Source organism: Chaetodon trifascialis, chromosome 20 (assembly GCF_039877785.1).
Source record: "Chaetodon trifascialis isolate fChaTrf1 chromosome 20, fChaTrf1.hap1, whole genome shotgun sequence".
Lineage (NCBI taxonomy): Eukaryota > Metazoa > Chordata > Actinopteri > Chaetodontiformes > Chaetodontidae > Chaetodon > Chaetodon trifascialis.
The window spans coordinates 21203757-21485383 of NC_092075.1; the positions used below are offsets into that span (position 1 = coordinate 21203757).

At 42.7% G+C, this 281627-nt stretch overlaps 12 protein-coding genes across 16 annotated transcripts; 7 read left to right on the forward strand and 5 right to left on the reverse strand.

Moving 5' to 3' along the window:
* Positions 1–6859: 6859 nt before the first annotated feature.
* Positions 6860–27439, reverse strand: LOC139348832 (stromelysin-3-like). The gene is made up of 8 exons (XM_070989193.1): positions 27077–27439; positions 18116–18402; positions 14135–14278; positions 9827–9960; positions 9427–9641; positions 9100–9304; positions 7241–7501; positions 6860–7126 (listed from the first exon to the last, which is right to left on the reverse strand). The coding sequence occupies exons 1-8, from the start codon at positions 27185–27187 to the stop codon at positions 6999–7001; spliced, it is 1485 nt and encodes a 494-aa protein (XP_070845294.1). The 5' UTR covers positions 27188–27439; the 3' UTR covers positions 6860–6998.
* A 6209-nt stretch (positions 27440–33648) lies between these two features.
* On the forward strand, positions 33649–43300 carry LOC139348383 (serine/threonine-protein phosphatase 6 catalytic subunit-like). The gene is made up of 7 exons (XM_070988410.1): positions 33649–33819; positions 34554–34649; positions 34854–34919; positions 38070–38211; positions 38312–38391; positions 41976–42185; positions 42287–43300. Exons 1-7 carry the CDS (start codon positions 33745–33747, stop codon positions 42533–42535), a joined length of 918 nt encoding a protein of 305 aa, XP_070844511.1. The 5' UTR covers positions 33649–33744; the 3' UTR covers positions 42536–43300.
* Positions 43301–44839: 1539 nt separating this feature from the next.
* On the forward strand, positions 44840–76179 carry scai (suppressor of cancer cell invasion). The gene is made up of 17 exons (XM_070988405.1): positions 44840–45141; positions 46458–46582; positions 55606–55701; positions 56012–56098; positions 56994–57092; positions 58020–58116; positions 59622–59720; positions 60011–60163; positions 62791–62892; positions 63501–63602; positions 63967–64045; positions 65165–65264; positions 65538–65619; positions 65952–66024; positions 66184–66357; positions 66740–66840; positions 68581–76179. Exons 2-17 carry the CDS (start codon positions 46476–46478, stop codon positions 68725–68727), a joined length of 1698 nt encoding a protein of 565 aa, XP_070844506.1. The 5' UTR covers positions 44840–45141; positions 46458–46475; the 3' UTR covers positions 68728–76179.
* Positions 76180–78942: 2763 nt separating this feature from the next.
* Positions 78943–94690, forward strand: odf2a (outer dense fiber of sperm tails 2a). 2 transcript variants are annotated; one of them, XM_070989625.1, is made up of 19 exons: positions 78943–79085; positions 79704–79820; positions 80074–80187; positions 80301–80483; positions 81137–81324; positions 82575–82713; positions 84178–84303; positions 85191–85265; positions 85465–85536; positions 85725–85841; positions 86065–86250; positions 86572–86681; positions 88089–88224; positions 88481–88591; positions 88709–88972; positions 89477–89577; positions 91029–91191; positions 92605–92730; positions 92818–94690. In XM_070989625.1, the coding sequence occupies exons 1-19, from the start codon at positions 79083–79085 to the stop codon at positions 92986–92988; spliced, it is 2502 nt and encodes an 833-aa protein (XP_070845726.1). In that variant the 5' UTR covers positions 78943–79082; the 3' UTR covers positions 92989–94690. The 2 variants fall into 2 exon arrangements, with proteins under 2 accessions (XP_070845726.1, XP_070845727.1); XM_070989626.1 differs by having other exon boundaries at positions 78953–79085; positions 84181–84303.
* An 819-nt stretch (positions 94691–95509) lies between these two features.
* On the forward strand, positions 95510–130163 carry sptan1 (spectrin alpha, non-erythrocytic 1). The gene is made up of 56 exons (XM_070989637.1): positions 95510–95609; positions 103908–104147; positions 104398–104523; positions 105008–105148; positions 105707–105987; positions 106114–106258; positions 106360–106514; positions 106704–106839; positions 106978–107079; positions 107200–107337; positions 108429–108539; positions 108683–108760; positions 108881–109036; positions 109175–109379; positions 110111–110292; positions 110399–110642; positions 110760–110882; positions 110986–111203; positions 111409–111501; positions 111644–111778; positions 112540–112688; positions 112952–113008; positions 114294–114492; positions 115217–115321; positions 115422–115454; positions 115560–115595; positions 116179–116226; positions 117094–117185; positions 118178–118322; positions 118436–118617; positions 118783–118882; positions 119827–120024; positions 120131–120277; positions 120366–120469; positions 120632–120794; positions 121146–121160; positions 122130–122261; positions 122955–123092; positions 123189–123293; positions 123462–123670; positions 123817–123937; positions 124279–124400; positions 124500–124632; positions 124740–124838; positions 124951–125110; positions 125639–125715; positions 125810–126019; positions 126195–126491; positions 126782–126894; positions 127345–127362; positions 128413–128467; positions 128707–128903; positions 129109–129162; positions 129252–129398; positions 129496–129643; positions 129731–130163. The coding sequence occupies exons 2-56, from the start codon at positions 103911–103913 to the stop codon at positions 129854–129856; spliced, it is 7440 nt and encodes a 2479-aa protein (XP_070845738.1). The 5' UTR covers positions 95510–95609; positions 103908–103910; the 3' UTR covers positions 129857–130163.
* On the reverse strand, positions 130117–135778 carry dync2i2 (dynein 2 intermediate chain 2). Its single transcript, XM_070989636.1, has 9 exons — positions 135501–135778; positions 134719–134979; positions 134489–134598; positions 134132–134289; positions 132640–132749; positions 132145–132315; positions 130967–131199; positions 130734–130891; positions 130117–130522 (listed from the first exon to the last, which is right to left on the reverse strand). Exons 1-9 carry the CDS (start codon positions 135576–135578, stop codon positions 130284–130286), a joined length of 1518 nt encoding a protein of 505 aa, XP_070845737.1. The 5' UTR covers positions 135579–135778; the 3' UTR covers positions 130117–130283.
* Positions 135779–138336: 2558 nt separating this feature from the next.
* On the reverse strand, positions 138337–143583 carry setb (SET nuclear proto-oncogene b). The gene is made up of 8 exons (XM_070989123.1): positions 143355–143583; positions 141604–141661; positions 141372–141514; positions 141090–141193; positions 140894–141007; positions 140427–140597; positions 139485–139625; positions 138337–139333 (listed from the first exon to the last, which is right to left on the reverse strand). Exons 1-8 carry the CDS (start codon positions 143422–143424, stop codon positions 139313–139315), a joined length of 822 nt encoding a protein of 273 aa, XP_070845224.1. The 5' UTR covers positions 143425–143583; the 3' UTR covers positions 138337–139312.
* Positions 143584–145718: 2135 nt separating this feature from the next.
* pkn3 (protein kinase N3) lies at positions 145719–165567 on the forward strand. Of its 2 annotated transcripts, none has more exons than XM_070988783.1 (22): positions 145719–145974; positions 148955–149231; positions 150161–150321; positions 151048–151171; positions 152606–152757; positions 153096–153315; positions 153490–153672; positions 154608–154717; positions 156590–156733; positions 157079–157154; positions 157887–158046; positions 158982–159072; positions 159427–159488; positions 159687–159756; positions 160044–160135; positions 161994–162170; positions 162268–162330; positions 162431–162507; positions 162773–162915; positions 163740–163847; positions 164308–164388; positions 164830–165567. In XM_070988783.1, the coding sequence occupies exons 1-22, from the start codon at positions 145954–145956 to the stop codon at positions 165028–165030; spliced, it is 2793 nt and encodes a 930-aa protein (XP_070844884.1). In that variant the 5' UTR covers positions 145719–145953; the 3' UTR covers positions 165031–165567. The 2 variants fall into 2 exon arrangements, with proteins under 2 accessions (XP_070844884.1, XP_070844885.1); XM_070988784.1 differs by having other exon boundaries at positions 150164–150321.
* A 228-nt stretch (positions 165568–165795) lies between these two features.
* On the reverse strand, positions 165796–170863 carry zdhhc12b (zinc finger DHHC-type palmitoyltransferase 12b). 2 transcript variants are annotated; one of them, XM_070988786.1, is made up of 5 exons: positions 170317–170863; positions 169832–169971; positions 169374–169466; positions 167526–167692; positions 165796–167427 (listed from the first exon to the last, which is right to left on the reverse strand). In XM_070988786.1, exons 1-5 carry the CDS (start codon positions 170432–170434, stop codon positions 167112–167114), a joined length of 834 nt encoding a protein of 277 aa, XP_070844887.1. In that variant the 5' UTR covers positions 170435–170863; the 3' UTR covers positions 165796–167111. The 2 variants fall into 2 exon arrangements, with proteins under 2 accessions (XP_070844887.1, XP_070844886.1); XM_070988785.1 differs by having other exon boundaries at positions 167526–167695; positions 170317–170845.
* An 826-nt stretch (positions 170864–171689) lies between these two features.
* On the reverse strand, positions 171690–181068 carry uap1l1 (UDP-N-acetylglucosamine pyrophosphorylase 1, like 1). The gene is made up of 9 exons (XM_070988935.1): positions 180009–181068; positions 177159–177363; positions 176185–176360; positions 175877–176049; positions 174804–174997; positions 173849–173989; positions 173562–173747; positions 172280–172346; positions 171690–172007 (listed from the first exon to the last, which is right to left on the reverse strand). The coding sequence occupies exons 1-9, from the start codon at positions 180334–180336 to the stop codon at positions 171921–171923; spliced, it is 1557 nt and encodes a 518-aa protein (XP_070845036.1). The 5' UTR covers positions 180337–181068; the 3' UTR covers positions 171690–171920.
* Positions 181069–229495: 48427 nt separating this feature from the next.
* Positions 229496–251962, forward strand: slc25a25b (solute carrier family 25 member 25b). Of its 2 annotated transcripts, XM_070988858.1 has the most exons (11): positions 229529–230394; positions 239224–239350; positions 239714–239801; positions 240171–240206; positions 240544–240655; positions 241694–241852; positions 241998–242150; positions 242233–242340; positions 242795–242962; positions 243052–243202; positions 245471–251962. In XM_070988858.1, exons 1-11 carry the CDS (start codon positions 230041–230043, stop codon positions 245653–245655), a joined length of 1641 nt encoding a protein of 546 aa, XP_070844959.1. In that variant the 5' UTR covers positions 229529–230040; the 3' UTR covers positions 245656–251962. The 2 variants fall into 2 exon arrangements, with proteins under 2 accessions (XP_070844958.1, XP_070844959.1); XM_070988857.1 differs by lacking the exon at positions 240171–240206 and having other exon boundaries at positions 229496–230394.
* A 2745-nt stretch (positions 251963–254707) lies between these two features.
* Positions 254708–261062, forward strand: naif1 (nuclear apoptosis inducing factor 1). The gene is made up of 3 exons (XM_070989158.1): positions 254708–255294; positions 259118–259168; positions 260081–261062. The coding sequence occupies exons 1-3, from the start codon at positions 254850–254852 to the stop codon at positions 260629–260631; spliced, it is 1047 nt and encodes a 348-aa protein (XP_070845259.1). The 5' UTR covers positions 254708–254849; the 3' UTR covers positions 260632–261062.
* The last annotated feature ends 20565 nt before the right edge of the window (positions 261063–281627 follow it).

Below are 281627 nucleotides of genomic sequence, written 5' to 3' on the forward strand. Positions count from 1 at the left end.
CCGTCATGCTAACAGCTAAAGTGATACTCAGGTGCAGCCAGGGTGTCAAAGAGTTTATAAATAATAATTGTGGTTCAATTCTTTGTGAGCATGTGAAGACCTGCTGACCCTCGGGGGAGTTCCTGCTGCTCAAAATGCAGACAGAGCATTTATCCTGAAGTCTTCTCACCACAAATGTGTTGTGACTCACTGAGTCTACTTTCAAGGGATTTTTGTAAATGAAAAAGTGTATGGGACTGATTCCCTGACAACCCCCCTCAACTGTGCCCCCTCAACACCCCGCAATACCCAGGAAGTATAATGTAGTCGTGGACTTTGTGAGCTGTGGGCAACAAGTTGAGTTTTGTTTTTGTTGTTTTTTTTTCTTTTAACCTATATTTGTTGACATTTGTCTAATTGGTACCCTTCAAGAGTAAGCCAAATTAGCTATTAGTAGGTCTTGTTTGCATTGTACTCATGAATGTACAGATAATTATCTCTGGATTCATTTAACTTCTTTTCAGACTCATTGGTCCACATCAGTGTTAAATAACAAATATGAAATGATTGTGTTGGAAAAGGAGGCTGTGTGAGGCTCCAGTGAGCATATTCAAAAATATAAGCTTCCACGTTTTTCTGTTGTGAACCAAATAAACATGTGAAATGTGAGTATTTTGTATCACCACTTGATAACTCAGAATGTGCTACGTTTTTAGATATTTTAAAATAACAGATTACTTTGATAGAAGAAGATGAATAGATGATGAAGATGATAGATGAAGAAAGGTTAAAAACAACATGATTTTCAGGCAAGTTCTAAATCCTGACTCCCAAGAAGGAACAAGATTTTTGACAAACTGCTGACTTGCCTTTCCCCCACGGGGCAGGTGGGTTGGAAAACACCTGCTCTGAATGAAAATTACGAGCATGAACTTCGTCACTGAATGAAACAGGAAACACTTTACAGTAAAAAAAACTTTACAAATTTATTCACGAGAAATACAAATTCTGAGTGGATCAACTGAATATAAAGGCAAACAGGTCAGTATATGTTGAATGTATATAAAAATAGATAAAACATTGTTGACACTATTTCAAATCACACCCAACAGCGTCCAAGCTACACTGTACTGCTATTTCTGCAGACACACCACAATGTATTTAACAACTCAATGCAATAATCAGTGTCCTGCACTGATTAAAAACAGCTGAACACAAATGAACAAACATAATATCCATAAAAACACCAAGTAAGTAAAACCATAGAGAAACCGTCTCATTTCTCTGATTAGGACTGAAACACATTATTTAGGTCAGACCACATTATATTACAGCCAAATATAATGTGGTTTTAATTATGTGAGAAAGATACAGCCTCAGCTCTGTGATGAAGGTGCAGTAACAGTCAGAGAACAGAAACAAAGCTCTTCAACGAATAACGAGGACAACTGTATGGCTCCATAAACATGCACCAAAGGAGTACACTGAACAGTAAACAGTTTTTGAGTCTGCGTTATATATGAGGTACTGGTTTCCTTTGCCTACAGAACCTTAAATAGCACCTTACATGTTCAGTGAAGTGGCACACAGCTTCATTCATTCTGTACATGCTGCAGTGAATTTAGAGACATCAGTGTGACCAAAGTGACCCAAGGTTGATTTTCAATACTTAACTGTGAATGGATATCTTTCTCCTCTCGCATTTGTGATATAAACTGGTAGCGTGCAGCACAAAAAAGCTCTTTACTATAGTCAGTGCCAGGATTACTATCTATCTATCATCACGCTAAATACTAGACTGGAAGGCTTTTGTGAATTACTACATTATTGCAGTGCTGACCTGCATCAGCAAAAATGAGTCATTTCCTGACGGGTCCAGATTTCTTGTTGCCTTCCAAAATTCCAAAAGTCTCTTTCTGTTGCGTGCATAATTTCTGCAGAGCTAAATGGTCTGTGGCTGAGGTGGCTACAGGAGTCTGTGAGCATGAGAACCTCATGACTAAAATCAAAGGAAACCCAGGAAGCACAAATGAGATTAGCATGTTTTGGAAATAGAAATAAAAGCCAAGATTTGTAGATATGTAAGGCCTGCAATAACACAGGTATGCCTCCAAAACTGCAGCTGCTTCTGTGTGAAGTGTGGGAACAATAGATTGTTTAATCAAGGCTGAGGCCAGTGCCCATGTAGCACTGAGGACAAAGACCGAAGCTGGAATTATACTTCTGCAAAGATACAGATAAACGTCTTCACGAAGCTGTTATGGGTAATCATAGGTCACAGAGATGCTAACAGGCACATCTCCCAAATCTCAACACATGTAGTGCAGATCTGCACATCAGGCAAGCCTATTTGACCCAACATCCTGTCAGCCTCAGTTCTTTCTGTCAGAGTTTGGGTGTGCATTTCAGCATCATACTGCCACAATTGATCTTCTAGGAGAGCATAGCAAAATCCATTCCTCGCCCATCTTGGCATTTGAAGGTTTCAGTGCTGCTGAATTAGCTGAGCCAACCACAAGCAACAAAGCCAAGGCGAGACAGTATGTGGTGTTTGAACCTCTATCTCAAACTCTCTTTTTCATTTGTCATAAAACCACTTCACACACTTTTGTGTCTGCAACTGAGCACATCAATCCTTCAAAAGTGTGCGTCATTATCCCCATTTGCTGTATACGATTCACTGCATCCAGACTACAAAGACACAGACTTCTTGGAAGGAGATCAAGGAGCTTGTGGGATGCAGCGAGTCCAGAAGGATTTCCTGCTATAAATGGAGTTGTTTTTAACGTTAACATTATTATGGATAACTGATCCAACATGGCATTTATTCAAATTTTCTGAAGTTATTCTTCAGTTTATATGGTGATGCTACAACCTACATCTTTGAGGTGGAAAAAACTAACCAGCAACTGCACAAAATCATCAGATCCCAGAATGAATAGACGGCCAGTATCAAACACTTCAGATGCTATTGTTGGTTTCCATTCTTTTTCCCAGAAGTTTGTCCTTCACACCTCCTTCCTAATGACATCATGTTGTGAATGACAGCAAGCTATGATTGGTCAAAGAACATGTAGTCTCTCATGTCTCCTGGTCAAGAATTCAAGACTCTATAATCACAGAATCTGATACTGTGATTATCTTAACAGACGAGAATCTCTGGTAGTCTGAACGTGGCATTACAACGTGAAATTCAGTTTTTACGCCACACTCGCTAATCCCCAGCTCTATTCAAAACTGCCTGCTATACTAGCAATATACACTGTATTGCCAAAAGTATTGGCTCACCTGCCTTGACTAGTGACATCCCATTCTTAATCCATAGGGTTTAATATGACGTTGGTTCACCCTTTGCAGCTGTAACAGCTTCAACTCTTCTGGGAAGGCTTTCCACAAGGTTAAGGAGTGTGTTTATGGGAATTTTTGACCATTCTTCCAGAAGTGCATTTGTGAGGTCAGACACTGATGCTGGACGAGAAGGCCTGGCTCTCAGTCTCCGCTCTAATTCATCCCAAAGGTGTTCTATCGGGTTGAGGTCAGGACTCTGTGCAGGCCAGTCAAGTTTGTCCTCACCAAACTCTCTCATCCATGTCTTTATGGACCTTGCTTTGTGCACTGGTGCACAGTCATGTTGGAACAGGAAGGCACCATCCCCAAACTGTTCCCACAAAGTAAGGAGTATGGAATTGTCCAAAATCTCTTGGTATCCTGAAGAATTCAGAGTTCCTTTCACTGGAAAGGGGCCAAGCCCAGCTCCTGAAATGCTACCCCACACCATAATCCCCCCTCCACCCAACTTTACGCATGGCACAGTGCAGTCAGACAAGTACCGTCCTCCTGGCAATTGCCAGATGGTGAAGCGCAATTCATCACTCCAGAGAATGCGTCTCAAGAGTCCAGTGGTGGCATGCTTTACACCACTGCATCCATCACTTTGCATTGCTCTTGGTGATGTATGGCTTGGAATGCAGCTGCTCGTCCATGGAAACCCATTCCATGAAGCTCTCTACGCACTGTTCTTGAGCTAATCTGAAGGCCACATGAAGTTTGGAGGTCTGTAGCAATTGATTCTGCAGAAAGTTGGCGACCTCTGCGTACTATGTGCCTCAGTATCCACTGACCCTGCTCCGTCATTTTACGTGGCCTACCCTTTTGTGGCTGAGTTGCTGTCATTCCCAATCGCTTCCACTTTGTTATAATAACACTTACAGTTGACTGTGGAACATTTAGGAGTAAGGAAATTTCACAGGTGGACTTGTTGCACAGTCCTATCACAGTACCAGGCTGGAATTCACTGAGCTCCAGAGAGCGACCCATTCTTTCACAAATGTTTGTAGAAACAGTCTGCATGCCTTGGTGCTTGATTTTATACACCTGTGGCCATGGAAGTGATTGGAACACCTGATTTCAATTATTTGGATGGGTGAGTGAATATTTTTGGCAATGTAGTGTATTATGGTCTGGCCAATGTGTAGCATGTAGTAAGCAAACAGGCAAAATCTGCAGTATGTCAAAAATACCTGGATGTTGTACTTAAAAATCCCTATCCCACAATGCAAAGCCTGGAATGGTCACAACAACTAGGAGGATGTCACTGGCAGTTTTATGCAAATTGGTGACAGATTGAAAAAGTGCTCCAATGTGTTTGCTAGCCAGCCAGTTAGCCAGTCAGACCACTGCAGCCAACACGACAGACACTGCAACAATGGCAGGACAGCCAGGCCCACAACTGAAAGACATTTTTAAGTTCTATACCACTGTTATTCTGTCATTACATTTTTGGACGTGTTTAATTGAAATGATGCAGCATGCTGAGGGGGGATGTTCACAATATGACCAAACCAGCATGACTATTAACACCAACAGAAATACCATCAATCAGCAAGTTTTATGAAAAGGCACCCAGTCTCACCCAGTCAAAAGCAAAGATAACAAGAATAGCGTTCTGCTTCGAAAGCAACAGAAATACCAGGAGGATGAGCTCCAGCTCGTGTTACATTTGCAGTGAAGTGAAATTGTTTTTTTTCCTGTAAATCTCCCATATTTTTAGAATGTGTGGAGGCATAACCACCTATTTGATGTGTTTGCTAAATTGCATAACATCTAGAGACATGAAGTCTGTTAACTCAAACAACACCTGGCAATAAAATGAGAAGAAGAAAGTGATGATGAAACATTAGAGGGATGGAGTACCTGCCAAAAACTCTGTGCGACAATCTGACCAAAAGGGAGGAGGTGTACCTGTACTTAATGCAGAGCAACGGTCTGCATTAAGGTCAAAGTCATGCTTTATGTAAAATATGCCACATTGATTTTAGTGCATCAGATGGAGGGAAAAGAGACAAATGTGCCAAACATAAGGGACCCCAAGAGGTGCAGATACATGCCTCACCAGTGTCTGGATTCACACTTTCTCTGCATCCAGTTTCATGATCAACCTCTTCTACCAACTGCCTCTCTTGCCTGTTGCCTCTCAAAATCACAAGAGAAGCATAATGTGTCAGTGATGTGTACATATCCTTCAATAAGACATAAATAAACTCTGAGCTGAATTTATTCAGTGTTTTCGTTGATGTAATGCAGGGATGTTCACAGCATTTCACTTTCAACCAAGTATGTGACTCTGACCACCTGACTGTCACTTCCTGTAGCAGCTGGTGAACTCAGTCCTTGTTGCTCTGATATTTTAAAGCAGGTTGTTGTTTGGTGGTGATTTTAGGATTCACTGTGTATACCCTTGTCTAAATGTAAGGGGGATGTGGACAGTGGTAAGGGTGGTGGGATGGTTCAGGGAGGGCATGTATGCTGTGAGGACAGGACCTCTGTGCAGTCATTGGGGCTAAGATAGCTTTTGATGGTCAGTAAATATCTGCTAAACAGCAGACTACTAGCTAAATCACAATGTCTCGTTTTCTGTATCTACACGTGTTAAGCACAGACGGTGCAGCTCGTGGGCATGGAGGCTTTGGAGTTGTATTAACACAACATGCTGAGTAACTTAAGTAATATAACAAGTAATGTAACTAATTGCTTTTGCTGTTTGCATATTAGTAAGTAGTTAATTAGCTTTTCAACAAGTAATATGTAATGAGTAATAACATTTTTCAAGGAACTTACACTGGTCTTCAGTACCACAACACGCAGGTGCACACAGACAGACAAGCAGATGCATGCCAACAATCCCAGGCTGACGCAGGTATTTTTCCAGAAACAAGAGAAGAATTTGTGGAGAATAATAAGGATCTCAGTTCTCAGTATTCAACCTGATGCTGATGCAGCCTACCTCCTTGAAGAACACCTTAATTCATATCTCAACTTTGACAGTAAGCACAGTGTTGTCTTTGGTTTGTTCTTGATTTGCGTTTTGTTCCACACACTAAAGAGTATCTGCACCCAGTCTAGTAATCCTGCTTGCAGTACCAGCCTGTGGTGGCTACATGATCTTTCCACAACACAACCTTTGCAATACAGCACTTCACTCCGTACTATAGAGACTTGAGCCTTTCAGCCCACAGAGGTTGTATAACAATAATATTTGTCCGGCATCTAGAGTGGAATTACTCTTTCAATGTGGACAAATTCAAGCAACTTGGGCAGTGAGTTTTTGGAATAAAGCCTGGGGGTGGAACTTTTCCAGGACTGAATTTTTACCACAACTTTAACCAGCTGTCCTCTCCAGATGTGTATTCTCATGTTAAATTGACCAAATCATTCCTGGCTCTGCAAAAGAAAGCAGAAACTGACTGACTGCTACTAAGAAACTTCCACTCAAAGTAAAATCTAGGAACATTTCACATATATTTTCAAATACAAATCCAATGTTTTCAAAAAAAAATATTCGATTATAGCCAGCAATTACTTTGGTAAGTTTGTTGAGTTTGTTGTTACATTTACATGGATCTAAATGAAATACATCCTTAAGTATATTTCCAAAATAGCCACGATGTATTGTGTGGGGAATTAAGATAATAAACCAACCCACTGCTCCTCATAAGGTCAGCAGATGTATGTGTATGAACTTATTTTGACGGAAAGGCAGTGCAGCCAAAGAAATCCACGCCAATGTTGCGGGGGTAGCCTTCTAACACCTTCAACGTCACAGGGTCAAACTTCCAGTAGTGCATCCCACTCAGGAAATTGGCATAGCCTGTCAGGGCAAGAGAAGGCAACAGTCAGTTATGGACTTTTTCCTGACACCGACAAAAACTAATATTACAGTCAACATGTAGCTTTTCCCTCATTCCCCTGTCCCAGTCCTCACCATATCTGTCCCGAAAGGCTGCATCAGTATGACTGGGCATTCCTTCCCACTTGTGCATGCTACGAGGATGGATATCATCAACTCGATTCTCCTGAGGATTGAAGGGCCAGTAAGAAGTGGCCTTGAGTAGGTAGACTTTCTCAATGTGGTCATCTTCCCACTTCAAAGCCGCTTGGATATCTGTTACAGGAAGACCCAGCTGCCGCACCGAATCTGGTCCAGTAATCTTCCTCTCAGCATCAAACACCCAGTAGCTGTCACCTGTCATGGTAAAAAGATACGTCATGGACTACTGTCAATATTCTTTTCACCCATTTACAACTGGCCTAATAGCAATAAGTTAGTAATAATAAGGTAATAATGAAAAAAAGCACCTCTGACTACGCACCAAGCCTCACTGATGAATATGATTGAGTGTGGTCAGAAGTGAGCTCAGTTGCACCTGTAATCTCACCCATCAACACTCAGATCCAGATCAATACTCAGACAGTGAGGTGACAGTTAATTCAAGGGTTTGTATTTGTGCCATCCACTCTTTTCTCTTTGCTGTTAATAAGGTAAGACTGGAATGCTGACAGAGAACTGCTACTCGTGTCCAATCACAAGTTACAATAATATACAGTCTGTATTTTATCACTCAGTGCACTCTAATTGCCAGTCATTTATTTCTAACGTGGCAGTTGCCTGTTGGAGAGAGCTCTCAACTAAAGATGTTACAGCACATTAACATTATACTCAAGAACTGCATTCAGCTCAGACACTGTCCCATAAAATAAAGGATGCATGGAACTGATTTACTACTGATACTGATTTAATATTATCTATGATAAATACCAATAGAATGATTAATTTTCCATCCATCCATTATCTATACCGCCTATCCCTTTCGGGGTTGCGGGGGGCTGGAGCCTATCCCAGCTACAATGGGCGAGAGGCGGGGTACACCCTGAGCCGGTCGCCAGCCAATTGCAGGGCCACATTCAAGGACAAACAACCATTCACACTCACACTCACACCTACGGACAATTTAGAGTCATCAATTAACCTAATGAGCATGTTTTTGGTCTGTGGGAGGAAGCCGGAGTACCCGGAGAGAACCCACACATGCACGGGAAGAACATGCAAACTTCACACAGAAAGGCCCCGCCCGACCCAGGGATCGAACCGGCAACCTTCTTGCTGTGAGGCACCTGCACTACCTGCTGCGCCACCGTGCAGCCCATGATTAATTTTCTCATCAGAAAAGGTCCTGATTTCACACAGAGCTGACCATTGACCATTTTGGTGACTGACATAACAACTGTAACTAGCAGATTTTATTTGCTGTAGCTAGCTAGTTAGCTGAGCTACTACTCGGTTGGCTGAAAGTCCGTCTCCAGGTGACTCATTTTAAAATGAGAACCATGAAGAGGAGTCTTTCATCTGCACTTGATGGATGCATATGTGGCTGCATCTTTCAGGCAAGAAGTCAGAAACCTCACCACGTTTACTTTGTTTGACTTGTGCAAGAGAGAGGGCTTTGGACAGAAGGACTAGCCGGAGAGTTTGGGAAATGTAACATTATCTTTGGTCATATGATTGGCTGGGTTTACTGGAATGTAAATTTCCCTAAATCCAATAAAGATTAGGACAGAGACACAAACGTTAGCCTAAACTCATTGCTCCCACACAGTGCTTGTGTCCGTCCTGAACTGTTTACTTGTTACCTATGATTTGAGGGGGCGGTCATTTGGTCAACAGCACAAATTACATGTCAAATTGACAAAACCAGCATTTGAACTAAACATTTTCAACAGAGCACACATATATTTTCTTCATAAAATAAAAAAAATGAAATTTGCTTCTGTAATAAAACCAACCTTGGAAGAACCAGATGTTGCCAGACTTGTCTTCATACGCAGCATCGATCTGGTCAGGAATGCCTCGCCAGTGGCGTGATGCCAAGGCTGGATAGCCAGGTTGTAGCTGCCCATCACGGATACGCCAAACATATCGGAACTTAAAGAAGAACAGTTCTCCCCTGATCATGGACACAGCATCAAAGCTTGTCCTGCAGGCATCCGGCTGAGGCACAGCAACATACACAGAAGAGATATTTTTGTCTGTGGACTAATATGAGAATTTGAGACTGATTTGAACTATAGTACATGTAGCCTTGAGGTCCAGTCCCAGTCATATGGTCTCACCATTCCAATGTCTATGTCATTGGTCTCTGTCATCTCGGGTGGAGCGTGCCGAGGGGGGCCATACAGGTACTGGATGCCCCTCTTGTCATCCTCGCTCAGCTGCACAGGGTATGAGTCGCTGTAGAACGGACACATCACTGCATCAGGCTCCAGAGAGTGCTGCAGACCCAGGACATGGCCAAACTCGTGAGCTGCCACCTGCAGGAGATCAGTGCCTGAACATGACAGCAGAGAATAAAGGGACAGTAACACTAGAATTAGATGTTGAATGTGTCTTCAGTGAAATCAAATGAGGGACACAAATAAGGTGCCGTTTCAAAGCAAACCCCTTTAGATCCAGGTTTTCTTCAACATAAAACAAGACCTCTGTTCAAACTCAAAGTATTTCAAATGTCCTCACCCACACTGTTGCCCACTGTCCAGTGCTCATCATAGTCAAAGTGGACTTCTCCCTCTCTGTGTGTCCTGGGGAAGAAAGCGTGGGCCAAGATTCCTCCAGGACCATCAAACGGTAAGTTGTCCCCATGCCAGTATCTGCACAAGCACCTCCATTACTGTACGCACGCAATCTAATATTTAGTATCACACATTTGAACATATTTCTGTCTGCTCAGCATGTTGGAAATCCAGGTGGGAGGACAAAAGAGAAAAATCATCTTAACATCTGTGAATGCTGCTGTGTTAACCTGGACATTAGTGCAGCCAGGAGAGAAAAACTCTCCTTTGATATTTGCTGAAAATTACCTTAACAACAGCAGATGTGCTCTGTAAGTAGGAAATGCATGAAATTAAGCATCACATTTTCTTTCTTTGATTTCCAGGAGGATTTCACAGTTTTTATAGTGTTCTTGTAGAGGTTTGTAAATATTTTCCTCCATTTTCTTTGCATGCTTTCATCAGGACTTTTTAATTACACATTTTCAGTGTGTATTCATAGATTTTGTGTCATGTATATTGTGGCATGTAAATATAACAGTAGACACCAGGTCCACATAAGGGGCCTTTATGTGTTCTTTAAATATATCTTTTATATAATAGACTTAATATTGTGGGGGACCAGCAGCACACCTTGCAACTATATCTAATCCTGGCTTTATATTTTATTGAAAGAAGAAAGACATCCCTTTATTAGTCACAGTCACACACAGAGTTACGGGGGGGGGGGGGGGGGGGAATTGCTCACGCCATGCATTTGTGAAATTCGTCTCTCCACATTTAACCCATCCCGGCACGTCCTTCCTCCGCAGCAGACCAGGAGCAGTGGGCTACCAGCCGACAGCAGCGCCCAGGGACCCAGTTTTCTTTGTCACCATTGGTCAGGTGATGATCTTCTTGCATGTTTTTAGTGGGGTTTTTTTATGGAGGATACCCCAGGTGAACACAGGGAGAACATGCAAACTCCACACAGAAGACTCTTTTTCCTCAAGCAGCAGGCACTGAAGGCATGGTGGAGGTCACGCCCCAGGTGCCCACAGCGGGAATCGAACCCGGGACCTTCTAGCTATGAGGCGACAGTGTTACCACCATGTCACCGTGCCACCATTGAATTCTTCCCTTCCCTCATTAGGGGGCTCACCCTGCCTACACTGCTTACACACACTGTTCACTGTGTTTATCTTCATTAAATCACATGCAAATGACATCAAGCCACTAAAAAATAACCACACACATCGGCTGTTTCAAAGGATAAGACCATGGATGTGACCGGCTGAGAGTTTATTTATTAACCACTATATCCTCTGATGACCCAGGCCTTAAGCACTTTGTGCTTCTACTCATACAAAACGTTACTGTTTAAAAAACCTGGTTAATGTTTTGAACTGGTCTATTTTCACCTAAACTCATTCAGTGTCTGTATTAATTTCAAAAATTCAAAAATAGGAAACAGCTAGATTTTTAAGATGCTGATTTTTTTATATACAGTTGGATTATGTCTATATTTAAGTTTCCATTAATATGGTATTTTGAGATCCTGGTGAAAGCTATGATTATTATTTCTACATGTAAGTCAAGGGGACACCCCTTCTTGACTTAACTTGGATATATCAGATTCAGTCCCTAAAAGCAGCTATGCTAGAAACTGAGTTATGAAAGAAACTTTTATAGGTCAGGAGTCAAAGTAAAAAAGGGCTTGGCAGAATAGTTGTAGTGCAGCACAGTGAAACAAAAGAGTTGTTATGACACGGACGTATCGTAAAACAAATGCCAGAGTGACTAATCTGACCTGATAAAATGTAGCTGGAGGCACGCTCTTAAAAACCCTGCCAAACAAGTCCTGTGTTGCATTCATTCATGTTTGTAATCTCCTCTTGAGCCTGGCTCCGATACATCTGGTTTAGTTTTTCCTGGGTCACTCTGACAAAAGGATCCAAGAGATTTACGTCTGGATCAAATTACAGAGATCATCTGGAAAACACAGACTGCTGCCATCTTTGGGTCTGTATTTACAGGGGTTTTTAGAAACAATTGGTTACACATATTTCTCAATATTGAGTTTCAAAACCCTTCATACAGTCAGCACAACAGCAGTCAATGTAGACTGAACTGTGGACCACATTTCATTGCTTTAACACACAATGCATGCAATAACCACATCTTTCACAGTTTATGATTTCTTTTCTCACTCAAACTCAAAACAAGCCACCAAAACAACACTACATTACATTACACTGCAATTTGCTACATTTGGTATACCGTTAAAAAAAAACTGGGCCAGCACAGAACAGAGCGGGACTCAGACAGTTAGTCCATATGTATTTCTAACTCAGACATATTCCTACAGCTACATTTACTCTGGTGAGAAAAGGAGACACATTGTGCATCTGTGATTTAGGAGCTGATAGCAAATTCTCTTCTGTCTGTATATCTGTGAACTCTGCAGCAACAACACACAGCACTCTGTCCAGCAGTTAACGTCACCATAACAACGACGTAAAGGATACCGAAATAAGTCACATTAAACCACATCACATCATCTGGGGACAGGACCACTGTGAACGAGTTCCAGCTACACCATATATTCAATGTCACCATGAGAGGTGTGGCAGGGGTCTCCACTGCATTTGTTCAAGGGCCAGAAATTTGATGTGGGGAGTGGACGTCAAAATACATAGATAAATAAATGTAGGCCTAATTAGCCAATTATTGTTTAATAATTTCACTTCCTTACAAAATGAATGTTATTTTCATGACTCTATTCCAGTGTGAAGAGACTAGAAAACAAATCCATAATGATAACTAGATACTGAGCTACAGAAGTCGGAGGCAGTCAGTCCTCAGTGCAAACCCCACAGCTGAACTACCACTGAATGAATCCTTATCTCAACTAAAAACTCCACTTCTGGAACTCAATACAACAGCTGGCCAATGAAAATAAAGCCAAGTGACGCCTCTTGCTTCTAACAGACAAGCTTTGTGATTCTCTGTGAGGATGTGTTTCTGCAGAACAGTTAAATATGAGTTACATATGCTTCAGGATCCAAGGAAGCACACTATAATACTCAGTTTGAGCTCTACACAACAGTTGGCCCATGAAAATAAACCAAAGTGAAACCTCTTGCATCTAATACCAGGGTCTGTGATTCTCTGTGACTATCCAGAGCTGCTGAACTATGAACTGCAGCTCAATGATAAATGGCACAATAAATAAATGAATATGCCATTAAATGCAAAAACAGCTCACTGTAAGCAGCTCACTGTGGCTGCTCCTTCTCATTCCATAATATTTCAAACTGTTCCACAGTCAAAAAATACCAAAAGTGGCCATTGTCTTTTTTATAGTCATTTTTGATGAAGCATAGTGGTAATTCCAAAGCTTACTGGCAAACACATTGCTTTCTGTACCCTTTTTCTACTTCATAACAAAAGTTAACTTGTGTTGTGTCAGTTAAATGCTTTTAATGTGAATCTACCGCAGTAGGAAATATATGATTTTCATTAACAGTAATACAGCAGTTATTCTGAATAACTGACAGGCACCCAGTTCACAACACTGCACATATATAAATGTTGCCATAGGTTCAGTAACCATTGTAGCAGTAGGGAGTGCTAGCTGAGAATGGGTTGCACAGCAAATTGAACTAGCTGATGGCAGCTAGCTACAGTCAGTGGTTCCTGACATCTCTGTAAATCACAGGGAGCTGAGGCCGGGGCAGAAGACATCAGAGGGAAAGGCAGAAAATATTTTCTCCATAAAATATGATTATGATGAGTGTCCTGGTTGGAGCTAATCCTCATCACTTTGGCACAACACTGGTGAGCCTCAGACTGTCACAGATGCCCACCAGTGCTAGAGTAAGGCATGTGTAGTAAATCTGACCCCAAGACATATTTAGAGATTGCATATTGAAACACAAATTCATACAGGAATGCATAAACAAAAGTAAAAAGAAAATACGGAAATACATAATTTGGGGGAAATAAATAAGGGAGAAAATGCAAAATGAAAATAATCCAGAAAAAATGACATAAACCATAAATTTGAAACTGAATAAATCAATAAAATGGAAAATTAAATGGGAAAGTAAATTAGGGATTAATACAAAGCTAAATAAATACAGAAGCAAGCAAAATCATAAATATCAATTAATGCCATACATTTTTATGTTTTTAGAGCATTTAATGGCATACTGATTTATCTATTGAGTTATTTATTATTTCTTACATTTATTTTTTATTTGGGCAGCTGTGGTCCTCTATACTTTCTTACCTGCTGAAGTCAATAATGATGTCGGCTTTCTCATTGGTGACCTCTCTGAACCTCAGAGGAGTCACTGCACTCCACACACCGAATGCCTCCTGGAAGATAAGCCGCACCTTGCCCTCACTCATCTGCCAGGGGAAGCGCACAATCCTATTGGACACACACACCAATGTGCTGTATTAGAGAGTACTCACACAAAAAAAACATGCTATCCTACAACATTGTCAAATTCCTGCAGAGGATGGGATTCTTTTCTTGGAGTTTCTGTATCCACTGTCTACGTTTCATGTCATACAATATTTGCAGCGTCACACAAATACTCAAACATCACAAAATGTATCACGAAAAGAAACACAACTCAACCAACTGACACGCTGTCACCATGGATACAGGTATTCATGCAAAAGGTGGCCACAAAGTTGAAATTCAATCAGCACCTCATAAACTTATAGTTATGACATTAGAAGTCACGTACACAATATGCTTGGCGTTCAAGTGGTTTAGTTCTGAGAACAGCCGAGCAAAAGTGACATGGATGACAAAACACTCCTTGTTGTACTGTACTGTATTATCATTATATGGAAATGAACTTCCATGGCCTGGTTGTAATAAATGCTGTTAATCTGCATAGCATGGCAAAAGGAAATTATTTACCTGTCAGCAAATGCTAGCTTCCCACACCAATGTGATTGCTCATGCTGATGCTAGCCTTGAAGAGCAGTGAAACTGAAACTGGAGGAGTAATGTGGCAAAGGTATAAGCATTGCACAGCACAAGCAGCAGCACTCCCAGCAACCTGCTAGATAGAATCAAAAATAGCCAACATGTCCGCTGGCTGTGTGAAAGAGCTGTGTACAACCTACTCATTAGTAGGTATGGGCTTACCCCAAGACAGGACCCCCTCCAGTTTGCCTACCGAGCAAACAGGTCAGTGGGTGACAGTCAGCATGGTACTGCACTGCATCCTGCAACCCCTTTGACTCCCCAGAGACATCTGCAGGGATCTTGTTTGTGGACTTGAGCTCAGTGTTCTACAGCAGAACTTGCTGCTGTAGAAAAGGTGCGCTGACTTCTAAAAGCAATGCCCAAAATCAACAAAGTGAATATGCCCGCATGCACGGCACGATCATTCCACTCAGTGTCAGTCCTGTCATATTGTGTTAACAGACGCAGATTAGAGAATGGGCTCTCTCTTTATGTTCAGCTGTGTGGACTAGCTCAGACACGACGCAGATTGTAAGATGAACCTCTCAACGTCCCCTCACTCTCCTTCGCTCCACACAAATGGTAAACTGTGTGTGCTGCTGTGTCAGGAAATTGCATCTGTCAGAAATTTGGTGTACACAGTTAAAATAACCACTGGGTAGTTTAAACTGGTCCTCTTGGATAATACTACACTGGTATAGGTGATGTCGTGTTTAAAGCTCACTGATTTTCTTACTATGCTTTCTGACTTAATAAGCTCTAATCACACCATGAAATTGGCAATAATCATTGATTCTTTGTGCAAAATAGTGACTTGTGAAGCCCTTGCACTAGGCCAGTTAGTGTTGGCTTAGTCATACAAGCAGCTGATGCCAAACTAATGTTTCTTAACTTTTACACCCACTGCAACAGTGAGTCTTGTTGCCTGTGGTTTACAACACTGCCAGCTGTGTTCAAAGGAAAGGTCATATAATTCACACACTTAAACCTGGACTTGAACTCAGGTCCCTACAATGGTGCTTTTAAGATTGTCATGTGTCACTCTGGTACTCTGATTCTCAGCAGTAACCCCTTTTCTCTCTCTCCCTCTGCTCCTAGACTGAGTGCACGGAGGCGGGGCGATCAGCTCGGCAGCAGGGTTGATTTGACTCACCTGTGTCTCATCCTGCAATCAAGCCGGCTACTTAAGCCGGCTCCAAACTTGCCTCTGTGCCAGAGTATTGCGTATTGCTTCTCTCATGTGCCCTGCTCTCCAGCTTTGTTCCTGCCTCACGTCGTTTTGCTCCAGTCTCTATAGATTTTCTTTATACTTTGTCTTTCTCCAGTTTGAGCATTCTCCTGGACGTTTTTCGGTTGTTTGTAAGTAATTTGTCTTGTGTTTTTTCTGAGTTTAATTTGCTACTTTTTTCCCTTTAAGGTGATTTTCAGTTGGTTGTCCTCAGTTCGAGCGTTTTCCCTTTATGGTGATTTTTTGTTGTTACTTTTGGAAAATAAACTTGTTCTTTTGTACTCTGCATTTGGGTCCTGGCAAATTCCTTGCACGAACCGTGACAAAGATATTCTAATTTAATAGTATAATGCTGCAAAAATCCTCTAATTTCTTGTCAATTGCCATCATCAGGTCAGAATTTCACTATGTCTATTGCTTCAGTTTATCACCCAATACCTGCAGAACCATCAGCATCTGCTGTACTTTGTGTTCATTTGCTACTGTTAAACTAAGATGAACTGCTGTGCTGCTTGCATGGCTCATGAGTCTTTTTATGGATTGTTGTAAACTTATTATCTATCAAAAGGTTCATTGAACATATCTGGACTGGACATGACATTTTATGTACTCAAGGAAAAGGTGTTTATACTAGCAATGTTTTGTCTACTTCAGGGCAGTGCAAGAAGCACAATTCCGATCTTATGACAAACATTGCCTGTTGCCTGTTTACACAGACACTGTGCATTCATTTGGAATCATGTTTCTGGCCACCTAGTGAATGTAAGCTCCAATAGTTTCTACCAACTTCTGAGAAAACTATCTGACTCTACTGCTAAATGCTCCACTATGTTCAGCAGCCATATGCTAACTGTGTCTGTCTGGTGTTACTTCAAGTGTACACTTTTAAGATTAGAAAAAAATCTATTGTTCAAAATCAAAGTGTGAAGGAGTCATAGTAGTGGAGCTTGTGTTTTGCTCGTGGCTAAGCTGTACAAGCTATGAACTGAATGCATGCGGGATGTAGTGAGTATGTTTATTCTAGCTTGCTTGCTAAGCTTTGAGTAAAATGGCAGTTTCACATTTATCTTCAAGTCGTGTTTCTTTTCTTGACACCAGCAAATAAAAGCAGTTTCCAGTCATCCTTGAAATTTTACTGTTTACTTTGAGATGTTCCCCGAAACAGATACTTTCTAGTAACAGCACAAGAGTGTCTGTAGTGTAGCAGCAGTCTGTATACACAAGCTGACATGCACCCACACAAACAGAGCATTGCAGAATGACACAGTACTGATTTGATCCACAACTCTGCTTTTGTCACACTGACCACCTTTGTAAACACATCTATAACAGTGTGTCTACAATAGTAATTATTAAGCAGTGTAACTTAAATTACAGAACGATTCGACAGTTTACGAGGTGGCTCACATACTTTGCTGCTCTCACAAACTGGATCTACCAACATGTTCCACCACAAGCCAAAAGCTTGCAAAGCAAAAATGTAAACACATTGTAAGCAGCCATTAGCTCACCATCTCCACCCCCCTCCCATCCTATTTATGCATACGATGTCAGGCAAAAGCCACCAGCTTTGCTCCGTCACATGCTCTCACATGAAATGGACTGTTTTTCTCTGAAGGTGATGACACTGTCATTTACCTGTGACAGGGGAAGGCATGACAGCGTGAGCTGACCGACAGGCTGAACTCAACAGAGCTGTTGATTTGTCCTGCAATCTGAAATAAACTTAGAAACAATTCTACTGACTGAATAAACCTAGAAAGATAAAGAACTAAATTTGCCCTCAGAATATAGTCCTACAGAAAGTGCAGGTGGTGGACAAACTGAGTATGGTGACACTTTGTAAATGATCTCAATCGATTGTTGTTGCTGATCGGCCGACATATACACTGATACCAAGCAGAGACCACTTTCTAAATATAAAACCCTAACTGACTTTACATCCATCAAAACATTAAGCAGTGCATTCAGGATTAAAAGCCAGCGACAAATAGTGGTTCAAAGCTGAATAACTGAATAAGCCGATGGACAAACAGAGCATCTGTGTTTCTTACTTGTAAGTGAGGTCAGTCTTCTCCCAGCGACCTCCAAACAGTGCAAATCGCTTCTTGCGCTGCTGTCTCTTTAGGCCTCCCTTCTTCTCCTTCAGGTTGTAGTACGACAGGCCAACCTGCATTAAGGTGGGATAGTCTGGGACTCCACAGCGAGGACGCTTCCAGAACTCTGTGTCATTTTTGGATGCCAGCACTGACTTCAAATGGAACTCATTATTTAGCGTGTCCTGTTCATGTCTTTCAGACTTCTTCTTCAGACCAGTGCCACTGTTGCTGTGAGGCCATTCCTGCAAAGAAAGGTTCAGTCAATGAAGTTATCATACACAGTCATCCTTAAGTAGGCAAGATAAGTAATAATAAATAACAGCTATTTCCAACTGATCATTGCAATGTCCATTTCTATGCTAATGATAACATTGTGTGTGTCATCAGTTCCACTGTACACCAGGCCTTCTCCAAGTTATAGCCTGTTTTAGATGACCTTCAGACCACTCTCAATTATTATTATTTATTTATTATTTATTAAAGTGTTTACATTTTACAAGAGCACAAAGCTTTGAGTTCCTGTGCTTTCAGATGAATGTAGCTGGCACAGCAAGGCTGTGGTGTTTTCTTGTGTACTGTGGAGAGGTGTGGGGCTTTGTTTCCTGCGTTTCCTTTTTTGGCAGAAGCTAGGCGTGGTTCTCCAGGTGGCTTGGGAGTTGGCTCCAACACAGCTGGGACTCGTCACAACTAAACACATCATAAAGACTGTGGACTGCAGAGGACTTTCCGCTGCTTAGTGGTATAGTTGGCTGTTTACTAGTGCTACCTGCAAGTATAAGTGTATATTTAGTTTTGTTTCTGTTGTGTCAGTCACCAGTGCCTGATCTCCTGTGTCTTTTTCCTTTGTGCTCAATGAGTTCTCCTGCACCGATCTCCAGCTCCAGCCTCTTGCCACCACCTGCCTCGAGCCTCCAGTCCGCAACTGTTACCGTTACCTAGTTTCACCTGTGCCTCTACCACCACATGCCCTACACACTAGTACTCACACTTCCTGAGCTCTATGTGCTCCAGTGTATCCCTGAACCGCTCTCCACCTCAGTACCACGTGCCTCACCAACTATTCCCAGGATTCCCCAGCTACTAGTTTCCTGCATACCTGCAGTCTTCTTTCATTATCCATTCAATAAATTCCTATTATACCCTTGCTCCCTGTCTGTGTGTCTACCATTGAGTCAAAATCCTACTGAAATGCAACAAAAGCATTACAAATACTTGACAATTTTTTAGATAGCTGATTGTCCTGCAAACGTCCCAGTACAATTTGATTCCTCACTGCAGACAGCTTTCACACTGACCACTGCGAGCTGTAGGAAAAGACCTGATGGTGATCACTAATCAGCATACATGTGTTTTCATTTATAAGGCCTTTTTATCTAAACTGTAAAATATGAAGACGAAATTATAGACACTCCTCCATCTAAGGGACTTTAAAGTTCCATCTGCTAATATTTAGCAGTTTTCCATGGAGTAAAGCAGTTCCAGGCTTAATTCCTCTATATACTTCACTGTTATTATAGCAACAGTCACATCTAAACATGGATGAGCAAATATTGGTTTGACTCTGTGAGTCATGCTATAAAGAAGAAGAGTGGGAGACTGGTTGAAGTGGACACTTGTCTTCGTCCTGGTCTGCATCATTTTAATTTTCGTCAGAGTCAAGACCATATGAGTCATCTGTGACGCGTGTATAAAAAGACACATAGCAAACCTCCATCAGAACTTGACTCAAGTTAGGTAGAAGTACGCTTTGTGGACAATTTTACTCCAAATACAAATCCTGCTGGAAACATGCTGTTACCCTTGCAATGTTTCGAAACAACTTGATTCGATCACATGCATTGTATAACTTGCATAAAACTGTATAGAATGCTTCCTAAAGCAAAGTATTGAACATAACAAAACTTGGTTACACCTTCCATACAGAAGGATTACAGGAGAATGGAAACTCAACTGCCAAATGTAGAAAGTCTCATCACAGACAGCATTAGCATTAGACTTGACCTGACACTGCAGCACGGCTGAAAGTTCTGTTTTTCAGAAATGTATTCATAGTTTAGTCCATATGATATTAGGAAAGTGACACAATATCCCTGAGCCCAAAGTAAGGATGCACTGTTATGCTCCACCAGATCGGGACATATCATATCTGACATATCACAAACAGTTGGGGGGGGGGGGGGGGGGGGAATCTTTAAATTGCTGGTTTTGTGATCCGTCTGATGACAGACTTTGTGAGTGTCTTCTGGTGCAGTGCTGGGTGGCCTTCACACCTTCCTCACACAGTGAATCAGTTACTTGCTCGTACCGTTTGGTTCCTGTCTTGCTGATCTGACTGTTTGAAGCCAGCATGGTCAGCTGTCCCATTAGCCTATGATTGTTGGTACACTTCAGGTTGAGAGTCGCTAAGTGGGACATATAAAGCCAAGCAGACAACAGTCTCAATCAACACACATACACACACACACACACACACACACACACACACACACACACACACACACACACACACACTCATACACACACACTCGCTGAGATCTAGCATGAGGGTGGAAATTACTGGGTGAGAACGGTCACGGGGCTGGTGCATCTTTGTCTTGTATTACTTCATCTCACATCATTGGGATAATTGTCATTGTTTTTAAAAATGTCTTTTTTCCCCGCAGTCAACAAGAAACATCTGACAAACACAATCCATGTTCAGATTCCTCTGTTGTGGGAAAATTGAAGACTTTTCATGGGAATTGTTACCACATGTCAATTTGGAAAACAAGTTCGTGCCGTTTTCATCTGATATCAGACCATCACAACAAAAAAGTCCAAAACAACCACTAATCTATCAAATAAGACAAACACCTGTGCTTTGTCCTGTCAAGCTAATGGTGAAACAAGCAGGATTACTATGACTTCACAGACAAAAGGTCAGTTTAAGCTTTAAGTAATGTAACCTCAGTCACATACAGAAGTCCCCTCCACCCAGTGTAGAGTGGAACCGAAGCCTTATTTACTGATGACATGTCCTTCAGGATTGTAAAGCAAATAAGACAGTCATTAAGAAGAATTCAGTGCTTTAACAAACTTCAAAAGCTCTAATGTACAACGCTTATGGCTTGACATTTGTTGAAATAGTTGACAGTCAAAAGCCACACTGGCCCTGAGTCGACCTCAAAAACAACCGTGTGTGTGGAATGATCTCAGGTGTGCCATGTGGGCCAAATCCAGCTGTTCATTACACTGTCAAGACTGAGAGGAGTGGCTTACTGCTTAAAGATGAGTAATTAATGGGACAAATTAAGTATCACAAATTCAGTTCCAGCAGCAGCAAATATATATGTCTCATAACAGTCCCAACATATATTCATGTACACATACAGTATATACATCATCTCAGCTTGGGCTCAGACTTCAAACTCTTAACATACAGAGATCACATTTCAAAGGCTACACCAGGCTACAGTCCAGTCCTCCTCTGCATTATCTGATACACATTTTTAATTTATTTGTGCTAATATAGAAAAGTTGCTATTAAATAAAAATATTAATAATATTAACAATAATTATAATTATAATAATACGATTTGGGGATGTTATTATCCATTGGCATTGGTTTATTTTCTTATTTCATTGTTTTGTCTATGAAATGTCAGATAATAGTGAAAAATACCCATCATAACTTCCAGTGTGAAGTGGCTTGTTTTGTCTAACCAACAGTCCTGTAGACAAACACATTCAGTGTGTGATCATTTCTGAAAAGCAGCAAACGTTCACCTGCTGTTTGCTTATAAGATGACTGCAACGATTAATCGACTTATTTCATCTCCAGCAGGGATCTTCACTGTAATCTAAAATAAACTCATGCCGGTCTGAACAATGGCTGCACAACCTGCAGAATAATGGACCCAGTGGTGGCTCCAGCTGGGTTGAAAAGGTTTTAACCACTTCAACAACATTGAAGCCACAGGCTTAGCTTAGCTGACAGGTAGCTCAATTCAAGGTGAGTGACAGAACTAAGGCAAGTGAGTGGGCAAGAAGCAAGTTTTCAGTTAAAAGGTAAAACACAAAGCCACACATGCCATTGAAACTAAGCTTTGTGTATGTTGGGGAGATCCTGGAGATGGAGCTAACATGTCACCACAGGACTCTGTGGTTGCCGCGTTTCGCCCAAATTGACGTGCCCGAGCTTCAACCCAAATTAAACACTGAGCCCGTCGACATAGGGGAGCATTGTTATTTTATCTAATAGGTGGCATCTATTACATTGGGGAATCTTTGTTGATGTCACTCAGACATGTAAATACACTATGTGCACGCAGGTCTGCACATGCACATGACATGAAAAAATGTGCACCACACACAAACACCCACAAACCTATTCTTCAAACCTCCACTAAGCTGCATCACACACACTGAGCAGATGTCTGGAAATTCCCTGTTCAGTCATGACATCAGGTTGTCTGCAGTATAACACTTGTTATGAATGGCTTCAGGGATGCTGATCCAACATTACTGGGAATGACGAACTTTATGACTTGTAAAAACAAAAAGTGAGCAGAATCTGATATGACTTCCTAAACCACCAAACTACAAATGTGATAAGATCTACTCCCACAGACATCCTTTGGCAGATAAAAAGTAGCACAAACTTGAGATAAATGGTGCGCAGTGTGGAGGAAAGCTCTCAAGGGTAAATATTTAACCACAAAAAGTCCCAGATATCAGCAGGCCTTCAGTGTTTTGCACACAAACAGGCTGATAATGCCAGGTGGAGGGAATGTTTGCAGGAAAATAGGATTTGAATGACTGGAGATGACTGCTTGCTCATGGGGGATTGTTTGGTCTCTGCACATTAAAGAGTATGGTGAAGACCTGCTTTAAGGACAGTGACCTGAGACAACATTTAGTTTTGATTTGGCTTAATAGAAATGAAACTGAATTGAACTGAATTGAGGTGATCCTCCCCTGTAAACATCTATCTAGAATACACTTGTGAGAGCTACTCCTGACTGTGCTGAAAGAAGGATTCACATCAAAATACAAATGCATCAATGTAAAAATACTACATTGCCAAAAAAAGTCTTGTATTCAAAATCCTACTTGATTTTTGTGGCCATTTGGGCAAACACGGCGCCGACATATCACCAGCTTTTAAAATGATGTAGCAAACCTGTAAGCAAACAGTGGCATATTACACATCGAACAGTTACAGAGAAACATTATCATTCATTTATATAATACTAAAAGTGTTTGTTTTTGCCACTGACAGGCTAAGATTGTTACAATAAGTGTCTGACGACATTATGACGAGGATCCCTGCAGAGACAGACCTCTTTGTTAAAGAGTAAGATCTGTTTTGGTTAAGCAGAAACAGCTGTTCTCAGCTCTCACTAACGCCAGACTCCATTCACAGAAACAGTCATTTTATCATCGTAAAACTCACTTCATTCAAATGTGACAGGAACAAAATAAAACTGCCCAAATCTGTCTCAGTTCAATTTTCACTGTTCCAACAATCACTAACAACTCTGGTTTGGTTGAAATAAACTCCTGATTCACTGATCTGAGAGAAGAGTGAGAGAGCGGGCGGACATCAGTGGGTGCAAACAGAGTGCAGAGCCTAAATATTTTCACATCTAACTCTGGAATCATTTTAGAAAAAGACATTATGACCAGAGAGATGTAAATATGTCAGACTTCAACAGGTTTTCCCAGTAAAAAAAAAAAACTGGATAATGCAAGCTCGCTTTGTGACTCCGTCCATCTAACAGTGCATTCATTGCAGCTGGTGCTGCTTTTTTTCCACAATCAACTCTTCATTTTCACAATTGAATGTCAACTCAAATATATATTCAAATTTAGAAAATTCCTTGACAGCCCTAGTCCACATGATGAATGCTAGCAAGGTCAAGCTGGGAGCAGAGGGTATTTTAACCTTAAAGTGATCTATAATGATCCTTGTGAAGAGCATAACGTAGCATAAGAAGTGGGGCTCAAACCAATCTGTTTTTACTTCTTTGTTATGTATTGGACAGACTGATAGCAAAATAAAATGTCTTCACACATAAAAACATTACCTGGAGATTCCATAAGGTAGTTGTATATGTCATATTCATCCACTTTGATGGAAGCAGACTGAAAGGAACTCATCAACCCCTATTTCTTTCATATGTTTTTTTTTTCTACAATTATATGTTGCATAACATAATTGTTTGTCTGGCAATGCAGCACACACTTATTTTGTGCTATTAAATTGGCAAAGACCTCGGAATTTGCATTTACAAGCAGTCAACTTAGAGGACCTGCTTTGACCCAAAAAGAAGCAGCGGCATGACGCAAGAGCAAAGTGTCCAGATGTGCTGCTCTCATCTGGAGCTTTTCCTCTCAAAACAGCTGCTTGACACTCCTGAAAACAGTGTTAAGAGGGTGGTGAGAGGAAACACTGAGCTGAAACGCAGTTTAAAGCCCTGTAAAGCTGAGGGGAGCTGCAGATAATTCTCTGTGGGTTCATGTTGTTTTCACTCTGTCATTTGATACGTTATTGTAATAATATCAATTATAGCCACTTTAAGTAAAGGTATTAGAGCATCTTAAGCAAAATATACTTAAAGAATCAAAGGTAAAAGTACTTGTAATGCCAAAAAATGGCCTTTGATTGGCATATTATTACATATTACATTACAGATTGTACCCAACTATTAAATTTTGGGGTGATTGAGGGGGCGTCCTTCGCATTTTCCACATCCCAAGGTCACATCTTGAAATGTTTCATTTTGTCTGATCAAGTCCAAAAGGCAGATATTCAGATGGCAATGACATAAAAGTGAGAAAACATTTTGGTATGTTCAAAATGACTCAAATGACTAATTGACTATCAGAATTGTTGCAAAGAATTTTTTGTCGATGGAGAAAAAGATCAGTCAAATAATCATTTCAGCTCCAGTTGAGATCCCAGAGGATCACCAGATAAATCTGAGGGGTTGAAGCTTAGATTGGAAACGTCTTGTTGGTGGAACAGCTAACAATTCATAGGCATCTGAAACAGAACAAGTCTCCAAACAGCAGGTTTCCTCTTCAACAAAGCATATTATCTACTTAGTGCTGAGGCGAAGGAGCCTTCAGTGAGCTACAGCCCAGCCATGTGAAAAACAGCGGAGAGGACTGCTGCTTGCTTCTATTGTCATTAAACAAGCCCTGATCATGCCCAGACAAGCTGAGTGAGTTAGCCAACCAGAAGTTGGCAAAATGCTGCAGCGCTGATGAGGAGGTGTGGTTCACTCTACAAATGTGTTTTCAAGTAAAGATGCTCAAAACAACGATGGCGACATATTAGAACAATATACATAAGACAAGTCTGTTGCTGAAATGTTGATTGCACAATGTAATGCAGAATATATTAGAATAATGACGCCGTTGGTGTTTTGATTGGCTCGCTGTCAGCCTCACTTTCACTGTGCAGCTCTGTCTGTCACTGGATTCGATCTCCCAGGAAAAAGAAGGCTGAGTGGTGATCGAGTGAGGCTGGCACCATTTTTCATCTGCTCTCATGTCTCCATTATAGACTGAATGAATGAATGAACTGGTGCTTTTTCTTCTAATGTTTTCTTCTACACTCCCCTCCACCCTGACACCAAACCCTGCTCTAGTTACTTGTTTGTGGGAAACAGTATTCAAACTATGTTATTACTCCATATAAAACTTCTTCACTGAACAAGTTCTCTTCTCTCTTATTTCCAAAGTGCTGATGATTGTTTCTTCATGGAAATTTGGAATTTCCAGTCTAGTAGAATTAAAGTCAATCAAACACATTTTTTTTCTCCTTTATTATTTACTATTTTTAATGCAGTCAGTTGCTTGAAATTTTGTAAATATTACTGTAAAAAAAAAAGGTAACAGTGTAAAAAATACAATGTTTCCCTTTGGAGAACAAGCAGCGTAAAAGGGAAATACCCCAGTGAACGACAAGAGTAAGCATCCATCACTGCCTTCCACCGCTGACAGCTGGATACACTGACCAACAGATTCATTTCCAGCAAACTAACACATGAACACAAATCATTCACTGTCAGACAAGAAGTGCCTTAATGCCCACACACAGCATGCTGCCAGGGCTTGACTGCATGTTTGGAAGATTAATCAGTCAACACCTCTTACTTGGTAACTAAAATGAAGCACTTTAATGTGGAGGATCACATCAGGAACAGCAGAGTGTCCTGTTTGGCACAAACAAAAGCCTGGACAGAGCTGCTCAGTGTCAGTCTGTTTCCTGATCTCTCCCGCTTTGAGGAGCTGTTTTCTTCGTTTCCCCTGAGTCAGCAAACAAGCAGAGTTTTTAACCTCCTCCAGTTGCCAGATGACTTGCCTCTGCCTGCTTAATCTGACTCCCTCACTCAAACTGTTGATATTACACCGGAGAGCAGGCCTGGCATCCATCAAGCTGCAGAAAGTTGGAAACAAATGGCCTGTGTGGGCATACAGTGCATGACATGCAAGATGATTTGCATGCAACTGTGAGTGTTTTTTTTGTTTGTTTTGTTTTGTTTTTGTTACTTCAAGAAAAAACATTTACTCTCCCTTTATATAATGCAGCATCTCAGCATTTAAGATTTCAGCTGCCACATATTTCATTTTAGCAGCTTCTGACCTGTTGATGAGTTCCATCACAAGATTACGGCGAGAAAAGTCAAGCACAAAGCATTCAGAGAGGAGACGTTCAGCATGTAGCCTTGAATGAAAAAAACAAAAAACAAAAACAAACAGGAGTCTGCAGCTCTGCCGTGAACCATAACCGTGCAGGACAATCGGTGGTGTTTAGCTGTGAGGTCTGAGGAGAAACGGAACATGCAGCAGCTTCATGCAGCCTTTACTGGCTGAATAACAGTTAATAAACGCACTCCCGTGTGAGTCCCGGCGGGTCAGTCTCACCTGCAGCTGCTTGTACCTGCTGACGGTCCTCGGTTCGTGTACCGGCAGAGAATGAGCGCAGAGGAAAAAGTGCAAAGACAAGATGCTGCCGCAAAACACGACAGCCCGCATCCTCTTCTTCCACAGACACAGGTTGGACGGTGACTGCGTGCAGGCAGGCAGAGGAAGAGGCGTGAGGAAGAGTCTGTGCAGTGGAGTGGAGGGGGATCTTATAGCCCGCCGCGGGATTTCTTTGTCCTCTTCAAATGACACTTTTTACGAGTTTCCAAGTGCTCAGCTGCACCTCACACGTCATTTAACCCCTTTCACTCCGAATGGACCACGAACAGGCCTGATGCGAAGTTGTAGCCAGTCTCCCACAGCAGACGAGCCAGTGATCGCCTGAGAAGAGGAGCCCGGCGCGGCTCAGGGAGGGTGGTGCCCGGCCGCTGCTGCTGAACGTCAAAGTACAACTGTGGATTTGTTTTTCTGCGTGAACACAGCTGTAAGTAGGCTGCATGATGTCTGTGATTACAGGGTGCTCTCACGAATCACTTACTGCTGAAGTCATATTCACATTTCTCTTCTGTCCTGTGTGTCAGATGGGACAGATAGAAGGAGCCTCCAGCTCATGATCGGCACGTTAAACCCACAAGGTGACTTTCCTCATGTTATCATCCATCAGCTGATGTATGTTGGGCCAGAAGAACTCCACGGCCAGTTAACAGGCACACTGATGTATTACCAACTGCCTCATTATTTAGTGATAAATAATTATTTGTGGTTGCTGAACGCAGCTGTCTGCTGCTCATAGAGAAGATGATGAGAGCAACATGCAAACCAAACGTCCTCTAAAGCCACATCAGTGAGCTAAAGGGAGAGTTGATGTTACTTTCTTTCAGGCTGGCCACTTTATTTTTCTCCTTCTCAAAACATTCGTGTATAATCCATATAAATGTCAGCCAGCCCTGTGTACTTCAGCTGGAGAAGAGGGAGGAGGTCCAGCAAATCAACAGCATCCAAACTGCAGCTGATCTGAGCCCAGCCACCAAGAGGCCAGCAGCTGCCTGCTCTCAACATGGCTGGATTCATCTTTTTGAGGGTTCTGGGGAAAAAATATGTTGTCCGGCTCCTGTTCCCTTTAATTTCCCATTTCGTGCAGACATCAGTGTATATGTGGCAGCTTCATTATATGTTTGCACAGAAACACTCTTCCATGAGAACACTACCTGATCACAGGCTCTGCATGTCAGCTGCTTTGTGGTCGCCCATTTCATGAAACAACTTTATTTGTGAAAATGTGAGCATGTTATTCTGAGTCTTATTCTTTCCTTGTGCTGCTGTCACAAGTTTCTGCAAAAATGATGTGAGACGAGACCTTGAACTTGTCCTCCAAAACCAGGTTGTGGTCCCTGCTCCCACATCCTCCAGAGCACCTGAGCTGCAGCTCATTAGTGGTGTAACTGCCCGTTAACTCATACTGGTATGATTTTAAATTGAGCTGCTTTTGCTATTTGGTTTATTGGGTTTATTTTATTGTTCAAGCATGTCCTTTTATAAGCAGTTGTTGTGATATAGTTATGATTGTCATCGGTTTTTGATTTTGGACGACCTTTGCTGTGTTTGTTAACTGCCCATGCAGAGATGACTGGAAACCCCTGTCTTTAATAACCTGTTCACCCCTGCTGCATATTGAGTCATTAGCATTATGATCTCAAAAGAATGAGAAGAAAATAAGAGGAAAATTAGAGAGAACTCTGCAAATCCTGGGTAAACACCCTTCGTCAGTTTTCACTGTGTTTTATACGGTTTCTGAGATGATGATTGGTGATGAGAAGCTACATAAACCGTGGAGCAAAGCACAGCAGATCACAAAGCTAAAGACCAAACCCAAGATGAGAAGCAACTACAGAACCAGTATCAAGAGCAGAGGTCCTGTTGATGGATGTGATTCAGGACCTGGACTAACACATGACACAGAAACCAAAGAAGAACTCTCTGGAGACGATTCCTCCAGTGCTTCAATGTGGTCCACCCCATCAAATGAACTAGACACCTGACATTCTCCTGACTCCTTTAGTGGAATTTGGTCTTCCTGATCCTCCAAGCTGGCCTGAACATTCATGGTCTTCTCATCCCTTGGCCTCCTCTCCTCTCTATCCAGTCATCCCACTTCTCCCAGCTTCTTTACCTTGTCATTTCCCCATTGAAAGATATCAGTCATATTTGAAAAAAGTTGCACAACCCAGTTGTTTTATTATGATCTTCTGTACTTTTGTGTTTCTCTCTTGCTGCATTTAAATACTCTTTAAAGAAATCTTTCCCCTTCGCTCCTGGCTGAAAATTGAAGTCTTGTTTTGTTAAATGTCTTCACTACATACTCGCCTCATATACTTCTTGCTTGAGGAATTCTTGCCTTATAAAAACAAGCCAACACTTGCAAATTCCCATAAAATCTGGATACACTCGATACAGCAAACATTGGTCTGATGTAAACGTCCCTTTCAGCACTAACACATCAAAATCTTTTTTTTCCCCATCACTGCTGAAAGATTCTTCTTTCAACTCTGGCACACTAAGAGCATGAACTCATTTGGGGATTTATATATGGATGGTACTTTTGCTTCTTTCATCCACTGGAAAAAGACATTGTTGCTAACAACCAGTGCTTTTGATGTTAGTCTTAACCCTAACTCATCTGGTCCTACTCCCTCGTCCACCAAATAAAGCCATTTGGACATCGTTCTTACTAAAAGCCCAATATGGAAAGGGTGTGGTTACCCCGGGAGGAACTGTATGAGGACACATGGGATTTGTGTGAAGTTCCACTCCTTGGTCATTTGTGCAAGACGTGGATGTCTACAGTTTCAGCTTCTCCATTACCTTCACTATTTCAGAAGAGAATAGAAATATATACACGTATATCCAAGATACTGTATACCCACCTTATCCACTCAACCCTTGCTCTTTTTTTGAACAGTGCTAGACAGACATATTCAAAAATTTGTCACATGTTTTTGGTCCCTCTTAATCCATCTTCACTGATAGCACCATTTGAAGTTGCTGAGGAAATGAATCCTCCAAAATATAAATGAAATACTCCTGTAAGACATCTGGTTTTCTGATTGCAAGTGGAAAGATGAAATGTCACATATCTACACTCATTGGATGAGAGATCTATGACAGGGTCAGCCAATATATTTTATAAGGCCTGGCAGGGAAGTCAAGATTTGCAAGTTGGATAACAAACCCTGAATTAAATTTTGTTTGACTATAATATATCTGTTGCAGTTATTCATGATAAAGGTGTGATGTGTCCAGTCAACATCTTCTTCAAGTCAGATCAGCTGAAGCCCAGATGGTGGTTTGGATAATAATAATAATAATAATAATAATAAGAAGAAGAAGAAGAAGAAGAAGAAGAAGAAGAAGAAGAAGAAGAAGAAGAAGAAGAAGATGATGATGATGATGATGATGATGATGATGATGATGATGATGATGATGATGATGAAGAAGAAGAAGTTATAAATGAACTTGCCAGTGTTGCTCTGGTTAACTTTTTATGTAGTTGGTTGAACAATGCCTGAAAATGAGCTGATGGTATGTATAGCAGCAGGTCACGTCTCATCCTATATTCTCATACCATCACAGTCTGGATTATAATGAAGGTGATTTAAATGGATGCTTTGTAAACACAGGTGGGGGTCTCACTTCTCTCCTGCTCAGCTTTTTGAAATAAAAAGAAGAATTCCACAAATGACACAGTACTTTAGTCAAACCATATGTGCCTCTCAACCAGAGAGACATCTGTGATCAAACTGACCTCTTCCTGCAGCAAACATCAGGTCTGTGGTTTTGCTCTCCAGGTTAACCACAGTTTGTGTGTGAAACAACTGATTCTCTGTCTCCTGTCGAGTTGCTCATCCATCTTTAACATGTCTGCTCGTCTCTGTGTCCAGCTTTATGTTTCCAGACAGAGTAAAATCAGAACAGCTGCTGCACTGTCAGCGCAGCTTCTTTGTGTGACACTTCAGACAGGCAGGAGAGCCAGTGTCTGGCTGGTGGATGCAGATTCATGTTGGATAACAGAAACAATTAATCATGCATTACTTCACACGCTGACAGTCGGGTGTCTGAGCTTGGAAACTCCTCAGACAGAGTGAGAGCGCTGTCTAATGACTGGGTAGTGTTGGAGCTTGATGACAGGTTCAGTTGGCACCAGCTACATATGAGCTTTACAGATTTACATACACAGGATTCACATTGAACACCTACAGCGCTTGAATAAGTTTTCACCCTCACCCCCCATGTTACAACTGCAAATTAAAATCTTTTTTATTGGAGTTGTATGTAATGGACCAACACAAAATCATCCATAATTTTGATGTGGGAGGAAATATTACATGATTTTCAAAATTACTTACAAATAAAAATCTGAAAAGTGTTGAGTGAATATGTACTCACCCCCTCTGTTGTGAAACCCCTAATTAAGATCAGGTGCAACCAGTTGCATTCAGAAGTCACATGCTTAGTTAAATAGAGTCCATCTGTGTACAATTTAATCCCAATATAAATATACCTGTTTGTGAAGGCCTTAGAGAGCATTACCAAACAAACAACATCATGAAGACCGGGGAGCTCACCAGACGGGTCAGGGACACATTTATGGAAAAGTGTAAAGCAAGGTGATAAAATATATCCCAAACTCTGATTATCTCACAGAGCACCATTAAATCCATTGTTACAAAATGAAAAGAATGTGGTACAACAGCAGCTCTAACAGCAGAGGGCTGCCAACTGAAACTGATGGACCAGGCAAGGAGAGCGTTAATCAGAGAAGCCAAGAACCAAGAGGCCGATGGTAACACCGGAGGAGCTGGCACTCAGCTGGAAGCTCAGGTGGGAGAAATCTGTCCACAGGACAGCCATCAGTCATGCACTTCACGAATCTTGCCTTTATGGAGCAGTAACAGGAAGAAAGCTGTTGCTGGAAAAAAAAAGTCAGAAGAAATCTTTTCTTCTTTCTTTCAGCAACATCCTGTTTGGAGTTTGCTACAAGCCATGTGGAGAAACTGCAAACATGTGGGAGAAGGTCCTCTGCTCAGATGAGACCAAAACTGAACTTTGTGGCTCTGGTGCAAAACGCTGTGGTGGAAACCCAACACTGCACATCATCCTGAGAATATCAGCCCCACAGTGAATCAGTGGTGGCAGCATCATGCTGTGAGGATGGTTTTCAACAGCAGGTACTGGGAAACTGCTCAGGATTGAGGGCAAGATGGATGGAGGCAAATACGGGGCAAAGGAAATCTGTTTCAGTCCACAATAAACCTCAGACCGGGACAGAGGTTCGTCCTCCAGCTGGACCTGAAGCACACAGCCTAAACTACAGGACGGCTATGCAGGGACTAACATGGTTTGAATACTAAATAAAAATTGCACTTACAACCCCTTATGTATATTTACCACATATTTACAAATGTTTGTAAAATCACCAATTTCTCCTCATTATTAATATGACTGGTCCATTGCATATGCAAAAATACAATATATAATATCAATACAAATGTATGTTTAAATCAAGAACTCTTTGATCAATGGAGAGAGGAGCACTAATGTGACCAGACATTGATGCCTGCTGCCGGTGCTGCGGACACATTTTGTTCGATTTTGCCTGACACTAACATCTGAAGTAAGTTTAAGACATTCAGGGTTTGTTGACTGTGTAATAAAGCTGAATAATAAGCTGGATAGGGTTTGTATTGGATTGTTACATTAACAGCTGTTTCTAATATTTTTTCACTGCTTAACATACATGATGGGAATAGGCCATGTAAAACAGATAATGAATTTGGACTCCAGGTGTCTCTAAAAGTCCCTGAAATCCACAAATCTGCTCTTTTATTTCTAATATTGTATCACCCACAAGTGTCCTTGTCACATACGATCACCTTTTGGTCAGTGGAGGGAAAGGGTATCCTCTACAGTCACCTGTCCGTTTAGCTGGGAACCACTTGGTGTCATGTGCTCTCTTCCCTTGGTCAGGTTTGCCCTCTGCTGTCCTATATTATGTACAGTATTCAGAATATTGAGTATATTTATGAAATGCCACATTTCTATGCAATAAATTGCAAGAACAGGTGTTCAATATAAAAACACATTCCAAAATGAAGCAGCTGAATTAAAGATGAGGACCTAAACAACAAAAGTAAATATGGAAACAAATATACACAGTTCTGAGAACACGTTTACCATGAAACAGCTGTTGTGCAAGAGAGACATATCACCGTATCGGCAGGGGGCGCTGTTACATTTGCATTGCACACCAAACGCCGTTGAAGAGATCGTGAAGTTAGCTGGAGGTAGAGCCACTTCAATGTTACCGTCGAAATAAAGGTTTCATAAAAGCAACTGGCATTTTCAGAAAAAAAATAAAAACCAACAACTGTAGAAAAATACATAGAATATTCATTTTGTGTAGCTCGCTATATTTCATTTTGGTGTTCTACGTAACTAGAAACCTGTTTCTTCGGTAAAGATTTTTATTTTGAAGATTCGCACAGGATGTGATTAGCTACGTTGACATCGGTGATGAAACTTGAAAATGAAGGATCGGTGAAGAGGAAGAAGAAAAGGAACTTGGTCTCGGCTAACTACATTAGCGATTTTCTGGCTTTAGCGTTTTGATAATGGCGCCTTTAGACCTTGATAAGTACGTTGAAATAGCAAGACACTGCAAGTACCTGCCGGAAAATGATCTAAAGGTGAGACGAAGAAGCTGAAATGAGCGGAGCGTTAAGCTTAAGGAAGCAGTCAGGGTAACTAAACGAAGTTTGGTCAACAAGCGTGGTCGGAATTGTTTTAACTGCTAGCGTTAACGTTACTCCTCCGAGGTAACTTAGCAAAGATAGTTATCTGTGTGTACATTTTACCAGCGTCACCAATGGTAGCATCATCGGTTAACAAACTTGGAGGGAAGTCTCAGGTTGGACAGGAAAGTCAAAAAGGAAACTGTGATGCTTCGTGCTACTAGCTAACAAGTACATGTTAGAAATGGGGCGGAACATGGAAACCACAGCAGCGCAAACCAAACAGGAGCCTGTACACACAAGCAGTCCATTATGACCTCACAGCACCGCCGAGATCGTAAAGTGGCCGATGTGGTGCCACCAGGGGTTCAGCGGCAAACCATCAGCCTCTTTCCGTCTCTCTGGTGTCAGTGAAAACATCGGTCCCTGTTATGGTTGCTCACTTTGATACGTTTAACGCTCAAAGTGGAGATACAGAGAGAAAGTGAGGCACCTCCTACAGACAAACCTCCGAGCTGAACCTGTTTTCATCCTCAAGGCGACCTGACCTTGTCTGCTAACATGTCATCTGGCTGTCAGCAGTGATATTTGAATAGTCTGGAATACTTTCTTGTTAGAAGAAGCAGCACCAGTAAACGACTCACTGAGCATGACTGAATGCACTGACTGATTTCATGTTTGTTTTTCAGAGATTATGTGATTATGTTTGTGATTTACTGCTGGAAGAATCAAATGTTCAGCCAGTCTCAACTCCAGTGACTGTTTGTGGGGATATTCATGGTCAGGTAAGCCTCACTCATTTCTTGATCTAACTCTTCCACTGTTACTGTCCCTGTGAGTTTCACAGCTTAATGATTGATGAGCGGCCCCAGTCCAAAGCAAACACGTGACTGGCAATTAGTCACAACATCAAATAGTCATTGTCTGTTTTCTTTTTAAAAACTGTCCATTTATCTCCAGTAAATCATTCTCTTTGATTTCCTGTCCAGTTTTATGATCTCTGTGAGCTCTTCAGAACTGGAGGCCAAGTTCCAGACACAAATTACATTTTCATGGTAAGTTAGATTTCTTTGTTAGTCTAAGTTGTGTTAATGTAGAGGCGTTAAGTCATGCTTTATGTCTTAATGAGTCTGTCAGTCTGCAGGTTGATTTTAGGAAGGACTGCTAATGCACACTGCAGCATGTAAAATCATAATCAATCATTTCTTGACTTGAAAAATGTCATGCAAGGCAAATATATTGTGATCTATCATATATGACTGTTTCACAGTAAATGCAGTACTACACATAACATACAGGATATCATAGAATCACCTGTGTGATGGTCATCGTATGAAGTCAGCCTGAACCATTAACATCATTATTGCATTGCATCCTGAATTAACCCTCAGCCCCAGTCCTGCATATGAAACACAGCTTTGTGTCTGTGTATGCTTACGGTTTAGTTAATTATGTCATGCCAGACATTTGGCCCATCACACATGGGATTACATGGGCAAAAATTAAATATCAAAAATCTAACAAAACATCCTCTGGTATCATACGTGTAAAACCAAAAGAAGAGCATAAATCATAAAATATGTATGGCATATTAAATGTATGATATATGATTATTTTCATCATAGATTAATCTACCAGTTGTCTTTTGTTCAACCAAACTCCAAAAATCAAAGATATAAGATAAGACTTTATGATCCCACACCGGGGAAATTTAGTCATTACAGCCAGCAAGTATTACAAAGAGCAAACACAGTGGCAGAAAAGGGTCAAGCTAAAAAAGTGTACAGGATAAGGAAAAGAAAAACAACTATGTATGTGTATATTTGTACAGATTAGAAAAATCCTATTGCCATAAAAAAGTGCTGTTGCTAATATTCTTATGATAAAACTAACTAATGACATGTTGTATTGCACCTGAGAAATACTAGGACTGTATTTGCACAATATATACAGTTTATAAAAATACTGCTGCCAATATGGATAATAAATAGTGTTACTGCATATTTGAGAAAAATATACAACAGTTTAAAAATTGCACCAGATGAACTGGATAATGTGAACATTGATAACAGTAGTGCAAAACAAAGTGGGTTTATGATGTAGAATGGGGTAAACAGCATCAGCACAGTGCTACATCACCTGATGCAGCAGTTAAACAGTCTGACAGCTGTGAAGGGGTGAAGGACCTGTGATAGTGTTCTTTCTTATTCAGCTGACATTGATTTCTGACAGAGAAAAGCAGCAAATTTCCCCATGAAGAAGCTGAGAACCAGAGGGTGTTTGGGGTTTTGTTTTGTTTTGTTTTTGCTTGAAAAATAACTGAAACAATTTTCAAAATAGTTGCCCATTATTTCAACTCTCCTCATCATATATAACATATGTCAATGTGCACTAAACTACATCCTGATAGAAGATTCATTGTTTTTTTCTTTGCTAATCTCCCTGGCTTTCTCCAACTAACTACCCAATGTGAATGTTTGATATATGAATAGCTTGCTCATCAGTCCGTGCAGCATGGTCCATCTTTAGAGAAGAGATCAGCATGCTAAAATGTTCACAATAACAAAGACTAGGGCTGGGCCGATAAAACGATAGCGATATGTCTCACGTAGGGCTGGGCGATATGGCTGAAAACTCTATTGCGATATAAGTGTTTTATATTGGTCGATATCGCTAATTATTGATATTTTTTATGACCTGTTTAAAATAAGGACCAGGAGAAAAATACATTCAATTTAAACATTTTTATTTTAAGTTTAACCTTCCTCTGATTTTAATCCCCTCAGCTATCAAGGCAGAAAGGAAATGTCAACACAACCATGGAAAACACTCAAATAATAAATGTAAATAAAAGTGTAAAAATGTAAACAGAGAGAAACCTGAGAACTTTTTTTCTGCAGGTTTAGTGCAGGAAGTTCACGAGCTGATTCACCTTCTGCTGAATAAAATGTTTTCAGATATGTGCAGTGTTTTGGAAACATAGCAGAAACTGAGGTAGACTTGACATCTATAACATACAAACAAACAAACAAACATGATAGACAGCACAGTAACACTGACTGAACTATAAAACCAGCCTAGACATATGAACAACTTTAGTTACTCTTCTTACTCTAAACATACATGAACTATTCAATTATATTTTTATTGCAAGTGTGTTTAAGAAAAAAAAAGTACGTGTAAGAGATGTTTATAACCTGGCTTCTCCACAGTGCTCAGTGAAGCATGTCTTTAGCTATATGATATGCTGCTGCCTCTGTTACGTCTTCGTGCCTTTTAGATGATTTGTCATCAGGCACTGAAGCAGATACCTCTGCATGGTGGTCTGCTGCTTGTGCGGTGGTGCTGCGGTTGGCGGACGTTGGCGAATGCGGCTGCGCTCCAAAGAGTGCGCGCGGCTAAGGTGGTTAAACAAGTTTGTGGTATTACCGGTCTTGGTGGGGACGACAGTCTTGCATAAGTTACAGACCCCATTGGTCTGACTACAGTCCGACTTATAAAATCCAAAAAACTCCATACTGGTGAGCTGACTTTCCCTGTTCTAGCAACGATTTCTTCGCTCGCTGCAGCGCTCACTTTCTATTTCTCATCTCACTCCTCGCGGAGCAATAAACACGTGACAAGGACATGGCACAACCGAACTTGGTAATGTTACATGATTGGCGTGTTAGCGTGTCTTTCTCACTGATTAGCGATTACTCCCTACGTTGCTCAGTTACCTGAGAGCGAGTGTCTTTGTTTGGTTGTGTTGACATTTCCTTTCTGCCTTGATAGCTGAGGGGATTATAATTGGAGGAAGGTTAAACTTAAAATAAAAATGTTTAAATTGAATGTATTTTTCTCCTGGTCCTTATTTTAAATAGGACATAAAAAATATCGACCAATATAAAACACTTATATCGCAATAGAGTTCTCAGTTGTTCTGAGTTCTCAGCCATATCGCCCAGCCCTAACAAAGACATTTGAAACTAAAGTATTAAAGAACAGAAAATGTCCACCTGAATGATGGTGGACAATAAAAAATGACAATAACATAGCACTGTTTCACCCAATGAAAGCTTTCTAATGTCCCACAACCTGACCAGTGAGTCGAGCACAGGACACGCAGCTTGATAAGGTTGGGAATATGTAACATGTTGCTGTGTTATGAATGGATGTATTAAGTGTTCTGGGGTCTCTGATGTGTCCTCTTTTTCCTCCTCCAGGGTGACTTTGTAGACAGAGGATATTATAGCTTGGAGACATTTACACACCTTCTAGCTTTAAAGGCAAAGTGGCCGGATCGTATCACACTCCTACGTGGAAACCATGAAAGCAGACAGATAACACAAGTGTACGGCTTCTATGGTGGGTACACTGCTTCACTGCCACTGTTTATGTCTGCAAGTGTTTCCTGTTTGAGGAGCTCATCAAACCATATTGACATGTATGTTCTGCTTATTTTTAGATGAGTGCCAAACAAAATATGGAAATGCAAATGCCTGGCGGTATTGCACAAAAGTGTTTGACATGCTGACTGTGGCGGCCGTAAGTTCACTCATTGTTCTGTCAAGTTGGTCACATGATGACATTTGGCTGTTGTAACAGAATGTGAATCTAATTGTGAAACTAGAATTTTAAAATGCTTTATATATATATATATATATATATATATATATATATATATATATATATATATATATATATATATATATATTAGGGATGCACATTTTAAATTTTTTTTTATGACCGTTAACCAACGCCCTTTAACGATTAATAACCGTTAACCCATAAGATTTAAATGCCCTTACATGCTGCCATTCCGATATACTGCCATTTCGACATACCACCATTTAGACATATCACCATCCCGAAAAACCGCTATTCTGACACACAAACGTCACACCATTCCGACAAGGCTTTCCATGTAAGGAAAGGTTGGAATCAGAGAGTCACTGACTCGGCGCTGTCTGGTGCTGAACTGCAGATTTACAATGACAGCAAATAGTTAGATTACTCATATAAAATGTAAAAAAAAAAGCTACAAGATTTAGATAATTAACAGTACTGTAGGCTTCAATCGTCTCCTATTGCTTTTTAAATTATGTCGAGAGCGAGCGCGCTGGTGATTTCTTTAAATGTGTGTTCTGATTCATTTCCAAAATAAAGTCTTAGCTTCTGAAATCAGATTTTTAAACAGTTCTGATGGAGCTCAATGTTTATCTGGATGATATTCCGAACCATTTAACTGTGGACGACCCGCGGCGTGTCTGGAGATAAAAAAAAAAAAAAAAAAAAATATTCAATGTAACGTGTGTTTTGTGCGTAATTGCGCACAATAAGCTGGTGCTTCGGAAGTTGCATTTGGTCCTGTTTGGCCTCCAGTGCCTTGCATGCAGGTGTGCTGTGGTTGAAGTGCCTGACAAGCCGCCCCGCTGCAACAATAACACGATGCACAAACACATTAAATCCGTCATTTACCGCCAGCTGCAGTGTATGTGCAAAACAGGGGATCGAGTCCCAGCTGACCCGTCCGGGAGAGTTGGCTGCCACGATGTTGCGCGCGTTGTCGTGGACGCATGCGGACACTTTCCCACTAAGTCCCCACGTCTCCACTGCATCAACCAGTTTAGCTGTGAGGTTATCAGCTGTGTGTCTACCTGGCATGCTCTGCGTTAACAGGACAGCTCTCTGTTGTGAGCGCGGTCCAGCAGTCCATTGTAATAGCCACGAACTTACGAACTCGACACGCCCCCATGAGTTGATTGACTTACGTAGCTAAAAAACAAAATTGACCGTTAGTATTAATCGGTTAACGTTTCTGTTATCGGTTAACGGTTAAACAGTTAACCATGTGCATCCCTAATAAATATATATATATATATATATATATATATATATATATATATATATATATATATATATATATATATATTTCAAGCCAGTTGGTTTCATTTCATCTCAATACACTATCAAAATCAACCCACAGAGACTTGAAGGATGCTCAACATAGCAAATGCATCCAAATGAAATCTGCACTGCATTTCATCATGAAAGTTAATTTAAGTGATTTTAGTTTTAATAGTGTTAAATGGCAGAGTGATCAGTGAGTCCTTCCTGTTGGTGCGTTCATGTGCTGGTCATGTGAAGGTCTTTGTCAGTCAGCTGCCGCATAGCTTTTGGCGTTTTAATGATGTTTTCAGCACAGAATCATTTTGTTTCTCCAGTTTTTATCAAATCAAATCAAATCAAATCAGCTTTATTTATATGGCACTTTTCATACGTTACAGTTATACAAAGTGCCTCACAGGGGGTAAAAACAAAAAACAGAGCAATACAGAACACCCCCCCCAAATATACACACAGATACACAATTACATACACACTCACGCACATACATAGACATACGGACAGACATACATACCCAACATCATGTGATGTCACTTTTTCAAAAAGTCACGATTGAACAAATTCCAGTTAATTTGTTTGCATGCTCCCAAGTGATGTCATAAAACTACACTCTGTGGAATGAGATGCTGTGAAGCTTATCTTGTGGCTCCAGTTTTGTTGTTATCCTGAGAACCTTCTGAAAACAATGCTAATGGTCTTTGCATGTAAATCTTATCAATGATGGCCTTTTTGAGGGTTCCCAGTCAGGCGAGGTTGTACAGGTGACGTTGCTCCACTCATTTCTGGTTTGAATATTTCATTTTTTCAGGTTCAAACAAACGTTGTAGTTTCAAAGGAAAAGTGACATCCCTGTCTGATGTGTTGTCTGAGATGGTGCATTGTTTAATTGTTGGGAGCAGCTATAAAAGGCTGCTAGATGATGGTATTAAGAAATGTGGGTGTTGCAGTGGAGATGAGATGAATAGTGGGAATAGACAACGAAGAGAGAATCAAATGCTTCAACCAAACCATTTGTCAGATTATCAAACGGTGTCTGAAACCCCCTCCTCCACACCTTTCTACTGTCTGAACTCAGGGGTGGTGGCCAACAAATTTTGTTTCCATCCCAAAGCTCACACTATTGCTGTCACTTTTTTAAATGTGCAAACAAAGACAGCACCATGAATGGCTTTGAAGGGAAATTTAAAGAGACAGTGTGTCATTGTCCCAGCACCCATGATGACGACCAGGCTTTGTCCTGCCTTAAAGTATGTGGGTTCAGGACAGCTTTAAACATTTTTAGCTTTCAAGGTGGTCAGCCATCATGTTGTAAGAATTAGTTCATCCTTTAAAATGTGAGCACATTATTCCAGTATCAATCTACGCAAGATTTGGTCTTTTGAGATGGATCGTAAATGAGTACGCTTACATTCGTTTTGTCAGTTAGCTAATTCAGTTAACTGACAGTATGTAACAGTTTCATCTGGTAGCTGGTGTGTGTGAATATTTAGTAATAGCTAAGTCTGAACTGAGATTGAACTGAGACCATTTGGTTGATACTGAGTCATTATCGTCCTCTATGGCACAGACATGGGAGAAAACAAGCAGCTGTTTCAAGCGAGTGCCATTATCAGGTTGTTCTTGTGAATCTCATCCTGGCATCAGCTGGGCTACACAGGTCACAGAGTTTGCCTTTGTATATGCGTAGATATAAAACCAATAATGATCCTCTAACTCTGGTAAGAGAAAGCAAGATTACCAAAACATCTTAGACCTACAGACCGTTTTGCGATGGGATCACACCAGCCGTGGCACCTGTCAACATATTAAACCCATGAGTACTCAGTAGTCATTACTATATTACAAGGTGCGGACCACATCCATCTCTGATCTCTGCCTTTGTTTTGATCAGACAGACAAACGTATAAAATATATGTATATAGAAATAAGTGGTTCTGTTGTCTTGTTTTTTCCAGTTTGCAAATTTGAACCGACTCAGTTCTGTTCACTGATTGGCTGACTGTATGCTGCCACTCAGAACGTTGACTGTAGTTGTCATGGAAGCTGGTGGTGCAGTGGCAGAAGAGAGAGACGTTTGCAAACCTCAACTTTGGAATAATTCTGATGTAGACTTCTTCATTGATTGAGTAATTTTTTTATGCATGTACAATATCAGATTGTATGTGTCTATGTGTCGTATTCTGAACTGCCTGGTTTTGATATCCTTTATTCTCTAACCACAGCTGATAGATGAGCAGGTCCTGTGTGTCCATGGTGGTCTTTCACCTGACATCAAGACTTTGGACCAGATCCGCACCATTGAACGCAACCAGGAGATTCCCCACAAGGGGGCCTTCTGTGACCTTGTGTGGTCAGATCCAGAGGATGTGGACACCTGGGCCATCAGTCCACGAGGAGCTGGCTGGCTGTTCGGCTCCAAGGTTACTAACGAGGTACGTTGTGTCGTCAATATTTGAAACTCATCTGTGGAAAATTGGGGAAAAAACATCGTTTGCATCAGTTGCATGAAAATAATACTCACATTTTGTTTTAGTTTGTTCACATCAACAACTTGAAGCTCATCTGCCGTGCACATCAGCTGGTTCATGAAGGCTACAAGTTCATGTTTGATGAGAAGCTTGTGACTGTGTGGTCAGCACCCAACTACTGCTACCGCTGTGGAAACATCGCGTCCATCATGGTCTTCAAGGACGTCAACAGACGAGAGCCCAAGCTGTTCCGCGCCGTCCCAGACTCCGAGCGCGTCATACCTCCCCGAACAACCACCCCTTACTTCCTTTAATGACTAGAGCCAGTTCTGTTTCCTTTCCACCTTCTGGAGATCTCGTCTCTCAAACATATTTATATGCAACATATTTTAAGAAATTCATGGGAGTAACATCCCGTTCAGGTCTACAGCATCTTGTGCAGCAAAGGCTGCACTCTGTTAGCAGCACACTCACGTTGAGCTCTCATAAAGGAAAAAACATGCTCTTCTATCCCCGGTGAGAAAATGATACTTTAAATTTCTTCCTGTTTTATTGATAAAGAAATGTTAACTGGCTTACATGTGATTTTATGCATCCCACTAAGGTAAATAAAACATTTAAAGTGAGGAGTTAATACATGTTCATATAAAGAGATATGTATTGAAGTATTGCTGAAGCAGTTTGAGCCTTTTGAAAGACAAGCTTTCTCCTGTTAGAGTGATCGTCTCTGGAGTTTGGAAATAAACTGTTGTCATAATTTCTCCTGTTGAAACACCTCAGACTCTCTGTATAAACAGCTGCTGAGCCCCATCCTACAGCCTTCTGCCTTTGCCGTGAGTTTTATTTTTAAGCCTCTGGTTTGTTTTTTTTAAATAACAAAAACTTTCTTTGTAATTTATTATTTTAAAGTGTCTTGTGTCACTGCAGACACTGCATTCTTATGGCAAACATCCACAAGTGTCTGTCTTAAACTGGCATTTACTTTTGCCTTTTCTCATCACTGTGTTGATAGATTTTTACTGCAACTGGCTTTTATAAGCAATATCATTTAAATTTGAAAATAAATTTTCCAGTGCAAGTGTGTCTTTCTTCAGTAGCTCAGCTCAGTGTTCCCCTGTTTTGTATTTTCAGTAAAAAATGATTCAAGTCTTGAATGGATGTCACTTCAAGCACAAACTGATTATTATAATGTCTTGATCGGTGTAAGATGGCAACAAACATAATGGGATCACTCATGGCTGCAATGAACAGGAGGTCATTAGTGTAGCAGGTGTACCGGAAATAAATGAAACACATGAAAGTGGAAACCCTGTTAACAGTGAGATGAAATGAGAAGAATCCCATGTACAGGTCATTTAGACAAGATGCCATGACAGATCCCATCTTCAAAGCTACATTTTAATACACACACAGGCTCACTGGATGCTTTCTCTACCATTGTATTACACAGTCTTTAAAGTCTGAAGCTGTAAATCTGTTCTGTAGTTACTTTCCAGTATCTCTAAGTAACTCCCTGAACTATGATCATAGCCACTGTAATAATTGAAGATGCACAATTTTTTTTTCATAATGAAAAACAGTCAAACCCATGACCCAGAATGGTTTTTACTAATGTTCTCACAACATGGTGTTTGTGAGTTTTAGTGTGCACTGGGGATTTTAGGTACATATTTAGTCTCGTGACAATTCACACATTTTGATTTGACATTTTAAGCTCTTTTATTTTACAACTTTACCACTATAAACATTTTACATCTTCAAACCACCTATGCAACTCCACAGTGAGTGTACAAAATGAGTCAGTAGATCAGAGTGTTCTCAATTTTTAAAAACATTTTTTAGTTTCACTGTAACTAATGTTACTGTAAACAGTAACATTATAGTCATAATTTGAAATTAATTTAGAATGAAATCAAGTCTTAACTACAACCCTGATTCTAAAAAGTATTTGTCAAAAAGGAATAGCAAATTACTCCTTTTTGACATACGCCTAATTGAAAACAGTACAAAGGCAGTATGACCTCATCAGCATCATTGATTTTTGTACAGTAAATATCTGCTTATTCTGAATTTGATGCAGCAACACATTTCAGACATGTTGGGACAGGAGCAACAAAAGACTGGGAAACGGATGGTTTTGAGTAATGCAAGAGATGTTATACATTTATAATGGTATATTATTCCAATCAAAGAGAGCCTTAAAACAGAAAACTTTGTTACCTGCTTTTATGGAGACTTAAAGAACAGAGAGGCAGAGAGTGTCTTAATCCGCACATTGAGGCAGTAGCTGTAATAAGTGCTTTAAGTAACTGGGTAATGAAAACGAAAGCAATGAAAAATGAATGTGAATCAGTTTTTTAAAGAAAATTCTGAAGATTAATGTTACAAAAGTAGTATGTAGGCATTTTATTTAAAATGGAGGAATTAATATTAGAATGAATTAATTGATCAAGCACAGAAATCCCATTTTATTTTGATTCGTGTAAATATTCATGTTGCTCTGCCAGTAAAGTTTGACTGATGGAATTAAAAGTCGAGGCTGTCATGCTGGAGTTCACACACCGTCACAGGGCTTCGCTCGACGCTTTTATTTTGACAACAGTGACCCGGAAGTAGCTAGCCAGTTGTAGTGGAGCGGAGCCAGAGGCTGTCCTCACCCTGTCTCCTCTGCCTCCTCCTGCCTCCCTGCTCGTCACAGGACACACACCTTTCTGTCAGAGTAGAATTTCAGCTCCACGCCCAGCCGTCCCGTCCTCTCTGCTCGCAGTCACGGCTCGTTAGACACCGGTCCACGGTCAGTTCTACGCAGTGAGATGCCAAGAAAGTCGCGCTTCACCGACAGCTCGTCGTGGCTTTTGCTCTGATTTGTGAGAAGCATCGCCGTGGTCCTCCTCCTCATCAACGTTAGCCGGCTGTCGAGGTAAGCAGCCTCTGTGTGATCTCAGCTACCACTGCTCATCTTTGTTATCCGGACATGATTATCCACGTTTGTTTTGTCGGGACGTTAATGGAGTTCTTCCCTGACTTCAATGATGATGATGAAATGTGATTACGTTAGATGTAGAGTAAGAGCTCTGTTACCGCTTACGACCCCGTTAAGCCTGGTTTCAGGATTAACGTTAGCTAGTTAGGTAGATTAATGTTCACCGAGTTCATTACTGTCAACATTAGTGTACGTTTCAGCTGAGTTGGCTAATTACAGATAGTAATTAGAGCTAATTGTAGAGGAACAACACAGCAGCCACCCCCTCGTGCCCTGCTATGCTCGCGTGTAGTGTCATTCAGATCTCTGTCACCCACATGGCTCTCATGTATTCAGCTTGTCTTGTCGCTCAGGGCTCATTTACAGGCATTTAATGAAACCACTGTGTCATTTCTCACCTTAAAGAGACCTGCCTCGAATCTGTGTGTGGGGTGTTTAAAGTCCTGCATGGGAAATGTGTGCATACACATTTTTCAGCACACATGTACATGTGTATGTCCTAAACCACGGTAATGTAATGAAGGTGAAGGTTTTTAGACTTGGCTGTGGGTACAGATGGTACACATGATGCACAGCAGCTCAGGCTGTCCTGCAGACTTTCTCTGCCGTCACTGACAGCTACCTTCTGTTATACACACACACACACACACACACACACACACACACACACACACACACACACACACACACACACACACCCATGAAACTATAGTCTGTCATTCCATGGCAGAATAAACTAAACACTGGCTGCGAATGATTTGAATAAGGCACCTCATCTGCTGAACATTGTGACTCGACTGTGCGCTGCCTTGACCTGATTGTACATCCATCTTTGCAAACTGGAGGTTGCAGCTACTGTGAGAATGGAATCTGGCACAGCTCAGGTCAGCCTAAAAAAAGGTGACCATGTGACACATTTCCTCCGTACTTTCTTATTTCCATCCATATTTAAGTAGGACAGCTGTAAGACACTCAGATATCTGCAGCCAGCAGCGTTTGTTTACTGATTTAGTGGCAGCAGTTTGCATGTCAGCATGTTACATATCAGTGGGTTTGAAATGGTTGAAATGTCTCTCTCTCTCTCTGAGATTGATGGATTAACAAATTGCATGTTCTCATTGGTGCAAATGGTAATTTGGTCTGGTTTGCCACTGTATACAATATTTTGAACCATTTTTAACCAACCAGTATTTTCTTTGAATGCGTTACCTGTCTGAAGTCTATATATAGTCTGTCTGTTTGTTTGTAATCAGGTGTGAAAAGTCAGTGTCATGACTGGAGCTGAGACTGAGGATGACATTCCATTAGGCGAAAGGAAGACTGTCACAGATTTCTGCTATCTCCTGGACAAGTCCAAACAACTCTTCAATGGGCTAAGGTCAGTTCTATCTGCTGGACTGCATTTTGTAATCAAGCATTCACTTTCAGTGCAGGGTGGTGGGAAAGACATGCAGTGCACAGGAATGAGATGTAATGAATCCAACTCAGCATCCCCAGGAAGTACGTTCATATCTATGGACAGGCAGCACATGAGGTTCGCCCAGTGCCAAGGTTCAGTGCCAGTACAGGAAGTATCCTGCACCTTATGTAGCCTGTAGTGCGACACTGATTTATCACTTTGGCTGATTTTATCGCAGATATTGCCCCATCACAGACATATCAAGGTTCCCGTCTTGGAAAACGAGAGAAGAAGTGAAATGTACTGGAAAATCTTGTGTTGTCCTGGAAAATTATCTCAACATTTTCCTTTATAGCTGAGAATGAACTACTAGGCTGTCTATCAGAGCTCCATTAAAAGGGAGATATTGTCATCAGAAAGAGATAAGTTATGATCAGGATCATGTTAACGTTAAAATGGTAGTTTGTGGACGAGAGTACTTTGAACAGGCTGCTCTCAGTTATATTGTGGAAACGCTGTGAACACACCCCCAAGTTCCATCCCATGATAGCACAGGCAGGCTGGATGATTTTACAGCTCAAGTGGCTGAAACTCCAAATAAAGTAAAAAACATTATCCTTCAAAAATTAGTCAGTGCTGGCTGCTAACTGTGGCGCTTTTTATTAGCTTTATAGATTAATGCTGATTTCTTCCCAGCTCCTTTAAACAGTTGAATGATGTTAAACTGGTGAACGCGTCTGCTTCAGTTGAATGATGTTAAACTGGTGAATGCGTCTGCTTCAGTTGAACGATGTTAAACTGGTGAACGTGTCTGCTTCAGTTGAATGATGTTAAACTGGTGAACGTGTTTGCTTCAGTTGCTGAAGTTGACCTTCTTGCTGGCTTGTTTTGCCTGTGAAGGTTTAAGGTTTGTGATTCAGCTGTGGCTCAGAGGTTTCCAATGTGTGCTCAGCATTGTTGAGAGAGCTGGATAATAATGGATGGGGAGCTGAAGTTAAAATGATGCAATGGGTGTGCCACTGTCTGTGAGTCAAACACCAACTAAATACTGGCTAACAGTACTTTTGTACTTTGCCAGGACTGTCTCTTCAAACACAGCTCTGATTCATTAAGGTAAAATAGACCATGACATGACATGTTGAACTTTTTTTAGAGGTTGCTCACAGAGAGTGTGATTTTCCTCATTAAAGACTCTCTTAATAATGTTATTATTGTTTTATATATATATATATCATAGCATTAATATGAATATTAATATCACTCTCCCATAATATTAATATTAGTGGTAAAGGGGCTAAAGTATGGTGTGAGAAACTGATGAGAGTGCATTTAGGTATTTAAACTTTAGTCTAGATTTTACAGTTGGAAAAATTCAAGGCAGATTTTTATTGGTGTTCAGACAACAATGGTTAATATAATTCTTAAAAAAGGAATTCAGGTTACGAATGAATAATAATACATACATACAATACATTTTAGTTTTATAGTACATATGCTATAGTATAGTACGTATAGTAAGTACAGAGCACAAAGAGCTTTCCAAATGAAATAGAATGGTGGAATACTACTACTACTACTGCTAAAATGTATTAATATTACAACAAGGCAAGAGATTTGCCATGCTGTAATATTGATTTGATTAAAAAAAAATCAATAGTAAGAGGAGAAAACAGTTAGTCACATTAAAAGATCTAAATATTCTGTTTGCATGGTCTCTTAAATCAGACCTCCACAGAGAGGAACATATTCGTGTATGGAGAGATACTGTCTGTTTCACCTGCTAGATCATCATGAAAATGTCCTGGAAAAGTCCTGGAAAAAGATCTCTAGAAAAGAGTGGGAAACCAGTATGCAAAATAATCCCTTTTTATTCCCACAGCAGGAAAATTTGCAGTCTTATAGCAACAAAGGGGATGTGTAATCCTAAGAAGTATCAGTTAAAAAAGCAATATAGGGTACATAAGTAAATATAGTAAGTTAAACAAAGAGACATGTCTGAATTGTTCTCCATCAGGTACGATGGCTTAGCCATCATCCTCCTTTCTCCCACCGCCTCCACTGGACAGAGGGGGCATCCCAGGACAGAGCTGGCCTTCTTAACCATTCTGTCTCTTCCTGTTAGTGGTTGGGATACTGCTGCCCCAGTAGACCACTCCATAGACCACTCCACCAGAAGGCTGGTGCTGCCACAGAGTCGAAAAAGGTCCTCAGGAGAGCCCCCTGCACTCTGATCTCCTCAGCAGATCCAGTCTGCTCTGGCCATTCTTATAGAGTGTATTTGTATCGTGAAGAGGAGTTTTTGGAGTTTAGGACTTATTCATTGAAAGTTGAACTGTGGATCAATTGGCTCACCGGGGGTGGAGACTGACATGGACCAGCCTCTCCAGGGTCCTCATCAGGTGTGCTGTCAGTGCCACCAGCCTGTAGTTGTTGAGGTCCTTGGGGTATGGAGTCTTTATTGCTGATACCATGGAGGATGTTTTCCAGAGTTGTGGCACTCTCCCAGGGGCTGCAAACGATGGGGGTTGCAGTTGGGAGGACTGGACAGGGGGATGGGCAGATGACCTATCAAATCTGTAGAAGAAAAAGTTCACGTCATTCACCCACCGTCAGTCTCCCATAGGCTGGGAGTTGGGTTCCTTGCTGCCAGAGATGGTTGTAAGGCTCTCCAGACTCTACTGATATCATGTTACTGCAGCTGATCCTCCATCTTCCTCCTGTAGCTGTGTTTTCCCCTCCCTGATTCTCCTCCTCAGCTCTCTGTGCACATTTTTCAGCTCCTCTTTATTTCCTTACCTAAAGTCCTTCTTTTTCCTTTGGTCAGGAGTAATCAAGAGTTTGTTTTTGGAAAAACACCATACTGTCCTGGAGGATACAGCATTTTCCACACAGAAGCTGATACCGTCCATGTGGGACTGCCAGTGTCCTCCCAATGAGTATCACAAAGCACTTCCCACACAGTGTATCAAAACAGTCCTTCAAAGCCTCCTCAGCGTCCTTGGACCATCTATTCACTGTGCGAGTGACGGCTGGCTGCCTGTGTGTGAGAGGTTTGTTCAGAGGCAGGAGGAGCACCAGGTTGTGATTGTGTCTCTTTGGTGTTGGCATAAAATCTATCCAATTTTTTATTGTTTCTTGTGTAGCATGTGTAGATGTGTGGGGTCATTTAGGAAAGTGTGCTGTGACTGTAAGAGTAGCTTTCAATATTGTTAATCTTGTCATGACGCTCAACTCAGGGGACATGAGCTATCACATGTTAAGATGGAGTCAAGACATAAGAGCGACCTCACTAAAGGTCCCCGTATTCTCCTCTCCTGTGACATGTCACTCATGTTTATCATGCTCCTTTGCTACGTTAGCTAGCTTAATAAGCACACAGCTACTTTCACACCTTGTCAGTTGTGGAAGCTGATGATGGGAGTGTAACCGCTATGTTTCATGTATTCAGGTGTTTGTTCAGGATATCTTGAACGTTTCCCTGAACTTTTAACATTGTTGCAGAGGTGCTGGTTATCTCTTGACTCTGCGTCAGCGAACCATGAGTTAACTAACTAACTAACTAACTAACTAACTAACTGTGACCACTGTGTATTATTTCCCATCTTATGACAGATCCACCTGAAATCCAGTGTCTTTGGCCATGACAGGATAAAGTTCATTTACATTCAGTTATATTCATTCAGTCAGTCTGAATTCCTGACGGTCCCTAGCCTTTTGTTACTGCTCATGAAAATGTCATTTCTACACTGTAAGGTTTACGGATTTTGAATTCTGGGAAAAAGACCACTGGTATCAGATCAGTACTTTGTATACCCTTATTTGAGATTTTGGAATCAACGGTGTGAATTCCACTAGGGATTGGAATTAGGCTTCATGAGCAGCAGGGAGTGCTTTGTGGACTTTATTTAGCCAGGGCTTTGCCTCAGAAGCTAGCGCAGCCTGAAGAAGTAGACAGCCGGCACTACTCAGGACAACATCTGCAAACTCCTCATCTAATGACTCAGGGAAAAATAATAATTTCATCTTTTATTTACAGTTGACATTCACCACAAAAGATAGAATTGACTATCAGTCAAACATAAGGCATTAAAGGATAGTGATTAGTGAACATGCAAGTCCATTATTGTAAAGATGAAGGTCTCTATTAACAAGAACTAAATGTGAGTTCTAAGTGCTGGTAGTTTATTAATAGTGTTGAAGTTTACAAGGCACTTCTTTTCCCTTTATGAGAATTCCATTAATGTGGGATGCCTGATAACCAGTTTTGTTGTTTGTGTCGAAGAAGGTCTGACTTCACACACCTCCACCCAGTCGATACTGTACAAACCTATCATTTTAAAATGTGGACATTGAGTGTAGTCAGGGATTGTGCAGAAAGAGTGACTCTTGTATGAAAGAGTGGGCTCGATATCTGCGTCACTGCCATCAATTCACTCATACCTTTTTTTTTTTTACTACTTTCCTGATCTGGAAATTGAAACCTTTTTTGTGATTATGCAATTGAAGCCATTAATAGCTGAACACCACTGACCTATTTACACCATTTATAGGCTAATTGTAATTGGTTGTAGATTTACTGGCCCTGCTGTCACAGATTTCTACCAGCATGATATATTCAATGCTGAATAATAACAATAACACAAGTGACGCACTCTGTTGGTGGATTCAGTTGGAGTTCCATTTCCAGTGTTGCTGCCTTGAATCTTAAACGATGTCCTTTTTGTCTGTTTTCAAACACTTGTGTTTCTTCTATTCTAAAAATACTCAGAGAAGTTCTTCAGAAATGATTAGCTCTTGGTCCTGTGTCAGGAAGCTGCTTTCTCCTGTCCCTTAGAATAGGTTTTTTACTGCTGTTCATAGCACACACACAAAATAATCAGTGTCTTCTGAGTACAGTTTCTCAGAGAAACCACAGAGATGAAGTACCACACAACTCACACGGACTTAATATGCTACTGTTTGTTGTAGCACTTTACATAACACTTCCCAAAATACAGTTATTTACTCACATTTCCAAAGCGTGCGTGCGTGCGTGCGTGCGTGCGTGCGTGCGTGCGTGCGTGCGTGCGTGCGTGCGTGCGTGTGTGTGTGATTCTTTTGAGAGGATTCACACTCTCTGCAGCATGTCTGACGTCTCTGTGGCTGGGATGGTACAGTTTGAGCTCCAGCCCAACCCAGACTGGATTTTTTTAGACCAATACTGATATCGATATTGGGAGTTAAAAAACGATGCGGTCACTAGCTGATGTTGTTTTTTTAGCATAAACCCATGACACAAACAGGCAGTCTGGATACAAATGGCTTAGATCTGTTTTCTAATTAATTGTGACTCAGATATAAACTGTGGCGTGGAACATTTGACAGTGTAAAAAATCAAACAATCAGCTTGTCAGTGATCTCTCTAATGCTGGCACTAAGTGTGTTGGCCTTCACCTGTTTTCCACTTCACATGAAAGAAATGCTTGGTAGAGATGGGAAAGTTGGTGCGTGGGATGAAATCAAAATGCAGTGAATGGAAACTTGACTGCCATTCCTAAATTACCTCAAACCCAGTTTTTTTTCTTCTTCCTTATTAGCCTGGACTGTTTATGAGTCCAGCCCTATGTGGTCTGTAAGATTTACATTCTGTCATATGAAAAGTAAATGCTTGAGCACTCCTGCAAGTTCTACATATATTCTTGGGCGGTGCTTTTCTCTGGGTGAGCTCACCAAATTCCTCCTTAATAAACAGACAAACCTGTGGTATCAAGCTCTCAGACTTCACACCTGTGAATGTAATTTATTTTTGGGGAATTTCATTTCCCAGTATTAAATGTGGTGAATATTAAACTTGAGAAACTCCTGAAATTCCAGTGAATCTGGAATATGTGTGCACTGTACTGTACTGTGATCTACCTGAATTTCTCCTCATCAGTGTTGTGCAGACCCATCTTACCCGCTGATGGAGCAAAGCGCAAATTTGAATATTCGTTTTCTTCAGTTAAAAGACTGAGATGCTGCAAATGCTCAATTTTGCTGTTGACACTTCAGCACAGAAAACAAATGTAGGAGATTCTGAGAAAGCAGCTAAAAATGTCTGTCTCTGGAGCACAGTGGGGAATGTTTTTAGCTCACCTGGTGCCTGGAGAGTAAATAACAGGTTTGCTTCCAACTTGAAACTCTATCAATCTGTATCAGTGTTCTTATTCAATGTGAGGTTTTTTTTTAATTATTTTCTTTGTCAAACCAAGATTAAGTCCTCACAGTGACCCTTAACTGACATTTTAAATGATTGTTTTAAGTGGTTGTGATATTGTTACAGTGGATATCACAATAAGCCCAGAAAGACTGCAGCGTGTGAACAGACAGATTGGCCATATGGCATAGCAGGAGCCAGTGAACCTGTCATCTGGTGGTGAGCCAAGCAGGACAGCACTGACAGAGAGAACGGAGAGGGCCGGGCTCTCCTGTGGGACTGATAGACCGATGCATAGAATGAGTAATTGACGAGCTGGATTAGATAAACTGCTCCCTGTTTTCACCCTGTCACACTGATGCTGGTACATTCCGTTATGATCGGAGCTGAGCGTCACGCTGAGGTTGCGGTGTGTTAGTCAGAACTGATGCTGCGTTCTCCTCATGTTTGAATCACTGCCAGAATGACCAGCTAAAAACGCCCATTTTAAAGGGCTCAAATTCCGAACATGTGAAAATGACTGAAATAGTGACACACCAGTTCTGTTGTTTTTATTTCAATTTGATCGTTCATACTTAGCCAAAGCAGGCAGAGCTTTTTTTCTTAACTCTCGTCACTGGGCTGACATTTGAACGCTTGTTTTACAGCAATTGAAAACTGCATGATCAACCTTTGATTTAAAATCCAGCCGGCTGTCTTCTCCTGCAGTGATCATGGAATGTGACAGAAATACATGGACATGAAAAGCATCCTTTCATCATAGATTATTCAGCTGGACAAGCTTAGCATAGTCGATCTGAAGTCCATTCATTTCAGGACATGGAACATAGGACAAGTAGGACTTTAGATTGTATAGATTTTTTTTTTTTAAGTGAGAAGTGTTTTTGTTTTTCTTTGCTTGTCATGGTATGAATGTACTTGCGTAACTTGCATTATTGTTTATTGTGCTTTGTGGACTTGATCAGTCCATCAACAGAAACTTCGCAGCAGTTTTGATAATCTGTTATCAGTTCATTTATGGTGTAAAAATGCCAACGGTTCACTGGTTCCTGCTTCTTAAAGGTGGATTTACTGCTTTCCTCTATTTGATCATTGGGAACTGAAATATCTTTTGGGTTTGGTCAGATTTTTTGAAGCTGTCATCACAGAAGAAAAAAAAGGTTTAATCAAAGCTCAGAAAATTTGTTAGTTGCAGCCATAATAATAATGATAATAACCTGTCCTCACAAAATGGTCACAGAGAGATATTATGGTTCTGATGTCTGAATAACTGGAAAAGCTGTGATTGATATTTTTACTGTGACAATGTATGAAATAACAGTGACAGTGTAACAAAGTGGTTGGAGTCTCTGGTAGTGATGGACTTACAGAGAATTATCATCTGGACCTGCAGCCGTCCAGTCCACAGAGTAACTGTTTTGGTTGTTTTCCTCTGTAGCGGGCAGCTGTTTTCAGAAAAAAAAAAACTCCCCATACATCACCTGATCAGCAGTACACAGCAGGCAGACACCGGTAGAGACTGGCTGATCAATACAGTGGAGCATTTAGTGGCGAATGAGCCAGATATATTTGGTGGAGACCAAAAACAGAGCTAATAAACAAGTGAATATTGGACTTGATGTGTGGCAAAAAATCTGTTTTAGACCTTTTACCACAGGATTTTAAATACTTGAGTTGACAGTGAGCCACATGGCCAGTCACAGTCCTAATGCAGATCTGTTTCTTTTTGAATATTATTTATCAATATGTACACAATACACAGTTTTCCTGTCCATGCGTCAGTTAGCATTTAGCTTTTTGCAGTTGTGTTAATCTCTAACTGTTGAACTGGAAATGAGGAATGGAACTGGTAGTTGGTTCTTGGTTCTACAGAAGCCAAAATGGGCATTCGACTTCTCCAAACAGTCTAATGAGAACACACTACAGGCCATAAAGCTGAATTATTAAAGCGAGAGTCCAAAGATCTGTATTTGTACCAGTAATTAGTAAGTGTGCATCAGATCTTTTATATTTGAAAGTATTGGTCTTTATGCGCAAAATAATGTGTGCTTCACTTGAAAGAACTCTTCCATCTTCAAATGTGAAATACCCTTTGAGAGTAAGACTTTGTTTTTTGGACACATACCTCAGGAATGGCCGAGAAGAGACAAACATTTAATAAATATCCTGCTGGTGGCCAGTAAAAAGAGTATTACCAGGAAATGGTTGTCACAGGAGAGCCCAACCTTGAATATATGGATGGACATCACAATGGACATTTATAAAATGGAGAAGATAACAGCCTTTGTTAACCACAAACTGACCACAAATTTACCTCATATTGGGGAAAAATCGGTCAAATATGTCACACCCCATAGGCCTGATTTTATTTTCACAAACTTGTGATTGTGATGTGAGAGAAAGTTCACTCCCTACTGGTACATAGTTCTGTACTTATTTGTTGTTGTTATAATGGTTGTCTAATTTTCTTTTCATTGCTTGGATAAAGTAGAAAATGATTTTGGCACTTAGGGTAGACAACAGATGCTAGATGTATACTTATATGAGGTATTGGCTATAAATGTTTGCTTCTGAATGTCAATAAAAAATAAATTACAAAAAAGAAAGAACTCTTCCCTGGACATTCCAGTGTCAGAAAATAGTCTGAAAACCGCTCAGACACCGAGGACCTAGAGCACCATGACTGCTAACAACTGTTTTCCAAAATGTGTAACTGTTCCTTTAATTGCAGTCTGCTTGTTTGTAGAGCTGAAATCTTTTTAAGATGCTAACAGTATGTGATTGTTTCTGTTTCCCCCTCTGACCTTTAATGTGCTCTTTGCTGCAGAGACCTTCCTCAGTATGGACACAAGCAGTGGCAGTCCTACTTTGGACGGACTTTCGATGTCTACACTAAGCTGTGGAAGTTTCAGCAGCAGCACAGGTTATTTCCATCTCTTGTTACTTCACAGTGTTTTCAAGAATGTGGTTCAGGGTAGAATCAGTCAAATGGAGGGAGGCGTGATGATTCAGTAACCTCACTAATTAATTCAGCACTAAGAATGAGGAAACTTGTTTGGACTAGTGTTGCCATATTCCATCAGATGAAATGAAAATCGTCACACAGTAGATGTTTGTCAGTTCATTAACACAAAGACAGATGTAATAAGTGATTCATGTCACAGTGCCTGGTGTTCTGGTTGAATTATTTCTTTGTGCAGTGCTCAGGATTGTCTGTTTTCATTTACTGACAGGCAGGTTCTAGACAGTCGCTACGGCTTGAAGAGATGGCAGATCGGGGAGGTTGCATCCAAAATTGGACAGCTTTACTACCACTACTAGTAAGTCAGTTGTGTCTTGACCATGTACTTCACCAAGTAATTTGACTGCCTCACGGGTCTGTTTTTGCCTCCTTTGCTTTGTGCCGACTTCAGTCTGATTGACCTTTGACACGTAAAATCACACAGCTCACCAATGTCCTGCCAGCCTGAGAGGCGGGGGTAGAAGGTATTCACATGCAGGGCAAGGGATTTGCTTTGGTGTTGTAAGAGAAAGGAAAAAGAGAAAACAAAACATAAAAACTGGACAGGTATGCCAGAAATATAAAATATAAAAAAAAATAGAATAAAAATCTGAAAAAAAAATGAAGAAATGAAGGATGGAATGTTAACCAAGGAATGTGCACAAATCCACAGTGTAAATATAAAGAACATGTGCAACGTAGAGCAGTAATAAAGTGACATGTTGAGTCAGATCTGTGTAGGGAGAGGTTCTGTGAAGGTCAATGACAGTTAAGTCTTTGATAAAACACTCTTTAATTCAGAACTTTTCTACATTTATTTACGCAGCCTTACATCTATGTGTATGCTGCCCATCTTATTTCCTGCCCCCTCCTGCTTTTGGCTGCACCACCTGAGTACACTCTGCCAGGTGGACTTTGTTCTGACTGTGCCAAAATACCAGCAGCTTGCTCTGCACTGCCTTGTTTGAACGAACCTCTCACCTGTTTGTTCCTCTCCTCCCACCTGTGGACCCCTGGGCACCAAAATCTCACATAGACGAGCAAAGTGAATTTCAAGGACAGGAAAATGCCAAATGGTCGGAGTTTGTAAATGAATGCTGTATTTTATCCAGTGCTTGTTTAAATTTGTAGATTTGATTTAACAGAATCAGAAGTTATGAAGTGTGTTGAAATGTTAATGGTAATACCCCCCGCTTTCTAACCTTGATTGACAGCCTTCGTACCTCAGAAACAAGTTACCTGAATGAGGCCTTTTCATTCTACTCAGCCATCCGTCAGCGCTCCTACTACTTTCAAGTCAACAAAGAGGACAGGTACGTTCCAAAACATCTTTTGGTAAATTACTGTGAGTTGCGACTTCAGGCAGTAGGTGTATGTTCTCTGATAAATGGCTTGAACATTTAGTTTATTTTAAGATTTCTTTTGTTTTCTGCTGTCTCATCATCATTATCGTCTGTAAGTTCAGGATATGTTCAACAAATTTAAAGTCCAAGGTTAAAGGATAAGCTAGGGATATTCTCTAGTCTGGTTATTGTCAACAGGTCTCATCAAAATGCCCAGTCCTCTTTGTCCTCCCTGTTCTGTTGCTGTCTCTGAGACATGAGCTCACTGGTTCTTTCAAAGGACATCAAGCTTTAAAAACATGTCATGAATATAGAAGTTTATTTTTGAAAAGCAGTTTTCTGACGTTGTCGGCCACTGCAGTTTTTAGCAAACTGCACTAACAGGAGGAAACAGTGCATTTATTGGGGACTATTTTCAGTGGCAGATTAATCCACACTTGGTGCTCTAGTGAATATTTGGGACAGCAGGACGGTGTGTGTGAGATTGAGTCAAAATAAACTACAGTGTGTTCATGGTGATGAAGGAACATGCTGCTCAGTGCAACAGTACGGCTCACTGATGTGTTTCTAATAGTTTAAGAACAGCCGTGGAGCTCTATGGCACAGAGGAATGAGAAACGCCAGGCGTTGATACACACAATACTCATTGGTCTGATACATTCAGTGTTGGTTTGGGTTTGCACATTGGATTTGTTGACAATAACAAAAATATGGAAGCTCATCAGACCTGCTCTTTAAATTTAACCACAGACACTGGCAAGCAAAGTATGGTGACCACTAGTGTGTAACAACATGCAGATTGTAGGTGTAGCCATGTGAAAAATGCTTGAAATGTGTCAGTTATGATGGATTTCTTAACAAGTTCATGTTGTCTTCCCTCCTCTTTTTTCTTGGCAGGCCAGAATTAGTAGTGAAGAAGCTTCGATATTATGCTCGCTACATAGTCGTCTGTTTACTGCTCAACAAGATGGACCTAGTCAAAGTTTTGGTGAAGGTATGTTTTTTTTAAGTAGAGCATGCTGAATTATGAAAACCTTCTTAGTTCAACCTGGTTTTGAACTGAAACATCCGTGGTTTTAAAGCATATTTCTAATTATTTACCTTAAGAGCAATCAGTGCAGCTTAGGCTTTTCATATTAAGTTCGGCTCCCTGGAGGCCTGGGGGTCCATCCATTGGTGCACAGGATCATTCCTGTACAACTGCAGCTGCTGCTTACTACAGAGCAGGCACAATGGACTTGACTGACTGTTTGCGGATGTGCTCAAACATGCGGTGCTTAGACCTTGGAATGGACACATTTAGGTGATAGTATTAAGCCAACTGCACTGCCTTCACATAGTTCAATCATAGTTTCAGTCCAGTGTAGCTGCACCATTGTAGGACACCACAACACTCCTGAAACATCTAACTAAATGATGCAGAAGGCTCTTCCAGCTCTGCTTTCTCATGTGCATTTACCATTACTACTACTACCAATCACACTCAGTATATGAGCACAGCGTCATGGCCAAACCCACCAGCATGATTTAGCTAGTGGACAACAACAGCTGACTGAACTCGCACATGAGATTTTAATGCTCCACATTTACTAAGATGTAATCTACTTGAAGTGTATCAGGCTGATTCAACAGTAATTACTGAACCGAACATCCAGTACTGGTTCAGGATGAATGCTTGTACCATTACACCCCTAACACACTGTGATTGTGATACATGGTAGCTTCTGTGCTAATGCATCTGCTGCCAGTGGTGGTGGTTTGTGAGAGAAAAGAAGCCACCACTGTGCACAAAAGACTTGATCCATGCCGAATCCTGTGGAGGTTTCCATCCCCCATACTGGAGATTTCCCTGGACAGCAAATCTGCTTTGAGAATCTGAATACCAGGAACTTTTGTCACTCTCAGATGATGACATGCACATTCCTCCAGCCAGTCTGCAGGTGTAACTGAACACAGATCACAGCCACCCTTGACCCTGATGAAGGCCACTGTGGTCATGTTGTCACAAGGAGGGAAATGTTTTAACATTAAGGAGACAGCTATAAGATTGAGGGAGGCATATTTGACAGAGCTTCTCCAAACCCCATCCACAGCTCATTTCTCAGATGGTCACAGAGACTGCAGTCATGCTGTGCTGTTTCTTCATGCCACATTTGTACATGCCATGCATAAGGTGACAAGGTGACCTGTAACATCAGAAGCGTCCAGCATGAGCTGCCCTTTAGCGAGTGGACTCACCAAAACAACTGTTTGAGTTACTCTGAGAATAATTTAGGAGGTGTATCCCTCAGTGAGACATCAAAACTAATGCAGTGGCTTTGATTGCAGCTCCCACTTTCCCCATTCAGAATACTGGGGCAAGTTAGCCTGCCTCATGAAATTTGCATGAGACCTTATTTTATAAATCTAGCACAAGTCAAACTTTTGCCGAACTGTGAAAAAATGTTTGTAAATTTTCATGACCCCATCTGGAACTTCATGGCTGTCTGCTACCTCCAGGAGTTATCTGAGGAAATCGAGGATTACACGCAGCGATTCAACACAGAGGACCAGTTGGAGTGGAATCTGGTTCTACAGGAGGTGGCAGCTTTCGTGGAGGTAACCGTGACAGTAATTTCAATGTTCTCTGTGTTATTATTCATCACGCATGTTATAAATGTGTTTGATTAGATTGTCCAGAGGTCCACTGACTTCTCGGTGTAGAGAAGGAAAGTGAAATTGTGCAGTCTGTAAAATGAGGCTTGGGATGAGTTTCTGACAGTAAAAACTTGATGCAACTTTTCATCTTTCCGCACTGACAGCCAGGTCAATAAACGAGCTGCTCTTGTGAGTCGCCTGCTGCCAGGTGCACTGGATCAGCTGTCCTCACCGCTGCTTCTCTCCCACAGGCAGATCCAGTGATTGTTCTGAACGACAACAACTCTGTCGTCGTCACCAGCAATCGGCTCCAGGAGGGAAGTGTGCCTCCACTGGAGCAAGGCATGGTGGTTGGGCAGCTCGTCCTTGCAGATGCACTAATCATCGGCAACTGTAACAACCAGGTTTTAACCCACTAATTCTAATTCACACTCCCTAACACGTCATACACATCAACACGGTTCTTGAAGAAAACTTGTTGTTGGCTCTCAAACGAACACTGAATACCTTCTCATTATTACCTGCAGCTGTGTTGTCTCTGATGTTTCATCTCTTATTGCTCTTGAGTAATAGTCTCATAACTGTATGGATGAAGTTTGTCATCTTTGATAGGTATGCATGTCCTGATAGATTAATACTGCATGCCATGCACTGCTCCACAGAAGGTTAAATCATGTCCTGTTTCTAACCACAGACAGAAGGATAGTGACACAACATACTAACAGTAATTTCATAATGTGTCGTTTACTTACACACACATTTTCTCACACAGGGACACAGACACTGGGTGTGAGGCAAGAGCCACTCATGAGCACGTGAACAGATTTGTTCTAAAGTTACACATACGAGTACTTTAAGGGAACTTGTATTCACCAGTTTTCTCCTATTTAGAGTTTTCTCTGATGTATGAATGAAATTAGTCCACGTCTGTTGAACAAGTCACATACAGATAGTGTGGATTTCTCCACATGGGTACTTTATGAATGTTGAGTTGTATGTACCAGACATCAATCAAAATAAAAATAATTTAAAAAACTTCAAATTAATACTTCACCATATTATTGTAATGTACATTACAGAAGGGTACTTTAACTTCAACATTTCAGTGGCTGCTAGAAGACATCTCAAAATCTAACTGCTGTCTCAGTGTCTTAATGTTAGTCATGTCCAGGAGGACATGCAGTGTAACATCACCTGTACTAAGTAGAAAGTAGCTCCCCATTAAAGGTGCCTTGTGCCCTGAGTTTTCTTCTAAACAAACAAAACTTCTGTTTACAGTGAGTGTTATTCACTAAACACTTGTATGTATTGTTAAGACCTAACAAATGGTTTTCAAACCACATTGTTTGCATTCAGCTGAAAGAGCTTTTGTTAATTATGGCCCAACGCTGTGGAACACTCTGTCTATAGATAACAGAGAAGCAGCTCGCTGAATATTTTCAAAAGAAGGCTAAAACCTTATCTCCTCACTTTAGCCTTTAACTAGCTCTGACTTCCTGATACAGACCTGAAACTTTGCTTTATTTCACACCTACACACTGCTGCACTTCTTTTAAAATGTTGTATTTGATTTATCTTTATTTGTTTTATGCATTCTTTGTATATTAAACTTTGTTTTTACTATTATTCAGTTTTATCTTTTTTTTTTTACTATTATCAAGTGGGCTTTATTCTCTGTCTTATTTTACATCCCTTTTCTACCCATTTTTATGTTCATTTCATGTCTTTTTATGCCAAGCACTTGGATATGATTTCTTTGTTGTAAAGCACTTTGAGCTGCTTGTCTTGTATGAAAGGTGCCATACAAATATATCAACTCTTTCAGGAAGTTGCCAAAGTGAGGCAGATGTACAGCAGGTCTGTGTTCAGGGCATGAGGCTTTACTAATCTGTCTTGACGGCACCTTTAATGTAACACAGGCAGCTCACAGAATACACAAATAATTCATAGAAGGACACTGAGTAAAACATGAAACAAAGACATGAAAACACTAAAACAAGCTTTTTCTGCATTTTGTGAGAACCTTTCTAAAAGTGTCCTTTCATATTTGGGAGCCAGACTTTTTGGTGGCACTAGCTCTTAGTCCAATTGTATTTTGTTTGTTTCCTTTCCTTCAGCTGTTATTTTACTGTTCAGCATGTCTGACAAACCCCTTCCTCTCTGTCTCTCTGATCTGCCTCATGTATCCTCTCAGCCTGAGGTAACTGTATAAGACTTAGACTTAGACTGCTAAGTAATCAGCTAACACTAGTGCTAGCTAGCATGCTTGGTTATCAAGGTTCATCCATAACTCCCGTTAACTGATACAACACCCAAAAACAAGTTTACTGCCCTTTAGACTTACACAGTGCCATGCCCCTCAGGTGAGAAATGGACATGTCCTCTGAGCACCAGGCTGGCCGTCAGGAAGAATGCAGGTTTAAGTCTCTTCTACACTGACGTCACTGTTCAGGCCTGGAGGTGTCTGTCCTTTTTCCAACCTAGTTTAGATGAAACCACAGCCACTTCATATCTCCGTTAAATACACCTCTTCGACTGAAACAGTTCCTGCTGCCTGGCCTGCTGCTGCTTCCCTTCAGGTCACTGCCGGCAGTGGCGCTGGAACCATTATGGCTCCAGAGCAGGAGTGACCCGTGTCAGCGCAGTTTCTATGGGAACGTAGCTGTCGAGCCATTTGTCATATGGATGTGGGAGTGGTTTCAGCTAAACTGGGTTAGAAAACGATAGAGGCAACATGGAGGCTACGTCCACCTCTTTTATTCACTGTGTTTGACACAGATTGTCCTCCTTTGGTAGGTGCTACCAGTAGTTGCTTTGCCCTCTGCTGGTTATAATATCTGACTGACCAAAAAACTAAAATCCTTAAATTGGAGAACATTTTACAAAGGTTTTTGTTCAGTTCTTAACATTATGGCACCCTGGATTTGCGTGGGAATGCCCACATTTTGTCATCTCACGAGCACTTTTTTTTTTTTCCCCACAAATCACTCGACAGTACACTGATGTCAGTGTTGTTTCCGTCCTTTTGTAGGTGAAGTTCAGTGAGTTGACCATCGATATGTTCCGCATGCTTCAAGCTTTGGAGAGGGAACCTGTAAACCTGGCCACACAGACCTCGAAACAAGGAACACTGGTGAGTGTCACGTCTGTGTGGAGAGTGTTTTTTAGTTGAATTAAATACAACATAAAGCCAGGCTATGTACATTATATGCAAAAATAAAAAAAACTAAGAAATATTACACATATGTGTGTGTGTGTGTGTGTGTGTGTGTGTGTATATATACACATATATATGTATATATACATGTGTGTGTGTGTGTGTGTATATATTCTTGTGTTTGTATGTATGTTTATATATATGTATGTATGTGTGTATACATATACGTGTGTGTGTGTGTATACATATGTATATGTGTGTGCACAATATTCCCAACAAAGCAACATTAAACATGTTATGTCTCATAAATGATGCAGTCTCTCTCAGGGCCGTTCAGTAGCAGGTACCTGTGTGTCACTATGTTTTGCCCTGTAATAGCAGGTCTGTAATTATGCTATAATTGAGTGCTGAGTGAGATGCATTACTCCCTTAAGAGTTGCATCATTCCCCACTGGTGTCAGACTAATTTTGGTTGACAAACGTGATGAACATCAAAACAGAATCACCTCCTGGAAGACCTGTCTTACATAAAGTGAACTTGAACTGAAACATGAACAGTAATTTTATAAAATTTGTCTCCACAGGAACCCAATGAGAAGCCAGCAAAAAGAGAAAACCCCCACAAGTATTTGCTGTACAAGCCGACATTCAGCCAGCTTTTTACATTCTTGTCTGCTTCTTTTAAGGTCAGCATTCACTTTAAGCATAGCTTTGGTTGATCAAGGTGAAGTGTCACTTAAGTTGGTGGTTTATTGTTAGACATTCAAAGTCACCATCAAATACACAGGATGTGCTGGTTGCAACATTGTTGCTGTTTAGATTTCCAGCTTTCTGCTGCCATATTGATGTGGTCATCCAAAGATTGCATGCTGTCAAAGGTTTAAATTAGTTACTAACTGGGGATGGTTTTGATTATTTGAATCCATATTTGATTAAGTTTTCTTCTGCACCCCCTACCCATTATTCTATTTTCATCTTAAAATTACATGTCAGCATTTAAAACACATGTGGCACCTACATCTAATACAGTCGTATTGCTCCAAATTCCAGGAATTGCCTGCCAACAGCGTTTTGCTTGTCTACCTGTCAGCTACCGGAGTCTTCCCGACTGGGCATTCAGATTATGAAGGTAAAATATTAATTAATTCAGTTCAGTCCCATATGCTTTACTGGCATGGATGTAACAAAGGGAATATTGCCAAAACATCAAGTAATAATGAGATTAAAAAGAAGAAAAAGGCACAATTCATAGAATCCAAAGAATATCAGAAAACAATGAACACTTGCTGTGTGTGTGTGTGTGTGTGTGTGTGTGTGTGTGTGTGTGTGTGTGTGTGTGTGTGTGTGTGTGTGTGTGTGTGTGTGTGTGTGTGTGTGTGTGTGTGTGTGTGTGTGTGTGTGTGTGTGTGTGTGAGTGAATATGTGGACAGTAGAGGGTGTGGCTGGCTGTGTATTTAGCTCCTACGTTCAGCCCTCCCATCATTCTAAGAGTAAGGAATTATTCAAAATGATCAAACAAATACAGACTTTACAGGATTTATTGTCTCACATGCTGCACTGTTCAAATGCAGTGTAAGGGACAATTTGACCACCGTGTGTCTTGCATCACATTTCGGTGCACTCATCATTAGCTTCAGGCCTTGGCACGTCTCAGGGCCGCCTGTCAGAGAAAAGTCTTTTCTTCTGCTCAGGATCTGTCAAAGTAGTTGCTTAATGTCTGTTGCTTTATGGACAGCTCTCACAGTAGGTTATGCCATTGGGTCAAATGTGTCGACAAGAAAGGCAAGCAGATGAGAAGTGTGTTTTGATGACCAGTGATAGTTGCTGTCATCTTATTGTCATCCTTAAGTGTTGCGTTACCACCATCTGCTGGCTTCTAACAGCTTCACAGTGCAAACTATTTACAGTGTCCACTCAGTGATCCCGTTCCTGACACTGTCCTTTCTGTAGCCCAGACCTAATTCAGTTACTGGTACACTGTGGAGCATTTTCAAAACACCATTTCTCATTTTTGTCACACATGCATACCTGTGTACTATTTATTTGAACTCCTGTGCCCGACTTTCTGCACATGTTGATGTTGAGGTGTCTTAAATCTGAGTCTAGAAGTTACTTCAACCTGGTGCACCTGCTAATGCAGTGCAGTGATGCTGACCAATGTAGTGTGGACTGCAGTGAACCTGATCTGCTGATCTGCTCTGTATGTCACAATCCACCTTAAACTTTAATCTTTGAACGTTTCCTGTAGGACCATATGACTTTGGAGGAGTTCTCACAAATACAAATCGAGATGTGGTGAACGGAGAGATGGTGCAGAAGAGGAATCAGGCCCAGAAAGAAATGCACTGGTGAGAGACTTTTAGGAAAAGCTAAACGTTTGAAATGTTTAGAAGAAGGTTGTCCATGCCTTTGAATGTGAAAGTGTCCCCAACAATGACAAAAAAACAATTTGTCTCAGTCCGATGTCTCACTGCTGTCCATTCTCTGTCTTAATATAAAGTTTAGATACTCTAACCATGTGTTCACAACCAGTAACCTGAGAAACAGCCATCTGTGCAGAAGTGCACCCTGCAGGGATAGACATGTAAGTTCCTGACTTTTCTGTGTTTGTCATGTTGCAGCCTTCATCCAGGGGACTTATTCCCTTTCACCCGGAAGCCACTTTTTGTCATTGTGGATTCCTCCAACAGCACAGCCTACAAGGTACGTAAAAGTTACGGGAAAAAATTAACAAATAAAAAACATCAATACCTGAGCTTTTCTGACTGTGGTGGGGTTAGAAACACTGAAACAAGCTTTTCATGAATTTTGTAAGAACAGTAGATTTCTAAACATGTTCTTTTATTTTTGGGGAGCCGTGATTTTAATTTCCCTACCACACAGTCAGGTGTTTTTTTCCAACATGGAGGACAACCCCCCCCCCCCCACTCCATGTCTCTGATCCGACCTGTTTGTCTTTTTGCCACCAGGTTAACACATGAATGTATATTCTTGTATTTAATAGGACTTCTTGTGTCTTTTGTTTATCCTAACAGAATTTCACAAATCTGTTTGGCCAGCCTCTGGTGTGCCTACTATCACCTACAGTATATCCCAAGAGTGTTCAAGGTGTGTGTCACTCCACAACATTTCATTAAAGGACAGGCCTGGTGATAGTTTCAAGTTTCTGCTTTTACAAGGTCTGCAGGCCCTGTGTGCATCGTGGACAGAAAATGTGTCTCATGTTCTCACCTCTGACCTGTGCCATGTCTCTGCCTACCTGTTCAGATCAGTCTCAGCGTGGGAGTCTCTTCACTCTGTTCCTCTACAGCCCACTCTTAGCTTTCTCCTCAGTGTGTGGCTTAAACAGCGTGCGGCGAGGACTGTGGGAGAGGGCTCAAGAGTTTCTTCACAAAGTCTACCGGGACATCGGGCAGATGATAACCCGCTCACGGACCATAGGTAGCTTATCTCCCATAGACTCTTTCATCTCTGCTCGTATGTTATGAAGGTTAGAGTGGACTGTGAAAAATGCATATTCATACAATTCATGTTTTAATTTATTTTCAGATAGTCAACAACTTTGATTCTTAGTGTTTTTGTTTGATTAATTAATCCTTTAGTTTACAAAATTTCAGAAAATATTGAGAAAGACCAGCAATCTAAAACTAAAGATATTCCGTTGACAGTAATACATTGTGAAAGAGAAAAGATTCTTACTCTTGAGAAGCTGAAATCAGTAGTTGTTTGGTATTTTTTGCTTTACTGGCTGAAATGATTCATCACTTATTAATATCTGTTGATCAACCAATCAGTCATCGGCTTGTTTCCACTGTCTCCACAGATCAAGCCTTTTTACAATTCTTTGGAGACGAGTTCCTTCGGCTGCTGCTTATCCGCTTTGTGTTCTGCTCAGCTGCTCTGAGACTGCATAAACTCTTCCGGGTAAGTCGCTGCTGCTGTGCGTTTCCTACCTAAATTGGATTGTTCATTCATTGAATGTCAGAAATGCATGGTATGGTTAAGAGCGGGGTCTGTCCCAGTACCCAGGCATGTGCTCTGGAGCACTTCACACACACCAACAGGCACATAGCAAAGTGTGTATCACTTCTGGAAAATGCCAACGCACAATACACTTAACCTACGCTTGATACACACTTGTCCTAATAGCACTTCAGAGCATCTATTCAGAGCGGCAGCTGGCTGCTGACCACCTACACATGACCTCACATCTTAAAAAAATGCTATTCATCCTGCTTCAGTGTTTGATTTTTGGAGCAGGTCCTGTGATTTGTGTTCTACAAAAACCGAAACAATCAAACAAATACGTTTTCATTTTATTCATTTGGGCTGTGGTTTGGCCTGCTCTCTGCATGTGTAAATTCAGTACTTTTTTTTGGTCAGAGCCATAGTTGTAAAGTTTCCTTTTTTCTTTTTTCACTGAGGTTTGCATTACTCAGTAATAACAGCTAAAAATCGCAAGAGTTTATTCTGAATGTTCTTGCTTAAAGTTGCAGTATGTAACTTGTAAAAAAGTCATTTTTTGTCTTATTTGCTAAAATCCCTAGGGAAATTTCCCTAGGGAAATTTGCTAGGGACTAAAATGCTCTGACTTTTAGTCGACTGAAACTTGACTAGACTAAAAAGAGTATGAACGTGACTAAAACTAATAAAAACTAAAATGACAGCTTGACACAAAGACTAGACTAAGACTAAAATTAAAACAGGCTGCCAAAAACAACACCACCACTGCGCCCGACACAAAACAACCAATCAGAGCCAGAGGAGCATCTGAGGGAGTGTCTGACATCTGTCAATCACTACTCACACACGCCGTGAACCGCCCCCTCCCTCTGCTCATGCTGCCGACTGCCGCTCAGTCAAACAGCTCTGTGAGCGGCGTCAGGAGGCTGGTGAAAGCTATGGTGGAGCAACAGCCAATCACAAAGGAGAAACTGCTCATACCGCCGCTGCCAACAACAGCATATACGGCTAAGACAACAAATAACCATGAAGCAAATACGGTGATTGTTACAGTAACACTCTGCAGTGCGTACGGTATGTTTGCAGCGGGGGGGGGGGGGGGTGACGTGGAACTTGTGTTGGTTCAAATTTTCAGGCTAAGTCTGCTCTCTTCTTCATCTTACCTACTGCAGCTTTAACCAGAAACAGTGTGGGCATTTCAGTCAGATGCAAATAAAATCAGAACGCCTGCAGAAACAACAACGTTCCAGGGTGTAGGTTTCTATGGCAACACCCAACATGGCACATACTGTAAATGTTTATTTAAGCATTTAACCCCCCAAAAACAGCTGATTGTGTCCAAGTATGTGTGCATGGAGCTTAATTTTCAGACTGAAGCACTGCACAAAGATGTATATGTTCTTTCAAGTTACTTCACCAACACCAAGCTGATGAAACTGAGGTGTATGAAGTCTGGAAACCTTTTCAGGTGAAAAAAACCCAGTTTTAGTCTGGCTGAGGGCTGAAATGGAGAGCAAAAGATGCTGACAAACAGGCTTTGTGTGGACGTGTTGTTTCAGTGGAGACCTGTGTCCACAGTGAAGCAGCAAACCGTTCATGGCAGCCTGCAATGACAACAACTTTTCTGTTAGTTACAAGTACTTCAAACGTGTTAGTTGTGTTATTATTGGCACTCAGAGGTGTTTGATGCTGTGCTTGCAGGAGTCCCGGAGCTTCCCAGAGTCGTATCCTGAGCTCCCCAAACAGGACACAGTAGAGAGCAGCCTTCTACAGAAGCATATCTTGGAGCTGGCGACCATGCTGGACGTGCAGAGCCTATTTTGGGATGATTCACTGGAAGCCTACTAACACCTTCACACAGGGCAAAATGGCATACGTGTACATACAGACTCAGCTGCCAGAGCCCTCACCGTTTTTTCTTTTCTTTTCTTTTCTTTTTTACAGGTAATGAAATAACTGATTCAGCACATACAAGTTCATGTCTTTCATTTAACTGTTGCTTGTGGAATCAAATGTGGTGCAACATTAAAAGTTCACATAGATAAGCCAGACAGTTTAACATAGTGTAAATTCCCCATTCGAGTCTCATCGGCTTGCCTCGTAAATATAAGCATCACGTAAGAGTAAATAAACAAAAGAGGGGCTGCAAATAACCTTTCAACTCGCCACTCCCCACTCACACGTTGGGTTGAAAACTGCAGCCTTAACTTCATTCCTGTGACAGATAATTGTGAAGACGCTCTCAGTCTTGGTTTTGTGTTGGTCTTTTTTTTTGTTTGTTTCTTTTTTTTTATCATTGTTTAGAGTGAAGGTTGTGCAAGCCTAAAGGATAGAAAATGTAAAAAGTCCTGGGAAGCTTCCAGGTGTGACTTTATCTATCTGTATGAAGGCAAAGCAGGCTGGTGCTGAGAGAGAGCACAGTGCGAAACAAAACCCTTCATATTAAAAACAAGCATAGCGTTAGCACATCACTCGCACGTTGAGTTGGAATTTGAATGATTTCACCAAAAATGTTATTACTGCTCTGGATTTTTGTATTTGCCAAACAGTGCTTGCTGTACAGCAGCTTAACTTGTAGCAAGCTGAGGTGCATGAGGTCATGTTCTGTCGTGTGTTGTAGGCCCTCACTAGCTGTAAAGATCACACTCCTTTATGTCTTTAACCAGCATCTACGACCTTTAATCTGCCATTGTTTTGGTCTTGTACATTTTGAAAGTGGTAGTTATTCCTTTTCCACATCACTGTGCTGTATTTGCATGCAAAAAGGCAAAGAAATGTATCCATATTGTTCTTTTATCCACGACGAATGGCCTCCACCTGATAAGGACATGGAAAGGCTTGTCCTTTTGAAATGGCACAGGGTTGGATGTAAATTGAGTGCATGCGTTGCATGGGCATGTGCATTTGTAGTTGAGTCAGCAAATGAAGACAATCTAGTTTGATAGCAGGGGAGATGGCTTAGTGAAAAGGCAGCGTGGTATGAACCCCAACATGTTTTCACAGACATGCACTCTTATGTTTGAATGACTCGCCAACACACCTCTAACCTTATGATGACAGGGTTATCACATGACCTGCCCATTGCGTACGCTGGATGGAACATAATCAGCTCGATTTTTTTTTAAACTACAGCCAACACCAATCACCTTACTCGATTGATTCTGCTTGTCTGCCATTGATCCACTTCTTCAAGCTTACAGATGCTGCCATCTTAGTCACTGTTAGTGGAACCCCAAAACACCTCTCTGTTTAAAAAGATGTAGTGTTTGTTTGTGTTTATGCTGTGCTGAAAAGGTGTGGGGCTTTACCACAGTCTCTCCCTGATCTGTGACTTTCATTAACTTTGTCCTGACTCATTTTTCCTTCTGCTGCATTTGCTCCTCGTTGGTGCTGCAGCTGCAGAACTAAAAACAATTCAGTGGAAATAATATTACATCTGCTTAGTCATTCAGTAAATATCAAGAAAGAAATGACATATTTTTCTGCATGCATGATGCACTTACCGTCACCTGAAGGTGGAAACATTGCGCTGCTACAGGTCACAGAATACAGTGTAATGCTGGAGGTAGGCTGAGGAGAAGCACTCGACTTACTTTAACATGATGGTGGCTGGATTGTAGTTAGGCAAAGGACTGTCATTCACACCTTTGTTCTGAATACCCTCCCACCCATATTGCATTTGGCAGTTGTCTCTGTGACTCTGGTGAAGTGTATCCACCCTCTGTAATGTCATGTTCAGTCAGTCAGTCAAAAGAAACTGTCTAAGCAAGGCTGTTATGAAAGATTCAATAAGGCTTGAAGCGTTATGGATATTTTGCCAAGTTGTTAGCACCCGTTCCAAAATGGAAGCAGCTATCAGAGCCCATGCCAAATGAAGGCCAGGTTAGGCTTGAAAAGAAGTAGTTCATGCGATGTGTCATCCGACCACGTCAGAGGGCGAGCAGCCACAGTTGTAGGCAAAGTCTTAAAAGAGCTTGTCTTGAAGCATGCTGGCAGTCAGAGACTTTTAGTGGTTTGTGGAGGAGCTGCAGCTGAAGGCATCATTCACTCATGGCGGTTGCTGCTTGGAAGCAAGAACTCTTGTGATAATAAAAATATAATAGTAGTTTGCAGGTAGTTTAGATTCCATTGCTGAGTGGACTCACTGTGGAATGAAGTGGATCACAGGAAGCATCTCATGTCTGAACTGATCCTGTTCATGGCCTTGAACCAGGCAGCCGTCTGTCCTTGTAGCCTAGTTATGCTGAGGCATTGCACTTCCCATGATTCCTCGGGTTCTGCTGTGTCCCAGGACCTGTATCATCATTCATCCCTCTGTCTCCAATTTCAATTTAAACTTTTGAGCTGAAACTTAAAGATGGCATGAACACTATGCTAGCTGGCACGTCCACAGGCAGGTTGAAGGACCTTTTCATTCACGGGTTGTGTCTGCTTTGCTCTGCAGTAGAAAGCAGCATGTCAGTCGACATCAGTCGTGTGTCGTGCCAGAATGACAGCCCCCAATGCAGTCTCACAGGACAGACGTGTTTCTCCTTTCATCTAAGCTGACCGTCGAATTCAGAAAGCACAAAGACCTGGTCAGCGGTGACCAGGTGTCCTTGTTGACTTGAACTTGAGTTGAATTTCCACTATTAACAGACAACTTCTAGCCTTTGGGCTAAACCAGTTGTGTGCAAATAACATTTAAATCATTTAATGATAGCATGTTTTACATTTAAGTTTTTGACAGTTTAGGACAAACAAGAAGGTTTTAAGGAATACATGCTGTTACATTGTTTCACAGGGTGTGCAGTTTTTTGACATAGCACTTTTAATAGGTACCATTGTAACCTTCATTTTTGGCCCACTAGCAGAGGGGCTCAAAGATGGCAGTGTCTGTCAGCAGGTCTCTGTCCAATACTTCGACCCTAAGAAGGATATTTCAAATACTACAGTTCAAATACTGAATTGCCAGGAAATTGCTGATTTGCTGCGAAGTGGATTCCTAAAGATTTTGACACCCAATTAAACATTTGGTTGAAGACAAGGCTCTACATGTCCAAAATCTACTGACCAATTTTCCAAACTTTCCTGTGGCTGTCTGTGATCCCAGACGATGAATGTTTACTTTCTGAGTGACCCCTGACCTTTAGTGCCATTTGTAGGCCAGAATTTGACTTGGCACACCAGCCATCAAATTTCCTGTCCTGTAAAGGATAAGGCTGTCCTCTCTTATTTGGGTTATTTTAAGACCAAAGACCAAAATCAACAATGCATTCGTCCATCTCTCAATACTTCTCCCTACCCTGCCTGTCAATCAAGCCCAAGCCAGTGGTACCAAGACACTTATTTCAAAAAAAATGTATAGCTTCTTTTAAAAAAAAAAAGGCTCAGTGATCTGATAAAGCAGCAGGTCGCTGTAGCTTTAGCAAACATTACTTTAACAGAAGGAAACCTTTGTTGGGGACTATTTTCAGCGGTGGATTAATCCACATTTGGTGCTCTAGTGAGTATTAGGGACAGCAGGATGGTGTGTGTAGTCAAAATAAACTGCAGTGTGTGTGTTCATGGTCGTAAAGGAGCCACAGTGTGTCTCACTTATGTGTTTAGGAGTTTTTGGACAACACTGGAGCTCCATGGCACAGAGGAATAGCATGTATTAGGTACACACAATACGTGGTAGAAGATGCATTCATTGTTGGGTTGGGACTTTCATGGGGTTTGTGGAAAGTTAGAAAAACGTATAATATCACCAGCCTGCATTAAAAATTGATTTTTTTTTAACCCCAGTTCCGCTAAGGGTCTCAGAATAGCTGAAAGCTAAATTGTCTGTATGTAATATCGGTACTAAAGGTTTGCTTTAAGGTTTGTATAGCTAGTTTCATACATTCTGAGTGATGCTGCACATCTTAATTAACATACCCCAAAGCAGAAATGAGCGGAAGGCAGGTAGAAAAAGTCAGAATGTTTATGAGGTGTTGCCGTTGCGGATTGATTTGTGGCACCAGCAGGGGGACGGATTGCACAGACCAGCTGACAGTGAACTGCCCTGGACCAAAATGTTCAAATAATGCAATGATACAGGAAGTAGCCACGCCGGCTGGTTGAAATTAAGATTTTTGAATTGACAAAAATCGTATGAAGAACACTATTTTTAGTGTTAGCTATATTTATTGACATTGTCAGAGTATGTGTACAGATAATGTAAAGCAATGTTTTGACACAGATGTGTTTGTTCAGTATTTAGTAAGTCTATAAAATGTGTCATGAAATATGAAGTTGAAATTAAGGAGGAGCAAAATGTTGATGAGGCCAGCTTGTTCTTCGGCCATTTTTCTAAAGATGTTACATTCCAACTTTCCGAGGATTTGACGAGAAGCAGAGGAGAACTCCTGCTGTTTTCTCCATTTTACATTTGTCTGGGAAAGTGAACCATTTCTACATTTTCTTCTATTTTCCTTGTAATATCAACTTCCACATTCCCTTGTGTTGACCGTTATGACGATTAAGATATTGTAGGCTTGCACTTTATGAAGTTTGATATTGTTATGATCTGTTTGTTGTGCTTTAGGGAAAAAAGAGAAAATCCTTCCATGTGATTGTTCTTCATGCCAGCCCTTCACACTGGTGACCTTTTTTACAAAGAGTAAAAGTTGTGTGAGTCAGTGATTTCAAGCATTTTCATGTGCTGTCACTTTTTAACAGCTTCTGCCTGAAATGTGTCCAATATATTGGCTGGTTTCTACAGTAACATGTTCTTTTACATGTGTGAAAGACGTAGAAACTCTGTTTTACAGCCAGCGGTGCTCTAAAACAATGCTGTCAGTGGAGATCGCAATGCCAGTCATGATTATTTACTTTGCAAACAAAAGGAACAATAACAGTGACAAAAAACAATGAATTAATAAATGAAAAAAATAGTACATGTTTGGACATCAGTCAGAACAGAAGAGAAAGAAGTGAGGAAATGCATTCATTTAAATTGTCAAATATTGCATGTTGACAAGTTTGTACGTTAAGTCTCAAAAATCATGTTTATATGTTTATAATGTGTTATTTATGGTGTGTTCCCTAAACTCAAAATCCATGAAAATAGCAAATATTGTGGCCAAAGGGCACAAGTAAGTATTATTTATTGGAAAAAAAAACCCATACAGTGAAGTGCACTGTACTCTGATCATAATTATAACCATAAGAAGAAACAAATAAACGAGAAACCGTGTAGCTTCTGTTCAGAACGTTTGCTGCAGTCATGTCTTCTGTGCTTCATGTGTAAAACTGGACCATTAGCACAGGAAAAAAGTCTGAATTTGCTTGACTCATGCTTTTTGACAGAGGATTATGCATTGTGTGAGTGTGTGAATTTCTTTATTTTTTTCATGTTTTCAATGTGACAGAAGCTACCCAGCATGGTGCAATAGTGTAAACTGATTCTGCATGATGAAAATGCCGTTTCCTGCTTCACCTGTATTGATGAGTGTGTCAGAGTAGATTGTTATAGAGCCTGTGAGGTCCTGGAAGCTGATTCCTTTTATTGCAAAGTCAAAGTGATAAATCTGATGTGCACAAGATAACTGGTGTAAACAAGATACAGTTACATGTATGCACAAGATATTCAGAAAGTAGTAACTGGTGAACAAGATATGTTGTGTAAGATAGCCAAGATGCTAACTTTTGCTAACCACGTAACTGCTATATACAGCTTGTGCAAACAGAATATTAACTCGTGTAAGCAAGATTGCTTGTGTGAGCAAGGCATTAAAAAGATATTGACTTGGGAACAAGATATTAATGTATGCAAGAGAGATAACTGCTAAACCAGCTCGGTGAACAAGATATTCATTTGTAGGCTCAACATATTAAAATATTGTGCAAACACGATATTAACCTGTAAAACAGGATAATTTATTTAAAGAAGACAGATTGAGATTAACAAAATGCTGAACTGTGCAAGTAAGATATTCATTTATGGTAACAAGATATTATACTAAAAGTTATTAATTTGTGCTAAGGACATATGAACTTTTGGGAACATGATCATGTCTGCAAATAACGTTAGCAAGACATTAACTATCGCAAACAAGATGGCAACGCACAAAATAAATTGTGCACACTTTCTATTTGATGATGTGTCTGAAGTGATCAGATGTTAGCATTGGTGGCTCATCTACATCATGCAGAGTTCATGCTTTTCTCACAGGGATTATAAGGATTTATGCAAGGTGTGCACTGTGACAAACTCGAGATCCCACCCAAGCAATGTAAGGCTTCTCTCCTCTGCTTCCATTGCCTTTACACACTGTTTTGTACTGGTTTGCCTTCAGAAACAGCTGAATACTCAAAGACGGCTGAACTGATTCATGTACTGTACCTGCTTTAGCCTCAAAGGATAAATGTTTCACTCTAATTTGAATTTTTACAATTTGGGGTATCGAAATATACCTTCTTTTGCATTCATTCCTGGATCTTTATTGGGGTGTGTTGACTTTTTCTTATTCCCCTACAAGACTTTTCAAACCCAGATAAACATAGATGATGTGATACTTTAAAGTGGTTTCCAGCAACTGCAATTAAGTTTCTGAACAGAAAATGTCTCAGCTACATAAAATGCAACCACTAAACATTAGATTTTTGTTGCTGTCCCACAGAATCAATGATTAGTTTTTTAAAGCTGCATCTATGCACTTTTTTCCTCCATCAAAAAAGCAGAGAAACAGCACTGACCTGAGAGTGAGAGAAAATAGCAACAGGGAGGTTTTGAATGCCGGTTGCAAGGGTGTGATCTGGTGAGACAGAATCAGTGCTCGCCCTGCATAACCAGTAAAGAATCCACTGGAACACAAAGAAGTAAACTTGTTTTTGACATAAGCACAAAAGCCACTGCTCCATGTAATGGACCCACATCCATAGTGAAGGATGTCGACGCCCTTTGGGAACACATTGCAAATAACTGCCGACTGATCGATCTTGTTTTCTCCTCCAGACATGCAGGGGTCATTTCTACCTTTTTATACTTGTAATAATGTCCAGAAGATGGGTGCAGCCTTCCTTTATAGCAACATGTCTGATCTGCTTCTTGTGATTTTCAGTCGGTGTCAAACTGTCAAATGTACTGTATTTTCCAAAATTTCAGTTAAAAAAAAAAAAAAAAATACACCGATTATTATCTCTGTAAACAGCATGTTTGTTTAGAATAGAAAGTGCCAAAGACTGGTGTACTCTCACTTTCCCAAGGTTGAGATCAATCATTGTATCAGATGGGCTTTTTTCTGTGTTGCCAGATGGAGCCAATAAAGAAAAAGAAAATTTGGCTTCATAAAAGGCCCAAACTGTCTTCATTGTGGGGCTGGGGAGGATGAATAAATGCACTGCTTTGTTCTCAATAGTTTGTCAGGACAACTTTAAAAATGAGTAATTAAAGTGTAAGAAACTTTCTCTGTTTTGTACGTGTGCCAGACTCACCAAAACAAGTGTGGATTCATTTTGTCGGAGGAAGCATAGAGCATGGATCAGCTGGTGAATTTAAATGCATATTTAGAAAAGTAAAACTTTCAAAATACAGGAAGGGGTGTATTTGAGGAGTGTCTTATACTTTAGACTGTCATCTGATTCATTGTTGTGAATTGTTCATTAGTCAACTGGTGTACTCAGCAGATGTTTGAATCTGGAAAATCTAGCCAAGTTTTAGTTTGACAGTTAAAACATTCATTCAGCTTATAGCAATAATAGTTCTTAAGAGCAATCCGTGCCTGCCATGGACACATAATCTTAGAGCAGTGCCTGTAGTTAAAGGGACAGTTTGGATTTGTTGAAGTGGGTTTATACACGGTACTTATCCACAGTCAGTGTATTACCTACAGTAGATGGCAGTCAGAATGCCCCCAGTTTAGAGAAGCTGACAGGAGGAAAACAATGTACTGCTGTGAGCGGGGTCAGCAGCAAAATGCGTTGTATCCACCTTAAAACAGGTCCATCTAAAATAATTCATATCCGTTTATGTGTATGCTATATTTAGGATATTCTCAGTGCTTTGCCATCCAACAGCTTCTTCCTTTGGAACTACTGTAAACAATGCTTCACTCACTGATCCAGATCAGCGATCAATGAGCCACATAGACACTTCCTGATGAGCACTGCTGAACTCAACCATCAGGTCATATAGCACTAAATACCTGCAAACAAATGAAAAGATTTACCAAACTACCAGTAAATAAATGCAGTTTCCACAGAGGTTTCCTCCTCCCTCGGTCGGTCTGTTCAGTCTCCCTCTGTAGAAGTTCTTCTGTTTGCTCTAGTTCATAAAGGTGTCCCCTTGTCTCCACAGTGAACAGCATTTCATTGCTGCTGCTGTCATAAACACTCTTTTTTATTTTCTTGTATTTGTTGTCTCTGACCCTGTGGTGTAACGTAGTGTGAGGCGCTCATGTGTAACAATACAGAATAGAATAACCTGTGTGATGGTGAAGTTCTGGAAATATTCTAAATATAGTGTACACTTAAACTGCTATTGATAATTTTAGGTGGGCCTTTTTATCAGTGGGTAAAATACATGTTTTCTGCTGACCCTGTCCACAGCAGTACACTGCTTTGCTTCCATCCCTGTACCACCCTCTGCTTCTCCAAACTGGACTGGACTATAGGTGACACACTGACTATGGAAAAGGATCTTATTACTGCCCCACTTCAACAAACCTGAACAAGGGTTATAAATATAGAATTATAAAAGGCTTCGCGTCAAAAAACAGAGTGCAAGATATCATTGAGCTTGTTTGCAACTGAACACAGAGATTATAACATAGGACACCTACAGCACTGACACTTTGCATGTCAGTACTGTGGGGGCCTACATGACACATCGATTCAAACCAGGTGAAACTATCCATCCATCCATCCATTATCTATACCGCCTATCCCTTTCGGGGTTGCGGGGGGCTGGAGCCTATCCCAGCTACAATGGGCGAGAGGCGGGGTACACCCTGAACCGGTCGCCAGCCGATTGCAGGGCCACATGAAAGGACAAACAAACATTCACACTCACACTCACACCTACGGACAATTTAGAGTCATCAATTAACCTAATGAGCATGTTTTTGGTCTGTGGGAGGAAGCCGGAGTGCCCGGAGAGAACCCACGCATGCACGGGAAGAACATGCAAACTTCACACAGAAAGGCCCCGCCTGACCCGGGGATCGAACCGTCAACCTTCTTGCTGTGAGGCACGCGCACTACCTGCTGCGCCACCGTGCAGCCCCAGGTGAAACTATCTCTCCGCTATACTGCTGTCCAATTTCAAAATTTTATTTTGAAAGTTCGTACCGGAAGTGACGGTATGTTGTCGCCGCTCCCTTGAAATCTGTGTGCTCACGACCCTCCAGTGGTCACAATGAGGAATTACAATTCCATATTTTTCAATGAGAATACTATTGTGACGTTGAAATACGTCAGATGAGACATGGCGGATGTCCTGAGGTGACAGGTAAAGGTTTAAAAAAGAGGGCGGTCTCAGTGACCTCATATTTCATACCTCTTTCAATGTTTTCGTCCATCTTCATTTACATTTATCTCATTTACTGTTTTATTTTGACTCTCTTTCCATCCGTCCACACTGTGGGTGAAGAACCATCATCTGGCTGATGACCTGAATGTGTTTGACTGCACGTTTGATAAGCCAACACACACCTCTCACCCACTCCAACTCAGACACCCGTCCAGCACCCGGACCATCAGCACTGGAGCCCCCCAGGAAATGTGTGTTCTCCCCTCAGCTCTTCAACACAAATGACTTCATGTCAGGAGACCCATCTGTTAAACTTCTTAGTCGTAGGTGTTCTCAAACAAATTAGCAGCTATTTAAAGCGAATTAAAAACAGGCAGCCTGAGTTATGTCAAGCCATCTAGTCAGAGCATTTACGACGTGCACTCTAAAGGGGGACTTCTCTTTACACACTGAAGATCTTTGATACTACGATAGCTTGTTGGGGTGAGGGTGTTGCTAAGGAACGTTAAAATATTGAACCTGGTCCAATCACGGTTGGAGGAAGATACCACATGCTTGAAATTGACCAACCAGAGAGAACTAGCGTCACTACCTGTTGAAGTTTATCCAAGCTTCCAGTCCAACAGACTTTTGTGTTCTCCTCCTCATTTTGCCTGCTGACTACAAAAAGCCGTTCTTCTAATGAAAAATATTTTCAAGTGTCGACTGGTATATTTTGGCTTCTCACATGGTAAGACGGAGAATTTGTAAGTTAGCTGCAGGCTAGCAAAGCTGCTGTCAAGGTTAGCTAGTAAATTATGGCTAATGTCAGGCCAAAGTAGAACGTTACTTCCTGCGAAGCTTCGTTGTGTTTTGATGATTAATGTCATGCATGCTGACAGACCCACCGGAAATCGTCTGTAAACGGTGTTAGGTTGGAATTCATAGGTTTGTTTGTTTGGAATTAGCTGTTTAATTTGACTTAGTATAACTGTGTATGAGATTAGCTAGTATTTGCCACTAAATTTTATTTCATTTTTGGATAATATATTGCACAATAGTCTATTCCAAAGAATACACTTTAAAGTTCCCCAAACATTTTTCCATTGTTCCTAGTTTTTCCTATAAGATTCTGCACATTTGTGTCTTTATTCCTGCTTGACATGATAGCAATCATACAGAAATCTTAGCTGTCTTATTTTGTGATGTATGGGATCATGTTCCCTGTGCTCCCACATACAGTACACCTTGAACACATCCCTCCCGCCCCTTTTCTTCAGGCCTCATGCCATCAGCTCAACACTTACTTCGATGGTAAATTGTGATCGGTTGAATTGGTTGGACATACTAACCACCTGCTGTTTCACAGAGGAAAGCAGTGAGAAATCGGTCAAGTTCACCTCCAATTCACGTGCACATCAATGAAACCACACCGGTCCACGTGCACGTGAAGAGCCAGAGGATGAGTCCTGCCAGGACTCCTCAGGTTAGAGATCATCCTTACTTGTCATATAAGAGATGTCATTTGTTTTCAGTGTTTTATTTAATATTGTAAATACAGTTTTCCAGATATATATCTCCTTGATCGTTTCCTTTTTTCTTATCAAAAGTTAGGAAATCTCCTTCTACTCATACCTGTCGATAGTACACACCTGTTCTCATACGATGTAGTTACTATGCAGCATAGTCAGGCCTGACAGATGCCAGTGACATGCTGCTGCACACTCTGTGTTTTAAAGGGGAAGGCCAAGGCCCACAGAGCGAACCTTGTTCCTACAGCCAAGGTCAAAACTCGAATGCCATGGATACCACCAGGAAAGGCCTCCATACGGGATGCTTCATACAAGTGGGAGGTAACACATCATAAATCATATTGTCATTGTTAGTAAAAGATTGTTCGTGCCTCAGCTTTGTAAAGGATTCATCTAGGCAAAAAAGAGTTACTGAAAGTGTAATTTGCACCAAGGGGCCAACGCACCGTCTTGAGATCACACCACCGCTCCCTGAACCAGAACCTGAACACTCCCAGTCTGTGCTGCGATTGGCTGACCTCACATCAGAAGAAGAGGAAGGGCTGCATGGACAAATCAGGCAGTATGAGAGGAAGATTGACAGCTTACTCACCGAAGTCAGCTCTCTGAAGAATGAGGTCAGTTTGATCTGAGCAGGTCTGCATCACAAGTCCTTCCCTTATCAGGTCCCTATCACACTTAAATCCACAAACAGATTTGACATTGTATTGGCCTCTTATCTGCATTTTTATTTTAGATGTTATTGATGTTTTATTGTTCGTGTGTGGGCAGGCAGTGACTTAAATAGACTCAAATCATTATTTAACATTTAGCAGAAAGATCATCAATGATTAATTGTGATTAATTGATTAATTAAAAGTGCTTTCCAAGTCAGGATGAAATAAAAAGATCATTAACAGGGAAATGATGGCTGGAATGCAAATAAAAAGTGGTGAAAATCATTTCTGACATATGAATACAAAATTCTGATTAAAGGGTAAAGACTTGTTTTTTGCTATGATATGAGTTATTGTGTGTAGTGGTAGACATCGTGGGGATATTCAGGTGAAGCACACAGACCACCAACGCGAGTTCTGTACAGATTTGTTCAGAATATTACTCTGACATGAATTACAGGTTCAAGATCTGCACTGATGGTATCCATCAGAAAGGGCTGAGCTTTGAAACCCTGTTTTATTGCACCCTCACAGAGTTTGTATGACTGATGTCCCCAAAGACGCCAGTAATATATGGCTTGTTTGTGTCTGTCCGTGTGTATGTTTGCATGCAGGTGGAACTGCGGAAGAAGGAGCAGCTGCTGGAGCGTCAGTCGGAGCAGCTGAATGTCTCCCAGCGGGTGATCGCTGAGCAGGAGGAGGAGCTGGCTGAGGTGACCAAAGAACTGGAAGAGACTGAGAGGGAGAACACACGATTACGGCAATCCATGGAGAAGATGTTGGAGGAGACCGACTACACCAGGCAAATCTTAAACTTAACACATTTACAGCGCTTCATATGAGAAAGGGTGGACAGGAAGTACAGTCAGTGGAAAACACTTCTTCGTCTGAACTTAATGATTTTGGTTATTGAGAATTGTGGTAAGGCTGGCCAGAGTGAATGTCTCAGAGATCAGTGTAGATAGTTATGTTACAAGAAAGTTATAGACTGAAGCAGACAGGCTTTACTCAGGGACAAATGTCCTGATGTCATGAGCCATCAGAGACATTATTATTGGGCAAATACGGTATTGGTCTTTAACTTAAATCTTATTTGGGTAAAAGCCAAGTCTGCACAGTGTTGACATACAATTGATCAAAACAAATTCAGTAAAGTGGTTTCTCACATAAACATTAGAATAATTTTAAAGCTTAGCGGAAGTCAGAGTAAGGGTGCTGGGGCGGTGAGGTGGAGTGTGTGTGTTTATTCTCAGGCCTGTATTTATCTGATGTCCCAGGATCACTGTGAGGAATCACCCTGAAAGTTTAACTAAGACTAAAACCAGTCCTTCCTCAGAGTAGCACTGAGAGACACTTCCTGCACTGACTTTCAGCAGGAGCTCGGCTACAGTATACTGCACATGCAGCAGTGATGTTTAAAGCCCTGTGTGGGCTGTGGTCAACTCTCCTTGAAGAACTTTTGTTTTCCACTGTCTAAATCCTCTTTCAGTTATGCCTCCCAATAACTTAAATTTTTTCTTTTGTAATTAGGTTGGGCATGGGCGTCTGAAAAAGGGTAATCAGCTATATCTTTACAAACATCATCATAAGCAGGTGTCATTCAGGGGAACATGATAGTGTTCAAATCAAAGTCTCACTGTGCTCTTATTAAGGACCTTCTTACTGCTTGAATGAGGGGTTGTTACAGAGCACACAAAGACAATCCCAGGCAGACAGACTCAGTGTCTGGTTGTAAGTCCTTGTCCCAGTGACTCAGAGCCATGCTAGCTTTATATAGCCTTTTGGAAATAACTTTACACCTGGGATGTGGAATAGAACGAATGGCGGGTGTATCCAGGGTGAAAATATTGAGGACAAAGAAGAGCTGCTCTGTCTCATGCCTCTCCAGTGGAAAGAAGGTTAGAATTCAGATCCTGTTTATCTTCAGCCTGAGGGCAGATTAAAGGAACATCTGATGTAATTGTTCTCCTTTTATACTTGAGGAGTATTGGTATGATCACAGTGAGGCAAAGTTTGCATGCCAGTGCACTGATTCCTGTCTCGTCCTTGCAGATTAGACGAGGACAGTGTGCAACAAGACAAAGATGCTCTTCTCAGGAAACTGATGGAGGCTGAGGAAGATGGGACGGCAGCTGCAAAGCAAGTCTCCGCCCTGCGAGAATCTGTTTCCAAACTGTGCGGTGTAAGTGGTGTGAGTATTCATTCACTCAGTATCTGACCTCATTATGTGCCCTGTCAGGCCCAACCTTCTCTAGAAACCTGACAACTCTAGAGAGCGGCAGGCTGCTGTCACATCCAAGGCCATCAGGTACGCGAAGGAGAAACAAAGCTTTTCTGACTTTGTAGCTTTCGCTGGAACAAAGCAGCACATTTTAGTTGCCGTAAATGACCACAATCAATGTTGATATGATGCAATTCATTTACATGTCAGAATGAATTCCCATACCTTTTTTCGGTAAACCACTGTCTTTGTTTCTCTGTCTTTTTCTAAATTTCATTGATTTTCAAAACAAACACACACACATTAAACTTAACAAAAAAAGGAACAATCACAGCCATTTAAGAAATTTAACAACACACATTACAAGAAGAGAAGAGAGGTCAACTGCATCCCAGTATTAGGCTGCTCCTTTCCAGAGAGGGCAGGAAAGAGTGTGATTCACTCTGAGAGTGAATCCACCGTTCTGGAGTAAATCTGACATTTCATACATGTCATTCCCCTTAAAAGTAGATGAGAGATTTTCCATTGGTAAGACTGTGTATAGTTTACCTGTGCCACTGTGTTACAGTTGGGGGTTTATCTCAATACATACTTTAACTAACAACAACAGCTTTGAAGGTTAACATGAAAACATTCAGGAGAGAAGAACAACCAAAACGATGGACGTTGCAATTTTATTTCCATGTGCAAGATTATGCAAAGCTTTTTAAAGATATTTTTCCAGAAACTGTCACAGGACATTGCCATATTAAGAGCAAATCAGTTCCTTTTTACAGTTTTTGCACAAAAGAGATATGTTGGGTCTTCATGTGTGAAGAGGCTGAGGTGTATGTGCAGCCCATGAAATATTCACTGGTCCTCATTTAATGAACAACACCACTGGTCGAGGCTTACTGTCATTCTACGGTCCTTCTCCCATGTTCTGATGATTTTATCAGCGCTATATTGATCCAGGACCTGCAGCCTCTGATACACAGGGAAATACATTTTTTGGAATATTGGGAGTAAGGAAAAAGTTGTCAAGACAGCTCCTAACATGTTTATCATCAGGAAACTTGCAGGTAGTAAATATAAAATGTCTAATCTGCAAATATACAAAAAGATTATGTGGGAGATTCCACATTAACCTGGAGCTGCTGACAGGACGTAAGTGTCTGTGTTTCAAACCTCCTTTTACAGAGTCCTTTTACAGAACATGTTCAACCTGTCTGTCTGCCTGTCTGTCTGTCTGTCTGTCTGTCTGCCTGCTTGCCTGTCTGTCTGTCTGTCTGTCTGTCTGTCTGTCTGTCTGTCTGTCTGTCTGTCTGCCTGCCTGCCTGCCTGCCTGCCTGTCTGCCTGCCTGCCTGCCTGCCTGCCTGCCTGCCTGCCTGCCTGTCTGTCTGTCTGTCTGTCTGTCTGTCTGTCTGTCTGTCTGTCTGTCCGTCCTGCTGAAGAAGCTGTCCGGCTCTGAGTCTTCAGTCTTGGCCCGTCAGAAGGAGCTGTTGCTACAGAAGCTGGAGACATTTGAGGCTACAAACCGAACTCTGCGGCACCTTCTCAGAGAGCAGCATGGATCCCAGGTACTGTGTGTGAGGCATCTTCAACACACTGTCTGCTAATACACCAGTGAGTCAGAAGTTGAAGCAGGGGCACAGGGAGCACTGTGGCCTTTTGAATGTGAAAGGAAGCAGAGAGAAGGAGTTTGGATTGACTCGTTCTTACAATGAGAACATTTTCAGTTTCTTACAAAATGATTGAATTACAATTTTATGAGTCTGGAAAATCCATAATGATAACTAGATACTGAACGAGAAAATGCTGCAGTTCAATGACCAATGAATGAGTCTTATCTCAACAAAAAACTACTCCTCTTTGGGATCCCAGGAGGCAAACTAAAATATTCAGTTTGAGGCTCAAAACATCTAATCAACGATTACTCTCAGGACATACTGGGCCTCTTCCTCTGGTGAGTAATGTTAGATGTGCACATTTTCTGAATTCATTAATATTCTGAAGGCCGGATAGGAAGCTCTGTTGGGCGGGATTTGACCTGCAGCGCGGTTTTTGATGAAATGGGCTGTGTCCTGATTGGCTGACTGATTCTGAGAAAATTGTCTTGGATTAAGGGAACTACCGCATCAAACCAGACATCAATAAATAAAGTTATTATTGTTAATACTATGTCGAACTTATTAGAAATTTGGTAGAGAAATCGATTATGGATAAAAACAACCTGAGGGGAATATGTGTTTTTGGCTGACACAGCGAATTAAATGTCTGACATATCAACACAAATCAAGATACTTTGACTAGACGCCAAAAAAGCACAAATCCAGTAATTGGATTTCATCAAGTATTTCCATAGAGATAAAACAACATTGTCCTCTGACAGCTGACAGCTAAGTTGATATTGTGTCATGGTATATATTGTCGTATTGTTCTGTGTTGGTGGACTGTTTGTGAGCAGATGGAGTCAATGCGACTGTCAGAGCAGAAGGATGAGTTACTGAAGAGGCTGGCAGACACTGAGGCAGAAAATGCTGTGAGTTCGGTCAAATCCCACTAACTCTACTTTATTTTGATTTAATTTTCCTAAATGTTCTGTATTTTTCCTTTCCTTCAAAGGGCTTACACACACCATATGTATTTTCCCATGTTTTGTGTTTATCTTCATGTAAAACACCTTGAGGTTTATGAAATGTGCTCTGTTAGTAAAACTTGCCCTGCCTTTCCTTTTACAGCATCTTGTGGTGAAGCTTCAGGAGAAAGACAGAGAGGTTAATCAACTCTCCAAACGTCTGGATACTGAGAAGGTACTGTGAGTGCAGCTGTTAGCAGATGTGATGCTTTTTACAGTCAATGCAGCTCTGTCAAAGTGTCTCACACAAGGATCAGAAACAAAGAAATATCTTGCCGAGGCATTTAATCCTTTAGCTATGTAGGTCAAAGCAGAATAACCATTTGTCCCTCATGTGAATTCTGCTGAATTTTGGGAATGCAGGACAACGCCAAGAGCACAGCTGATTTGTCCAAGAACCTGGAGGCAACAAGAGCACATTTACAAGGACAGCTCCGCAGCAAAGAAGCTGAGAACAACCGGCTTACTGTGCAGATAAAGGTTTGTCACGGTCATGATCTGTCTGTCCGAGTGCAGGCAATTATGTTGTGTAATTATTTGTTGTTGTTTCTGGTGTGCGTTAAGATTATATACTCGGTAAATGAAGTGCTTTTGTCACCAAGGCCACTGCAGCAATATGTCTTACCTATTTTTTGACACTCTGCTGTACAAGTTGAGACCAAATCCAACTGCAGTACCTTTCTTGTCTTTTCACCGGGTTCAGAACCTGGAGCGAGCAGCCAACCAGCAGAAGGCAGAGATGGAGCACCTGACGGAGCAGCTGGCGAAGCTGAAGCAGCAGGCCAATGCAGACCGAGAGGCTCTGAAACGGGCCACACGAGCCCAAAAACAGCGAGCAGAGCGCAGTGAGGGCACTGCAGGCCAGCTGAGCGTCCAGCTGCTGGACATGGTAGGACCGTCACAGAGCAGCAAGCTGCTCCACTACAACTAAAGATAGATTAATCAGAGACACACAAGACACAGACATGTGAGGGTCATATACGGTACTTACTGTTAACATCCTCAATAGGTGCATTTGTTAAACATGAGAGTGGTGGCCATGTTTTAAAGGAACACTCTTTCAGCAGTGAACTGCTCTTTCAGTCCTCTCGGCATGGCTTGTGTTGTGCTTTAAGCCCCGTCACACACATCTACACTTTGCACTGGTGCCTGTAACACAATCAAAAATATTCCACAGTGACCAAAAAATGTTTTCTTTTCTGTTCAACAGGAGAAGCAGGTGGCTGATGCACTGTCAGCAGCGGAGAGCTGGCAGAGTCACCATGCTCAAGAAGTAAAAGACAAGAGTAAACTGGAGATTGAAGTATCGCTGCTGAACAGGTAACTGCAGCGCTGTTACGGCTTCAGCTACAGGCGAGTGTAAGTGTTTGTCATCATGATAATCAGACACTGTGGAACTAGAGACAAGAGAGAGCCACCAATTTTTAGTTTGCATGGAGGACCTGTTCACAGCTAAGTAATGGCATGTCAGCGTAGTGACAGCTCTGTTTGGAAAATAATGAAATAATCTAATAAAGCTTCATAAAAACATTTCCCATAGCTTTATGTGCAGCTGCAGTCACAGCCAGACTGACATCTACCCACTGTCAGTGGGGCACTGTCAACATTATACTTTACTCTCAACACTGTACTTAGTTTTAGTATATTCAAAGTAATACTGAATCGGGGCAAATGTCTTGCATCTGTCATCTATCTACCTTCCTGGCCTTTATCAGGTGTGTGTTAGTAGAGAGGAATCATAAGGTCTCATGCAAGAACAGTTTTCTGTTCTTATCATAAACTCTTTTTTTACTTTTCACCATTTGCAGTCCGTATGCTCAGTGGTATGAGGGGACCCACAAAATAAGACAATATGAATTATCATTATGAATGTCATCAGGACAGAGCTGCACTGTAATAGACATATGGAGAGAACACATGAAGTTAGATGGTTAAAACATTCTTTCTAAAGCAAAGCAGTCCATGATGGAGGGCGGTCAAAGGGGTGTGACAGACGCAGATATGGAGAATTCAGGTGATGTCAGGTACAACAGAGGACGATCCCCTCGACAAACCTCCATAAAGACTTTGAGGCAGCTGTCAGAGTGAGAGGATTTTTCAGAAAATAAGAAATAACTGCAGCCATGATGCGCATCACATGGATATGGTGAAAATAATTGAATTTTGAATTTGAATTTATTTCATAACACATTTAAACTCTGAATATCATATATATATTAAGACATTATAATTAAGTCAGCTTAGTGCTTTTCACTCAGTGGACAAAGTCCGGCCTGGACCACATGAGAATTTCATTCGTGCCGAACAGAAATTTCTAAACAAGAGAGAGTTAGTGGATGTGACAAGTTATCTTACTCACTCACGTGTCAGTGGAGAAGGCATCTGTGTGTACGGGCGATTCTCGCATGAGGCGCATTGGATGCCTTTATATTGATGCACATTGAGTCATCAAACTTCATAACCGTGGCAACTGGGAGACGCCTAACAGCTGTTTTGTCCGCCCAATTCCTGAAGTAATCCACTGAGCAATCTGATTGGTGGAAGTGTATTGAATAATGCAGGAGGCTTGCACTGTCATGAAAGCAGTCCACTGGCTGCAACGAGAGAAAGAATTTGACTTTTTGAGGTGAAACGAAACCCCAGTGGGAATTTTTTTAAACTGTTCACAACTCCGCCGTTTTTAATAAATGAATGAAAATTTGACAGCCGTTGTGTAATATGATGCAGCCGAATAGCAGAGCTGACGGAGCAGCTGCACAGTTCAGAGGATAAAAGCCGAGTGGAGAGAGAAGCCCTGCTGGATCACCTGCATGGACTGACCACAGAGATCACTGCTGCTAAGCTGGAGAACCAATCCCTCAAGGTGAGAACACCCAGCAGTCCACAGAGAGCTGTAATTCACCTCACAGTGAGAACACATTCACTGAACGCTGAACTGATCTCGCCCTGATCAGCAATTCTACATGTGTGTTATGCTTTTGCATCTTGGATAATGCTCTTCCTCTCCCCATTTTTCATTCTAATAGACCTCCATTGACTTATATTACATTAGGAAGATGTACCGTCCTGTTAATTTAATAACTGCCGACACATCATCTGAAGCTGTGTGTTGCTGTCAGGTTACAGCGTCTGCCGTGGAGGAGAAACTGGCCTTGTCTCAGTCAGAGCTCCAGCAGGTCAAAGCTTCCATCAAGCAATATGAAAGCCTGCTGGACAGCTATAAGATCCAGGTACGTGAAGCGTACTGTGCTATTAAGAGTGCAAAGGTATGAGGTTGTGATAGCACAGCAGATTTCAGTCCCATGTATACTGTCAATGTTCATGAAGAGTTTGAACCCGCCGCACAGGTTGGAAAAACCCGGGCTGAGGCAGATGAGTACTGTGCTCGACTGGCTCAAGCGGAGCGGGAGGCCCAGGCGGTGCGGGGGGAGCTGGAGCAGGAGATAGAGGAGGTGCGCAGAGACCTGCTGAGTCGGCTGACGGAGCTGGAGCCTCTGCCTGAAGCCCTACGACGCTCTGAGCTCCAACTGCAGGAGGCTCAGGACAGGGAGCGCAGCCAGGAGAGACGCAGCATGGAGCTGAGCACGACCCTGACTGATCTCCGCATGAAGGTCACCACAGTCCTGTGCATACAAGCTCAAGTTAGCACGTCGACATAACCGTTAAAATTCCAGAAGTTAAAGTGATAATTTAATAGCGTGTCTAATGTTACCATTGATTCTGAGAAAACTTACTGAATGCTTTTGAATAAAATTGTTGTTTGGAACTGAGTAGAAAGTATGCACTGCACTTTTAGCACAAATAACTATTTGTAACACCAGGAAATATAGTAAGTGATTGGAAGTCATAGGATTTATTGTAATGTACATTGACGTTGCAACCATATAATTGTCCTTTTAAAGTGACTTAAACAACAGACAAATGAATTGCAGTAGCACTAACACTAAAAACAGCATTAACCTCCAACAAAGTTCATATTGAAGTTAAATTTTGCCATTTGATTCATTTCACCTGGATATGTTACTGGAGGTAACATATCAATCTAAGTAGGAAACCTAATTCTTGGACATACAGTTCATGTCATCTGATAAGAGACTTGTCCTGTGTTGTATTAGGTGGAGACCCAGGGCAGCCAAACCGAGCTTCTAAGACAGAAGAACAAGGTGCTGCTGGAGGAGAACAGACAACTTCAGCAACAAGTGGAGACTTTGGAAAGGTCAGTACTTCCTCTTTTCTACACTGGCTTTGATGCTTTGTTCAGACCAGGGGTTTTCAAAGTCTGACATCATTAGTTATTATCAGGTCCTGTTTGGAGTGTACAGACAATTTAACATGAGGTGCCAGAATCCTCTGGGAAGTTGTCCTCGGAAACTGTTTGGAAAACGGCAGCAACTTCCAAAAAAGTGCTTGGCGGGTGATTGGATGAACCATCTGTCTAACGTTGTCTGTCATGGGCTTACTAAAACCAATCAGATCGATGTTGTGTCGTACTCTTGCCAAAGCCAGTTAGGAGAAGAGCAAAACATTGTTCCTAAAAGCCCTCAGTGCTGCTCTTTGCTCTTCTTTCAATGAAGAAACACTCTTCAGTTTTGATAGAGCTGATGCTACAGCAATTCAATTCAATTCAATTCAATTTTATTTGTATAGCGCCAAATCACAACAGAAGTTGTCTCAGGACACTTTCCATATAGAGCTGGTACAGACCAAGCTCTTTTATCTACAAAGAAACCAACAATTCCCCCATGAGTAAGCACAGCATCTACGCTAACCTCTTTAGGAGCCACCATTGTTGTTTTCAAACGTAAATAACGCTCATCCATAGCTGTCAGTAGTTCTTCACAGGATATTTGGTCCACACTACTGTGGTTTGCCCATAAATGCGTAACTTGAAACCTGGCAAAATGGATTCTTGGCTCACGTGATCTGGTATCAGGATCAGGATCAGGATCAGGATCTCCAGCTTCTGGAGTTATAAGTGGCATCTTTTTTCTATGATTTCTAAGCAGATATATGGATGTTTATTGTTGACAGACATCAGATATAATGATATGGAAAGTGAAAGTGTCACCTCATCTAAAAATATGTATATGTACCATCATCGCTGTGTTCGGATTTGACTGAAATATGACTTTTGATACATATTGCAGCAGTCGGGCAATATGTACCGTAGCTTCTTTGCATCTCTGTGTCACTGCTGACCATGTTGTTGTGCGGCTACTTTACAGTAACTGACTTCTGTTGTTTGTACAACACCAACATTTAAGATCGGATCGGATAATCCTTTATTAATCCCACAGCAGGGACATTTGCAGTGTTACTGCAGCAAAGGGGATAGTGCAACAGAAAACAAGGAAACATAAACAACAGCACAGTTAACAGACAACGGTTGAATTTAACATTATGACACACAGGAAGTATTACGCACTTACAATGCACGTGAGTGAATTGATCAGTTTGAGCGTGTGTGGTCTACTGGCAGCAGCGTTGATTTTAAAGTCTGACAGCAGCAGGATGGAAAGACCTGCGGCATCTCTCCTTCACGCACCGTGGGTGAAGCAGCCTCTCTCTGATGGAACTTCCCAGCGCTGTCAAGGTGTCCTGCATGGGGTGGGACATGTTCGTCTTTTCATTGTTGTTGTTGCTTTCTGCTTTTCTGTCATCTCACAGGAAGCTAGAGGATGCTGGCAGTCAGAACAGCGACCTGAAGGCGGTCATTTCAAAACGGGAAGACACCATCCACAGCCATCAGCTCCACCTGGAAGACAAGACAAGGGAATGTTCCCTGCTGAGCCGAAAGCTGGAGGAGGCTCTGGATGATGCTCGCCAACAGGTCTGAAACTGACGACAGCTGTGAAACATTGGTCATACAAAGGGAAAGAATACAGTCGTAGATCATCATTAGCAGACCTCTGCATCGGCACAAAAAGCCGGGCAGATGCAGAGGTTCACAGGATGTACAGCTAAGAAGTTGAACCTTAGCTGCTTTTTACCAGGAGATGGTGTTCGGTACTCCCCCCTTTACATAGCTTGTCCTTAATAAACATGTTCTTCCTTGCTGTCATCCTCAGTGTCTCCCTCACTGTCCTCTGCTGAAAGGTAGATGATGGAGGTCTGTGGTTGACCGTCCAATTAGTTAGTGAGCACAGGTCAACAGCTGGCTTTGGGTCAAATATCTCTGTGTTCATCTTTGACTGTGACTGTGCATCAGTGCTGAGAGACGAGTGTGTGACAGATGAGATCTGTACTTGGTTTGTATTATGTTGAGACGTGAGACTCCTCTCTCACATGCTGCACTGCTCAAAGGCAGGGGAAGACACAATTTCACCACCTTGTTGATGTTAGATTTCACTATTTGGACCAAGTCTGACCCAAAGGATGCTGCCAGCCTGCTGGCTTTAAGGGCATCCATTCTGTCACCGTGGAGTCTCTGTTCCCCCTTCACATAAATAACATGCAGCTCCAACATTCACTCCCAGCTGCTTCAATATGCATAATCCTCAGACATACATTCCCAATTCCAAAACAGCTGGCACACAGTGTAAAGCATAAATTAAAGTGTGAAGTGAAGTGTTCCTGAGTCCATGTAGTCATATCCTTTATACAATCATGTGTTCACAAAGTCATGAACGTCCCTCCCTCCTTGTTTGTGAACGACTGAGCTTTTCCAGGATGCTCCTCTCATACCCCCTGTTACCAGTGAACGTGTTTACCTGTGGAATACTCCAAAAAACACCTGTTTGGAACATTCCACAGGTAAACAGGTTGATCACAGATTCCTAACTTTCCCAGTCTTTAGTTGTCTCTGTCCCAACTTGTTTCATGTCCCAACATGAAACATGTTGCTGCATCAGATTCAGACCAAGCATATATTTACAAAAATCAGTGAAGTTTAAGTAAAACATTAAATATATTGTCTTTGTGTTGTTTTCAGTTGAGTGTATGTCACAATGATTGATGTCAAATGTGCTGACAAGAAGCCTGTGTAGATGACACTGTTGCATTACCATCTGCTGTAATGTAACATCTTCACAGTCCATATTTGTACACTTTGGGAGGATGTTGTTCATCTTATAACTCAGCCCGCATTCAGTTGCTGCCTGGTACATAAAGGCATGTTTTGAAACGACTGGAAGTTCTGTGTAGCAGTCATGTGTCCCCCTGTATATAGGGCTATATTAGTTATCAACTGTTTTTTCCCACATTTGCCCATTAACTAAGTCTGATATGTCACATTTATCTCCAGATGTCAGAGACAAGAGAACGTGCTGCCACCAAAGAACGCTCCACTCAATCCAAGATATTGGACCTAGAGACCCAACTTAGTAAGACTACCTCAGAAATAAACCACTTGCGACGCAGCAAAGAGGAGGTAAAGGCTACCAATAAGAGTGTGCTCAAAATCTGTTTGTATCAGCTGTGTCAGTAGATCTGTAAGGTGTGTATTTCTGATGCTCAGGTGGAGCGCCGCTACCAGAGCCGACTGCAGGATGTGAAAGATCGCCTGGAACAGTCAGACAGCACAAACCGAAGCCTGCAGAACTACGTCCAATTTCTCAAAGCCTCCTACGCCAATGTGTTTGGAGACTTGGCCCTCAGCAGCTCACTGCGTGCCTCCTCACCATCTTGACATCGCTGTTTGATATGCACACATTCTAAAACAGTGCTGTGGGTGGAGCATGTTCCTTTATAGATTTGCTAACAAGAGCTGGAGGAAGCAGGATCTTGGCCTGCTAGTGTGACTTTTAGAATGTAAGACTCGTTTCTGGAAAGATATGTTTAGAACTGAATTGGTATACAATAAAATGTGGCTTTCCATTAAAACACTCACACAAATCTTGAAGTGTTTAAATGAAGTATGTAAAAAAAATGAGTGGAAAAAGTCACTTCTAGTGGTGGTATCCAAAATAACAAAACAAAACAGCAACACAGAAACAATACATGCTGCCTAGACACCTCTCAACCACTCCCACAGATTTGACCCAGAGACACTGAGAATCAGGATGAGAAGCAGAATGGTTGGAAGAATGCTATAATCACATGTGGATGGCTGTTAGTCAGCTCCAACATCTTTCAACCAGATGCTTTAATCCATTATATGTATTTCTAACACCTTTGAGTTATTCTAACATCAGGTATGAGCTGAGAGGAGATGAAGGCCTCAAAGCTTCACAAGCACAATGCAACTTCTGACACTGACATGTGAGATTGGCTTGGTGATAAAGTATGTGTAATGCAAAATGTGCAAACGTAGTGAACTGTGTACATCCAAGATCTCACCTCCAATTTTGAAACTGTAACACATGTGCATCCAAAATGAAATGCCCATCTTGGCATTTGTAGTGTACAAACTACCTTGGTTGCTTCACTACCAGTGTGACTGGATACCTGTTGGCATAATAAAACCAGAATGTCTTGCTATGTAAAGGGAGACGTAACTAACATCATGTTTCATCTCATGTAGTTTTTCCATGTTTGGGATACTCAAGCCATGCAGTGAGCATCAGTGATTAGAGTCAATAATGCAGTGCGGGCACAAGTGGTTGTATGAAAGGACAGCACGGTAAAAAAATAGTTTAACGGATGGAATTCTAGAGCTTTGATGGTTCACACAAACTGAACTTAGTGACTGTAACCTGCAGCCTTTTGTCGAATCAGCTCTCTGAGGCTCAAAGAGAAAGCAACGTTTGGTCTCGCTTGCTTTTCTTACTTTTCCTATATTTTCTATTTAATCTTCAAGACTAAACATCAACACCAAGTATTGTCATTGTATTTCAAGTTACAGTGGTGACTGTTACTTTTGATGGCGCCTTGTGGTTTTTCAGATTGAATGTTGGCTTCAGAAATGTGTGATTGGTAACTGAAGTCAGTTTTTGTATTTTCATGCCAAAAACAATAGAAATTGCTCATTTTTTTCCCTCAAACCTACACAGTATCTTTTGTCTGGGTTGATATGTTTATTACCAGAATTAAAAGACTACATACTGTATTTTACTGCTTCACAATAAAACGATGGATTTGTTTATTTATTTATTTATTTTTTTATATTACAGTATCCAAGCCATCCATAACATATTCTGCACTTAAATACATCTATGATCATTGATTGTATGGAGCTGATCGGTGCTATCGCTGTCCTTTGGCTGGTACAGGACAGTGTGTGTCAAAACTGTTGTTTTGGGTTTACAGTTTCACAAACTACATTAGTTCATAGCTGTTGATTGTGATTTGTTTTCATAACTATTTCATAGAGTCTATTTAATAACTGAATAATTGATATCCACTATGAATGACTTAAAAGTGGCAATAAAACAACAAAATGTTTTGAACCTGAGTCAAACTGATTGAAGATTGACGTTGCCTGTGCTCTTTTCTCTATTCTCTCATAAATAGGCCTGTACGATGAATTGTCCCCTTAACTATTCACATAGTCGTTTTAGAGGATGCAGATTCACATTATAGTGGTGTGATTAGGACTGAAAATGAACATATTGAGTCCACATGAGGAGAGGGCTTTCAAAATGGAAATAACACATGCAAAACAATACTGCAATCAACCAATATGTAACAGCTCATGAACAGATGACCTCTTGTCTGATAAGTCCTTGTGGTAGTCAGCTGATAGAGAAGCTGCTGAAGGAATTCTCACAGACAACACTGCTGGTTATAGAGAAATGATGTAAGGGCTGAAATGTTTTTTATTCACAGTTGAGCACAGACTGTGCAGTTCAGTGTGAATAACTGAAAGCAGTCATTGAATCAGTTTACTGTTAGTGCCACATTGTATACTGTTACAACAATACAGTGTCTGCCTAAAGGATGGGAGCACAATGTTTCAATAAAATAGTTAAAAAGCACCCAGCCCTGCTTTGACCTGCACTAATTTTATTAGGCACAACTTGTCTGTGAGCAGCAAGCATCAAGTCTGCCTCACCTGCTTTATACACTGTTTGTCTTATAGTGTTTTCCTGTACAGTCGGGGGGGCGGGGGGTGTATGAAGTGTAAGTCTGAAGAAAAAAAAAAAAAGCTTCAATGTTTGAATATTTTCTTTATGAAATGCGGTACACATTTTGAGTGTTATGCTGTTTCGGTTACTTCCGGTATTTATCGGCTCTTTCCGTACAGCTGCAGAAATTACGTCACGTTTGCTTAAAAAAAAAACAGCTACCATCGAGAGCAGCCTCTCATCCTTCGTCCTCGATCCGCCTGGATAACCACCATTTCGTAAGCTCTTCAGACGACAGACAAAGGTACGAAAAATGCTTATATTTTTTTGAGTCGGTTATTTTACAACAAGTCCATTGCACAATGTAGACCGTGCGTTCCTACTTGCCCTGTTCTGTTAATTCAATTTGTGCTCTCTGTCATGGGTGCGTTAGCTCGATGGCTAACGCTAGCTAGCTGCAAGGGTTCCTTTGGTTGAGTGATATTTACAGTAACGTTACGGTCGTAACGATAACAGCAGGCCGGGCATTGCAGCTTTCCGCTCAAGCTGCGTGTGTGTTATGTTAGATATTATCTCGTTAAATGTGTCACTAGCCACCCCACCAAATGACATTCTGTTAACGTTAGCTTTCATTGACGCCCGTCGACCTGCGTTGCGTTCACACAAAATGGTTGATTTAAAAATGTATCCGTCTGTTATGTGTTCCACCTTGAAAGTATAATGTGAACGTTATGATTTTGGTCGTTTAGATAAAATGCTCAAATTAACGAACAAAAGCAAGGGGTATGTTTCAAGCTGCTATCTGCTAACATGTCTGCTAGTTTACAACGTACATTTGCAGCGACCAAGTCTTATTCACTAATATTCATTGAAACAGGGCTTCACTCACAGTCTGTAAATTGCATTTTGAGTTTTGAATCAATTAATCAAATACCACTGAATCAAGAATGGGAAGGTTATATCGTTGGCTACAGTAGCTTGTCGGCCATGGCTGGAAGGGACCCGCCCTGAATACCTTTGGACATATGGCCCCAGCTGTCTGTCCTCTTATTACCCTGCATTTTTAAAATGCACTGGACGACAATGGCCGCTTAATAATTAACTCGTGTTGTCTGGTGGACGGATATACTTACTTGAGCAATATGTGACACAGTTTTGATTAATATGTTGTGGACAGCTAGTGTGACATGTTTCTCAGGCGTGGAATCAGGCTCTAAACAGGCTGTGGTATTTCCAGCAGAGCTTTGATGAAATATAGTTTACATAAAGATAGTGTAAATTCACAGTTTGCATGAAAACGGGTGTGGACAGTAGAAACAGCTGGACATCACATAACGTGAAGGCGCAATCTCACACCTCTGCAGCTGACTGTCCTGGCAGCTTTGTCAGGGTGGTGGCAAGTTCCTCACATATCAACTGCCCCTCCACTCTTAGAGAGAATTTAAATAGAAAGCTGCAGTATACAGCCCACAAGACAGTGATTAAGCACCATGGGAGTCAAAGAGGTACCATAGTAACTGTGGAGAACACTGAGATCCCGGGCAAGGGTTCCACAGATTTGAGTGTATTAAATGTTCTTTGCCAAACATACAACCTGCAGTCCTTCAGTTAGCGGCAGAACAGCTGCTCATGTGGTGGGCATACCATTTATTTTAGAAAAAAAAACCCCAAAACATTAGAAAAGTAGTGATACAGAAACTTTTTTGTGGATTAATCTTGAATATATTGTGTGTATATAGTCTAAATGTTGCCGGTGTGCATTCACACTTTTCAATATTAAGGTCACATGTTTCGCAGGCCTGGGCCATGGCCTGAGCAGTTATGCCATTTGATATGAGTGTATGAGTATTCATCTACCTATTCACCCGGGCAGTTAACTGGCCTGATGATATGTTATTGTTGCATTGCTTTAGAGGACTTGTATTTGTTATTTGGCTGTTACACCTACGCAGCAAATTGAAGCACTCCTGCAGCCAAATGGAAAATGGCAGCAACAGGGAAAATGAGAGTATTATTGACACAAACATTGATTAATGAGCCTTTTCTAAGCTCAGATAAACATGACATTTTTCACCATCATTAGATATCAAATTGCAATCAGTTTGATCAGACAAAATCATATATGATGCATGACTCATTGTTTGGTAGCAGTTGATTCAAACTCGGGGGTGATGAAGCAGGAGGATTACAGTAGTGAGCTTTGGCAGAACTACCAGCCTCTGCTAGAGTTCTGGACTGTGTAAGTAAGCACTGCAGGCTGACTTAATGTTGCTGTGATGCAGTAAGATGGAAGTGAAATGGGACAGCTCTTTGAGCCTGTGCTACTGTGAATGAAAACCTACATATTTCTATTTTTCCATTGTAACTGTAGGGTGACCATGACCCACATAGAAAATAGGCTTCCCTGTCTCCAGGGCTGTCAGGGTTGGTGTTGGACCTGCAGATACAGCACAGCCTGCTAAGTCATTGTACTGCTGGCATGAACTACTTTACAGACATATTGAGACTGTTTGCATGAAAGACTCAGATTGTTTCCCTCTCAAATGTACATTGATTGTTGATTGTATTGACTGCTGAAACACTACCATGATGAACTTCAAACATAATGCTTCCTGTGAAAGTGTCCTCTCATTGTGATTACTCACTGCTGATTGTTTCTTATTCATTGTGTGATCAGTGTTATGCCCTACACTGTAGTCTACACAGATACGCAACATGTCAACCTTTACTAAACCCAAACTCAAGGTAACATTCACGTTTATCTCACTGTGTGCTCCTGTGTTTTTGTGTGTCTGTGTGCCTTTAAGTTTATGTATGAAAGAAGATTCGAGAGAAGTGTAGGGCAGTGATGATGCTGTTTTGCTGAGTAAAGGGTTGGAAGAGAGCTGGAGGGAGGGGCAGGAGGTACAGAGCAGGGAGAGACGCATGGGCTGGGCTACATCTTGGCTTGCTCTTTTGTACAGCATAGTCACTGCAGGTGCACTGCGTCTCTTCGTGCTGCGTAGTAGATGAGACTTTGTTTCTTCAGTCAGTCAGACTGTTAAGGAGTGTACTACAGATGTACACGCTGCTGCTAACTATAACTTCGCCACAGATGTAGCCCTCCGATCAGCAAAGATACAAGGAAACCTGAGGATCCAGACGAGAAAAATCTGATGTGTGTATCGTTTTGGTTCTGCACTTGTTGTCCTATTTTCATCTTCTCACATCTGTCAAACTGTAATGTTGGTTTAATTTAAATGTCCTGATTGTTTGGTAAGTGGCTGATGATCTCAATGGCGCATGCGTTTGTCTGTTTTTCTGTTGACTTTAATTTATACTGAGCTGGGACCATCCTGGCTTATTATTAAATAACTCTATTCTCATATATTCCAACAAACATCAAAATAGATGATGTTTGTTGATGGATGATTATTTTTACTGCATGTCTTTTGTTGGTGTGATATTCTTTGCATGAAAATGCAAGTGTGATCCTACCTTTATAAAAACAACAAAACTAAGTTCTCGTGATCCTATATCATGTATCCGAAAACTCTGAGATGAGTTTGCATACTCCTTGATGCCTGCTAGTTGTCAGCCTTATCAGAGCAGTGAAAGGCTGGTCTAACTGACTGGACGGGAGCCTTTGCAGACCAAGACTCAGCAAGTATTAAGTATTTGAGTTACTGCTCTCATTGAGTTTGTTTTATAGAATCCTTTCCTCTAAATTCTGTTTATGTAGATTCAATTTCAGATTGTATATTTGTTAATCCCTGCAGTTGGTTGTTAAAAGTTTCAAACTTGCTAAGTGATTGCTGACCACTTTTGCTTCACATTCTCGGTTTACCTATTTACAGTTATTGTGAATTTGTGCATTACATGTTTTGTCATACAGACTTACAACAAATCCTCTGCTGCATCTACGTTGATAAACTCATTCCTCCGTCCTTGTTTTCTGGCTGGACATGCTGTAAAGCAAATGGAGATACAGCCAGCTGCTGGTTGTACATAGTTCAGTTTGAGGAAAAGGAAAAGATGTAGTGTAGTCAGTTATGTCATTGTTTTCATTGTCCTCTCTCCTCTGTTCCTTAGCATGGAAATAGGCTTGCTTGGTCTCATGAGACTCTCCCATTTCCTCTGAATTCCTTTCACTTCCATCCTCCCAGTATGGCGTCAGTGTGACAGTCATAACAGATGGTTCACCATAGTAACTGGGAGTTGCAAAGTGAATGACTTCATCCGCTCCTCAGTGGACCTCTGATGATAACTGAAGATTTAGGGAAGGTCAGTCCAGTCTATTAATCTACTGGAAACATGCTGTGTCTCTGAGATGAGTCTAATTTTGGGGTGTAGCCTTGCTTCATCGTAACAGTGTTTAGGATTACTTTACACATTCTGTACCTGGCTAATGACCTTCTTTCAGTAAGTGAAAGCATTCAGACTGGAGTGCAACTTTAACATGCATTTAGGGTGAGCCTCTTGAATTCCACAGCCCATAATGGCTTTTGATGTAGATATATCAAATTGACCTCTGACCTCATTGAACTTGCACTGAGCTGTTGTTTACCAGGAAGGATGCATAGACCTTGATAAAGGTTTTATGCTGAATATTGATTTTAATGGGGTGAATCAATAACCATTGCCCTCCATTCATCCACCTACACACTTAAGTGTTTCTCCTATCAGAGCAAGGTTTCTCTTAGCACTTATAGGTAGCATGAGATCCACCCGTTGTCTCTAAAAATATGTATCTGTGCAGGACTGTTTGAGAAATGGCTGATTTATAGTAGAGAAATTATGAAAGATGGATGCCCAGGCTATACAATGTCATGATTGATACAGATTATTCTGATGATTAAAAAAGTCATTGGGTAAGAAAAGTATTTTTAAAGAGCAAGAGTAAAGTTGTTGGTTTCCTTGAACAAAAATATGTTTAAATATTATTAAAGACCTGCTCCATTGAAAATATAGTTTTTGACCTTGTTGTCCATATGTCCATATATTTCTTTTTATATGCTACAAGACATCATGAATGAAATATGCAGTTAATGCCATGTCTGAGTAGGGTTGGGTGGTATGATATGGTGCAATTGTGGAAATGTGTCCACTGGTAGAGATTTGGCTTCCACAATGGGAGCTATCCCTTAAGCTGTATTTTCAGTTAACAATGAATGCACTGCTACCCCACTACACTGCGAGCGAGTGGGCGTGTTGATGAGTGTAGCTGCTTCGTACTCTTTTCACTCTTTCGTTCACATTGCCGACATGTCCAAATACATATAGTATTGACATCAATGCATACACAGCCATCATTGCAGATGTGTCCTCCTCCTGCACACTCTACCCAGATGTCACCCCTCACCTAAACCAAATGGAGTGCAGATGCAGATACAGACAGCCAGGTTTTCATACTGCCTATACCTAAGGAAAAACCAAAGGTGTAGACTTACATTTCATATTCCAGTTGCTCAAGTTCCTTGAGTAATTGTTGTATAAAAGATATTTTTGCCTTACATCCACCCTTTTTGGCATCATTTCCAAACATTTGCTGCTTCTGTGCCTTTAAAAGTGGATAATTGGACTTTGGAAGGGTGATGACTTTGAGAGTCACATGCAGCTGACATATTTTGAAGTTCCCGCCCAGCATTACATTGTAAATATGCCTGTAAGAAATGGAAAAAGTGAGTAAGTGTTATATGACTGCAGCCATCAATGGAATAGAAGCTGATAGTACTGCTGGCTGATATCAGTGTGTGTGGGTGTTTGTTGGAGTGAGCAGAAAACCCGCTCAGAGGCAGCAGTGAGGTGAAGAGAGGGAAGCCGTTATCTCCTGATACAAGATGGGAGGAACTGTTATCACCAGTTGCAGGGCTGTATTTAGGGGTGTCAGAGAGCTGTAAGCAACTCTGCTCTAATTCTGTCTCATTTTCTAGATATTTTCAGTTTAAGGAACCAGTGTGTAAGATTTATTGGCAGAATATGGCAGAAATGGAATGTAATATTCATACATGTTTTCAAGCTGTTGACATTGGGTTGAATTCAGATGGAGTATGATTTCTCAGGCCTTGGCCAAAATTTGAGGAAAATTTTGAAACACTGTGTTTGTTTAGGCTACGTGATCATATGCTACTGGTAAGGTGTTTTGGGGCAACATGGAACACAGTGTTAAACTTGATACAAAGGTGATCAGAGACAAGAATTGAATTATTGTCTCTGATTGAGTTGCTTGGCAACCATAGCCAGTTGCATAGCTCAAGCAACTGGCTGTGGTTGCCAGGCGACAGCCAGGACTCAGTTAAAAATAAAAAGCCTAATTTAGAAGTAGGGATGGGGTGATACAGCCGAAATCCTCTATCGCAGTATCTGTAATTTTACTTCACGATAACAGTATGTATCACAGTGTAGTGACTGTTTTGTAAATGAATTAAAAGCAACTACCTCACATGAGACAACACTTGAGTTAACAAAGAACAAAACAGTAAAACTGACCTTCTTTAAAAATGGAAGCTTCAAGGTTCCAAATGAGAACAGCAGAGATGCAATAGAGCTGCGTTATCGCTACCAACTGTACCAACTATCACACCACCCTCCCCAAATATAGAGCAGAGACACTAAAGGTGTTTTCTCATATTAACCCCCCCACAATGTCTGCAGAATCTGGTCCAGACATTGTCCAGAGTTGTCCTGTCACACATGTAACACATTTGTCTGTTTAATTTTCTGTGTGTAGATTCTGGTTTGAACAGATGTTATAAGCGTTATCACCCTGTACAGTAGTGTGCCATTACAGGAATTGAGACTAAATAGATGGACAGCAAGTCCATGCTAAGTGTCAGTGAATGTCTAACAACACTACCATGCAGATGTCAAAAAATGACCCCAATCATACAAGTATGTGTAACCCTATGGTGTGAAAGACAGGGCAAGTTTCAGTCACATTTGTCTGCCTTCTATTGCTGACATCACTGAGCAGAATGAGGCTGAGGTCAGTTAAATCCCTGAGATGATTGATGCCCTCTGTGAACTGGGGCAAGTTAGGAGATGGGGGAGGGGTGCTGGCTAGCATTGTGGATGGTCACTTTTTTCAGGCAGTGGCGCTAATCAGCTTACAGTATATTTGGTGATACTATATTGTGTGCTTGTGTATGTGTGGGCTCAGTGGGATGCTTGTGTGTCTGGAAAACTAATGATGCCTCTAGGGACCAAAGCATCTCTGTTCTCTGGCTCTGGTTAAAAAGCCCCACACTGCTGACTCCACTAATCCTCCCATTGAGTGCAGACACGGACCAGGAGGCTGTCCCATATCTATTGCTTTTTGTCTCACCGTCTGCAGCATCAACAAAAACCCATGTTCATCTGCATTTAGCCTGACACACTCAACACACACCCCTAGCCCCACCCCGATCTCAGTTTAGATGTCAGCTATTATGCTCAGGGTTTGGTTGACCTTGGTTTAGTTAGACAGATCAATACCTCTCTCTTATCTTTGTGTCTGTCTGTTGATGGATGAAGTCAGAGAGCTCTTTTCAATTTCTCACTGATTCAAGCCACCAGATAACAACAGAGTGAAAGCTGCAATCTGGTAAAACCATCAACAATTGGACCTTAATTAGCTTCACTGATAATTTCTTTAATTTTGAATTTCTGAATGATTTTCATTTCAGCTCTTCAGACTGCGCAGCCCATGCTCTATTGATAGCAGGATTACTAGAAATTAAACTGGTGTGGGTGCCTGTTCAACATCAAGGTTCATAGCTAGACATTACCCACAGTTTGAGACCATACTGGCCATGGGGCCACAGGCACAGTGGACAGAGAAGCTGACTGCTGCAATCCCATTGTGTAGTGAAGCCTAGTAACTGTTCGAATGCATGAGGAATTTCCGCCCTCACCCCTCTTTGGTATTTTACCATTTCAGCTGTTGGCCCCTTGGCTGCTCAGCTTGAGACAGGATGGAGGATTTTTGTTTAGACAAACAGTCATGTGCCTTATGTCCTGCCTCATAGTTTCAAGCCAAGTTTCTGTTAAAAGAGAAGTTGTAGAAGTTCAGGGTCCTGGAGACACATATAATGCCCTGTCTCTCCTTTGTACTCATTGAAAATAGTTGTGAATAGATTTGAGTGAAACTGCACAAGGCATAGATAGAAATGTCAAAATGAGTGTGATGAGCCTTATTGTATGACATTTTCTCCAGCTGGGTAATATGTATGAATGGTCTGGTATCTTAGAACAATTGTGAATTGTCATAATTGTAAAAAGTGAGGATTGAGTGTAACTTGGAGAAAAGCCTGCATTGTTGGAGCAGTCTGTTCAGATATCATAAATTATGTACAAAACTTATTGAAATAGACACTGCAGGAGGAGCTATCTTATTGTACAGAGATAGCTCCCTCTGCTCTGTCACTGTCTATTCAACACACGCAAGAAAGCCCCAAAAAAGTCATTTAATGTTAAATGAATTCATTTAACTATAATAATTCACTTACTCTGACTGCTTTTCTGCACAGATCTGTCATTAGTGTAATTAAAACCAATTTAGTAAAATAACAAAAAAACAAAAACAATTTAACCCTGTCATACATGTTAGGAATTTACTTATACCTTATCTATGGTGTGTTTCCAGAAAATGGACACTGCAGGGGTCAAAGTGCTGGAGACAGCTGAAGACATCCAGGAGCGCCGGCAGCAGGTGCTGGACCGCTACCGGCGTTTCAAGGAGTTGTCGATTATGCGGCGACAGAAGCTGGAGGACTCTTACCGCTTTCAGTTCTTCCGCCGTGATGCAGATGAGTTGGAGAAGTGGATCCAGGAGAAGCTGCAGATCGCCTCTGATGAGAACTACAAGGACCCCTCTAACCTACAGGTTTGCCAGCCTGGTTTTTACTTTTCTCTGTTCAGTGTTTTGCCCTATAAAACTTGAGATTGGTACTGTGCTAGAATTCTCAGTTCACAATGTAAATAAGCTTTTGTTCATCTATATTTTTAAGATGCCGTCAAGCATCTGGTTGAGCCTTCACTAGTCATAAGCTCTGACTACAGCAGAGTTTTCAGTATTGTTCTCATGTATTTATATATTTTTTAATGTTCTTGTATATCATATGTCTACTACACAGGGTAAGCTGCAGAAACATCAGGCCTTTGAAGCTGAAGTTCAGGCCAACTCTGGGGCCATTATCAAACTGGACGAGACTGGAAACCAAATGATCAGTGAAGGCCACTTTGCCTCTGAGACCATTCGAGTAAGGCACACAATGATGAAGATGTGATCACTTATGTGCACATTTTCTCGATATCCTGTCCACTGTTAACCTGCTCCATCTGATTTAGTCCTACACGCCTTACCGGACACAACAGAGACCCATAGTTACAAGTGTCAATATGGCTGAGTATATACAAGTAGGTGTTGAGCTGCTGTGGACGATGCGTGACTCTTGAGTGCTGTGAAAATTCTTCCAGATCAGCTCTTCACAACAAACTATCCCTTCTTGGCATTCTGTTGTTACATTTTCTTGCGTTCATATGGGTCAGCTCTTAAGGAAATGGTGCTTGTGGAAATGTTTTTGGTTCGAGGTGGTATTTTCAAACGGAAAGCTTAGTAGGTGCATTTAAAGCTCTTGGACTCACTTTTCTAATTTTGATACAGATAAAGAAATGTCTCAATTAATTTTCTGTTTTACACTGACATTAAAAAAAAAATCCCTCCCCTTTCTTTCTGTGCATTAGACTCGTCTCGAGGAACTGCATCGCCTGTGGGACCTCCTGCTGCAGAGGACCAAGGAGAAGGGCATGCGTCTCCTGCAGGCCCAGAAACTGGTCCAGTACCTGCGTGAGTGTGAAGATGCCCTGGACTGGATCAGCGACAAGGTTTGGTTTGCATTGGCAAAATGTTACAAAAAAAGGAAAATGGTGTATGTGGAAAATGTTTTTACTGGAGAGAGCAAGTATTTCCTATATTTCTGTGTTATGGAGCTTTCTGTTCATATTTGCGCTTTCACCTAGCTATTTGGCAGAATCAAGGAAATGCTGTTTCTGTATTTGCTCTTCAGCTGCTCTAACAAAAACAAAACAAATCTGTCCTCATTTGAAGGATATGGCAATTGGAGTTGTAAGCTAAAAGGTTTTAAGATAGCCTGAGGATAATTGTATCAATTAATCTGAACGAGTTATGACAAATGAAGTGAAAGCTAAGTGTTAAAGTTAACTGAATTGTAAGGTTATCCAGTTCAGTTAGCCGTAGGAGGGATAAAATTGTGCCTGTTGTTAAAATGTTACAAATCTTAGCTGCTAAAAGTGTGCCACCTTGATTGACATTTTGACTTTTTGATAAATTACCTTATTTATATTCAAACCTTTTTGTAAACCTGTTTATGTAAAAGCACTTTGATATCGCCCTCAATGTTGTTCGTCCACTTCCACCTGTAGGAGGCCATGGCCACCTCTGAGGAGTTGGGCCAGGACCTAGAGCATGTGGAGCTCCTGCAGAAGAAGTTTGAGGAGTTCCAGACTGACCTGGCTGCCCATGAGGAACGTGTGAATGAGGTGAATCAGCTGGCAACCAAGCTGATACAGGAGGCCCATCCCGAGGCTGAGCTCATAGTTCGCAAGCAGGATGAGGTCAACGCAGCCTGGCAGCGCCTGAAGGGTCTGGCCCAGCAGAGGCAGGGCAAGCTATTTGGGGCTGCTGAGGTGCAGCGCTTTAACAGGTAAACCAGATCAGAGTACACGTAGACAACCTTTGCTCACTGTGTGTTGAATGTATTCTAAGAAAGTAAGAAATGGCATTTTGACATGGTATAAATACAAACCTGCGTACTTGATTCCAACTACAGGGATGTGGACGAGACCATCAGTTGGATCAAGGAGAAAGAGCAGCTGATGGCCTCTGATGACTTTGGTCGTGACCTGGCCAGTGTGCAGGCTCTGCTTCGCAAACACGAGGGTCTGGAGAGAGACCTGGCTGCCCTGGAGGACAAGGCAAGAACGTGCACTACTGAATGTCCACAAGTACACCGTCAAGTTAAAAACTTTTGTAAATTCTTACTGTATTTCTCCCCTTTTCCCTCTCTTTCAATCAGGTCAACACGCTGGGTGGAGATGCAGAGCGCCTGCAGCAGACACATCCCCAAAATGCCTCCCAGATCCATCTGAAGAAGGACGAACTGGTCACCAACTGGGAGCAGATTCGCACCCTGGCCGCTGAGCGCCATGCCCGCCTCAACGACTCCTACCGGTAAAATACCACACACAGCTTGGTGATAAACTTACTTTACTTGTTTGTTCAATAGATCAAATATGCTGCTGATGTTTGAAAATAATAATAATAATAATACTATGAAAACTGCTGAAAAAGTGCCACTCTGTTAAACATTTCTCCACAGAAGTCTACTCACTTCTGCCCTCTTGTGACAATCTCTTTCAGTCTGCAGCGTTTCACTGCTGACTTCAGGGATCTGACCAGCTGGGTGACAGAGATGAAAGCCCTGATCAATGCTGATGAACTGGCCAATGATGTGGCGGGAGCTGAGGCTCTCCTAGACCGCCACCAGGAGCATAAGGTAAAATCTCTGAAAACACACAAGGTCCATTAAATTGGCCATAACTTTGTCCTTTTAAAAGCTAAATACAAACATTTATTTCACATGTAACAACAAGTAATGTGACTCTGTTAAGTGGTTTTCTTTTTTGTTTCCCAGGGAGAGATTGATGCCCATGAGGACAGCTTTAGAGCCACTGATGAAGCTGGCCAGGCCTTGCTCAATACAGGACACTATGCCTCTGAGGAGGTCAAGGAAAAGGTAGGACTATGACAGCCACCAGACTGTACTTTTCAGTTAGAGTATCTTACCATATCTATACCAGCATGTACAATTACCATGTTTTTACATTTCATATTTATAATGCTGTCTCGTGCGTAGCTGGGCATCCTTTCTGAGGAGAAGGAGTCTCTGCTGGAGCTGTGGGAGGTCCGCAGGCAGCAGTATGAGCAGTGCATGGACCTGCAGCTCTTCTACAGGGATACTGAGCAAGTTGACAACTGGATGAGCAAACAAGAGGTACCTGACACCCAAACTGACACCTCAGTCAGTGCATATTGTCTAGTCTGGTATTGTCTTGGTGTGTCGGGTCTTGCCCCCCTTGGAATTCTAAGGTTCTATCTGTGTTCCCAAGTGGCTTTTTGAGATAGTGACCATCAAACAGTTTGCATTTCAAATAGCAGAAATGATATGTAAAACCAGTCTGTTTCATACATGAACATGACAGACACCCTAAATGTGTACTAAATGTACAATATCAAAAGGCAGGAATTCCCAGAAGATTAACATCTGTAATTTTATGCAATAATACTCTATATGCAAAAATAAAATCAGATCATGAAATTGATTCTTCCTGTCGAAAGTTAGGTGAAGTCCATAGTATTTGAGTTTAACATGCTTGTGAGTTTCCCATTGTGCCTGATGATAACAGGGTAAGATAATAACAGGATGAGGATGGCCGTCTGTAGTTGCACTGAGTCCTCAATCAACTGTCCGTGACTGGCTCCAGCTCCAACACTGTGGGGATAAATTCTTTGAAGAATTTTAGAAGATTGCTACCTTCAGCTGACTCCTGAAGGTTTAGAATTGTAATATCGTCTCACCTGCACTGTCCCTCCAAATCTACAACCTAGTTTTTCCATCAGTGGCACAACATTGTCCTCTAAGGCAGAGATATATGTGCCTCTGATTCGGTCTGATGTGCAGCAAGACAGACAGTAGCCACAGCGACATCATCGATGCATTTGACCGTACTGTTGACTTTCTCATCCAGTCTGATCTGGAGTTTGGTGAAACTTCATTAAGGACCTCTTCTGTGACAACATCAGCAACACATTTGATCTGAGCTTCCAATGAGAGTTCAGGTAGCATACTTTTAGAGCCGACACTATGCCCGATGCTAGCTTCACTTGATGTAGAACAAACTTCCAACATTTCATGAGATTGTTCAGTTTTTGGAGGTTTCAGCTTTTTGAAGTGTTAAAAGGAAGCCTTTGCTGGGGAACATAAATGATAAGCAGCAATGCTATGTAACAAGCGGGGAGCGACAAAGAGCTGCAGAACCTGTGTGATGTCACAGTTTTTAATGTTGTATGTTGTTCATTGTTTAGGCTTTCCTCCTGAATGAAGACCTTGGTGACTCCCTGGACAGTGTAGAGGCACTGCTGAAGAAACATGAGGACTTTGAGAAGTCACTTAGTGCCCAGGAAGAGAAGATCACTGTAAGTTACTCCAGTTTGTCCAATTATGCAATTCACTTTGCAGTCAGAAAGTTGTCACAGCCAGATTTTATGCAGCTGCTTCTATAGTTGTGTTGTTTTGAAATAGGATACACTTTGAGTCTCTATGTGTTGCACATCTCCAGGCCCTGGATGAGTTTGCTACCAAGCTAATCCAGAACAACCACTATGCCAAGGAGGACGTGGCTACCCGCAGAGATGCTGTAAGTACTGCTGTCATCTGTACCATGAACGCTGAATGCTAAGGTAGCAGCCAGTATTTTGTCATTTCTTTCAGTGTGAATCAAAAGCAACATGTTTTCTCTTCTGTTGCACATTTGCAGCTGCTCAGCCGCCGCAATGCCCTGCATGAGCGTGCTCAGTCTCGTCGTGCTGCCTTGGAGGACTCTTTCCACCTGCAGCAGTTCTTCAGGGACTCTGATGAGCTCAAGAGCTGGATCAATGAGAAGATGAAGACCGCCACGGATGAGGCTTACAAGGTAGCTCATCAAAGATTTGGTTATTTTGTCATGTGATGTGCCCTCCATTTTGAAATGTCTTTGTGAATAACAGTGTTTACGCTCATTGTTTCTGATCTTCGCATCCACCAACCTCTGTGCCTCTGCTCTCGACAACAGGACCCCTCCAACTTGCAAGGCAAGGTGCAGAAACACCAGGCTTTTGAAGCAGAGCTGTCAGCTAATCAGAGCCGCATCGATGCCCTGCAGAAGTCTGGCCAGGAGCTGCTGGATGGAAAACATTACGCTTCTACTGAGGTGGCTGGCCGCATGGAGGAGGTCAGCTCCCAGTGGAAGAAACTGCTGGAGGCCACAGAGCTCAAAGGTACTGGCTACAGGAAAGCTTGGGTTGACCAATTTTTCACTGACCTGAAGATGATGTATGGATGTATCTGTATGGATAGATTTGATTTCATCTATGTCTTAATTTGATATTGTCAAATGACAAATTCTCAATCGAATATAGCCGTACTATTTTGTCAGCATAGGGTAAACTTAAGTAACTTTAAATCAGTTATTCTGATTGATGTCTGAGATCTGAGGACAAGAAACAGTCGTAGTCAAAACGGCCACATGACCAATATGCTGTAGATATTTTTCAGGGCTGTACAGTGCAATAGAAAACAGTAAAAACAGCCTGTGAATTCACACATCCAACACCAACTCAAACAATTTCTTGGGAATGCCTGCCATCTTGGTATAGGGAAGCTGTAGCTTTTTATGCATGTAGGTCTGCCAAGGCAGGAGGTCTGTCCACTATTAAATCATCATAACTCACTGAATTTTCTACTGATTTACAAGCAACTTGGTTTATTGCAAATGTCAAACATGTTTTTATTATACAGAATGCTTGGTTAAATTCAAAATGTGTGTTTTCATGCCAAATACTTCATCGTATGTAGATAGTAACAGTAATATTTCTAGAATATAATATTAAGAGGACTGACAGCCTGAATACATGGGGTGCACACCCTACCAACTGAGCTACAGGGACACCCCGATAAGAGCACAGTCTGAATTCAGATTGTAAATTTGCTTTCTGACATGTCACTTTAGGCATCAAGCTCCGTGAAGCCAACCAGCAGCAGCAGTTCAACAGGAATGTAGAGGACATTGAGTTGTGGCTGTATGAGGTTGAGGGCCACCTGGCTTCAGACGACTATGGAAAAGACCTGACCAGTGTCCAGAACCTGCAGAAGAAACATGCACTGCTTGAGGCTGATGTGGCTGCTCACCAGGTACTCAATATCCTATACCAATCATGAAAGCATATCAGATACCAACTGATGCTACAGCTTTTTGGTACACAGTGGAATAGCAAGTAAATGAATTATTCTCTCTCAGGATCGTATTGATGGCATAACAATCCAGGCGCGTCAGTTCCAAGAGGCTGGACACTTTGATGCTGACAACATCCGAAAGAAACAGGAAGCTTTAGTGGTACGTTATGAAGCTCTGCGTGAGCCCATGGCTGCACGTAAACAGAAACTGTCGGACTCTCTCAGGCTCCAGCAGCTGTTCAGAGATGTGGAGGACGAGGAGACTTGGATCCGCGAGAAAGAGCCCATCGCTGCTTCTACTAACAGAGGTAAAGCTTACAGGCCACTATATTTATCCTGTATTGTAAAATGTAAAACCACCACCCTCAGATATTTAAGGTGATTAAAGTTCTAAAAAAAAAAGTTTCTCTTCCTGTTTTCCTTAGGCAAAGACCTGATTGGTGTCCAGAACTTGCTGAAGAAACACCAGGCCCTGCAGGCTGAGATCACTGGCCATGAGCCTCGCATTAAGGCTGTCACCCAGAAAGGAGAGGCCATGGTGGAGGAAGGTATTCAGTTAAATTCCAAGCCTTGTTTGGCATCTTCTCTAAGATTTCTGTAAGTGAAATATTGTCCCAACATGCAAAATGATCATCACTTGTGTGTTCCCAGGGCACTTTGCTGGGGAGGACGTGAAAGCGAAGCTGACTGAGCTCCATGGACGCTGGGACACGCTGAAGGCTAAGGCATCCCAGAGGAGGCAGGATCTGGAGGACTCTTTGCAGGCCCAGCAGTACTTTGCAGATGCCAATGAGGCCGAGTCTTGGATGAGGGAGAAGGAGCCTATCGTGGGGAGCCCAGACTATGGCAAAGACGAGGATTCTGCTGAGGTGCATGAATGGACGTTGTCATAAATTTGTCATCTACTTGTTAATATACATTATACCTATATAATTTCTATATACCTGTACTATATATCATATATTTGTGTTTCCACCCTCATTTTGTGCAGTAAATGTGACACGATCAGTCCTCTTGTTTCTGTGCATGCCTTTGTGACAAATGAAGTTGTGCTGAATAGTTTTTCTTCTGCAGGCTCTGCTGAAGAAACACGAGGCTCTGATGTCTGACCTGAGTGCCTATGGCAGCAGCATCCAGTCCCTGAAGGAACAGGCCCAGTCCTGCAGGGTAAAACTCAGTCCTTCTTCACACTTCAGCCTCAACTCTGCACATGTGCTCAGCTCCATGGGAGTGATTTTGAAATGAAACCGTCTTTAGGTTAAACCGAGGGTTCAAATAGGTGACTCAAAATTTTTGTTTCACTGAACAGCAACAAGTGGCACCAACTGATGATGAGACTGGTAAGGAGCTGGTCCTGGCCTTGTATGACTACCAGGAGAAGAGTCCCCGTGAAGTTACCATGAAGAAGGGGGACATCCTGACCCTGCTCAACAGCACCAACAAGGTACAGATAAAACCAGCTCAGTGTACAGTAGACAGTCTGACTGCACCATGAACTGGACTTCAGACAGAAATCAACCTGACCAGCTGAATATATGTTGAATTGGAGATCATGTACATGCTGCTTGAAGTTGTTCAGGGTTTAGGTATGTGAATTAATATTTTATTAATAAGGATTGCAAATTTTAAGTCATTTATTGAATTGTGATTCGCCAGTTGTGGTAATGATCAGTAATCAATTTTCAACCTTCAACGTATAGCTATTCAAGAGATGAAAGATGATAATTCTGACAACTCGCATGTTGTTCTGTATGACAGTTCAATGAGACTGAACATGGAGACCAATTAAAACTGCAGCTGATAGTCTTTTAGTTTATTAAGATACCGGTGCCAGTATGATCCCTGAGGTTCACTGACACTACAAAAATGAAGCTTAACCTTGAGGAATATTTTAAAAAATTCAAAACAACAAATTAAGCCAAACTTTCAAATGCATCAGTGTTTAAAGGATAAGGCTGTGTATGTCTCCATCTCTCAATACTTTGACTTCCCTAATGAAAGTAACAGTGCCACAGTTTTAGTAGTTTTTGGACAACAATATAGCCCTAAAGCACAGCACAAAAGAGTAAGATAAACCATATCAGAGTGTGGGAAGTCAGACATTATTTATTAGATCTCATTGGACCAGTTGAAACAAAATGATGGAAGCATCTCATCAACATCACTTGCTGATATTACTGCCTCTGCATCTCCTCCCTGCCGCAGGATTGGTGGAAGGTGGAGGTGAATGATCGTCAAGGCTTTGTTCCTGCTGCTTATGTGAAGAAACTAGACCCCACCCAGTCCTCTTCCAGGGAAAACCTGCTGGATGAGCACGGCAGCATTGCACTACGCCAAGACCAGATTGAGAATCAGTAAGAAACCCTCAACATAACCTGTTCAGTTTTTCATCAGAGTGTACTTTACTAACTCATTTCTCCTATTCCTCTAAGTGTTCAGTCTTTTCTGTGCGCTTTAACCTTTCTCTACTTCCGTCAAATCATATTCTCTGCTCAGATTTTTAACACTAATGACCTTGACCCTGGCCTCTTTTTCTGTCTTCTCCGCTGTCCTCTTGCTGTACGTAACAACTTAATCTTGTCTTGATGTGCGTTCGCCTTGCCTTGCCAATGAGCAGGCTTGTCACCAAGGAGGCCTGCAGTGTGTCTGTGCGCATGAAGCAGGTGGAAGAGCTGTGAGTAGGAACCAGCGTCCCTCTGGGTGTTCTTGTGATCGTGATGCCACTAAATATCATCAGCAGTTTTACATCCCTCCCAACCCCAAAAACCGTCAAGTTGTGTAAAACTGTGTCTACTTCACCCTTGTCTTCTATTCAGTACAGGGATAGAAGTACCTTTGATGTATACCTTTCCCATCTTTGTCATCCCAGGCTTTCCTATGGATGTTCATGTCATGAGCTGTTCCGTTCTGCACGTATTGGGCTTTGATTCATTTTTGTATTGTGTCATTCTTTCCTAGCCTCAGGGTGCTAGCCAAAGAAATTAGCTGTCATAATTGCTAAATAATTACATTGCTATGATGCTAGTGCCTCAGAGATTCATGATTGAAATCTGCTGGGTTATACATTGATCTAGGAAATGTTATTCAACATACAGATAAACCCAGTATGTGTTAAAAGTTGATTTATAATGACTTTTTAGTCTAAAGTGTTGCTGTGATTAATTTTTGTGAAGCAAACGTTTTGAAGCTAAACCAGTGAAGTATTCTATTCTGTAGAAATGTTAGCAGCTCTTTCAGCCTCGGTCTGTTGCACCCACTATAAAACGCTGTGAGGACACCCTTTGTCTGCTCATGAAGCATGTGTGGACAGGCATATCAGGGTTTGAGTTGACCTAAGATCTGCCTGAAAAAAATATGTAATGTTATTTTTCTGAGAGCATGAGATGAATTCATTTCAAAGGGTTGCAGACTTAGTGACGGCATACTGTTTCATATCAGGATGTTTTCCAAGTTTGTGTGTTTGTCTAGGCAGTGAAGTGAAGTTCTTGTTGCTTAAACAATCAGAAGTTTCTCAACTTAATGGCAGCAGTTTAGGGCTTCAACAAAAACAAGTGTTTTCATCATCAATCATCATTATCATTATTATTGTTTTGGATTGCTCATTTTCGTGTAATATGTCAGAGACATGGCATGACTTATTGTTTATCAGAATGATTTTCTTCAGACTGCCTGAGCAATGAATGTACTGATCATAGCAGCACTACAGGAGTGATAGTGCAGTTTTGATTCTGAGAACAATCAGTTTTTATCCAAAAAAAATAAGTCTTCACTGGCCATAAATGGAACTTCCTGGCAGGCAGATTCTCTACAGTCATTTTTCATCTTGGGCCATGGTAAAAGAGGGATCAGAATCAGAATCAGATATACTTTATTGATCCCCAGGAGAAATTGTTTTTAATTTAGCTTTTGATGACACCTTAGGTAATTTGATTTGATTGTGTGGTTGCAACTCTTTCAAGGTATGGTACTCTGTTGGAGCTGGGAGAAAAACGCAAGGACATGCTGGAGAAGAGCTGCAAGAAGTTCATGTTGTTCCGCGAGGCCAACGAGCTCCAGCAGTGGATCAATGAGAAGGAGAGCGCCCTCACTAATGAAGAGGTTGGCTCTGACCTGGAGCAGGTCGAGGTCCTGCAGAAGAAGTTTGACGACTTCCAGAAGGTAAAATCCACTCACGTTGTAAAACTTTTTCTTCTACAGGGAATCAAAGGCATGACATCACATCCGGGTTACCCTCTTTTTCTCAGTGTATGACCTGTTATACATATATTTTTGATATGTCACATCATATGTCAAAAGACTCAAAGGTCCCATGAAAATTCACTGACATTCTCTTCTAATATCATTTTCCCATTATTGTAGCTGTAATCTCTGCTGTCTAAGAACTCTGCCCTGCTGATGTCTGAACTAGAAACCACCCATTGACCCACCTTTGTACTTTGTACATATTTGATTTTTGTTAAGATACAGTCTTTATTTCAATATACAGTGAACCACATAAAATACTGTGGGGGGAATATGTTCCAAGGCTGTGTTTTTAGTTATTTGCACACTTGTCAGTGGGATTTTGAATTTTATTAGAATTTTTAAGTTTTCTTATTCCTGCAACAGAATATGGATATTCTGGAACACATCTGAGCTAGTTGTAGTTTATTAAGCTTCTTGTAGTGCCAATGTATAACCTGATTCTAATGTCATTTTTAGAATGAACTCATGTTAAGTCTTTAATTGATTAGTAAGCAACAAGTGTAACCTGATCTTGAGTCTTAGTGCTAATATTTCTGTTTGTGTCTGCTTAACGACACTCTTGCCTACTGTGTGTATTTGTTGAGAGTATTTATACAAGTCTCACAGAAAGTGTACGATGTTCTTTTGTGTGGCACAGGACCTGAAGGCCAATGAGTCTCGCCTGAGGGACATCAACAAAGTGGCATCTGAGCTTGAGTCTGAAGGTCTCATGGCTGAGGAAGCCCCCATGGTTCAGGCTCAGGTAAGTGTCGCCCCCCCCCCCCCCCCCCAGCTTAACTGTATGAGCCATCTTCCATGCTTCAGCTTTACTTTAATGGAGATCATGTTTTTTCCATTTACAGCAACAAGAGCTGCTTGGTGCTGCTCAGGGCAAAGTAGTAATCATTTTTCTAACTAACATACATTTTGCTTGATATTTAAGAAACATTTCAAATGTTGCCGCAATGAAATTTATGCATTGTGCCTTATTCCTTGAACAGGATGAAGCTGATTCCAAGACTGCATCTCCATGGAAGGTAAGGTTCTTCTAACACTGTTAATCTATATCAGGAAAATACATTCAAACATTTAGTTGTTTTATGTATTTTTAGAGAAAATGCATCAACTGCAAAGATTTGACAGCCTGTCAATCTTGATCTAATACTGTATGCATGACTGTTCAGCATTGGGTTGATTTGGATACTAGTGTGTCACTTACAGAAATTACTGCAATCATGCTAAATGAGACATTTCACTGGCATGGGCTTCATGTCGTCATGGAATATGATGAGATATTGATATGACTGCTGGGAGCCTGGGAACTCCCAAGCCTTTTTCAATATCCCATAAATTTAAAATTACGTCTCACAATGTCTCAGTCATTTACAAATATTTTATTTGACTCATTATGATTCAGTGTTTGGACTTGGTTGACTGGTTCTGCTCTAGCCATGGTTGCAGTGCTTATGTCCTGATTGGTGTAAAGTCTTGGTTGGTCTTGGGAGAAGACGAACCATGGGAGTTTCCAAAACACTCTTGACTGGTGTGGTGTTTTTCTGTTTTTGTCCTCCTCCTTTTCTCCACCTCTTTCTGCCATGTTTCGTTCACTTTTGATAATAGAATATACGCTTGGCTGTTCAAACAACGGCTAACTTTAATACTATCAAGGTAAGATTAACTAGTCCATCCCGGTCTCGTTCTGAATCGTCTCTCCCGTAGTTCCCGTCCTGCTTTGTGATCAGAAAACTAACCTCGTCATCATCGTCTCCATTTTGATCCATGATCCATCTCTGTGTAGTTCTGTGCAACCTGACTCTAACTAGTTTTAGGAGTGTTTGGTTTTGTTTGATTCCGTCTTAGTTCCCAGTGCATTCACCTTGTTGTCACACGTGAATGATTGTTGGCATGTTGCATAAGTTATGTCTTGAGCGTCCTTTTGTAGATCCTGACTTTTTGCTGTTATTTTCTCTGTCCTCATATTCTGTAGTGTTCTTACCGTGCATCCAGTCCTGTGCATCTCACCCCCGTCATGCACCTGCCTTTATTTGTCCATCACTGTCTGTTCCTATCAAACACACTACGCAAATCTTTCCTCGTCTAGCTCATACTGTATTTGCATGATTATATTGCCACTGTAGTAAAGGAGGAAGTTATAGTAGAGACCTTTGATCTTTTTATATCCATCCTTATCTTATTTTCACTATTATCAAGTGGCTTTCATTCTCCATCTTATTTTACTTTCATTTATGTATCCCTGTTTTTATGTTCATTCTGTCTTTTCTTATCTGATTTCTTTGTTTTAAAGCGCTTTAAGCTACAATTCTTGTATGAAAGGTGCTACACAAATCAAGTTTCATGTTATTATTACTATCACTTGATAAGTTCCTTTTTGATTAAGGGCATGTTAAGTTCACATACTGTACTGCAAAATATTGCAGATTTGAACACCAAAGCTAGAATAAACAAGCTACATAAGGGCTGAATAAACACTGAAGGGTGAAGAGTGCAACTTCATCTTGATTGTTTTGTGTGTAGGAGCTGAACAATCGCTGGCGGTCGCTGCAGCAGCTTGCTGAAGAAAGGAGCAACATGCTGGGCAGTGCCCACGAGGTGCAGAGGTTCCACAGGTAAAAAAAATGGATCTGAGACAATTTAAAGCAAGCCTATGTTATTTTGGTTGAAAGTGACCCCTGTGGCGAAAGGTAGCACTTACAGGATAGCCTGGTTCCAGACCCGTGAATTTCCACCATATCTAATCTGGTCAATGATGAAATCAGTGTGATGTTGTTCACATTGACAGCTATTTCCAATAGTACAGGAAACAGTTGACCAATGGAAGGTGTTTGGGCAGGGTTAGGAATGAACATCATCATTCATTTACACGTCGTTCATTCTCAAATAGTGACTTAATTTATGCTGGCCACACCCCGGCTAGTTTTTACCAGCTTTTACAAAAGAATTTGCAGCAGCCAGCCACCTGGCTACATACATGAAAAAACGTGTCAGAACTATGGTGACGTGGATAAATGAGTGTCATAGACCAAGCAGTCAAGGCACACAGGAACATGGGTTTTAAGTTCAAAGTTTCCTAACCAAGGTTTAACTTGTGCAACTGCATTAACAGAGATAGAAGGCCTTAAAAGAAGCCAACAGCACATACCCATGCTTAAAGATAAGGCGAAAAAACAAGATGTTAGCACCAGACCTAACAGAGTGAAATAAGAGAGAAGCATTTACACTGGCTGATCAAACAATAAACACACAGGGGAGCACAATATAGACAGTAACTAAAACTGGTGTGGTTGTTGGCTTGGGCCTCTGCATAACTCTGGTAACTCAGAGGTGAAGAGAAATGAAATCATGTAACTTAATTAAACCAACTAGGAATATGACAAAACAGTGTAAATAAGATCTGTGCACTTCATCTAGAAAAACAGTGCACTGTCAAACGTGCCAATAAATAAATTAAAACCCAAACAAACTGATTGGTTTTTAGCCTTCAGCTGTGTGACTGGAGATGCAATGAGCTTGACACAGTTAGACAAAAAGATTCATGAGATTAATGTTCATAGTAATGATGTTTACAACACTTGACCAAGTTGTGTTTGTGCCTCCTCAGGGATGCTGATGAAACTAAAGAGTGGATTGAGGAGAAGAACCAGGCCCTCAACACTGACAACTATGGTCATGACTTAGCCAGTGTCCAGGCTCTGCAGCGCAAACATGAAGGCTTTGAGAGAGACCTGGCAGCCCTGGGTGACAAGGTCAGATTGTCTGTTCTCATTTATGTGAGATTGCAGCTCATTTACAGCAAAGTCTCTGGTGAAAATCTGTTTCTCCTGAGGCTTTTACTGATTTGTCATGATGTCCCACCCAGGTCAATTCTCTTGGGGAGACAGCAGAGCGTCTGATCCAGTCCCACCCTGAGGCAGTGGATGACATCCAGGAGAAATGCACTGAGCTGAACACTGCTTGGAGCAGCCTGGTGGGACGTGCTGACCAGCGTAAAGACAAGCTGGGCAACTCCCACGACCTGCAGCGCTTCCTCTCTGACTTCAGGTTAGGAGACAACAGCCAGTGGATGCCACTGGGTGTGATTTCTTGTTTTGGTGATGAACTACATTGAAAATAGGCAACAGTTTTGGGGAAAAAATATCCAACTGTAAGAAATACAGGTCAGATATGTGCAGTATTTTTTAGCTATAACTGTTCACCTGTACACAGAGATTTGATGTCCTGGATCAATGGTATCCGAGGGCTGGTGTCCTCAGAGGAGCTGGCCAAGGACGTGACTGGAGCTGAGGCCCTTCTGGAAAGACACCAGGTACTGAATTTTTTATTATCCTTTTCTTTTTTTATGCCTCCATGACAGAGACATCTGTGGCCTGAGACACTCCGTTTTTGTGATCACAATATCTCTGGAATGCCTGTAGTGAATGTCATACATCTGGCACAAGTGTCCACGGGACTCCAGGGCTGATTAGACTTTGGTCACTGTGACCCTACTAAATAATTTTTGACTGTAACTCAAGAATGAATATGTTAAGTATTAAAAATTTAATTCAGCTGTCTAATAGGATGAAATGATGAAGTGAGGACATTTTACATCCAAAAGGTCAAAGGTCAGCTTCATTGTGACATCATAAAAACTTTTCTGTCCATTATTCAGCACCATAACTCAGGAACAGAAGGTCATATTGTGACCATATGTCTCATTTGATCAGACACTGAATGGATGACACTAATCTTTGGTGTCCAACTTGAAGCTGTGCTGATTGTTTAGATCTTCTGTGTTGTTGAGTTGAAGATGTGTGTGAAGCATCCACATTTTACAGTTTGAAGCTTCTTTGTAGCAGCATCCATATTTCAATCATTGTAGTCCATCATGAGCTCATTGGTTCTGCTGATATTAAGCTTCCGGTGATGGTTGTCGTTCCATGTGATGAAGCTCTCTATCAGTCCTCTGTGCTCCTCTGGAAAAATAGTCTCTAAGTGAAGAGTAAGCATGTTTCTCACTGGAAATGATTCAATCATTAACATACACATTAGCATAACATAACATATTTTAGTGTAATGATAACTTCCATTTCATCATCAAAATATATTTTGTTAAATTCCTTTAAAGTCATAAGATTCTAAACTGCAACTTGACTGGTTGGTGGAGGCATACAGTCATTCTTGCTCTATACAAAATTACAGATGTCTGTGCAGACTTTTGCCCATCAAACACTCTCCATCCATTTTTGTTTTCTTTTTCCATCTTCCCAGGAACATCGCACAGAAATCGATGCTCGGGCAGGTACCTTCCAGGCCTTTGAACAGTTTGGTCAGCAGCTGCTGGTGCGAGGCCACTACGCCAGTCCAGAGATTCAGCAGAAACTGGAGGCTCTAGACCGTGAGCGTGCTGACCTGGAGAAGGCCTGGGTGCAGCGTCGCATGATGTTGGACCAGTGCCTCGAGCTCCAGGTACTGGAGTGTTGAGCCATGACATGACAAGTCAGAAGTGATTGTTACGTCACTGACAGGTGTCACTGACCCTCCACTGACTGACTGTTGTCTTTATCCCCTGCAGCTCTTCAACAGAGACTGTGAGCAGGCTGAGAACTGGATGGCAGCTCGTGAAGCCTTCCTCGCCAGTGATGACAAGGGTGACTCCCTGGACAGTGTGGAAGCTCTCATCAAGAAACATGAAGACTTTGACAAGGCCATTAACGTGCAGGTTGGGAAGACGCTTTGCCGCTTAGTGAAAGCTTTTAAAATTGATCGGTTGTGTTCTGTGTTTGATTGAATGTTGCCTGGCTGTACAGGAGGAGAAGATTGCTGCTCTGCAGTCGTTTGCTGACCAGCTAATTGGAGCTGACCATTACGCCAAACCTGAGATCTTCAACCGCCGCAATGAAGTGCTCGACCGGTAGGAAGCAATTGGATTTTTAGTACTGATTCATTTATTGATGGAGTTACAAAAAAACACCAATCCAAGGGATGACACTTTAAGTGAGAACACTTACTCCCAACATTGTCCCAAGATGTTAAGACAGACACAAAGCATGTAACATAACACTGATGTTTGAAGGTGGCGCCGGCTGAAGGCCCAGATGATCGAGAAGCGTTCCAAGCTGGGTGAATCCCAGACCTTGCAGCAGTTCAGCAGGGATGTGGACGAAATTGAGGCTTGGATCAGCGAGAAGCTGCAGACCGCAACTGATGAGTCTTACAAGGATCCTACCAACATCCAGGTACGTATTTGGCTGCTCCTAGCACAGGCCCTCACAGACGTTCATAGCAACACAGCAAGTGTGAGCGTAAACTCCACTCATGACTTCAGTTAATAGAGAAGCTAGCACTTGTTTCTTTTTTAAAGGTACGTAGACATTAATTACAGTAACATTTTCATAGATGTTGCTGATTCTAGGGCAGGTGCTGTAGCCAAAAACAGAAGTCAGCCGTGTGAAGATGGCTAAATTAAAATTGCTGATCTGTTTTGTCTTGTTTTATTGACAACGCTCTTCTTTAACTGTGTCAAATCCCTCCCTGTGTCCTGTCTGACGTGAGACTGAATTTTTCTTCCACTGTCTTATTTTTTATAGCTGTCCAAGCTGCTGGTAAGTTTAAGTAGTGTGTCAGCTGACTAACAACCGAGCAGGTTATCCTTCATGTGTCCACGTCTTTGCTGTGTGTGTAGACACGACGTAGACTAAGCCCTCCATCTTGAGTTTGTCCCTCATCAGCACTGTTGAGTGCCAGCTTCTTTTCCACCTGGGTTTTAATTTAGTTCATTTTTAAAATTTTGGCTTAATTCTGTGTTCATTTTTGTATTTTATTCTAGGTTGTTTTGTTTTTTGTGTTTTTTCCCTCATCAAAGGCTTCTAGTTGTTGGGTGTGGCTTCCATTTTTATTTTCAATTCTTGAGGGGGGTTATCTTCAAACTTGCTTCAGATGCTTGATTCCACAGTGGAACTAATCAAATTGGATTTTGAGATGAAAGTGAGCAGAGAGTGGGGACTTCCTGACGCTGTCGTCAAGCTGACAGATTCTAAATTGTGATTAGCAATCACTGGTCCCTAACTGGCTCTGTGATGATGTCTAAAGACAGTATTTTTTAAGAGTGTCTTGTTGGCCAGCTTAGAAGGTCATGGAAATTAAGAAAGATACACATGAAGCAACTTTGAAGTGACTTCCTCCAGTAAGTATTTTCAAAGTTAGCTCTGTTGCAGATGTTGTCCTCTGCACTGCTGTTTTATGTTCCTCATTTGTTTGTCCTGTGTGTCTATTGATGTCCGACATATTGTCTGCCATGGTCGGTGTCCTGTGTTGAAGTATTTTTTTTATACTCCACCCTCCACACAAATTTCTAAAGTAATTCACATTTGATGTTAATGTTCACTTCACAATTCTTCAAAGGTTTGTTGATCAATCTGACTGCTTACAATGTTGGTATGAAAGCAGAGCTAAATGTTAAATGACACGTTTGAGCTTAAGGAGAGTTCTGAGCATTTTCACCATAAACAGGAACTTGTCCACCTTGTGGTTCTCATGCTGTATCCATGTTCCTTGTGTGTGTGTGCTGTCAGAGTAAGCATCAGAAACATCAGGCGTTTGAGGCCGAGCTGCATGCCAACGCAGACCGAATCCGTGGGGTCATTGATACCGGCAACGCCCTGATCCAGAGAGGAGCTTGTGCTGGCAGCGAGGATGCAGTCAAGGTATATTCATCATGTCATCATCAGCAGACACTTCTATGAAATGTGGCTTAACAGCAGAATGACATTTACAAGTATTAGGAATACCAAGGGCAAAGAGTAAGACAAAAGAGAGTAACAATGCTGTTACCAGTCACATAAGAGCCTGAGAAACAGTCAAGATGTAAGAGATGCTCTTAAATTAGGATATAAACGTCTCAGTATCACCAGCTAGTGTCAACTGTTGCTGATAAACTTAAACTTTGTCAACTCAGTAACATCACAACTTTGCAAGATGCAGTCATGAAACTGTCCAGGTGTGTCGTTGAGATCAAAATGAAGGCTGAGTTCAATGATGGCTGTGGTACAACCAACGAGTACTGAGTACTCTTCTAATAATGTAGTTATGACCACTGAACACTCATGGGTCGGCGTGTCAACATGTTGACGGGTGTCGCAGCTGGTGTGATCTCAGTGCAGGATGGTCTCTGTCTTATCTGATTCTGTTCATGGAAAGTAATCACAATTTAGTCTGCATTATTAGTCAAAAAAATCCCAATTAAATTTTTCCCTCAAATCATTCAGCCCGCCTGCAAGACACAGATTGTGTTGAAACTGAAGTTAAGCCTTTTAGCTCTCCCTAAGATGTGTGAGAAGGAATTTAAATGCAGTGGTGCAGTGAAGATGTGAAAATAACGGGACTCGTCTGTTGCTCAGGCTCGCCTCAATGCTCTGGATGAACAGTGGCAGTTCCTCGTCAACAAATCTGCAGAAAAGAGCCAGAAACTCAAAGAGGCCAACAAGCAGCAGAACTTCAACACAGGCATCAAGGACTTTGACTTCTGGCTCTCTGAGGTGAGAATCTGCGTTCCAGATATAGATATGTAAAAACTCTGACTCACCAATGTACAGAAGATAATCTCAAAGTCTGATTTGTTTGTTGTTTCTAAGGTGGAAGCTCTTCTTGCCTCTGAGGATTATGGCAAAGATCTGGCCTCAGTCAACAACCTGCTGAAGAAACACCAGCTGCTGGAGGCTGATATTTCAGCCCATGAGGTATGCAGCTCAGTGTTACAAATGCCTCTGCACATGAGTCAGCTGTAACTGTCACACAATACATTGAGGCTGAGTTGGTAACAAAAAGAGTTTAAGTGAACCATCCAAATACATTCATAGATCCAGAGTTACAGTGAGAGCCTCTGACCACCTCTCTGCTCCCTGCAGGATCGTCTGAAGGATCTGAACGGCCAGGCTGACAGCCTGATGGCCAGCAACGCTTTCGACACCTCACAGGTGAAGGACAAGCGCGACGCTGTCAACGGACGCTTCACTAAGATCAAGAGCATGGCTGCCGGTCGGCGCGCTAAACTCAACGAGTCCCACCGCCTGCATCAGTTCTTCAGGGACCTGGATGATGAAGAGTCTTGGATCAAGTAAGAGCGTTACCTTTGGATCATGTAGTTATCTGGAAGGGAACCAGCAGTGGAGATGGGATGAGATGAGCTTTTCCTTTGTGGTATTTGCCTATGGCAAGACATACACATCTCAAGCATACGCATATCTGCCCAACCCCACACAGAGAAAAGAAGTTGCTTGTGAGTTCGGAGGACTACGGACGTGATTTGACAGGAGTACAGAATTTGAGGAAGAAACACAAGAGGCTGGAGGCTGAGCTGGGAGCCCATGAGCCGGCCATTCAGGTAAGCGTGACTCAGTCAAGACCTCGAGCTCTTGTGGAAGTATTGATGTCAGTCTGAGAAACTTCAACAACACATCACAGCCCATATGAATTACACAAACATGTACTGTATTTCTAGCCCACACATCGATGTTTATCTTAGCAACTGAGCCCATCTGTAAATAGAATCATGCCACAATAGCTTAGCATGTTGCAGAATTCTGACTATCAAACAGCTGACCTGAACCTAACACGTTTCATAGTTGCATTTGTCCTACATTCTGATTCCCTCAGTGCACTGAGAAATATTAGAAAATGTGGTAGCTTTGGTATGCACTGATTTTATTTTCTGTGTGCTCCCAGTCGGTGCTGGACACTGGGAAGAAGCTGTCTGATGACAACACCATCGGTCAGGAGGAGATCCAGCAGAGGCTGGCCCAGTTTGTCGACCACTGGAAGGAACTCAAAGACCTATCTGGAGCAAGGTGAGCCTGCTGGGCTCCACACAGCTGAGGACACATTTACACACACACACACATAGAAATGGGTTTGTAAATGTAGACAATGTGTGTGTTTGCTCCTAGGGGACAGAGGCTGGAGGAGTCGCTGGAGTATCAGCAGTTTGTGGCGAACGTGGAAGAGGAAGAAGCTTGGATTAACGAGAAGTTGAATCTAGTGGGGAGTGAGGACTACGGAGATACACTAGCTGCTGTGCAGGTGCTTTTTTTGTCACACACACCGCGTTACATAACATTAAAGTCAGTGTTTATAATAAGATGTGATGAGTTTTTACTGAGTCTCAATGAAACGTTTGTTTTCAACAGGGTCTGCTGAAAAAGCATGAAGCATTTGAGACTGACTTCACCGTGCACAGGGACAGAGTCAATGATGTGTGCGTCAATGGAGAGGAGCTTATCAAGAAGGTACTGAGAAAATCCGCTTTTCAAAGGCACTGAAGTAATCATCTGTTGGTGATTTGTGCAGTACGATGACAAAACCAACGGTTTCTGACAATATTTTGTGTGCTTCCAACAGAATAACCATCACGTGGACAACATCAGTGCAAAGATGTCAGCTCTGCGAGGCAAAGTGTCAGAGCTGGAGAGGGCAGCAGCTCAGAGGAAGGCCAAGCTGGATGAGAACTCTGCCTTCCTGCAGTTCAACTGGAAGGCTGACGTGGTGGAGTCCTGGATCGGTATGAACACAGAGACCTCTGTCCCACTCAAATCTGCTTCAATAAAGCTTCAGTCCTCCACAGACTCAAATCCTACCTCTGAAATATATTCACAAATGTCTAGTTTTCTAATTGAACTGTTTGCCAAAAAATAATTCCCGCAAAACCTCTAAAACCTCAACTTGTCGTGTTTAAACTTCTGTCTGAGTTTGAATCAAACAAAAGACATATAATATGTTAACTTGTGAAGTTTGGAGGTGTCTGTAGGCATGTTGTTTCACTTAGAAGAGAACCAGGCTGTTTTCCCCTCCCTCAGCCTCTATGCTAAGCTAAGCTAACAGCTCCTGATCCCAGCTCTGCACTGAACACAGACGGCCTGACATCCATCTTCTCATCTCAGTCTGAGAAAGAAAGGAAATGAATGAATAGATAAATAAATCTCCAAATATGAAACTACTCCTTCACTAAGTGTTTAGGAAGCCTGACCTGTGTATTCAGTTCGTCTTTATGTCCATCATTTCTGAACCTGTGGATGTGCTTTGTGTACAGGTGAGAAAGAGAACAGCCTGAAGACTGACGACTACGGCAGAGACCTGTCGTCTGTGCAGACTCTGCTCACCAAGCAGGTACTCAGTCGTCTGAAACAGTGTTCAGCCATTCCTCTGGACCGTGTCACTCTTTCTGTTGACAGCATCTGTTGTCTTTTCTGTGTGTCTGCAGGAGACGTTTGATGCCGGTCTCCAGGCCTTCCAGCAGGAGGGTATCACCAACATTACAGCTCTCAAGGACCAGCTGCTGGCAGCCAAGCACGTCCAATCAAAAGCCATCGAAGCTCGACACGCTGCCTTGATGAAGCGCTGGAACCAGCTGTTGTCCAACTCAGCCGCTCGCAAGAAGAAGCTTCTGGAGGCTCAAGAGCACTTCAGAAAGGTAAAGAGGCCACAAGGGCATGTTGTGTTGAAGACATGCTTTCTGAACATTTTCATACGCGCCTCCAAAAATACCCCTAAAAGCTCTGAAATGATGAACGGCTGAGGTAAATCTGAAGCATTTCAACAAACCTAAGCTAATGTCAGTAATCACGTGTTCTCCAAACCCATCACAGGTTGAAGACTTGTTCCTGACATTCGCCAAGAAGGCGTCAGCTTTCAACAGCTGGTTTGAGAATGCAGAGGAGGATCTGACAGACCCGGTGAGGTGCAACTCTCTGGAGGAGATCCGGGCGCTGCGTGAAGCCCATGAGGCCTTCCGCTCTTCACTGAGCTCAGCTCAGGCCGACTTCAACCAGCTGGCTGAGCTGGACCAGCAGATCAAGAGCTACCAGGTGGTGTCCAACCCCTACACCTGGTTCACCATGGAGGCCCTGGAGGAGACCTGGAGGAACCTGCAGAAGATCATCAAGGTCTCAGAGATTATACGCACACACACTCTCACACTCTCTCTCACACACACACATTGTTACTCACAGATACAACCCGCTGCTCCTTTCATTCACTTTCTCCTCTAAGCCAAATTCACCATTTCACCTCCAGTGCACATGATTGAAAGTAAATGGCTTAAGCATGCAAAACACACCGCTGAGGTCCTGTCAGTTGGCCAGGTTGTCACTATTTCTTTTTCCAGAGGTTAAAAATAGTTTTCAGCGCAGTTTATCTTCCGGGTGTCTGTCTGTTGCTGTAAATGTGGGTGTAGGAGCGAGAGCTGGAGCTGCAGAAGGAGCAGAGGAGGCAGGAGGAAAACGACAAGTTGCGTCAGGAGTTCGCGCAGCATGCCAACGCCTTCCACCAGTGGCTGCAGGAGACCAGGTACAGGACGTGCTCCAGCTGAGCCTTTAGAAGCAGATATCAGCTCTTCTTTCATGTTAAACAGCAACATTTCAACTAGGAACTCATGACTGTTGTGTTTTAGAGATGAAAATGTCTCATTTGATCGTGAGCTGCACACACAGAATGTTTTTACCCACTGCTGCTGACTCGCTAGGTTATCACAGGGATTTGAAGGTGTTTTCTGTTGTTTGTCTCTCTGTAAAACACAAACACCACATAGGATCAGATCTCCACTTTCAGAGCCGAGGCGTCACACACATTCACCACCGTCCACACCGGTGTTTAGTGTTGTGTGTTCAGGGTTGTTTGCAGTGGACACTGTCATTGCCTCATGTTAACATGTATTTGTTTCTCTCTCTGCCCCCTCTCTTCCCCTCCCTTCCTCTTGGCTGCTTCCTCGCTGGTGCTTGGGATTACTGTGCTAATCAGGACATATCTTCTGGATGGGTTAATATCTCTTTTTTTTCTAAATATGTCATGTGAGCATCTGATCCAGTGTGTGTGAGTGTGAAAATGGTAGGATGTGATGATGAAAGCAAACCTTTGATCTCAATGGTGAGCACTGATTTTCAATAATCAAGCTTGTAGAATCAGTCTGAACATGTTCCCCTTATTTCTCCTTGATGTAGGTGATTGTTTCTGAAATTTTCCCTGTGTTTTTGCTCCATTTTCTTGTCTCCATTTTCTCCCCCATCCTCTCTTTGAATAGCATAGCCTATCGGCGGGTTGTCTGTGTCTATCAGTACCAAGTTGCTGATGATCTTTCTGGAAGGTCAACCTCTTTCAAGCCTTGCTCTATTTCCTTGTGCTTTTTCTGACCCACGCAGTGCCGTCAGGGCCGTGTGACCTCATGCACTTCAGTCTAAAAACACCACGTTGGGCTCTGGTGTGCTCAGTGCCTTCCTGCTATACTAACATTCACCCAGTCCTCAAAGTCAAAGCACCAGACTGCAGTCAGCACTGTTGTCACATAGGTTACTGTGTGTACCTTAGGGATGGAAACTGCAAATTCTTGGCTTCCATTGTACAAAAGAGTACGAATGTAAGATTTGAAACAAATTTGAGCTTTTCGTAGAATTCGGTTCTATTGGCTCATTGTTTTATTTGTTCATGTGTGCAGTGACTTCAGGGTGCACCATTCATCTTCTGTAACAGAAAACTGACTTTCATTTTCATGAATGAATTCACTAATGATGCGCTGCAGTTTCCAGCCCTGTGTGCAGGAGCCCTAGCCTTGCATGGTCTGGGTTTCCAGTAGATTCTTGGCATGAGAGCAGCTCCACTCAGTGGCAGTAAAGACAGTGGAACAGATTCATTAGTGACATGCCAAATTATACTCCCCTCAAACCCTTCATTCAGTTATAATTCAGTAAGATTTTTGTAGGAATTGTGGATGTAGGGAATGAACGTCGTCCTAACAGTTTGTGTCAGAGTGAGTGCGACAGCTTCACCAGACTGTGCTTCTTCCTTGCTAACATCAGTTTGTGTTGGTGGCAGGTCGTGTATGGTGGAAGAGTCTGGTACCCTGGAGTCCCAGCTGGAGGCCACCAAGGTAAATATCCCTCACTGTTGGAAATAACATGCTAACACTTCTGCTGCTAGAGGAGCGTGTCAGAGGTACCAGAACTCAAATGTCACACAAGCAAGTCATTCCTAGTGGGCCAGAGGTCAAAGAGTAAGTTCTTACTAGCTGAATTCTGAAATGAGGTGTAGGATGCAAACCATGTGGCAGGTTTTTGTGTATGGAAGTCAATGTAGTGTCCTAACAAGGATCGCTGCGCGTGTGTGTAGCGTAAGCATCAGGAGATCCGGGCCATGCGCAGCCAGCTGAAGAAGATTGAAGACCTGGGTGCAGCTATGGAGGAGGCGCTGATCTTGGACAACAAGTACACAGAGCACAGCACGGTGGGCCTGGCCCAGCAGTGGGACCAGCTAGACCAACTGGGAATGAGGATGCAGCACAACCTGGAGCAACAGATACAGGCCAGGTACACAGCAACATGTCACGGACTCTTCTGGAAGTCAGACACACTTATGCACACTGTTGTCAAGCATAAGCACAGTGTGTTAAAAGTAGGTGTTGTGAGATCAGTGAGCTGCTTGTGCTTCTTGGTGTTCACGTTGTTCCCTCTCTCTCTCTCTCTCTCTCTCTCTCTCTCTCTCTCTCTCTCTCTCTCTCTCTCTCTCTCTCAGAAACACCACTGGAGTGACAGAAGAGGCTCTGAAGGAGTTCAGCATGATGTTCAAGTGAGTGGCTTTGACCTGACTTCATCACAACGTCTTTCTCTGTCTGATCTGACACACACCTATCCTCATCGGCACCTGTTGATTTGCAGGCACTTCGACAAGGAGAAGTCTGGCCGTCTGAACCACCAGGAGTTCAAGTCATGTCTACGCTCGCTGGGCTACGACCTGCCCATGGTGGAAGAAGGAGAACCGGATCCTGAGTTCGAGGCCATTCTCGACACTGTGGATCCCAACAGGTGTGTCACATGATCAGTAAAGGGCTGTTGGGATGTTGAATGTGATCAGTATGGCTGTGTTGTATCTGCTGCCTAACTGTGAGGACTGTGTTTGCAGGGATGGAAATGTGTCATTGCAGGAATACATGGCTTTCATGATCAGCCGTGAGACAGAGAACGTTAAGTCCAGTGAGGAGATAGAGAGCGCCTTCCGAGCCCTGAGCACCGAGAACAAACCTTACGTCACTAAAGAAGAGCTCTACCAGGTCACATGTGTTCCCTGTTCACTCTGTGGACTCTGTGTGAGTGTCAAGTCTTCATGGAGGTCTAACTTGTCCCCTTGTCCCTTTCAGAACCTGACCAAGGAGCAGGCAGACTACTGCCTCTCACACATGAAGCCCTACCTCGACAGCAAGGGCCGCGAGCTGCCGTCGGCTTTCGACTTTGTCGAATTCACCCGCTCGCTCTTTGTCAACTGATCCCTCGCCCGCCAGTGACCAATCGGGACGCGTTTTCCCACATGCTCTTCAACACAAACACACACCTGAAACTGCATGATTGTGGCACTAGGAATACTCACTAATAACAACTATCTATACTATTTATCTCACTCTATCCTTAACTCTTTGTGCTTCTAATGATAGCATAGTGGATCTGTCTGCATTTGAATGTGATTGTTTTAGCTTGTGCTTTCAATGAATCTAAAAACCTAATAGTGACAATAATGTAACAACACCTTAACAGCTGCATCGTCCTTTAATAAACGCTACTGGTTAGAACTGGAAACCTCTGCTCTTGTTTTTAATTCACTTCCATAATTTACAGTATTGTTATTACAGTATAAAAAAAACAAAACAGTTCACATAAGTCAAATATATGTCTTCAGCTGTCCCAGGCTAATCTGTCTCATCCAGCCACCTGATTGGCTATCTGCTCCAGCTGGCTGCTTTCTCTGGGGTTCTGCTCCGTCAGATCTGCACTCAGCTGCCAAATGCTGACGGTCCCATCTGTCCTCCCCACTGCCAGGAGGTGAGGGTTGTGATAGTTGAAAGCCAAACAAGTTGCAGCTTGGCCCGCACCTCCCTGCTCGATGGTGGCTGCTGGCCTCGGGGACCTGCGGCCCAGGTCAAATATCTGCACTTCACCTTACAGAGAGACACACAGGGTGCGAGGGTCAACAAGAATACACTGTCTTCATCTGCACATACTATTGCTTTGTTTACACAGCCCAACGTGTCACACCATACCGGATGTGTCAGGATGAGAAGACTAACAGGTGTTTTATTTACAAGAACAATAAGACATCTTCCATTTAGTAAAAGTTGGGAATCAGGGCAATGAGTTTTCATGTTGTACCTTGTCCGGTGGCTGCAGCGAAAACCAGCGGCCTGGTTGGAGACCACTGCACCTCAAACACGTAGGAGTCTGAAACCCGGAGTGAGAGCAGTGGGTTGGCCTGCAGCAGAGAGTGGAGGTGGACCAGACCGTCAGTCCCTGCGCTCACAAACAGGTTCCTGCAGACAACACACCACGGGTCAGCTGCTGATCACCTCAGGAATGATTGATTAGTCCGTGAATAGAGCCGCGACCTGTGGAACGGGGAGCAGTGTATGGAGTGGATGGGACCGCTTTGAAGCCTGAACGAAAACACTGCTGGGGCTCTTGGTGTCACGCTTTGGCCTTCGGAGGGCGCTGCAGCCAGCGTCTGGGAGGAGAAGGAGCATCTGAGCAGCAGGCCGCCCTCTGAACCCACCAAGAAGGTGTCAGAGTCCCAGGGAGACAGAGCCAGCGAGGTGACGCCCACAGTGCTGCTGCCTCGGGCCTAAGGGCGACACAAGACGTCATGTTCTTCACTCTGCACCCACACTGCAGCACACAGGAGCAGGTCAGGCATCGTTTGAGGATGACAGACAATACTGTATTACTGCAGTACTCCTTTAAAAAAAGCCAGAATACTGCAGTTACATGGTGCATGACAGGAATCGAGACCAGCAGCTTGTTTCAGACAGACAAATGTAGGACTTTGTTAGACTTTAGGACTTTGTCTTAAAGCTACTGACAGTGGAGACCTTGAAGGAGTTAAATTAAAGGTATCTAGTGATCACTATATTGACATACATTATTCCAGTGAATTATTTCCAGTGACAAACATGCTGTCTTCACTTAGAGACAATTTTTCCAGAGGACTGATGGAGAGCTTCATCACATGGAGCAACAACAATCACCTGAAGTCAGTATCAGCAGAACCAATGAGCTCATGGTGGATGACAAAGATTCAAATGTGGATGCTGCTGCAAAGAAGCTACAAACTGTAAAATGTGGGTGCTTCACACACATTTAAATAAACACAATGGAAACTGGAATGTGTGTATCCATCCAATAGCTGTTCAGATACTTAAGTCTGGACCAAAGAAGAGGACAGAAAGTCCGACACTGCCATTTCCAGAGCCATGCTTGGTTTAAAAATCTGAACTCACTGGCTTTTTGTTCCTTGGTACATCACTTTGATTCTTTCCATCAAAATGTCCAAACCGGAAATGACAGTGTTAAGTTAAGCAGACTGATCCTGAACGCTCACTGGAGATTTTTTGATGGGACCAAATCACCTCCGATTATTTGTTTAATCCTTTCAATTTTAAAGCTAACAAGGACTCAGCCAGGCCCACATCTCGTCATCTCACTGACACCCCGTTCAAGGATTTTAAACTGAACAGTGCTGCTCTCATCTCAGTGTGCTGCTCAGCTTGGTTTCAGTGTCAGTGCTCACCTTGAAGCTGCTGCTGCTGCTGTGGGGGACCTGCTGTCGTACTAAAGCGAAGGCAGCACTCAGAACCAAACTGCCCAGGTCTGAGTCCACCGTCCACAGCAGCACCCTTCCTCCTGAACTGGCACTCAGCACCCCAAATTCTCCTTTCTCCTGCAGCGGCACCCAGGCAACCTGCACACACACACACAGAGGACACACCGTTGCAGCATTGCAGTCAAGTTTATTCTTCTCGTCAGCAGAGACTCAGTGACAAATCAAAATGCTGCATATGAGCACACACAGCAGCACACAGCAGTCGACTGGACTGAATCTTTGTTCCATTTCAGTCTTGTAACCAAAGCCTCTCAAAACTAAGAGCATCACAGGACACAAACCTCTCCACTGGCATCAAACAGGCCAAATATGGCATCAAGTATCAGAGTCCTTTCAGTGGGCGACCATTCTTATTGGATAACAGCATTTCAATATGAAGCCAAACAGAAAGTGACAGCTCACCTGATAAACAGGCTCTCTGTGGCTGTCTGCTGACATCCCAGTTTGAGCCAGCATCGGGTCCTGAGTCTGACTGGTGTCCCAGACCACCACCTCTCCACTGTACAGACCCCCTGCAGCCACAGCGCACGCACACACACACACACACAGACACACACACACACACACACACAGACACAGTTTACACTGAGCTGTACTCGACACCATACCTCAGTGAAAAACCTGAAACATGATAACTTTAAAATGAGTAATCTGAGAAAATGACCCCTGATGATGTCATTGGGGTTATCTCAGCATGGTACAGAGGTACACAGTTTGAAAGATGTGCATTTACCAGACACGGATGAATGAATGAAGCTATTGAGTTGCATTGTGGGAAATGCAGGACACAGTATTTTTGGGGCTTGACCAAAAAACAAAAGAAGGTGATCGTCATCATTGTCTGACTGTCATCACACACACACACACACACAAACACACACCCTTTCAACAGATCACACTCCTATGAAACAGCAAATTAAACCAGCTTGTGTTATTTATGTGACCTGGTTGATCATTTATAAAATAAGATGAAACATTGGACTGAAAAAAACAAACAAACACCGTTAACGTCGTGGAACAGATCCTCATGGCAAGGAGAAAATCAGCTTTTCCACAAGCGCGCTCTGATACGGCCATGTTGATGTTGTTTCTACAATGCTATAATTACACTCCAGGACCATCATTGCAACCGACCAATCAGGTTTTTGTGATGTCAAAGCTTTGGATCATGGGAAAAAGACAGGAAAAACATGCACATGGAAAAAGTTAACCCTGACCTGAGACCTGTCAACCCATCACCCTGCTCTCCTGTTGTCCTCCCATTTAAATATATTCCACTAAATCTCCTGTATTTTCATCTTTCTAAAATAAAGAAGAAGTAAATAAATAAGGGTTGGCTGTAGCGTTGGGAGGCATAACTGCGTATTTGACATGTTTACTACATTCCCCTCCGGTACAGAAGGTGGCAGTATGTAGAACAATCGCAGTAATATCTGTTGACGAGAAGCCATTTAATATCGGTCAGTCACACTTTTTGTAAAAACAGATTTTAACGTATCAAACAGAGAAAAAGCAACAAATCAGCCAAACACAAGCCCAAGAGGTGCAGAAACATGCTCCACCAATGACTCTTCTGACAACTGTCTCACATGTCAGTGCTTGCTAATTGAAGCATAATGTGTAAGTGATGAGGTTATGAGGTTATCTGCCCTTTAGTGTTTTCACTGATATGATGCAGGGATGTTCACAGCATTTCACTTTCAACCAGGTGTCTGATTTTCACCACCTAGCTGAAGGGTATGTGGGATATGGACTGTGTTTATATAGCACGTTTCTAGTCCATTCAAAGTTTCAAAGTCAACATCCAACCAGCATTCACACAAGATTGAGAGTTTGTAGGCATGCAGAAACATGTTATCAGTTTGTGATGTGACAGCACAGACTGGCTGTGTACCTGCGATGAGGGCAGGCTTGTTGGGGTGACAGCACAGAGCAGTGACTGCAGTGGGAACATCGATGACCTGATCAGCTTGTTTGGGGTTCTGGCCTCGACGGTCCAGGTTCCACGTACAAACATACGACCTCTCGGTGCTCCAGTCTCCATCATCAATCCTGCCCACCAAAAACACAAACACGTCCACATCTGAACAACACTGATCGCATGATGACAACAGGACATCTTCTCCAACACTCTGATGATGCTTTTGAGACTAAAGTAGGTAAAAAAAAAAAAAAGTAGGACCTCCTTAGTGGAGTTTTGGCTTTGGTCACAGAACATACTGTGCATACATCAGGAGACAGACCAACATACCGACCGTAGGCACAGGCAATAACTGAACCTGTACAACTCCAGGACACACTGGTCACATGAAGGCCTCTCTCTATAGAGCTGGGATGTTGAAGGCGGTGGAGGCATGAAACCTGCAGACATGGGACTGTGTCATACAGAGATCTCTTCATGAAGATGGATCAACCCCAGTTTACAAAGCTGTCACCTGTCTCAGAAATCAGACAACACTTTGATTCATTAGTCTTTCTTACCAGATTACTGTGTTCTTCCCAGTTCACCTGGAACCCATCGAAGGCGTGACTCCTGGCATTTCTGACCAGTTCTCTGATGACTGTGTCCTCAACCCGTTGTAAGAAGTCCTTCAGGCCCGGTGGCTCTGGCTCCTCATGGTTTTGTTGGAGGAGCTGTTCGGTCACCTGATACTGTGGCTCTGTCTGGGTACTGCTGATAGTAGCCAGCACCGTCTGGACCTCTGCCTCAGTACTGTGCACCACCTTGGTCTGACAACTTCTCTGAAACATCAGCAAATAAAGGCCCTTCCATTTAGGCTGCACATCAATCACATAGTAATTGTAACTAGGACTAATCAGACTTATGTAGGTCCAGCACTGATGCTTTGTGTTTGGAGGGGCCACATTTGTCATGAAAGAGTTTAAAATGTTAAGAGAGTGCTTCAACTGTAGAAAACGGTTCTATTATTAAACAAATATGTTGTTTGTAAATATTAATGTAAGTCAAATTGATTAACTCAATAAAGCTACTAGTTGTTCTCTTAGAGGAATCCCATCCCCGAAGTTTCATGCAGTGTAAAGTTACTTTGGATCGTTTAATTTCTGCGCGCTTGCAACCTGTGGTTGTTACATGTCTGAGCAACACCTGAACGTTACATAGGTTGGATAGCCAACCACGCCAACGTCAGGTACAATACTCCTCCACTCGGCAACTCGCTTTCACAGGAAACAATTAGCTACACTGAGATTCATGCTAAAATAGCACTTTGGGAGGGAAAGCGGGCACTGTTGTTCAAACATACCGACTCCTGCGCCGACTGCTGAGATTTCCTCCACAGAGAATTGATACTCACTGAGTCCAGTGCCTCGTCAGTAAACATGCTAACGTTAATGGTTTGGTCAGGCTAAGGGACATTTGAATACCTGCTAACACTGAACATCTCCATTAGCACTAACTGCCTTCCGACGGGCTTTGACAGAATGGGAGCCGCGTAGCACTTTCCCGTAGCTAACCAGGCTAACGTCTTTGTGCTGGAGCCTGTTTCTACGAAGCTAACGTTACCTTGGTTACGGAGAGAATAGCGAGACGCAAGAGAGAAATCTCGTGTTCACTTCCGCTTTGTTTCCAGGATAAACGTCTTAGCTTTTCTCTCCTTAGTGTTTTCATGTGATTTATTATGTTGAGAATGAAAGAAAACACAGTTAACATCTCATGATTATCCACTTCCACTATGTTTTACGTTGCAGCTAACAGTTGTAATAATGTCACTGAAATATGTTGTGGACGCAGATGTACTTCCTGTAAGGGTCCTGAGTATTTAACTCGTGCTAGGATAAATGCTAGGGTATGATCAGTTTCCTCAACACAGCTATTGTGCTATTACACTAAAACCAAGTCACCAATGCCGTCCGGAGCTCTCAGCTCAGTCTCCTTTAGTGTCACGGCGTTACCAGCTGGCACACTTAGCTGTCTCACACTGACCAAACCAATTTAGAATTAGGCTCCTTTTGTGTGACTTTATAAATACATGTGGCTATGACACAGCAGATATGATACACGTCTATCCAAATAGAGAGGTTGTGCACAGTTTAAGCAGGTTGCACACTTGTTTACTTTAGCTTTCTTCCATCATCTCATTGTACATTGTGATCTTACGGTTACTATAAGAAAACACGTAAACTATTCCACACAGATTCAGGCTATTCACAGTGAAACCATCGGAATCAAAGCGGCTGTGCTCAGGATGCCCACCATCAAAGCTGTCGCTACACTGTATATTTTTAGCTAAATATCGTTTCCTCTGGATCTTCACAATATAGTGTGAGGGCAAACGAAATGGATTATAACGGGGAGTGTTCGGTGTTGCTGCTTCCATGCACTATTATTTGCAGTGGTGGCATTACTGCACGCATGGAACTTATCACTAACGCCAGTAAGGCAGCAGATAGTAAGCCTGATAATGAATACACTATTTATTCAGCCTCTAAATGACTGTAGTTCCGCTTGAGATATGGCTCTGACTGTGCACCCAATACAGGACATGAAAGGATTCGACGTTGTGGTACAATTTTTAAAAAATGACTGAGAAAAATGATCAGCACCACTGATTCATGTTAGAGCAAGCAGCCTTTGTTACTGTGGACATCCATAGAAGACAGGGTGTACAGTTTTCACTGGACCCACCCCCACCCGACCCCCCTCACAAAACCCAGCTGCTAGTGACCGAGCTGATATTGAAGTCTGGGCTCGTTTCCATTACTAACAGGGTTTGAACTGGGCCTGGTGCAAGCAAAACAATGAGCCTTTAAAACCAATTTAGGGCAGAGTGTTATTTGCCCAAGAAGCATTTTCTTTGTTTCTGATTTCTTCCACTGCCTGCTCAATCTGTAAACTCTTGACAAAGGTGGAGAAGGCCTCTGAAGAAGGCCGGCTTCCATTCTTCTTTACGTCCATGTGTACGTGTTGTCTGCCACCTGCTGGTGGGAGAACTAACTCACAAGCTACATGACGTAGTTTATTAGTTAAGTCATGGAAGAGGTGTTTGGTAAATGTTCTAACTGACCATAAAAGGAAGTGAAATGTAAATGAATATTTGGAAAGTTGCTTTATTTGTATGTAGAGTGTAAGTGAAGATCAGGTTTGTATGTGTATCCATTTTTCCACACCCTCTTTGAAGTCAGTGATCCTGTTTGCAGAAAGGTAACATCAGCGACATACATGTCAAATTCATACTCACCTGCACCACCTGTTCCTACTCCAGCATACAAGAGCCATCATGTCTGTGTGTGTGTGTTTGGTTCAGCCTTAAGCATGAAGCCTCACACGAGTCCAGAGATGAGTTTTTAGGTTCACTTCATCTTCACAGAGGACCTGAGCTTCACCGTTGTTTTATTCTTACTGCTCTCATATTGTTCAATCAGGGAAGGTCTTCTACTTTGTGGCTCATGTATTCTATCTGTACTTCATGACCTATAGAAAAGGGCTACAACTACTACTATTCTTCAATATTACATAAGTCTATGCATGTACATTTTTTATGTTATCATTTTATCTACTGTGCAATAGTGGAAAACACTGTACATAAGTACAGCTGTTACATATTTAGCACAATGGTCCTAAACAGACCTACAATGACAGCAGACTAATAATAATAAAAATCAGTAACATTAGCAGAATTTGGTTAAAACCTGAGTCAGCCATAACTGTTCAAAACCCTTAACAAAGTCTGGGATAATTAACAATGGGACACATCTAAACAGTAATAAATGCCACATTGGAGAGCCGGTAGCACCCAATACATTTTAAATGACAAATCTTAATATGATCAGATTATTAACATCCACTGGACCCACAGCTACTATTGGGACTACTTGGTTTGCCATATGGTCATATTTTACGTTGTCTGTGTAAAAAGGTACCTCTAAGCATCCATAAAGGCACCTGTCTGTTTGGTCTTTGTCTATAAATACATTCACTTTTGCTACGAATTGTTCATTTGCTGTATGACATTTCAAAAGTCTAACTGCCAACCTTCTGGACTGACCTAATGGCAGCAAGTATATAAAAACAAACATGGCGAGGGTCCCATCTAACAACGGCAGCTGAAATGCCCAAATGTGAGTGAACTACTTCAAATATCATGTATACATTTATTTATTGTAACAAAGCAACTGGTACACTTAATTTAATGTGAACAGGTTTCCAGCGGAACAGAAGAAACGCTGCACACTCCACAGGGGACTCTACAGAAATCGTCTCTCCCATCTCAAAATGTAAGCCAAGCTCATTAGATTTTTAGGTTGTTTTTTTTATAAAAAATGCACATTTCAAACTTTGTTGTGGGTGCCTGAAAAACAAGATAATGAAAATTTCTTTAACAGACGTCCAGAGTTGGTGTCAAAGCCCCGCTGCCCTACCATACCTCCCCATTTAACTGTGTACAATTAATGACCGTCTTACCAAGATACATGTATATCCCAAAAAACGTTTACAATGGTTGAAAGGAACAAGCTGGTGCTTTCAATCAGTTCCATTAGTACAATAAGTCACAAAGGAAAATGCAACTTCTAATAAGCCCTAGTACCCCCACCACTGGATATATTATAATGTACATTTATATATATATAAAAGTGGCTAAGGATGCTATGATTAAGTTATCACTGCACCATGGCTTATTTTTATTGAACTCACAACTTCATATTTTACATAGAAATTGCTATTTTACGTATTTTAAATCTACGTAGGATGACGTGCAGAATGCTACAATTTTTTTTTATTCTTTTGCATGTCTTTGGGAGATGTAAAGAAACAATGACAGGTGAGACTTCAAGATAGAGACACCCCCACCCCACTGCACCCAATGCAGACCTGCAGTGTATCGAGCTGGTCTTCAGACATGGCGTCACAGGCAGGCCGTGACTGCAGGGGAAGAGGACGGACACGCTGACAACACACAGGTTTTTTTTGTTGTTGGTTTTTTAGTTTTTGGGTTTTTTTTGTTGTTTTTTTTTTACAAACCCCCCACCCCCCGCCCAAAACAAACAAAATATTTTGCTCCCATGGGTTGTAGGATGATCACAGAGGGAAGAATGGGAAAAGGTGCTGCTGAAACGTTTAATCGTCCTCACCATCATCCTAAAAGACAAAAAAGTTCAAACATTACTGGCTGTTCACAGACTATTTCAGAAGTCATTTCAGCTTCTATTAAACATGTTCAGGGACTACAGGACAGGAAGTGTCTCCATCTTAATTACTGGTTAATGTTTTTGATCTTCAGTATTCTTACCTCTCCATCTTCTCCATCTCCATCCTCATCCTCATCTTCACCTTCACCTTCCTCTTCCTCCCCCTCGTCAATATCTTCCAGACCCTCCTCTTCATCGTCATCATCATCACCATCACCTTCTTCATCTTCCATGTCAGGGACCTTGGGGATATTCAGACATTAAGCACCCGATCCTGGCTCAGATGTCCTAATACGTCTGTGTTGGTAACAATATCAGCATGACGGATGAATGACATCATCCATACTGCAGTGAACTCTAACCTGCAGCTCGTGAGCCTGACCCTCACTGACATTATGTGGCACAGTGGTGTAGCACTATACCCAACACGTCACAACAGAGCCAGACCAATATCAGTATTTGCAATTTGAAAGAAAAAAAGAAAAAAAAAATCTGATAATATGTTGGCTGAAAGACATTAAGATGATGCACAATAGCATCCTGCAAGGCACTGCATTGGTTAATCAAATATAATAAAATATACATACCAGGAGGATTACTTTGTAACATAAACACTGTATTTCTACTGTTAATGTCACAATCAGCACAACAAAAAATTGACTAACTGTTACTGTGATAACGTTCCACAGTTGTAAAATCGTGTCCCAGATTAGAAACCACAGCGCAGTGCTGTGATGTCTAATTAGCTGTAGCAACCATCTGTTTTATTCATTCTGGGCAACAAAAAAAGTGTATTGTCTGTGCTATCTGCTGATATTTTTGTTTAATCAGCCTTGTGAGTGCAGGCATTGGCTGATGCCAATAATCTCAAAATGCCAGATATCAGCCCAATTAATCATTATACCACCAGTATTTCATCATGTCATAAGTACCTCAAGCGATATGCCTCCACCAACAAAATACCTTGTGTTGTTTTAAAGCATTTCTGTTGTCTGTCAGACACTAAGACAAGAAGAAACAGTGGTGAAGGGTGATAAGCCTACCAAGTAGTACTGCAGCGGGTTAGGCCAGATGTCGTCCTTGATGACTTCTCCCAGTTCGTCAGCTCCTGCATCCGAGTGGTCAGTAAACCAGGTGAAGAAGCTCTCCGGCTCCTCGTGCTGCCTCTTCTTGCCAGCTTTGTTTGGTGTCTGGCCTGTACGCTTCGTCAGGTCCTGTGGAGGAAAATGTGTTCAAGACTGAAGGTTATAAAGTGTTTATTGATAAGAGAATGATTATTGGAACCATTGTTACACATGCAATAACCTGAAAAACATCTAGAAAGCCGACATTGGCAGGACTAGAAAGACTGCAGTAAAAACAGAACAATGGCAAATGTAGTACTAAAGTGAAATAATAATAATGTTTTCCTTCTTCTTACATTTATGAGACTGTATAGAAGCATTAAAAAAGATAACTGAACATTTCTTTCATAAAAATCACATCACAGCCAAAGAAAATGCAAACCAACCTTTCCAGCCTTCCATTTGATTTCAGTTGATTTGGAAACAGGATCTCCATTTTCATTTACATTAAACTCTTTGGAGAGGGCTTTGTTCTCAAAGTATGGATTCTCATCAAAATACTACAGAAGAGGAAACACATCTGTATCAGTACATGGTATGACATTTAGGATGTACAAGTACAAAGTCAACCTGATAACTCACAAAATCTATTCTATATCCAGACTTGATGTCCTCGAACTCAGTGACCTCCACCCTCGACAAGTAATGAAGTGCTTCCTCGTCCTCCTCCCCCAGTAGAGCTGAAACTACAGGACACACAGACCAGCAGACATCGTTAGCTGCTCATCAGACCATTCTCTGTGTGCTTGTGAGAAATACATTAACATAAAAGTTACAAGTATGAAACAGTAATGGGTTGAGACAATGGATGCTAACTCAAACAACGTCACCACATGTACACACACAACAAAACAGAAGACTTACCTTGTGGATGGTTGACGAATGTTGTGACCCAGAAGTTAGGAATTTTGGCTATGAGTTCTGATCGCTTCTGGAAGAATGGCTGACGTAATTTGTTGTACTTCTGCTCTACTTTTAAAATTTCTTCACTTGCCTGTTCATTCAGTCTGGGGAGGAAAAAAAACACAGGCATGTCAGCTAGAAAACATCTCCATGTACCCATCTCTCACTGCTCACAAACAAGGTCCATTCTCACCTGTCAATTTCGTTCTGTACTTCGTCAATGTGTTCAATTGCTTCCTGTTGCTCTTTTTCTGAGAAGGAAAAGAAAAGTTTTTTTAGCATAGGATTTTGGAATAAAAAGGTGCCTACCACTGCTAAAAACAAACAATATGGCTTCAGTCAAATGTCTGCACAACCATGGTTACTGTGAGCTGACAGCTGGGATATATGATTAATGAATCTACAGTATTTAAACACCCTGTGTACACAGACACATACACACACAAAAATCAAGCAAAACGGAGTATTTGTAGTACTTGTTGTACAACCTTCCTTGTTGTAGTTGGACTTACAAAGGGTTTAGAAGGCAGACACGCACACACTCACCTACACCAACATCAAACCAGCACACACACCATCACTGCTTTTTCACAATAAAATTTTAAACAATAAAAGACCAGCTTGCTGCAAGTTTAGCCAGGGATCCATCTGCAGCCCAGGACAACTTTACACAACCCTTAACTTTTCTTTAAAACCAAAACAAAAAAAAACAAAAAAAACAAAAACAGCTTTTCATGCTTAAACGATAATTATCTTTTTACTGATTAAGGACAAAATTGAAATATTCTTGATGCGAACCTAAACTATGTATATTTTTCGGGTCCCACGTACATATCATATCTGATTTGTACTGAATATGATCACTCTTCCACCAGTTTTAAAAACTATTTTCCTGATTCCCCATTCTTCAATCACACGAATCCCCCTCTCATTCATTTCTCCATTTCACGCGCGGCGTGATAAATAACGCGGGACGCCAGAAGCGGTGCGTTTGGTTATGTGTGTGTGTGTGTGTGTGTGTGTGTGTGTGTGTGTGTGTGTGTGTGTGTGTGTGTGTGTGTGTGTGTGTGTGTGTGTGTGTGTGTGTGTGGTGGATCCATAGCACAGACCCTCTGCCTCCTGCAGTCTGGAGCTTCCTGTTGCTGCTAAAGGCGGCCTGGTTTGAATGAGAGGCTTAACGACGTCTCGCTGGGACATGGTTATCTGCTTCGGTCTGATTTAAACATACTGCAAGGTCCACCAAAGCCTCTGTATGCACGTTAAACACACACTAACATCCATAATGTCGCTTCGCTCGCACTGTAATGTTAGTTATCTCCACGAATAAGAAGCGCTTGTTTACATTTTGCTCAGCTATTAACGCGCACACAAAAGCCAAGCTGACAAGCATGGTTATGTTATCCTGAACAGCTAGCGTTCACGTTATCAGTGTTCGGCCTCTCTTGACTGATAGAAAACGGGATCCGGTGAATGTTGCACTTGCTAATAATGTGAGGAAGCAATCGTTTATGTAGCTTCAGCAGCAAACGTGTTAGAGGAAACGCACGGCAACACATGATTTCATCAAGACTTCCCAATAGCAAACCTCCCAAATTGTCTGCATGAACAATACCTGCACATCACGCTAAATGCAGCTTATGCAATGCAAATACCGGCCTCCTTCATGTGAACTAGTAGCTAATGAAAGCTAATAGCTAGCTAACCTCTCACGCTGGCTAAATTGTTAGCCCTTGTTAGCATGCTACATTGCATGCTACAACAATCCTGCACAACAGCATTTTACCTTAATGCTTATATGAAGGAAAATGCAAATTAAGCCGCTCATCCCTAAACATATATCACTTCAACTCGATAGTGCACAACAAACTACAACGAAAATGACAAAATGACGAAAAACAAATGAAAATGGCGTTGTACAGGATAACCGCCATTCCTTAACGTTACCAGAGGTCTCGTCCGCTCCGTCATGATTTGAATTCTCCTTCCTACTGACTTTCGCCGATGAGGCCGACATGGTTATCGTCTGCTGTGACACTTTTGTCCAGATGTATATCCCGGGCAGTTTATAACTCTACTCTGAAGGATAAAAGTTACTTCCACCTTACATATAGTGCGTTTCTTCAAGCCCACGATAAGGAGGAATGAGCGCAGCTTCGCACGCTTGTTTCTCTCTGTAGCGCTCGGTCAGTGAACATACTTATGCTTCTCTTCTGCCCTCAATTGGCTGGAGTGTGGTACTGCAACCTCATGCAGTGCAACTCAAAACAGTCGGTTTCCAAGTGAACGCATTACTTTACCGTGGCCATCCATATCTGTTTCAGTAAACTAAATGTTGTACTGATAACAATTTGCAAATTTCTCTTTTCTTTTTCTATTATTGCTTGGCCTGCAATTTTCCTGATGAGGGTTGTGGTTGTGCAGGAGCTGTCAAACTACTTTTAACCTGAAATTAGAAATAATATTACTGTACTTACAGTACAGTACAGTATTTTCCTAACTATATCCAGGTGGGTCCAAACTGTGTTCATTGCACTTGATTATATCTAAGGTGATATATAAAACTATGTACATTGCACCTCTGTATTCATTTTAGGGAACTATGCCAGTTGTTTGGGTGGCTGTGGCTCAGGTGGTAGAGCGGTCGTCTGCCAATCAGGATGTCGGTGGTTTGATCCCTGGCCTCCACAGTCCACATGCCGAAGTATACTTGGGCAAGATATTGAACCCCAAAAAATGATAGCCACTGGTCAAACAATATCAGATTAAATACACAGCATATTGTAAACCACTGTTGACTCCAATGCTTGTTACATTTTTCACATCATTATTATTATCATATATTACAGACATTTAACAGTCTATGCTAAATCCAAACCCTCCACTCCAACACACCCATGCATAGTGCTCTATCACTCTTGGTTAATGCTCTCATGGACAACCCTTGCCATTATACCAAAACAGACGGCTCTTTCCAATCAGGGGTCAATAAGTTCCCATTCTTTCATAATTCATCCAGCACTTGTACTCTCTTGGATTCAGAGCCTCCAAACAAATTAAATTAGTCCAAAAATATCATACTTCCTCTTTTATTCTATGCAATTGATAAGGGATCAATCAGAACCAGTTCTCTTGTCATACTGACTCTGTTATCTATGGTGCAGATTGTTTATTGATTTATTTCAGCCATTTAATTTTAAGAGGAATATATGTTTGTAAAGTTGAGACCACCAAACTTTTGAGTGTAATTCAATTATACCATGTACCTTCTTACAATTAGAAAGAGAGATAGTCATTCACAAATGTCATTTGTGCATTATCACTGTCCACAAGTGGGTATATATCAATACATACTATTGAACAAAGGAAGAGGAAGAGAGCATATGAATTACCATCAAAGCTGAGAAGGTTGGAGGTGAGTATTCCTGGTAAAGCCTCGTGACAGCATGTAGAAATGTTTAAAATGTTTGTTATTTGTAGTTTACCTTCATCCCTTCTCAATTTAACCTTTGTCTCACACCCTTGTGTAGTCCAAGCGCATAACTGAAGGGACGGCAATTATTCAGTTTCTAACTAACTAACTAACTAACTAACTAACTAACTAACTAACTAACACCAAAAAAAGCAAAAGACCAAAACACACTTTTTATGTATGTGGCATGCCCACAGTACAAAAAACATGAGACAACATTTCCAACCCCACCTACTCCCTGTGTGTGGCTGGATGGAATGGCAAGCAGCTGAGGTTTTTAACACGTTTCCCTACAAGCTCCTCTCACGGACAGTGAGCCTCTGTCAGCATATGCAGCTTTTCCATGTCTCAGTCCACTATAGGCTACAGCAACAAGTTATGTCAAAAACAGATTTAATGGGTTTCAGACACGTGGTGTAACTCACTAAGAGAGGTTCACTTTTAATTCTTACTTTATTCTTATTCTTTTTTTTTCATACACTGATGAATTAAACTTTTTTTTAAAAAAACATGGACTTCTTATTACATTTCACCACTTTCCTATTATCTATGGGTGAAATTGTGTTTGGTTTCACTAACGATTTAGCGAAACAAATATTTAAAAACTGAAGATAAATGTTTTACAGTTTGTGCATTTGACACTCTTAGCTGGTTTCTATCGGAGCTTTATGCCAGACATGGGAGGAGATCACAGGCTCCTGAATGCATCATGGGTTACCTCGACAGGTGCATTAAATAGTCGAACGTGATTGGTTCCTGTGGCCTTGTGTCATTGCCGTCTGCCGTCCAATCCAGCCCAGGTTGACCGACGTCAGTTTAGCGTCCAGCCTTACTCAATTCAAACTTTAACAGAGATTTGTTTCCATGATGAACGCAAACACCCAAATGCAGCGCCTGTGAGCAGCTTTGACAGACGTTGAATTTCACATGTCGCTGTTAGATTAGCTAAACTAAGCTAGCTGCGCCATTCCTCCAGGAGACGTTTCACCGACTTTGTGGCCCGAAGAAGACCGCAGGGAGCTGAGCGGACGTTGGCGCTGTGTGAATGTCCAGCACAGTCAACTGACAGCCACCATGTCAGGTCTAACGATTCAGGTAAATTTGATGCCACAGGCTATCCAATTCGTCAAATGAAGTTCGGTTATCAGGGAGACATTAGTTACCAACATTACGCCAATCAATCTGACTCGACGTTGAGTTGAGTTATCGCTCGTCGCCTCGCTGACAGGCAGGCTCTGGATTTTCCTGTTTGTCTTGTTTGCTTCTCCTCATAGTTCCTCCGTCTTTGTCGTTGTCAGACAAATAGTATAACGTTACCAGAGCGTTACTTTAATATTTAAATGACTCCGTTTCATTCAGAAAACTTCTCCGCATGGCTTTAACTTTCTTCCAGATTCGGTTTAGTGAGTTTTCCCTCTTTTTTGAGCAAACCAGTCTCTACCTAAAATGATTTCTTTCAGTAAATCTCAGTTTACTGCCTGACTTTGGTTTGTCCAACCGTCTGAAACCCTTTGTCTCGCTAAGCTGTGACATTTTGAGTCATTTGGTAATTTAGTATTATGACAGCAAATTTAATAAAAGCCATATTTGCCAAGGTGTAGCCTACTGGAAATGAACAGTTTTAGAGCTCGGTGCCATTCTTTGATCTCTGTGGGGAAACATGTCAGGTTAAAGGGATCCAGACATGAGACCAGTTCTTGACAATAAAAGTTGTGCTTGTTTAGATTGTCATGAGGTGTGTCCTTTGGGTAATACAGTAGATAATAGTTGTAGAAATGAATAGAAACCAGAAGTACCAACACAAAAGACAGCCTACCTCAGCGGCTGGTGAGGTTGGCTGGGCCTGGAGCAGAGCCACCTCACAGACCAGTAAGCTGTGATGATCTTGTGGTTCTTGTCGGTTAATCGTCTGTTCAGGCATCTGGCCTTTGTGTCCAGCAGTAAAGATGAAGGAAAATGTTGGGTAAACGCCTTTAAGGCTACAGAATCACTGCCAAATCCAATCTGAAACAAATTTAATGAAAAAAACAAATTTAAATGTCCTAAATAAACATTTGTTTATATTTCCTCAAGCATGTTGGATTCATGGTTGCTTACTATGACGTAGCCTGTCCTATGGATTCAGTTCAGGCTGTTATTTGAATTATTAATGAATCCTCTGATATTTGCTTGAATACTTGAAAATTAGTTATTCTATAACATCAAATTGCTTGTTGTTCAGTTTGACCGGCAGTTTTCCAAAACCTCAAGCTATTATGAAAAAAAGTCAAAGACAAGCAGTAATTGATGCTTGTCAAAGTATTTTTGGTATTTTTGCTTGAATAAAAGACTCAAACAGTTAATTGATAATCAAAATACTAGCTGATTATTTAGTACCAATTGTATCAAATAAATAATTAGGAAGGAAAACTGATATATAAAGCTGCAAAGACTTCATCATCAAGGCATTTTGTGGTAAATAAGGTGTTGCTTTGATTGACAACTGCTTAGATCTACTGTCAACTTCATTCAGAGGAACATGTGAAGAGTCATGTTTCAGATTCAGTCAAAAACATCTGTAAATATCTTTAATTGCACATTCCATACATCTGAAAGGCAAACATAGCTGCAGTCTGTTTACAGCAGGTATATCTTAAATGAACGTTTTGAGTGTGGTTTGTGAACGATTAGCAACATCTGCTTACTAGTGTAGCTTTCCTCTCTGTTTTATTCCTTCAGTCCAGAAGCATGTAGGATAGGTGAACTGGAAACTCAAAAGTACAGTTTGGTTTGTGATGGTCACAGAATAGAAAGATCACATTTTAAGAAAATTTAGCAGCAGCAGTGTGTTTTTTCACAGTGTGAGAACAGTTTTCAGAGGGATCGCAAACATCAGGATCACTACTGACCTGTGACTGCAGGTTGATCCAAGATATGATCAATGATATGAAATGATCTATCTAGACTAATGCTGAAACAGTTGATTATGCAGACTGCAGCAATTTTGGTGATCGAAGCAAAAAGGACAACTATTCCCCAGCAAAATATGAAGATTTTTTGCATTAAAAATGTTTGGGTTTGGACAGTTTGAAGAAAACAAAACATTTGAAGATGTCTCTTTGCTTTCTCAGAATTTGTTATTGGCTCTTTTCATTTAAGACTAAATGGTTCATCAACAACAGATTATGAAAATCCTAATTGGTTTCAGCCCCAATCTTGCCACAACAGGTCTTTATCCACAAGGGGGAGCCATTCTACTCTTGGTGTAACTGTTAATGGTTGCATCCACCAGTGGACTCAACCTGTGCATTTTATTGTCTTTGATATATTTTGTATTTCATTATATGCTGTCTTCACAATGGTGGGTGATGGCTGTCCTGTGTATTGTAGGCAGTAACATTAACATTAATTAATGCTAATGCTGCCATCCCTAATGCTGCAGCTGTCTACATTTCAATGTTCTCCCTTTAATCCAACATTTTTGGTATCCATGGAATCTGGGTGGATGGTAAACTACCAGGATGTCCATCCATCCATTATCTATACCACCTATCCCTTTCGGGGTTGCGGGGGGCTGGAGCCTATCCCAGCTACAATGGGTGAGAGGCGGGGTACACCCTGAACCGGTCGCCAGCCGATTGCAGGGCCACATGCAAGGACAAACAAACATTCACACTCACACTCACACCTACGGACAATTTAGAGTCATCAATTAACCTAATGAGCATGTTTTTGGTCTGTGGGAGGAAGCCGGAGTACCCGGAGAGAACCCACGCATGCACGGGAAGAACATGCAAACTTCACACAGAAACGCCCTGCCTGACCCGGGGATTGAACCGGCAAACTACCAGGATGTCACGTCCTGAAATCCAAATGTATTCATAATGCTTATTTAAACAGCATGTTTAAGAATAACAACCAATTGTGAGATGAAGGTGAGACAGCTAGACCCCATGATAAGTGATAATAGCTTGTTTTTGATATAGACAGCTGGGGTATTATAATATGTTGTTATAATATGTACATATAACATGATACATAGATAAATAATAACCACAGAGATCAGAAATTGAAGCAGTTGTGCTGTGTCCTTCAGAGCGGTAACATGCAGGGTCTGGATGAAGAGGATATTCTTGACCCAGAGTTTCAGCAGCGTTTGGAGGATGCTCGTACTCTGGTCAGGCAGGAGATCCAGCGGGAGTTGAAGATCAAGGAGGCAGCTGAGAGAATGCGGCGAGCCGTTACTAATCGCAAGAGCGCCGCTGATGTGGATGGCCAACTCAAGGCCTCGAGCCGCAAGCTGGAGAAGTTGCACTGGGAACTGCAGGAGCTCAATGCCAGGTCCATGGCCACAGAGAAGGACAGCTCCACAGGTAACTAAAACACATCATTTGCTGGAGTGTGTTTTAATGAAATGGCAATATCTGAACAGATCATTTCATCATAGAAACATAGAGGGATGCATTTTATAAGAAATCATAAACGTGTCTTGTCCAACACTTTAGGTCCAATCCAGAGCCAGATGTCATGACAATTATTGAGATATAGATTGGTATAGAATTTTGTATATAATTCTGTATATACAGAACATCTGGAAAGCTTTCAGACCCTTTCAGGTTCACCATGTTTTCTGTTTCAGGCTCATATTAAGATGAATTCAATTAATTTTTTTCCTCATCAATGTACACACAATACGAAACAGGTTTTACATGAGGCTTAACTCTGAGCCCCTTCACTTAGTACTTGGTTAAAGCACCGTTGGCTGCAAATAATTTGTTTGGGTCTATGCAATATGTATTTCAAGGCATTGATTAGATGATGTGCAGATGTGCAAACAATTACACACATATCTGCACATGATTAGAGAGAAAGAGTGAGAAATACTTAATTGTTATTGGTATTGCTATTGCTAATGTTACTGTTTTAGCATATTGTCCAAATGACATAAAACTAGATGCAAGCTCCTCTGATGTGTGCTGGTATGGTCATGAACTATGTGGGCATTCATATGTACTTGTGTGGCGCCGCAGTCAAGTCCCTCTGGACAGAGGTGTTTAAGTAATTATGATTTGAATAAAATGCTCCCACCATGTCCTGTTGTTTGTTTGCTGGGTGGGGTGTAGGTCTGCACAGCTAAGGTGCAAATACGATAATGAAAGCAGGCCTAACCCTTTTGGCTGCTAGAAGAATTCATTTTCCAGATTATGTCAGGGTAATACTACTAAAACCAATGAAAGGGAATTGTTTCTAAAGATATCTAAAGCTTAACCACCATGTGGCTGTTTTGATGCTGGCTGCTCAGAAGAAGACGACAACCAGTCAGCAGAGTCGTGTCAGTGGGAAGAGGTCACATCACCGCTCGCCAGTCGACTGAGAACCCTGAAGAAACAGCTTACCATGGAGACCAAAGTCAAACAGGGCGCTGACAACATGATCCAGACTTACACTAACAGTTCAGTCAAGGTACAGAACACACACACACACACACACGCACACACACACGCACACGCACACGCACACGCACACACACACACACACACACACACACACACACACACACACAGACTTGGTCAGTTTGTTGATGGAGATGATTTCCCATCATGGTGTGTGTATAACAGCGAGCTGACACTGACTTAAATTGCTGACTGCAGCAGAGAGAATCTCTGATGTGTAAGAAAGGACAGAGGATTGGACAGGAGAGGGACACCAAGAACTGCCACTGCAGAGAGAGGACTTGAGGACAGGGCCTGTCCTCTCAGTGCGTGCAGAACTCTACTGCCGTTTACTGTGTTAATTACACCCAGAACTCCTTGCTATGCATTTCTCTTTTCATTTTCTTACTTTCTTTAGAATTTGGTTCACTCCTTTTGTGTTCTAAAAGCTCAGTTCCACAACACTCATATAAGGAATGGATAGAAAAGGAGGAAAAAAGAATAAAAGGTAGAACAGAGAGTAATGAGAGATCTCTCATTCATACTTATAGAGAGAACGTAGACATTTTAACATAAAGTGATCTATTGAAATCACAAAGAGAGGTAACAGTTCACAGGATATTAAGACTGACAACTGCAGTTATGCATATGTCAGTCTTAATATCAGTCTTAATATATGCATTATAAGTTGATATAATAAAAAATAAGCAGAGTAGAAGCAATGTGTTCATCTTCAGTTGTCCATTTAATGTTCCAGGACAGGAAGATGCTGTCTACAGCCCAGCAGATGTGGCAGGACAGCCGCACGAAGATTGAGCTGCTGCGCATGCAGATTGTCAAAGTCAGTCAAGCCAGAGACGAGGAGCGGGATGGCTCACATGGCAAGTGTCACTCCACATACATGTACACTTCTTTTTGTCTACACATAAGAGAGACTCATCTTTAGTTTTATGTGGAAGGCAAACTTAAGGAAACCTAATTGACCCTAAAACAAAAAGAGAAATGATGTTTAATAATCTTGGGAAATTAACTCGCTGGATTAAATCTGAGGTTACAAGTCTTGGTATGATTTTAGATTCAGATCTCACAAGTCTCACATCAAGAAAGTGACAAAAGCTTTATTTCCACCTTAGAAACAAAGCAAGAGTACGACCATTTATTAAATAAAAAGATGCTGTAAAAGTGATTCATGCCTGTATTTCAGGCTGGCTTAATTAGTGTAGTGCATTATTTACTGGCCTCCTGTAAACAATAATAAACAACACTGACAGACTTGAGCTCATTCAAAACTCTGCAGCTCGGCTATTAACCAGAACCATGAGGAGAGAGCACATTAGTCCAGTTTTAGCTCCTCTGCACTGGCTTCCTGTGACATCCAGGACTGACTCTGAGGTCCTCCTCCTTACAAAGCTCTTAATGGACGAGGACCGAGATACATGACTAAATCCCCTCTTTATTATTTGCCTTCAAGAACACTGCGACTATCTGCTGCTGGTTTATTGGAAGTTTCCAGCAACAGTCAAAAGAAAATTGGGGATGTAGCCTTTGTCCATTACGCCACAAAGCTCTGGAACACACTACCTCCAGATATCAGGGAAGCAGCTCACTGATTATTTTTCAAAGAAAGCTAAAAACATATCTCTTCACTTCAGCCTTCATCTGGCTTTGACTTCCTGATACACTTCTGTGCTTTGCCTCGTGCTGCTGCACTGCTGCACTTCTTTTAAAATGTTGTCTTCTACTCCAATTTATGCATTTTATGTACTATTTTAACTTTACTTTATTACTGTTATTCAGTGGTTTTATTGTCATTTATTCTCCATCTTATTTAACATTCATTTTCTAGAACTGTTTTTGTGTTCAATCGGCGTTTTTTATGTGAAGCATTTGGTGCATGTGATTTTTGTTGTAAAGCACTTTGAGCTGCTGAAAGGTGCTATTAAGTATAATCTATCATATTAGTATTAATTCTCCACTCCACCAGTCAGACTTGAAAGGGTAGAAAATGACATGAAGTAGTGATTGAAACATGACATTTCTGTTTTACCCAGCTGTTTTATTCAGATGAATGGAAACAATTCTAACTGTTTTGTAAAATGATTGCGATCAGGCACTTATGAATAAATTGTGACAGGCCTAGTGGTCCTCTTATATACTTTGAAATGAACACAGCGTCCAGTGTGATTTTTTTTTTTTTTTTTTTTGGCCAAATTGACTAATAACTAGGAAGAGGTGTTTTCAGGAAAAACAAGGCTCAGGTACGAAGCTCTTAAAAGATGGCACTAACTATATCAGACGCTGTCCACCTGCCTCAGGTCAGCCTGTGGAGATGATAAGCCCTCTGGAGCTGCGGGTGGCTGAACTCATGCACCACATGAAGATTGAATCTGCTGTTGCAGAAGGTGCCAAAAATGTGGTGAAGCAGCTGAGTGGGTGTAAGGTCCAGGACCGTCGCATACTTGCAGAGGTGGGTGCTTTCTTTGTAACATCAGATGAAAACTGTATAATCCCATTATCAGCAGGTAGAACAGGATGATACCACATGACAAAATCAGCACTCCTCTAGCCAATCCAGCTATCTTTACATCTATCCTAAACCCCAGATAAGCGGATATCAGCCATTAAATGCAAGATAATACAAATACATATTCAATTGGTTTAACCAGTTACATTACTTAATGAAACACCCTGCATGTGGCCCAGTGGTCAAGGGGAATATCGTGTAACAACCTTGGTTTGACTCTGGCTGGAGACCAGAGTGAAAAAGACTGAGTCTGTGCTCTACAAGTGTTGTGTGTCCCTCAGGCCCAGGCACGAATGCAAGAGTCCTCTCAGAAGGTGGATTTGTTACGTCTGTCCCTGGAGAGACGTTTAAATGAGCTGCCTCAGGACCATCCCAAACATGCTGCCATTAAAGAGGAGCTAGCATTGGGAACCATGCCTTCCTACAGCACACCAAAGAAGCAATCCAAAGCTCCGTCCTCTTCCTCTTCTTCCTCTTTCTTCAAACCAGCCAGCTTAACAGGTTGCTACTAATATATTCCAATATATATATTCATTTCATTACTTCATTAAATGTCTTATCTGACCTCATCATTTTGTGATTTCTTGCATCTTCTCAAGCAAATTACTGTTTTTCATTAAACTTTAAAGAGTGTTCTCGCAAGACTGAATTGATAGCTGAAATGCTTTTCCTCAGGTCGGCTGGAGGTATGTTTGATAGGCTGCCAAGACCTGTTGGAATGTGTTCCTGGCCGTGGTCGTGTGACCAGTGTCTCGGCCACCCCTGGAGGCCTCTCAGATGGAAAGTCCCTGAAGGTGAGAGGCGGCCTGTCAGGACGCAGCGCTAATGGCAAGACCACCAAGACCGATGATTTGTCCTGTAAGTCAGCGCTCCGACTAACACTTTATTTTGGCCATATTGCTTCCCTGCATGTAGATCATGCAGCTATGTGTACAGTATTCATTTATCTGCTCGTGAGCCTTTTATGGTTTGTATGAGTTCCTGTAGATGGAATCTTCTAGATGGGAACCAATCATAAATCCACCAATGTACATTTACAGGGGGGTGTGTGGTGTGTGTGTGTAAAGAATTCTTGAGAATTAATTCAACACTGTCCTTCTCTGTCTTAGCTTTGACTGATATTCACCTGTAGCATCTCATCAGTACAATATTGCAATTGCATCCTTAAATTCACTTCAGAAACATGTAGATGTAGATGACGTTGAGTGGTGGAGAACTTTCTCTCTGGCTTCATACAGCCCCATAAAGATCCATGCATCAGAGGTTCAAGGCAGCACCTGTGTAACTGACTTCAGTGGTGCTGATGAAGCACAATCACAGCATTGTATTGCTGCATCCATGGAAAAAAAAAAATCTGCTCAGTGTCTTGTTAAAACAATTAACTTTCCTTGTTTTTATGAGATCTAATTGACATCATAGCAGGATATTTGTTTTTTCATTATGACATATTTCTTATTACTAGATATCAAATAAAAATGTCCTGCAATGTAACAAATGAAAAATTCAATGATGTCATAATAACATGAAAAACTCTCTTGTTATAATGTGAAAAGGATCTTGTAAAAACTAAGTCTTTCACTCTAACTAGAAACTGAGATATTCATATTTCTATGAGATCACAGTAATAATTGAAGGAGCCCTGGACAGTCAGAGGACAATGTTTGTTTGTTTGTCTGTGGAACAAAATCGACTGATTGTGTTGCTAACACTGTACGCTTCTCTTGTTAGAATAACCACACAGCCTGTCACAACCTTTATTGGTATTTATTTTTATCTCTGTGTTCGTGTCTCAGCGGAGATAAGCGTTGTACTGAAGGTGGACAACAGGATAGTGGGACGCACACACTGGAGACAGCTGGGAAATGAGGCCTGGGGCCAGAGCTTCAGCATCGAACTGGAACGGGTCAGTGGCTTTCACTTCAACAAGCAACTCACATTACAACTGAGCCAGAGCTGAATTTTTCAAATGGTTGCTCCACTAACCTGCTTTCTAGGACAAAAACATCATTACTGAGTTGCTGTCCTTTCACTCTCATATGGAACAGTCTATAGGATATAGTCTTAAAATGAATGTAAATGAATTTCCCTCTCTGGTGCTTTTGATAGTCAATAAACTCATATGTGGCAGTATTAAATTTGCAACAAGAAAACTGTGTAATTCATCTAGATCAGTGGATTTTATTTCAGGCTGACTTTTACCTAAAATTAAAAGGAAACTATGGGAGAAAGTGTAAAACACCATTTGCTGCAATATCATGGATGCTGAAAAAGCTTTTAACTGAATAGGCTATATGTTGACGCCCTCTCCATGGCTGAGTGGAACTCCTTTCAGCAGAGCATTGTTTGATGAGCCTCTTTAACCTTTAAAAACAATGGTGTACACTGCTGTTCATAGACACAAAGATATTACAGGTGTCAGTGGTTTTGCTGAAAAGAGGCGATATTATCCACAGAGGTGAACAGCCAGCTGGTGTGATAGCATAATGAAAGTGTTCCCCCTGATTTTTTGACAATAAGCATAGGCTTGTGATCCTCTGATCTTGGATCACAGGCAGAAGGTATCACGTTTGTAAAGCTGGACTGATGAACTGGCCAGGCTGATCAGCTGTTAACTTATTGCTGATGTATCAGTATGTGTGTATGTATCTGCTGATAAGTCACAAACGGCAGGACAGAAAAGCCAAAATAGGTTTGAGGTCATTTGGAAAGAGTTGTCATCATTACAGTGTTTGTCCACTGGAAAACTGTGACAACAAACAAACAAACAAACAAACAAAAAAAACAAATGTAATGGGTCTTTACTGATGGAAGCTGACATGAATGTTAAAGTGATCACAGCAGCAACCCAGCTCAGTGCAGGGTATTGGCATGTTCTTAAGTTGGACTTCAGTCTATAGAGCCAGGCTCAGTCTGAGCTGAAGACTTATTTACTGATTGAAATAGCTTTTATCCTGCATTATATTCAGTAATGTGTTTTCTTTTCAATATTAAAATAGGCCCAAAGAACAGCCATGAAAGAGCTGTTTCATTTTTTCATATTTCAGTTCACTAATGTAGGAAACACTGGACAGTTCAGTAGTTGAAGGGACTTTCTGTTCTTGCTGTCCTCCTGTTAATCAGAGCCTCTACCTCTGTACCAGTGTAGTTTGGTGTTAAACCAACCAGTGTCGCAGAAACTCTTGGATAGATAGTTTATTGCCAAATATCATCTCAATAACCACCAATGGTGAACATCTATTGAGAGCCCAAAAACAATAGCACAGATTCCAGACATCTTGTCCCTCACTGAGTCAGAATGACCAAGAATGTCTTTGATACCCTGTCAGCGTCCTACTCTACTCATGTAATCCCACTGCTAATCCTCTGACATTCGCTCTAATCTGCCTTCACCCACACACGCCCAGCCCCTGTTTAAGGCTTGGGTTCTGATATTGCATTGAACACCCCAGCTCTCACTCTCAGTGTTTGACAGCAAGCCTTGACATTTTAAAGAGGAATTCAGTGATAGTACACAGACAGCTCAGTTTACTGGTCACAGGTAGTGCTACACACCCCAGAAAAACAGTTGTATAGTGTCCTCTGTGGCTCTGGAGGAGACACGTTTGAGTTATTCTCTCAAAAACAGGTCTTACAGTGAGATATTCTTTCTGTGGCATTGTTTTTAACAGCTATACATGCCATCAACTGTTTGTTCCCTCTTTTCTGGTGCACCCAATGTAATAATCCAGTCAGTAAATGACTTTATGAACATGTCAGAATATTTGTGTTGATCTAGTCCAGGGAGCTGGAAATTTCTGCCTACTGGAGAGACTGGCGAGCGTTATGTGGGGTGAAGTTCCTGCGGCTGGAGGACTTCCTGGATAACCGCAAACACGGCATGTGTGTCCAGCTGGAGCCTCAGGGCGTCCTCTTCATTGAGGTTCTCACTTTCATATCTAGGCTATAGACAGTTTAAACCATCAGTGGGCAACATATTGTGCCTGCATTTCTCATTCCAGAGTTGCCTTAATTTCCAAATCAATTCATGTTTGGGTTCTTACATTCTTATTGTTACACCATAACAACTGAAAGTTCAAATCAGTGTCCTGATAATGTTTCCATATATCATGTTTTCTATTATTGGATCAAGCACAGACAAAAAATGGTAATGTGACTAAAATAATCCCAAGCAGTAAACATTTCTTTCCCTGTGACACAGCCACCAGCACCAATGCAGCATCAGTCCCACACATGAACCATAACCAGCTCCTCTGTTCATTTCCAGGTGACATTTATCAATCCTGTCATTGAGCGGCCCTCCAAACTCCAGAGGCAGAGGAGAATTTTCCCGAAAGAAAAAGGTCGCAACATTTATTCATATTGTGTTCTGTCCGTTATTGTTTAGATATCATTTATTTGTTGACATAAATTGTCTTGTTATTGCTCGTTCCAGAAGTTGTTCTCGTGCTTCTTTATGACAGGAAGTTTACAGTGTGGATTTAGATGTAGCTCTAGCATGTAAATATGTACCGACTCTTGTTGTCATTTAAGGTTAACTGTCATTGGGCTCATTAGCATAAGTGCTTTCACTATACATCAGACAATACTATAAAAAATGATTTAAGAATTACATTTTAAAGTAAACTGTTATGATGAATGAGAGGATGAAGGTGGGGACCTTCAGTACATGATTCTGGTGTAGTTTACTGTGTTTGACATAATCAGAGGGAAGACACACAACTCCAAAACCATCAATGATGATACTAAGACATGTCGCCATTGCAGGAGTCCATGTGACCAAGCGATATCATACCACCATTTCACCATCAATAAAGTCCCTCTTAGCCAAACATCCAAAAACTGATGGTTTGACCTTTCAAAGTTGTGGTGGTTGCTTTTTTTTATGTGCAAAGATCACCTCAATACATTTTACATTTCATTCATTTCAAGCCTGAGATTGTAATTAAAACACATGCGAATCGAATGCTGATTTCTCCTTACGTAACTTGTCTTTTCTCACTACTTGCATGTTAAAGTCTTTCAGTATATCGTTCAAACTGGATTTCTTTTTTTGTCTCCATCTCTCCTCACAGGGAAGGACTTCCTGCGTGCTGCTCAGATGAACATGAACTTTGCCACTTGGGGCCGTTTGATGATGAGCATACTGCCTCCCTGCAGCTCCTTGGAACCCATGAGCCCCCCATTAGCAGACTCTAACACTGGCTCCACATCATCCACCCCTTCTCCGGCAAGGTAAGGCTGCGTGGTGTCTGTCGGCACCGAGACCCTGAAACATCATCACAGCTATGAAAGGGCAAAAAGTGAACTATTAGCCTCTTTGCTTAGCGTTCCACAGTGACTTGAGGCTATTTTTCTCCTCGCTCATGATATCTCAGACTAAAGAGACTGTGATGTCAGCAGAGGGCTGATGGCAACATTATCACTGACCTGCATTCAGAGTCAGGGGACGTAAAACATAGTGGTCGTATGACAATAGTGTGTGAAGTTATAAAACTGCCATCATTAAAGGATTATCAGGGTGATATTCAAAATGTTCTTATTGTCAGCAAATTCCATGCACAGACCAAAACCTACTATCTCACTAACAAGTACTGTGTATATCCAAGCTGTCCAAGAATTGACAAAATACAGAAATCATTAAAAACATGTCCACAAGATTAAGATTTAAAATCAATATCTCTATGAAGTAAGATAAAAGGAGGGCCTGATAAAGGAGAAACAAAGAAAAAATACAGTTTAGACTGAAGATGTAATGACAGTGAAACAAAAATGGATCCAACAGTGTCTTCACAATGGTTCTCTGAGAGAAAATGTATGAGAATTCACAGCAGGCGCCAGCTGCACAGAGCAACCCTAAAAAAGCAAAGGCCTACAGAGGCTTTAATGTTTGATATGTTAGTACTGTTATATGTGTTGTGGGTAGTTTCTCCATAAAGAGACAAGTAGGCAGACATGTACTTAATATTGTGCCACTGAGTAAGTGGTTTTGAGACTAACTGTTGTTGGCTGAGTGTTGGCTTGTTTTGGCTTGTGGAGATACTGCTCAAAGGAATTTAGGAAATAAAGGTGCATTACTGAAGCTAGACAGCAGTGCACCAGTACAGCCATGAGACAGCACTAAAACCAGAACAGTGGCAGTGTAACTGTTTTTTTTCTTGTTTCTTCAGAGAACCTGCTGTGGTGACTCTAAATTTTACTGACGAACAACCGGGCAGATCTCCACATTGCACAAGAAAGAACACTAAAGATTCTCCGCTGGTAAGCAAGTGGGGTGGTCTGTTTCAGTGACAAATGCTTTCACAGTAAGAATAGTTCTAGAAACGTTACTACCAGTAAAACAAGGTGCTAACGGCAGAGAGTGTGTGATGTTAAACTGTGATCTAGAGAAGTGGTTCTGTTCCATCCCTCGTGTCTGTTACTCTCCTAATCAAGGTTGATTTTCTTCTTCGCTTTACATTTAGTTTGTCATTCATCCAGCTCATGGTACTTGTAAGTGCTTCCAAAGGCAACTAAACTTGTTTGTGGTTCTAGAAGCAGTACTGCGAAGATAAATTTAGTTTGTGTTCCATGTGTCAGTTTATCTTTTTTGTCCGTTTATTTTGCTGAAAACAGTCCCCTGGTGAGAACAAGAGCCCAAATCCAAGGCGACAACCCTCTTTGCATCCACGCCCACAGTAAGTCATACTGAGGAGGAATATGTTTTGTTTTTTGTTGATTCTAGAATATATTTAATGTATAATACAAAATTGCATCATAAAAATCTACATTTACCTCTGTTACCTTGGCAAGTTAAGAGTTCATGTTTACAGTAACTTAACCACAGGACACTAAGTTCTATACATACTGTATATTGTATTCTACCACTCATGCAGCAGGGATGAAGGACTTAAGTTGGAAGACTTCAACTGCATTTCAGTCCTGGGAAGAGGTCACTTTGGAAAGGTAAACATCTAGTCTAACTTGTTCTACTCTGCTTTATACTTGTAAAAATGTCAGTGGCCGTGTTTTGACTAGAAAAACATACTAAGTACTCAGGTAGTGAGAAGTGAAGGTGAAGAAGTGTACGATGACCTGATGATGACAACCCAGACCAGTAAACTTTGTTTACATGTCATGTCCAACATCTTCTGTCAGCTCTGGTCTGAATTCTAAAATAAAGGCAAATGTTTTAAAAGAATATATGAAAGTTAATGTGCATCAAACATTTGATCTGTACCTCCTGATCCAAGGTTCTGCTAGCAGAGTATAAGAAGTCAGGCAAACTGTACGCCATCAAAGCCCTGAAGAAAGGAGACATTGTGACACGTGACGAAGTTGACAGGTAAGCAATCCCTCTGCTAGTTCATTTGAAACATTATTGTAGTGCTCATGCTTCATTCCACTCCTCTGCCACAGTCTTAATGGATAGAATGTAAATATATATAAATATATTTTGCTGTCGCTCGGTATCACTATGTGTATCGCTGCTGTCTTGTTCTGTTGTTTGTCTATCAACACAATGTCTGGTTGGTTAGCCACCACCATCCCATCAGCCTGCCACTTGGTTATGGTGTTCCATGTACGCTTTTCCTGCCAGCATCTTACACCCTGCTACTATGTGCTGAACTGTCTCAGAGGCACCTTTGCACAGCCTGCACCTGGGGTCCTGTCTGGTGTGGTAGACCCCTGCATCTATTCATTTTGCACTGAGGGCCTGCTCTTGTGCAGCCATGATTCGTGCTTCTGTGCTGTATTTCAGTCCAGCCTTTCAGGATTTCTTGATATCAGCCACTTCCTCTATCTGGCGGTGGTACATGCTGTGAAGGGGCTTGTCCATCTATGATGGTCGGTCCTCCTCTTCTGCATTATCAGGTTTCTGCTTCCTGAGTTATTTGCTGAGCAGCTCATCTTTGGGGCCATCTTCAGGATGTATTCCGGGATCTTAGTTGTTTCCTCCTGGACAGTGTCTCTGACGCTCACCAGTCCTCAAACTCCCTCGGTCCGTGTAGTGTACAGTCTCAGGGTGCTGGACTCGGGATGAAACCCTCCATGTATGTCTTGATATCAGTGGCTTCTTTCCTCCTTGTTCTTTCCATTCAGCTGACTCTTCAGGAAAGTGCCTTACTCATCATAAGTTTTTGGCTGTGGCTGACTTCCTTGTGGCCTCCTCATGGTTCCCATTTTCCTGTGGTATCCCAAGATATTTGTAGTTGCCTTAAACATCAACCCCCACATTTCTTATCATCTTCCTTCTCTTTGATACCATCCGCCCTCATTTATCTAGTGTGAATGACATCCAGATGTTGTTGTTGTAGATCCTGGAGATGTGGATCAGGGAGTCGATGTCCTGCTCATTCCTGGCATCCATGTAGATGGCTGATGGTCATTCCACTTTGGACCCGGTATCAGTAGCCACTCCTTGTGATGATTTGGCTGAGGGCGTTAGGTTGCGCTCTGTGCAATTGGCTTTGAGTTGGCCTCCAGAGTCATTTTCCACAGCCTCATTGAGTTCTTGATGAAGGCTCTTAGTGTCCTGTTGATGTTGTATAATTCCAAGCATTCCAGGATCATGTGTGTGTCATTGAGTCATGGACTTCCTTGTTGTCAATCCAGGTGGTGCACGGGTTGGTTTGTCTCATCTTGCAGTCTTGGGTGACTCCTTTATCGACCAGTCGCTGGTGCTCGGCTCCCCTGGTATTGTTACCAATTCCTTTCTGGACCCCACTAATGTATTGGCCATGTGCCTACTCATCTTTGTCGCTATGATGCCTGACAGGAGCTTCCATGTTGTACAGAGGCAAGTTATTGGTCAATAACTGGATGGGATCCAACCCTTCTGGTAGTCATTCATGATCAGGGCCATCTGCCCTGGGGTCAACCACTCTGGGTGGGTCCCATCCATTAGTAGTTGTTTCATCTGTACTGCCAGGTGTTCATGGAGTGCAGTTAGCTTCTTTAGCCAGTAGATCATGTGGATGATGTCTTGAGCTTGGTGCTGTCCAGCTCTGATCCATCCTAGAGACAAAAAGTCAGGATATCTTGGCCTCTGCTGCTTTGTTGTCTCTTGCAACTTTATAGAAGTACCTCATTAGTGCTCATAGTGTTTAACACAGCTTTATTCAGAGTAAAACACTATAATCAAGGTGAGATTGAGCTAATTATGACAATCTCTACAAATGTCTCTGTGTGTTTGTGTTCAGCCTCATTTGTGAGAAGAGGATCTTTGAAGTGATCAACACCTCACACCATCCTTTCCTGGTGAACCTGTACGGCTGCTTTCAGACTGCAGACCATGTGTGCTTTGTGATGGCCTACTCCCCTGGAGGAGACCTCATGACACACATTCATACCAGCATCTTCACTGAGAAACAGGCCAGGTCAGTTCACTTCACTCTTTGTAAACCAGAGTCCACTGACATGCAGCCAAAATACAGGATGTCTGTATTATTTCCACTTGTTTCTCTCTGCTTTAAGGTTTTATTCGTCGTGTGTGCTGCTTGGCCTGGAGTTTCTCCACCAAAACAAAATAGTTTACCGGTGAGTCCATCTCTATCTGCTTTCAGAAAAGTATTACTTGTTTGGAGAATGTAGTTATGCTACATTCTCATTCATTCTGTGTTTTGTGTCTGTCTGTCAGGGATCTGAAGCTGGATAATCTGCTAATGGATGCAGATGGTTTTGTCAGGATAGCAGACTTTGGCTTGTGCAAGGAAGGTAAGAAAATGGCAATTTTATGTCATTTTCCAAATAAAACTCTTTATGTAATTTAATATTTTACCTACAGAGCATGACAAGTAAAAAGTAAAAAAAAAAAAAGTTAAATGCCATTAGTGATGAAGCACTCTGTACTGTCTGTATCAGTGTGAATAGTTCCATATCGTAGTTGGTGTATTTCTGTTAGAAGCACTGATTGACAGAGTCTGTAGTCACTGTGTCATGTGTCTGCAGTGATATTTAAGTAAGGCTGTGCTGTGTGTAGGTATGGGCCATGGGGATCGCACCTCAACTTTCTGTGGCACACCAGAGTTTCTAGCCCCAGAGGTGCTGACAGACAACAACTACACCCGCAGTGTGGACTGGTGGGGGCTGGGGGTCCTCATCTATGAGATGCTGGTGGGCGAGGTCAGTACAAGTATGCCAGGTAGTTACCAAACTGAACAAGGCAAAGCAGGCAGCTTTCAACAGCCCCAGGTTCACTGTGTGGCAGTTAGTTTGGGATATTTTGACTAATTGTAAATGAGTATTAATGCCTTGAACCTGCGATAACTTATATTTTTGGACACCTGGGGGCAAATTTATAACACAACATTGACATATGACACCTTTTAAGTTGATATGATAGGTGAACTTGTTAACAAAAAGGGGCATGTTTGTGTTCATGTGATGAATATAAATATATTCACTCTCTTTTAGCTCTGTTTTGGTCTCTACCAGCTCCTGAGGGAAATATCTGGCTCTTTAGCTTCTAAATGCTCCACTAGTTAGCCAGCTAGCAAGTAACTTTATGCTGCTGGCAGGTAGTTTACAGTGTGTTTTTAGAGCTCTTTCACTGAAAACAGCTGCCTGCTGCAGCTGAAACCAATGCTAAGCAAAGTTGTGGGCCAAATAGCTAAAAAATCAGCTGAAGCTCACTATGTAGCTCAGTAAAAGAAAGGCTTAGGGTTAGGCAGGGATCTCTCTGATGTCAGAATGGACAGAGGAACAATCACAGCAAACAAAATCTGTGCACGTGATTATTGTTTTAAGACAGACTTGGAAAAAAATGTGAAGCTATCCTTCATTATGCAGGGAGTGCAGCAAACTTTGGTGAGAGCTATAGACACCTTCCAAATGTTTATCTAATGATCAGGGCAAACACAGACCGTGGCGACCCCACCAGGTGACCTGCCTGTACTGTCATATCAGCGCAGAAGTTCAAGTTTGTGCTGCTCTGTCTTCTCTTTCAGTCTCCTTTCCCAGGGGATAATGAGGAAGAGGTGTTCGACAGCATCGTGAACGATGATGTGCGCTACCCTCGCTTCCTTTCTCCTGAGTCTGTGTCCCTCATTCAAAAGGTTGGCCTCCAATCAATGGTTGTGAATTCTCTAAGGGGGTTTCTCAGTATACTTTTAGATGACAAAAAGCCTGAAACCCGCCGAAAACCCTGATTCCATCAATGTTGGGATGCTGTGTAAAATATAAATTAAAGCAGAATACAGTGATTTGCAAACAAAGTGTGTTTACCAACAACAGTTTTACAAGTGTTCCTGAGTCCATGTAGTAATATCTTTTGTACAATCATGTGCTCACAAAGTGGTGAAGCTCACTCCATCCTGAGCCTTTCATAAAAAGGATGAGCTAATGCTCACATTCTGTTTCATGTTTTATTCTGCTTCCCAACTTGTTTGGAATCAGGGATGTATCAGCACCACTGACTTCAGTCAACATTTGATTAAAAGTCCAGTATTATGAGTGGATCTGAGAGCTGTGTATCCTGCTGTACTGACTCCATCTATTGCTCCCACTGTGTTTTAGCTGCTTCAGAAAAATCCTGAGATGAGACTTGGAGCAGGAGAGGAAGACGCCTCGCAGATCAAAAGACACAAATTCTTTCAGGTCATTATGCAGCCAGGCACTACTGAGCACCTCACACTAAAACCTCTCACTACAAAACATTGCAAGTCTCTGACTGGCTGTTCTTAAGAGCTTCAACTCAAGCCAGCGTAATCTGAGATTTAGGAAGACAACAACTGCACTTCAGCTTCAAAAGATTTCTCTTACTCTCAGACCTCTGCTTTCCCTGCAGAGACGAGTAGTTGAGTTCACTGTCTTCAGGAACTTTTCAAAATTCTCGCTTTCACAATATGGCTCATATTTAGAAATGGCAAAGTGGGTCCAGAGTAGAAAGATGTTAACATATAACAAAGCAGTGAAATATAGTTATTGTACCATAAGGTAGAACATCCACAATGGCAGGTTTTCTGTCATGGCAGGTTTGATGTCTTCATGTGACCTCGCAGTGACTCCTGCTGTGTTTCACCCACTGTCTGTTAACAGGGGATGGACTGGGATGCTCTCCTGGCCAAAAAGGTGAAACCTCCATTCTTGCCGGTCATCAAAGCACCAAAGGACGTCAGTAACTTTGATGAGGAATTCACTCGCCTCAAGCCAGTCCTCACCCTCCCACGAACGACCTGCATCCTCACTGCCGAGCAGCAAGAGATCTTCGCTGACTTTGACTTCTCTTTCATGAGTTGACCAACAGGATTTACCCTCTGTGCTGCTGCAACATCGTCGTGATAGTCAGCTCGTTGCACTTTTATTTGCCATAAAACTCCTCTGATTCAACAGAAGCTGAGAAACTGCAGTTCAGCCTTTTCCATCTGCTTAGAATCTCTGTGGCCTGTTCACTGCAGCACACTACAAACTCCTTCAGTCACTCAGTTCTCCAGCAAAATGTGCCTGGCTGCAGCCCGTCACACCTCAGACACTCTGACACTCGCTGGGTCTGATGTCATGACTGAGCCTTTACTTTTTTACATTTTTTGTCTCTGCCAAATTGATTTTGAACTATTTAATGCAGTGAAATCAAAAAAGGTTGAACATTTACTGTTTACACTCTGTATGAAATGTCACCAGTGCAATGACTTTTTGCTTGACAATGTTTTTTTTTTTTGGACATTGTACCAGTTGTTCCAAACACCAGCACTGCCCTCTCAATCCAAAGTACTATATTGTAAATATTTGTTATCTTAATGAAGAGAATCGACTCTGAAGGCCAAAGCTTTGAATGCACCTTCTATTTAGTATAGCCATTATATGCCTACTGACACCCAAATGTTAGTTTAAGCTCTGTCATATATATTTCTCTCTCAGTCAAAACAAGTGTATTTGGATTTTTAAAATAACTCTATCATGAAGATATGCTCATATTGAACAAACCAGCCTGTATGCAAAGTGTAAGGAAGGAAAATATTAATGAATAAATTTATATCTGCTGGACTTTTACTGACCAGGAAACTCTTCATGAAACATTGATTTATTGATGTATGCAGTCATTTCAAAGTAGTAAAAAACACTGCATGACAGTATTGCATATAATTCAGAAATACACAACATGAATTAAATGTTAATTCATATAAACCAGAGCTCTCCCTGACCATGACACAGTCCCACTGGAGGTAATTTGCATTTCGTCCATCACTACTGCTGTACATTAAATTCAACACCACATTTATTGCTGTCTTACAAGGTTACTATTGCACAAGGAAAAGCTCAAATGGAGATAACAAACAACGTATTGCACTCAAATCTCTCTACCCAGTCTTTGCTACTGTGCCACAGTATTCTTCCTCCAGTTACTCAATGAAAACAGTCATAGAAAAATCTAAAGACATTTTCTGGTTCAAAATAGCTTAAAAATTATTCACAATATAAAATAGCTTGAAAAGCTGTCCATTGAAAGTCAAAGCATCCTGTACAGTATGGTTGGATTAAATGCTTGGGACAATACATTTCACACACCATCATATTTCAACATGTCCATATTTAGTCAAATTGTTATTTGCTCACTTCAGCTAACAGCTTCTTTCAGAAAAACAACTGCTGGAGCTTTTTTTTAACTTTCCAACTCGTTCATCAGGATCTTGTTTATGAAGTATTTATACATGTTTTCAAAGTAAACAGAGTTAATTAACAGTCCATCAGTCAGGTTAACCATGCGTCATGGTAACACCAGCAGTACTTAAAACATATGTAATTACTGCCCACATAAATGATTCAGTGGAGGAGTGAGGGTCAAGTGGGAAGAGGGTACATAAATAAACCAAGCTTGAGTCACCAGCGCTTTCTGACGAGCTTCACTCAGAGCCCTAAAATTAGACAGTAAAGTGCCTGCAGACAACGTGGCTAATTGCCTGTCGTTGAGTAAAATGGTACACTTGAATGGTTGTAAACAATTGTTAGAATAAGGACTAGTGCTGGTAACCTATTGTCCACTAAGAGATGGTAACTAAGAGTAGGTGCCTTATTCTGAGGGGACACAAGACACCTTTTAGTCTGTTGACAGCCATTTAGGGAGAGGAGGGAAAAACAGGACACGTGGACCGCAAGAACAGAACACATCAACACAAGTACGCAGTCCACTGCAGTGCTGAACAACTGAGGAGAGATGTTGCAGAGTTATGGCACAACAACATCAGTGCCTCTACAAAGGTAAACTGCACACAAGGAGAGTTTATATCGCAAAACTGTGATCAAGTGGGCGATCCCCAAATTCACAAAGCTTGTTCATGAGTGAAAATCAGTCTCTTAAGTCCGTCAATGCTCGTCACATGTTCCTAGACCTGGTCGCTGCCCTCCCTGAAGTACACCTGTTCCCACACCACTGTGCCCCACACACAGAAGAAGCCCCAAAGGTTGTGGAAGGTGCCGCGGTCAAAGGGGTTTTCATCTGCGCCACAGTGCTTTAGGTAGGAGATGCGGTGGCGTGACATGAACTCCCAGGTGGTGGTGTTGAGAGAAACCAGGTAGAGGTGGGAGCCAAGCAGGAGGAGCACGATCAGTGAGAGCAGAGCCACCAGCACAGCCACAGCCAGCAGCATGCCGTTCGTACGCAGCCACAGCTGCCAGGTGGGCGCATAATTGAAACCCGTCCTGAGGAAACAACCAGGAAAGAATCAATCTGCTTTCAGCTGCAGCAGCTGCAGCAGCAATCTTGATGATTAGTGACAGTGTGACAGTGTTACACTCACCAAGCAATGTGCAGCCCCCACAGCAGCACCAGCAGCTGGACAGCCAGGTAAAGCACAAACCAGCGGTGGTTCCTCTCACCAACACAGTTCTCAATCCAGGGGCAGTGATGGTCGTAACGCCGGACACAGTGCTGACACGTCTGGCAGTGCTTTGATCTCATTGGCTGCTGCTTGGAATAAAGATCGTTGTATTTAGAGGAAGCATAATTAAAAACATTCAGAGTTGGTGGAAAGGCAGCGTCAGGTCTACCCTGCTGTTCCAACACAGGTTGACAGCCAGGCTTGATTTGTCCTGTAAGGCTGATTTTGACCTGTAGAATGCAAAAATAGCTGCTGTTGCTCCTCAGCCGGGAAAAACAAGTTGTAATGGGACTTCTGAGGCTGTCCTTGAACCACAGAACACATGATGTTCCAATGAAGACTGTGTGGGACTGTGTGACAGCGCTTCTCTTCCCAGGACTCTCCGTCTTGGGAAAAAGGCCATATTAACCATCTGTTAATTCACAGAGAGCAACAGAACATCCAGCTCTCATCTGTGTCCACAGCAGGGAAAAGCTGCACGCTACCAAAAACATGGAAATATGTCGTAGCTTTTCAGAAAGCACCTTGATAGTCTTCAGCTGTGACATTTGAAACACAAATACGATTACAATTGTTTTGCTGCTTTTTTGTGTGGCGCAGTGAAATGTGGCGACCATGAGTTACGACCATGATTTTTCTGCCATGATGCACGTGGCCTTATTTCTTAATGTTTAGAGTGAAATAATGCCCTCTACATGAACAAGGGTTTTCTCAACTGCTCAAAACTGAAAAGAACTCTCACACAGCATCAGAAAACATTAGATCTAGATCAGATTTCTCATCGTGACTTCTCAAAGATACCCCTCCAGCCCCACACATCAGAGCCGGCTGAGACACAGTCAAACAGCAATGCAAAAGTTATTTCCCGCTGTTCATTATCATGCCTCTGTGCCAGTCACTGTTACAAGTGCCATGGCATCCAACATAGTGAGCCCAAAGCAGCGTGTGGAGCAGGGACAGCTCACACGCCTGTTTTGTACTATATGTTTTTGTAGGCAAAGATGGTCTAGAAATGTATCACAGATTGCAGGATTTTCAATCAAAGAATCAGGCCTTGACTTTCTAACTTGACTAACAAAGTGTGGACGTGGGTGTGGTTAAGCAACACTAGGCTTTCACCATCTAAAGGGACTTGAACATACATCTACACTTGTTGTCGTTGCTTGGCTACGCATCTGCTATTCTACACGACTGAAGGATCCTTTGAGTACTGTTGAACTTAAAGTGTCACATTTCAGCCTGAGAGCTACACTGACCCCACAAACACCATGTGCACAGACAATCGACCCATCAATCAGTCAAACACCATGTCCAGACAACCAATCCATCCAACAGTCCAACAGTCAACAAACAAACAAGAAAAAGAGTCTTGACTCAAGGTCCTTTGGTGTTCACTTGTATCATCACCCGAACACATGACTTTCCTTCCATACTGAACAAATGTTTTGTGCCATCTGTGAGATGCAGTTGAAAGCCCTGGAGAAGGTGAGTAAGTGGACTTTGAGCTTTAATTTCTTTTTCTCTTTGTCAAACTCAAATACAGCATGTTAGACGAATGAACTCAAGCCCAGAAATCTACCAAAAACAAAGTCTTTAAGAAAACCTGCAGTTCAAAATAACATCCATGTGTACATGGAGATAAATATATCAGCAGCCTCTGACACTCTTTTGCTTCTGAAATCCTGCCATCTTTTCCCTAATTGTGTTAACCCATGTGAAAGTGTCCCACGTGCCACATAAGCCATGGCAGTGTGGTGGGCAGCTTACCTGCAGCAGACAGTGGCCACAGCGGCGCTGTCGCAGGGACTTGGTGGTGGGTGGGATCATGTCCTGCTGCTCCTCAGTCACTCCCAGCGTGAACTGGAACAACACACAGGACAAACTGGTCAGGGAGGCCAATGGCTCTATTCAAGCATTCATCATGATCTGTTGAGTGTGCTCATTTATCATTTGCATTCCCACAAACACAGTATCCCATGATGTCACTTAGGCTGTGTTCCCCACAGCTTTGATGCACAGATACTCCTACACATAGTACAGAGTGGCCAGATCTGTCACTGGCTAACTAAATGAAGTGGCCAAACACTAATGCACACTTCATTCTATAACATACTGTGAATTTTATTTACCAACATGATCCAGTTACAAGGTTAGATTACTTCTTATGTTACTAAATATTTTCGATGTGCGTAACGATAGAAACAAGCACTAGCATTATGAATTACCTGTAAGTCGCTATCATCAGACAGGATGAAGCCTGGGTCCATCAGAGAAACAGCGAAATAGAGCAGCACCGACACCAGCACCAGCAGCACGAAGAGCACAGGCTGGACGAGCTGGCCTGTCTCCTCCTGCTTCCTCAGCTCTTCAACCAAAAAACAAACAAACAAAAAAAAAAAAAATCACCCACGGATGCACACTGAAGTCCCGCTGAGAGCTCCCAGGCTCAGTCGAGACCACAAAGGCTGATCTAGCTCCTGCCCTGGCAAGTTTATGTCATACAGCACAGATGCTAACAGTGGATCTGAACGGGAACATAGCTTTCATCCTCAGCTAACATCTGTGCATGTGGTGTTTTCATTGTAACATTAAATCCACAATGAACGTTAGCTTTCCATTCCACATCTTATACATGACAGTAAGCCTACAGCTACACACAATGCAGTGCTATAATACTAATATGATCCAACTACAGGTTTAACAGGCTTACCTGTATCATGTAGGAAGAGTATCAACGTTATGACCCATGTCAGAATCACATGAGCTGTTCTTACCAGAAACCCAGAGCCAAAAACATTTTTGAACATGGTCCTAGCATGTTCAGGCATCCATCGCAATCTTCAGATGGACCTAGCGTTGGATGCGGTCGGACTGACAGAACTCAGTGGCAGGACAGTCCGTGTAGCGTTAGCTAGCTGCTAGCTAATGATAAAATGATACCGAGCGCGCGAAATCAAACCATTAATGTTCACGTTCGTGAAAGAGCAGGAAGCGTCCTGCCTCAGCTAGCTAACGTTAATGTCGTCAGAGAACAGGCGATTATCGTTATGTTGCGACCGTCTGCGACGTTCACGGTATTTAATTCCCGTGACTGAGCCAAACATTGAATTAAATTAAAGTCGAAAACCACACTATTTAAAATGAAGCTTACTGTATAGGATTTAATAACTATACCGGACAAAAGTTAACAGTTTAAGCGCAAGAAGGACAGTCCGCTTCGTTTTGATGCTTTTTTGTTGTCTTCCCTGCACAGCCTCAGCTGTGATTGGTTAGCATCGGTCACAAGGCAGGCCAGGATAGGCCAGCGGCGAGATGAACAGCCTATAAGCTGCTGAGCTCTGTTGATCGCTGGCGTGTAAACACGCCGTATTATTTCACTTCAACAGGGGGCAGAAAGCCTGAAGGGGTGACAGCAGGAGAAAAAAAAATAGACATTTTCATACCAAGAGATAGTAGTAGAAGTTTATTTGTAAGAATCATGGAGCTATTACAGGAATGTCAGGAAGATAACGCTAATGTAACTCATGTTGATCATTGCACTGTTTACTTTCATGGCATTTCTAGATGAAATAGTTGATGTTTGACTGTGCATACGTACATGTTGGAAGTCAGTCTAATTTAGTACCACACGATTTTAAATGTTCTCTGCTTCGGTATGCATATTTGCTTTGTAATGGATCTCACTGTTTTTCCTGTCTGGACCCACCATACTCTGCCTCTGATTGGTCACCGTCGTTGGTTGGACTCAGCGCCTCTGAATAAGAGGCATATGGACTGAGATTGGTTAAGGTTAGCATAAGCTGTTATGTACAGACCACAGTTACTCAGCTGAGCCTTTCTATGGAAGCTGCAGGAGCTTTTCCATGACTTACTGTGGATTAGTATTCTCTACATTAAATACTGTTCTGTAGGAAACACTCCTCAAAGGAACTCTGTTAATGCCCAGTTAATTGTATGTCTTTCAAAATGACCATAAAACACATTTATCCTGAAATGGCTGAAAATTAACTCTTGGTCCTTTAAATGTTAAGATTTAGAAGAGCTGAATGAATTTACTAAAAAGAGTGGGAGAGGATACAAAGTGAGGTATTTGGATAATATTTTTTATTATGTGTAAAACAAAACAAAGTTCATATAAATTCTTCAAACTCATTGCTTGTCCCTTATGTGTCTTAATTGTGTTCAAGCTCTTCCTCAACAAAATGACAATTACAGACCCATGAAATGGCAGTTATCTGTGATTATCTTGTTGCTGTCTCCATTCTGTACTCCACTGGGCTGCGATCACTCAGTTCTCTCTTAATCTGAAAAGTGTCACTGAGCCTGCAGCTCTTTGGCCATTTTTTCATCCAGAATGAAAGGAGTTGGCAGTGTCTTCCCTTTCAGCAGTTCCTCCAGCCCCTGCAGAGGAATTGAGATGGAAGATAAATTACAGCACTGCATTGTGTCATTTGGGAAGAGATGCTGTCATTTTCAAGATAAAACAAACAAACAAAATAATTTCAAATTCAAACTGAGAAAACTTTGTGTATTCATGGAGCTGCTCTATGCTGTAGCTTTCACCTGTAACCCAACAATTAGATTTGACCTATCTCTAAAGTGAAACCTTTCTCCAAAACCCTTTATGATTTACATGGTTCAGTGGGCACAACACTGAACATCCATGTCCTCACCTCTCCAAAGTAGGAGACCAGTGGTGAAATCTCACATTGTGCTGGAGGACTGTCCCCTGCTGATACACTGGGTGGAAAAACACACACAATGTCAAGGATAGGCTCAGATTATTACCAGTATCACACAACACACAACACAACACTCACAGGCCTATGCACGCATTGACAGAGTTTCTGGTCGCTGTGATCATCTCTCCTCTCCACAGAGAGAATTTTGTACTTAAAAGACTGCAAATTTGGGAGATGTCCACTTAACTCAGGCTGCTGAGGATGTCCTCATTAGCTTCTGTTAAATTTCTGAATCTATTTCCACACTGAACAAATGCGGTGAATTCTGTCTCCCGTTTGTTAGGGTTGTTCCATTAGGAAGAGACCTCTTCAAGGCTTATATGGGCAGAAAACTGTAACCTATCCTTAGAAGCTGTTAGGACACAGTTGTTTTTCAACATTCATTTTCGATTCCAATGTACTCTGAGACTTGGGGAATTAAATAGGAGATGGAGTAGGTGGGGAAATTAAGAAATTAGCCTTCCATCACGCTCTTTTGGAAATGTGAGTCTTTTGGACTGATGTCTAAATATACATCTCTGTCACAGTGTATCACTCTGCTAGCGACTATGACTCATGATCTAATGATGAGCGCACTGAGGGTAGGAGTTGACTGGTTGCACCAAACATATCTGCAAATCAATTCATAGATATACGCTGGACAGGATGAGTACGAGTGTTGTATGTGGGTGAATCACATTTCTAGTATGTTCTAGTATGTAACTCTACATAAAACCACAACTTTTACCACAACCCAGGCCAGGTGTTTCCTCCGGCTTCCAGTTTTTATGCTAAGTTAAGCTAACTGTCTGCTGACTCCAGCATATTTGGCAAATAGACATGAGTCTGGTTTCTATCTTCTCATCTAACTGTTGACTTTCACAAATGCTGAACCATTCTTTCAGTGTAATAACATGATGAAATGTAGCATTTTGGAATGTATCCAGGCTAATAGGCCTGTTTATTGGGGTCTAAAGATGTAGGGTGTTGTATGCTGTGCAAACTGTGAAACCTTGGAGGCAAATTTGTGATTTTGGACTATGTACAGGAAATAAAACCTACTGGACTCTCTCACAGTGGACATTCTTTGCTGCTAAAACAAGTCAAAATATCTGCTGTGAAAAAGGTTTGTTCTGTTCAGACAACCTTTTTGTTCCACTTTGACCATGCTTAAGGTTCACGTTCTGCCATTATCTGTTGCTACAGGGTGTACACAGGAAGATTTTCCTCTGACCTGGCTGTAGGAGGAAGGATATTCCCATGTTCATCCAACAGTGTGGCTCTTGCAGCTGTGGCCCAGCGGCAGTGTTGAGCCAGCAAAGAGCTTCTGGCTGTGGTGGGACTGTCTGTGGCTGCTCCATCTGCATTTTTCAGGGGGGAAAACTCGTCCTCCCGCACAACCTCAAACACAACAAAGTTCCTTCCAAAGACAGAGAGTAAATGTTTTAGTTGTGCTGTCAGACACTCTGTTATGACTTTATCTGGTGTAAAACAGCACGTCAATAGCTGAAGACACAATACCTTGAGAATGGAAATACATCAAAAACAAATTTTTCCATCTTTATGCCGTTGGGTTTGGTGGGTTTGACAAGATTGCCACATGTGTCCACATAGGGCACTTTCTTGGTTGCAACATGTTGTTTCAGTTGGCCTTCGAATTTCCTGTAAGATGAAAAAGCAGTAAGAAATCAAAAGCATTTTTATAGGACCAAGCAAAAGAAGGATAAATAAACATTATATATATGGTTTAATTTCCACAGCTGTGTCGCTGAAATCTGCTTATTATTTTTTGTAGTTTTTGAGACAATTTTATTAAGGATGAAAGTGTGTTAAAATAAAGTGCAGACTTTGGCCTGATGGTGGTACGACAGGGTAGGCGAGGGAGTCATCAAAATCTTTCACAGTCATCTGCTGGCCACCATGAATAACCAACTACCACCTCGCAGTTGTATGCTTCTCAGCTCCAAGCCCATTGGTTTCTACTCAAGGTGAAAATGAATCACAGATATGTCTTTCTATTTATCAAAGCAGTTACATCATTTTCTACATAGCTTTTACAAGACATTACTCAGACAGGAGGAAACAGCGCACCATGAACTACTTGCAGCTGCAGATTCATCCACATTTGGTGGTCTAGTGGGTATTTGAACATTAGCAGCTGAAGAGCCAAACCTTCTTCTCAGTTGGTCAGTCAGAAACAAAGCTGCTAATGAATGCTGATGTTTCTCTGTTTGGGCTTGCAATTGCTGTTTATCAGTGTGTTTCCTGCTGGTTTCCTCTGCCCCAAGTGGCCAAAAGATCAGTCAGTACAGGTTTTACTTTAAAAAAACATGACCCTAACGTTCAGATATGGGCATGTCCTTTTGAACTTTGCTAGTCAACATGTCAGTATGTCGATATCAGTCTGATTTCACTTGCTGAGGATCCCAAGCTGTGCTGTCAGAGGGATTCTATATATGACAGTAGAAGTTCTTACTCTGCTACATCCTGCAGAAAAGGCCTGGTAAAGAAATGATTGCAGATATTTCCAGCACTGAACACCAACTCTCCTCCAGGTCCTCGGAGCTCAGCTGTCTCTGGTTGGATCTCGCTGTACTCCACCACCTGGGAGACGCCCTGCACCCTGCAAACCACACCCACTGGCTCCGTGGGGTAGGCCTTCTCCACCACCTGACACATGACAGACAGAAACAGGAGGCACAATTTGGACTTTTACTCCTCCAAGATTTATATTTCATTTAATTCTTCCCTTGAGATTAATTAATTAAAAAAAGATTGAATTGAATTTGTGCACCACAGGACATAACGTAAAGGTTATGAACAGCACAACAGTCCTGTCTCTATTACACCGTTTCATTTTCCTCATTAGAACCAACTAGTAGTTAGTAGAGCCGACATGTCTGTTTTGAGAAACAGAACATGCATGGATCTTATTAGTTATGACTGACTGAATGTTATCTCTCAGTAGAGCACATGATTGTCCCACTCCAGCTGCCTGTGTCACATAAAGAAAACCATATCATGGTCATGTCATTGAAGTTCAGAATGGCACATTGCAAACTTAGCAGGTAATGGATGACTTTAAAGGAAACACACTGACTGTGGCTTTTCCAGTTTGAAAGGTGAATATGATCACAGACACAGAGCTGGAGCCTGTGTAGGGTTCACTCATAGAGGTAACACTAACCGTTTACACTAACTGCTCTTTCTTCAAAGAGAAATCCTGTTTTCTCAATATTTATATAGAACATAAGTGCTCGTTTGTTCCTTTGAGAGAGTGAGGAGAGAAGACTGATACCATTTGCATGACTGTGTGTTAAGTGCAGCACTGGAGTCAGAACATGGTTAGCCTAGCTTAGCATTAAGCAGGGGGAAACAGCTAGCTTGTCTGTGTCCAAAGTTCAAAAACACACAGGCAACACTGCTTTGTTTAATCTGTACACAAACAGTAGCGTAAAAAGGACACCCCCCAACTCCAGCTCTGTATTTTATGCACAGTCATGAGATACATACATGAGATATGCAAATTTTTGTATGATAAAACTCTACCTTGGCTCCACAGTCAGCCCCTTTGCTCACACAGAACCCAATAAACACAGGGTCGGCCATCTTAACCATGATGTTGTCCACACAGTACACATGCAGGTACTCCAATCCTCTCTTCTTCATGTCCTCCAGCACATTGTTGTCCACCAACGCCTGATACAGACCACCGTTACCATCTGACAGAGGGTGGAGAGGTTTTGAAACATGGCTCATTACCTTAAACTGTACTGAATGCAGTAGCAATGGGTGAAACAAAGTGATTTCACAGATATTTGTGTCTGGATCTTTTGAAGGAGCTGATGTGCACCTACCTGGGGCCATGGCAATCTTCCCTTTACCCTGCAGGATGACCTTTCCATCAAAGGTCACTGCTGGGATCATCCTTTGCTCAAACATAACGATGTTTGATGGCTCCAAACCAAAGTAGTTGTTTTCCTTGAAGAACTTCTCAGTGGGAGCCAAAGTGAACTCACTGGTCATTATGTACCTGAAGAGTTGCAATAGTACCGAAAAAAGGTTTTCAGTGCAGGATCCATAAATAAGGACTGGCTGATGGGCCAATACAAAGTTACGTCAGGCCAGAAAATACAATCAGCCAGTTGTCCGATCAGCCAGAGCTTGGAAATGTAAATAAAATAAACCCCAAACATTCCATTTAAATAATTTTCCAGGTATTGCTTCAGCGTTACAACATCTGCACCACTTTGCTGTGCTCTGCCTGTGAGGAGAGCCCACTGACCCCGACACAGCCAGGCTTGTTTACTTCATGGATGAAATGGCCCTAAAACAGCATGTGAGTCGAAAGGTAAAAGAACATTCACTGCGTCCCAGAGAAAAATATGGGCTGACAATGATGACTAGATACATACAGATGCACTGTTGGGTTTGTTGTAAGTACCCAACAATGTCTGATGAGTCAGGTCCACAAAGCTTTTTAAATAGTTTATTTAGCATTAGAAAGAGGAGAATTTTCTCAACCCCCAAAGGAACACTTGATCCTTCAATTTATCAGAAAAAATCCAATTCAAAATCACCAAATCAGCCTCTGTACTGTGCATGTTTGTAACTGACTGGTGAAAATGTAAGCATCTGAGCCCCTTTGTTTTGTTTAATGATGAAAAATTAAAATAAAATATATAAAATCACCAAATCAGGAGAGGCATGAATTTCATTAGACTAGGAAAATGAAAAAAAGCAGAAACTGCCAGAGAGTTCTGAGGTTTTACAGTGTATTATAGCCTGCACATGGTCAGAGCAGTGCAGAAGAACCATCACATCATCTTACCATGGAACGGTGCATTTTGAGCCATGCTTTGTGTCTGACAGCTTCTGGATTTTGCGAATACGCTCTGCCTGGATTTGATACAAGGTTTTGCCGCTGGGTAGCCCAACATTATACATTCCTTTGGGATACTGAACGCCAAGACGGGTCCCCTGACCACCGGCCAAGAGCAGAACTCCAACTCGGTTCTTTGAGATCTGCAACAGCCCTGTCAGAACAGAGTGGTAACAAGAGCAGCTTAGCACACAGCTTTTGTCGTACTGTATAAATGAAACCTTTCAGAAAACTTGACAAGCTGCCCTTTAACCTTTAGCATGATACTTCCATAATGCTGTTGCAGAGTTTTTCAGGAGGATTAGGAGATGAGCAGTGATTTGAATGATTTAGATCAGAGGCTAACCTTTGTGGCTTCCAACCCTTGTAACAGGTCACATATGAGCCACAAACTGTTCAAAATGTGACAGTTTCCAGTAGTTTTTGCTATTTCACAAGAAAAGCAACAATTTGAGAAGAGTAAGAAAAAATGTATAAAGCTCTTTTTTTTTCTTCTTCTTCTTCTTCTTCTTCTTCTTCTTCTTCTTCTTCTTTACTTTCTGGTTAATAATCTTGTGACCCCTTACATTTAGCTTGAGTCTCAGGTTGGGAACCACTGTTTCAGCCTATTTACAACTTCATCTTTCCCGATCTCTTCTTTTTGCACCTCTTGGGCTGGGACAAACTACACTGCATTCAGGTAATGTTGGCAGAATGGGAAGAACAGGAAACAGGCTTGTTGCTTTTGTCTGACTTGGGAATGTTTATGCATTATTCCAAAGGTATAGGTAAAGGTATCTCTCTGGTAAGAGTACCCGTGTATATGTGGACAGACATGAGAAGAGCTCAGCCAGAGCATATGTAGAAACACCTGTGGGATCGTGCATGGCCTTTAAATATAATGGTACACTAACACAAAATTCAAAGCACTGATGGAAAGAAGAATCACTGTCATCTGTAATGTAAAGTGATTCTATATATTTATGCTATACTGGTTTCACATTTGTACATTCACATGGTATTTATATGAGTATGCAGTTCTCTCTTCAGGTATGCCACTTACTCTGTACGTATATGTACACCATGCTAGTGTCGTACTCTGGATCTACATAGAAAGTTTAGCACTTGTGGCCGCTGTGTGTTCGTCGGTGTGATGGAGCTGTTTGTTGTATGTGCTGAAAAGGCTTCGTAAAAATACTGTTAAAAAAAGAAAGAGAACAATAAAGATAACCCATGACAGGAAACATTATGCCTGCACGAGTTATCATTATATGATACTGCAACTGCTACACACTGATCTTAATGTTGACGATGATACGAACAGACATGATGTGATGGATATTCAGGGTGGACGGATTCATCTCAAGCCAGCTTCAAGCCTGTTCTAGCACTTTGGAATAGTTTGGAAAATAGTTAACAGTAATTTGAAGTAGTCAATGGTGGAAGAAGTACTGAGATATTTTACTGAAGTAAAAGTACCAGTACAAGCAACTGTATGTAAAGTATCAAAAGTAAAAGTACTTGTTCTACAGAAAAAGGTGGCTGTGACTGATATATTACTACATATAATGTATTTGCTTGTTCACACTGCTGCACCAGTGCTGCATTTTACTGCTGGTGGCTGTGGTGGAGCTAGATTTAACTGTACACAACATGTCACCCATAGGTTTCTGAAGAGCCATTACGAAGCTCAGTGCCACTGACTCCAGATGTGCCATCTTGGCAGAGACCAGCTCCACCAAACTCCTGCCTAAAATGTGCAAAGAGGTGGAGTGCGGGTGGAGATGAGGTGGGCTGAATGAAGCTGCAACTGAGCAGCCAGCTGTCACTCAAAGCAGCCATGACCACAATTCTGCATTACTTTAAATCATAAGAGAACTCAAACCAGAGAGTTAAATGATTAATGGGAGAGAGAAGAAGGCAAACGTAATCCTGATACGTAAATATGGTTTCATTTTTTGGACTAATATTGGCTAATATGACCTTTTTGGTCCTTAAACAGTTATTTAAATGAAACCATCTGAGAAATATGTACTGGGTGAAACTGCTGGAACACCTGAGACATGACAAGGGGCCACAACCACACAAAGCCTTTCTGTAAGGGCCCATTTCTGCCAACATGCCTGTTTCCTCAGGTTTCTCCCATAGTTTAATGATCCCCAAGCCTTTTAATGAATAACTGTCACACATGGATCTATATGTTCTGTATGTTTGTCTGACACCACTCAACTTCCTCACACTAGATGCAGTTTAAAGCCGTGTGTCCCCGCAGCCTGGTCGGTTAGGCTGGCATGAGGAGTGAGCACGGATAGGCTGAGAATGTCAGGGTGAGCCAATCAGAGGCAGAGTACTTTCGCCATTCTGGAAAAAACAACCGCGCTGCTCCCACACTCATACCTACATGTTGGAAGGTATAAAGGGCCCACAAGCCGAAGACGATTGGGGACCCTCGATTTAGTCGTTGACAGTGCGCTGTCATGACGTGGTCATACAAAAGTACTATATTTCCCTCTGAAATGTACTGAAGTATAAAGTTACATAAAAACAAAGTACTCAAATAAAGTATTAGCACCTCAGAACTGTACTTGAGAACAATGGTTGAGTAAACGTGCTGTTTCTCTCCATCACCAGAAGGAGTGCAGTGACTGACCAAGATCAGTAATAGAATTAAGGCGCTTTGTGGACACTGCAGCTGTTAACATGTCACATCTGGACGTGCACTAGTGAAGACAAACTCCATGTCATTCACTAACCTAGCTCCATCTTGCTCTTACTTCACTTTTCTAAGTCCTGGCAGATGTCTGTCACTGCTCAGCTCACCTTCATTCTCCCACTGTGAAAGAGCGCTTTGGTCACTTTTCCTCACGCTGCCGATGGACTCTGGAGGGACTGGCTCTATGTGCTGATCCAGGCTGGCTGGCGGAGAGGCTGCAGCCCTCGCGGTCCCCTCACAGTGATCCTTTAGTCCCTCCAGATCCAGGTGGGACAGCTCCTGGAGGAACTTGTCCCTGTCCTCCTCACACAGCTCCGGCCAGAACTGCAGGACGTGAGACTGTCCCGCTCTCTCTAAGCTGCGCTCCACTTGCTCCAAGGACAGCATTGTGTGTGTCGGTAACAGATCAAACTGTGGAGCAGGGACCGGACACATGCACGCATGCAGGGTCCTTCTCTCGGCTGGCTAGAAGCGATGTGGGAGCGTGGTGGTTTGCAGGAAGTGACTGTCAGGAACTCGTGACTGCAGCTCTCGGATCCAAAGGGTCCTGTGGTGAAAAACACAGATCTAACAGGACACGCGGCTGCAGACGAATGACTGACGTCTTTGTGCCTTTCAGGATTACAGAAGCAAAACATATCTGAAATAGCTCTGAAACCGACGTTTGGACGGTTTCCTGTCAGTCAGCAACAAGTTCAGGATGTGCTGACTCAGCGTCTGTCAGCTGATTTTAAGAGCAACAAAGTGTGTCAAACCTCAACGACAGAACATATCCAGCATATTTCTTCTTCTGTGGTTCCTTATGGGCTGTTCGCTGTGATCACCTTAGTGAGCTGACAATCATGAAGCTCATCACTTACCTGAACGGAACGCTGTGACCAATGACAGAAGAGGTGTGACAGTGTATGTGACAGTCATGTTAAAGCAGAGTTTCACATGGATGAAGCACAAGCTGACAGGCATTGGTTGGAGGTAGTAACAAGCTATCAAAGGCTGTCTTCATCACAGCTGACTCACACCTTTGAAAGGATCAGAATAGCAAACACAAACATGTCTAGTAGTGCTGAAGATGTTGAAAAGACATTTTTTACGTGGCCATAATATATCATAAAAGGTTTATTCAAATCACTGGATCATTCATCCAAACACCACCATCAGCTGCAAAGTGGCAGGAAGTAACTCTGGCAAGAAATCCAAACAACGAAGTCACATGATCAGCACATGATCTGAGGTATAAAAGTCACCTGACTACTGAAGCCAGAGGAGAAAGTATGGCCAACAGTTTCAGGTTGTGCCCCCGACCCCACGTGACGTGGAGCAAGCTGGTTTATGTTACACAGCAGGATGTTTCTGTTTCATCCAATATCTTTTACTTTAAGAGACAAAACTAAATCTGAATATGAGAATGAAAAGAAAAGGGAAAAAGGCAGAGCACACAGTGATCCTGGACGTTATAAGGAACTGAAGTAGTCGGTGTTGGCCCAAAGATGGCGCTGACACCAAGACAGAGACGTCACCGTCACTCACAGCCATCCTGTGGTGAGCTGACAGCAGCACTTCTTAATGGAGATCTACAGAGAACACATTTCCAAATGGAGTTTTAAGATCAGTCAGCACCATCTGAAAAAAAAAAAGAAAAAAAAGAATAAAGAATAAAAGCAGAGGAGGTGATTGTCAGAGTCTTAGATGTTTGTTAGTAACATATAAACAAAGTATTATTGTCAGACAATTATTGTTTTGCTCTTGTTTCTTGTTTCTTGTTGGAGCTACAGTCAGTGAGCTGATACAACAGACAACATAACCTGTCAGTGGTTTTCCCATAGAAATAATTGCAGCAGACCCAAAGCTGTCACTGAATACATCTGCTTTAATTGTCTGATTTGTTTTCCTCTGTGGCCATAAAAGATACTAACAATCAGAAGTAACCTCTACACTAAGTGAGTGTGTACTGTTTTTGTAGTTCATATACAAGAAATGAATGTATTTGGTACATAGAGGAAATCACAAGTAGCACTGTCATCACAATCAATTTGGCCTTGGACAGACAGTCCACAGCAAGGCCTGTGGAGGGAAAACAAAATGAATATCAAGCTTTGGAAGAGCTTTAGAACAAAGAACACAACAGACAGCCAGTCAGCATCAGAGGATCCAAACCACAAAGTTTACGATGACTTTTAGAATTTTAGAGACGTTTGTTGTGTCTCACTGACCTCATGTTCTTGTATAGTCTCCCACAGAGTCCGGCAGCCCTCCAGGAGCCACACACAAGTGAAGAGGTTTGGTATGGAGACGTAGAAAGGCATGTTGTTTTATGTCAGCATGGGTCATCATTGTAGACACGTATTCATATCTTCCATCTGTAAAAAAAGTATTGTAACAAACATTACAGCTGTGATTTTGTCAAAACTAAAATTCTGTGAGACGTGGCCAGTCGACACAGAAGAAATCATGAGTGTCTGAGGCTTCCTATTGAACTGAGTTGTTGGATTGTCACCCATAATTTGAATTTGGTTTTGCCTCTTTACTGCTACCTGCTGGAGACGTACAGTAATTATAAAGTGAAAACGGCTCCTACTGAAGAATAATTTGCTACATTATGAAGTGATTTATCGAAGAAAAAAAAAAGTCACACATGTCCTGTTTACATTTATGGATTATGCTTGTCAGGGCAGCAATGTTTCTGTAAGTGTAAACCTGTTTATTTCTGTTGTAAAGTTGTCCATTTTAATATGGGGGTCTGTGGAGATTGACTCACTTTTCTTGCCAGCCTCAAGTGGCCATTCAAGGAACTGCAGTTTTTGGCACTCACTTTCTACTAAGTTAATGAAAATACTTGCCAGTTTATTGCCAGTTCAATGAGTATTCCTATCATAGGATACTTTATACATTTACTTCACTACTTGTAAGAAGTAAATGTTGGAATTTTTAAGATTTCTCGTTGAAAACTGTATTTTCAAGGAAAGAATTGTGCAAAAAAACATTTGTGAGTCTGTGTGGGTTTGTGAGAAATGGGTTTATTGGGTCAATTTTCCATTCCAACATGTTTTCAGTGTTAGACTCACCCTGTACTCATTTAATCAAAGTCCAAGCCAAGCTGTCACATCTAGCTGTTTCTAGTCATGAAGGATGTGAATGTCATCTGGATGCTGAGCCATAGAGCCAATAGACTGAGAGGCTCAGCTGCTCCAAGCCTTGTCAACCGCAGTTATTGTCACTGTCATCAGCAGGAATGTATTTCTGAAAAAGTAATACTAAGACAGTACTAAAGACTTTATAATGAACTCAAACGAAATCTGTGGAGTTTTCTTTTCAACAATGTTTACATTCAGTGTTTCTCACCGAACATGCTGTGTGTATCGTTGTTGTTTTTATTTTTTGTCTGTGTTGTTTCAGTTTTGCTATGTGGGACACTTTGGACTGCTTTCTTCTATGAAAAGTGCAATATAAATAAAGTTGTTTCTTTCTGTTACTGACTCAGTAGAACAATTCAATTCAATTCAATTCAATTCAATTTTATTTATTTGTATAGCGCCAAATCACAACAGAAGTTGTCTCAGGACACTTTCCATATAGAGCTGGTACAGACCAAGCTCTTTTATCTACAAAGAAACCAACAATTCCCCCATGAGCAAGCACTTGGCGACAGTGGCGAGGAAAAACTTCCTTTTAACAGGCAGAAACCTCGAGCAGAACTAGACTCTGGGTGGGCGGCCATCTGCCTCGACCGGTTCACCAAGTTCACCAAAGAAGACTAAATAGTCAGAACGGGAACTCACTCAGAGGATCCTACATAAAACCTTTTTTTTGCTTCATTTCAGCTGTTGTTGTTAGTCATAGCAGTGGTAGGAGCCTTGGCAGCAGTTGCAGTACCAGTAGATGGAGTGTTGGAGGCAGGAGCAATAGTAACAGCAGGAGTTGTAGCAATGGTAGAGTCTGCCAGTGGCAGTGAAGCAGTCGTGTTGGGGAAGCTACTCTTCAAATTCAGTCATCAGGAAATGTCGTTCACAATTATTCTTCATGCTTTTGCCTTTAAATCATTTGGAATATAAAATGTATTGATCAAAATGACATCCTCCTGCATCTTTGTGCTTACAGTTACAGTTTCCATACAGATGGGTGATATTTACTTTGATGGTTTCGTATGATTTGCTAGTAAAAACATGGCAATAAATTCCTTGGAAGGTGTTTGGCAAAGATCATGTAATTTAATGTAAATGTTCTTGTTCTCCCTAATGTGCTTTGTGGGAAATTCTTTGCAGGAACCACCTCAGGAAACTGAGGAACTGAGGAAACCTGTTAAATAATGCATCACCCAAATCAGCACTTATGGTTTGATATCGCAAAAGAAAATTCCTGTCAATAAATGTGTGTTGTAATGACAGATAGGATGACAAATCTGAATAAAGAGTGGAGGAACACCAAATGTAGATGTTCCATACAGGGCACGGGCTCACTGAATGGAGCATGAAAATTATGGGAATGATGGCGTGACGTTCGCAGTCACCAGATCTCAACCCAGTCAAATATCGATGGGAGATTTTGGAGCAACATGTTAAGATGGCAATTTCCTCCACTGTGATAAAAACACTAATGAGAGAGTATCTTTTGGAAGAATGCTGTTCATCCGTTTATGGAGAATCTATGCAAACAACAACAACAACAACAACAACAACAACAAAAAGGTTGTTAGTAATTTTTAACCCCTTCTACCTTTACATTAAAACAATCATTAAAAATCTAGTGAAATAAGGCAAGGCAGGGCATATTTATTTGTATAGCACAATTCAGGCAATTCAAAGTGCTTTACAGAAGTATAAAAATCCATGAAAACCATACATTTCAAAGAAAAAGTCTATTCTTTGACTCACAGGAAGCCAGTGTAGTGATCTGAGGACTGGTGTGTTATGGTCCATTTTTCTGGTGTTTGTAAGGACTCGTGCAGCAGCATTTTGGATCAGCTGTAGTTGCCTAATTGATTTTTTGTTTAGGCCAGTAAAAACTCCATTGCAATAGTCCAACCTACTGAAAATGAATGCATGAACAAGTTTCTCCATGTCTTCTTTGGACAGACATCTCTTAATTCTGGTTATATTTTTCAGGTGGTAATAGCCTGATTTGGTAATCAGCTTTAAATGGTTGTTAGAATTCAGGTCAGAATCAGTAATTACACCAAGATTTCTGGCTTTATCTGTTGTTGTCAGTGACATGGACTTAAGGTGAGCACTGATCTTTGACCTATAAAATCACTTCTGTCTTATCTGCATTAAGTTGAAGAAAATTCTGGCACATCCACTCATTGATTTGATGAATACACTCACTCAGTGAAAGTAAGGGACTGTAGTCATGTGATGACACAGAAATATAAAGTTGTGTATCATCTGCGTAAGTATGATAAGAAATATTATGATGCTGCATAATCTGACCTAGGGGCAACATGTAGATATTGAAAAGAAGTGGTCCGAGAATGGACCCTTGTGGCACCCCACACATCATCTTCTTTCGTTCAGACACATGCTCACCAATTGACACAAAGTAGTCTCTATCTTGTAAATAGGATTTGAACCACTGTAGTACAGTGCCAGTAAGTCCCACCCACTTTTCCAGTCTGTGAAGAAGTATGTCCTGATCAACCGTATCAAAGGCAGCACTGAGATCTAATAATACTAAGGCTGAGGTTTTGGAAGCATCATTATTCAGATGTATGTCATTTAAAACTTTGATAAGTCCAGTCTCAGTACTGTGGTGTGGGAGAAATCCAGACTGAAATGCATTAAAAAGATTGTTCTGCATCATGAAAGCATGCGTTTGTTAAAAAACAACCCTTTCAATAATTTTTCCTAGAAAGGGAAGATTTGATATTGGCCTGTAGTTACTTATTACTGAAGCATCCAGATTAGTTTTTTTTAGGAGAGGTTTTATTACTGCAGTTTTCAAGGCCTGAGGAAACTGACCAGACTGAAGAGAATTATTTATTATCTGCAACACATCTGGAGCTATGCAATTAAAAACATTTTTTAAAAAGTTTGTTGGTAGAGTATCAAGGCAGCATGTTGTGGATTTTAACTGTGATACAGTTTCTGTCAGCCTTGTATGATCTAGAAGGTTAAAATGTGCTAGATTAACTGGAGAACAAGAAGGCACAGATGGACTTATCATTTTGCCTGAGCTGAAGCTGCACACTGTTTGTCTTATCCTTGAAATTTTATCTGTAAAAAAGGCTGCAAAATCATTGCAAGACTTGTTGGATAGCAGTTTAGGAAGGACTGATGCTGTGGGGTTTGTCAGTCTGTCCACAACAGAAAATAAAGTGCGGGCATTATTACAGTTTCTGTTGATAATCTCTGAGAAGAATGCTTGCCTTGCCTTCTTTAGTTCATGGTTATAGGTGTGGAGACTGTTTTTGTAAATCTCATAATCTCATAAATCTCATAATGAACCTGGATAATAAGAAGCAAAACGTTTTAGACGGTCTTTTGGCTGTTCATCTCAAATCTTTTCTCCTGCTGTTATAGGTTAGTATGGCGAACAAGAGAAAAAAAATGTAGTTCATCTCAATATATTGACTGATGAGCAACTAAGACAAGGTGTCAGAAACTGCAGGGAAGTATTAGAAAATTAAACTAATGTATGAAAAACAGGCGTTATGTATTTGGATGGAACATTTTCAAAGGGTATTGGGTTAGGGAGGGCGAGACCCTCCCAAACTCCGAAACTTCTGTTACTGGGTCATAAGATTGAGTTCTCCACAGCACAGCAAACAGTTTAGATGGTTTAGTCGTTTAAGCAGGTCAGTAGTAGTAGCCAGCAGCCACAAGTTTCCTGCTGTGTCCTGTGCTTTTTACTGATAGACACTAAATAATGACAATAAAATGCAATAAAAATGCAATTACTTGATTTAATTTACTAATAATCCTCTGCCAGCAAAAAATGCTGAAGCACTTTAGAATCTGATAAGTTTGGTGTAATATGGTAGGCCTTGTCCTTCTTTTTCTGTTTTAATTTATTTTATTTTATTTATACTCTTTGTATATGATGTACATAGCCTTCCATAGCTTTTTATGTCGTATCTATTTTATTCTGCTGTTGTCACAAGAGAATTTTCCCTAGGTGGAATCAATAAAGTATCTTATCTTATCTTATCTTATCTTATCTTATCTTATCTTATCTTATCTTATCTTATCTTAATTAAAGTTTCGTATTTGTAAAGTTGCCTGTGAATATTGAATGCCCTGAAGCCTATTTGTAAAGTTAACAATTTGTGTGTCATAAAAGTTGTTTTACACAAAATTCTGCTGTCATTTACGTGAGTCTGTGAAATTGGGTTTGGGTTATGAGTGTTTTTATATGAGTATGAGTCTAAAAGCTGTGAGTGCAAAGTCTTGAGAATCCAACTCGTTTTTCTATGACTACGAAGTCTTTACTGTGAATACGAATTCAAGTTACCGGGTACGACTCGTAAAGTGCTGAAATGACGTCACTGAGGTCACAGTCAAGTCGCAGGGGGAAGTAATCGATCGTCGATTCCTCCAACTGAGGAATGCCCCAGACGCAAACATGCAGGGCAACGCCACCATCCCCGAAGAGACTTCACAGGTAATGTCAATAATAACGTGCATAGCTATTATTGATTTCATAAAATCTAACCATTTTATACAATATACATTTCTTGGACTCACATACATGCCGGGCGAGGCAGATGGCCGCCCACCCAGAGTCTGGTTCTGCTCGAGGTTTCTGCCTGTTAAAAGGAAGTTTTTCCTCGCCACTGTCGCCAAGTGCTTGCTCATGGGGGAATTGGTGGTTCTCTGTTGATAAAAGAGCTTGGTCTGTACCAGCTCTATATGGAAAGTGTCCTGAGACAACTTCTGTTGTGATTTGGCGCTATACAAATAAAATTGAATTGAATTGAATTGAACTTCAGCAGTACATAAAGTACCTCAAATAAACTCCAACTTTACAAGCTGCAGTATTAATACATCAGTAATTAAAATCCAGTAAAAAAATGAGGTTTATTGTAAAAGTACCACAGCGTAGAAATACTCTGTTACAAGGAAAAGTATAAATGTATTACAATCAAAACATCCTTAAAGTACCAAAAGTAACAGTACTCATTCTGCAGATGAATGTATGTCATATTACTGGATGGTATTCGGAGGTACATGAACGAGCCAGCGTCATTCATGATGCAGCGTACTGTAACCTCTTTATGTACTGCTGGGTAGGTTTATTCATAGTACTGCATCATTTATTAGTTGTGAGATGTAGAGTAGAAGTACAAGACAGCAGAAAATGGAAGTACTTCAGTAAAGTAGTACCTCATATTTGTGCTGTACTTAGTTGCATTCTACCTCTGGAAGTCCTGCTTAACGGTTTGGTTGTTGGTGATCTGCCCACGTGTTTCCATGCTGGCTTACAACCACATCAAGGGCAGTGGGAACAGCACCCAGTGCTTCTTCTTCACTTCTTACAAAGAGGCATCACGGGCCATCATCATCCTGGTGGGCATGCACCGTATCCTGATGGTGCTGGAGTTCATCATCCCGCTGGCCATGCTGCTGTTCTGCTCCATCCGGATCTCCAGGTTCCTGAAAGAGCGCCAGATGGGAAAAACCGACAAGATGCGAAAGGCGATGTGAGTGTGCGCTGCCATCGTTGCCGTGTTCATGGTGTGCTTCTTACCCACCATGGTGACGACCATCGGGGTGTGGGTCATCCGCTCATACCGCCCGTGGGACTGTGCCTCCTTCTACACTTTCACCCAGCTCACCATCATGTCTTTGGGGCTGAACTTCCTGAACTCGGCCCTTGACCCCATCATCTACGTCTTCGGGAAGGCGCTCTGCAGCTTGCTGCCCCACGTCCTGCGCTGCAGACGGGACCTGGGCGACAGCGAGAACACGACTTCCTCATCAGGAACTCAGTCCACCACCCAGCAGGAACTGAAATCCATGAGGGCTGACAGAGGGAGTGAAGCCATGGAGTGAGTGCTTCCTCCATAATAATGACTGGACCAAGCAGTGCTGAGAAAAACGTTTAGACCTGAAATTAAAGTGCACTCTGTACCCAGAGACGGACAAATGCATGTTCAGTCATAGTGTAAATGTGTTCAGATCTGCCTGACCACATCTGGATCGTGTTCGGATCTCTGGTGTAAATGCAATTCACACAATGTGTGACACAACATATGTTTGTTTTTAGTAAACCTAAAATCATGTTGGAAATGAAATTTTTCCACATTTTATCACCATGTTTTTGTGCTTCATTGCCATCAGTTTGTAATCGCACTTCTGTGTGTAACTAACTTTTGTGTCATGTTAATGTTGCTTTGGAAAAAACAAATAATCCATATTTTTCATATAAATATTCATTTAATGTTTTTTAACTGCTGGTTATCCGTTTTGAATACTCTCTCACTCAAACACACACACACAGACACACACACACACCATTATTATCATTATTATTATTATTGTGATTATCATTATTGTTGTTTTTAACTGGCCTGCATGTCTTCACTGTTCTCACTGGCGAGCGCAGTCTACCGCAGGCGAGCGCAGTTTCTAACAGACAGTTCACTACTGACAGTCTGATGGCGTCAGACTGTCAGTCAGATGGCGTCTGGAAGAGCTCCGTCTGAAGGCCAATGAAGGCAATGAAGAGCGAGAGAAGCTTTGCCACAGCGTGCAGCACCTGCAACAGGACAACAACAGACTGCAGGAACTTCTGGAGCTCAAGGAGAGGGAGTTCCAAGATGAACTCAAGAGGACTGAGGAGATGTCCTCCCTTATAGAGCAGGTGGAGATCATCCCAGCCCAGAGCATCGAGATACTCCAGTTGAAAATGGAGAACCAGAAGAGTGTTGTGCTGCAGAATGACCTGCAGATGGCACTGAACAAGGTGACGCACCAGCTCTACCTGAGAGACGAGGAGGTCCACCTCCTCGAGCAGGAGAAAGACCGTCTGTCTCTCGATCTGCAGGAGAAGTTCAGAGAAGAGCTTGCAGAGAAAGTGCAGAGCTGGGAGACGAGAGAGAAGGAGCTGGAAGGAGAAAGGAAACATCTGGAGGAGCTCTGCCTGAAGGCCAACACCAAGAGGAGGGCCTTGGTGTCCCGAAACAAATGGGTCAAGGCTGGACTGAAAAAGGCGGCTACAAAGAAAAAGACAACAGTCAAGAAAACAAATGAGACCGGAAAGGAGGAGAACGCAAACCCTGAACGCTCCGTCGGGGTCAACGAGACCACCGACAAGCTGCCGGGAGTTGAGGCTGAAATTCTCCACAGCGAGCAGACCGAACCCAGCGATCTGCAGGAGAACCTGAGGGAGGAGCTGACCGAAGTCTGCCAGGTGAGAGCCGATCAGACGGAGGAAGAGGAGAAGGACGTGCAAGACGTCCGCCTGAAGGAGGAGAGTAAGAAGGGTTGCTTCGGGTTTCTCTTCAAGACTCCAAAGACAAAGGAGGAGAAAGAAGAGAAGACGAAGCTGAAGGAAGAGAAGAGAAGGGAAAAGAAGAAGAAGAAAATGGAAAAGGAGAAGAAGAGGATGGAAAAGGAGGAGAAGAAAAGGGAAAAGGAGGAGAAGAAGAAGGCAAAGGACGAGGAGAACAGAAAGGCAAAGGAGGAGAAGAAGAAGGCAAAGGAGGAGAAGAAGAAAGCTTCAAAGCTCGTGTCAGAGGATAGTGAGGAGGAGGAGGCTGCTGGTTGTTGGCCCCAGGTCGGATAACGGCAGCTCCCTCTTCCTCCCCCATTACCTCTCGACCCTCCCTCCACCATCCTTCCACCCTCCCTGCCGTATCCATCGCCCCCCTTCCTCCCTCCACCCCTCTCCCTCACCCCTCCTCCTGCCCATGGCCTCTCCGCCCCCCCTCCACCCCTGCACCCCTCCCTCAGCCCTCCCCCCTCACCGCCTCCCCCCTTTAACTTTTAAAATTTAGATTTAACATTTTAGATTTAGATTTAACTTTTAAAATTTAGATTTAACATTTTAGATTTAGATTTAAGTTTTAAAATTTAGATTTAACATTTTAGGTTTAGATTTAACTCTTAAAATTTAGATTTATTTTTAGATTTAACTTTTAAAATTTAGATTTAACATTTTAGGTTTAGATTTAACATTTAAAATTTAGATTTAAGTTTTAAAATTTAGATTTAACTTTTAGGTTTCGATTTAACTTTTAAAATTTAGATTTAACATTTTAGGTTTAGATTTAACTTTTAAAATTTAGATTTATCTTTAGATTTAACTTTTAAATTTAGATTTAACATTTTAGGTTTAGATTTAACTTTTAAAATTTAGATTTATCTTTAGATTTAACTTTTACATTTAGATTTAACATTTTAGGTTTACATTTAACTTTCAAAATTTAGATTTAATATTTTAGGTTTAGATTTAACTTTTAAATTTAGATTTAACATTTTAGGTTTACATTTAACTTTCAAAATTTAGATTTAATAAATTTTCAAAGTTAACAAATATGTGTGCTGTGGGGGTTTAGTCCTGGGGCTCAGGTTTCCTCCCACATTGCTTTAATCAGGACCAAATAAAAAATAAAAATTGAATAAAAAGACATGCACGTATCTGTCTCTGTGAATGAAGATGGACAAAAGACAAACAGCTGGACGACATGATGGAGGCTGTGAAGTAGAAGTCCTGCTCTCTGTCATCAAATAGTCATATGGTTCATTTAGAGAATCGACTCACTGTGAAGGTGAAAATAAAATCAGTGTGTCGTTGTGTTTCACATGTTTCTGAAACTTTTCTCCTCCAAACATTTCACAAGGTTTCATTTTAAGACCTATTGAAGGCCCAAAGAGGTCCAATCAGGTCATCGGTGTCCAACAGAATGAAGGTTTTTTGGATCAGGACTTCATGCAACGACCCCTCAGATTCATCGGGTGACCCTCTGGTGGGCCCCACCCCGGTACATGTACACGTACATATATACATGTACACACAAACATACATTTCTATACATACACACATACGTATATATGTACATGTGTGTACATCAACGAGTGTGTGTTCACTGTGGTCCATCTCAAATGGTTTGACCGTTAGATGTTGAAGATGTTTATCCAGAGAGACTCAGGGACAGTTGGACGGTTGTCTTGTGAGGGTTTGGCCTCTTTAAACGTCTCGGTGGTATTTCGTGGAGTGAAACTGTGACTTCCTGCAGCAGGGAGGTGTCTGAGGAGCAGGTGGCTGCAGATGCTGCCATGTCTCCCTCTAGTGTTTGCTTCTGTAGCTGCTCCTCAGACTTCACATTCACGCTGTTGGTTAGAGTCCTTCAGCTCTGGTTCACTCGCAGGAAATATCAGATTTACATTCTTTAAACTGTTGCTGCTTTAATCTACAGCAATGCATCATATCTATAAGATCATCACACGTTTGCAGTGTGGCCGTCCTGTGAGAACCACGTATCTCATATCTCGAAAACTTCATTTTAGCACAAACATTCCACATCAACGCAGCTGGAGATATGAGCTTTTCACTGGACAGGAAGGAATCTGAAAGGTAACTAAAGCTGTCAGACAAATGTAGGCGAGTAAAAGCACAAAGCTGCATGAAATGGAAATACTCAAGGTGGAAGTACCTCGAGTGTGTACTTAAGTGCAGCGCTTGAGTAAATGTACTCAGTTAAATTCTGCATGGCAGAATTGAGTTTGTTTAATCAATAGAGGCGATCGGGTAAAGACAGTTTCAGAGATGTTGGCAGGTGTCTCCTTTGGACGGGGCCAGGCCAGCTGTGTCCCCCTGTGTCCCATCTTTGTGCTAAGCTAACCTAGCTGCTGACTTTATTTATCCCATAGACGTAATACCAAAAACCTGCCACCACAAGAGGGCTTACAGGGAGCAGAAAGGGACATTTTCAGCCTGAGAAGGATCCCACAGGACAAATCCAATCATCTCCAGACACACAGCGAGTGGCAGCTGTTCTCCTGGCAGATCTCCAAGAGGAGGGAGTGACCGAGGGAGGGACAGACAGGAAGGAGGCCTGAGGAGGCTCGTCCTGCCGGCATGCCACGGCTCCTCAACAGACCGTCAGTTACCCCGCTGCTGTTTTCCGGAGCTGAATGGTTGCTCGACTCGGTGTGAAAGTTGGCAGCCAGTGTGTGATGGTGAGAGGCCGCAGGCAGGCCGGCGACACAAGGGCGCACTGTTTAGCCCCCCAGGCCTCGACGGCCTACGTGCCAACACTCGACCTTTGTGTGCCGACCACACGGCTCTGTTACTGTACCGTCTGCTCAGCCTGAACCACTGCTTTTAGACCAAATAACAGAGCTTTCCACTTTAACTCCTCCTCAGCAGCTTTAAAGTCTCATTCTGCTCTTTCCTGAAGCTTCAGGAGAAACTCAGTGTTCAAGTACAAAACACCTGCAGCTGTTTGACGTTCAGCAAAGTTTAGTAAGTTTGAACAAAGTTTGCAGCTGAAATATTCAGAGATTCTGATCCTGTTGATTTAATAAGACATTCAGAAAACAAACATCTGAACACACTTTAAGAAGCCCCAGTGCTCAAAACGTCTTTAGAAATCTGTTTTATTTTTAGTTTACAGTGTTTTCAATGGCCACAGTCATCGTTCATGTTGAAATAATGTTTGAAAAAAGTTATCTGAAGCTCTATGTGATGATGTTTTTCACTCACTGAGGTTTACATTCAGTTAAAGGTGATTTCCACTTCCTGATGAAGCACATTAACGTTAACCCTGCAAACACAAACTGCCGCTGCTTTGTCTTCGCTCTCTAAAGGTGGACGTCTCCAGGCTTCAGATGGTCTTCAGTCCATTTTCAACACCAACCCACAAGACGTGACATTAACAAAACTAAACTTCATAACTTTAAAGGTGACATATTATGAAGCTTTTTCAATAAGTTACATAGGTCTATGATTTCCATAAAACATGTTTCTGAAGCTGTTTGCTGGAAATAGCTTTCAGGAAAAGATTCTTGCCTCCCTCTATTTCCCTCTGTTTCAGTCCCTTTCAGAATGTGCTGTTTCTGGTGTCTGTAGCTTTAAATGCAAATGAGCTGCTGCTGTCCCACCCATGTTACCATAGACATGGGGTGCTTTTCATTACATTGAATTGTGCCTCCTCGTCTCCTCTCTCCTTCGTCGACCCGGAAGTCGTTTCCCGCAGCCATGATGAAGGATCTTCCAATTGCTTAAATGCACCTGAAGGAGACGAGGAGCGAGGAGAGAGGAGGCTTCTGAAGGAGATCAGAGTGAGGATACACCGGTGTAGCCTACGCGGAAGTCTTTTATTATTTAAGGGGCGTGTCGTATGTGGCACACGTTTGAAAAGCACCCATGATATACGTAGACGCATAGGGTGCTTTTCATTACATAAATTGGTCTCGTCTCCTCCACTTGCTTCCTCTCCTCGCGTCTTAGCTCCGCCCAGCGAGGACATGAAAGAGGGATGCGAGGAAGGGACGTGAGGACGGAGGAAACGAAACTCTGAAATGAAAAATCCTCGCTCCACAGCGTCAGTCCGAAGCGACGTCAATTACTGATGACGTTTGCACAGCTGTAAAAGCTGTAAAACGTGATATTATGGTCAGATCTGCAGTCAGACTGTTCTACTCCTGATTGCTATTGATGAGGTTTCAATTATATGCCGTTAGAGGCATAACAGAGGACGGGTGTGTGGTAGATTAAACCAACAGCCTTGTAGCCTGCTTTAAAATAAATATATACCAAGAATTTTCATTAATTTCTTGGTGACAGATACAATTGTTAAAAGGACACAGTTGAAACAAGAATCAAGATTACATTTGTGAAGACCTGCTCCCGCCATGATTCAAACGTGTGCCACATACGACACGCCCCTTAAATAATAAAAGACTTCCGCGTAGGCTACACCGGTGTATCCTCACTCTGATCTCCTTCAGAAGCCTCCTCTCTCCTCGCTCCTCGTCTCCTTCAGGTGCATTTAAGCAATTGGAAGATCCTTCATCATGGCGGAGGGGAAACGACTTCCGGGACGACGAAGGAGAGAGGAGACGAGGAGGCACAATTAAATGTAATGAAAAGCACCCGTAGACATTCACGTAGACGCCTCATTGACTGACGCTTCCTATTGGAGCCGACGTTCAGCGCGGCCGCCATCTTGGATGGGTCTCCCATGTGTCCCCAGTGCATTTATTTCTACAGAAGAAGGTGTATGTCCACTTACTATAATCATCATAACTCCTCTAATTTTTACCCGATTTTCACACGGTTTGGTTTGTTACAAAGGTCAGAGATGTAGTTATGATACAGGACGGTGTCACACATTAGTGTCACTTTTTAGTGTCCCCTGGAAACAGTTTGCGTTGTCATTTGTGCTACTTGCAACGCTTTCTTGCTTTGCTCGTGTTTTGTCTGTTTGCTGATGTTTTCAACAAATGGTAAGAAAAACAAAATGAACAGGTCAAAAAGTGTTTGAGTGTGAAGCCAAAGGGATGTTTGAAGATTTCCTCTGAAGAGCTGCACATCCAGATTTACAGCTGCCTCGCGAGAAACTCGAGTCACGCGGGAAAACACGTCAGAGCTGTTCGTCCAGCACCTTAACTATCTGACTGACCCTCTGAGGACTTGATGTTTCTGTGTATTGATTAATCGCAGCTAATCGACCTCATGCACAGTTTACATTGGTTTTATTAGACCGTTATTTGGTTAAGGCAGCAAAGTGAAATGTTTCCACGTGGATGTTATTCAGCATGTTCTTGTATCACAAATAGATTCAGACACCTCCAGCTTCAACACAATGTCAAATACAGTATAAAATAAAAATGGTGCTCTGTCGCTGCTTTTCTTTAACTCATTGCTCCCTCAGACATGGCACGAGTCTACAACTGGGACGTGAAGAGAAGGAGCAAAGAAAACCTCCTCAAGTCAGCAGACAAGTCTTAATATCGACAGCACGACATCCACATCCCCTCCTGCTAACTATCGCCCCCTTAGTCAGAAACAAACGGACACCCGACCCCCAAATCATTTGTATGTTCAGCCCGGAGCTCGGCGGACTCGAGGGCGCCTCTCAGACGTCTCTTTTGTGAGCTGAGCGAAGGGGTGCAGGCTTCACCACTCTGCGTTCGAACACCCTGCCCTCAGTCACGTCGAGCTCAGACTTCCACCACTTCTGTTTTCTGTTGATTTCTTACTTTTTAAAGTATTTTTTCAAGTAAAAACTAACTAACTAGCAGAGTGGTGTTCGAACCACTCTGCGTTCGAACACCCTGCCCTCAGTCACGTCGAGCTCAGACTTCCACCACTTCTGTTTTCTGTTGATTTCTTACTTTTTAAAGTATTTTTTCAAGTAAAAACTAACAAAAAAATAAAGGCAACGAGGCAGTTTTTGTACTCTTTTTGATGATTTCGGTATGTTATCTTTGGCAGATCGTGAGTGAGGGTTCTCCATTCGTCTCTTCCTCTGCGTTTTCCCTCCTGACTCACCTGCACTTGTGTTTGTTTTGTTTTCTTTCTCAACCTGCAGCGACGTTCACGCGTGGGAGTTTTTACATGAGTTGTTCATTCTTGAAGTTGCCGTCATGCTCGGTAGAACCAGGCTTGTGGGATGATCACAGCAGAAGAATGCAGAATAAAAGTAGGACTTTTAGGAGTTCAGAGGGATCAAATGTAGACCTGCTCCTCCTCCTCCTCCGTCCCTTGACTTTCCACACTCAACCATCTCTTCCTCTCCTCTCCGGTTCCTCCTCCTCCTCCTCCCCTTCTAGCCACTGCTCTGCCTGTATTTATTTGTCTCTCACTGTATTCAACAATGAATGAAGTAAAAGAAGAACATTTGGACAAAGAGGTGAGACGTGTACCTGCAGCTCTGTGTCTTTATTCTTCGTCTCCTCATGAGAACTCCAAACAGGCAGGTTAGAAAAGTTGTTTGGAGTCAAGTGCTGAATGAGAACGATAGATGAGTATCATGTGTTTACAGAGAAGATGGACGATATGTGTGGAAATAATTAGAAACTATTTTACTAATTGATACCAGATTGGAAAATAGACAGGAATTTATAAAATATTTTACAAATGCATGAATAGGTTACATGACTAAACTGATATATTGACTTATTTTATGAAAATGCCTTTCTAATCTGACCTGTGTATTGAGGGATTAATGTATTTGTAAATTTGTTGAACAATTCTTTTCATTGTCCCTTTAAATATCAATGGATGAAAGGCTTCAGTTATCCCTTTGACCCTCGCGGGCCTCCATAGGAGGCTGCAGCAGCATTATCAACTCGTTCGGCGCAGTGAGAAGTAAGCGGACCTCCGCTGTGTCACACGTTGCTGAAGTGCTGCAGATCATCTTCCTCTCAGGTCATCCCTCGTCTTCTTTCTCCTGCAGCTTTGTCTCACATTTTTCCCTCTTCCCCCAAACTGTGACCGTTTTCCGCAGCGAGCGGAGGAAACGCTGAGGGATTTCAACTCAATGCTTTTGTGCAGTTACGCACACGAGCGGCTGACAGGTGCTTCCACCCAGTGTTAACAGGTGGAACTACAGCACCGCGCGTGACAGCCGATTGGGCAAGGAGTGGGACTGCTGGCAGTGGACGAACACAACAGAGGATATTTACTCAACTACTGCACAAATTGATGGACTTAGTTTCCATTTTATGCTGTTTTATCCTTCTACTCCACTACATCTCAGAGGCAAATATTGAACTTTTCACTCCTCTAAGATCAGACTTTATTGATCCCACGGTGGGGAAGTTAAAAAGTGCGCAGGACACAAAACTGAAAAACAACTATATGAACATTATGTGCAGATTATAAAAATACTACTGCCCATAAAAAGTACTATTGCCAGTCTTGTTAGGAGAAAAGCTCCCAGTGACGTGTTGGTCTGACAGCTGCTGGGATGAAGGACCCAGTCCTGTAAGCCAGCTCAGCATTTCTTATTTTTTTGGTCAATTCTGCATTTTATACCTTGTTGGCTCAGATAAGTTGAATATGACCTGTGTAAACATTGACCAGTTGTAAGTATTAGAACTGGAAGAAGTTCCTGAAACATGAAAAATACAATTTACAAATTTATTGTGTCATTTATAGTGTGGGAGAAACCGGAGCACCCGGAGAAAACCCGTATGGATGGACAATCAAGTCTTACAAAGTAAGAACTGCAAAGGCAATCAAGATGGAAATGACAATCCATCCCAGAAGTATGCCTATGCTTATGAGCAGATACTTCAATGCAGCTTTACAGGAACCTCTGACGGTTCCCTTCTTCTTCGCTTCCCTCACATGGAAATCCCGGATGCAGTCCTGCAGAGTCTGGACGACGGTCGCTTCCGCAGCTGGATCCTCTGATTTGATGAGAGCCTCCAGCTGCAGCCCGCTGTCGAACTTCTTCTTCTTCAGCTCTTTGATCACAGTCTTGCACATCTTCCTCGTGTTCTTGAAATCCGGACAGGCGAAGTTTGTGATGTGGGACAGACCCTCCATCGTTTTGTCTCGGAGTCTCTTGATGTGCGTGGCCCACTCCTCATCGCTGCGTTCCTTCAAGGCGCCGCACTTCATCAACACTCTGGCCGTCAGCAGGGTGACGAAGAGCCCGAGCTCCTGTCCACCCTCCTCGGGTTTGGCCTCTCCGGTGGAGGATGGGGGGGTGGCGGGGGGCTCCCGTCCACCCTCCTCGGGTGTGGCCTCTCCGGTGGAGGGTGGGGGGGTGGCGGGGGGCTCCCGTCCACCCTCCTCGGGTGTGGCCTCTGCGGCGGGGGGTGGGGGGGTGGCGGGGGGCTCCCGTCCACCCTCCTCGGGTGTGGCCTCTCCGGTGGAGGATGGGGGGGTGGCGGGGGGCTCCCGTCCACCCTCCTCGGGTGTGGCCTCTGCGGCGGGGGGTGGGGGGGTGGCGGGGGGATGGAGCTCCCGTCCCTCTTCGGGTGCGGACCCCCCAGCGGAGGCTGGAGGGATCTCAGGAGACGTGGATCTCGGCTCGACGGTGGTGACCTCAGAAATGCTCTCCATGTCTTGTAGTGTCTGTGCTGGATTGTGTTCAAATACCTCACGAGTTTCTGCTTCTGACGTTGCCTTTGATGCGTACTGGTCTCGATCGTTCAGCGCTCTGTGCTGTGAGACCTGATCCTGACTCTTATAGGCTGAGTGGCTTTGATGTCTTTACAGTCTAAAGTCGCGCTTTGGTGCCCCGTGACGTCACGCACGCGCATGCACTAGTGCACGTTCTCGTCCAAACACAGCACTAAAAAATGAAATACCTTACTCATTAAAAGTGACAATAATGATCAAACTCTTCACCAGCATCCTCAGGGTGGAAACGGTGGAACAAATACTTTGACTTCAGTCAAAGTACCAGTGGAACAGTGTAAAAATACTCCGTTACAAGTAAAAGTCCTGCATTCAACATCACACCTCCGTAAAAGTACACAGGTATTATCAGCAAAATGTACTTAAATGTTTACATGTGGATGTTATTCAGTCGATTCTTTTGTCACAAATAGATTCTGAAGCAAGTCCTGTTTGCACACTTCAATGTTTATTTGATTTTAATGTTAATAAACTGTATTAACGATAGAAAGTTTAACGAATGAACGTCAGTCATTAGCAGGAAACTTCAAACTGGCAGCACTGTCAGATCACATGTGGAGATAAATATTGATCACTCTGGACAAGTTATGGTGAAATATGAAATGAATGAAAAGCTTCAGTTATCCCTTTGACCCTCGCGGGCCTCCATAGGAGGCTGCAGCAGCATTATCAACTCGTTCGGCGCAGTGAGAAGTAAGCGGACCTCCGCTGTGTCACACGTTGCTGAAGTGCTGCAGATCATCTTCCTCTCAGGTCATCCCTCGTCTTCTTTCTCCTGCAGCTTTGTCTCACATTTTTCCCTCTTCCCCCAAACTGTGACCGTTTTCCGCAGCGAGCGGAGGAAACGCTGAGGGATTTCAACTCAATGCTTTTGTGCAGTTACGCACACGAGCGGCTGACAGGTGCTTCCACCCAGTGTTAACAGGTGGAACTACAGCACCGCGCGTGACAGCCGATTGGGCAAGGAGTGGGACTGCTGGCAGTGGACGAACACAACAGAGGATATTTACTCAACTACTGCACAAATTGATGGACTTAGTTTCCATTTTATGCTGTTTTATCCTTCTACTCCACTACATCTCAGAGGCAAATATTGAACTTTTCACTCCTCTAAGATCAGACTTTATTGATCCCACGGTGGGGAAGTTAAAAAGTGCGCAGGACACAAAACTGAAAAACAACTATATGAACATTATGTGCAGATTATAAAAATACTACTGCCCATAAAAAGTACTATTGCCAGTCTTGTTAGGAGAAAAGCTCCCAGTGACGTGTTGGTCTGACAGCTGCTGGGATGAAGGACCCAGTCCTGTAAGCCAGCTCAGCATTTCTTATTTTTTTGGTCAATTCTGCATTTTATACCTTGTTGGCTCAGATAAGTTGAATATGACCTGTGTAAACATTGACCAGTTGTAAGTATTAGAACTGGAAGAAGTTCCTGAAACATGAAAAATACAATTTACAAATTTATTGTGTCATTTATAGTGTGGGAGAAACCGGAGCACCCGGAGAAAACCCGTATGGATGGACAATCAAGTCTTACAAAGTAAGAACTGCAAAGGCAATCAAGATGGAAATGACAATCCATCCCAGAAGTATGCCTATGCTTATGAGCAGATACTTCAATGCAGCTTTACAGGAACCTCTGACGGTTCCCTTCTTCTTCGCTTCCCTCACATGGAAATCCCGGATGCAGTCCTGCAGAGTCTGGACGACGGTCGCTTCCGCAGCTGGATCCTCTGATTTGATGAGAGCCTCCAGCTGCAGCCCGCTGTCGAACTTCTTCTTCTTCAGCTCTTTGATCACAGTCTTGCACATCTTCCTCGTGTTCTTGAAATCCGGACAGGCGAAGTTTGTGATGTGGGACAGACCCTCCATCGTTTTGTCTCGGAGTCTCTTGATGTGCGTGGCCCACTCCTCATCGCTGCGTTCCTTCAAGGCGCCGCACTTCATCAACACTCTGGCCGTCAGCAGGGTGACGAAGAGCCCGAGCTCCTGTCCACCCTCCTCGGGTTTGGCCTCTCCGGTGGAGGATGGGGGGGTGGCGGGGGGCTCCCGTCCACCCTCCTCGGGTGTGGCCTCTCCGGTGGAGGGTGGGGGGGTGGCGGGGGGCTCCCGTCCACCCTCCTCGGGTGTGGCCTCTCCGGTGGAGGGTGGGGGGGTGGCGGGGGGCTCCCGTCCACCCTCCTCGGGTGTGGCCTCTGCGGCGGGGGGTGGGGGGGTGGCGGGGGGCTCCCGTCCACCCTCCTCGGGTGTGGCCTCTCCGGTGGAGGATGGGGGGGTGGCGGGGGGCTCCCGTCCACCCTCCTCGGGTGTGGCCTCTGCGGCGGGGGGTGGGGGGGTGGCGGGGGGATGGAGCTCCCGTCCCTCTTCGGGTGCGGACCCCCCAGCGGAGGCTGGAGGGATCTCAGGAGACGTGGATCTCGGCTCGACGGTGGTGACCTCAGAAATGCTCTCCATGTCTTGTAGTGTCTGTGCTGGATTGTGTTCAAATACCTCACGAGTTTCTGCTTCTGACGTTGCCTTTGATGCGTACTGGTCTCGATCGTTCAGCGCTCTGTGCTGTGAGACCTGATCCTGACTCTTATAGGCTGAGTGGCTTTGATGTCTTTACAGTCTAAAGTCGCGCTTTGGTGCCCCGTGACGTCACGCACGCGCATGCACTAGTGCACGTTCTCGTCCAAACACAGCACTAAAAAATGAAATACCTTACTCATTAAAAGTGACAATAATGATCAAACTCTTCACCAGCATCCTCAGGGTGGAAACGGTGGAACAAATACTTTGACTTCAGTCAAAGTACCAGTGGAACAGTGTAAAAATACTCCGTTACAAGTAAAAGTCCTGCATTCAACATCACACCTCCGTAAAAGTACACAGGTATTATCAGCAAAATGTACTTAAATGTTTACATGTGGATGTTATTCAGTCGATTCTTTTGTCACAAATAGATTCTGAAGCAAGTCCTGTTTGCACACTTCAATGTTTATTTGATTTTAATGTTAATAAACTGTATTAACGATAGAAAGTTTAACGAATGAACGTCAGTCATTAGCAGGAAACTTCAAACTGGCAGCACTGTCAGATCACATGTGGAGATAAATATTGATCACTCTGGACAAGTTATGGTGAAATATGAAATGAATGAAAAGCTTCAGTTATCCCTTTGACCCTCGCGGGCCTCCATAGGAGGCTGCAGCAGCATTATCAACTCGTTCGGCGCAGTGAGAAGTAAGCGGACCTCCGCTGTGTCACACGTTGCTGAAGTGCTGCAGATCATCTTCCTCTCAGGTCATCCCTCGTCTTCTTTCTCCTGCAGCTTTGTCTCACATTTTTCCCTCTTCCCCCAAACTGTGACCGTTTTCCGCAGCGAGCGGAGGAAACGCTGAGGGATTTCAACTCAATGCTTTTGTGCAGTTACGCACACGAGCGGCTGACAGGTGCTTCCACCCAGTGTTAACAGGTGGAACTACAGCACCGCGCGTGACAGCCGATTGGGCAAGGAGTGGGACTGCTGGCAGTGGACGAACACAACAGAGGATATTTACTCAACTACTGCACAAATTGATGGACTTAGTTTCCATTTTATGCTGTTTTATCCTTCTACTCCACTACATCTCAGAGGCAAATATTGAACTTTTCACTCCTCTAAGATCAGACTTTATTGATCCCACGGTGGGGAAGTTAAAAAGTGCGCAGGACACAAAACTGAAAAACAACTATATGAACATTATGTGCAGATTATAAAAATACTACTGCCCATAAAAAGTACTATTGCCAGTCTTGTTAGGAGAAAAGCTCCCAGTGACGTGTTGGTCTGACAGCTGCTGGGATGAAGGACCCAGTCCTGTAAGCCAGCTCAGCATTTCTTATTTTTTTGGTCAATTCTGCATTTTATACCTTGTTGGCTCAGATAAGTTGAATATGACCTGTGTAAACATTGACCAGTTGTAAGTATTAGAACTGGAAGAAGTTCCTGAAACATGAAAAATACAATTTACAAATTTATTGTGTCATTTATAGTGTGGGAGAAACCGGAGCACCCGGAGAAAACCCGTATGGATGGACAATCAAGTCTTACAAAGTAAGAACTGCAAAGGCAATCAAGATGGAAATGACAATCCATCCCAGAAGTATGCCTATGCTTATGAGCAGATACTTCAATGCAGCTTTACAGGAACCTCTGACGGTTCCCTTCTTCTTCGCTTCCCTCACATGGAAATCCCGGATGCAGTCCTGCAGAGTCTGGACGACGGTCGCTTCCGCAGCTGGATCCTCTGATTTGATGAGAGCCTCCAGCTGCAGCCCGCTGTCGAACTTCTTCTTCTTCAGCTCTTTGATCACAGTCTTGCACATCTTCCTCGTGTTCTTGAAATCCGGACAGGCGAAGTTTGTGATGTGGGACAGACCCTCCATCGTTTTGTCTCGGAGTCTCTTGATGTGCGTGGCCCACTCCTCATCGCTGCGTTCCTTCAAGGCGCCGCACTTCATCAACACTCTGGCCGTCAGCAGGGTGACGAAGAGCCCGAGCTCCTGTCCACCCTCCTCGGGTTTGGCCTCTCCGGTGGAGGATGGGGGGGTGGCGGGGGGCTCCCGTCCACCCTCCTCGGGTGTGGCCTCTCCGGTGGAGGATGGGGGGGTGGCGGGGGGCTCCCGTCCACCCTCCTCGGGTGTGGCCTCTCCGGTGGAGGGTGGGGGGGTGGCGGGGGGCTCCCGTCCACCCTCCTCGGGTGTGGCCTCTGCGGCGGGGGGTGGGGGGGTGGCGGGGGGCTCCCGTCCACCCTCCTCGGGTGTGGCCTCTCCGGTGGAGGATGGGGGGGTGGCGGGGGGCTCCCGTCCACCCTCCTCGGGTGTGGCCTCTGCGGCGGGGGGTGGGGGGGTGGCGGGGGGATGGAGCTCCCGTCCCTCTTCGGGTGCGGACCCCCCAGCGGAGGCTGGAGGGGTCTCAGGAGACGTGGATCTCGGCTCGACGGTGGTGACCTCAGAAATGCTCTCCATGTCTTGTAGTGTCTGTGCTGGATTGTGTTCAAATACCTCACGAGTTTCTGCTTCTGACGTTGCCTTTGATGCGTACTGGTCTCGATCGTTCAGCGCTCTGTGCTGTGAGACCTGATCCTGACTCTTATAGGCTGAGTGGCTTTGATGTCTTTACAGTCTAAAGTCGCGCTTTGGTGCCCCGTGACGTCACGCGCGCGCGCGCGCATGCACTAGTGCACGTTCTCTTCCAAACACAGCACTAAAAAATGAAATACCTTACTCATTAAAAGTGACAATAATGATCAAACTCTTCACCAGCATCCTCAGGGTGGAAACGGTGGAACAAATACTTTGACTTCAGTCAAAGTACCAGTGGAACAGTGTAAAAATACTCCGTTACAAGTAAAAGTCCTGCATTCAACATCACACCTCCGTAAAAGTACACAGGTATTATCAGCAAAATGTACTTAAATGTTTACATGTGGATGTTATTCAGTCGATTCTTTTGTCACAAATAGATTCTGAAGCAAGTCCTGTTTGCACACTTCAATGTTTATTTGATTTTAATGTTAATAAACTGTTTTAACGATAGAAAGTTTAACGAATGAACGTCAGTCATTAGCAGGAAACTTCAAACTGGCAGCACTGTCAGATCACATGTGGAGATAAATATTGATCACTCTGGACAAGTTATGGTGAAATATGAAATGAATGAAAAGCTTCAGTTATCCCTTTGACCCTCGCGGGCCTCCATAGGAGGCTGCAGCAGCATTATCAACTCGTTCGGCGCAGTGAGAAGTAAGCGGACCTCCGCTGTGTCACACGTTGCTGAAGTGCTGCAGATCATCTTCCTCTCAGGTCATCCCTCGTCTTCTTTCTCCTGCAGCTTTGTCTCACATTTTTCCCTCTTCCCCCAAACTGTGACCGTTTTCCGCAGCGAGCGGAGGAAACGCTGAGGGATTTCAACTCAATGCTTTTGTGCAGTTACGCACACGAGCGGCTGACAGGTGCTTCCACCCAGTGTTAACAGGTGGAACTACAGCACCGCGCGTGACAGCCGATTGGGCAAGGAGTGGGACTGCTGGCAGTGGACGAACACAACAGAGGATATTTACTCAACTACTGCACAAATTGATGGACTTAGTTTCCATTTTATGCTGTTTTATCCTTCTACTCCACTACATCTCAGAGGCAAATATTGAACTTTTCACTCCTCTAAGATCAGACTTTATTGATCCCACGGTGGGGAAGTTAAAAAGTGCGCAGGACACAAAACTGAAAAACAACTATATGAACATTATGTGCAGATTATAAAAATACTACTGCCCATAAAAAGTACTATTGCCAGTCTTGTTAGGAGAAAAGCTCCCAGTGACGTGTTGGTCTGACAGCTGCTGGGATGAAGGACCCAGTCCTGTAAGCCAGCTCAGCATTTCTTATTTTTTTGGTCAATTCTGCATTTTATACCTTGTTGGCTCAGATAAGTTGAATATGACCTGTGTAAACATTGACCAGTTGTAAGTATTAGAACTGGAAGAAGTTCCTGAAACATGAAAAATACAATTTACAAATTTATTGTGTCATTTATAGTGTGGGAGAAACCGGAGCACCCGGAGAAAACCCGTATGGATGGACAATCAAGTCTTACAAAGTAAGAACTGCAAAGGCAATCAAGATGGAAATGACAATCCATCCCAGAAGTATGCCTATGCTTATGAGCAGATACTTCAATGCAGCTTTACAGGAACCTCTGACGGTTCCCTTCTTCTTCGCTTCCCTCACATGGAAATCCCGGATGCAGTCCTGCAGAGTCTGGACGACGGTCGCTTCCGCAGCTGGATCCTCTGATTTGATGAGAGCCTCCAGCTGCAGCCCGCTGTCGAACTTCTTCTTCTTCAGCTCTTTGATCACAGTCTTGCACATCTTCCTCGTGTTCTTGAAATCCGGACAGGCGAAGTTTGTGATGTGGGACAGACCCTCCATCGTTTTGTCTCGGAGTCTCTTGATGTGCGTGGCCCACTCCTCATCGCTGCGTTCCTTCAAGGCGCCGCACTTCATCAACACTCTGGCCGTCAGCAGGGTGACGAAGAGCCCGAGCTCCTGTCCACCCTCCTCGGGTTTGGCCTCTCCGGTGGAGGATGGGGGGGTGGCGGGGGGCTCCCGTCCACCCTCCTCGGGTGTGGCCTCTCCGGTGGAGGATGGGGGGGTGGCGGGGGGCTCCCGTCCACCCTCCTCGGGTGTGGCCTCTCCGGTGGAGGGTGGGGGGGTGGCGGGGGGCTCCCGTCCACCCTCCTCGGGTGTGGCCTCTGCGGCGGGGGGTGGGGGGGTGGCGGGGGGCTCCCGTCCACCCTCCTCGGGTGTGGCCTCTCCGGTGGAGGATGGGGGGGTGGCGGGGGGCTCCCGTCCACCCTCCTCGGGTGTGGCCTCTGCGGCGGGGGGTGGGGGGGTGGCGGGGGGATGGAGCTCCCGTCCCTCTTCGGGTGCGGACCCCCCAGCGGAGGCTGGAGGGGTCTCAGGAGACGTGGATCTCGGCTCGACGGTGGTGACCTCAGAAATGCTCTCCATGTCTTGTAGTGTCTGTGCTGGATTGTGTTCAAATACCTCACGAGTTTCTGCTTCTGACGTTGCCTTTGATGCGTACTGGTCTCGATCGTTCAGCGCTCTGTGCTGTGAGACCTGATCCTGACTCTTATAGGCTGAGTGGCTTTGATGTCTTTACAGTCTAAAGTCGCGCTTTGGTGCCCCGTGACGTCACGCGCGCGCGCGCGCATGCACTAGTGCACGTTCTCTTCCAAACACAGCACTAAAAAATGAAATACCTTACTCATTAAAAGTGACAATAATGATCAAACTCTTCACCAGCATCCTCAGGGTGGAAACGGTGGAACAAATACTTTGACTTCAGTCAAAGTACCAGTGGAACAGTGTAAAAATACTCCGTTACAAGTAAAAGTCCTGCATTCAACATCACACCTCCGTAAAAGTACACAGGTATTATCAGCAAAATGTACTTAAATGTTTACATGTGGATGTTATTCAGTCGATTCTTTTGTCACAAATAGATTCTGAAGCAAGTCCTGTTTGCACACTTCAATGTTTATTTGATTTTAATGTTAATAAACTGTTTTAACGATAGAAAGTTTAACGAATGAACGTCAGTCATTAGCAGGAAACTTCAAACTGGCAGCACTGTCAGATCACATGTGGAGATAAATATTGATCACTCTGGACAAGTTATGGTGAAATATGAAATGAATGAAAAGCTTCAGTTATCCCTTTGACCCTCGCGGGCCTCCATAGGAGGCTGCAGCAGCATTATCAACTCGTTCGGCGCAGTGAGAAGTAAGCGGACCTCCGCTGTGTCACACGTTGCTGAAGTGCTGCAGATCATCTTCCTCTCAGGTCATCCCTCGTCTTCTTTCTCCTGCTGCTTTGTCTCACATTTTTCCCTCTTCCCCCAAACTGTGACCGTTTTCCGCAGCGAGCGGAGGAAACGCTGAGGGATTTCAACTCAATGCTTTTGTGCAGTTACGCACACGAGCGGCTGACAGGTGCTTCCACCCAGTGTTAACAGGTGGAACTACAGCACCGCGCGTGACAGCCGATTGGGCAAGGAGTGGGACTGCTGGCAGTGGACGAACACAACAGAGGATATTTACTCAACTACTGCACAAATTGATGGACTTAGTTTCCATTTTATGCTGTTTTATCCTTCTACTCCACTACATCTCAGAGGCAAATATTGAACTTTTCACTCCTCTAAGATCAGACTTTATTGATCCCACGGTGGGGAAGTTAAAAAGTGCGCAGGACACAAAACTGAAAAACAACTATATGAACATTATGTGCAGATTATAAAAATACTACTGCCCATAAAAAGTACTATTGCCAGTCTTGTTAGGAGAAAAGCTCCCAGTGACGTGTTGGTCTGACAGCTGCTGGGATGAAGGACCCAGTCCTGTAAGCCAGCTCAGCATTTCTTATTTTTTTGGTCAATTCTGCATTTTATACCTTGTTGGCTCAGATAAGTTGAATATGACCTGTGTAAACATTGACCAGTTGTAAGTATTAGAACTGGAAGAAGTTCCTGAAACATGAAAAATACAATTTACAAATTTATTGTGTCATTTATAGTGTGGGAGAAACCGGAGCACCCGGAGAAAACCCGTATGGATGGACAATCAAGTCTTACAAAGTAAGAACTGCAAAGGCAATCAAGATGGAAATGACAATCCATCCCAGAAGTATGCCTATGCTTATGAGCAGATACTTCAATGCAGCTTTACAGGAACCTCTGACGGTTCCCTTCTTCTTCGCTTCCCTCACATGGAAATCCCGGATGCAGTCCTGCAGAGTCTGGACGACGGTCGCTTCCGCAGCTGGATCCTCTGATTTGATGAGAGCCTCCAGCTGCAGCCCGCTGTCGAACTTCTTCTTCTTCAGCTCTTTGATCACAGTCTTGCACATCTTCCTCGTGTTCTTGAAATCCGGACAGGCGAAGTTTGTGATGTGGGACAGACCCTCCATCGTTTTGTCTCGGAGTCTCTTGATGTGCGTGGCCCACTCCTCATCGCTGCGTTCCTTCAAGGCGCCGCACTTCATCAACACTCTGGCCGTCAGCAGGGTGACGAAGAGCCCGAGCTCCTGTCCACCCTCCTCGGGTTTGGCCTCTCCGGTGGAGGATGGGGGGGTGGCGGGGGGCTCCCGTCCACCCTCCTCGGGTGTGGCCTCTCCGGTGGAGGGTGGGGGGGTGGCGGGGGGCTCCCGTCCACCCTCCTCGGGTGTGGCCTCTCCGGTGGAGGGTGGGGGGGTGGCGGGGGGCTCCCGTCCACCCTCCTCGGGTGTGGCCTCTGCGGCGGGGGGTGGGGGGGTGGCGGGGGGCTCCCGTCCACCCTCCTCGGGTGTGGCCTCTCCGGTGGAGGATGGGGGGGTGGCGGGGGGCTCCCGTCCACCCTCCTCGGGTGTGGCCTCTGCGGCGGGGGGTGGGGGGGTGGCGGGGGGATGGAGCTCCCGTCCCTCTTCGGGTGCGGACCCCCCAGCGGAGGCTGGAGGGATCTCAGGAGACGTGGATCTCGGCTCGACGGTGGTGACCTCAGAAATGCTCTCCATGTCTTGTAGTGTCTGTGCTGGATTGTGTTCAAATACCTCACGAGTTTCTGCTTCTGACGTTGCCTTTGATGCGTACTGGTCTCGATCGTTCAGCGCTCTGTGCTGTGAGACCTGATCCTGACTCTTATAGGCTGAGTGGCTTTGATGTCTTTACAGTCTAAAGTCGCGCTTTGGTGCCCCGTGACGTCACGCACGCGCATGCACTAGTGCACGTTCTCGTCCAAACACAGCACTAAAAAATGAAATACCTTACTCATTAAAAGTGACAATAATGATCAAACTCTTCACCAGCATCCTCAGGGTGGAAACGGTGGAACAAATACTTTGACTTCAGTCAAAGTACCAGTGGAACAGTGTAAAAATACTCCGTTACAAGTAAAAGTCCTGCATTCAACATCACACCTCCGTAAAAGTACACAGGTATTATCAGCAAAATGTACTTAAATGTTTACATGTGGATGTTATTCAGTCGATTCTTTTGTCACAAATAGATTCTGAAGCAAGTCCTGTTTGCACACTTCAATGTTTATTTGATTTTAATGTTAATAAACTGTATTAACGATAGAAAGTTTAACGAATGAACGTCAGTCATTAGCAGGAAACTTCAAACTGGCAGCACTGTCAGATCACATGTGGAGATAAATATTGATCACTCTGGACAAGTTATGGTGAAATATGAAATGAATGAAAAGCTTCAGTTATCCCTTTGACCCTCGCGGGCCTCCATAGGAGGCTGCAGCAGCATTATCAACTCGTTCGGCGCAGTGAGAAGTAAGCGGACCTCCGCTGTGTCACACGTTGCTGAAGTGCTGCAGATCATCTTCCTCTCAGGTCATCCCTCGTCTTCTTTCTCCTGCAGCTTTGTCTCACATTTTTCCCTCTTCCCCCAAACTGTGACCGTTTTCCGCAGCGAGCGGAGGAAACGCTGAGGGATTTCAACTCAATGCTTTTGTGCAGTTACGCACACGAGCGGCTGACAGGTGCTTCCACCCAGTGTTAACAGGTGGAACTACAGCACCGCGCGTGACAGCCGATTGGGCAAGGAGTGGGACTGCTGGCAGTGGACGAACACAACAGAGGATATTTACTCAACTACTGCACAAATTGATGGACTTAGTTTCCATTTTATGCTGTTTTATCCTTCTACTCCACTACATCTCAGAGGCAAATATTGAACTTTTCACTCCTCTAAGATCAGACTTTATTGATCCCACGGTGGGGAAGTTAAAAAGTGCGCAGGACACAAAACTGAAAAACAACTATATGAACATTATGTGCAGATTATAAAAATACTACTGCCCATAAAAAGTACTATTGCCAGTCTTGTTAGGAGAAAAGCTCCCAGTGACGTGTTGGTCTGACAGCTGCTGGGATGAAGGACCCAGTCCTGTAAGCCAGCTCAGCATTTCTTATTTTTTTGGTCAATTCTGCATTTTATACCTTGTTGGCTCAGATAAGTTGAATATGACCTGTGTAAACATTGACCAGTTGTAAGTATTAGAACTGGAAGAAGTTCCTGAAACATGAAAAATACAATTTACAAATTTATTGTGTCATTTATAGTGTGGGAGAAACCGGAGCACCCGGAGAAAACCCGTATGGATGGACAATCAAGTCTTACAAAGTAAGAACTGCAAAGGCAATCAAGATGGAAATGACAATCCATCCCAGAAGTATGCCTATGCTTATGAGCAGATACTTCAATGCAGCTTTACAGGAACCTCTGACGGTTCCCTTCTTCTTCGCTTCCCTCACATGGAAATCCCGGATGCAGTCCTGCAGAGTCTGGACGACGGTCGCTTCCGCAGCTGGATCCTCTGATTTGATGAGAGCCTCCAGCTGCAGCCCGCTGTCGAACTTCTTCTTCTTCAGCTCTTTGATCACAGTCTTGCACATCTTCCTCGTGTTCTTGAAATCCGGACAGGCGAAGTTTGTGATGTGGGACAGACCCTCCATCGTTTTGTCTCGGAGTCTCTTGATGTGCGTGGCCCACTCCTCATCGCTGCGTTCCTTCAAGGCGCCGCACTTCATCAACACTCTGGCCGTCAGCAGGGTGACGAAGAGCCCGAGCTCCTGTCCACCCTCCTCGGGTTTGGCCTCTCCGGTGGAGGATGGGGGGGTGGCGGGGGGCTCCCGTCCACCCTCCTCGGGTGTGGCCTCTCCGGTGGAGGATGGGGGGGTGGCGGGGGGCTCCCGTCCACCCTCCTCGGGTGTGGCCTCTCCGGTGGAGGGTGGGGGGGTGGCGGGGGGCTCCCGTCCACCCTCCTCGGGTGTGGCCTCTGCGGCGGGGGGTGGGGGGGTGGCGGGGGGCTCCCGTCCACCCTCCTCGGGTGTGGCCTCTCCGGTGGAGGATGGGGGGGTGGCGGGGGGCTCCCGTCCACCCTCCTCGGGTGTGGCCTCTGCGGCGGGGGGTGGGGGGGTGGCGGGGGGATGGAGCTCCCGTCCCTCTTCGGGTGCGGACCCCCCAGCGGAGGCTGGAGGGGTCTCAGGAGACGTGGATCTCGGCTCGACGGTGGTGACCTCAGAAATGCTCTCCATGTCTTGTAGTGTCTGTGCTGGATTGTGTTCAAATACCTCACGAGTTTCTGCTTCTGACGTTGCCTTTGATGCGTACTGGTCTCGATCGTTCAGCGCTCTGTGCTGTGAGACCTGATCCTGACTCTTATAGGCTGAGTGGCTTTGATGTCTTTACAGTCTAAAGTCGCGCTTTGGTGCCCCGTGACGTCACGCGCGCGCGCGCGCATGCACTAGTGCACGTTCTCTTCCAAACACAGCACTAAAAAATGAAATACCTTACTCATTAAAAGTGACAATAATGATCAAACTCTTCACCAGCATCCTCAGGGTGGAAACGGTGGAACAAATACTTTGACTTCAGTCAAAGTACCAGTGGAACAGTGTAAAAATACTCCGTTACAAGTAAAAGTCCTGCATTCAACATCACACCTCCGTAAAAGTACACAGGTATTATCAGCAAAATGTACTTAAATGTTTACATGTGGATGTTATTCAGTCGATTCTTTTGTCACAAATAGATTCTGAAGCAAGTCCTGTTTGCACACTTCAATGTTTATTTGATTTTAATGTTAATAAACTGTTTTAACGATAGAAAGTTTAACGAATGAACGTCAGTCATTAGCAGGAAACTTCAAACTGGCAGCACTGTCAGATCACATGTGGAGATAAATATTGATCACTCTGGACAAGTTATGGTGAAATATGAAATGAATGAAAAGCTTCAGTTATCCCTTTGACCCTCGCGGGCCTCCATAGGAGGCTGCAGCAGCATTATCAACTCGTTCGGCGCAGTGAGAAGTAAGCGGACCTCCGCTGTGTCACACGTTGCTGAAGTGCTGCAGATCATCTTCCTCTCAGGTCATCCCTCGTCTTCTTTCTCCTGCAGCTTTGTCTCACATTTTTCCCTCTTCCCCCAAACTGTGACCGTTTTCCGCAGCGAGCGGAGGAAACGCTGAGGGATTTCAACTCAATGCTTTTGTGCAGTTACGCACACGAGCGGCTGACAGGTGCTTCCACCCAGTGTTAACAGGTGGAACTACAGCACCGCGCGTGACAGCCGATTGGGCAAGGAGTGGGACTGCTGGCAGTGGACGAACACAACAGAGGATATTTACTCAACTACTGCACAAATTGATGGACTTAGTTTCCATTTTATGCTGTTTTATCCTTCTACTCCACTACATCTCAGAGGCAAATATTGAACTTTTCACTCCTCTAAGATCAGACTTTATTGATCCCACGGTGGGGAAGTTAAAAAGTGCGCAGGACACAAAACTGAAAAACAACTATATGAACATTATGTGCAGATTATAAAAATACTACTGCCCATAAAAAGTACTATTGCCAGTCTTGTTAGGAGAAAAGCTCCCAGTGACGTGTTGGTCTGACAGCTGCTGGGATGAAGGACCCAGTCCTGTAAGCCAGCTCAGCATTTCTTATTTTTTTGGTCAATTCTGCATTTTATACCTTGTTGGCTCAGATAAGTTGAATATGACCTGTGTAAACATTGACCAGTTGTAAGTATTAGAACTGGAAGAAGTTCCTGAAACATGAAAAATACAATTTACAAATTTATTGTGTCATTTATAGTGTGGGAGAAACCGGAGCACCCGGAGAAAACCCGTATGGATGGACAATCAAGTCTTACAAAGTAAGAACTGCAAAGGCAATCAAGATGGAAATGACAATCCATCCCAGAAGTATGCCTATGCTTATGAGCAGATACTTCAATGCAGCTTTACAGGAACCTCTGACGGTTCCCTTCTTCTTCGCTTCCCTCACATGGAAATCCCGGATGCAGTCCTGCAGAGTCTGGACGACGGTCGCTTCCGCAGCTGGATCCTCTGATTTGATGAGAGCCTCCAGCTGCAGCCCGCTGTCGAACTTCTTCTTCTTCAGCTCTTTGATCACAGTCTTGCACATCTTCCTCGTGTTCTTGAAATCCGGACAGGCGAAGTTTGTGATGTGGGACAGACCCTCCATCGTTTTGTCTCGGAGTCTCTTGATGTGCGTGGCCCACTCCTCATCGCTGCGTTCCTTCAAGGCGCCGCACTTCATCAACACTCTGGCCGTCAGCAGGGTGACGAAGAGCCCGAGCTCCTGTCCACCCTCCTCGGGTTTGGCCTCTCCGGTGGAGGATGGGGGGGTGGCGGGGGGCTCCCGTCCACCCTCCTCGGGTGTGGCCTCTCCGGTGGAGGGTGTGGGGGTGGCGGGGGGCTCCCGTCCACCCTCCTCGGGTGTGGCCTCTCCGGTGGAGGGTGGGGGGGTGGCGGGGGGCTCCCGTCCACCCTCCTCGGGTGTGGCCTCTGCGGCGGGGGGTGGGGGGGTGGCGGGGGGCTCCCGTCCACCCTCCTCGGGTGTGGCCTCTCCGGTGGAGGATGGGGGGGTGGCGGGGGGCTCCCGTCCACCCTCCTCGGGTGTGGCCTCTGCGGCGGGGGGTGGGGGGGTGGCGGGGGGATGGAGCTCCCGTCCCTCTTCGGGTGCGGACCCCCCAGCGGAGGCTGGAGGGATCTCAGGAGACGTGGATCTCGGCTCGACGGTGGTGACCTCAGAAATGCTCTCCATGTCTTGTAGTGTCTGTGCTGGATTGTGTTCAAATACCTCACGAGTTTCTGCTTCTGACGTTGCCTTTGATGCGTACTGGTCTCGATCGTTCAGCGCTCTGTGCTGTGAGACCTGATCCTGACTCTTATAGGCTGAGTGGCTTTGATGTCTTTACAGTCTAAAGTCGCGCTTTGGTGCCCCGTGACGTCACGCGCGCGCGCGCGCATGCACTAGTGCACGTTCTCTTCCAAACACAGCACTAAAAAATGAAATACCTTACTCATTAAAAGTGACAATAATGATCAAACTCTTCACCAGCATCCTCAGGGTGGAAACGGTGGAACAAATACTTTGACTTCAGTCAAAGTACCAGTGGAACAGTGTAAAAATACTCCGTTACAAGTAAAAGTCCTGCATTCAACATCACACCTCCGTAAAAGTACACAGGTATTATCAGCAAAATGTACTTAAATGTTTACATGTGGATGTTATTCAGTCGATTCTTTTGTCACAAATAGATTCTGAAGCAAGTCCTGTTTGCACACTTCAATGTTTATTTGATTTTAATGTTAATAAACTGTATTAACGATAGAAAGTTTAACGAATGAACGTCAGTCATTAGCAGGAAACTTCAAACTGGCAGCACTGTCAGATCACATGTGGAGATAAATATTGATCACTCTGGACAAGTTATGGTGAAATATGAAATGAATGAAAAGCTTCAGTTATCCCTTTGACCCTCGCGGGCCTCCATAGGAGGCTGCAGCAGCATTATCAACTCGTTCGGCGCAGTGAGAAGTAAGCGGACCTCCGCTGTGTCACACGTTGCTGAAGTGCTGCAGATCATCTTCCTCTCAGGTCATCCCTCGTCTTCTTTCTCCTGCAGCTTTGTCTCACATTTTTCCCTCTTCCCCCAAACTGTGACCGTTTTCCGCAGCGAGCGGAGGAAACGCTGAGGGATTTCAACTCAATGCTTTTGTGCAGTTACGCACACGAGCGGCTGACAGGTGCTTCCACCCAGTGTTAACAGGTGGAACTACAGCACCGCGCGTGACAGCCGATTGGGCAAGGAGTGGGACTGCTGGCAGTGGACGAACACAACAGAGGATATTTACTCAACTACTGCACAAATTGATGGACTTAGTTTCCATTTTATGCTGTTTTATCCTTCTACTCCACTACATCTCAGAGGCAAATATTGAACTTTTCACTCCTCTAAGATCAGACTTTATTGATCCCACGGTGGGGAAGTTAAAAAGTGCGCAGGACACAAAACTGAAAAACAACTATATGAACATTATGTGCAGATTATAAAAATACTACTGCCCATAAAAAGTACTATTGCCAGTCTTGTTAGGAGAAAAGCTCCCAGTGACGTGTTGGTCTGACAGCTGCTGGGATGAAGGACCCAGTCCTGTAAGCCAGCTCAGCATTTCTTATTTTTTTGGTCAATTCTGCATTTTATACCTTGTTGGCTCAGATAAGTTGAATATGACCTGTGTAAACATTGACCAGTTGTAAGTATTAGAACTGGAAGAAGTTCCTGAAACATGAAAAATACAATTTACAAATTTATTGTGTCATTTATAGTGTGGGAGAAACCGGAGCACCCGGAGAAAACCCGTATGGATGGACAATCAAGTCTTACAAAGTAAGAACTGCAAAGGCAATCAAGATGGAAATGACAATCCATCCCAGAAGTATGCCTATGCTTATGAGCAGATACTTCAATGCAGCTTTACAGGAACCTCTGACGGTTCCCTTCTTCTTCGCTTCCCTCACATGGAAATCCCGGATGCAGTCCTGCAGAGTCTGGACGACGGTCGCTTCCGCAGCTGGATCCTCTGATTTGATGAGAGCCTCCAGCTGCAGCCCGCTGTCGAACTTCTTCTTCTTCAGCTCTTTGATCACAGTCTTGCACATCTTCCTCGTGTTCTTGAAATCCGGACAGGCGAAGTTTGTGATGTGGGACAGACCCTCCATCGTTTTGTCTCGGAGTCTCTTGATGTGCGTGGCCCACTCCTCATCGCTGCGTTACTTCAAGGCGCCGCACTTCATCAACACTCTGGCCGTCAGCAGGGTGACGAAGAGCCCGAGCTCCTGTCCACCCTCCTCGGGTTTGGCCTCTCCGGTGGAGGATGGGGGGGTGGCGGGGGGCTCCCGTCCACCCTCCTCGGGTGTGGCCTCTCCGGTGGAGGGTGGGGGGGGTGGCGGGGGGCTCCCGTCCACCCTCCTCGGGTGTGGCCTCTCCGGTGGAGGGTGGGGGGGTGGCGGGGGGCTCCCGTCCACCCTCCTCGGGTGTGGCCTCTGCGGCGGGGGGTGGGGGGGTGGCGGGGGGCTCCCGTCCACCCTCCTCGGGTGTGGCCTCTCCGGTGGAGGATGGGGGGGTGGCGGGGGGCTCCCGTCCACCCTCCTCGGGTGTGGCCTCTGCGGCGGGGGGTGGGGGGGTGGCGGGGGGATGGAGCTCCCGTCCCTCTTCGGGTGCGGACCCCCCAGCGGAGGCTGGAGGGATCTCAGGAGACGTGGATCTCGGCTCGACGGTGGTGACCTCAGAAATGCTCTCCATGTCTTGTAGTGTCTGTGCTGGATTGTGTTCAAATACCTCACGAGTTTCTGCTTCTGACGTTGCCTTTGATGCGTACTGGTCTCGATCGTTCAGCGCTCTGTGCTGTGAGACCTGATCCTGACTCTTATAGGCTGAGTGGCTTTGATGTCTTTACAGTCTAAAGTCGCGCTTTGGTGCCCCGTGACGTCACGCACGCGCATGCACTAGTGCACGTTCTCTTCCAAACACAGCACTAAAAAATGAAATACCTTACTCATTAAAAGTGACAATAATGATCAAACTCTTCACCAGCATCCTCAGGGTGGAAACGGTGGAACAAATACTTTGACTTCAGTCAAAGTACCAGTGGAACAGTGTAAAAATACTCCGTTACAAGTAAAAGTCCTGCATTCAACATCACACCTCCGTAAAAGTACACAGGTATTATCAGCAAAATGTACTTAAATGTTTACATGTGGATGTTATTCAGTCGATTCTTTTGTCACAAATAGATTCTGAAGCAAGTCCTGTTTGCACACTTCAATGTTTATTTGATTTTAATGTTAATAAACTGTTTTAACGATAGAAAGTTTAACGAATGAACGTCAGTCATTAGCAGGAAACTTCAAACTGGCAGCACTGTCAGATCACATGTGGAGATAAATATTGATCACTCTGGACAAGTTATGGTGAAATATGAAATGAATGAAAAGCTTCAGTTTTCCCTTTGACCCTCGCGGGCCTCCATAGGAGGCCGCAGCAGCATTATCAACTCGTTCGGCGCAGTGAGAAGTAAGCGGACCTCCGCTGTGTCACACGTTGCTGAAGTGCTGCAGATCATCTTCCTCTCAGGTCATCCCTCGTCTTCTTTCTCCTGCAGCTTTGTCTCACATTTTTCCCTCTTCCCCCAAACTGTGACCGTTTTCCGCAGCGAGCGGAGGAAACGCTGAGGGATTTCAACTCAATGCTTTTGTGCAGTTACGCACACGAGCGGCTGACAGGTGCTTCCACCCAGTGTTAACAGGTGGAACTACAGCACCGCGCGTGACAGCCGATTGGGCAAGGAGTGGGACTGCTGGCAGTGGACGAACACAACAGAGGATATTTACTCAACTACTGCACAAATTGATGGACTTAGTTTCCATTTTATGCTGTTTTATCCTTCTACTCCACTACATCTCAGAGGCAAATATTGAACTTTTCACTCCTCTAAGATCAGACTTTATTGATCCCACGGTGGGGAAGTTAAAAAGTGCGCAGGACACAAAACTGAAAAACAACTATATGAACATTATGTGCAGATTATAAAAATACTACTGCCCATAAAAAGTACTATTGCCAGTCTTGTTAGGAGAAAAGCTCCCAGTGACGTGTTGGTCTGACAGCTGCTGGGATGAAGGACCCAGTCCTGTAAGCCAGCTCAGCATTTCTTATTTTTTTGGTCAATTCTGCATTTTATACCTTGTTGGCTCAGATAAGTTGAATATGACCTGTGTAAACATTGACCAGTTGTAAGTATTAGAACTGGAAGAAGTTCCTGAAACATGAAAAATACAATTTACAAATTTATTGTGTCATTTATAGTGTGGGAGAAACCGGAGCACCCGGAGAAAACCCGTATGGATGGACAATCAAGTCTTACAAAGTAAGAACTGCAAAGGCAATCAAGATGGAAATGACAATCCATCCCAGAAGTATGCCTATGCTTATGAGCAGATACTTCAATGCAGCTTTACAGGAACCTCTGACGGTTCCCTTCTTCTTCGCTTCCCTCACATGGAAATCCCGGATGCAGTCCTGCAGAGTCTGGACGACGGTCGCTTCCGCAGCTGGATCCTCTGATTTGATGAGAGCCTCCAGCTGCAGCCCGCTGTCGAACTTCTTCTTCTTCAGCTCTTTGATCACAGTCTTGCACATCTTCCTCGTGTTCTTGAAATCCGGACAGGCGAAGTTTGTGATGTGGGACAGACCCTCCATCGTTTTGTCTCGGAGTCTCTTGATGTGCGTGGCCCACTCCTCATCGCTGCGTTCCTTCAAGGCGCCGCACTTCATCAACACTCTGGCCGTCAGCAGGGTGACGAAGAGCCCGAGCTCCTGTCCACCCTCCTCGGGTTTGGCCTCTCCGGTGGAGGATGGGGGGGTGGCGGGGGGCTCCCGTCCACCCTCCTCGGGTGTGGCCTCTCCGGTGGAGGGTGGGGGGGTGGCGGGGGGCTCCCGTCCACCCTCCTCGGGTGTGGCCTCTGCGGCGGGGGGTGGGGGGGTGGCGGGGGGCTCCCGTCCACCCTCCTCGGGTGTGGCCTCTCCGGTGGAGGATGGGGGGGTGGCGGGGGGCTCCCGTCCACCCTCCTCGGGTGTGGCCTCTGCGGCGGGGGGTGGGGGGGTGGCGGGGGGATGGAGCTCCCGTCCCTCTTCGGGTGCGGACCCCCCAGCGGAGGCTGGAGGGATCTCAGGAGACGTGGATCTCGGCTCGACGGTGGTGACCTCAGAAATGCTCTCCATGTCTTGTAGTGTCTGTGCTGGATTGTGTTCAAATACCTCACGAGTTTCTGCTTCTGACGTTGCCTTTGATGCGTACTGGTCTCGATCGTTCAGCGCTCTGTGCTGTGAGACCTGATCCTGACTCTTATAGGCTGAGTGGCTTTGATGTCTTTACAGTCTAAAGTCGCGCTTTGGTGCCCCGTGACGTCACGCGCGCGCGCGCGCATGCACTAGTGCACGTTCTCTTCCAAACACAGCACTAAAAAATGAAATACCTTACTCATTAAAAGTGACAATAATGATCAAACTCTTCACCAGCATCCTCAGGGTGGAAACGGTGGAACAAATACTTTGACTTCAGTCAAAGTACCAGTGGAACAGTGTAAAAATACTCCGTTACAAGTAAAAGTCCTGCATTCAACATCACACCTCCGTAAAAGTACACAGGTATTATCAGCAAAATGTACTTAAATGTTTACATGTGGATGTTATTCAGTCGATTCTTTTGTCACAAATAGATTCTGAAGCAAGTCCTGTTTGCACACTTCAATGTTTATTTGATTTTAATGTTAATAAACTGTATTAACGATAGAAAGTTTAACGAATGAACGTCAGTCATTAGCAGGAAACTTCAAACTGGCAGCACTGTCAGATCACATGTGGAGATAAATATTGATCACTCTGGACAAGTTATGGTGAAATATGAAATGAATGAAAAGCTTCAGTTTTCCCTTTGACCCTCGCGGGCCTCCATAGGAGGCCGCAGCAGCATTATCAACTCGTTCGGCGCAGTGAGAAGTAAGCGGACCTCCGCTGTGTCACACGTTGCTGAAGTGCTGCAGATCATCTTCCTCTCAGGTCATCCCTCGTCTTCTTTCTCCTGCAGCTTTGTCTCACATTTTTCCCTCTTCCCCCAAACTGTGACCGTTTTCCGCAGCGAGCGGAGGAAACGCTGAGGGATTTCAACTCAATGCTTTTGTGCAGTTACGCACACGAGCGGCTGACAGGTGCTTCCACCCAGTGTTAACAGGTGGAACTACAGCACCGCGCGTGACAGCCGATTGGGCAAGGAGTGGGACTGCTGGCAGTGGACGAACACAACAGAGGATATTTACTCAACTACTGCACAAATTGATGGACTTAGTTTCCATTTTATGCTGTTTTATCCTTCTACTCCACTACATCTCAGAGGCAAATATTGAACTTTTCACTCCTCTAAGATCAGACTTTATTGATCCCACGGTGGGGAAGTTAAAAAGTGCGCAGGACACAAAACTGAAAAACAACTATATGAACATTATGTGCAGATTATAAAAATACTACTGCCCATAAAAAGTACTATTGCCAGTCTTGTTAGGAGAAAAGCTCCCAGTGACGTGTTGGTCTGACAGCTGCTGGGATGAAGGACCCAGTCCTGTAAGCCAGCTCAGCATTTCTTATTTTTTTGGTCAATTCTGCATTTTATACCTTGTTGGCTCAGATAAGTTGAATATGACCTGTGTAAACATTGACCAGTTGTAAGTATTAGAACTGGAAGAAGTTCCTGAAACATGAAAAATACAATTTACAAATTTATTGTGTCATTTATAGTGTGGGAGAAACCGGAGCACCCGGAGAAAACCCGTATGGATGGACAATCAAGTCTTACAAAGTAAGAACTGCAAAGGCAATCAAGATGGAAATGACAATCCATCCCAGAAGTATGCCTATGCTTATGAGCAGATACTTCAATGCAGCTTTACAGGAACCTCTGACGGTTCCCTTCTTCTTCGCTTCCCTCACATGGAAATCCCGGATGCAGTCCTGCAGAGTCTGGACGACGGTCGCTTCCGCAGCTGGATCCTCTGATTTGATGAGAGCCTCCAGCTGCAGCCCGCTGTCGAACTTCTTCTTCTTCAGCTCTTTGATCACAGTCTTGCACATCTTCCTCGTGTTCTTGAAATCCGGACAGGCGAAGTTTGTGATGTGGGACAGACCCTCCATCGTTTTGTCTCGGAGTCTCTTGATGTGCGTGGCCCACTCCTCATCGCTGCGTTCCTTCAAGGCGCCGCACTTCATCAACACTCTGGCCGTCAGCAGGGTGACGAAGAGCCCGAGCTCCTGTCCACCCTCCTCGGGTTTGGCCTCTCCGGTGGAGGATGGGGGGGTGGCGGGGGGCTCCCGTCCACCCTCCTCGGGTGTGGCCTCTCCGGTGGAGGGTGGGGGGGTGGCGGGGGGCTCCCGTCCACCCTCCTCGGGTGTGGCCTCTGCGGCGGGGGGTGGGGGGGTGGCGGGGGGCTCCCGTCCACCCTCCTCGGGTGTGGCCTCTCCGGTGGAGGATGGGGGGGTGGCGGGGGGCTCCCGTCCACCCTCCTCGGGTGTGGCCTCTGCGGCGGGGGGTGGGGGGGTGGCGGGGGGATGGAGCTCCCGTCCCTCTTCGGGTGCGGACCCCCCAGCGGAGGCTGGAGGGATCTCAGGAGACGTGGATCTCGGCTCGACGGTGGTGACCTCAGAAATGCTCTCCATGTCTTGTAGTGTCTGTGCTGGATTGTGTTCAAATACCTCACGAGTTTCTGCTTCTGACGTTGCCTTTGATGCGTACTGGTCTCGATCGTTCAGCGCTCTGTGCTGTGAGACCTGATCCTGACTCTTATAGGCTGAGTGGCTTTGATGTCTTTACAGTCTAAAGTCGCGCTTTGGTGCCCCGTGACGTCACGCGCGCGCGCGCGCATGCACTAGTGCACGTTCTCTTCCAAACACAGCACTAAAAAATGAAATACCTTACTCATTAAAAGTGACAATAATGATCAAACTCTTCACCAGCATCCTCAGGGTGGAAACGGTGGAACAAATACTTTGACTTCAGTCAAAGTACCAGTGGAACAGTGTAAAAATACTCCGTTACAAGTAAAAGTCCTGCATTCAACATCACACCTCCGTAAAAGTACACAGGTATTATCAGCAAAATGTACTTAAATGTTTACATGTGGATGTTATTCAGTCGATTCTTTTGTCACAAATAGATTCTGAAGCAAGTCCTGTTTGCACACTTCAATGTTTATTTGATTTTAATGTTAATAAACTGTATTAACGATAGAAAGTTTAACGAATGAACGTCAGTCATTAGCAGGAAACTTCAAACTGGCAGCACTGTCAGATCACATGTGGAGATAAATATTGATCACTCTGGACAAGTTATGGTGAAATATGAAATGAATGAAAAGCTTCAGTTATCCCTTTGACCCTCGCGGGCCTCCATAGGAGGCTGCAGCAGCATTATCAACTCGTTCGGCGCAGTGAGAGTCAAAGGGATAACTGAAGCTTTTCATTCATTTCATATTTCACCATAACTTGTCCAGAGTGATCAATATTTATCTCCACATGTGATCTGACAGTGCTGCCAGTTTGAAGTTTCCTGCTAATGACTGACGTTCATTCGTTAAATTTTCTATCGTTAATACAGTTTATTAACATTAAAATCAAATAAACATTGAAGTGTGCAAACAGGACTTGCTTCAGAATCTATTTGTGACAAAAGAATCGACTGAATAACATCCACATGTAAACATTTAAGTACATTTTGCTGATAATACCTGTGTACTTTTACGGAGGTGTGATGTTGAATGCAGGACTTTTACTTGTAACGGAGTATTTTTACACTGTTCCACTGGTACTTTGACTGAAGTCAAAGTATTTGTTCCACCGTTTCCACCCTGAGGATGCTGGTGAAGAGTTTGATCATTATTGTCACTTTTAATGAGTAAGGTATTTCATTTTTTAGTGCTGTGTTTGGAAGAGAACGTGCACTAGTGCATGCGCGCGCGCGCGCGTGACGTCACGGGGCACCAAAGCGCGACTTTAGACTGTAAAGACATCAAAGCCACTCAGCCTATAAGAGTCAGGATCAGGTCTCACAGCACAGAGCGCTGAACGATCGAGACCAGTACGCATCAAAGGCAACGTCAGAAGCAGAAACTCGTGAGGTATTTGAACACAATCCAGCACAGACACTACAAGACATGGAGAGCATTTCTGAGGTCACCACCGTCGAGCCGAGATCCACGTCTCCTGAGATCCCTCCAGCCTCCGCTGGGGGGTCCGCACCCGAAGAGGGACGGGAGCTCCATCCCCCCGCCACCCCCCCACCCCCCGCCGCAGAGGCCACACCCGAGGAGGGTGGACGGGAGCCCCCCGCCACCCCCCCATCCTCCACCGGAGAGGCCACACCCGAGGAGGGTGGACGGGAGCCCCCCGCCACCCCCCCACCCCCCGCCGCAGAGGCCACACCCGAGGAGGGTGGACGGGAGCCCCCCGCCACCCCCCCACCCTCCACCGGAGAGGCCACACCCGAGGAGGGTGGACGGGAGCCCCCCGCCACCCCCCCACCCTCCACCGGAGAGGCCACACCCGAGGAGGGTGGACGGGAGCCCCCCGCCACCCCCCCACCCTCCACCGGAGAGGCCACACCCGAGGAGGGTGGACGGGAGCCCCCCGCCACCCCCCCATCCTCCACCGGAGAGGCCAAACCCGAGGAGGGTGGACGGGAGCCCCCCGCCACCCCCCCACCCTCCACCGGAGAGGCCACACCCGAGGAGGGTGGACGGGAGCCCCCCGCCACCCCCCCATCCTCCACCGGAGAGGCCAAACCCGAGGAGGGTGGACAGGAGCTCGGGCTCTTCGTCACCCTGCTGACGGCCAGAGTGTTGATGAAGTGCGGCGCCTTGAAGGAACGCAGCGATGAGGAGTGGGCCACGCACATCAAGAGACTCCGAGACAAAACGATGGAGGGTCTGTCCCACATCACAAACTTCGCCTGTCCGGATTTCAAGAACACGAGGAAGATGTGCAAGACTGTGATCAAAGAGCTGAAGAAGAAGAAGTTCGACAGCGGGCTGCAGCTGGAGGCTCTCATCAAATCAGAGGATCCAGCTGCGGAAGCGACCGTCGTCCAGACTCTGCAGGACTGCATCCGGGATTTCCATGTGAGGGAAGCGAAGAAGAAGGGAACCGTCAGAGGTTCCTGTAAAGCTGCATTGAAGTATCTGCTCATAAGCATAGGCATACTTCTGGGATGGATTGTCATTTCCATCTTGATTGCCTTTGCAGTTCTTACTTTGTAAGACTTGATTGTCCATCCATACGGGTTTTCTCCGGGTGCTCCGGTTTCTCCCACACTATAAATGACACAATAAATTTGTAAATTGTATTTTTCATGTTTCAGGAACTTCTTCCAGTTCTAATACTTACAACTGGTCAATGTTTACACAGGTCATATTCAACTTATCTGAGCCAACAAGGTATAAAATGCAGAATTGACCAAAAAAATAAGAAATGCTGAGCTGGCTTACAGGACTGGGTCCTTCATCCCAGCAGCTGTCAGACCAACACGTCACTGGGAGCTTTTCTCCTAACAATACTAGCAATAGTACTTTTTATGGGCAGTAGTATTTTTATAATCTGCACATAATGTTCATATAGTTGTTTTTCAGTTTTGTGTCCTGCGCACTTTTTAACTTCCCCACCGTGGGATCAATAAAGTCTGATCTTAGAGGAGTGAAAAGTTCAATATTTGCCTCTGAGATGTAGTGGAGTAGAAGGATAAAACAGCATAAAATGGAAACTAAGTCCATCAATTTGTGCAGTAGTTGAGTAAATATCCTCTGTTGTGTTCGTCCACTGCCAGCAGTCCCACTCCTTGCCCAATCGGCTGTCACGCGCGGTGCTGTAGTTCCACCTGTTAACACTGGGTGGAAGCACCTGTCAGCCGCTCGTGTGCGTAACTGCACAAAAGCATTGAGTTGAAATCCCTCAGCGTTTCCTCCGCTCGCTGCGGAAAACGGTCACAGTTTGGGGGAAGAGGGAAAAATGTGAGACAAAGCTGCAGGAGAAAGAAGACGAGGGATGACCTGAGAGGAAGATGATCTGCAGCACTTCAGCAACGTGTGACACAGCGGAGGTCCGCTTACTTCTCACTGCGCCGAACGAGTTGATAATGCTGCTGCAGCCTCCTATGGAGGCCCGCGAGGGTCAAAGGGATAACTGAAGCCTTTCATCCATTGATATTTAAAGGGACAATGAAAAGAATTGTTCAACAAATTTACAAATACATTAATCCCTCAATACACAGGTCAGATTAGAAAGGCATTTTCATAAAATAAGTCAATATATCAGTTTAGTCATGTAACCTATTCATGCATTTGTAAAATATTTTATAAATTCCTGTCTATTTTCCAATCTGGTATCAATTAGTAAAATAGTTTCTAATTATTTCCACACATATCGTCCATCTTCTCTGTAAACACATGATACTCATCTATCGTTCTCATTCAGCACTTGACTCCAAACAACTTTTCTAACCTGCCTGTTTGGAGTTCTCATGAGGAGACGAAGAATAAAGACACAGAGCTGCAGGTACACGTCTCACCTCTTTGTCCAAATGTTCTTCTTTTACTTCATTCATTGTTGAATACAGTGAGAGACAAATAAATACAGGCAGAGCAGTGGCTAGAAGGGGAGGAGGAGGAGGAGGAACCGGAGAGGAGAGGAAGAGATGGTTGAGTGTGGAAAGTCAAGGGACGGAGGAGGAGGAGGAGCAGGTCTACATTTGATCCCTCTGAACTCCTAAAAGTCCTACTTTTATTCTGCATTCTTCTGCTGTGATCATCCCACAAGCCTGGTTCTACCGAGCATGACGGCAACTTCAAGAATGAACAACTCATGTAAAAACTCCCACGCGTGAACGTCGCTGCAGGTTGAGAAAGAAAACAAAACAAACACAAGTGCAGGTGAGTCAGGAGGGAAAACGCAGAGGAAGAGACGAATGGAGAACCCTCACTCACGATCTGCCAAAGATAACATACCGAAATCATCAAAAAGAGTACAAAAACTGCCTCGTTGCCTTTATTTTTTTGTTAGTTTTTACTTGAAAAAATACTTTAAAAAGTAAGAAATCAACAGAAAACAGAAGTGGTGGAAGTCTGAGCTCGACGTGACTGAGGGCAGGGTGTTCGAACGCAGAGTGGTGAAGCCCGCACGCCTTCGCTCAGCTCACAAAAGAGACGTCTGAGAGGCGCCCTCGAGTCCGCCGAGCTCCGGGCTGAACATACAAATGATTTGGGGGTCGGGTGTCCGTTTGTTTCTGACTAAGGGGGCGATAGTTAGCAGGAGGGGATGTGGATGTCGTGCTGTCGATATTAAGACTTGTCTGCTGACTTGAGGAGGTTTTCTTTGCTCCTTCTCTTCACGTCCCAGTTGTAGACTCGTGCCATGTCTGAGGGAGCAATGAGTTAAAGAAAAGCAGCGACAGAGCACCATTTTTATTTTATACTGTATTTGACATTGTGTTGAAGCTGGAGGTGTCTGAATCTATTTGTGATACAAGAACATGCTGAATGGGTTGCTGAGACATTGACCAGTCTAACTGCGCTTAGTTTCAGCGCTCTGTCTCATTTACTCATGCAGGGGCAGAGCACACAGACGACACTGCTGAGCAGCACTACAGACCATTCAGCTCAGGCTGAGGGAAAGTAGCTAGCTAGAGCACACACACTCAAATGTAAAAAAAAAAAAAAAAGGGTGCTGTTATTGGCTGAAAATGCTGGTATGCAACGTTTCTTATTTCTTTAGCTTTATACATGCATGAATTGTCTTTTTTTTATTTGATTGTATCAGTACACATGTGGAAATTGTGCAACAATGCAGTCAGAGCCTGGGAACATACACTGCCAGGATGTGCCACAGGTCACAGTATCTTTACCTGCACTTACAGTATGATCGCAGTATATGATTGCAGATAACATGCCACTGCAGACACTGACCTTATGTTATGCATAACAGGTTACAAGACGGCTGCAGCAGCTGGATGAAAGGCCTCCAGGCATGATCGAGCATCCAGGTTTCGAACCTGTTTGCCTAAATGTGCACACAACACTTACAGGGTTGACTACGGTCCTTTACAGCTATGGGGGACAGAGCAGTGAGTTTCATCTTAACCAACTTCATCGTTCATACGCCATAATAAACTGAATAAAGTCAGTCATATCTTTTCTTGAACATATAGCCAAGTTTTTCCTTAGCAAATACTGTATATTACACATTTATTCACATGAAACATTTTATAGATATACAGTAAATATTTATTGACCGCAGTCATGAATATTTGTACATGGAAATACAGTACAAGTGAAGGAATCACTGAATCCATATCAGAAAAATGTGAATACAGATGTTGACATTAGAGAACCTGTTGACTAACATAATGTTCAGTTTTCTCAGTTGTTACAGGTATCTAGCCTATATGAGTTTTGTGAGCTGGTGCTGGAGCTTCCTCGGCCAGATGATTCGTGTAGTCATCCCATCACGCGTAATACTTCAGATACGTTGGGAGTTTCCTGACGCCCAGGGAAGATACGCCCCCGACTGAATCTTGACTCGTAGCTGGTGACCTCCTTGTCTGGATGCTAATATTGTGAAGGCACATCCAGCAGGATGTTTATCTTCAGAATCTCAGCTCTGTACTATGATGGGTCAACAGAGATCTTCTCCATGATCATGTCCATCAAATCATCAATATACCCTGTGCAATACACAGACACACAGAAAAACGTGAATCATTAGTATCATTTATTGGATTATTCAACAACTGTTAATATAGTGACATTTTGCACTTTGAATTACGTATTTAAGTGTGTAGTTTTTGGTTTATTTATTGTGTGACATGTACAATATAAATGTTTTTTGAGTGGGAAAAAAAAGAAGTTAACACAAATGTAGCCTCAGCCTTCACTGGTTTGGCTCTGCACTCTCTCTTCATGAACTTTGGAAAGCTCAGTTTGAAAAGAGGATCCCCTGATGATGTGGTGGTTTGTCCTCTAACAGCATTCTCGCTGTAAAGCAGTGCGAAAGTATATTTTTATGATAACAGGCCATACTCAGGAGTACAACATGACAGCACTGTTACAGTGTAAATTCAAGCACTAAAGGCTGCAACAGCTCACTGCTACACTTGATCAACAGCAGGTAACTGTAATGATGCACTGGCCTATGTAAAAAGAGAGAAGTGACTTCAGCTTTATCTTACGTGTATAGCTATGCCATCAGCTGCATGCAGCGTAAAAAAGGATCACTCATAAATAAAATCCAGAGAAAAAATGCTTGGAGTGTAAATTGTGCTGGGATGTAACAGTCTCAACCATACACTCGTTTTGCCCTGGGCTTTTCTAACATACACCAGTTTATAAGATATTTCCAAATGCATTACTTTCACAAATTCCCGAAGCTTAGACCCGGTGAAGCGTCCGTGCATGTATCGCTTGACCGACCTGGTCACTGGGTTTGCATATGAAGACCGTGATGATTGCTAACTAGAAGCTAGCGGTTAGCGTTAGCTTGTGCTATATGGCGAAACGCTACTATGTTAGTTGGTGTAGAACTGCAAAATGAACACAGCTAAACATTTGTAAATGCTGGCATCTCCCTCGGACATGCACCGTGCAATAAGCAGGATGACTCATCATGTCCGGGTTTAGTTCTCCATATCAACCTTCTCCTTCTTTCCGTGTTAACTTTACACAAAGTTACTGGTTCACGTTAATTCATTAAATCTGGCTTGATTGTTAATGCTCTGGTCGAAAATTATGAATGATAGCACCCAGTAACGATAGCACTAAGCTAGCTTCATCGGCATGTAAATATCTTTAGCTTGCAAGCTAAAGCAATACGTATGTGAGTCCAAGAAATGTATATTGTATAAAATGGTTCGATTTTATAAAATCAATAATAGCTATGCACGTTATTATTGAAATCACCTGTGAAGTCTCTCCGGGATGGAGGCATTGCCCTGCATGTTTGCGTCTGGGGCATGCGCAGTTGGAGGAATCGGCGATCGATTACTTCCCCCTGCGACTTGACTGTGACCTTAGTGACGTCATTTCAGCACTTTTCGAGTCGTACTCGTGAACCTGAATTCGTAGTCACAGTGAAGACTTCGTAGTCGTAGAAAAATGAGTTGTATTCTCTTAACTTTGCACTCACAGCTTTTAGACTCATACTCATATAAAAACACACGTAACCCGAACCCAATTTCACAGACTCACGTATATGACAGCGGAATTTTTTCTTGTAAAACAACTTTTATGACACACAAATTGTTAACTTTACAAATACGAAACTTTAATTATGGACACGTCTTTTTGACAGCGATCTTACACCATAATTTCCCAGTGGCTCATTTAACTTATCCATACCTCTAATTTTATTAAGCTTTCGAAGATTCTGTTTTGACAACTTTTTTGTTTGTGCAATTAGAAACAGAAGACTGAAAAACAATGTTTGACTTGCAGTCAGTTGTAAAAACACCGGCTGTCACTCTAAAAATCCTAACCTCTGATGGAGTCACGCTGTAATCTCGCGTTGTACGGCGAGACTTCTGGCTCGCCCGGCTCCCGGTGCTAAACCTTCTCAACTCGGCAAGTGAACGGCTGTAACATATGGGAATAAACATCTTATCCACAACGGTCTGTTAAGCAGGACACTTATTTTCATGATGTGCGATGCACGAGCTCCGGATAAACTGTATTGGTCGATGCTGTGAAGATATTTTGATAGACGGGGCGCTGACAGCTCACGATCTTTATCTTGTCATCGCTTCTCGCCTCACCGGCATATAACTCTAACGTTGAGGTTACGTTGAAAACAAACGTTAGCTAGCTGAGCTAATTTATCAGGTGGAACTAGTGAGAGGACCCATTTTCATCTCCACGTATGTGTGAGCAGTGAAAAGTCACCAACACGGAGAAGTTAACGGGCAGCTGGTAGTTTTCCTTTCTGTACCGGCTGGAATGGAGGACATGTGACGTGGTAGCGCTCGAGGTGTAACGGTGGCTTGTCGTGCTCTTTGACTTGGCTCTCAGCCGGTTGAAATTGTAGCTAGAAGAGTGTCCATCTCTTCACTGATGCACCAGCAGGACTCGTTGATGCCTCACTTGTTCGGTGATGTGCTGTGCCAGTGCCGATCCGCCGAGACCTACCCAGGGGTCGACCCGGGCGGCGGAGGCGGGCATACCGAGGACCCCCCCTCAGCCTCCCAATCGAAACCGGTCACCCGACAGCCCGTGGCCGGTGAGTGGCACCTGGACCGCGGCCAGTCAGCGCATCCATGTGACATCTGTGGAGGCCCTGAGCAGGAGCACAGGCTGAAGGTGCTGTTCCAGGTCCTGGATGTGAACGGTGATGGAGGCATTTGTGTCAACGACCTGACCATTGGCTTGAAGAAATTAGGGGTGCATCGCACTGAACATGAGCTCAGGGTGAGTTGACACTGGCCTAGTTCATCTCAGATGTATGAGCCGTTGTCTTTATGTTTTGTTCTTCTTGTCTTGTTCTATTGCTGTCCGTATTTCTGGCATTACGTGTATAAATGCGCTGAAAACTGAAATTGCATTTCTCATTGGAAGATAGCAGTGCATGATTGTGTAAGAAAATACTTTTCTAAATGCAAGGAAAACTGTTAGGTGTAATTTGTCAGCAAGGGAAATAAGTGACAGCAAAACACTCAGATTAAACAGCACAACAGCTGGGAAAGCCCCAGAACTGTGGAGCATAAGAAATGGACAAATATACAGTATCACAAAAGGCTGTTTATATATTTTGGGGAAAAATGCAAACCCACAAGTGAATCCAAATTTGAATAAGATATCTAAGTGACCGAGTGATTTGGTTATTTATGGGCCAAAAGACATCTAGAGTCTCGATTAAAACTAAGTTTGGTTGACAAGTGAAAGTTTATCGTACTTGTCTTGATTCTCGATGAATGATACATATTTGATTGATAAACACATCATGCAGCAGTTGGAGTTGCTACTTTGCAGAAATAGTAACTGAGGGAGTCCCATCTGACCTCATCTGATGCCCGGGCTGGAAGCAGATCAGAGTTGTGGAAGTCCCTGCTTCTCTGGAAGTTTCTGTCTTTGTTTACTGAGGATAGTCACATTATCTCAGTGCATTATTAGTGTCAGCATTTGAGAAATGCAGTCGCCCTCTTGGTGTTTTACTCAACGTGCATTTAAGCGTGAGTGATGTTGGAGGAAAATGGACAGATATGTTCAAGCTGACAGGCCTTGTCAAGCCACAGGTACAGTTACAACAGCATTTGTCTAGAAGTTAGCTTTTAAACACACACATAGTTGAATCTCAAGATTAGCTACAGCAGAGTCTCAGTCCTGTCAGCTAAGAAGCATAAAGGCAGCATGGATCTATGGATCCATGCTGCCTTTATGATATACATTGATGGTGATAAACTGGTGTGGAGAAGGCCAGGAGTGCACTTTAGCTCAGATTCATTTTCTGTATTGCATGTTTTACCAAGGTATTTTGATGTATTTCGACTCAACAGAGAATCAGTACAGTGTTTGTTTGCTGCTGTTTTTCTTCCTGGGCTTTTTGGTAGTGATGATGATGATGATGATGAGCATGTTAATTAATGCATAAATAGGGTACAGTGTGCCAACAAGTGTATATCAGCTGCTGTGTTCACAGCTTGTTTCTGCTACCCCCAAGTGGCAGATTTAACAAGTCACATTAAATCGCAAAACAGTCACAAGATGTGTGTTAAAACAGTTTTATCATTTTTATATTAATTTACAGTTTGATGCTGTGAAGACCAAGTACACAATATAGTATGTAGTGTAATTTTACCATAGCAGGGCCTGTTGACCGTTACAGATGTGTTATGCATGGTGCTCAGCCACGTGATGCACACCCCCTTCCAAGAAAAACAGTGTAACACTAGTTTAGTAAACTGTAACACTTCCTCTTCCTATCATACAGTGTGTAGGAAGGGTGAGTTCAAAATGAGATAAGTGCCCGTTCTCCTTGAAGAAGAATTTGCAGGCCACCCTCCCTGCTCGCCGATAATATAGTACTGACTCACTGCCATTATTCAGTTAGCCACAGACCACAGCCTGTCAAACCTACAGTCAAATGACACAGCTGCTCACTGCCAACCAGTCGAGATGACGGACAACCAACAAAATTGCATTTAGAGAAAAGATATTCTGTGCAGGAGACAGACATTAGATTGAACAGTAATATACTGATATTCCTCCAAATTAGAAATCTACACATAGATACAAAGCAACACTGACTGAAAACCAAACCTTGTTTAATATATCATATTTTAGCAGTAAGGCATGAACATTTCTTTCTTCTATTTTAGTAAGATACAGTAACATAAGATAATGACAATAGCAGCGACATAAATAATATCTCATAGTTTAATAGTAAGGCAAAACAGCAGCAAAATGGTACCAGTCAAACCAGGTCTTGTAATTCAGGTTGTGGTCTGAGCTGTTACAGACATGAACTTTTTGAAAGCCACTTCATGGTTCAGTGTTGACCTGTTATACTAAGCCTAGTTGTAGGCAGTCACATGTTTACAGTGTCATAGACAACTACAGTTGACATTTGGAGTCTGTTCACCAACATTTCTGCTTCCAAATAATGAATACTTGATCATCTGGTAAAACTGGGAAATTCTTTCCAACTTGTCTAATCACCTGAATCCTTGGTTTACTTCACCCACTGGACTGTTGCCGCACCCCCACTTAACAACAATTAAACTGAGGATTAAGATATTAACATGACCAGGAGTGACAACTCAGGCTGCCTAAACATGCTTTGCAGGGTATGACTGGCAATATTATGTATTTTTTCTTTTTGCCAATAAACCCCACATAAAGAACAAAATCAATAATGAATATATGCTACTAATAAGTATTGTGTTTGTATCAAAGCCTGAAATATTTTATTCCTCTGAGCTCCAGTGTTGTCCAAAAACTATTGAAAACACATCAGTGAGTCACACTGTTGCACTGGGTGACGTGTTCCTCCATTACCATGAACACACACTGCAGTTTATTTTGACTGAGTCCCACACACACTGGCCTGCTGTCCCAAATACTCACCAGAGCACCAAATGTGGTGACCAGCTGGAAATTACAGAGCCTTTTCAACATTGAAACTATATGTTTGTGAGGTGTTTTTAAAGGTTTATGTCTTCAGTGGTAACCAATGGTCTTGGAACTGAGAGCCACAGACACGGGAGGGATGTCACTGTGTGTTCAGAGATGGATTAATACACTGCTGGTTTTGGTCTTTTCATGGGATTTGTTAATAATAATGAAGAAATAAGTGAGTAGGTGGAGACTTTTCTTTGTTAAAATGTAAAAATCCCTCATGCTGGTGGGGAGAGAGTAGTTGTAGTATTTGGGAATAGAGGCTTCTTGCAGGTTTTATGGTGGATTTACTGTAATTAAGAGAAGCCCTGTTTATGTCAGTAATCAGTTGGCCTGATCAGTAGGACAGGGCTGCGGAAAGCAGCTGGAGGAAGTGAGGATTTCATGAAGAGATGGACCTACTTTGCTGCGTCACACTGTAGTTTTCCCAGCAGGACGAACTCAGTGCACTGAGAAGAGAAATGTGGCGGAGCTCGGTTGCCAGGTGGATGTGATCGCCTGCAGAATGCTGACGGTGTGTTTGGAATGACTCAGAGGGAATGCAGGACAGTGAGGGAAGAGGGAGGCATCACTCAGCAGATTCTCTGCTGTGAGGAAGGTGCCACTGAGGGGAAACCCTGAGCGCCACCCTGCCCCCTCCTTCTACTTTGGCTGACAAATGAAGGCATAAATTAATTTCCATGCTGCTATTCTTCCTCCATTGGCTGAGGGGTTGTTCCACGACAGTCAGACCTGCTAGTATGGGCTGCAGTGATTGGTCGGGCTTGGCTGCAGTGAGGATGCAGGTTTCTGGAGGCTCTCTCTGCTGCATTTCTCTAGCCGCTGATACTGAAGCTGGCTAAGTGGCAAATCCTGTCTGTCTTTCGCTGCTGCCATCATTTTATCATTCTCAACAACGTGAGATATTTACAAAGTGAAATTCTAGGTTTGAGAAATTGAGAACTAATTGTGCCTCAGAACTTACATGGCAAGAGTTAGTTTGGAGCATTTCATTTCATCTTGCTGCATTTGATGTCTCTGGACCTGAGCCTGGAGGTCTGCCAGTGGAGTGTTTTTAATGAGAAAAAGATCCAGTCAGAAGATGAGGCACGGAGACACTCAAGTTGAGCAGTGAAGTGGAAGAAAATGGAGGCGTCCTCTCTGCAGTCCCACATTGTCCTCAGATGATGACCTTTCTACACTTAACCTGCTAATTCAACTCTTTGCTGTCAACCAACAGACACAGTTAAGTGTTGTTGTTGTTGTTTTTGAGTGGTGGGAAGTCACCCGGTCTTAGGATGCTGCATTATATGGTGAATTTCCTGTGCCAGAGACTTTTTGGCATGACACAGTGTAAGCCTGCTGAAACGCAGCTGCAAGGGCAGAAAGAGACTGAGGCTACGGGGAACTGCAGAGAGGGGCAAGCTGGTGTCCGCGAAAAGACTGCACACCGCACCGACAGTAAAGAAAGCAGCAGAAGTAATGTGACTCCAAAGAAAACCACAGTATTAATCATGGTGGCACCACCTACGGATCTCCAACAGGTAGGTTAAAGCCGGTGGCTGTATTCTCCTGTCCTACTTACAGTAATGTACTGTAGGTCAAGGATGGGGAACCTGTTTCTCATCAAGGCTCATTTAAATTTGACAGCCATACCCAGACGTTTCAGAGGAGTGGCACACAGGGGTGTCACTGGTGATGATGATGATGATGATGATGCTACTTGCAGCTGGTTTTCCAGGGTTCTGTCAGTCAATCTCAAGTGGAACTGAGTCTTTGCAAAAACAGGTCAATGCTTTGCAGCTCAATGATTTTGTGTGGTTGGTTGTCAGCTGGTTCCACATTAAACAGCACAGCAAATATGTTCAGTTCCTTCTATTTACTTTTCATGTCCTGAAACCTCTCACCAAATGCCTGAAGGAGTTTTCACACTCATCAGCATATTCAGATGTCATAGCAGCTTTTGTTCTTGCTCAGTAGGAAAATACACAGTGTTTCCTCATTGCAGTTCACTTGCCACAGCTTTAGTGTCACTTCAAGTGATTTGACATTTGAAAGCAGAGAGCTGAGAAGCTGGCTGGAGCTTGAGGTTCAGCTCTGAGAGGTACTAGTTAATGTCCACCATGAAGACCAAATCACACAGACACTTGCTATCACTGAGTGTCCACATCAGGTTTTGCTTCATCTCAGTGAATTATTCCAGACAAACACACACTTTGGAACAATTTTACTTGATCCGGTGTTAGCATCTCCAAAGCAGCAGAAAGGCACTTTTCACAAATTCTCCTTCAGCTTCTTAGTTATTAGCTCACTCATCACAAAACTGCATGACACTGCCTGTTGGAATGTGGTCCTGTTGGCAATCCAGACTCCACTGAAGAGCGTTAACTTTTGCATTTGTCCCTGCAGCTCATCAGTTGACCATGTTTGAAACTGTAATGACTCTTGAGATGAGCCTTTTTCATCACTATGAACTCGTCCCCACAAACTAACTGAGATACACTGGCTTACCTGTTACTTCAACAAACACATAACCTTTTGTTCTCTTCTCTTGAGTAGCACGATACTTCACATCTACTTTTTTTTTACTTTCACTATCTCTTTAGCGCCTCTGCTATCTACTTGGAGCAGGCAGCGGGATGTAACAATGCAGCTGTCTTGCAAACTCACGTGATTTGGGCAGCAGGGACTGCTTACCACTTTCTCACGGGACCTGAGAGCAACTGTTGCTGGTGCTAATGCAGCTTTATTGCATGTTTGGAGTCTTCCATGGAAGATGGAAGGTTCCATCTGACAAAAGGTAGTTTTAATATTATGAGTCATATATTTTTAAACTCAAGTGTTTACAGAACAATTACTAAATTTCATATGCCCTGATAGAAGATTTTGACCATATCACCCACCCCTACATTTAAATACCGACAATAGGTGTCAGGTGATCAAACAAAAGCAAAACATTTACTCTTTAGTTCTCCAAAAAAACTTCACTAACACTCAAAGTTACAGAAAATGACCAATCAATGATATTGTGGCATGTTGACTTCACCATCTGGTGTGAAACACCCCTGTGCCTCAGTACAGCCTTACGGAGCTGCTGAGCATGGCGGTAGGCTCTCAGTCTATTTAACCTGTTTACCCAGTGCTGGTTCTCTGAGTTAGAAGATCTTTTCCAGGAACACACCCGTCCACACTTAGACATTTACACTTGGACGGCCACAAGTACACCCACACTGATTGTTTGGGAGCTGAGCGGCTCCGGTGGAGGGTTGTGTGTCTTGCACTGTACCTTGGTTGTGAGGGGGGTCAGGCACTGCTTTTTCACTTCACCCAACACAATTTCTGTTCCAGTCTGGAGATTAAACAGGAGCTTGATATGTTTTCCCTGCTATTTTTGATCGTTATTACCTTTTATCTCATTCCAAAGTGACTGCATTTCCCTTCTCAAGCTTTGCTGTTTGCTGCTACAGAGATCTTTTCTGTTTCCTCAGCAGGGTTTCATCAGCTCTGAACAGCAGTCCAGACAGAGCTGAAAATGTGCAGTTGCTATCTGTGTGTTTGGTGTTGTATAATTTAGTGTGCCATAAATGGCTAATACATGTATTTTCACCTTGTTTAGTCCCTTAGTTAGTTAGTTAGTGATAGTTTTTCACTTCGGTCATGGCACAAATGCAAGGAACAGAAAATACTGACAGTGTTTATTCATTTCTTATATGACTTACAGTGGAATGAACTAGAAACACTTTCAGGTGGGGAGGTCACTGCAACAAACACTGTGTCACAGAGAAGGTGCAGATGTCAGCTTTCCTCCTGTCTTTGCCCAAATGACCACTTATGTTAGACAGTGATGTGGCTGATTGTTAACCTGTCAGCTGTTCAGGTGTGAGAGAAAATAAAGCATTGCACATGGAAGTGAGCTATCACTCAATAATTATTGTGTGATAGTTGGCTTAGGTACCCTGCACAGTCAAGCAGCTTTGGTCAAATCATCTTGTGCCAGCTGCACGGTTTGCCTTACCGTTTCAGCGGCTCTGCATGAAATATGATGACTGAACTTCTTGAATACTTTTCTTTAAATGGTTTATAAAGTAAGTCATTTTATCTCATGGCATTACATGTGTATGTTTTTGAGAACAGCCGGTGCACCATCCAGCTGCTTATGGTCAAACAAAAGCATGGTATTTACCATGTTAACAGCTGATGGTCCAATGGGAAGCAGGCTGCAGTGCTGGTGGGCAGGTGTTGCGCTCTCTATATGCTTTATATCGGTGCTCCAATGACACGGTTTTTCAGGAATATTCCACAAAGAGCAAACAGTCTGCCTTCTATGTAGTACATTTGCTTCTCGGTGCTTTCAGTTAGACAGTAGAGGAAACCTGATGTGTCTGTGTCTCTATGTCCCCGTGTCCAGCGTGGACCACAATGAATTTGAGTATTTTGAATCAAATGGATTACCGTCTGGGACAAAGTCAGTGTTCAAGCTGAGCTTATTTCTCCCTTCGCATGAGTTGGTGACATATCGTATGTGGAAGGTATGGTAAGGTTTAAAGATTGTTTGCTTATTTGCAGAATTGGGGGCACAGTTGACTTTGTTTCTGTCTCAGTGCAATAAGGGTGAACCTCTCTTTTTACCAATTGCCTTTGTCAAATGATACTCTCATGTACAGTTTATTAGAGGTGGCTTCTCAAATTCTCTATTTTTTTAAATGTGCCATCATGTATTTGAGCAATAATTTCTACTCATAATTGTCAAGGATCAAGTGCTTTGCCAATGACAGCAACTTATACAAATGAGGCTTTATTACTCATGTAACATCCATCTTATTAAGCATGTCTTAATCTGTTAATAAGTTCAACAGGATTAGAAGCAATAGTGATGTTACCTGGGAAATTGCACTGAGAGTCACTATGTGTCACAGCTCGTAAAGTACCGTGCACTGTCCAGAGCACTTTATAAAAAGTGACTAATGGTGGCGTCTGTGTAGCAGTATATCAGTGTACTCTGATGTACCCCTCTGTGTCTTTTTGGATACTATCCAACTATCCCACATACGTAGATTAAACTGGCCAACAGGAATGAAGCAGGCAGCTCCATCTCCACTAGCTACAATGATAAAATGCTGCTTACATGTTAATGCATCAGTTACTAATTATTTTCATTCTATACTAATCTATCAGTTATCAGTTAGTTCTGTGATTAATTGATGATTAATTGATTAATCATTTAGTCTGTAAAATGTTAGAAAATATTGAAAAATGCCAAGGAGTCCACGGTGACTTCTTCAACAGTCTGAAGCCCAAAGCTGTTCATAGTACTGCAGCTGTATTACCTTGCCATGTTCATGTGTTCTAACTTTAAAAGATGTAAAAGGCAAAACATGTAAAAATGCTGGTCAGATCCTTTAGGTAGTTGTTTTGCAGTGATATAATTAATTGTAAAAACACATCCAGTCCCTCAAACAGTGGCCAATGGACTGGTCTCTACCTCGTGGGTCACATGGCTGACTTATTTGCTCATGCTCAGTCAGTTTTGCCCCCTCACCAGCAGAGCAAGTCATTTGGCAAAGTATTGCTTAGGTGCATCTGGTGAGAGACAAACATGTAGATTTCCTCTGTGGCCTGCAGACCTAACTGTTCCTTCCCTCAGATAGCCATTTCCTTCCAGTGAGTGCATGTTCATGTTCCAGCTAACTCTTCATTCCTTGTAGAAATCCTTCCAGTTGGCTTGACAGGCTGTATTGGCAGAAAGTGCTGTGGACTGTTCAGGATGCTTAATAGCCTTATATGTGTGATGGCTGTAAAGTGGTCTAAATTGCAGGCTGAGTCAACAGTGCACAGATGGCAGGAGATGGAGGAAGCTTCATCGCTCTGGCCTCTGCTGCTGTTTGTGACATCACTCTGTCCACAAAGCGATATGGCTGTCTTGATTAACTGCGGTGAATGAGTTCAAGTTAATATCCTTTACAGATAATGCTGCTGTATATACAGCTAATGCATCATGATAGCTGAAACATGTTGACCTCATTTGAATACTAAAATGAGGCAAAATAGCCATGAACTGCTGTCCTCTGTCCCTCACAAGTTTGTTTCTCAATGGACACGTGTTCCTCAAAGGGTTCTCCTGTCTCTTCTCTTCTCTTCTGACAGAAAATAGTGAAAGCAGGGGACAAAGACCTGGACGGACAGTTAGACTTTGAGGAGTTTGTTCATTACCTCAGAGACCACGAGAAGAAACTTCGGCTGGTCTTCAAGAGTCTGGACAAGAAAAATGATGGTAAGCAGTCTAGAGACTTACTTTTCAAGTCTGCTTTAGATTCATGAGAACAGATAGGATCTACATAGTAGACAAATAAATGGGTTCCCTCAGTGATTGGGGTCCTCACAAGAGACGGAATGAAGAAGAATGTTCAAAAAGCAGCAGTGGTAGTGATATCTTAACTTTGATCCCTAGTCTGGGTTAAGATCCAAATAAACTCTGGATCCTACAATTCCCATAATGCAATAAATAGTATCTTTTTGTTAGACTTGATAAAGCTTCTCCAGAAACTCAAAAGACATATACTCCACCTGTGTTTACGGGCTGAGTGTTGCACCTTTAATGACTAATTACAGTGTCTAATCTCTGTCTGTGGTGCAGGGCGGATAGACTCACAGGAGATCATGCAGTCTCTGCGGGACCTGGGAGTGAACATCTCTGAGGAACAGGCTGATAAAATTCTCAGAAGGTGAGAGTGATGCTGTGGTCCACCGTCTCTAATACACTTAACAGATTCACAAATCCCTCTACTCCTTTTCTGTGAGTTTGTGTCTGTGATGTCTCTCATCTTTTTCTTTCTGTAATTTAACTCACATGTGCATGTGATCACATTTAGACAACAACTACAGGCAGCAGTTAGGTGACAGTTGGGCCAGTTTTTGTCGCACTCTTCTCTTTAGCCTCTTTCAGACATGCACCTCTTTACGTCACTGCTCATTGGACTATTTGTTCTGTGTACGTAGCAGCAGGTTGCTCATGTTGTTATGGCTCACTGTGTCTAGTTCTTCTAACCTCCTGTCTGTGTTTCTGTCTGTCTCTTCTCTCTGGCTGGTCTCAGAATAAGGAGGGGTCATATCTGGGCCCCTATCTTGTAGTAAGTAGTAGATTCTACAGTCTGCTTGCTAAGCTAGTGCGACACTGATCACCATTGCATAGTGTGTCTAATTCAGTAGCAGCTGCCATTTATCGAGTGATTTTAAATGAAAAGTGCAAGAAATATCACATTGGCAGACAAAGAAATGCTATGATAATATGGTGACTCAGCTGTGGCACAGGGCACTCCAGTAAAGCATCCTGCTACAACAGAATGCACTTGAACTCATATAGGAAGCCATAAGAAATGAAACAAATGTTACTATTATTGAGAAGTAACAGAGCATGTGGTCTCATTTGTGACAGTCTGTATTTCCTGTGTTATTTCACACCCCCAGTATGGATAAAAATGGCACAATGACAATTGACTGGAATGAGTGGCGGGATTACCACCTCCTGCATCCAGCAGACAACATTCCTGAGATCATCCTGCACTGGAAACATTCCACGGTACACACCCTTCTCCTCTCCAAAGCAAGAGCAGCAAATGTTCAGAGCAGACACAAAGTCCAAATCTCAGCCTTTCTACTACATTTTTTTGCGGGCACAGTGCGTAAGACAGAGATGTTCAACATGGTTCCTACAGTGTGAACGTTAAATGATGAAAATACCAATGAAACATTAATAGGCACTTATCCGCAAAAGTTTAGTGTAGAAAGGAGGAGTCAAGCTGGTTGCTGTCACTAGAAAAGTTTCTTATAACGCAGAATAATTGGCACCCAATAATGAGAAAAGGCTTTTCCAAAGACAAGAAACGTTTGTTGTCATAAAGGGAAACTGAGCACTTTTTTGTCATGGTGACATAGCCATTGTGCTTAATATAATGCTGTTGTTATTGTTTTCAAATTCCTTTTGCATTATGTTTTTCTATGTTTTAAAAGGACACAACTTCAACTCTGTTATCACAATAATTTAAACCCACTTCAGACAGGATTTATTAGAAGAACTCATGCAGCAGTTAGTGACCTTAATCCTGTTCAGACTGCATGGCAGATTTTCACCCATACCCAGTAATAATGACAGCCACGGTTACCTGTTGTTTTCAGTGCATTCTTTGGTCGTCCTGTAATTTAGATCCCAGATGACCAGAGAGACACATTTTAAAAGTGCATGTGAGTTTCAGTTTCATCAGCTCAGTGTTTGAATTTTATGTGGCAACTGAAGAAATAGGTGCCTGATAGATGCCAGCACATTAATACTCAATACTCATCAAATAGACTGCACGTTGTCACGTTACAGGCGAGTCTGCATTTGTATAGCCCAAACCGATTTTATGTGCAGTGAGTGAGCAATGCCAGTTGTTCATTCTAAGTAACCTACCATTAATAGCTTTTTCTCAGGCTTCTGACTGGTCAGCATGGCTTTAGAGTGAGAGCTCTGTTGCTGCCTGCTGGTTTGGCCTGCTCTTGACAGCGCTTCAGTTGTCTTGTGTGAACAGTATAGTTGGCATTAGCGTTTCCAGGCATGAACCCTCTGCTTCCTCCTCAGATCTTTGATGTTGGGGAGAGTTTGTTGGTGCCTGATGAGTTCACGGCAGAAGAGAAGAAAACAGGAATGTGGTGGCGACACCTGGTGGCTGGAGGAGGAGCTGGTGCTGTGTCTCGAACCTGCACAGCGCCGCTGGACAGGCTCAAAGTGCTCATGCAGGTAAAACCCAACAGTCAGCTGAGAAATGAGAGAGTGTTTTGGTAACTGACTCTCATAGAGGGATTTTCATTCCCGACAAAGTGAACAAAGGGATGTGAAATAGTGATCACAATGTGACTGTTTGTCTTGGTCCTGGCCTTCCCAGGTTCACGCCTCCAAGAGCAACAGCATGCGCATCGCTGGGGGTTTTGCCCAGATGATCCGAGAGGGCGGTGTGAGGTCACTGTGGCGGGGCAACGGTATCAATGTCATCAAAATCGCACCCGAGTCTGCTATTAAATTCATGGCCTATGAACAGGTATACAACAATACAGCTGTGACTCCAATAAGCTGTCATATTTTCTGTTGTGCATAACATTAAAGGATGACCTGTCCTTCAGATTAAGCGACTGATTGGAAGCAACCAGGAGACGTTGGGCATTGCAGAGAGATTGGTGGCAGGCTCTCTGGCTGGAGCAATTGCTCAGAGTAGCATCTACCCCATGGAGGTGAGAGACCACTGAACACAGACAGAATGAGACTGTTTTTCAAGACCGTACTTAAAAAACGAGCTTCTATTCATTCTGTAAATGAATTGTAGCATCTCATGACTCATTGTTTGTATGCAGATATATCCAGCTGGATTCTTTTTGTCTTGTGACTGACTGCCCATTTTAACTTTTAGCCGTGAACTCATCATGTGAAACTGTACTGTGACCTCTTATCTGGAGGAAATCAGACCTTCACATCTAGACTCACAGACCTTCAGTTATGCACAAACCGTGAGCGAGTCATTTATGTAAATGAGGTTCATGACAATGCTTATTTTCATATCCAAGATAATGCACGGCAAATGTAAGTCTATGTTTGTAACCTCTGAAAGATTTTCTACAACTCTTGGACAACACAGTGGAGGTTAGTTTCATCTGTCAGCAGGCCTGACATCACTTCTTGTACTCTCAGGTCCTGAAGACACGGTTAGCTCTGAGGAAGACTGGCCAGTACTCAGGCATCTTGGATTGTGCCAAACATATTTTCCGGAAGGAGGGCGTGGCTGCTTTCTACAAGGGCTACATCCCCAACATGCTGGGCATCATCCCCTATGCTGGCATCGATCTGGCTGTCTATGAGGTGTGTGGTTGTTGTCACTGGACAGCTTGTCTTTTTGTTTTTTGTTTTTTTGGGTTCAGTCTGACTCCTTTGCGCTCCTCCTCTCTCAGACGCTGAAGAATTCCTGGCTGCAGCGCTTCGCCACAGACAGTGCTGATCCAGGAGTGTTTGTGCTCCTGGCTTGTTGCACCACCTCCAGCACCTGTGGCCAGCTGGCCAGCTACCCACTCGCCCTGGTCAGGACTCGAATGCAGGCACAAGGTCAGTCATTGCCAAGCTCTCATGTATGATTATGAGTTTCTCAGTAGAGTGATTACTCATTAGTCAGTCAGTTTATTAGAATGACTGGTCAGTGTTCCAGGTCAGATTCAGCAAGCTCTCCTAACTAATTTGTCTTAAATCATTTGTCTCAAATTGATGAATGCCACCTCTCCACCTGTGTGTGTTCATGGTATTTGATCATTACCATAGACCAGGCATCTCAAACTCATTCCACAAAGGGCCGTGTGGCTGCAGGTTTTTCCTCCAACCAATCAAGAGCACGCAGTCTGACCAATCAGCTGTCTGAAGACTGAGATCAGCTCATGAAATGAGTCAAGTCTGGTGTGCTGCTGCTTGGTTGGAAAGAAAACCTTCAGCCACTCGGCCCTTTGTGGAATGAGTTTGAGACCTGTGCCATAGACAAAGCCCCTAACTGCTTTGTAAGGCTACTTACCCAAGAAATCATGGGATTTTGTTACAGTAATCTTATGTGGATAACCTTCCATGTAATGTAACATAACAGCGAATTTTGTAACATGCCTCTAATAAGCATCGATGCGTGACATTACACATAACATTTTGTTTACTATGACATACGTTTCTTCATTTTCCCTCCATGTATCCTGGCTAGCTGATGTTTGAATAGAGCTTGAATCTGTTATGATTAAAAAATGTCAGGCAAGTGTACATTTAATATTTCATGTCAAACTTTGGCTGGAAACCAAACGAGGAGGGGATGTGGCGAGGCACACAGTGGAGTAGAGGCAGTGTTAGATAGACAAAATTCTTTTTTCTTTTGCCAAAGCTAGTTTTATTTCTCCATTTTTGTTTGCTGCTTGTTCTGCATTTTTAATCCTTGGGCTTTATTTTAAGTGTACATTACTTTATCTTGCTTCTATGTTTAACACAGCGTGCTGCCATTGTAATGTACACTGTCGCTGTCCTTAAAAACCCAATAAACAGACCTAAAAAAAGAAACTTAACAAGAGAATGACCAGCGTGTATGATACAAACTCTGTTAAAAGAGCTTTGATATTTGCAAATGGGGAGGCAGCCCTCACAAGTCATGCTAGGGGAAGGAGGCATGTCCAAGACAAGAAGACCGTGAGAAACGGCGACCAGTCGAGGCATTTTTCAACTCAATGAATGTGCCTCCAACAAGAACATGTTGCTACAGCTACGCATAGCACTTTAAATGTAATACCAGCATCCATTGCTATCAAAACTGTGGCCGCTGAAATACTTAAGGCACTCAAGGTGACCTTTTTTCACTTGACAGTGCATTGAGAATACGTTTATGTAATGCTTGAAAGAATTGTTAAGAAATGTGTTTGGAAGAGGGCCGACATGCTAATGTTGCCACAATGTTTTTCAGACTTGTGTCCATCCTTGGAACCTTGTGGAAATGTTTGAAATTAGTCCATGAAAATGTGTGGGAACCCTGAATTGAGTTCTTTAGATTTCTGTCCAAATTGAAGCCAAGTATATCTCAGCTCGAGGCCACATTATCACCATGTCTCTTTTTATATCTAAAACAGACAAAACATGAGCATCACACAAAAGGGTATAAATTCAATATCATAGCTACATTTGAAGCAACTTCTTCCAAAAGTACCTATAGAGTTCTAATGTGAAATGATTGTACTGTGACTTGAACGTCTAGACTGGCACATCTTTAATGAGCATGGTGCATGATGTTCATTGACTTCATGGACTCATGCCTCCGGCACTCCAGAAGGCAACAAGTGAGTAGCAATGGTGCGGTTGGAGGACGATTAAAGGCAATTTGCTGACTGAATTTGGAAACGTGCATTTTGGAACAGAGAAAATTAGGTTTTAGAACTGCCACAGTGAATAATGACAGTCCCTGCCTACACTCAGCACAAGTTCAGTGTGTAGACGTGTGTGTACATGCATTTGATGTGTGCACACAGGCACCATGTGATATCTTCCTGTCCGACAGCTGAATTGGGTTTATATTTCTGTTACCAAAGACTTTCTTTCCATCATCTTGGCTCGAGCTGAACTAAACATGCCACAGCCTGGCTGAGTGAGTTTGGGCGAAAGCACACGGCTATAAAGGAAAGGTCTGCACTGCATTTATAATACAAGACAAAATGAGAGCATCTTTGGGAAATGAATGTGGTGCACTAATTGTGTAATTTCACAATTAGTGAAAATCATAATCATAATCATAATTGAAAATAAAATTTGATTGACTTCTTATACCTGTGTTTGATGAGCCCGTCCTCCCTTTGTTGTCCTCAGCTACCCTGGAAGGAGGCCCTCAGATGAGCATGACAGGCCTGTTCAGACATATCATTAGGACCGAGGGGGCCATGGGACTCTACAGAGGCCTGGCACCCAACTTCATGAAGGTCATTCCATCTGTCAGCATCAGCTACGTGGTCTATGAGCACCTCAAGTTGACACTGGGGGTCCAGTCAAGGTGAAGAGGGAGACAGAGAGGAGATCAAGATGCCAAAGGTTTTTTGCTTTTCTTTTGAGCTGAAGATTGACTGAGTTTGGCTCTAAGGAACATGCAACTGACATTCAGCATATTTAAATCAATCAAATTCCAGGGTTTAAAAGGTGAACGTGAGATGATGTGAATGAAGATGAAAACTTGAAAGCAGAGAGTTTGATGAAGACTTTCTAGATGCAGGAACTCTTCATTGAAGAAGTCTGTTATTTTCTCTTATTTAACTCTTTCTTTTAGCATCAACAGCTGTTGATCTTAGCTTAGGAAGACGCAAGTTTACATTGAATTAATTTAAGTGGTTTATTGGTGTACCAGTAAAATGCATCTGCTTGTTTTGGGCACTGACATTGATATGGCAGGAGCAGTCCTGCTATAAAAAGAAGCTTTGTCTTGAAGGGCTTTGCTAAGGCGTATCACGAAGCATTTCCAACGTCTTCCTTCTGGAAGGCTTGAACACTACTGATCATCAAAAGTACGCTGCACAAAACCAGTGTGGATATAACCTCTGCATCTAATATGCTCCTTTACATTGATCTAGATGAAATCCACCGCTTTGTTCTGTGTAACAAAGTGATCAATGGTCAAACAAGACCTAATTAAGGAGCTTTATGTCTTTGATGGTAAATGGACTTTTGTAGTCTTAACGACCACTCAAAGCGCTTTTACAGTCTGTTTGTTCACTCTGCCCAAAGGTTCAGCCTTCCCATTATTGCCACTCCAAACCCCCTCAGGCCTAAATGTGAACTTTCCACAGTTCATATTAGTTTGCCCAAACAAAGGGATGAATGTTGTAATGTGACTCACCCCTTGGCTCCAGTGCTACCCTCATGGTTTTTACTCCACTTCTGTAAGGATCTAGGAGTAGCACAGTTGTTTTTATGTTGTTTGTTCCGTCCCACACTTTTGTTTTGTTGATGAAGTTTTGAAGAGAATGGAAAAGTCTTGATTTATGTTTGGTTGCACTATTCCAGACATCATAGTTTTCATTTTAAATGGCAAGTTGAAGATTAAGGACAGTCTGATCTGTCAAACAACTTGACATAGTGCACTTTGATGTCCTTGTTTGTAGGATTGGGTCAGTTTTGGAATTTACTGTTCCAGAGTTCCAGCTTCAACCGGTTTGATTTCATGCGGACTAATTCAAGTGTTTGTCATTATGGAATATTGTAGCAAATCACACAGAGACAAGAAAAAGAGTGCTGCTAACCTTCTTTAGTACAGGGAACAAGATCTCATAAACACTGTCCGAAAAATACATCTATTGTTGTCTCAGGACACTGTCCATATAGAGCAGGCCAGGACCATGCTCTTAATCTACAGAGCCCCAACAATTACCCCATGAGCAAGCACATCTGGGACCAAGAAATGTAAAAGCGACTTCACTAATGGTTTAAACTTCAAACTGGCACAAAAATGGCATTTACCAACATAAACCACTGTGTTCAGAAGAGACACATTACAAACACTACCAAAAAGTAACATTTGCATTTTGGAACAAAAAACAGCAAACTACTTAGTCCAGCACGAGGCATGCACTATGAGAAATGTGGGCTGATGCTACAAGATGACGCTTTGCATCGATCTGCATGGCACGGATGTAGGCAGGAAATTTGCATGAAGGCAACATAAAGGGAAAGTGAACGTGACAGAAACCCTTCATTTCTTAAAAGGCCTTTAATATGAAGGGTGTGCAGGAATGTTCAGCATTTGAGATTTTGATTTTGAACTTATTTTGACATCAAGTTGCACCAGGCTGAAGCCTTATTAAATCTATTATTTGATGTTAAACTTAAGAAAAGGAAAAGTTAAGTTGAATGGTTTTTATGAGAAATAAAAACCCAATGTGTCCCTCGATTGACCTCGCCCATTGAAGTTCACGCCCAAGAGAGCTCCTGGAGTTCAGCCACCTCTCAACTGCCACCGCTCAACTCCAGGTGAAATTTTCTCACACTTTTTTGATGCAGAAGTGCAAAAACACCGACAAAAATGCAGCCAGAAATCTGCAAAGCGGGAGAAAATTCGTCTGGAGAGAGATTACCAGAGGAGATGAAGAAGTACCTGAGCTTGTTGCTGTACATGGCAGTGCTGGACCTACCGAAGGTGGCAGACTCAATTCAATTTTTCATGGAAAATTCAATTTTCTATGTGACCTTTCCCTCCACTGTCATGTCCAGGGACAGTGTCATGGCAATTTCTTCCAATCTGCATATGAGTGATCCAGCAGAGGATGCACTCAATGACCAGAAGAAGGGCACAGAGGAGTATGACTGTCTCCTCCAGGTCAGACCTCTCCTGGACATTATGAGGAACCACTGCATGTCAGTTTACCATCCAAAGCAGCACATCTCAGTGAATGAGAGGATGGTTGCCACAAAAGCCAGGATTGCCATCAAGCAATATATGAAGGCTATGATGATCAAGTGGGGGCTGAAATTCTTCGTGCTGGCTGGATATGACACCTTTTACACAAGCCCCTTCCTCTTCCGTCACCTGGGCTAGCAGGGATTTGGGGCCTGGCAAGGGAGTATTGATGTTCCAGCCACCACAGAAAATGTCACCAAGAGGCTCCATTCACTGGATCAGTGGATGGACACCAGAGAGGTCTCCATCTGTACAAACGTATATCCTGTTTACTCCGCTTGCAGAAAGCAGAAGATGGGCAACATGAGAGAGTCCTTGTCCCCAAACCAACAGCTGTAGGCAAGTACACGAAGTACATGGGAGGGGTGGACACATCGGACCAGATGTTGTGAACCAACTCCACCCACAGGAGAACCAGAAGGTGGCATGTCACAGTTTTCCAGCATTTTCTGGACATTGCTGTCACTAACAGCTACATCCTTCACAAGAAGTTATGTGCCAGCCAGCAGCAAAGGCCCGAAACATGTCAGCAATTCCAGGAGGAGCTTGCTGCATTTCCCCCTGGAGTCCCACTAGACGGCAGGCCACAGAGGACCCCATCAGTTCCCTGTTCCCACAAGCGAAGGACAGGGGAAGGCACAGAGAGCCAGCCTGCGGCGACGGCAGTGCACTCTGTGCAAGAGGAGCACCCCGTGGCAGTGTGAGGTATGCAGTGTGGCTCTGTCTGCAGCTGGAGAGGGACTGCTTCAGGGACTGCCACACCAAAAAAAACGTGCAGAAAAAATTGAGAACCAAAAGGCCAGGACTGACACTCTTTTTGTATATATGAAAAATAGCTCAATGTTCAAATTGTTCATGTGAAATTGTTTGTTCATGTCGTTACAGAGTTCTTATCCTGTTATAAACTTGAAAAATCCAAATCCATTTTTTTTTTGTCTTTTTTCCCTTTAAACTGTTATTGCACAGTCGAAAACACACAGTAATATTGAATAACTGCCAGATATTGAAAGTTGAAGTTGTCTTGGAAAAAGGGGCAGAAGCACTCACTCAATTCGTAATTCGAAAGCCATAAAATCCAAATAAACCACTGCATTTCATTGTCTCTGTGCTGCACTCTGACGATGACAGTCAAGTTGAATCTAATCTAATCTAATAAATCCAGGCAGCCTGAATATAATTATAGTCATAATATTACATGACAGTATGATATCACAGTATATCATTCATCATGTTCACCTTTAGCTTCCCAGGTTCCCTTTGCACAGATTTAATATGAGCCACCAGGTAAAAAGTTGACTTTGTGATGAGGATTTACTGGTTATATAGCTGTCAGTGTTTTTTAAAATGTTGTTGGGACTCTGAATCTAAGGAATCTCAAAGGAATATGAGTAACTGGCTTTTCAGTTCAAGACATTTTCCATTCTTGTACAATGTAAATAAACACTCCTTTAAGTCACATAGCAGGACATGGAAGCAGAGGCAGCAATCTCGACTGATGCCTGTGTCAAATGATCACAGATTCCACTGAGTGCCTTGTGTGCCAATCCTCTCTTATGTAAACGTACCTAAATACTATCAGAGATGGAGTCTGTGGAGCATTGAATGCACTTTAAGGTACTCTGCTTTAATCCCTGTATTTTTATTTATTATTGTATTTATTTATTTTTAAAAAAGGATGAATGGCTGAATTTATGATCTATTGGTTATGCTGAATATGTAATATTCAAGTGGCATTTTGAGTCATCTGTGGCCTTAGTTAAAAACTGAGGCTTATGGTTTGTTTTTGAGTGATAGAAGTTACTCATGTGGTTTAAAATTCAAAGCCTCAAAGATGTGGAACCCCGAAGTGTTCACTCTTAATTATCATATGAATACATTGTGTAAAATATATTAAGGAACCAATAATTTGTGAAATACTTGAAGAAAATTCTCAACTTATTCTTCTGAAAAGTTTTGTAGTTGTTCATTCTTTGCTGGATATAATTTTTATTAGAGTACAGATATTTTTTTTTCAATTTCCCCTTTTCAGAACTTCATTTCAAAATGGTACTTTTATTTTATGTCAAGTTTTATTATCTAACGTTGCTTTCCAGAATGACACATTTCATTGGTGTTTCATTTCGTGGCCTTGTCACCACCTGCCCACCTTTCATGCCTCCTGCCTCTCTGAACCTGGCACGTGCTACAACTGCTAAGACACTTAACCAGTTAGCTAGAGCAACAATGTCAAATTAATGGTAATTAACCCTCTTTAGTTTTTAGCCTTAGCTTAAAAAGGCTACTCATGCTACCTGCCTTTTTGCCTAATTAGCTAGAATAGCTTGTCATCTTGGATTATAACTGTTAGCTAGCCCCTGTCAAATACAGCAACACAGTGAAAGTAGAAAGTCTTTTTTGTGTCTTTCTCTGTGGAACATCTTTAAAATCAAAATGTGTCAGACATAACTATTAACTAACTAATTAATCAGCTGGCATTAGTCAATACTGGCTCTTCATTTTGATGAGTAATAAACCAAACACACAACCCCACCTAGCTAGTTAGCCAGCTAGGTAGGTAGCATTAGCAGCCTTACTAAACTAAATAAATGTAATATGTTTGCTGGTTGTGTGTGTCTTGTGTTTATTCACAACTGTAACCTCTAGTTGGCTGATTCAGTATTACTTTGGCAATGTTGTTGATCTAGCTAACACGTGCTAACTGGCTAAGTTATCTTGCCATTGCTGAGCTTGCAAGCTAAAGAGGCAAGAGGCATGTGATAGGCTGAAGGGTGCAAGGGGATGTGGGAACACTGCTGTCATTAGTAGTGACATAAATTACAAAAAATGTTACGAAAATGTTTGGAAAAAGATCTTTTAAAAATACAAAGTGACTTTGGAAAAGGGGCATTTTGAAATGAAAAATTCTAATAAATAGAAATTAAATTGGATAAATCTCTATGAAAATAAGATGAAATAATAGTTTAGAATGAGTTCAGTTTAAAAATCCAATTTTTGTCTTACAAATATTTTGCCTAATTTATTTATATTACTCTCATTTTAGAATTATTTATTCATTTGTTATTAAACACTTTGGGGACTGATACAAAGATTCTGCCATGACACACATTCTAAGCAGTGAGAGATATAATCCAAACAAGATCTCATCATATTGAATCAAGCCTGTATCGTGGAAAATACTGTAATAAGCGGAAGGATGTATTCATTAAAAGAGCAGCTCCCCTGCTGATCAAACCAGCGTGCTGTACAGTCTGTATGTCACTGATAGAACTGCAGTCTCACATGTTGGACTCTCTGCTTGTGACCTGCAGAATGCTGCTTTTGTCAGCTGCCTTAAGTACCACGTCTGCTTTTGAAATCACACTGTGTCTTTGTAGCAGGTGAAGAAGAGATGATGGGCTTACATCTGCTCATTTGATTGTTGATTCTTACAACTGTAGAAGCAAATGTCTCAGTCCATCTCTATCTCTTCGCTTCTATTTCTTGTTGGCTCAACAAGTGTGTATCTGGCCCCTCATTCTGATATCATTTGTGCATAAATTGGTGACGCTTAATGATGTCACTATGTGGCTGCATGTAAATGTTTTCCATATTTTGCAGAGTGTAAAGTAACCATACGATGTCTTAAATGTAGCCCTTACTGTATGTTATACTGACCAGCAGCAGCGGAACTTAAAATGTACACAAACTACTACACTATACAAACTGAAGGCTACAATGCATATTGGTAAATGCTGGCATAGTTTATGAAGTTTATTCAATACATGTTTCTATTTTGTTATGCTAGCTATATGTGACAGAGATGCCAGAATGAGTATGTGAGTTCTTGTACAGTAGTTGTTTGTAGATGCATCCATTGAAAGAATGTTGGGGTGTTATGCTTGTGTACCTCAGATGTGAAATAAACTACTTCAGCAGTGTTTTGATTTGGTCTCATTTGATGTCCATCTCTACAACTGAAATCATTCCTGAGTTTGCACAACATGACAAATGTATGTTGTTTATGACAGTGCCATAAGAAGCAAAGCTTTAAAATCGTCTTATATGATGTTATTGTCCTTTCTCAAGCGAGTCATCACCTGGAAAAGATGTTCACCTGAGATTGTAACATCCAAATGTCACATCAGGTTTCAGTGGTGGAGGGAGACTGAATGACAAAGACAAAGACTGAAACTGAGTGTGTCCAGTTGATCCTCCAAAAGCCTTGCAAATGTGATTATATGTTGTGACTGTTTACAATCCTGCACCAGAGAATCATTTGCAATAGTCATTTGAGTCAGCAGCTCATGCTAGGCCCTGTATAGGGGGACCACCAGTCTCACCAGTCACCAGTCACCGGGCTCCAGGCACAGCAGCACGCACTCACAGTAGAAAACACAGCACCTCTTCAATTGTACAGGCTTGTTCAAAGGATAACTAGGATGGATCCAAACGCATTGAAACACTTGAATGAATAAGAAAATGTTTAATGGCTGGTTTCAGGGGATGACGCCTGCCCTGTGGCAGCATGTGCTCAGTGTGGCTCAGTGCCAATGTGAACCAGTAAGGACTGTGTGCTATTTTAATGTGCAGGTAAAGTGTCATCTGCTTTCAAAAACATTTGGCTGGCAGTCAATTACAAAATAATGATTCGTATGAAATGTTAGATATTAGATGATACTCTGGAATTAGTGAAAAACTTCATAAGAATTTTAAACCCTTCATAAACTACAAGCTTTTTTGTTGGGTCAATCAAGCTGTCAGAAAACATTTATAGTGGCAGAATAAGTTTCCTCCTTCAGGAATCATTAAACTAAACAGAATTCTTCTATTTGTAGATGTAATGGAATCTCACTCACTTTCATGCTGAATTCATCCTGGGGGGCATTGGAGGGTATTAACGGTTTCATTCTGTGAGGGTATTGTGACAGACCTGTTACCTTTTTATCAAGTTATCCATTTCCAGAATCTCATCTCTTCATTCGAAGTGTGTGTCCTCTGTCTGCTTGTTGTAACACTGCCATCTGCTGCTCACGACAAACTGGCTGAGGAGACCTCTGAGCTCTCTGAAATCATTTGGCAGCTGAGGCCAAGTGTGAACACTTAGCTGACAGCAACACCAAAATGAAGTCAAATAAAGTGTATGTATAGCAGCATCATGATTGATGATAGCCTCTCCACAAATGGATGCTGATACATAAACACGTAATGAATGACAAAATAATACAGTTTTACAACTGTAATGTTTTGTCATGAAACATATCTTGCAAAATGTAATTGTTGAAAATGTTGCATATTTATACTCCAAAATATCACTTATAGCTTTATTATAATGTGTTACAAACAATGTATTAGATGTTTACATACTTCTGATAAATGATAAATATTAGGGTTAAAGTACCCCAAAAAAGACTGAAATTTAACTTAAACACCAGTGACTCACTTATACATTAGTCTTTTGACTTGAAACAGGTTGATATCCTCCCCAACCCCAAATATTATACATGATGCTATAATAAACTCTTAATTTTTCACATATACCTTGAATGAATCTGACAGCAGCCAATCATGTGTGAGTTAGAGAGAAAAATGCATCTGTCAGTGCAGACAACAGATGATACCTGGAATGATCACAGTCACTACTTGACAGAAGCCACTTTTGCTTTTAAAAGTTTATTTGAAAGTGATGAATCAAATTCCAAACTTAAAAAGCAGTCCTGCTTTCTGTACATTAAGCCTACTACACTAGCTGTTACTGTGCTTGTGTTTCTATGGTATTGAAATTCTGTTTGTTGGAGGGTGATTTGAGGTGGGAATACTTTCTCTTAAAGCTCTAAATAAAAGAAAAAGAAAAAAAAAAGCATTACATTTCTTGAGGGAGCATTATGACTTGTTTAATACTTGAAACACAAATTTTAGACTTGGACTTGACTTGGGACTTTATAGCCATGACCTGACAGTCACTTGTGACTCGCATTAACAAAGACTCTGCTCTGAGTGTCCCACTGAGTCATGACAGTGTGACAGTGAGCCAGCATGGACCTGAAACTAAAATAACTAAATGGGCTTCAGCCTTCATTCATTTCCTTCACAACACCTGTGAACATGTCCTCTTTCAAAAAGGCCTGTGACTTTGTCCCACACAGACTACATGTGTACACAGACAGGGTGAGTTATTATAATTCCCCCCCAAAGTAATCATTTCAAGCTGAACGTGTCAACATGATCTTTCAGCTCTGAATGTTTTAGAGGTAAAGGTGTTTACTCTTGTTCTTAGGTTAGGTTGTAAATAGTTGTAAATGTATCAAGGGTTTTTCTGTACACACACTCACACACAAAACATAACACTTAATACACACATTTTACATTACATGTTACATTAATTTAAGGCATATGCAGGGTATATTTCTCTCGATGTAGTTTTTAAAATAAATAGATTTTTAATTGCTTTTTTTGGATCCATTTTTCGTATAAATTTTCTAGTCAATAGAAAAAAAACATGCTCCTATTCACAAACTACGTCTGTAGCATAAAATGACATAACTGTGAGAATTTTTATTTGGCGTTTGAATCACAGTTTGTTTGGCTCGTTGAGTGATTGGCGTTTGATTGAGCCAATAGGAAAAGAGAATTTAGCATGACCGCAGGATACCGAACCAATTGGATCTCAATGGGCGGGGCTACACACCCAGCTAACGTAAGCGTTGTTAGTAGGAAGAAGAAGCCGATTCTGGAAGCCATTACGTTGCGCACATCAATTGAGTAAATCCTACTATTTTTGCGTACAATACGCACAATTACCTCTCCAAAAGAGGAATTTCTGCGGTTATGGCATCGGTCGCGAAAAAGAGAAAAATGAATTTCTCGGAGAGAGAGGTGGAAATTATCGTGGAAGAAATAGAGAAACAAAAGCACACACTAGTTAACCACTTCAATGCTGGAGTCACACACATGGCAAAGAATAACGCGTGGGTGGATATCCTGAAAAAGGTGAACGCTGTCACCACCTGTCCCAGAGAGTTGCCTGAGGTGAAAAAGAAGTGGTCTGACATGAAGACGGAGGTTCGGCGAAAAGTGGCCCAGGCGCGGGCAGCCATAGAGGGGACGTCTGCTGACTGCACTCCAGTTCCCGTCATCCTCACTGCGATGCAGCAGAGGATCTGTAACCTCCTGGGAGAGGCCACCATCATCAGCTTACCTGCAGCTGACTCGGATGCTGAGATAACTTTACCTGTTACAGTGAACACCACCGCCACCGTCACACTGGCAGAGAGTAAGTTGATTGAAGTTTTTTTTCACAGGATACAGTGACAGTGTTCATGTCTGCTGCTGGACAGCAGCAAAACTTCACAATGTTATGTCATGTGTTCAGAAACCAGTGAAAATGTTGTTTCTTAAAGGTGCAATATGTAACAAGGAAGTAATAATTTCATTTTAAAACATTCAAAAATGAACCAAAATTATCAGCAGAATGTGAATTAATAACTGTCTCGAGTTATGTCAAAGACTTCTGTGTGTTGTGTTGCATATATCTATTGAAGTTAGCATGCTAACCAGCTAGCCTGGTCCATCCAGTCTTGTAATACCACTTTGTACCTCTAGAGGCCATAGTCCTGTTGTAGGCCCCCGTAGTTTTAGCTGGAAGCTAAACAGTTTTCCACGTTTCACTAGCTCTTTTAGCTTTTTTCATCTTGTAAATAAACAAAATAAACTCACAAAATGTCAAGAAAAGAAATAATCCTACACCAATTTCCTTCAAAATACAACTATGCATCATTTTAAGTCAAGTTTCTCTCTGTTACTGATGTGAGAATAGCTTAATTTCCAAGTTAACTCAAAAAAAAAACAAATCAAACTCACCCAAACCGTCTCATCTTCCCACTGTTATGACAATCACCACTTGTGGTATGTTTGATATACACCCTTAATTCACAGAGTTAGAAGTGAAAAAGTGTGCCGCTGATGTCCAACCTTCCTCTCGCTCCTGTCGTGCTTCATGCCTCTCCTGTCCCTGCCTAGAATGTCCTCGTCATGCCTAGAGTCACAGTCCGGGTGCGAGACATTGTAAATCCCCCCTGAACTGTATTCCCTGTCATGAAAGTGTCCTCCGTCAGTACAGAGGCCACATTCAAGCTCCAGCCATGTTCACTGGACACCACTGAGCCTGGTTCTGTTGCCTTCATTGTAAACACCAACATTCAAGACTTCAAATGGCTCCAGAAGACATACTCCACTCAGCTAATAGGACCACTCTAACTGCATGGCTAACTGAGCTAATTAGCTAATGGCAGCTAGTAGCTAGCCAGAGCGAAGAGTATAGTGAGCAGCAGTTGCCATTACTCTGGTGATACACTGCCCCCTGTTTGTTTGGAGTGACATACGACCGGTGGCCACTTCTTACATATTTCACTTCTAAGTGGACTGAGAGGCTGAGACTCACTGCAGGTGCAAAATTGAACACAATTCAATTGAATGCTTTAAAATGAAATATATATTCAGTAGTGGAACAGATGCTGTAATACTCACTGTAGCTTTTGCTAAAAAATGACTAGAGAGCATGCAACGTGACCCTGTGCACCCTGCTATGTAAGGATTTGAGAAAAGACGAGTGCTGGATTATGGTGAACAATTAATTATACAGGAGCTGGTGCATTATTATGCAGTGAAACCAATCTTGGCAAAAAAGGATTCAGAAGTGCAAGTGTGCTCAAATTCAGTGTGCACCTCTGTTGCAGATGTTTAATTAAACTGTGCCACACTAAAATCCCCTCAAGGTCTGCAGGTTTCCTTTAAAGTAGTGGTTCCCAGCCCTTTTGGTTTATGACTCCCCCAACACAAAGCTGTCTACATGTGACCCTCATCAGAGGTTGCATATGTTAACAGGTTGTAAATAACTGAAGACTGAAAGAGGAATTATTTCATTTAATTTGTTTGTTTTTTTTAATATGGAGATGAAACAAAACAATATTTCACAAGAAAAAAAGTGAAGATTAAAAGAAAGTGAGAAGGTAAATCTAGGTACAGTATGTGTCGCTGCTTTGCTATCCTCTGATGGCCCCAGATTGATCTTGCAGCCTCTCAAGGTGTCCAGACCCACAGGAGGAGAACCAGAGCTTTATAGCACAAACATTTCAGGAGTTGATCTTGCTCATTAGTTCCACCTCTCTTACCAAAGCTGTCTCAAAAAACACCCTACTATCCTACCCTCTTTTCAATTGTGAGCCTGAAACTAAATAAGTAGTTTAAAGGGGCACTCCAGTAGTAATCTATTACTCCTCTGTGGTCAAAATTGAAGCAGCAGAAGCTAAAATATTCTAATTTTAGTCCCTAGTATGAGTGTTTCAGAACAGTGGATCCTACAATTCCCATAATGCAACTTTATTTTGTCCTTTTGTGAGACTCTCCTTGCCTTTTAAAGGTTCATGTTTTCCATTTCCTCAGGCCTTTAGTGGTACATTTATAGTCTCCAAGCCCAAATTGAGACGACATTATCGGGGTTATTTTGTCAGATTTGCGTCAGAAGGCACGGTTTTTACATATGAACTGACATGTAAAATCAGTTGAGTGTCCTTGCTGCTGACTTGCCACTCATCTGAGCATTAGAGGAAACTAACTGGGAAGCTTTAGGCTCCACTCATATTAAACCTGCTCACCCAGCTTGATTTTTCTCCACTTCTAAAAAATAACATATGGTTGAGAGGTAGAATTAAATTGACCCTCCACACATTGAAAATACTGTTCTTTGAATAATAATTAGTGTCTAATTTGGTATTTACCCAAATGTTATATTGCCTTACTTCAAAATTCTTAAATTGACATCTCCTTCTTCCTTATTCAGAAAAATCCAGAATCTGTGACTATTGATTCATTTCAAACACTTAACTGCTGGACTGTATGTGACCTGGAGGCATCAACTGTTACAGTTTATGCCAGATGTTTTAGGTAGGACCCAAAGATGCAGACCAGAGAGGTAGTTAGAAAAAGAACACAATTCATTTACAATAAATAATGAACAACAAAAGGCACACTCAAAAGGAGTGGAGGAAAAACTAAGGGAGCTCCGTTGCGACAGGTCTGAAGCAAGGCACACACAGACACGGCAAACAGGCGACTGAAACACATCAACACACTGAGTGGTAGTTCAAGAGAGGAACATTAGCACTCTCACGAGCAGAGGAGACAGAGGATTTGTTACTCACAATCATGGAACACACAATCACACCAAGAGACAGGAATCAAGAATCAGAAACATCTGGCCACAGGTAGGAGAGCACTCTCTCCTTTTAATGTGCCTTATTAGTGTCATGCGCATCAGCTGTGCTCCTGTGAGGGCGGAGCTGGCCAGGTGTAGAGACACACCCAGCTAGACAGACAGACAAACTCTAACAGTCACTACGTTTACATGCAGTCAAGTAACCCTTTCATAACCGGAATATTAGCAAATACCTGGTTGCGCACTGCCATGTAAACACCAATAACCCTTTTTTAAAAACCGGAATATGCTCATATTCGGGTTTTTAAAAACCTGAATATGACTCCTGGGTTACTCCTTTTCTAACCCGAATATTTGGTCATGTATACGCCTATCGGAATATCCCCAATATCCCCGGAATATCCCAGACTCTGACCCTGACGGCATGGTTGTCTGTCTGCGACTCACTGTAGACTTGTATGGCATCTCTCAGCCACTGGAGTGCTTTGTTAATGAGTTTCATACATCAGTCCTACTTTTCCTCTGGTGCCTCCTCCTTTTCTCCATGACCCTGAAACTCACATTTAAACACGTGTATTACTTCCTATTATCCTCAATTTTCAGATCCAGTGAGTTGCATGTTTAGATTAGATTCAACTTTATTGTCATCGTCAGAGTGCAACACAGAGACAACGAAATGCAGCTAGTTGTGGCGTGGAAATGGAATGGAAATGGAATTGTGACAGTCTTAGAAGAAAAATATTAAGGACCATGCAGTTGTTTTTGCATGTCTTAGCTAATTTGCATTTTACTTTATTTTACATTTACGTCTTCTTTGATTGTTGGTTGTTGTTGTTGTTTTTGTTTTGGTGTTTTTGTGTCTCATCCTGTCTGTATTTTTCAGCTCTTCCAGCTGGCACAGGAACAGTCTGCGATGAAGCAAAGCCACTGAATGGTAAGGGTGTCTTTCTGCAATATCCCTCCATACCTGCATAATATTGTATACTGTTGTATACATGCAGAGCAGTCATTGTATTACTTAGCTGAAAGGACACATATCTCTGTACAGTACAAAGGATATAAATATTAAATTGATCATTACATAAGATTTCTTATCAGCATAAACTGTGATAGCAGATACCTGAGGCGTATGAAGATAAATTAAAGAACATGTGTCCTTTAATACTTTCTGTTGGTAGAAATCACTGATTTTTGTGTTTTCTGGATCCATCCATGAAAGATGAAAGAGCCTGAATGACAATAATGATGCCTGATTGGCTCTCTTACATTTTAAGAACCAGTTGGTAGTTTGGACAAAATGTTAACTCGTCACACCCAGTGTAGACTCACTTCTAAGGACACTCAGGCTGTAAAGTGTCACATGATCAGCACATGCCCTGCCTGTGTGCATTTCTTGCCTCACTTTACAGCTGAGCTGAGGAGGGTGTTCAGATGAATACTGAGATGTTTTGGTGATTGTTGTTTTAACTGTCCAGTGATTAAAAAAAAAAACAAAACATTTGTAATAGTTTAGACAAAGTTAGTTAATATAATTAAAATGTGGATAGAAAGTCAGTGTGTCCAACAAAGGGTGAAAATATAATATGATAAATTAACTTGCATATTCATGACCTTCCAAGTCAAACCATTCACTCCTGAAATCCACCCTCCTGGCTCCACCTTTCACCTTCTCCTCTCAGCCTCACCAAGAAAGCAAATTTGCAGGTTTCCCAAAATGTTTGATACTCCTTTAACTGGTACATTGTGTGAGGATTAGTAGATCACCACTTTATTTTCAGTTTTGTGTTTTGAATGGAAGCTTAGAGACTCGTCAGACACAATAATAGTTTTTCTGTCTTGTTTCCAGCTGAAACAACTTACCACACTCTGGAAGATGGAGGGGTGGTGGAGTACTGCACCACCACTGTAAGCGACTCCGCTCCCACTGTGGTGGCAGCCGTTGAGGCTCCAGTGGAGATGCTTGCTTCATCGTCAGCTTCCCCGCCCCCACCTCAGGGTCAGGCCAAACCTCAGGAGCTGAAGAGCCGTATTGCCCTCAACTCAGCCCGCCTCCTACAGGAGCAGAGAGTCACCAACGTCCACATCCGACAGATCGCTCAGCACCTGGAGGGCCAGAATGAGCTGCTGCAGATGATGCGCCGCTCCCAGGAAGCTCAGGCCTTCGCCCAGGAAAGACAGGCCCAGGCCCTGGAAGGTACCCAGGCTGCCCTTCTAGCATTAGTGCAGATGCTCAGGCCTGCTCTGAAAGACCTGCGCAAGTTCCTGCAGAGTGGGACTGAGGTTGCAAACCCTAGCAGCTCAGCAGCAGGAGCGACAGCTGATGGCGCAGGAGCAGAGGAACAGAGCAGGCCCAAAACACCACCACCTCTGCCACAGCCAGCCAAAGAGACACAATAGACACTGTGTGTGTGTGTGTGTGTGTGTGTGTGTGTGTGTGTGTGTGTGTGTGTGTGTGTGTGTGTGTGTGTGTGGGTGTGGGTGTCCTGCCTGCATTGCAAATTGAGGAATCAATGCACACAGAGAACAATGAAAAGCTTGTGAAAAGTTGCCTTAGAGAAAGCGTGTACAGAATTTGACTTCTTTTGTGTGACAGCCAGAGAAGCTTTGAAAAGCTTCTGGTGAGAACATTATTTTTATTGTGTGTTGATGTTATTTAATACAGGTCACCACCCTGATTTGGAGGAACATTTAATTCTTTGTTTCTTCAAGTCATCCTACAGTTCACCCTGAATAAAGAACAGTTAGTCTTGTTTTTAAGACCGGATCCAGCTGGGGTCTTCAGTTAGTGTGCACCATGTTTTAACTGAATAAAATGTGAAGAAAAATCAGCTGCCTGTGTTTTCCCTGCAGGGTGCATCATACTCATCAACCAGAAGAGGGCAGCAGATTTCTCAGGGGAAGGCTAAGCAGCTAAGAAGGTTGTTTGAGTCTTAGCACTGAACAGCAGTTTGGATTATCCAGCCTTCTGAGAGCCTGTAGGTGGACTCCTGGAAAGGATACTGCCTTGGGACTCTATGGTTACTTCTACTTCAACGCTCATTGTTTCATTGTTTCCAGGGTTGGGTGTGCAGCTTTTGGCCCCAGTGTTCTGACAGTTGGCACTACCCACGGGATGAGCTGCTGGTAGCTCCTGTCAGACCAGTCTGATGACCTAAGCCTGTCACCTGTAATGACCAACACAAGTAAAAAACATTGTTGAATAGCTACTCAGGTCATGTGTGAGAAGCAGACATGGAACCCATATAAATGAGACTAATATTAGGGCAGCTGCTGCTGTCAGGTTGGAAATATCAGTCAGAATGCACTACAGCCACAACTGCAGATGAAGTTAAAAGCAGAGTAAGCTCATGCTGTCAAGTAGGAAATATCTATGGGAATGGATTCCTACCTCTAGACTCAAACTAAATTTAAAATTATTTTCAGTCAGCAACTAAAACTATATTTAAAATTATTGTCAATAAGCGACTAAGACTAAAATTTTTAAAATGATTTTCAGTAAACGACTAAGACTAAAATTTTTAAAATGCTTTTCAGTAAGCGACTAAGACTAAAATTTTTAAAATGATTTTCAGTAAACGACTAAGACTAAAATTTTTAAAATGCTTTTCAGTAAGCGACTAAGACTAAAACTAAATTTAAAATTATTTTCAGTAAGTGACTAAGACTAAAACTAAATTTAGTATTATTTTCATTAAGTGACTAAGACTAAAACTAAATTTAGTATTATTTTCATTAAGTGACTAAGAGTAAAACTAAATTTAATTTTATTTTCAGTAAGCGACTAAGACTAAAACTAAATTTAATATTGTTTTCAGTAAGTGACTAAGACTAAAATTTTTAAAATTATTTTCAGTAAGCGACTAAGACTAAAACTAAAATTAGAATTATTATCAATAAGCGACTAACACTAGAACTAAATTTAATATTATTTTCAGTAAGCAACTAAGACTAAAACTAAATTTAAAATTATTTTCAGTAAGCGACTAAGACTAAAAATTTTTTAAATGATTTTCAGTAAGCGACTAAGACTAAAACTAAATTTTAAATTCTTGTCAAAATGAACACTACTGTCTACATAGTATCACTGAGTAGTTTTGGCGTGTATTTCCTGTCCTGACAGTAGGACTGACTTGAGAGCGAAGCCTATACCTGAAGTGACTCCACAGCGGAGCTGTACAGGCAGACTGTCTTGGACTGCTGGAGCAGCTATAGTGAGGCAAGCGATCATTTATGGAAGGCTGCTTCAAGAGGACATAAAGGTATCTTGTCCTATCTTATTTTTTTAATCTTAACTAGTATATTCACGGGCTGCACGGTGGAGCAGCAGGTAGTGCGCGTGCCTCACAGCAAGAAGGACACCGGTTCGATTTCCGGGCGGGGCCTTTCTGTGTGAAGTTTGCATGTTCTTCCCGTGCACGCGTGGGTTCTCTCTGGGAACTCCGGCTTCCTCCCACAGACCAAAAACATGCTCATTAGGTTGATTGGTGACTCTAAATTGCCCCTAGGTGTGAGTGTGATTGGTTGTTTGTGTATATGTTGCCCGGCGATCAGCTGGCGACCAGTTCAGGGTGTACTCCCGCCCATTGACAGCTGAGATCGACCCTGAAAGGGATAAGCGGCATAGAGAATGGATGGATGGATAGTATATTTACAAATTCCCTTGATGATTTGTCAACAAGTTCACACATATATGATTTGGTTCACATATATTTCTTTACCACTCTCTCATTTATTGATGTCTGTTGTTGTTATTGTAGAATCTTCAGGAAGCTTCCTCCTCAGCTGTTGGACCCTAATTGTATGCCAGCGCTGCAAAGAAAGAAGGTTTTTGGGAGGGATGAAAGGCCAAATTGACCTCTGTAAAATGTGAATAATTTATTCAATTAATACTTTGGGCATTTACCAATAATAGCAATAACCGTGTACTGACAACCAGGATTTGATGTAACTTCATTCCTCATACCATATGCTGGTTTCTCAGGCAACAATCTTAATGTCAGTCACAGAAGTGTTTTACATTAATAAAATATTTAATTGAATACATTGTACCCATGTACTCCAAGAGAACTTTACAGGTTCTTCTTTTTTAAGACCTGCATATGCAAGAGTAGGTTTGTCATTGGCCCACAACATCTACAGAAAGCTCAAGAGAGAAATCTCCTAATCAGGCATCATCCTGATCTACCTAAGTCCTTCTTCAGAAGACTACTTGCCAGTGCAACATCCATGTAAACCACCGGCCCATGCTGACTCTTTTGCAGCGTAAGTGATCAAATCTGTCAACACTGAATATATTTATTAAATCATTTACACATGCCTTCCCCAGCAATAAGGCAATAAAATTAATATACTGTTTAAAATGATCAAAAAAATCAGGAGAAAGAAACAGTTTGAGTTCAGAGAAGAGTAACAGCAACAGTTTGACGTCTGAAAGCAGCTTCGTCGACAGGCACTCTGATTATGTTTCAACCCCTCATTCATTTGCTGTCAGGTTGAGATACAAACAAATATGCAGCTTGAAAAAATCACAAGAGGACAGTACTGTTAAAACAATTGCACAGTGTGTGGTTTGAGATCAACATCTTGAATTGTCCAGGAGGAGGGAGGGTGTCGATCTAATTCTGTGTGTCTGGGGCATAAAAACAAGCCAACCAGGCTGGCAAGCAGCAGTAGAAATCCCACAGTTTCCACAGTAATCCATGTCACTTTGAATGCTAACATTTCTACCGTTGGTTTGAACCGTACATCCTTCAAGTCGAGACCACATGTCTCAGCAGCTGGAGGTGTGTTATTCTCTGAATGTGACGACTCCTACAAATATAGAGGATGACTAAGTGCCTTAAGTTGTTCCTTACTCATCTGCAATAAGTGTGTTGTATGGCGAACTGTTTGGATCGAGTGTCATTTTGCTGTGTAGATGAAAGCTAGCCTCCACTGTGTCAGCTACGAGGCTGCTGCTTTGCTCTTAGCTAGTTTTATTTGTGTTTATTGTCAGCTTTTGTTATTTCATTTGTGGGTCCAATAGAGTAAAAGCAGTAAATTGTGTTGTTAATTTCATGCTAACTGTGTGTCAGCTGATTTCACATCAGCTTAAAGTGGTGATGGAATATTTCCTGAGATGTGAAAGAGCTGATATGTGCCACATTTGTGTTAAAAATGTGTCCGACTTTAACAAACCGCAAGGTTTACAGGATTTGTCTGGCGTTTTATTTTCTAGTAACCTTAAAGTAAAGGGCAGGTAAGTACATATGTATATATTTTGTGGAGTGGAGCTCTAAGGACCACTAAATGGGTGAATTATCTTAAATATTTGTTGAATAAATACCATAAAATCATTTTCTTTTTCCCTTTTTTTGGTTCAATAATAAGAACAATTAAAAGCTTAAGGTTTAACAAGTAAGCATCAAGGGTTAAAATATACATTCACACTATCATATTTTGATTTTACTGAAGCCTTTAAACCAGGACAGACCATTCAAAGAATGACAAAGTTGGCGGTATAGAGTGTGTTAAAGGAACTCAGGGCACTCTACCTCATGCTAACTTATCTGGAGAAAGTGCCGCACAGCTGTCACAGCAGTCAAGAGCCACAAACTTAGAAGTTCATTTCAGACACGATGAAGTTGAAGTCAGTGAAATCGGTCAAAAGTAGTTAAGATGTATCTAAAACCACAATCTCTTAAAAAAATGAAATTGATCATGAAGTTAAAACTGCTTAAACACACACAGAGCAGAATGCGGACTCACGGGCAACTTCTCTTAGTAACTAGTTTTTCTGTAGTTATGTGTTTTCACAGTAAGCTTTGTTTTTGATCTGACCACATTAGACAACCCAACATTCGTCCTCTTGTTTACAATTTTCCAAACCTGGTTGTAATTATTCAACACCTGAAAAACTAATGACATTCCCATCAGCCTCAAATGTAATAATGAGATAAATGTTAGTATGCTAACACACTAAACTGAGAAGATCAGCCTGGCACACATGTTAAATGTATGCTGTCATACTCAGTAAATCAAATGCCACTTGAAGGACTCCTCAGTAGCCATTTACCAAACATTAGGTTGGCTAAAGCTGGTATTTACAAGTGATGTTTCCCTTGGATGCAACATGTGTTGTCAGTCACAAATTTAAAACATGTTTTTAACATTGTTGAAGAGAACAAGTGGCAGTGACTGGATATGAAGACTAGAATCACTACAAATCACATGCTGTTGTCGTGGAATGTGAAGGCCAAATGAACGATCCACAACAGGCCAGAAATAGTCAAATTCAGCTGTCTGAGAAAAAGTGCTCAAAAAGGATCTGCAGGAGTCAGAGTCTGAGAAGCAAACTTTATTGCCGCAACAACAAAGGAGAACTCCCCCAGAAACACACAAGCTGTAACTCTGAAGAAGCTCTGACTTACAATGGTCAGTGCTCCGTCTTTTATACAGTTCTGCTCAAGATCACCCCCGCCCTTGGGGCATCTTCTCTTTTTTCTAGGCTCTTCTATTTTTTTTACACCATTAGGTACTTTTTGGCTGCTGTCTCCTCTCTTCTCCTCTCTATTCCTCTAATTTTACACCATTAGTTTTTGATTGTCATGGGCTCTGTTTTTTAAAAATGTCATCAAATTACAGTTTATTATCATAATTGCATGTAAGCATAAAGACATATCACATAGAGAGTGTATTAAAAATATAGCAAAGTATATTGAGTTATCCCAAACCATCATTCGTTAAAGCACAGTAAATCATAGTTATGATTATAAGATCGCTCAGTCCTTTTATGATTATAACAAATATCAAACATGGATTAAATACAGTAAGGTTATGTAAGGACACATAGGGTTATGTTAGGTCACTACTACTCTGGTCAAAAACTGGTCAGGACCGGCTGAAACAGCTGCAGAGACACCTGCAAGGCCATGGAAAGCCCCAAAGATTCATGATACAGGTGCCCTGCCCTCATAATTTTAGCTGCACGCCGTCATTGCTGCACAGCATCATCACTGCACAGCAACCTCTCTGCTTATCTTTGCACCATGTCGTCTTGACCTTTTATGTGCTCCTTTACTCAAGCAAGCAAGCAAGCAATTCCTACTATCATATCAAGCTCCACAGAGCTGCTACTGCTGTCTACCATTAGTTACAGTGTTATGCTTGATTCTTCACATGTTTGTTAGAAAAAATTTTACTACATCTCCCCCCTTTGTGACTGTAAAGTCACAGCGTTGCTGGTTCAACCAAACTATTATTAGCAGGGATCCCTAATCGACTAATGAACAGCAATTCCTCATAGATGAGCAATTCGTCATAAGAAGGAAGATACAGCAAACCATTCCCAAGGACAGTGAGGCATAAATACATATAATCAGTAGTATTGAGTTTCCAGTTATAACATGCAGTAGTAAGGCACTTTTGATTACTTCAAAACAATATAATGTAATAAAAAACAATATATCATAATAAATGCAGAGAAACATGAGGTGAATAAACATACAGATAAAGACTCAAATCACTTCTGCGTATTTCCCTTTGATGAACAGCATTGTAGACAATCATTCAGTCGTTTATAATTTCAGTAGAGGCACTAGTGGCTTTCAGCAGGATTGACATGATTAGAAGCATGGAAAGTCTCTCAGTCCGCATGGTTCAGGGGCTATCAGGACCTGGTGGATCGGGGGATGGGGAGGTTGGAGAAAATGGATGGGAATCTGGGCTGGACGGGACAGGGGAGGTAATTGGGGGTGGAGTGGGAGATGCAGGTGTGGCCTGGGTAGGTGCGGTCGGAAGGCTTTGTCTCAGGGCTTCGATTTGTGCCCCGAGCTCTTCAATACGCTCTTCTTGTCGGCGTATTTTGGCATCTTGCAGAATAATATAAGTCTGTTGTTGCTCATAGGCCTCCCGAAGCTTGTAAAAAGCCTGTCGTTCGACATGATATTTTTTTAGGAGGGCGTCCTTTCCCTGTAGGGCAATATTTTTGTCAAGAACAATAGCATATTTTTCCTGCGACAGGGTATTTCTCTCTTGTATCAGGGCATCCTTTTCTGCTACAAGAAGTGCTTTCTCCTTCTCCCATTGCTTCTTCTCGTAGCAATACAGAGTGGCATCAAGACGCATCTGCCGCTGCGCTCGTTGAGAGAGAGCGTTACGGCACTGTTGCATAAGGAAGGCACGTTCCTGGGGAGTTTTATTCTCCAGGTATGGTTTGAAGTGCTCCATATCCAGAAGGAGCGTAGAGGGATCAAGGAGGCGGTTTGGAGTGGAGGCCACAATGTGGACAGGCGTGGCCCCTTGAGTGGGCGTAGCCTCATAAACAGCAGCAGGAGCATTACTAGTTTGAGGCTCCAGGAGCAAAGACAATAGAGAAGCTGACGGGTCTTGGGGTGTTGCTGCAGCAGATGTGCTAGCATAAACATGCTCAGCAGAGTGTGGTTGATCTGTGGTTGGCCCTTCAGCAACCTGATTGTCAGACATGGTTTCTGACCCGTCCATCGGCACCAGTGGGGCTCGGGGACCACGGGGTTGAGCCATCCAATTGCCTCCTCGAGGGGTAGAGATGACCGGCGAAGCAGGAACAGCCAGGTGTGAGGCGTGTAGTGTCTGCACTGAATCGCCAACTGCCGTCTGCATCTGCCCAGGCGGTGGATAGGGTGGAGGAGAGTGGATGGAACCACTTGGAGTCTGCAGATCACGCTGCCAGTCGGTACTTGGACGGTCAGACATCTCTGTCTTTGTAGAGTGATATGGAGAGGTTAGTGGACACATAAGCCCTACTCTGGATTGGGTCTATAGTAATCCTGTTCCTCTGCTAGAATAGCTCATTTTGCTTTTTCCACAAATTGAAGTTTCTCTCCTATTTTAAAGGAGTATTGGTTTTTACATTCAAATAAACGTGGACTCAGATAGTTGGTTAATGCTCTTTCACATTGCTCCAGCGGTGGTCCCTCATATGGACACCTATAGAAAGGAATCCGCATCGGTTTCTTTGTTAATGCCTCGTGTGGTATTAGTTCTGCTAGTCAGTTAGCTTGTGTGCGCATAGACATCAAGGTTAGAGGCAATGCATCCACCCAGTTAAGCTTGTATTGGCTGTCTGCTATAATTTTCGCAAGCTTGGCTTTCAACGTTCCATTCGCTCTTTCCACTGCTCCCTGTGACTGTGGATGATACACACATCCAAACTTCTGCTTGATGCCTAACATTTTTAAAGCCACCCTCATTGTTTCTGCTACAAATGCAGTCCCATTATCTGAACTGATGGTGTCAGGAAAACCAAATCTCGGAAAAACGTCTTTACACAAAAACTTTGCTGCCGCTCTAGCATCCGGACCTTTAGTTGGAACAGCTTCTACCCACCTACTGAACCTGTCCACGACTACCAGAATGTATCTGAATCCTTTTACTCGTTGCGTCATGTCAATATAATCCATCATTAAATGTCGAAAAGGTCCCTCTGGTGGTAGAATATGCGCAAGTGGCGCTGTGAATGATTTCCTGATGTTATATTGTGCACATACCTCACACTCCTGTAGTGTTCTGTCAACCATAGCCGGCAAAAATGGTGACCACCATACAGGCTGAATTCGTCTCAGTAACTCCCCCTTGCGCAATGGTCTTGACCATGCGCATCAAGAATAGCAACCTTAGTGAGGGAAGAAGGGAGAACAAAATGGCCACGTGGGCCACGCCAGAGACCTGGTTTGGGACCTGTCTCACTGTTTTTGAATGCTCCCCTTTTTCGCCATACAGAATGTTCATAGGGGCCTGCTGCGGCTTGTGCTGCTATCAGAGATGTCAAGGTTGTGAGAGGCTCACAGTCTCCTGCTAACAAAATGGGTCCCATACAGGTAGATATGGCTACACATTTGGCAGCTTCATCGGCTAAATTATTACCTTTAGCTGTTAGAGTGTTTGTGGTTTGATGAGCTGCGCGTTTTATAATAGCAAGTGCTTTAGGATAATGTATTGCTCCCAAAAGATCTGAGAGGGCTTGCCCGTGAGTTACTGGTGTTCCATCTGTTCTGAGGAAGCCCTCTTAGTTTCTGAATGATGCCATGAATGTGGCAGACTGCATATGCATATTGTGAGTCTGTAGATGTTTTAGAGTCTTTCCAGCTGCTAGACGGCATGCTGCAGTCAAAGCTTCGATTTCTGCAAGTTGAGCAGAACTAAGTTGAGCACATTTCATGGTTTGCACCTCAGTAAAGGTGTCATCAGGATGCAGTTGTATTATAGCATAACCAGCATGGTTTCCTGCAGCATCCCTAAAACAGGAACCGTCCACAAAATAGGTAAGTTGTGCTGGTATAGGCTGATTATATAAATCTTGTTGTGGCTTCAAGAACACATCTGTTTCTTTTTTGTTTTGTTTTTTCTCTTTTTTTTTTTTCCAACGTATTCGTGTGGTGTCCCGTCCACAGACATCACCATCCGTGTGGCAGGACTAATTGTGGTGCATTGCTGAACAGTGAGCTCTGGGGCTGAGAGGATTACCTCATACCTGTTCTTCAAGCTTGTATTATTACCGATCAAGGGCTCGTGATCAATGTATGTAGCTGATGTGACGTACACAAAATGGTTGGATGCCCCATTGTAATGGCTGGTGCTTTTTAGAAGGCAAAGGCGGCTGCTGACAGCCCTTGATAGCAAGGAGGAAGGCTTGTTTCAGTGTAGCCTAGCTTAATACTATAATTTGCTAGTGGCTGCTTACCAGTGGGAGCCTCCTCCGTCAGCACCGCACATACATATCCTGCTTTTTCTGCAACCACCAGAACTGAGACTGAGTTTTGTGTACACTAGGCTTTGGGGGTGCTACAGATTAGTAAATCATGTAATAAAGTGGTTGTGAGTTCTAAGTGTTGGAGGTCATAATACTCTATTGAATATTGACAGACTTTCAACATAGCCTTATGTGAGATATATGTCTGTCCCTGATATGTGAAAGTAAACTGATACTATAAGTCTGGGTGTAGTGGCACACTAAAAATTAATTTAAACTGACTGTGCTGACCTAACTGACCCTATATCTGTTTTACTTTGTGACCATAATCTCTCTGGTATTTGACTTAGTGGCATGCTGTGTTCTTTTGGGAGTGGCAGTAGAGTTGGGGATCTCCGACTTAACAGTATGTTTGCAGAGAAATGTTCAGATATTGTCCATCAGAGGAGGACTGTACTTGTAGACGCAGGACAACCGTTGCTGCTGCTCCTTGTGGACCAACATACAGGTCTTGACACACTACAGAGAATATTTTGCTGGTGATCAGCTCTGTCCAGCATTCTTTGTAGTCAGCATGTTGCAGCTTCTCATCAAACATCAGAGCACAATGCAATGGCAGCTTACAGCAGGTGTTGTTAGGCTGTTTCTCTGAACCAGCTGAGCACTTCTCTCTCTCCAGCTCTTTTCCCCTCTCTGCCGACACTTGTGTCTTTTTGCCTTGCAATGTTTGATGTTAGCTTTCCATTTCTCTGCAACAGGAGACTCCAGAGGTCCCCTCCTCCGACCACTGTAATGTGCCTGATATTCGTTTGTGCCACTTAGTCATGCAATGTTTAATTTGTTGGGCATAATCGGGGTGCTGTCTCTTTACTAGTTCTACGGGGATAAGTAACTCTTCCCCTTTTGACATTTTAGCTCTCATAAATCCCTGTTTGACGCCTAATTCCTGTCTAGTGATTTCAAGCTCTCTCTCTCTCTCTCTCTCTCTCTCTCTCTCTCTCTCTCTCTCTCAGTACTAATATCTTTCCCACAGTTACTGCTAAATTTGGGTGTCCTAGTGGAGTTGTACCTCAAATCCTCAGTCCCGTCCTTGGCAGGGGTTTTTGCAATGTATCCAAATTTACAATACCTGTTTTCCACTCTACCCCCCTGGGGATGACCCGCATCTCTAGTCGCGGATCTACTGCAGCTCTATGTTTTCCTGCTATGGTCAGGTTTTCAAGTATCCCTGGAAAAGGATGCAAAGGGAGAGTTAATGAAACAGTTGGCACTTGGTTTTCACAAACCTCGTATTACTCTTTCCCACGGTACTGGAGGAAACCCCCTCCGGTTTGAGCCAAATTAACAGTTCTTGTGATTGGCCACAACTTTAAGTTAATTTTCTTGTTTAGTTTGCCAATTTTCTATGCCTTCATCATTAATGTAGGTTTGTTCCAGCCAAAAATGTGTTCTGATGTCACGTATCTTAATATCTTCTTTACTCACAATGTGTTTAAGAGTTCATATTTCATCTTCACTATCACTATTTTCCCTCTGTTCATCCATCCACTCTTTTTCTCTTATATCATTAACTTACTATTTATCGTCCACTCTATTATCTATTTATGTTATTTATTTTATCCAATCTTATTATGCTCTATTATTATTTATTTATTATATATCTAAGCAGCATTCAGATCTTCCATTATTCTCCATATAATGCAGCTGAGAAATAGTAAAAATCCTAGCAGCGTTAAAATCCCTAAACTAATATGTCCAATTAAGGACTGATGAGTTATTTGCTGCAGATTATTAATTTTTACTTCTCCTCTTTTGCTCTCTCCCTGGAGTAACTCAACTTTGAGGCCTCTGGTGTATGTGTTACTCCACGACTTTCCCTCCTGTGTGTGTGTCTCAACTACTCTCCTCCTACACGCGTGTGTGTGTGTGTATGTATGTGTGTGGGTGCGTGTGTGTGTCTGTACCTGCACCTGCACTCTTCTCTGTGTGTGTCAAGGACGTGAGGGGGTGTGAGAGGGGAAGACCAGCTCACCCCTCCTTTCGGCTCCGCTTACTTTTCTCCTTCTTTTTAACCCTTTTCTCCTCCGAAACCACCACCACTGTATTTTAAACTCTTATTCTCCTTATTTTCTGTAACTCCTTTTTTTGTTCTTTTAATATTTTCTCTTGAAATCACTTCCTAGTGATTTTGTGCACTTCTTTATCTCTCGCTTTCCCTAAGCGAGGTGACCACTCAAACAGGTGGTCGCTGCCTCATTCTGGGCAGCGGCACGCTGGTCAATCAATCACCCATGCAGACCTCCCGTAGGAGCGGTATCCGTGTTGATGACCCACCGGTGTTGTCAAGCATTTACCTGTTCAGGCCTCTTCTAATTAATTTTCTCTTAATTAATTTAGGAGAGCGGTATTCATAAATGTTGACTACGTCGACGGCCAGACAACCCACCCATGCAGACCCGACTAATCGTTAGACGGCGGTATTCATGGGCATCTGACTAAACACATAAGAAGGACAACTGCGCCTGCTTTGACTTGGTATACTATAATCACACAGGTTTCCCTGCTACACACGATCCTCACTTTCATCTGTCTTCTGTCTCTGCACGTTCAATACACTTCCTCAACATGAACGGCCTGCTTCTAGCCTTAAATCAACGTCTAAGGCGCTTTAATACCTCTTAAAGCTTTGTTCACCCCTTTCCCGATCTGTGTTACATCTTTTCCTCCCAAATACACTTCCTCAACATTGGAAAGGCGTTTATTAAGGAAACTGTCAACTTAATAGACCTTCTTACTACAGGGGTCCGTGTCACACTCGATCTCTGAATATTCAGACTTATCTCTACCAGGGACGTTTGCTCTGTTCTTTCTAGCCGCCCCTATTCAATACCAGCCAAACTAGTCCTCCAGCAAATACCAGTGTCGCAATCAACCAGCATGCAATACATATATTAAATATGATTTTTCACATTCTCCCCATTCATTCATGTCCGCACCATGGTTTCTGCTGAAGCACTGAGACAGACACAGACATATATGCAGACGTAAAGTTTAAGCAGACATAGACAAAGCCCCTCGGCTGCCCCCTGCAGTTCATTGCAAGTTTGATAATTTTTGAAATTTAGGTTAGGTTTGGTAGAGGTGGATCATCAGAAAATCATACCAATCACCCGGGCGGACCACCCCCATCACCCAGACACTCTCTTCTAATTTGCAGAAATAAATGCTCTGCTTACCTTTAAATTTTGTGGGCCCGAGTGTCTGGTGGCAGAGTGTAGCTGCCTCTGGCGTTGGAGACCTCTTTGTCCGTGTCCTCTCCTGGGGCTGGCTCGCCACTGATATGTCGTGGAATGTGAAGGCCAAATGAACGATCCACAACAGGCCAGAAATAGTCAAATTCAGCTGTCTGAGAAAAAGTGCTCAAAAAGGATCTGCAGGAGTCAGAGTCCGAGAAGCAAACTTTATTGCCGCAACAACAAAGGAGAACTCCCCCAGAAACACACAAGCTGTAACTCTGAAGAAGCTCTGACTTACAATGGTCAGTGCTCCGTCTTTTATACAGTTCTGCTCAAGATCACCCCCGCCCTTGGGGCATCTTCTCTTTTTTCTAGGCTCTTCTATTTTTTACACCATTAGGTACTTTTTGGCTGCTGTCTCCTCTCTTCTCCTCTCTATTCCTCTAATTTTACACCATTAGTTTTTGATTGTCATGGGCTCTGTTTTTTAAAAATGTCATCAAATTACAGTTTATTATCATAATTGCATGTAAGCATAAAGACATATCACATAGAGAGTGTATTAAAAATATAGCAAAGTATATTGAGTTATCCCAAACCATCATTCGTTAAAGCACAGTAAATCATAGTTATGATTATAAGATCGCTCAGTCCTTTTATGATTATAACAAATATCAAACATGGATTAAATACAGTAAGGTTATGTAAGGACACATAGGGTTATGTTAGGTCACTACTACTCTGGTCAAAAACTGGTCAGGACCGGCTGAAACAGCTGCAGAGACACCTGCAAGGCCATGGAAAGCCCCAAAGATTCATGATACAGGTGCCCTGCCCTCAAAATTTTAGCTGCACGCCGTCATTGCTGCACAGCATCATCACTGCACAGCAGCCTCTCTCCTTATCTTTGCACCATGTCGTCTTGACCTTTTATGTGCTCCTTTACTCAAGCAATCAAGCAATGCGCGCCTTCTTTACTCAAGCAAGCAAGCAATTCCTACTATCATATCATGCTCCACAGAGCTGCTACTGCTGTCTACCATTAGTTACAGTGTTATGCTTGATTCTTCACATGTTTGTTAGAAAAAATTATACTACACTGTGTGATTTTGAACACCGTCTGACCCAAACTGGAACCGACCCAGTCCACCTTGGTCCAATCAGACGTCAGGCCCAAGTCCTATTTGTAATCAGCTCAGCAGTCATAATGTGCGCCCTCACCATAAGAGAGACATGGTCTTACATTTTACAGCCAGTCTTACATTTTACAGCCAGTACAACCACAGATGCAGGAATCATATTTATTATAATGTACAAATTTGTTTTTGTTTTGTTTTGTTTTGTTTTCTTATTATTTTTGTGGGAGGAAACCGAAGCACCTGGAGTAAACCCACAAAGGCATGGGGAGAACATTAAACCTCCACGCATACAGTCACTAACCAGTTGGCAGGTTGGTTCTGTGAGGTGACGATGTTAAACAGTGCACCACCATACCTCTACATACAGCCTGTCCTTTACTTGCTGTTGTTTTCTGTCAAGATGTTTCTGAACCGTTCTTTTCTGATTTGTCATGATTGAGTGTCAGCCCTGACAAGCATCAAATCAGGAACAGCCAGAAGTCATGATGGTCTGCTATTTTAAATCTTGAGTACTAACTTAAGAATAGTGGGACAGGGGCAAAATGGAACATCCATGTGGGTCCCAGTTAGGGCTGGGCCGATAAAACGATAGCGATATGTCTCGCGATAGACACATCATCAATATCAATATAAAATGCATTCGATAAAGCATTCGATAATTTTTTTTTCTTCGTCGGAAGAAACCTGAAGTTGCGAAGCGAGGTTGGTTGCATGAGCAAAGGCACTCGCTCTCAGGTAACCGAGCAACGTAGGGAGTAATCGCTAATCAGTGAGAGAGACACGCTAACACACCAATCATGTAACATTATCATGTTCGGTTGCGCCATGTCGTTGTCACGTGTTTATTGCTCCGTGAGGAGTGAGATGAGAAATAGAAAGTGAGCGCTGCAGCGAGCGAAGAAATCGTCGATAAAACAGGGAAAGTCAGCTCACTAGTATGGAGTTTTTTGGATTTTAGAAGTTGGACTGTAGTCAGACCAATGTGGTCTGTAACTTATGCAAGACTGTCGTCCCCACCAAGACCGGTAATACCACAAACTTATTTAACCACCTTAGCCGCGCTCACTCATTGGAGCGCAGCCGTATTCGCCAACGTCCGCCAACCGCAGCACCACCGCACAAGCAGCTGACCACCATGCAGAGGTATCTGCTTCAGTGCCTGATGACAAATCATCTAAAAGGCATGAAGACGTAACAGAGGCAGCAGCATATCATATAGCTAAAGACATGCTTCACTGAGCACTGTGGAGAAGCCAGGTTATAAACATCTCTTACACGTGCTTTTTTTTTTTTAAACACACTTGCAATAAAAATATAATTGAATAGTTCATGTATGTTTAGAGTAAGAAGAGTGACTGAAGTTGTTCATATGTCTAGGCTGGTTTTATAGTTCAGTCAGTGTTACTGTACTGTCTATCATGTTTGTTTGTTTGTTTGTATGTTACAGATGTCAAGTCTACCTCAGTTTCTGCTATGTTTACAAAACACTGCACATATCTGAAAACATTTTATTCAGCAGAAGGTGAATCAGCTTGTGAACTTCCTGCACTAAACCTGCAGAAAAAAAGTTCTCAGGTTTCTCTCTGTTTACATTTTTACACTTTTTTGACATTTCTTATTTGAGTGTTTTCCATGGTTGTGTTGACATTTCCTTTCTGCCTTGATAGCTGAGAGGATTATAATCAGAGGAAGGTTAAAGTTAAAATAAAAATGTTTAAATTGAAAGTATTTTTCTCCTCGTCCTTATTTTAAATAGGTCATAATAATAAAATATCAATAATTATCGATATTGACCAATATAAAACACTTATATCGCAATAGAGTCTTCAGCCATATCGCCCAGCCCTAGTCCCAGAAAATGGTGGTTTATGTTGGTAAATGTCATTTTTGTGCTGGTTTATGGTGGTGGTTATGGTTTGAGAGGTTCCTGGTATGTTTCTTGACTCCAGCTGTATTGAACAAAGTGTGTTCTTGTCCCCTCTGTTGAATGTTTTAAAGGGGATGACATCGTTGTAAGTGACATGTTAAATGACTTTGTTACTGGGGAAAGGTAATCCATGACTGTAACAGGCCACTTTTGTAATGCGTTACCCTGAACGCTGCTCATCAATCAGTCTGAGATTAAAAACAGGTTTTAAAACCTATTTAGAATGTAGTCAGTGGGGCAGTCCTTTTGTTCACTTTTGAAGAAAAGATTTCAATTTTGAATGTATACATGAAAAAAAAAACAAAAAACTGATGCCAAATAAAATGGAACCTTGTGATGCGTTTTATGACATCATCAGGCCTGCATATAGGGCAGCAGCTAATAGATCAGATAGATCATTTCTAATCTTTCAACGCATGGTAAAACTGTGATTGAAAGGAGATGAACCACTGACACAGAGATCTGTTCATCAGAGGAAACCTTCAGCTGCACACACTGGCATTTTTTTTTGGGACTGATTCTACCAGCCAAAGAAAATGAGTTTCACTAAGACAGCAAGCGATACAGAGAGAGTTCCCGTGACCGGCAGGTCTCAGAAGAACATCCTGAAGAAGCATCACGATCATCTTAAAAATGGTCACAAACTCAATGGACAGCTGGGTGCAGAACCAAAGACAAGGTTCATCAGGACAGTTAATGGTAGCGAAAGGGTGTAGCTGTCGCACACGAGTCTCTGAAGGACATCTTAAAGGAGTGCCACAATCTGTGCGAAGATGTTCGTGAACTCAACGAACAGTTGGGCACAGAGATGGCCAAGTCTTTCAGCGAGCAGAGTGCAAGAGTGGTTCTAACTAAACAGCTGGATAGGACCACAAACCAGTGGCAAAGACAGAAAACCCTGAAAGAAATGTACATCAACAGGGGGAAAGAAACAAAGAGGGAACTGGAGAGGCTGGTAAAATACAGCAATCCAGAAACTCTCAACACCGCTAAGATTGCCACTCAGGCGAGAAATACCGCCAAGAGAAAGAAGAAGAGGGATCTTCAAGAGCTGCAGGTGGCTCACATCATCAGCGAGGACAAGTTTGCTGCTGAGCTTCAGGCGGAGAAGGAGAAGAACAAGACTCTCCAAGAAGAACTGGAGAGAATGGTTTCACACCAAGAGGTCAGCCCAACTTGTGACACTGACGTCATCACTGTCAGACAGCAGGTTGAGACCCTTCAGTGTGAGCTCAGCAGGCAAGTCGAGGAAAAGAATCTCCTTCTGAAAAATTACCAAGAGCTCCAGGAGGCATATGCGGCGATCCAGCAGAAGTTCACGACTGAGCTCCAGCAGGAAAGGGAGAAGAACAAGCTTCTCCAAGGAGAACTGGAGAAGATCACTGTTTCACACTGTGAGGTCAGCCAAAGGTACGAAGCTGATGTCATGACTGCGAGACAGCAGGTCGACACCATTCAGCGTGAGCTCGAGAATGAACTCCAGCACAAGACACGCCTTCAAAAACACAGTAAGGAGCTGCAAGAGGCAAGTGCCCTCAGCCAGGAGAAGTTGACAAGCGCTCTCCAAGAGGAGAGAGTGAATAACAAGCTTCTCCAAGAAGAACTGGAAAGGACCAAAGATTCCTACCAGGAGATCAGCCAAAGATATGAGACTGATCTGATCACTGCAAGACGGCAGGCTGACAAACTTCAGTGTGAGCTTGACAAAGAAATAAAGTCTCACGCGGACATGGTGTCAGAAGGCTTGGGCGTGATCAACACCTTGAGGGCTGAGCAGGACACCCTTCGTCAAAAGATGGCGGAGGAGATGAGTACCTTGCAGCAAAATGTCGGGAGAGAACTGGAGGAGCTGAAAACTCAGCTCAACGATCAGATCTCACTCAACCTTCAGCTTTCCACCCAGCTTGAGGCTGAGAGAGAGGACGGTCGACCTCCCCAAACAAAGGCCAGGCATGAAGAAACACGTGAGGATGAGCCATGGAAGATGCAAGGGTTCCTCCTATTCCCTCCTCTGGATACAGCTATCATCACACCCCTGAAAGAGGCTCAAGTCACCCTTGAGTCCACGGAGGAGGCAGAATCTACTGATGAGAAGCTCCCAGAGACAACACACACTACTTCTATGTGGAGACGCATGTGCCAATTTTTGGGAATCAAGAAATGTAGAGGACTTCAAATCAGAAAAGAAGGGTTCAGAAACATCGGGACAGAAATAAAATACATAAAATAAATTTGAAAAAAAAAAAAAAAATCTAATTCCTGCATCTATGGTTGTATTTTACACTTTAAGTCGCTGAATAGTCAGTCTTTTAAGAACTGGCTGTAAAATGTAAGACCATGTCTCTCTTATGGTGAGGGCGCACATTAAATATGACTTGGGTGTGACGGCAAACTAAGACAGAGCATATATATATATTTATATTTCTTTGGATAGTTGACTATTTGCACTTCTGGTTAGATGCTAAACTACTTTTTGTTGTCTCTGTGTTGCACTCTGACGATGACAATAAAGTTGACCGGGTCCCTGGGCGCTGCTGTCGGCTGGCAGGTGGCAGCTCACCGCTCCTGGTCTGCCGCGGAGGATTGACAAACCGAGGATGGGCCAAACGCGAAGAATTAATTCTGCAAAAGCATGGCGTGTGCATGTAATGTGTGTGGTGCATGTATATGTAATGTTGTGATAATAAAAAGTAAGTTCTTCTTCTTCATGTTCTTCTAATCTATGTTCATTCTGCACATATCTACAGCTGATGTATGTCACCTCTATGGAAAGAACAAATTGCAGTTGATTAATATATACACAGAACAACAATATAAATGCAACACTTCTGTTTTTGCTCCCATTTTTCATGAGCTGAACTCAAAGATCTAAAACATTTTCTATACACACACACACACATACACACACACACACACACACACACACACACACACACACACACACACACACACACAAAAAAAAAGCATTTCTCTCAAATATTGTTCACAAATCTGTCTAAATCTGTGTTAGTGAGCACTTCTCCTTTGCCGAGATAATCCATCCCACCTCACAGGTGTGGCATATCAAGATGCTGATTAGACAGCATGAATATTGCACAGGTGTGCCTCAGGCTGGCCACAATAAAAAGCCACTCTGAAATGTGCAGTTTTATCACACAGCACAATGCCACAGATGTCGCAAGCATGAGGGAGCATGCAATGGGCATGCTGACTGCAGGAATGTCCACCAGAGCTGCTGCCCGTGAATTGAATGTTCATGTCTCTACCATAAGCCATCTCCAAAGGCGTTTCAGACAATTTGGCGGTACATCCAACCGGCCTCACAACTGCAGACCATGTGAAATGGCCCTGCTCTTTGACATGGATGCACAATTTCTCATGAATAACAGTCACATGGACACAGCTATTCTAGTTCTACTGCACGCTGCAATACGTTTTTATCAAATAGAATAATACAGCATAATCATACACACAGTCTCAGCTATGACTTTTTGCTATTTATTTCAAAGGGGGGAAAAATCAACTGTGCAATGAGTGGCTTTACATCAAGTCAGCTCAGTCACTTTATTTTTGGCATCTTGACATTTTAAAGAACTAGGTTAGGACACTTTTCATTCATAATATAAGTTCATGTTCATTACAACTATACACAACATATTTACTGCACTGTAACCCTAACAAATGAGATGGATATTGGAGTCACTTTCCTTGCCTTCTTGGCTGCAAACTCAGCAATAAAATCTTTATAATCCAGTCTGGAGGAGCAGGGCAAGCTCACAGTCTGTCCTGTGACGGGGAGGTGTGCAAATATATATATAGGATCCTGAGTGCAATCTCACAGTTAGGCCAAGTTCCTACAATCCATTTGAGGTATCGAGGTGTTTTAAGTGCTGTAGTTGTTCCCTTTGGGATTATCTCTTGAAGTATCCTCAACTCCATGAAGAGGTCTGGTGCATACATGTATATCCTGAGATTTGGACATGCTCAGAGCATCACTCAGTCTCGTGCACTGTCTTTGCAGGTCAGTTTTCTCCATTTCATGCAGTTTGGTCAGATCAAAAAGAAATCTAAACAGGTTGCCAAGATCCTGCATTTGTTTAAAACAGAGGCCTGTACCATAAAGCTGGATTACAGCTTAGCGAGATAACTTCAGGCTTAACCCTGGCTTTTCGGTTCCATAAAGGTGGCTTACTTTCTATCGGGCTACGTTGCCGTGGTAACCTATGCTGAACACCTAACCTGCTCCGGAGCAGGATCAGTTCAGGATAAGAGCTCAGCAGGTATAAAAGCCCCACCTACTGACCAATCAGTTCTCTTGGAAAATGGCCTGTCCGTTTTATGAGAACCCAGTGGATCTTGGTGCACAGCTTGTGCGAAGAGCACTCAGGCGCGAGAGAGATCGCTGTAATCCGTTCGAATTGTCTGAACAATCACTGTGCGAAAGGTACAGGTTTTCGGGAGAGGGGTTACAATACATCTGTCAGCTGCTGGAGCCTTACATCAGTAATGTAACGCACCGCAACCACGCGCTGACAGTCCCGCAGACAGTGTGCATTGCACTGAGGTTTTTTTGCCACAGGTAATATATTTCTTAGTGATGTTTGTAATTATTATGATGTCTTTAAATCCCTCATTGGATGGGTTACAAGCAAGGCACAGATAAAATGCCATTAATCAATTATTTGTTTAAAGTAAATCATGGATTGATTGATTCATTCATAGGTACTTTTATGTATTCTGTTGGCGATGCTGAAAACCTCGGGAAAAACACAGTATGTAGAGCTATTCATAAAGTCGCGGGGGCCCTGACTGAGCTTGTCGATGCATTCGTGGTGTTTCCCGGCCACCTGCCCACGCAATGCATCAAAGAGGGCTTTTATGACATCGCAGGTAAGCAAGGTTGATGTGTAATTTGCATAATGTAGACTAAGCCCTGGGATGTTTGCCGTTGTATATTGTATTGTATATAGCCTCCAACATGTAGGCCTACATATACATATGCTACATGTATAAGATATAGTAAGCGTACTGACCACAAAGGTTCCTCGTATTTATTAATCATTATTGTTTGCTCCTCCATAGTGAAATATGTGGCTCGGGCTGATTTTTCCATGTTTGCGATTGGTCGCATGCAGCAAACTCCGCCCTTTTTATGTGAGCACGCACAGATCTAGATTGGACAAGCCTGAATTGAATTAGTGAGTTGATAGCCGGCTTTATGGTACCGAAAATCCGGAGGGCGGATGTCTCCTTAAGTGAAGCCCGATAAGTAAGAGGAAGCCCGGCTAGGTTAATCAAGCTTTATGGTACAGGCCTCAGGTATGGAGAGCAGTGAGGGCCTGGTGCATAGGCCTAATGACATAGCAACAATGAAAAACATGCGT

What these genes read in the sequence shown, in the direction of transcription:
- LOC139348832 (XM_070989193.1), bottom strand. Translation starts at nt 27,187, where the DNA reads ATGCGGGCTGTCGTGTTTTGCGGCAGCATCTTGTCTTTGCACTTTTTC. An exon ending in GACAGTGGGCAACAGTGTGG is followed by an intron (nt 9,642 to 9,826) that starts GTGAGGACATTT and finishes TGTCATGTTCAG; the next exon opens with GCACTGATCTCCTGCAGGTG. An exon ending in CAACATCTGGTTCTTCCAAG is followed by an intron (nt 7,502 to 9,099) that starts GTTGGTTTTATT and finishes TTACCATGACAG; the next exon opens with GTGACAGCTACTGGGTGTTT.
- LOC139348383 (XM_070988410.1), top strand. Translation starts at nt 33,745, where the DNA reads ATGGCGCCTTTAGACCTTGATAAGTACGTTGAAATAGCAAGACACTGC. An exon ending in ACAAGTGTACGGCTTCTATG is followed by an intron (nt 38,212 to 38,311) that starts GTGGGTACACTG and finishes GCTTATTTTTAG; the next exon opens with ATGAGTGCCAAACAAAATAT. An exon ending in GCTCCAAGGTTACTAACGAG is followed by an intron (nt 42,186 to 42,286) that starts GTACGTTGTGTC and finishes ATTTTGTTTTAG; the next exon opens with TTTGTTCACATCAACAACTT.
- scai (XM_070988405.1), top strand. Translation starts at nt 46,476, where the DNA reads ATGACTGGAGCTGAGACTGAGGATGACATTCCATTAGGCGAAAGGAAG. An exon ending in TGGGCATTCAGATTATGAAG is followed by an intron (nt 64,046 to 65,164) that starts GTAAAATATTAA and finishes CGTTTCCTGTAG; the next exon opens with GACCATATGACTTTGGAGGA. An exon ending in GCCCAGAAAGAAATGCACTG is followed by an intron (nt 65,265 to 65,537) that starts GTGAGAGACTTT and finishes GTCATGTTGCAG; the next exon opens with CCTTCATCCAGGGGACTTAT.
- odf2a (XM_070989625.1), top strand. An exon ending in ATGCTTCATACAAGTGGGAG is followed by an intron (nt 80,188 to 80,300) that starts GTAACACATCAT and finishes ATTTGCACCAAG; the next exon opens with GGGCCAACGCACCGTCTTGA. An exon ending in GAGAGCAGCATGGATCCCAG is followed by an intron (nt 84,304 to 85,190) that starts GTACTGTGTGTG and finishes GTTTGTGAGCAG; the next exon opens with ATGGAGTCAATGCGACTGTC.
- sptan1 (XM_070989637.1), top strand. Translation starts at nt 103,911, where the DNA reads ATGGACACTGCAGGGGTCAAAGTGCTGGAGACAGCTGAAGACATCCAG. An exon ending in CTCAAGAGCACTTCAGAAAG is followed by an intron (nt 126,020 to 126,194) that starts GTAAAGAGGCCA and finishes AACCCATCACAG; the next exon opens with GTTGAAGACTTGTTCCTGAC. An exon ending in ACCTGCAGAAGATCATCAAG is followed by an intron (nt 126,492 to 126,781) that starts GTCTCAGAGATT and finishes ATGTGGGTGTAG; the next exon opens with GAGCGAGAGCTGGAGCTGCA.
- dync2i2 (XM_070989636.1), bottom strand. Translation starts at nt 135,578, where the DNA reads ATGTTTACTGACGAGGCACTGGACTCAGTGAGTATCAATTCTCTGTGG. An exon ending in CAAGCCTGCCCTCATCGCAG is followed by an intron (nt 132,750 to 134,131) that starts GTACACAGCCAG and finishes CTGTGGCTGCAG; the next exon opens with GGGGTCTGTACAGTGGAGAG. An exon ending in GCAGCAGCAGCAGCTTCAAG is followed by an intron (nt 131,200 to 132,144) that starts GTGAGCACTGAC and finishes TGTCGCCCTTAG; the next exon opens with GCCCGAGGCAGCAGCACTGT.
- setb (XM_070989123.1), bottom strand. Translation starts at nt 143,424, where the DNA reads ATGTCGGCCTCATCGGCGAAAGTCAGTAGGAAGGAGAATTCAAATCAT. An exon ending in CGGAGCGGACGAGACCTCTG is followed by an intron (nt 141,662 to 143,354) that starts GTAACGTTAAGG and finishes TTTCCTTCTCAG; the next exon opens with AAAAAGAGCAACAGGAAGCA. An exon ending in ATTCGTCAACCATCCACAAG is followed by an intron (nt 141,194 to 141,371) that starts GTAAGTCTTCTG and finishes TGTGTCCTGTAG; the next exon opens with TTTCAGCTCTACTGGGGGAG.
- pkn3 (XM_070988783.1), top strand. Translation starts at nt 145,954, where the DNA reads ATGTCAGGTCTAACGATTCAG. An exon ending in ACACTAAAGATTCTCCGCTG is followed by an intron (nt 159,073 to 159,426) that starts GTAAGCAAGTGG and finishes TGCTGAAAACAG; the next exon opens with TCCCCTGGTGAGAACAAGAG. An exon ending in CTTTGGCTTGTGCAAGGAAG is followed by an intron (nt 162,508 to 162,772) that starts GTAAGAAAATGG and finishes TGCTGTGTGTAG; the next exon opens with GTATGGGCCATGGGGATCGC.
- zdhhc12b (XM_070988785.1), bottom strand. Translation starts at nt 170,434, where the DNA reads ATGCCTGAACATGCTAGGACCATGTTCAAAAATGTTTTTGGCTCTGGG. An exon ending in CTGATGATAGCGACTTACAG is followed by an intron (nt 169,467 to 169,831) that starts GTAATTCATAAT and finishes GTGTTGTTCCAG; the next exon opens with TTCACGCTGGGAGTGACTGA. An exon ending in TGGGGGCTGCACATTGCTTG is followed by an intron (nt 167,428 to 167,525) that starts GTGAGTGTAACA and finishes TTGTTTCCTCAG; the next exon opens with GACGGGTTTCAATTATGCGC.
- uap1l1 (XM_070988935.1), bottom strand. Translation starts at nt 180,336, where the DNA reads ATGTGTCCGGTCCCTGCTCCACAGTTTGATCTGTTACCGACACACACA. An exon ending in TTCACAGTGGGAGAATGAAG is followed by an intron (nt 177,364 to 180,008) that starts GTGAGCTGAGCA and finishes CTGTTCTGACAG; the next exon opens with GGCTGTTGCAGATCTCAAAG. An exon ending in TCAAAATGCACCGTTCCATG is followed by an intron (nt 176,361 to 177,158) that starts GTAAGATGATGT and finishes GCAACTCTTCAG; the next exon opens with GTACATAATGACCAGTGAGT.
- slc25a25b (XM_070988858.1), top strand. Translation starts at nt 230,041, where the DNA reads ATGCACCAGCAGGACTCGTTGATGCCTCACTTGTTCGGTGATGTGCTG. An exon ending in TCTGGACAAGAAAAATGATG is followed by an intron (nt 239,351 to 239,713) that starts GTAAGCAGTCTA and finishes TCTGTGGTGCAG; the next exon opens with GGCGGATAGACTCACAGGAG. An exon ending in GACTCGAATGCAGGCACAAG is followed by an intron (nt 243,203 to 245,470) that starts GTCAGTCATTGC and finishes TGTTGTCCTCAG; the next exon opens with CTACCCTGGAAGGAGGCCCT.
- naif1 (XM_070989158.1), top strand. Translation starts at nt 254,850, where the DNA reads ATGGCATCGGTCGCGAAAAAGAGAAAAATGAATTTCTCGGAGAGAGAG. An exon ending in CACCGTCACACTGGCAGAGA is followed by an intron (nt 255,295 to 259,117) that starts GTAAGTTGATTG and finishes TGTATTTTTCAG; the next exon opens with CTCTTCCAGCTGGCACAGGA. An exon ending in TGAAGCAAAGCCACTGAATG is followed by an intron (nt 259,169 to 260,080) that starts GTAAGGGTGTCT and finishes TCTTGTTTCCAG; the next exon opens with CTGAAACAACTTACCACACT.